Source organism: Conger conger, chromosome 8 (assembly GCF_963514075.1).
Source record: "Conger conger chromosome 8, fConCon1.1, whole genome shotgun sequence".
Lineage (NCBI taxonomy): Eukaryota > Metazoa > Chordata > Actinopteri > Anguilliformes > Congridae > Conger > Conger conger.
The window spans coordinates 47,105,491-47,375,804 of record NC_083767.1 but is presented as its reverse complement, the minus strand read 5'-3'; the positions used below and the strand labels follow the sequence as shown (position 1 = coordinate 47,375,804).

General features: G+C 42.5%; 10 protein-coding genes and 2 long non-coding RNA genes across 21 annotated transcripts; 7 read left to right on the top strand and 5 right to left on the bottom strand.

Moving 5' to 3' along the window:
- Positions 1-9,005: 9,005 nt before the first annotated feature.
- On the bottom strand, positions 9,006-14,381 carry hyal6 (hyaluronoglucosaminidase 6). Its single transcript, XM_061252970.1, has 4 exons — positions 14,261-14,381; positions 11,336-12,304; positions 10,372-10,461; positions 9,006-9,455 (listed from the first exon to the last, which is right to left on the bottom strand). The coding sequence occupies exons 2-4, from the start codon at positions 12,269-12,271 to the stop codon at positions 9,006-9,008; spliced, it is 1,476 nt and encodes a 491-aa protein (XP_061108954.1). The 5' UTR covers positions 12,272-12,304; positions 14,261-14,381.
- An 8,849-nt stretch (positions 14,382-23,230) lies between these two features.
- On the top strand, positions 23,231-45,944 carry LOC133135532 (actin nucleation-promoting factor WASL-like). Of its 3 annotated transcripts, none has more exons than XM_061252600.1 (11): positions 23,231-23,879; positions 29,251-29,385; positions 30,882-30,968; positions 31,516-31,612; positions 32,663-32,686; positions 36,656-36,833; positions 38,514-38,556; positions 40,411-40,564; positions 41,916-42,478; positions 42,958-43,069; positions 44,771-45,944. In XM_061252600.1, exons 1-11 carry the CDS (start codon positions 23,775-23,777, stop codon positions 44,830-44,832), a joined length of 1,560 nt encoding a protein of 519 aa, XP_061108584.1. In that variant the 5' UTR covers positions 23,231-23,774; the 3' UTR covers positions 44,833-45,944. The 3 variants fall into 3 exon arrangements, with proteins under 3 accessions (XP_061108584.1, XP_061108583.1, XP_061108586.1); XM_061252599.1 differs by having other exon boundaries at positions 36,650-36,833; XM_061252602.1 differs by lacking the exon at positions 32,663-32,686 and having other exon boundaries at positions 36,650-36,833.
- Positions 45,945-50,585: 4,641 nt separating this feature from the next.
- Positions 50,586-55,555, bottom strand: LOC133135794 (leiomodin-2-like). The gene is made up of 3 exons (XM_061253073.1): positions 55,280-55,555; positions 53,527-54,879; positions 50,586-50,919 (listed from the first exon to the last, which is right to left on the bottom strand). Exons 1-3 carry the CDS (start codon positions 55,553-55,555, stop codon positions 50,893-50,895), a joined length of 1,656 nt encoding a protein of 551 aa, XP_061109057.1. The 3' UTR covers positions 50,586-50,892.
- Positions 55,556-56,181: 626 nt separating this feature from the next.
- On the bottom strand, positions 56,182-63,391 carry LOC133135603 (ankyrin repeat and SOCS box protein 15-like). The gene is made up of 10 exons (XM_061252743.1): positions 63,165-63,391; positions 62,658-62,763; positions 62,395-62,447; positions 61,988-62,119; positions 61,639-61,797; positions 61,074-61,319; positions 60,503-60,674; positions 58,946-59,504; positions 57,202-57,349; positions 56,182-57,114 (listed from the first exon to the last, which is right to left on the bottom strand). The coding sequence occupies exons 2-10, from the start codon at positions 62,759-62,761 to the stop codon at positions 56,939-56,941; spliced, it is 1,749 nt and encodes a 582-aa protein (XP_061108727.1). The 5' UTR covers positions 62,762-62,763; positions 63,165-63,391; the 3' UTR covers positions 56,182-56,938.
- A 145-nt stretch (positions 63,392-63,536) lies between these two features.
- On the bottom strand, positions 63,537-68,337 carry asb15a (ankyrin repeat and SOCS box containing 15a). 2 transcript variants are annotated; one of them, XM_061252742.1, is made up of 9 exons: positions 68,274-68,337; positions 67,692-67,744; positions 67,302-67,433; positions 66,586-66,744; positions 66,092-66,337; positions 65,830-66,001; positions 64,926-65,487; positions 64,421-64,574; positions 63,537-64,316 (listed from the first exon to the last, which is right to left on the bottom strand). In XM_061252742.1, the coding sequence occupies exons 2-9, from the start codon at positions 67,735-67,737 to the stop codon at positions 64,114-64,116; spliced, it is 1,674 nt and encodes a 557-aa protein (XP_061108726.1). In that variant the 5' UTR covers positions 67,738-67,744; positions 68,274-68,337; the 3' UTR covers positions 63,537-64,113. The 2 variants fall into 2 exon arrangements, with proteins under 2 accessions (XP_061108726.1, XP_061108725.1); XM_061252741.1 differs by having other exon boundaries at positions 67,898-68,334.
- Positions 68,338-73,855: 5,518 nt separating this feature from the next.
- On the top strand, positions 73,856-80,660 carry iqub (IQ motif and ubiquitin domain containing). The gene is made up of 12 exons (XM_061250678.1): positions 73,856-74,255; positions 74,550-74,681; positions 74,889-75,056; positions 75,568-75,743; positions 76,842-76,997; positions 77,333-77,543; positions 77,635-77,810; positions 77,913-78,083; positions 78,455-78,631; positions 79,145-79,393; positions 79,523-79,708; positions 80,266-80,660. Exons 1-12 carry the CDS (start codon positions 73,856-73,858, stop codon positions 80,431-80,433), a joined length of 2,370 nt encoding a protein of 789 aa, XP_061106662.1. The 3' UTR covers positions 80,434-80,660.
- Positions 80,661-81,733: 1,073 nt separating this feature from the next.
- LOC133134478 (solute carrier family 13 member 1-like) lies at positions 81,734-92,860 on the top strand. Its single transcript, XM_061250677.1, is given in 6 exon segments — positions 81,734-81,781; positions 87,892-87,996; positions 88,379-88,466; positions 88,469-88,505; positions 89,272-89,462; positions 92,823-92,860. Coding segments are annotated over 6 exon segments (507 nt in total).
- Positions 92,861-93,403: 543 nt separating this feature from the next.
- LOC133134641 (uncharacterized) lies at positions 93,404-99,948 on the top strand. Of its 2 annotated transcripts, none has more exons than XR_009709316.1 (6): positions 93,404-93,654; positions 94,182-94,300; positions 96,197-96,290; positions 96,735-96,834; positions 97,442-97,580; positions 99,527-99,948. It is a non-coding gene; the product is annotated as an uncharacterized LOC133134641 (long non-coding RNA). The 2 variants fall into 2 exon arrangements; XR_009709315.1 differs by having other exon boundaries at positions 97,373-97,580.
- On the bottom strand, positions 98,266-106,953 carry LOC133134642 (uncharacterized). The gene is made up of 3 exons (XR_009709317.1): positions 106,859-106,953; positions 99,635-99,800; positions 98,266-99,065 (listed from the first exon to the last, which is right to left on the bottom strand). It is a non-coding gene; the product is annotated as an uncharacterized LOC133134642 (long non-coding RNA).
- Positions 106,285-232,508, top strand: cadps2 (Ca++-dependent secretion activator 2). 5 transcript variants are annotated; one of them, XM_061250875.1, is made up of 30 exons: positions 106,285-106,906; positions 129,488-129,601; positions 149,114-149,446; positions 162,223-162,303; positions 162,515-162,751; positions 163,437-163,558; positions 169,039-169,150; positions 170,193-170,332; positions 177,026-177,092; positions 178,063-178,171; positions 178,722-178,931; positions 182,350-182,486; positions 186,755-186,942; positions 190,578-190,679; positions 192,393-192,456; positions 194,613-194,736; positions 195,891-195,991; positions 201,656-201,812; positions 205,181-205,322; positions 205,616-205,735; positions 207,586-207,615; positions 209,772-209,927; positions 210,405-210,552; positions 212,667-212,681; positions 215,104-215,178; positions 215,472-215,555; positions 215,663-215,695; positions 220,956-221,060; positions 230,471-230,575; positions 231,565-232,508. In XM_061250875.1, the coding sequence occupies exons 1-30, from the start codon at positions 106,586-106,588 to the stop codon at positions 231,733-231,735; spliced, it is 3,903 nt and encodes a 1,300-aa protein (XP_061106859.1). In that variant the 5' UTR covers positions 106,285-106,585; the 3' UTR covers positions 231,736-232,508. The 5 variants fall into 5 exon arrangements, with proteins under 5 accessions (XP_061106859.1, XP_061106858.1, XP_061106860.1 ...); XM_061250874.1 differs by having other exon boundaries at positions 106,286-106,906; positions 220,953-221,060; XM_061250876.1 differs by lacking the exon at positions 212,667-212,681 and having other exon boundaries at positions 106,286-106,906; positions 220,953-221,060.
- A 4,236-nt stretch (positions 232,509-236,744) lies between these two features.
- On the top strand, positions 236,745-239,811 carry fezf1 (FEZ family zinc finger 1). The gene is made up of 4 exons (XM_061252827.1): positions 236,745-237,891; positions 237,986-238,120; positions 238,652-238,784; positions 239,021-239,811. Exons 1-4 carry the CDS (start codon positions 237,112-237,114, stop codon positions 239,281-239,283), a joined length of 1,311 nt encoding a protein of 436 aa, XP_061108811.1. The 5' UTR covers positions 236,745-237,111; the 3' UTR covers positions 239,284-239,811.
- Positions 239,812-245,428: 5,617 nt separating this feature from the next.
- On the top strand, positions 245,429-264,892 carry aass (aminoadipate-semialdehyde synthase). 2 transcript variants are annotated; one of them, XM_061252410.1, is made up of 24 exons: positions 245,429-245,597; positions 246,336-246,616; positions 247,046-247,222; positions 247,522-247,606; positions 247,981-248,048; positions 248,166-248,312; positions 249,513-249,591; positions 249,694-249,821; positions 251,097-251,245; positions 251,771-251,893; positions 252,097-252,208; positions 252,470-252,529; positions 252,760-252,827; positions 255,140-255,261; positions 255,437-255,566; positions 255,839-255,949; positions 256,200-256,308; positions 260,197-260,337; positions 260,723-260,890; positions 261,327-261,422; positions 261,674-261,789; positions 261,884-261,972; positions 263,514-263,690; positions 264,043-264,892. In XM_061252410.1, the coding sequence occupies exons 2-24, from the start codon at positions 246,398-246,400 to the stop codon at positions 264,159-264,161; spliced, it is 2,793 nt and encodes a 930-aa protein (XP_061108394.1). In that variant the 5' UTR covers positions 245,429-245,597; positions 246,336-246,397; the 3' UTR covers positions 264,162-264,892. The 2 variants fall into 2 exon arrangements, with proteins under 2 accessions (XP_061108394.1, XP_061108393.1); XM_061252409.1 differs by having other exon boundaries at positions 245,430-245,597; positions 246,387-246,616.
- The last annotated feature ends 5,422 nt before the right edge of the window (positions 264,893-270,314 follow it).

Genomic DNA, 270,314 nt, shown 5'->3' with positions numbered 1-270,314 from the left:
GTGTCTCACGCCCAATGCGTGAGACTTGAGAGTTGCTCAGCTGCATGAAACAAACACACTACAAATTGTAGTGCATGCCTAACTGCCAGTCACATTGGTCAGGCTGTGATGATACTTCTGCCTCAGCAATATCATGAGCGACTCACCAACAATAAATGGACAAACCTCATAGGTTCAATTACTCCCTGCATTGCAAGCATTGTTATTTATTGAATCTATTCTTCCCTTCATCCTGAGCGAAAAGAGACACTAATCCACCATAAAACCAATGGGCTCAAAGCCACCCAAACATACATGCTGACCCCGTCTCATGGAACATTAGAAGGCACGAACCAGAGGAAAAAAGCTCTCATCTTCAGTCGATCCAGGGCTGGGAAAGGGGGCTATTAGTGGGGGCAGAGGCAACACTGTTCCAGCAAGATCACATGCATTTGTTTAACATCAGCAATAGAGTACCCAGGGGACCTCTGGTCAAGTGAACCACCATCCTAACCTCATGTGGAGAGCGCATCCAAGTTTGGTTTCAGTGTGGCATGCTTAGTCATTTAGCAAGACTTTCTCTTTCTCTCTCGCGCGCGTTCTCTTCCACCTCTCACTGTGTGCCAAGACCCTACGCAATTCTACCCAGATCCTCTGAAATGCTTGTGTGATTTTTATTTTTTTTTCATAATCAGACTGTTTACATTGCAGATTGTAGAGTGGCAATAAGCTCCATTCCCTGCAATGTATTGCAGATGAACAAAGTAAGACTGGATCCTTGCGTTTTCTCCGTCCATTAGTCGTCTCTGTGTGGGGGGGGGGGGGTGAGACAGGACGGCACCGGAACATATCTGTGTTATTGGCCCGGTTTCTCCAACTGGAGCAATGCTAGCTGGTTCCCTGGGCCTGTTTGCTTGTTTATGGTCTGTGATGTGGCGTGGGTTTTCTACAGAGACAGTGGTAACCACAGTGGAAGAAGGCCAAGACTTATTCAGTCACCTCAGATCCCCCTTCCTGCCCTACACAGAGTCCCAGGAGGGAATATGTTATGATTATATATGAAAACTGGAAAACAATACAATTCAGAGCAGTTATGCACTAGAGCCCTGTTAAGATGTTTAATGCATTTGTTTGTTTGTCATAATTCAATGCTACCACACATTCACATTCACCGAGTGAGCACCCTATTAAACCTGTACACCAGCTTGTAAATGCCTATATTTAATGAGCCAATCATGTGGCAGCAACTAAAAGCATAAAAGCATGCAGACCTGGTCCAGACGTTCAGCTGTTTTTCAGGCCAAAGGTCAGAATAGGGAAGAACTGTGATCTGAGTACCTTTGTCACTGCGGGCACACACATGTTGTTAATGAGAGAGGAGAAGGGAGACTGGTCAAAGCTGACAGGAAGGTGATAGCAATGCAAATAACCACACATTACAACAGTGGTATGCAGAAGAGCATGTCTGAATACACGACGCATCAAACCTGGATAGGCTACAGCAGCAGAAGACCTATAAGACAACAACAACAAAAAAAGTCTAATAAATACATAATAAAGTGCTTAGTGAGTGTGTAATTCAATACTAAATGACTGGTGTCTTTGCATTTTAAGTAGCCAAACAAATCTGAAGAAAATGTTCCCCCTAAACTGAAGGACCCGTATAATAGCAGTGATGATGATGGCAATGTGTTAGTTTTCATTACTAAATGCTTTTTGCTGAAGTAGAAAGCAAATGACAGAGTTTCAGTCTGCTGAAGTCAACTATAGACTGAGAAGGTAACAATTAGCAGAAGGAGTTTGAGATGTGCTGCTTGAAGTTTTCTGCAAGTGTGTGTGCGCATGTGTGTGAGTGTGTGTGAGTGAGTTTCTGTTGCATACAATGAACCATATAATTGGTCTACAGCTGTTGCTGAACTCAAACTAGCTGTTTTCTTCAGAATAACAGTCATTTTGTCTTTTCCACTCCCTGTTATGTTATTTAATAGGGAAAAGCCCATGTGCTGGGGCCCAAATATTTTTACTAAAGCAAAAGAAATTATCTCTACTTACAGGGATCACTATTACAATGTTTTTGTAATGCTTCAACATTCTGATAACTTTGTTGCAACATTATATGAACATTGTGAATATAGGCTCGATGTTCACTGGAAGAAGTCATGTTTAAGGCTTGCTTTCGACTGGCAAAACATTTATTTCAAAATTATTTCAGGTCATTGTAAAATTGTACGGCGTCATTGTACTTGCTTTATCTTAAATTAAAAGCAAATGTTTCTGATTCCCCTGATGAGCTATTTTCTACTTTTAATGCACATGTAAAATTAGGCTTTAATTAGTCTCCCTGTTTTTTTTTTGGGCTCAGTCTGTCAAAATGTAGGTAATCACAAGTAATGGAATATGGAGCAGCATTCAGAACACTCCAAAGATCACAGCCTCATTGCTTTGAGTATATGTCAATGTTTCTTAGTACACCTTAGAGAACTATAGAACTGTAAGTGATCCAGAGTTGCAATGAGCTCACATTGCAGAGTCATATTCACTGACCTGTACAGAAAATGGATCAACTGATATAATGTACACAGAGAATAGGTTAAACCATCCAGGTGACTTGAGACAACTGGAGTAGTCTGCACATGTGTGTATGTTTTCTGACAAGTGCTAGCAATCCAGTAGTATTTTGTAGCCTGAAATGTGGAAAATGGCATTGAGAGAAGTAAGATTCTGGGGATTGTGATTAGCGTTGCTAGGTGTTTATGGACTCAAAATAATGTGTATATAAGTTACTGGGAATGTTTACCCAACCACCCCCCCCCACCCCAGCCCCCCAGTTCAAATGAAGGCGCCACAGGACAATATTTTGCTCCAGGGAGAAACCACAGAAATGCAGGAAAAACAGCTCCAGTTCAAATAAAAAAATATATAAAAAAAACAGCGTGACCCACAGCAGGAAAGCCAGTGTATGGGAAACAAAAAGGAAGACAATCGGCCTGTCTGTCCCTCAATCCTCAATCCCATCTGCCCCCTCTCTGCCCTCCTAGAACATTGCATCAATGCAAACAGGCAATATTTTGCCAAAATAGAAAATGTCTATAAAGTTTATTTTTCTAGAATAGGAAGGAAGTGTAGGCCCAGCTGGGACTTCCTGATGATGTCATCAGTATTGGCTGGCCATGTAAGGACATGGATACCAAAAAAGCTTAAACCTACTCACAGTTTCAATATCAGTCCTATCAATATAGAGATGAGTGTGAGATATTTTCATAGAGTCTACAGTTATCTCCTTTGACTTCCAGTAGCTGGCTAGTTTTCTCAGTTTTAACAGCACCAAGCTGTTAAATGTGCACTTTGCGTCTGTAGGCAGACTTGTCATTGTCCCTAATGAGTCCACTAACACTGTGGTGTCATCTGTGAATTTTACAGTGCAGTTAATGCCATGTTTAGCAGCATAGTGATAACCCATAAGTCATGGTCTTAGGTAAATAAAGAAGAGAGCTGTGAACTTAAAACACAGCCTTGTGGTGAGAGGCGACGACATGGCTGCCAATTTGCAGCACCTGAATCCTCTTAGACAGACAATCCCAAATCCATTTACAGATAGAAGGATCTGGAAATAGATTTTTCTCAGACTAGAACCTGAATTTTGTCAACATTTGCCCTCAAGACTGACTCGTGTTATTTATCATCACAAAGTTTGACAATTATTTGCTTAAAAAAATTGAAATGCCACACCTTAATATATATCTGACATCTACTGTGCAGTATATTGCATGTCATGTAATATTTAATCATTAATTTACTTGCACTACTCAACAATTAATTTATGTTACATTACATACATTATGTTTCTCAACTCCTGCTCTGCCACCGCCCTACAACCTGTGCCCTTGACCCTATCCCCTCTTCTCTTCTCCAAACTATCACACCTGACATTCTCCCATTTGTCACCTCCCTTGTCAACTCCTCCCTGTCTTCCGGCTGTTTTCCGGCATCCTCCAAGAGGGCCCACATCACTCCGCTGCTAAAAAAGCCTACTCTGGATCCCTCCATCATCCAGAACTACCGCCTGGTATCTCTTCTTCCTTTCCTTTCAAAAACTATAGAACGAGCCGCTTCTACTCAACTTTCTTCATTCTTTTCTAACAACAACCTGCTAGACCCCCATCAGTCTGGCTTCAGATCAGGCCACTTGACAGAGACTGCGCTCCTCTCCGTCAGTGAGTCACTCCATGCCGCACGAGCAGCCTCCCTCTCCTCTGTCCTCATTCTTCTAGATCTCTCTGCTGCCTTTGACACTGTGGATCAGTCCATCCTCCTGTCTGCCCTGTCAGCAACGGGCATCTGTGGCACAGCCCTGGACTGAACTGAGTCCTACCTCTCTGGTCGCTCCTTCCAGGTTGCCTGGGCTGGTTCGGTATCGACACCTCAGCCCCTCGCCACAGGAGTTCCCCAGGGCTCAGTCCTAGGCCCGCTTCTTTTTTCTCTTTACACTCGCTCCCTTGGCCCTGTGATCACTGCACATGGGCTATCCTACCACTGCTACGCGGACGATACCCAACTCTTTGTCTCGTTCCCGCCGTCTGATACGCAGGTTTCAGCCCGTATCTCTGCTTGCCTGAGGGACATCCAGAGCTGGATGGACAACCACCATCTAAAGCTCAACCCAGGCAAGACTGAAATGATATTCATCCCTGCTAAAACCTCTCCCCATCTGGATCTCTCCATTTCCCTCGGGGATACCACACTCACGCCGTCACCCAGTGCAAGGAACCTCGGCGTGGTGATGGACAGCAGACTGTCCCTCTCCGAGAACATTGTGGCGGTGACCCGGTCATGCAGGTTCTTCCTATACAACATACGGGGAATCCGCCCCTTTCTCACCCCCTACTCGACCCAGCTCCTGGTCCAAGCGATGGTTCTGTCCCGTCTGGACTACTGCAATTCCCTCTTGGCTGGCCTCCCAGCGTCTGCCATCAGACCCCTCCAACTCATCCAGAATGCAGCAGCTCGTCTGGTCTTCAACCTTCCCAAATACTCACACATCACCCCCCTGCTTACTTCCCTCCACTGGCTGCCTGTCATGGCTCGCATCAAATTCAAAACATTGGTGCTAGCCTTCCAAGCAGTTAAAGGGTCTTCCCCAGCTTATCTACAAAAAATCATCAGATCCTACACCCCTGCCAGACCTCTTCGTTTAGCCTCCACAGGCCGCTTGGCACCTCCTCCTCTCCGAACCTCCACATCACGCTCACGAGTACTGTCTGTTCTGGCTCCACGGTGGTGGAACAAACTCCCCGTTGAGGTCAGAACTGTAGAATCTCTCCCCACCTTCAAGCGCAAGCTGAAGACACACCTCTTCAAGCAGCACCTCTCCCCATCCCTCCCTACCTCCCTGTGAACCTTAATTGTTGTCTCTGTGACTTGCTTTGTGTATCTGTATTTTTAGTTGGCTAGGTAAGCAGTGTTTGGATAGTTAACTTTGGTCATTTTTGCTCTGTTTCTTTGTTTCTTTGTTCTCCAAAAAAAAAAAAAAGGGCCCTCGTCCTTGCTTGGTGCAATTGAGCCAACCATGAGGAACAGAAGGTGGGGTAGCACTTTTTGAGAGTATGCCATAGACTCCAATGCACCAGACAAGCTCAGTAAAACATACAAAAGTATTTGAATAGAAAATAATTGGGTATGTGACCCAAGTCTGATATGGAGTGAAACTCAATAATGGATGCACATTCTTTATGCTGTATTCGATCAGTTCATAGGGCCTGTGCTCTGTTTGTCATTTGAAGTTGGAGGATATCAAGAATAAACGGCAATGAAAAGTGAAAACTCCCCATTGTCTGACATGACATGACCCTGCATCCCTTATCAATGTACAAACATTGCAATTAAGCTGCTTTCAAGACCAAAAATTACTTAGGGAGAGACGGCTAACTTATTCAACCACACACTAATGAAGGAAATACAAGAGTAATCATCTTATATTTTGAACCATGGTCAATAACAAATGAACCTTTGAAAGTATTTTCAAAAAGAAAATAATTGCCCTTTTTGATGTGAAAGAACATTCCCTGCTCCTTGAAAGAGCTAATGATGCAAGTTGAGTTTCCTGGTGAAATACAATCATCTCCTCACAATGCCGAATGCCCCACAGCACAGTACCTGTGAAACAGTGGATGGAGAGAGACAATGCAATTGCTTCACCAAACCTACCATTATGTGGCGACTACGTGAGGGAACCCAAATTGGTAGCTTGCCGGGGGGGTAGGTGAGCAATGCATTATGGATGAGATTCCATGACATCAGTCTTGTGTTGCCTTGAGCGCAACCTGGTCCGTCCTCTTTTTGCTTCCCCGTGCAAAAAAAATGTGTTTGCGAAATCCGGTTTGTTTATGCTCTAAATCACACAGAAATGATCATACACTTCAGAAAACAAAGCTGTTTGCAACTTTTTGGAGGCTTTCATGCCGACAAACTGTTTTCTTTGCAAGCTGCTCGTTGCCTTCAATTAACCTATTTGAAGAATCAACAGGCCTGATGATCAGAGTTTGTTTAGACTCATTCACATTCAGATCCTTTTGAAATACTTGAGTAGGCAAGTCAAACTCTTAATTTCCACAGTTATTCTCTGGCAAAATGTGAGTTTTCTTTCAGGTGTTAATGATCATTTTTGATCATTCTAAATGATTATACATACTCACACCAATATACACTCATGCATACACTAATGCACACATTTACACACAAGTACGCACACTCCATTCAGTCTTTAACTACTAGCTTTCCCTATTAATGAACAATTCCAAAGAATTCCCTTTGATGTATCCCATATGGAATGGGAATAATGTGCAGAGCTCAAATGTTTTTCACACAGTCCGTGAGTGTCTAACCCATGTCCTTCCAGCAGGTGTGCTTGTGTTGGATGGGGCCCTCCTCAACCCAGTGAACCTCAGACCCCCTTTAATATGTGTATACATTACCAAGGGCCGATACAGGATCTGTCGACCTCGCAGAAACGCACGGCTGGCTGTGAGCTGTGCATCCGGTTGCCATGACCGATCTCAGACAACTTCCAGCTCTGCTTTCCCACTCCCGCTCTAATCAGTTCAACATCAATAAATGAAACCAAGCTAAATAAATGCTTTAATCTGCCACAACTGATCAGCTTACACATGCGTATACGACATGAAATACCTTCATGGGGTTGTGACGGTCTGGTTTCTGCAGTAAGCTTAAGTCTGCAGATGTGAAACTGATGGCTGCGATTCATTTTCAAGTAAATGGCGGTGGAAAAAGATACAAACTAAACTAAGCAGAGGTGTGTCAAGCATATCAAATATACAGTCAGCATTTTTCCGCAAAAAAGAATTTCAATAAAGAATGACAAATGTGCTGACTGTGAATGGAAGAACATGCATATACAGAACATGCAGCTGCTTAGTAAGTCTGAACTGCTTTTTTTATATAAATAAATAGTTGCAGTTAATTACCATGTTGAATCATAGGACTCATGTAAGGCCATAATAGCACCACATTAGGTGTAGCGTACACTACATTTGCTGAACACTTAAGTAGTGCACTAGCCTACTTTTGCTTCGCTAGAACTGAGACTCCATTCCAAATTGTTGACACCGTAATTTGTCCTCAATTTAGGGGATAAGGAACGATTTGGGTCGGTGCAAGCAGCCTGCTCGTTATGTGTGCGCAGACCACAGTCCTCCCCCCCTCTCTCTCATCCATTACTCTTCCACTCCTTCATTATGACTGTAAAAACACTCCCCCCCCTCTCCCCACACTCCTCAGTGGTGATTACCATTGAGCTGTTGCACACACTCTCATTACCGCGGTCTTAATATACCCAGCTTCTCCCCAGATAGAGTCACTCCGTACATCAGATTTTGTTTTCTCCTTCAGCGGGGCCACGGCCTGTGCAAGGTGTCATAACAGTCTCCCAACAAATCACGCTGAGAAATTATTATAATTAAAGTGTGTGTGTGTGTGTGTGTGTGTGTTGTGTGCGTGTGTGTGTGTATGTGTGTGTGTCTGTTGGGACTGAAACAAAGAGCTTGTTAGGATCAGCGATGACAAAGCCAGTCAACATGGTGTTCTTCTGTTCTTTATATATAATACATTTAACATTATTACTTGTGTATGTAATGTTTGCTTGACCTGCTTGACTTTATGACTGAAATCTGAGGGCACACAGTTTGGAATATTGCTTGGAGGAATGTGCTTATGCGAGCGCTACTCACGGTACATTTGGCTTTCTCATTTATTAAAAACCCATTGTAAGGTCTGTCAGACTAATATGCAACACTTTTTAGAATTTATAGACCAAAAAACATCAAACTTAAACCAGTTTAAGCACATGCATGTGCAAATTGGTTGGTGACATCATCAGACAGCACAGGACCAATTTGGGTTCAGAACACATATGGATATGTTAACATTTGTTAACATTATGTACCATGTGCTACTGTAGGTGGCAGTAGTTAAAAGTTCCATATGTTATGGAGTTAAACCTCTTCTTGAAAGAAAGAACACCAAAAATGTATTTTTTGCTGTTATTTAATTAATCATCAATCTACAGTGTTTTCAGAGTTGGTAAAATGCTTTATAGCTTTAAAAAAAATGTAAGGATGGTAGTAAAATAGATAAACATAAAAAACAATTTAAATTGTCCATATAATGTCTGTTGAGGTAACCAAAGTCTTCTGTCAGGTTCCTTTCAAGTTGTCCACCTGTCACCTAATGGGATTAATTATCAGAAATAGCCTAGCATGGACAAGGTTTTCCCGGTAGTAAACTTGATTCACAGTGCCTGTTCTGAGTTAACAATAGCTACCAAGCATTTGGAGATGTGTATGCTAATTTTGTAGTATGAAGGAACTCTTTAAAAATTCTACAGTCAAGAAGTGCCCTTTAGCTGAATGATATGGGTCTCATGACTACTATAATGCCTCATTGGACTCTACAGTATAATGCCAGACATGGTTTGCCCTTTGACTCCTCTGTGCGCTGCCACGTACCCCGCCCTACAGTATCAGGCATTTGATGATGAGGCAGAGGCCAAGGAAGGTGATGACAGACAGGCAGGAGAAGTGGATGGACAGGATGACCAGGATGTCGGTCAGGAGGCTGTCCTGGGCCCGCGGGGGCGATGGCGGGGCCTCTGGCATCTCGCAGAAGATGCCGGTCCAGCCCTGGTAGCACTGGCAGGTGAACTTGTGCTTCATGTCCAGGGCGTCGTCGTTGTTGAGGTGCCCGCTGACGTGGAAGCGGGGCCCCGCGGGGCCCTGGTTGCTACGGATGCGGAAGAAGCGCGGGTTGAGGTGCAGGAAGGCCCCGGATTCCAGACTCTTCCGCACGCACTTCCCGTTCTTCTTGCAGAGTGCCTTGCTGCACAGCTTGGCTGCTGATGTCACGTTGATGACATAATGCCCCAGGGGTCCGTCAATGTACTTCTTCACAGCCAGACAGTTCCTCTGGAATTAAGAGCACAGAGACGCGGGGAGAATCGCACTCCCTAGCCATATGCAGTGGTACTCATGGGGATGACCTGATTCACATTGCTCTTACTGTACCTCTCTTCTTACGTACTGCAAACTCATTTCACAGAGTAAATATTGCTCTCTATACAGATAATGGGTGTAACAAGATCACTGACACACTCCTTCACTGAATAGATTTTAATATTTGGGTATAGTCCAAATTGTGACTTTACATATTAATTTGGTCTATTTACAGTAGTGTAATATGTTATGATATTTGTAAATTCTGATTGTATTCAACAATATTCTTCATTGTACAGAGATCTTGTGATTCTGTGTTACCCATCTAGATGGCTTTCAGTGATAACAAACATACATCAAGCTAATTACAGCTCTTGAGAATTGAGTCTTCTGGGACTTCTAACCACTGCCATCCATCTGACACTGCAATCACCAAGTTTGCTGTCCCACTAAATATACTAACTGCTGTGTTTCTTTTAAACAGGAAGTTGAGGGGCGCACAAAATTAACTGCTGTTTTGAGTGGGGCATGGGACTGCAGATATAAATGTATAAATACATTTGTCAAATCTCTCTGTTCAGCTCATATATGACAACCACAGTGATGGCACAGAAAACTCTGACTGGCTTGAGGAGAAACTGTAGTGAAAGTATTTTAAAAATGCATACATTCTGTGCAGGATTTAACTGTGGAAAAGTCCCATGGTTCATGATTGACAGCATTGGGAATGTCTCCACTGCTGAAAAAAACAATTGCTCAAGCTAGGTTTTGAAACAGCTGATTGCTGGTAATTTCAAGCTGGTCATAATTGGATTTTACAGCAGGGTTTAGACTCATTTTCTCTCTCAGTCTGTGCTCTCCAAAGTGTCACATGAGCAGCGGCGTGTACCTGAGACTTGGCGTATTCCGAAGACCCCCACAACACCACCCCCGCTGCCCCCAGTGCTGCACTCTCACCAATGGTGTGAACTAGATCTCTCTGAAAAGAGGGGAATTGAGCGATGAATGATTGCACAATTTAATGAATTCAGGAAATAGGGAAGTAGATGAATGAGTTACATTCATATATAATCAGGCCTCTCATCTCTTCCAAGAAGTATAAAGTGGTATAAAGTAAGAATAAAGTAATCTTGCCGATGCATATCTCCTGCCAATGATGTCATGGTGCCTTTTTGCGCCAGAATATTCACAACACATTCATTTATGTGGAGAGGCAAGGATTTTTTTGCCCATTAAATGACCCAAAGTACAGGGGCATACAGGAGAGGGCAGGGATTCAGTCCTTAATAGTAGTGCTTGAACAAAAGGCATTCAGAAAGCAAGCCGTTTCAAGAGTTAGCCCAAGTGGCAGTATGAAAAACAAAGGGATAATTAAGGTATGCTGGTTTGTTAACAGAGATGGATATCCTGGGGCAACACGTATATACGTACCTCTGAGCATAAATCAGCTCAACAGCAATATTTTCCCTTGAGGATGAGGAGACAAAGCGCTAGCATTGCACTGTATAAGTACTATCTATGGTCAGAAAACTGGGAGAATTAAATCTCTCAATAAACCCAGAGGCTCACAGGAAAAGTAGGACGGACTGATCTTCTTGTCATAGTAACCATATAGCAAGTAAAATAGTCATGCTCTGTGAGAAACATCAGAATTACTGGTATAATTATGGTTTTACTTCCCTATTGGCTTCCTAGCTTACTGCCATACTACCTTATTGCTTTACTGCCTTACTATTTCAGCATCTTATTGCCACAAAGCAATATGTAGTGCTTTATGACCTTATTGAATTTTTGATCTTACTGCCTTTTTATCTACCATCCTGCCATATTGCCTTACTGAATTTCTACCTCACCTCTGAGAGGACGTGGAAGGTATAGGCATAGAAAGGTCTGGAGTAGACAAAGACAGGCAGCGTGAAGTCACTGCGGGCGATGGACGCAATCCTCATGGCCTCCTTCACGCGGTAGTGGACGAACTTGATGGTGTTATGGGTGGATTTCAGCTCGTAATCCAGGTAGATCGAGGGGTAGAGGGCTGTGCTCTCCTTCCACAGCCACATGAGGTGGTCATTGCGCACGTGCTCCACGTTGGGACACTCGCCCGTGTACTTGTGTGGGTGCTGCTTGTAGCCGTAGTTGTAGCAGTCGGGGAACAGGTAGAAGCCCCAGAGGCCGTGAGGTCTCCGGCTCTCCGCCAGCAGCAGGGTGGAGTTCATGAAGGCCTGGCCAGCCCTCTCAAACAGCTCCTTGGCCTCCTTCTCCACCTTGCTATCGGGCCAGGTGGGGTGGACCTTCCTCATCAGCTCTTTGGACTTGTTCCGGTAGACGTCCTTGGAGCCCCAGTTGCGCACCCACTGCGGCCGCCAGTTCTCCCAGTCAATCACGCCCAGGCCCTTGAAGTCCTTGAAGGGGATGAGTTTGTCGATGTCTAACCGGGCCTTGTTCAGGTGCTTGGTGAGGCTCTGGTTCTGTGGCAGGCCCCCATGAATGGGTGTCAGGGTGGGGGTGTAGTAAGGATAGTAGCCCAGGTGGGTGTGGTAAAAGATGGTGACGTTGGGCCCGCTCAGCGTTTCGTTGAGGTTGGCCACAATGTCGAAGACGCTGAGGTCCAGGTCCACCTTGAAGCGCAGACGGCAGGATTCAGTGGGGGCATTCCACACCACAATGAAGGGCTTGTGCGGAAGCAGGGGCACCTGGGCCTGCTTTAGCTGCTGACCTCGGACCTCCCCAACCCCTACGCACACAGCCACAGCCAGCCAGCCAATCAGCACGGGGCGAACGGCATTCATCTCCCCAAAGTCCACATGGATCAATTAATCCTCCTTACAAAGCAAGACAAAAAGAAACAACAACACCAACAGACTTAACGTCTTCACTGAAAAATAAACACATCATCAGGTCCAGTTGGCAAGGACAATCAGAAGAACAGAACAAGAAAGAACAGAAAAAAGGGGTTCAGTGAGTTCTATGGTACCACATTCCACTGGACAATGCCACTCTATTCCCAAAGAAAGCTGCCATTTCACTGAACTCCATTTGATCTATCATAATTGTTGTTTGGATTGCCGGTATTTAGGTTTGGACATAGAGTAGATTTCTGAACAGATGATATTTCCATTATTCAACCATAATACTTTCAGTTTTGCATGACATGCTCGGGGCTTTAATTGCACTCATACGGCTGGAACTGCAAGCTCATTTTGCCTGCTTTTGGAAAAATCTTTTCAGAAATATTCTTAAAGACCATATCACAGTATCCTCAGATTTGCATATAGACCATCCAAAACAATAAACACTGGTGATAGTGCTTTGAGTATAAACTACAATATGAAACTTCCTAGGCTTTCATTAATGAACAGCAGAGGGTGGTCTGCTGACTAAAGAATGAAAAAAAATCACAGGGACTGTTTTTTTCTGTGAAGTGATGGCAGTGAGACGATAAACCAGACCCAACAAAAACAGTGTCGGAGCCAGGGTGGGAGCAGCCACACTGGGAGCAGTGCCATCCAAAACCATAAGCATCCTCAGAGTCTGCTGCTCCCCCCACCACTAAAAAAGACCCCCCAAGAACAATGACTCAGTCCAAGCCTTCTCTGTTTGATGCTGCATCCCCACAAATAGCCACAACTCAGAAGTTACATAGGAGCCAATGTTTCGGTCATACACTGATTGAACACAGATGGTGATGCCATAGATGCATTCTAATCCATTAGGCTCAACAAAAACAGCTGCTTTGACCCTGCTATAAACCTGCAGACAAGTCAAATAAAGTATGAGAACATATGAGTGTTACTGACCTGAACCTACTGTATATTTCAATTTACTGTAGTTTTGTAATTAGATCTTATATTTATCCAGCTTTTAGACCCCAGAGTCAAATTGCAATATACGGAACATAATTATGCAAATGAGTTCTCTGAAAACATCCATTCCTTTCCTTAAAGAGACGTGAGAAGGCTAAAATGAAAGGCCGTGTTGATGCTTTGGGTTGTGGAAATATGTGTGGCATATCTTAAACATGTGTGTGCAATTGAAATGAATATTGTGGTCATGGCACATTACCCCATTTCTCACTTTAAATTCTTGCGGAGATTGAGCTCATATGTATTTAATTCATAATGCTTTCATTCTCATTTGGAAAAACTGAGGGAAAACATTCAGATGGAAGCATATACAGTAGAGTAGACATAACCATATAGGCTCACCAAATTAAGACCAGACAAGAATAACCATGTCTTCATATCTGTACAAAAATATTTGTTTATCATTGAAAGCACTGAGGACAGTGCCTACGCTTTTTGCTACATGTGCATTTGTATTATATTGTTATCTACTGTACTGTATGTGTGTGAATGCGTGTGTGTGCAATGAGCTATCAAACCGCTCATTATTTGATGGGAGAGAAGCTGCTGGAAGTATAGCATGCTGGGAGTTCCTGATGCAATGGTTGACTTGTCTCTGGTCCAGATCTAATTAACCATGGGACATGCTGTGCTCCAATAACTCTCCCCACCCATCCTGTGTGCTGGCCAGCCGTGGCGCCTTGATCATTTTCACATTACTACCCAGGGTCCTGCTTCTAGCTTCTGCTCCTGTAGCTTCTGCAGTCTCTTTCATCCCCAGGTCTAGTGAACACCATTGCCATACAGAGGGGGGGATTCAGTAACATCTACAGAGCACTTATTTACTTTACGAGCACCCAATACTGTCTCATGTCAAGTCACCCCCAAGTCCCTTCTTAAAAGGAAGAATTTTAATATATTGATATTAGTACGCACCTGCCACTCTCTCCTGACAGCTGGGAGTTCAGGTCTTCTTCTCCAGAGCCCAAGGGGAAGATGAATGTCCTTCTGAGTCTGGATCTCCCCTCTGTTGGGCAGAGTGAGTCTGGTGTTCTCCGCTCCCTGGATCAGTACAAGATCAGTATTCCTTTGTCTGTTATTTTGTGAGCCCCTATTATCCCCCCCTTTTTGATGACAGACAGTCTGTTATTTCCCTGAGGACTGGTTCAAGTTTGGTATGTTCCTCGCCTTAGATGTTAGACTGAGGTCTAGCAACAACCTTTTCCATGGGTCTCTGAGGGAGTTCTGTTGGCCCGTAGGGGAACAGTGATGTCCCACTCTGTTGGTCTTTATTGGGACAACAATGGCCTGCTCTGTTAGTTGGCATAGGCTATGCGGGGCTTTGTAGATTTGGCTCCTCCTTACTGACCTGGCAACTGCCAACAATGTTGATGGCACAAAGAGTGCCCATTAGGAATGGCCTGGTGCAGTTTAACAGAGGCTCACAAAGAAGATTTGCATTTCATGGTTAACAGCTCCAGTAAGCTGAGTACTGACTAGGGCTGTTCACCAAATAATAAAAAAGGTTAGTTCATTATTTATACAGTAGATAAATCAGAAAACGTGAATCCCCTTAATTAAGTTCAGATTATTATACTTAGGAATCCAATGCTAGCTGCAGACCTGCTTCTAACACCCTGCCCTTAGCCATGTTCATTGGGAGGCCATCCAGACTACAATGTTGGTTGATGCAAACCAGACAACGCTGTGTTGGTAAGGGCTTTTCTTTTCAAAGCTGTTGGCTTGAAACTTATATATGGTTAACAGGTTATTGAGTGCAAAATTACCATTTGTATCAGGAGTGCAGTGGTGGGCACAGTGAGGTCTAGATAAATGTCTCCATCAGCAGAAAAACCAAAAAACGAAATGTTCCTGAGGTTACACAAAACCAACACCTCTTTCACTTTGCATCACGTACTGAACATCAGAGAACATGTTCTGTGGCTCAGTATTTCCTTTCAGACCAGAAGTGGTGGGTGTCCGGGCAATGGGTTTAAAACAGGGGCCTACTGACTCTGCATTCTACCTCTGTCATATTTGATTGTGTTCTGATCTGCAGGATGATAGACAGAGTGGGATATACGCTCAGCTGTGTAAATACAGTCAGACTGCCTACCTCAGCGTCAGTTCTTCCGTGCTGGTCAAGTGCAAAAGCAATTCAGTGAAATTCAATGAGGCGGATTCCGGTTTTTAACATATTTTCAGGTCTTATCTGCTTCACAGGAACCAGATGGCAGTTATACTGTACCACCTTCTGCTGTGAGATGACTGAAGCTAAGTGGGGCTGTTTCTATGAAAACCAGGTTTTGATAGAAATGGTGTTAGTGAGTCAGCAGGGGCCAGTTGTATAATTATAATAATATATACAGCACCCTCCAAAAGTATGGCAATCTGTTATTTTTTCTGCATTGCAGACAATCAGCATTTATTTTGTGGTATTTACTTTATATGTGTTTTATCATTTTAAAGAAACTGCTGCTTTTGTGCTGAGTTCCACCATTTGCAGCTGTACAAAATTAACTTAAAAGGTGAACAGAAGTACAGAATAGATACAGCAGTACAGTATCCACTCAATTTAGGTATTTTTTAAGTAACTTATTGGTCTTCTGCTGCTGTAGCCTATCCACTTAAGAGGTTTGACATGTTGTGTGTTCAGAGATACTCTTCTGCATACCACCGTTGTAATGTGTGGTTATTTGCGTCACTGTCACCTTCCTGTCAGCTTTGACCAGTCTGGCCCTTCTCCTCTGACCTCTCTCTCATTAACAATGCATAACTGCTGCTCACTGGGCTTTTTTTTTTCTTTTTTTCGCACCATTCTCTGCAAACCCTGTTGTGCCTGATATACTCAAACCACCCTGTCTGGTGCCAACAATAATTCCATGGTCAAAGTCCCCATTCTGAAATTTGGTCTGAAAAATAGCTCAACCTCTTGACCATGCCTGAATGCTTGTATGCATTTAGTTGCTGCCACATGATTGGCTGATTAAATATTTGTATTAACAAGCTGGTGTACAGGTCTATTTAACAAAGTGTTCACTGAGTGTATACTGATTTCAAAACCCTGCACAGAGAAGAGGAAGGAACTACCTGCACAATCACAATACCAGCCTGCACAATCACAAGGCAGCCATAAAGGCCAGCCTCATTCAACACCATCATCCTCCTGTTGGGTAATATGAATTGCCTGTATATCCACCTTAGCTAATGGGATGTTGAGCCATCTTCTCCAAAAGAAGAGAAAGAGGGACATTTAGCAATGGGCTTTCATCTGTTTACTAATCAGCACTGATCTGAGATGGAGCTGTGCTCACAGCATTCTTCTTCTTCGTACTTGTTATTATATTACGAGTAATATTTTCAGTTAAAGCATGGTATAAACTGCCACCTAGTGGCACACACTAAAATGTGATGTTCTGATTGTTGGTCCACTGCCCAGTTCACAAGGCACATTTGAGGTGGCACATTGTCCTATACTGCCCCCTTCAACTGTGGTAAGATTAGAGAATTGCTTCACTGTGTCAGCTTCCTGCTCAAAAGATTCATGAATGGTGAGCAGATCTGTTGAATTGAACAGATAAACACATATTAAATTCCATTCCACACTTTCAAGCCACTTCCACCAATTCTGATACAAATTCAGCCTGACGCAAGTCAGTGCACCTTATAATAAGTGCTATCCTGGGGGCGACATGGCTCAGGCAGTAAGAGAAGTTTTCTGGCAGTTGGAGGGTTGCAGGTTCGATGTGTCCCTGAGCAAGACACCTAACCCCCATTTGCTCCTGACGAGCTGGTCGGTGCCTTGCATGGCAGCCGTTGGTGTGTGAATGGGTGAATGAGAAGCATCAATTGTACAGCGCTTTAGATAAAGGCGCTATATAAATGCCAACCATTTACCATGTGCAAAAGGTGCTATGTCAGAGGATGATTACATTTTCTGTGAATTTACACAGTGAGAATTTTATTAGGTATTTATTAGACTTGGTTTTTTTTTACGTATTAAGTCTACTGCTGTAGCCTATCCACTATATTACATTACATTAGTCATTTGGCAGACACTCATCCAGAGCAGCGTACAATAAAGTGCAAATCATAACCAGGGACAAGTGTGCTGAAAACCCTACAGGGAAGTACGGTTCCAAGTGCTAGAGTGATTACATAGATAAACACTTGAACCCTAGATTAATCAGACAACTGTGTTATTGCTACCACTTGGTCAGTTTTTGCCAACTATAACACTAAAAATAGTAATATAATGATACATAAGTGTGATAATTACAGCATACAGCATACGGGTCTGAATACTGAATAGGACAAGTTTCGACTGAATCTATGCCCATAACCGTACTGTGAGGAAATTTGGAAGGACTTTCTACGATCTACTGAAGAAGTCGATACCTAATCATAGGAAAGCATCTCAACCTGTCATTTCAACAGAAATATTGTCATTACATTTGTGCACAGAGACCACTTTAAACTGGGGAAAAGTGTGCACATTTTCAAACTCAAACAATGGCAAGATCCGCTGTTGCATAAGTTGTATTTTTTATTATATACATCTGCAGACTTTAAGAACAACGGGGCAGCAGGTGGCTTAAAGGCAAATGAGGCCAACTGACCACGGATGGGGTTGATTGCCCCATCCCTGGCAGGAGGGTGTAGTCCAGTTGTCGGCTAGACATTGGAGGGTGTTTCAGCTATGGAGCAAGGTCAATAACTGCTTCAGGGGTGCCACACTGTGGCTAACCACTCTGTGGCTATGACCTCTCTGGAAAGATTATGAATGTACTGTATGTAGGGGGACTATACATGTAAATAAATGTATCTAGAAGAGATATGCAGAAAAACTCCAGTTACCTTGTATTCACTGCCAAATTAAATTTATGTTATTCCAGTTATTCTCACAAATTACAGAGATTTGGAATAGCTGTTTAATTACTTTATAAAAACTGAACAATGGGCTAAGTATATATTTTCTCTCTTCCATTGTTACATTGTTAAATCTGAGGGAAAATGACACGTTTGACAATGCCAGGTCTATAAGATTAAAACAGGGATCTCTATCATTCAACATGCTGACATGATTTTCTGTAATTAATTCACACGTTTTGCCCGGCACCAGATGGCATTAACTTGGATAAGACTTCAGTTTAATTTAGTAATACACTGAAGTGACATTCATCTCAAGACGGAAGGGATAAACACCACCTGCTGAATGCCTATTGCCAGTTTGCTTGAGTTGGATTAATGCACCCTTTGGTCATTACGATCTTTTTTCTGTTTGATCCAAGGAACAAGCACTGCTTTCTTCACCATGCAATACAAAATACACTTCAGGCTCTCTATCAGGAATGAACTGAACTGCAAATTAGGGAGAAAGGGGCATTTGGCTTAATGTAGCTAAATCAGTAAAAAGCTCTGATTGAGCATAATGAACAAGGAAAAGCAGTTTTGAATCTCGGCTGCTATTAACTAGCTGAGTTTGCAATGCTTGCCCCCTATTCATTTAGATCCTCCATTGGGTAAGCTGTGTGACTACGTAAGTTAACAAGTCTTCCTGAGGTTATTGCCGCATTATTTCCTCTAAACAGTGAACCTGGCACCAGGGACAGTACCCTAATTTCTGGGCCCTGTGCAAATGCAGTGTCTGTGGATCCCCTTCCTATCTCAAACTTTTTCGTCCAGGCCCTTTGACGGCCCCCTCCACCTAGGGCCCCTGGGTAGTCAGTTCAACTAGCCTATCCCCCCCCCACTGTTATGTCCCAGCCTGTCACCAACAAGCTAACACTTGTCACTGAGAGATGTGCCTCTCCTCTGATAGGTGCTAGCTCTCCTGTAGTTCTGTATGGCCTGTGGTATGGAATATAGAGTTATGGGAGAGTGCACTGGAGCAGTACATTTACTAGTGCTGCGGTGCTGCTGGTATGGGTTGAGGGTGAGACAGCAGGAACTCCAGAGGGTGGCAGTGGAGCATGTATTACCCTGTAGTGTCCAAAATAATCAGAGACAGAGAGAGTGTACGCATATATGGATTTTAAACTCCCCCATTTCATGATCGTCAGATCTGCCTTCCGTGGATATCAGCTCTGGTTGTGGAATCACGCACTTGCTTACTCTCCCCTAAGTCAGGTAAGTCATACAAAAATATACCATCAGGCAACACTACGGCGTACAGTAGCAGCTACTATCTGAAGTTGTGTTGTAGATGTATGCGGTGATTGGCATGATAGAGGCCCTCGTGTGCGTGACTCCCCCAAGGCCCTCGCTGTTACCCCTCCGCTGTGAGAAACCCTGGAGGCGGTTTTCCTGTGAGCCGCCGGAGGACTGTGCCTGGCTAACGCCTCAGGGACAGGGCTTAGGAAGGCAACAGGTGCCAACCAGCAGGGCTCTTCCCTCTAACAGTGCATCCATCTGTCCACTCTTCCCTCGCTCTCCCCTGTTTATCGACCACGGGGAGGAAGCGCTGCGAGTTTAATTACAGAACGGCACATTAGCAACACTTTATAATGGACCGGGTGCAGTATCACCCAAAAGTCTGGCCTTAAACTGGCTTTTTACAAATCACATGGAACCCTTTCAAGTTAATGTTCACAAGATATGTTAGAGAAAAGGTTTAAGCATTTTTTTTTTATAATACATGTGGATAACAAAAACATGCTGCAGTGAAAACATTTTCAAAAATATGATGCATTTTTATTGAGTGCCCATTGTATGGTATTGTTGGTTCCACCATAGTGGAAAATGATTAATCAGATTAAGACCAGAGACTCATGCCCCCTCCAGTGGACAAACATAAATGGCTGGGTCTTAGCAGGTTATGTATGTTGTGCATAAGAAGAAATCTATAACATAATGGACTATAAAAAATTACATGAGAAAAACAGTAAAAAGAGAATTAGAACACTCAGAATTAAATTAGTAACTGATTCCTGTGAATATAAAGTAATAGAATTCCCCCACTGAAAAACTACCCATGGTCCTGGGTCAGGAGATATTTTGACCTGTTCTTCTGCTAAAATATTACATTTCTTCCGTTACTGTAGCTGATTTTTATTTCACTTTTCAATGACATCAAGTATTCAATAGCAAACTGGAAGTTATGCATTAAACCAGTGGATCATTATTTTTCATGTCCACAGGTGGCGCCCTCACTCACAAATTACCCAGTCCATCCAATCATTTTGTAAACCACTTGTTCTTGTTGGTCAGGGTCACAGATCACAAGGGGCTGGAGCATGATTCACTGGGAGCAGACCAGAGGAAACATGTGCAGACATGGGGAGAACACAGGAAGCCCTCGGCCGGGATTCAAACCCTTCTGTGTCGTCCCTCAGTAATAAATATTCACAAAGACATATCATATCACAGTGAGACATTATCGCCTTGCTCCTGTTTGTACTTATTTCTACCTTATTATTTTTGATTACTATGAAAATCTTGTGAGGATAAACAATACTATATCAGCTATCAGGAAAGAAACATTATCGTGTGTGTCTGTGCAGCTGCTGGTTGTGTTTTTCCTCATTTGAACGCTGCTTTCTGGGTCACTGGATTTCTACATATGTGGCTTTCCCTCAGGAGTGACGGAAGAGCCCTGTCAGGCTCTTGTGTTTATGAGCACTGTGTACGTGAGATTGCTCCATTCCTTCAGGCGGATAGTAGTGTGCTATTTAGAGTTGTCGCAGAACGGACTGATTCAAATCATCTTGGGTAAGGGACACTGTCAAGCACAAAAATATAATCCAGAAATAATCCAAACCTTTGGCCAGTGTGAGCAACTGTAGCATTTGGTTTGTTTTTTTTGTTTGCCAAGAGTTTACATTATTTATGACAGAACTGCTAGTTCATTTTAAGGTGCTGCATTCAAAATCTCTTCTTTTCTGCTCCCTGACATCAACTTTATGCTTGTCATATAAATCACAGCACCCTAAATATAACACGCATACAAAATATAACACAATGTTTTTTCATTGCGTAACTCTGAAGAATGGAGAGGGAAGGTGGGGGATCCACTGTTATACAAAACAAGTAACAATTTGTACAAGAGAAATACATGAATGAATGATGTGCAATTTTTTCCGTTATGAAACTGTAGAAATTGGTGTTTCAGCGTATTTATCATAATGACATGAATGGCAATATGATGCATTGCTTGTGGTTTCTGATTGAAAGTGTGTGAAGGCATGAAATAGAATAATATAAGACACAATTGCATACAACAGTATACATATACTATATATGTGTGTGGTGTCTGTGTGTGTTTGTGTAATAGCAGCTGTATAAATAAACAACCCACATATCTAAATTTGTATATAAATGTGTATATTAGTATTCATTATTGAATCAACAGTTACAACAGCAGTGTATCACTGGAGAAACCTGCAGCCTTCAAACCACAATGTTCCCTTTCGAGGCATCATCCCACCTCAGCAGGAGAAATGGGACGCACTCATATGAATTATGTTAATAGATTTGTGAATAATCAAAGATGAGTCCATCACACATAAGCCAAGGGGAAGTGGCACACGTGAGGTCGAACTGAAGTTGAAGCTGAAGTTCCTGTGGTCACAGTGGCAGTTCTGTTTGGCCATACGTTCAGCCATCCCAGGAAGGAATACGTCTGTCATGCTGGGAGCGCCCTCATAAAAACCCTTTGATCGCGCTCTCTCTCTTTCATTTCCCAATGCGAATCTTAACCATCATTAACTAATGAAGTATTTTTGCCTGTTACAGCCCCAAACCCAGCTGGACAGTCTAGACAAGGCATAAGTATACCACAATTTCCAGTGTTAATAAGTAAAACACCAACTGCCCCTTCTAGCCGTTTAGTTAATAAATACTGACACATTATTTTGACCACAACTGGAGCCTTTTTGTGTTAACCTGGATCCCAAACACAATTTTTTATTTCTTAATGGGAAACCTGATTGTCACAAAAACAATTGTGGAGTTACAGTAAAGAAACTTTGGGTGCGGTGTGTGGGTTGGCCTATCAATACTGAATGAATCCACACACCCTAAAAAGTAGATCTCATCAAGCCTTTCATCAAAAATCAAGGAAAGCATAGCCTGGAAATGGATTCATGGCTGAGATACCACAGTAGATGATTGTGTGGAGAACACCACTGACGAGATTGTCTATCTTTTACCCAGAAGAAATTGTCTCTTAGCATGGGAGACATGTCACTGTGTTCCTCCCCTGGCTGACCCAGATTCAGTTTCATTCCTGTTTCTGGGCTACCTCACCAGGCCGGCCGGGCAGGTTTTTTTACCTTTCTGGTTGCTCCACCACAGAGTCATGCTGAGGGAGTGGTCACCAGGCAGGTGTGGGGTGCAGCAGAATATTCTCATGGGGAAATAGGTTTCTCTAAAGATTTCTCTGACATGTCTTTTACAAAGCCACAAAGGTCTGGAGTAAAAGGCTTCAATGATATACATGCTTGTTTCCAGGTGTGAGGTTTAGCAATATTTAATAGTTATATAAAAGCTATTATTATAAATTACTCACTGTGTGTTTGTGTGTTTGTCCTGTAAGATAAGAGCATCTGCTGATAGCCTATAATAATAATAATAATAATAATAATAATAATAATAATAATAATAATAATAATAATATGCTTTATGCCTGATATCTGGACTAAGAGTATTCATTTTTCAATTGAGAGAAAAACCTTTCAGCGTCAACGAACCTCAGTCCCCAGCGTAGCAGTGTAGAATTGCACTGTCATTTACATATGGATTTTTTTCGATCACTTTCAGGTTTTAACTATGCAGTCATATACTAACTGTATGTCCTCCTCCATGATTTGCATTGCTTGAACTTGGCAACGCGCTTCTTGTTTTCCCCGCCCTGCTCCCTGCGTACCCCTCCGCATACTGCATTCCTCTTACAAAATACACGGGCAAACAGGACCAGACCATCTTCAGAATTGAGGAAGTATTTCCGGAGGCGCCCTCAAATCTTATATGAGCATTTATCTGCTTGGATTTTGGAACAACCGTGCGTGCACTGTTGCACTTTCGTTTATTTTACAAAAGAAACGACTGCGCAAATATAGGAAAAATTAAATTGCACGGCTTTTTATTGTCGCAGTCGTCCCCTCATTCCCAGTGGTAGTTTGTTCCCGCTGCCATGTTGTACAGATCTGCCGACGTTGGTGCTGGAGTTCCGTTGAAAGTTTAGATTTTGGAGACTCGGGGAGATCCGAGTTCTCAAAATATCTTCAAAGCCCGAGGGACAATTTAGGTTACAGTTCCGAACGACAGAAATACAAAAATACTGAACCTTCAACAGCCTTTGTCAAAAACGACCTGCACCCTTGAGAGGGGCCGGCTGCAGGCCACGGTGATCAATGACTGAATCAGCTTTATTCAAAATACCTTAGCAAGACAGCTGTATCTTTTTGATTTCTGTTTTTTTTTTTTTTTTTTTTTTGTTTAACAAAAAACCATGAGTGGTGGTCCGCCGCGGCGGCGCGTCGCAAATGTCGGCTCTGTTCTTCTAAACCCTCAAGAGAACGAATGCCTCTACAATCACCTGGGAAGGAATTGCATCGTAAGTTCACCATTTACTTTCTTCATCACTAATAGCCTACACGTTCCCACTTTCTAAAGTTAAAGTTTAGGCTACCAAGATAATGTCATCAGGTTACAAGGAAGGCTACATTGTAGCCTATTTTTTGTTGGAAATGTGAAAGGTATTCTGTAGATTTGCGGCGTGCAATCATAACTGATGAATAGCAGCACAGAACGTCTTTCACATCGATTATCTGGATTCCTGATTTCAAAGGGAATATACTGCGAGTGCATGTGTCCCAGCCGAGGACATCAAGTCGTCAAGCCGATATACAAAGATGCATCGGAACCCTAGGCCTTGCTTTATTGTGACACTGACAGTCTCATTGAAAAATGCTAACCCGACTGCTCCAATTTGCTTGGGCAGTAGGCAATGATTTGTCCAATATCGAAATCGTTCCACTTTGTTTTCTCTGAGCTGGTTGTTTGATGTCTGAATGGTCACAGATTTTTCCTGGAACTAAAGCTACCATTCTGTGAGGCGTTTTTTTTTTTTTTCATGATTATTGGGAAGACCTGTGCAAACTAAATTGAGCATTAGCCTACATAACTCGAAAGGATTGACCTAACGTCAATAGAAATTGGGTGGTAAGTGTATCGTGGCGGTGTTGGATAAACATGTTTCCTTATTGGCCGTTGCTTTCCCTAAAGGTGTGGCAAAAGAAAGTATCCTATCTTCCGACTTTTTGTTCCTGATTATGCATGCTCCTTAAAAAAACAGTGTGAGCTCTTGATGGCTCGGCTTCCGATTAAAAAATCTTCTAAAGGTTGAACCTGGGCCCGTATACTGTATAATGGTGCAGGCCACAACTTACAAGTGCAAAACTGATGTTCACCTAATGCGTGAAGGTATTGCACCGTGAAGGTTTATTGTTTTATGTGCGCTAAAACATTAGCTTGCCAGACCCGGCCGAGTTTTGAACAACAGGAAGCAGCAGTAGTTTGCAGATGTGGATTTTTTCTTTTTTCTCTTTCTTTTTTTTTTTTACTCTTCTGGTGGTGTCACCTGACAAACGTCATCAGGAGTAGGTCTTTATGAACACCCCTCAGGCTAAAATAATAAGAGAAACAAACAGGACATTAGTTTCACTTCGCTCAAGTCCTGTTTTTTGGTAACATGTCCAGCTGTGTTCACTTATGGAACTGTCCTTAGAACATCCACACATCACCAGTCTGAGAATGTGCATGGATGATTGCTAAAAAAATGTTCTTGTGTTTATAACCACAAGACGTCAGGTACAGAAAAGCACTCAATTGGCACAGACTTGTCAGTTCTGTAATTAATTGACATTTATTATGTTTATGTCCATATGGTGCTTTTTTGTAAAGTCACCAGAAGTTTATTACTTTTTCCATTGGAAGAGGGCCAGCTAACAAGCAATCCAGAAGACATGCATGCTGATACAGATCTAAGAATTAGAATATTATTTTTTCTGGATAAACTAGCGTTATAACCAACATTACAAGAGTATTAATTAAAATATAATTCATAAAAATAATAAGGATTTCATATATAATATGATCAATAATATGATCACCAGATTTGAAAATATAGATGGAGGCTGGTTTTGTAGTGTGCAGGTACTCGCATAAGTTGAGGGACTTCACAAGTTTCTGATAATTGTGTTAAAAAATGTATTGTATGCTGTAATCCCTCCCTATAATGGTGTTCTAGTTTTTCACTAGGTCAGAAACGGGTATTTCAATGGCTCCACACTATTGCAGTGGAGTAGAAGTTCCTCCTTTCGCTCCACTGACTTTACCTGAGTTTTGTATGCTTAGGGTGGAGTTGGCATCCTCTCATGTGACCTTTTATCAATGTGCAAAGTTCGCAGAAGTGTTTCCTTGTGTTTGTGTAAACTGTACGCCCCGGAACAACATCTTCCCCTTTGCGCGTGACCCTGTCTGTGACGTTTGCGCGGACAGATTCTATACACGTTGCGTCACGCCCTCACCTGCACATGTCATGAATAAGGTGCAGTTTCAGTCAGGTTTACCCCAAGTGACACACAACTGCTGGAATGAGAAAAGCTTCCCTTTTCCATGTATGCGTGGGCATAGCATACGTCTGTGCGATTGTTTGCACATTTTACAAAGGCCTGCATTATGTAGAATGATAAAGGAATATCAGTCTAATTTGAAGCCTGAAAAACACTTTGTTCTAAGAGTGTCAGTCCCAATGACTCATCTTTTTAGATTTGGTCTATTTTGGAATGACACAAAAGCATCAGTTTGTCTGAGCAGCCATGTTTGTGACTGTCAGTGCAGTGCCCGCATTGCCCGTTCGCACATGACGGTTGACGCACTGGGCAGACTGTTAAAATGTCGGTGGTGTCACGGCGGGGTTGTTGCCAAGGTTCGTGGAAATGAAATGCGTTTTGTTTCAGGAAGTGATGGATTCCTCTCCTCAGTCTGGCAGGCTCCTGACGTAGTTGCCTGTGCAGTGTTCAGAAGTTGGGCCTGTGGGCCGAATGTGGAGGACGTCCAATTCGCACACTAACAGTGGAGGGGAAAGAGTGGGTGTGGGGTGTAGGGGGGGGGGGGGTATTGCAATGCACAATCAGCAGTCCTCCTACAGGAAACGCTGTGGCCAGTCTCTCCAGGAGATTTCTGCTGGGACAGTGAAACGTGCTTTCCTCTTTCGAGGCAGTGTGAATCTGGAGGACTACTGTTTCAAGGCCAAACAGGACAGCAGGTTTTTTTTTTATACCCCATGCTGGCTTTTGTGGGCCTTGACTGATTCACTTGTGGCTTGATGAGAAGGAAGAGAAATCTCTTTGTAGTCTTTTCTGTCCCTTTGTCTGAATATGCAAATGTGACGGGAAGTCAACCTGAGCCACTAGAATTTGAGGCACAGTTTTGTTCCTGGTGTTATTGTTATGCACATTTTTCTAGGTTAGGGAACAAGTGGTCAGAAACCAGTACGGTCCCTCCCGTCTCAGTCTCTTGAGTTTCTGGGAAGAATTGTGTGTTTGGGAAGGCTGTCCCACTTTCCTGGCCTTCCGATGGGATAGGTACGAAATGTAGGCTGCTTTCCTTGCATCTGTGTGGATCTTATCTGAATGTGCAGCAGCTCTCTGCGGGTTCTGAATCAGGAAATGGCATTTAATTTGCCATAAAAGGTGGTTTCCTGTCATGACCGCAGATGAATACTGTAGGTTGTGTGCCCATTGCCTGTTTTTGTTTACATTTGCTGATAGGCTGCATAAGTGAAAGGGATAAAGTCCAGGCCTCATAACCTCCACAGTAGAGTGCAAGCCTTAAGACACACCTTGTTGTCTAAGGCATGGGTGTCGACTGTGAGTCTCAGCAATGAATTGTCCTGGAAGCATTTTCACCCTGCAGCTGAAATGGCCTGAGGAACAAAGCTGAAGAATTCAGGTTCCAATCTGATTTGGCATCTGTTATGCGATTGGGTATGATTCAGTGCGACTAAGCAGTAGTGGGTCTGAATGATGGATTTGGGTGATACTTCTGGTTGTCTTCTGTAAAGATTTCTCACTCTTGTCCGTCATGTAGTGGGTGATTAATGTCCTCTCTGAAGCTCCGGAGGGTGCTTCAGAGAACCATTATAGACAGTTTTTAAGAGCTGATTTTACAAAACATCCTGATTCCAACTCAGAGACCACTCCACAGGTTGTCTGGTAAAGGGACACCACTTGAATTCCTCAAAGCTCTGCATACATAATTTGCTTTACTTGTGGAGCAAAATGTGCTCCGGGGCGCAACTGCAGCATATTTCCTTGGCCACAATAAAGTTGTCAGAGTCACGCTAGTGTTAGCAGGCTCTGGCTTCCTCCTGTGTGTTTTCCCTCTTCTGCAGCCTGTGTGAATCTGTGATCACTGGCGTCAAAGGAGAGGGAAGCCGAGAAATTCGCCCAGCACCTCACTTTCTTTTAATAGCGTTTCCTTTTGAAGTGGAAACCGTACAGTTAATGAATACCACACGTTCCGGTCGAGCGGCTGGGCTTTTCTTCCTGAACTGTCTGGGTCTGATGGTTCCTGTTTGCAGGCACGACAGGAATATGCTATGATGGGACGTGTCGTGAACGCTGACACCCGTCAGGAATGCAGTGTGGAGTGCCACTGTGATCTGTTTGGAGGGAGGATTCTGGTTCCGTTCCTGAATGTGGCGGTTTGAACAGTTCCACGTATTGCTAAAGAGAAGAGTTCAACCAACTTGTCATAGGCTTCCACCCAGTACAACCACCAACCTCTAGTAATCCCTGGAATGGATCAAGCCCTGGTTCTGAAAGTTTTGACTCTCCTGTTGGTTGACAGCGGAGCGGATTTCCTCCGTCTCCGTACTGGAGTGACCCTGTATCCAGCTGGGCTGTCCTTTCTCTGGGTTTGACGTTTCTAACAATCTGGTTTGTATGCCTGTTCAGTCATGCACAGAAACAATTAGCCTAAATGTTCTCTGACGTTTCTTCACATGAATGGGGGTTATCCAGCCTTTTATTATAATTTATTTTCCATCATTATTATTTATTTTTCCTATTTTGTATGCATCCATGGAAAGTATGCGGTCTGAGGAGATGGCCCAGACACCAGTGTTTCCTGGAAGGCTGGTTTTGTGGCTTTGTCACCGGAGCGGTATTTCGCGACAGGCTTGTCACTCGTGTTCAAGTGAGGAATGACAGTGGCCAGCCGTGTGTCTGAAAACATCACGTCATCTTCGGGGCGAACCGAGATGGCTCTGTTCCAATTCCGTCCGCCTTTCTTACCGTGAGGACATTCGGGTGGATACGATTAGCATTTATGCATACGATATGATTTTGCATATTGCGCAACTTGTAGTCATAAACGCTCGCCAACATTAATGGAGGACATAAAGCCTTTAAAGAGGTTAGCTGGTAATCTGAAAGAGCCAGGAACATTCAGGTGTATGCTATGTGATAAACGCTTTATAAATCGTTGTGTTTGTACTCGAATGCCATGGCTAAGGGCACGTCAGGGCGACCTTATCTGGTGTTTCAGTTAAACATGTCTGGGCAACACAAAAAAAGCAAACGTACTTGCTATGTGAATATGAAACTACTAGCACACAACTGTGCGTGATTGATTTTTTAGGTTTTATGTGTTCTTTCTGTGCGATTGTGATTATGGGTTTACCACAGCTTATTTTTGTGTGATTGTGTTTATTGGTTTCACACACTTTCTGTGTGCACAATTGTGTTTAGAGGTTTAATGCACCTTATCTTTTAGCGTATAGCATATAATCGTTCTTGTAACTTTAGCGGCCCTTCTGCCCTGTGTGTGATGATGCTGGTGAGTTCACCGCACCGTGTGTGATAGAATCCCTGGATAACCGCTGTGTCCCCCCCCCCCCCCCCCCCCCCCCCTTGCAGGCCCTGTCTTCCGCCGTACTCCAGGTTTTCGTGGCCGAAGGGAACTCCTCATGGGCCAGGAAGTGCTGTGGGGTGGCCTGCCTGGTCAAGGACAATCCCCAGAGGTCTTACTTCATCCGGGTCTTCGACATCAAGGTGAGTCGCACACTGACATCGGCAAAGTAACCAGAGAAGGAAAGGGGACAGCTGTTTTCCAAACGTGGTGGAGGAACTAACAAGATACAGATGTTTTTTGGATTTCAATTGAGAGCTGTGTCCACAAACTGTAGCTAGTCTTACTGGACATGCATTGAGACTTAATGTAGGAATATTTGCTGGAAGATTCTAGCAGCACAAGGGTGTGGAAACTGTCTATATGCCAGTTGCGTAACAAAAAAAATGCCATGAGCAAACTAATCAAGTTTTCAAATTTTGTTTTGCAAGCTAAATTCTTGAACAAATGTCAAACGTGCATTTTCATCAGGATATATTTTTTCATAGCCTGAGCATTACTAATAATGAATATACATTTAAAAAAATGACTAGTCAACCAAAGGGGTTTCCAATCACTTGAATAATTGGCCACATGATGGCACTGCTGGTTGCCTCATCCAGCTGATGAAGCACTGGGCTTCTGTGCAACGATGGGTTTCAAAACGTCATGCTGTGGTTTCTAATCCTGAGTGCAGCGGTGCTGACTGCAGCCAGTGGCTTTTCATAGGGCCGCTGGATTAGTCACGGCATGGCCCAGAGAGGGTCATCCCGACCTCTGTCAGGGGCAGCGACTCCTGCTCAGTACGGCTCTCACGGTCTGCTTCTGCCGTCTGCGTGTGAGGCCTGTTCTGATGCCGGGAGAGGCATACTGGCATGGCATACTGTACCACAGAGGAGAGGGCAGGGGGCTCTGCCAGCTCCCGAATTTCATGTAGCAATTAAAATAACACTGGGTGTTCTAAACTGAGATCAGGTAAACACTGGGAATAGAGATTGGTTTAGTTTTGTTAATATGAAATAGCAGATTGCATGTGCGGTTTTGCTAATTTATTATTATTTAATTTTTTTATATTAAAAACCAACCTGCATTTGGCTTGTAGGTTAGTATATTTTTATTCTGACTACATGGATCCCAGTTTATTTTTCCCTTACTGATGTGAGCTGTTCAGCTACTCACACACGGTTACCTCTTTAGCGGTGTGGCTACAGAACATCAATAAATAAGCACACACTCCCTCGTTTACTTCTGTTCCCGATTTTGTTATCGTGAAAGCAGTACAGTGCCCGGAGTCAGCCCTGTGGGAGGGGATCGTTTGCCAAAATGAGAGACTGCTCTGGAACACTCCCCAGCACTACCTTTGGAGCCCTGTTGAAACCAAGCTTTCGAGACAGTCGCTGGTTATTCAAGGAACCTCACTGCACTCACCTACAGGGAGACCCCAGTGGAGTGGGGCATGTGTGAATGTCCCACCTAGCTGACCACAGAGACACTGGAGTAGATGGTCTTGGAGGAGTCTTGGTTCAAATGAAAACCGTCAGACGGTTCTGATGAAGGGTTATGTCTGTGTAACTGAAGGATGAGAAGAGAGGTAGAAGATCTCACCATTGTGTGTGGCTGTTGGCCTTTGTTCTTTTTCATATGCTCTCTCTCTTTACAGGAAGGGAAAAAATTGTTCGAACAGGAGCTCTACACCAACTTCTCAATGAACCATTCAAGGCCGTTCTTCCTCACGTTTGCAGGAGATGTAAGTTTGTCAAAAAGCTTGCAAATACTGTAACAATGAAGCACTGCATGAAATATGGATTTCTGAAGTTTGCCCTCTGAATAAAATAAGGTTTTGGGCTTTTCCAGTATGCTATGCAGAATTTATTAGACTTGTGCACTGCTAAGAGCACCTGCAAGTGCACTGCCCCCTGCAGCTCATCTGGGAAATAGATCCTGCTGCAATAACTGCCTTTCGTACAGGCCCCATGAAAACACTTCATATTATTAAATTTGGAAGCATGCTTACAGCATTTTTGCGGCTGCATAACCACTCGTGTTATGGTTATGTATATGCTTATCTTTGGTTGGTGCTTTTCCATTACAAAGAATAGAATCTGACACTAATTCACCAAAATGGTGGTCACAGGAAGGATTGAATGTGTTTGTTTGAAGCCCTGAGTGGAGTAAATGTGTCACCTAAAATGATGCATGATTGATGGGTGCAAGCTCGGCCTCAAACGGACATATTGAACTGAAATGTTCCAGCATTGTGTGACTCCAACCCCATGCGTCTCCTCTCTCTCTAGTCCAGTCAGATTGGCCTGAACTTTGCCAGTGAGGAAGAGGCCAAGCGGTTCTGGGTGGCGATTGATGAAATCAGGAACAGAAAACAGAGGAAGACGGGTAACTGCCCACGCCAGCCTGGCTCTTCCTGCTCTCTTAACACAACATCCTCTGAGCTCCTAGCGTTCCGCACTGTCTTTACTACTGAAGCCGTCGGGGCAAATAAGTGCAACAGTCAGAAGACTGCAGCCCATTGAATTATGCTGTTACGCTGAAAGATTCTGCAAGATTCTGGAGGCACCCCAACAGTGCTGCTTTAGCCAGCAGTGTCGAATGATATTGTATTATTTGTATGCAGGTAAAAGTAAATTTTGGTGCCAGCTTATGCTCAATGCAAAGCTATTTGCTACGCTTGTACTTATTTGACCTGACGACAAGACCTGGCTAAACATCTGTCCAAAGAGCCAGCTTTGTCTAAGCTATCTGCCTATGAAGGAGACATGCTTCTGAGTGAGTTGTTTTAAATCATTAAGTAAGTCTCATTATAAGTGTCTTAATTACAGAAACAAGATCAACTTAAATTCAACTTAATTTAATGAATTAGGCCTTAGTTCCTCCAGGTTTAGATGGGTTTGGGTTTAGGTTGAGATTGGGTTTAAGGTTAGGATTGGGCTTGTGTTCAGTGTTAGGGACATCACATCCATGGATTAGGTCACTTCAGATAAGTGCTTCTTTGATTTGCTTCTGGCCCTGTCTCTTCCCTCTCTGTTCTGTCCACTGGTTTTTCTCTGCCCTGTGTGCTGGTCAGTTGAGATGTGTGAGCTGCAGGAGATGGAAAGCCACCAGACTCAAATGTGATCCACACTCTCACAACCTCACTTCACTCAAGTGCTTAGTGTAAGGCGGGAGAGGATGGATGCTCTCTCCAAACTGCCTTCTGAAACAGATTAAATCTGCCAGGAACGTTAATGCTTCCGTTTAGCCTTCTCTGGTCTGTCCTTTTTCTGCTTTTCTATCCACTGCCTGTGAACTAAGTGAAAATACTGCCCAACCAATCACTGCTTCTGCTTCTAGAAACTTTTCATTGTGCGTCTATTCTTTTTCCTTCACTAACACACCACTTTTTTGTACATTTTTCCATTTTTAATTATTTACATTTTTGTTTTGCAGAAAAAAGGCGAGACCCTCCAAATGGTATGTCATGCATTAAAAAAATATTTTTTCTTGTGCCATTTGTGCATTTCCAAAGTGTTGAGTTGGGCATGTGGGTGGTCATGCCAATTAAAATGATGAAAACATTGAGAGCTCCCCACTCTCCCAGAATCTCAGTAACTGGTGTAGTTTCATCAACAGTCAAATCTGTGAAAATCTCTGCTGCTTAAAAAAACTCATCAATCCTCTGTCCTCAATTTTATCACAGACTTAGTCAGGATTATTTATTCCTCGAAATGTGCAAGCATAAAACACACACACACACACACACACACAGATCAACAGCATGCAGTATTAACCCGTTGCACTGATGTCAGAAGGTAATCTTCTCTATGTGTGCCTCAGCACCTCACCCCTGAGCAACCATATGTGAACCATATGGATCACTTAATGTGCTAAAATGGATGGCACTCTTCCCTGTACCAGCCATATAGGCATGGCTGAACAGCAGGTGCACTAACGCAGGGTGACTTCAGCCCCCTCCTCGACGCTGCGGAATGCCCAATCCCCGAGATCCCGGCTGCCAGAAAAGACTGGTGGCCCTAGCACAAGTGTCTGAAATACCGAGCCCATGATCCACGCCAAGAAGGGGTGTGATACTGACCCAGCAGGGCTATACCACACCACTGAAACCAGTCAGCGTCAAATACTCTCATACTGCACTTGGGGCTGTGCAGAAAATGTGCCATTTCCCTAAACTCTAAAAACGGCTGTGTCACACTTTTGCTTTCAGGTGTAGTTTAGTGATTTCCCGGCTGTGACGTTTTAATTGGTTGCTCTACATTTCTAAGTCATTTGAAGAGGTCGACCTGTCCTTTAATCTTCCTAAGTGTGAGATAGCACAATAGGTGTGAACAATAGGTATGACCGCTGAAGTCTCATACTTCCATTTTGTCAGACTCCTGCAGAAGTGTGATGAAGACCTTCTGAAAACGAGTGGCAAAGGGTGTTTTTTTTTTTTTTCACTCCAGACCTGAGTGTAATACGTAATTGTTGTGGATTCAAATAATTTTCTGTGATTGATTGAGCAGGTGGGGTTTATACATTTTGAGGCTATTTCATAGGATCCTATATGCCAGACAAGCTCTGTAAATATTAGAAAAGTATTTGATCCAAAACAATTATGTATTTGACCCAGGTCTGTTCCACTCACAAGCTAGATAGCTAGCGCACTCATTTTGAATCATTCCCATCTCTCATTCACTCATTGGCTCTACCCATCCATGCTTCTGTCCATTCATCCGATGGGCAGGGATGTTTGCCATTCTGCCCATTTTTGTGGACACGGGTGGGAGGTCCAGAAAAGTTGGGCGCACTCTTGTTTGAGGCTCCTTGTGGTTCCTGACAAAGGGCTCTATTGGTCTGTCCGAGCTGTGCGGGCATTCAGCTAGTCTGCATAGAGCAGGTGATCAGCATAGAGCTCTGCACGATACATATTGGTCCTGAGGTTAATCGGTTTATGGAGGCTGTGGGGATTTTAAGCTTTTAATGTGCCAGTTTAACACGACATCTACACTCCTCCATGTGGGATATTTAGTTGTGGTAAAACAGGGTTCTAGGTCAATGACGTGAAAAGAATGCGAGACGGGAACACTGAAACTACAGCAGGAACGTTGCTTCAGAAGCTGCCTCTTATTCCCGAGCATTGACCGTTTGGCTTGGCGGTTGGCTCATGGCCCTTTGACCTGTGGCATGGGTGGGCTGAATGAGCATACTGGGATTGAGAGTGGTGTGTAGATTACGGCGGAGGGTGTGTTGGATGGTTCGAGAGGGGCGTGAAGTGAATCCCTGCGCTGTGGAAGACCGAACACGCTGTGTTATCCTCGTGCTTTCACGGTGCGCTCGAGGTTGAGCCGACGGAGATTTGTCGCATTTAAAGGGAAATTTAAGGATTTGCGGGATTACCGCCGGCTTTAATGGTTATGTAAAGCTCGGCGGCGGGCCTTGTAATTTGTCTGGATTAGGTGTGTGTTTATGACGGGCGGGACTGAGTCAAAACCGCGCTTCTTGGGCAGAGAGGGAGACATTCGCGAGGAAAGCGGTTCACGAGCAGCACGAGTTTCAGAATTGGGTGCGCTCTCCAAGGCTGCGAGCCCATGCCCTCCCGGAGAGAGGATGTTCTGCACCACCTTCCTCTCGGCTCCCTCCGAGGAGCGGTCGGACTGCGGGTCGAGTCCCAGCGGCTGCCTGGCAGCGCTGTGCTGCCTGGTTCTGCCCCAGGATGATCTCTACCTGCCGCTGGCTGTCTCCACGTCAAAGCTCTCCATTGGCCAAGGAGACGGTCCCCACTTCACCATGGGGAAGCTCCTGTTAGATGTCAGCCTGGTGTCCACCGAGGTGGAGGATGAGCGCTTCAGTTTGAGTAACACTTCAGACGCGTACATGGCTGTTAGGAGCCCACAGAGGACCAAGCCCAGAGGTGGGTGTGGCGATAGATCAAGTGCTGTGAATATTGCTGCTGTGTGGAGTGGGGTCTTTCCACAAATCATCATCCTAGTTGTTGATTTTTGGATTTTGTGGTCTGCTTTGTTTCTTGGGGTGAACGCTCAGTTTTATTGAGTTTCATCATGCATGAGACTTGTGGATTTCAGCCCCTGTTGCAGTGATACCATAACTGAGACGGCAAACCTACAGCAAAGTGTACAAAAGTCAAAAAGCGGTCATGCTTTTACACCAAAGGCTCCAGCAGTCCTCAGCAGCAGGAAATGATGGTCTTTGTCTCTTAGGGTAGTGTGGGCATAAGGTGGCCAAGGTTCCATGATTTATGGCTTCATTAGTTCCTCTTAATGTGGTGTAGCTACCTGTTGTCATTAAGAAGTACTGTACGCCGGACCTGTAGGCCTGAGAACTACAGGTTTTCTGCCCTCCCTTTACCTGAGAATCAGGTGCGAAGCAATCGGTAGCACTAATTGTTCAATTAATTATCTGGAAGAACAGAAAACCAGGACTGGATTTGGATTTGAGGGCCAGATGTAATTATCCTTCTTGTACACCTCTTCTCAAATTCAACTCAAGTTTTTTTTCCTGTTCACTGATACAGCTGTGCATTTAATATATATTTTCTGGATTATAGGCATGCTTTAAAAAATTTAAATATATATATATATTTTTTAATATTGGGCGGCACGGATGGTGCAGTGGGTAGCACTGCCGCCTCACAGCAAGGAGGTCCTGGGTTCGAATCCCTGTCGGCGGGGTCTCTCTGTGTGGAGTTTGCATGTTCTCCCCCTGTCTGCGTGGGTTTCCTCCGGGTACTCCGGTTTCCTCCCACAGTCCGAAGACATGCAGGTTAGGCTGATTGGAGAGTCTAAATTGCCCATAGGAGTGTGTGAGTGAATGGTGTGTGTGCCCTGCGATGGACTGACGACCTGTCCAGGGTGTATTCCTGCCTTTCGCCCAATGTATGCTGGGATAGGCTCCAGCCCCCTGCGACCCTGTTCAGGATAAGCGGGTTAAGATAATGCATGGATGGATGGATGGATATGTAATATTGTCTGAAAAGTGGAATGCTTGTAGTTTTTGGCTGTTTGCTTTGGGAACTGAAAATGGATTGCTGATGTGTAAAATGGCCCTGATGTTGACATATTTGCTTATGTGGAAATGTGAACTCTCCTAGGGAAATAAGACCATCATCCACTTGTGTCTTTAAAACTATTGGTAATTCTTAAAATGAATTCTCACAAATTAAAAATGACTAGGTTCCATAGGTTTCCATGTCTATGTGAAATCAAACTTCTTCGATTTCCCAGCTGTTTAGGGACACCCAGGAACAGAAATGCAAAGTTTTTATAAATATATGTATATATTTTTTATTGTTGTCCTTTTTGTTTTAATCATGCACTGTCGTGAATACTGATTAGCTGTGAAACTTGGATCTGAGCACTGAGACTCCTCATTGGAGCATGGGATGTTCTAAGTGTGCCTGTCCTTTCAACCTGTTCCTAGGAGTAGCTCTACCCATGGCCACAGTGGACATCAAGAACCCCGAGATCAGCAACATGCGTTTCCATAACAACAACTCTCAGGTCAACAACGTGGTACACAGCAGCTTCACTAAGGACAAGAAGAAGTCTAAGGCGGGGAAGAAGAGGCTGACCAAGGCCGACATCGGCACACCCAGCAACTTCCAGTGAGTCTCCTGCTCCCCCCCTACCCCTAACCCCACTCCAATGAGTGTCCCACCCCTAACCCCACTCCAGTGAGTCTCCTGCTCCCCCCCCACCCCTAACCCCACTCCAGTGAGTCTCCTGCTCCACCCCACCCCTAACCCCACTTCAGTGAGTGTCTCACCCCTAACCCCACTCCAGTGAGTGTCTCACCCCTAACCCCACTCCAGTGAGTGTCTCACCCCTAACCCCACTCCACTGAGTGTCTCACCCCTAACCCCACTCCAATGATTGTCTCACCCCTAACCCCACTCCAGTGAGTCTCCTGCTCCACCCCACCCCTAACCCCACTCCAGTGAGTGTCCCACCCCTAACCCCACTCCAGTGAGTGTCCCATCCCCACCCCTAACCCCACTCCACTGAGTGTCTCACCCCTAACCCCACTCCACTGAGTGTCTCACCCCTAACCCCACTCCAGTGAGTCTCCTGCTCCCCCCCACCCCTAACCCCACTCCAGTGAGTGTCCCATCCCCACCCCTAACCCCACTCCAGTGAGTGTCTCACCCCTAACCCCACTCCACTGAGTGTCTCACCCCTAACCCCACTCCACTGAGTGTCTCACCCCTAACCCCACTCCAGTGAGTCTCCTGCTCCCCCCCACCCCTAACCCCACTCCAGTGAGTGTCCCACCCCTAATCCCACTCCAGTGAGTGTCTCACCCCTAACCCCACTCCAGTGAGTCTCCTGCTCCCCCCCCACCCCTAACCCCACTCCAGTGAGTGTCCCACCCCTAACCCCACTCCAGTGAGTGTCCCACCCCTAATCCCACTCCAGTGAGTGTCCCATCCCCACCCCTAACCCCCCTCTGTGTCAGGCAGAGAAAGCGTTTGTGTTTAGCGCTGACACCAAGCTCAAACATTCTAAATGCAGATGCCTTATTATAATGGTCAATATGAGGTAGTGTCAGCGCTTCTTTCAGGAAAATTCAATGAGAAAAAATATAGAGAGAATGTGCCTAGTCTATGGAAATGAGCATGAAGTAATGAGGCTAAAGGACCGCACTCTTCTGGGGGAAATGTGTTAAATCAAGGGAAAAATAAAAAACCGACGTGTTAGGGAGCAAAGCTCAGAGTCCGTAAGCCTCATTACTTCCATCCCTTTATAATGCTTCATATACTTTCGCTTATATCCTTTATATTCTTTCTCTTTTTCAGCCTTTCTCTTCCTCTTTCATATTCTCTCTTTCACTCATTTATTTCAGTCTTGCATTATCTGTAGTATGCAGTAATGTGTTGGCTTGATTCCGCACGTTGCTTTATTGTGTCTAGCCACATATTAATCTGAGACATATTATTTTGGGAGTAATTCACAGGCTATGTGAGGGGGGAGGGGGGTTTACGTGGAGAGTAATCTGGGGCTCGTTTTCTGGAATGAGCTGAGTTCAGCATCTGTAGGGCAGTGGCAGGCATCATGTGACCCCGTTGGCCTGTTGTTGTTTACGGTCAGAGGCTGTGTGTGACCCTCATCCTGCCTAAAGGGCTGTGACCAGTGTCCAGTGATTCAGCTCTTTGTCTTCAGTGCTTACATGCATTACATTGCAACAGTAACAGTGTTGAGCATCCCGCTAGTATAGCTCAGTGTTCAGTTTCTGTGTCCTCACTGTGTGTTCAGCGTGTTTTCAGTTCTTATTTCTTGTATTACAGGCACATTGGGCACGTAGGCTGGGATCCAAACACGGGCTTTGATGTGAGTACAACGTGATTGTTCCACTGTGTAATGCATATTTACACATCACAAGAAGAAAACTGGTTTGACCTTCTCAATCTGGCATCGAAGCTGAAATTGTTATACGAGGTTCACACCTGTCTGAGATGAAAGGTTCCGGGTAACCTGTATAATGATGTTGTTTTCACGGAAATGAAATATCAGACTTAAAAGGATATTCATAAATGGTAAATGGTTGGCATTTATATAGCGCCTTTATCCAAAGCGCTGTACAATTGATGCTTCTCATTCACCCATTCATACACACACTCACACACCAACGGCGATTGGCTGCCATGCAAGGCGCCGACCAGCTCGTCCGGAGCATTTGGGGGTTAGGTGTCTTGCTCAGGGACACTTCGGGCGGGGGATCGAACCGGCAACCCTCCAACTGCCAAACTACTGCTCTTACTGCCTGAGCCATGTCGCCCCCTTTAACTTTTTAACTTTTACTTTCATGGTTTTTTTAAATACTATTTCAGCTTGAGTGTATGTGTGCACTTGGCCCAGGTTATATGTATGTGTAATGAAGGATATCTTAAGCACATACAGAAGTTTCTGAGAAGCAGCCAGCTTGGCTGGAATGGGGGCATTTGGGGGTAAGGCAAGAAAGTACATTTGGGATAACTCCAAAAACCGCTTGTACAGAATGGATACTGAAATCTGGCCCAGCAGGTCTTCATTTTTCTCTAATTGGGTGGGACTGATTTAAACACAGAGTACCAGGTGAGTTAAATCTCTGGCCATTCATTGCCATTAATTAACTAATGGGTAGAACCTGGTAGCACTGGTCTGAGGCCAGATTTGAGTGTCCCTGCGAGGCATGTCTTTCTAACAGGCAGTTTTTTGTGATATCAGATTGTAATTTCTTGCAACGTCCACAAGATGGCGGATGGATACTGAAAGAAGCCAGAGGAGTTTGGGATTGTCCTGGGTTGATGGTGTCGCAGTTCAATGTTATATGTGAAGAGTGCATGCATGACATAGTTTAACCCACTTTTTTCACCCACCCCTGATTATCGGTTATCGTGGCTTATTTTACGTCAATCTTCTCTTACTGACAGATGTCATTTGGAGTGGTGGTGCTTGTCACTTGTGTATTAGCTATTTCTTTCTGTTATAAGTCCTCTTACCCTGTGGATTTTGTGTCTGTGCTGGTTTTTGTCTCAAGTTTTGTCAATATTTGTATATGTAAATCAATATGCATTGTTGGAGCATACAGTGTATGTGTTGCAGTGTTATTAATTGCAGTGGACAATAATTGCTGAATTGAAATTTTGAAAGATATAGATTGTAAATCTTTATGTGTTCAGACTTGTGGCTTACATTATAATGAAGAAAGTATTCTGCTATAATCATTGTAAATGCAGCTGTTTTTAAGGAATATATAAATAAAATGGAACATGATGTTTCATACCTTACAGTCTGTTAGGAGTTAAAGTGAAGAACAGAAATGTCTCAGACGAATGTCACACTCAGCCAGCAGCGTCTGTGTTTAATCGACGCTCGATGTCTCAGTTTCTGCAGTCCGCCTTGTTTATTTTTTTATAACTCTTTATCAACCTGAAAAACATGTAATCCAATTACCATCTACTGAAATGTCGGTATTTCTGAAGACTGTAAATGCACTGAGCGTAATGCTGTTCATTATCACCTTCCTCCTGTTCTGAATGCACTCTAAGGCTGGTCACTCAGCATCTGTATAATAGCGTTAGCTTAGCACTGTAGGAGAATGGTGCTCGGACCACAGCCCACCAGTATCCCAGATATCCCAGATGCTATGCGGGTCCTCTCTGCTCTGTTTCTGATCTGCTCTTTCTTTGGTGGTTCCCCCAGCTGAACAACCTTGATCCCGAGCTGATGAACCTGTTTGATAGGTGCGGGATCTCAGAGGCTGAGCTCAAGGACAAGGAGACCTCCAAGGTCATCTATGACTTCATCGAGCAGAAGGGCGGATTGGAGGCTGTCAAGAACGAGTTTCGGAGACAAGGTGAGGGGACGGGGAGGGGCTGGACACACCTTTTCTCTTCAGCACCACAGACCATCTCCGCCTTGCAACCGGTGGAATTCTGGCATCACCTGCACTAGCACATTCAGCATTTAAATACATAATGCAGTGCATCTCATTTCCTGTTGATCTGGCACATTGAAACATGGTCGTCATGGCACGACCTGCCTATCAAATCCGATACTGGATATTTTGATGCGTATCAAAACCCTCCGTATCAAACCCAAGACAGTCCATTGCGTGCCTGTCTACTTATAAGAGTGATTCAGGTTGAACTGCATAATCAAGGTATAATTGCTGAAACTGGAGATTGATTCTAGACATAGCTGTCAGCACCAGCTGTGAACACCAGCACAGTGTTACCACTGAACACATGACCTTCTGGTGCAGCAGGCCCAGTTATGAGGCTTTTGGGTCGAACCCCTGTGGTCCTCAAGGTGGTGCACTAGGTGGCGCTCTCACCCCAGGCAGAGCTGGGGTCTGCGCTCCCCATGTTCGCCGTGAGTGCTTTTTCCCATAATCCCCGCTAATGTGCAATGCATTTTAACAGGCATGTCAAAACTTATCTAGGGAGTCTTTGCTTTGTGCTGTGTGCGTTCAGATTTTGAGGTTTTAGGTTTTTTTCCTTTTTTTTTTTTAAGTGATTAAACCCTAGCCTTTGTTGAATGCCATGTTTCCCTCTAGGGAGCCCGGTGGAGGGAACGGGTCTTTGGCTGCCAATTTAAACGCCTCTAGTGTTCAGGCCGCCCTGTGGCCCCTCTGCTCTTAAAGCAGTGTTCCGCCGTTCAATCACTGGCTCGTAAAATGCTAATTCAGAACCAGAAAATTAAAAAATTTAATTAGGTTTCAGATGAAGCGAGGCCTCTATTTTTTTAAATTATTATTTTATTTTATTTTATTTTTTTACTGGGCCCAGCAGCTAAACTACCAGACGCCAGCACTTCACTAAAAGCTTCCACTGTCTGGGGCAGAATTACACTGCGGGTCAATTTATCGAAGCCGGAATATTCAGTATTCATTTGTGGACCATCGCGGTCATTAAATTCCATGGATTTTATTTCTTAGTGCCCCCTGTTGACTGAGTGCAGCAGAAGTTAGATAAATTAGGAGCACTTTTTTGGCCTTTCATTTCCTTTTGCACATTGAAGCGCCTGATGTAAAGGTTGAAGGTCAATAATCATAACATGCACAGTGAACAGTGAAAGGAGATTTTTGAATTTCGTTTTTAAGCACAGGTTTCTCACGTAGAGAATGAGATGAATTGACGACAGTCTCTGTTGTAGGGTTGCTGTTGCTTTATTTTTAAAGCACTCTTTTCTCATTTTTCCTCCAGCTCCACCGCCTCCGCCTCCGCCTTCCAGGGGCGGACCTCCTCCCCCTCCCCCCCACTACTCAGGGCCTTCTCGCCCTCCTCCCCCCTCCAGAGGAAGAGGGGCCCCCCCACCTCCTCCGCCCTCTCGAGCCCCCACGTCAGCTCCCCCACCCCCTCCCCCTCCCCCCTCCAGACCGCACGGGGGAGGCCACCCTCCGCCCCCACCTCCGAACAGAGGCCACCTGCCCCCCCCACCTCCCCCCTCGCATGCCTCCATGACTCCGCATGCGGTGGCTCCTCCTCCACCTCCACCCTTCTCCTCTCCAGCCAGCTCAGGCTCCGGGGCTCCGCCTCCCCCGCCCCCGCCCCCCCCTCCGCCCGGCCCCCCGCCCCCCGCGCCCCCTCCGCTCCCCGATGTGGACGGGGGTGATTCGCTCCCGGCACCCATGGGACAAGCGGCACTCTTGGCACAGATTCGGGGGGGCACCAACCTGAAGAAGATGGAGCCTAACAGCAAGCCGGCATCCGGGACGGGGCGGGGCGCACTCTTGGACCAAATCAGACAGGGCACCAAGCTGAAGAACGTGAGTGATGCGTTTAAACTGCCGTGTCATCAACCCTGAATTATTCCAGCACAAACGCTCCTAGGTCTAACGCATGCGATGCTTTGAAGATGAACGGAGGCTTTTTCTAGCTGAAATATAATTGGTGAATACACTTACACTTATGATAAAACTGATCTCAACAAATGAAAAATGGTTTCGACCTCAATTAAAGACTGTCTGGATTTAAATTAAATGTGGATCAAGGTACATCAAGTTATAATAATCCTGTCAGCCGTTTCTTTCATAGTGATGTGTTAATGCTATCTGCATTAGTTTTTTTTGCTGCATGTTTATAGTTCTCACAAAAGACTAAAAAAAAAAAAGTTTTAAAAAGTCAATGAAATTATCCTGCTATAGTAACTAAGAAAAACCAATGCTTGTGGTTACTGCAGTAGTAGCGTGTCCGTGCGTGTACGTGGAGTGTAGGAGGTTGACGGGTGTGTGTCTGTGCGTCTCAGGTGGCGGACACTTCAGAGAATTCCCCCCCAGCCACGCCGGCACCGTCCGCTGGCATCGTGGGGGCGCTGATGGAGGTGATGCAGAAGAGGAGCAAAGCCATTCACTCTTCAGGTGCGCTCCTGCGTCCTTTCTTACCTGCGGGCGAGGGGGGTTTAATTGGCTACTTCACAGGTGTAACCCTACAGTATGTACTGGACCAATCAAAAGATCCTCTCCACAGAGAAAGCATTCTTTACTGGTTCCTATCGGTCTCTGTTGATTGTGCCTTGCTTCACACTTCGTAGTGCCCAGATCATATGACTGCCACTGTGCTAGTTTAAAATAAGGCATCTTTTAGCTTTCTAACATCATCTTGACGTTTCTTGTTTCACGTTTTGTTCTCTGCTTTGGGATGTGTTTTTTTCCATTTTGTTGTTTATTAACCTGTAGAAAAATAGTATGCTAAGAAGTGACCACAGTTGTCATTCTGCTTGCTTTTGAAAGATTACTTGGATTAGTTATTAGAAAGATTAGTTATTTAGATTTAGATTAGTTAGACATGGAAAGAATGAAGAAAAATGTGAAAAATGATCGGGTCAACCAACTTGACAAGAACCAGATGAATTTCAAAACATCCACTTGGTACATGCATGGGTTAAACATTTAAACATTCAATATAGCTGGTGTTAGAATATGGTTTGAGAAGGTGCAAACGGTCACTTGTATTTCTGATTTCTATATCGCTGTGTGTATTGTGTTTCTGTACGCAGTTAAGCATTCTGTGTCCTATTTCTGAAACGTATAACCTGATGATGTGCTGCCCAAGCAGTTGAATGAATGGGCAGTCCGTGCCCGTGGCAGGCTTGGTGAGATCCATCTCTAGTTGTAACTCACAAACCCTTTCAATGAGGGTTCCTCCGCTGAGAGATGGCCCGCCTCACTTTTCCCATTAAATCATCTCTCATCAGTACGCTCACGGCTGCTATGGACTTCTGGGCTTCTCTAAAGCAGTACTGAGCTTAGTCCTTCCCTTAGGGCCAGTGTACATTCAGGTTTTACCCCCCTGTAATAATCAATTAGACCAGGGGTGTCAAACACCAGTCCTGCAGGGCCGCAGTGTCTGCTGGTATTTGTGGTTTTTATTTTAATTGGCAGCCAGTGAGGCCTTGAGAAGAAGGCTTGTGGACTCTTTAGCCAACCATCTACTTAAAGGAATCACTGAGATACACTGGGGCCCTCCAGGACTGGAGTCTGACACGCCTGGATTAGACCATCATGACACAGCCCTCTTTGCTCTCACCTGCTGTGATTGGTCAGAGGGGTGTTGACATGGGTTTGTTTTTGCTAGGGCTTTGCATTTCTCTATTCCAGGGACGGGAAACTCCCGTCCTGGAGGGCCGGTGTGTATGCACAATTTTGCTGCCACCGGTCGCCCTGGCTCAATCAGCTGATTGGCCAAAGGCGCCATGCAGGCACAGGTTTACTTGCGAATTAGACCACAATGAAATGCTACAAGACAAAGGACGTTTATCAGCTGCTGTTCATATCAGGGAATGTGGCTAAAAATGAGGGATCATGCAAATGATTGGGCTAATGAAATAATGAAGGGCAGAAGTTGGTGTGGAAGCAATGAAGCCCATCTGAGCTCTATTCATTGTAGCAAAAAGCTCCTGATGTTTCTGAAGCTGGAGATCATGACTGCCCAGAGATTGAGTGTTGAATTTCAGGATTTTCAGGTTTCAGGTTTTACATGCACTTGTGCGAGTGAGTGCTGAATACATGTCACAAAACTCACTGTGTGAGTTTAATTTAACAAACTTTTCTTTCCTCCAGATGAAGATGACGATGATGATGATGATGACGACTTTGAAGATGAGGACGAATGGGAAGACTAGTGACCCCCACAACCTCCCCCCCCCAAAAAAAGAAACTTTAATCTTCTGCAATTTTCATGTAAATGTTCCATCAATTTGCTGTATATTTTTGTTGGCTTTTTTTTTTTTTTTTCGCTTTTTATTATTAATCTGTGCAATACCTCATTTATTCTGTAAAGGTTTTCTGTAAATTTCTCCAGGATTAATGTGCAATTTTCCACCATGGACAGGTTTTTTTTTTTTTTTTTTTTTTTTTTTCCTCCATTTGATCATTTTGTTCATCTGTCAGTAGAGGGAGGGAGATGGAATAACTGACACAATTCTTAATGTTGTAATTGTTAATGCCAGATAACACTATTTTCATACCTTAAAATTTTCTTATTGAAAATCCTAGTTTAGCACTGTTATTTTTCTTAAGAATGTGCTAATTAAAATATTTAGCCCCATCATTTCCAATGTATAATTAACACAGAAGTTGAAGCTGTTATATTTTTGCACAGAAAAATCACGGCAGTAAGCAAGTGCTAGGCTGCGTTTAAAAATACATCATTTATAAGCCGAGACCACAAAAGCAAACATTCGTAAAGACACGTACTCGTGAAATTTCTAAAGTTCATCCACATTCTTTAAAGGTCTCTTGGGATATATATGTCTTATTTTATTGTTTTTTATGTCACCTTGTGTATCAATTATTTTTCAGAAACCTTTTATTTCCATTTTTATTGCATCAGAAGAAAGAGGTTTTGTTTGGAAATCAGGTCAGTGTTCATGTAAATCAAACTAACTCATCTTAAGACTAAACTTTTGTCACATAATATTGAATCAATATAACTAAAGGCTGCAGTACAATAACAGTGAATTAACACTTCTTTGCGGTAATGAGGGGTTGAAGCTTGATTCCGATAGCTACAGGCCAGGTAATAAGGGCTGTGAATCACTATTGAATCTTTCTGTAGAAAAGTATGCTGTTTTTAACAGTGTTGTATGTCAGAATGCTACTGTCTTTGTTTCCTCCTGGGGTATGTGGTGCATCAAGAAAACGATAACATGGCCGTCAAACCTTCCAGTAAGATTTGATGAAGAATGGAACACTAAATTGTATACTTAAATAAATGTTAATATTTACAGACTTTTTTTTTTGCAATTGCTTGACAAAGTCAATACATTTTGGCAGGTTCAAATCTATTACCAATAAGATATCAATAAAAGTATATGACCCAGTTGGTGGCTTGAGGGTTAAATGGCTGATAGGCTGTGTTATGAGAACATGCAGAAAATGGCGCCTTCCCTGTTGTAGCCTATTAATTCAAAGGACAAGAGGTTAATTGAGATTTTTAAGGGTGGTGTGGTATGTGGTGTGGAAAAATCATGTCTGCTGCACCACTTTGAAAAGTAGTTTGGAAAAAGCTTTACCAGATGAGATATGATGTTGACGTTGCTAAGTTGCTAATCTTTTTAAATTGTGTAAATTCCAAGACGGCAGGCGCACTGCATAAATATAGAAATGTTGTCATGAAAACGGGCATATGTGTGCACATTTTTAGACCTGTGTGTATACTAGAACTATACTATATCTCTTATGATTTGTCATGGCAAAGGGTGACAATGGGTATATTATATGCCTCATTATGAATTTGGATATTTAGTTTTTTGCTCCTACCTGACTGCACAATTTTGTGACATTTGACATCTGCAAAATAGGATAGTGATGGAAGAAGCAGAATAAACAGGGATGAAATATTGAGCAGCAGTTGGACAGTAATACAATTTTGATAAAGCTTTATTTAGCAGCCTCTTAATTGCCTTCTATTTACTGGGTAAATACCAGGTACTTATTAGATAACTGTGTGATTTCAGAGGGACTATGAAATAGGCTGTAAAAATTAACATCATGGTACTTACTGAATTTGTTTCATTGTACTTACTATCAAAGTAGTTCTCTAATAATTACACACGTAGCTGTGTATTTACCTAGAAAATACTAGGTAATTAACTGGCTGTAAAATAAAGCATTAGCCAATTTTTTTGTTGTTCTGAATTTGTACTCCGGCACATTTGATGTGAAACGTGGTTAAAATGCAACCTGCTTTATTTTCAGACTATTTACATCAATGTCAGGTGAACTGTGTATAAATTTCAGCCCTTTTGATACATAGGCCCCCTATTTTGGAGTACGGAGCCAAAACGACGATTGTGTTGCTGTCCAAATACTTACAGACTGGACTATATGTAAGGGAACTAGGTTTGTAACTGAGGCTATAGACTCGATTCCTAGGTGGGGCACTGTTGTACCTTTGGGTGAGTTACTAAACCTGAATTGCTTCAGTAGAAGTCCATTTGTAGAAATTGAGCAGTACCAAAATAAAAAGCAGGACACCTCAGGACAACCTGCTGATATATAAATGCACGTGGAATTGCGCAAGAGTACACGATATGAAGGGATCTGGCATTCGCCCTGGTCTCCTGCTCTTCCTGAGCCAGTATCTGTCCACTGAGATTTTGGGTGGCGTTACTGTGCTGTCCTTTATGGTAACCAGCCTATCCCAGCCCGCTGTCTTAACTGCTTCTCCTCACATGATTGGTTCTCTGCTGCAGGGAGTGGAAGGTCGCCAGGCCACCAGCTCTCCATGGTTACGAGGGGATTATTGCGGGTATGAGACTTTCCAGTGCCTTTGTGGCAGTACAGGAAGTCCACCTGAACAGCTGTGCAGGCTGTGATCTCACCCTCCATAATGGTGATCTTGCCTCATGACTACAGGCCATAAACAGTGAGTGAGCAAGTGAACAACCTGATTAAAATGAGCAAAAGCAAAGTGAACTCTGCGGTTTTGAGTCTCTGTGGTAACATCTCAATTCTCAGTTACATGTATAATCTGCTCCAGGGTAACCTTTATAGATTTCTCCACTGCACTTCAGCAAATATTCTTGTATACGAATTGATATTTACTGATACAATTTAGGCCAGGCTCAAGGGCACAAGTAAAGCACGCCATATTCAGGGCACATCTTTCCTATTATGCCACAGTATTGGCCATTTTTGGATAGAAATAGCTTTTTAAATTCTTTTTTAAAAATGTTTAAAAATATTACCTGGTAATAAGTATTAACTGGTATTTTACTGTTTTATCTTTGACTTCACCTCAACTTAACTCTGTCATTTAATATTCAGTTCTATCAATATTTCTAAATAATATCTCAATTGCAGGCATTGTGAATAAATCAAGGCTTCTGGTGTGTACTGTAAACAAAATGTTAGCTATTTTTTCTCAATTTTCTTCTTCTGTGCCATTCTGTACAATCAGATAAAAGGATGGTTTAATTAGCTAGCAAAAGTATGCTTGCCTTGAAAAAGTATGCAATCAAAAGTAAACCCAGACATGGAGTCAAATGTCAAACACCCTGGTGCATTGCCCTTTTTCTGAAAACTATTCCTGTGTAGCTATTTTATATTTAGCAAGAGTGTGGGCAATGTCATTTACAAATTTAATAAAAATATGTTATTGCCGAGGAAGTTTATGAAGTCAAACTACCTCCAACTCTCTGCGGCAATATCTTAACAGGTTTAAGTTATGTATCCGAATATGTTTGGTTTAAATTTGGCATATTTACCACTTTTCCCCAAAATACATATGTACATTGGTGACAGCTGGTGAAAGCCTTTAAAAGCTGCAGCTTATACTATAGGGCTACTGTTTGACAGTTAATGGCCCTAGCTATTTTGAAATTGAGAATGAGGCATTGGGGATCTATGTGTCTAAAAACACTTCTCTGTATGCTTTGAACAGCTGCAGAGTGGACTTATGATCTGGGAACTCTTCCAAGGTATGCTAACGCAAAGGGACTGGGATCAGGGGTTATCCAGATACATTCTTTCTCATTTTAATTGTGTAATTTTGGGTCCTGTTATAGGTAGGATGGGGCAAATTGTTCATAACTCTTGATGTTACAGTGGTGTGAAAAAGTGTTTGCCTCCTTCCTGATTTCTTATTTTTTTGCATGTTTGTCACACTTAAATGTTTCAGATCAAACAAATTTAAATATTAGTCAAAGACAAGTAAACACAATGCAGTTTTTAAATGAAGGTTTTTATTATTAAGGGAGAAAAAAAATCCAAACCTACATGGCCCTGTGTGAAAAAGTGATTGCCCCCCAAACCTAATAACTGGTTGGGCCACCCTTAGGAGCAACAACTGCAATCAAGCATTTGCGATAACTTGCAATGAGTCTCTTACAGCACTGTGGAGGAATTTTGGCCCACTCATCTTTGCAGAATTGTAATTCAGCCACATTGGAGGGTTTTCGAGCATGAACCACCTTTTTAAGGTCATGCCACAGCATCTCAATAGGATTCAGGTCTGGACTTTGACTAGGCCACTCTTCATTTTGTTTTTCTTCAGCCATTCAGAGGTGGACTTGGTGTGTTTTGGATCATTGTCCTGCTGCAGAACCCAAGTTCGTTTCAGCTTGAGGTCACGAACAGATGGGCGGACATTCTCCTTCAGGATTTTTTGGTAGACAGCAGAATTCAAGGTTCCATGTATCACAGCAAGTCTTCCAGGTCCTGAAGCAGCCCCAGACCACACTACCACCACCATATTTTACTGTTGGTATGATGTTCTTTTTCTGAAATGCGGTGTTACTTTTACGCCAGATGTAATGGGACACACACCTTCCAAAAAGTTCAACTTTTGTCTCAGCAGACCACAGAGTATTTTCCCAAAAGTCTTGGGGATCATCAAGATGTTTTCTGGCAAAATTGAGACGAGCCTTAATGTTCTTTTTGCTCAGCAGTGGTTTTCGTCTTGGAACTATGCCATGCAGGCCATTTTTGCCCAGTCTCTTTCTTATGGTGGAGTCATGAACACTGACCTTAACTGAGGCAAGTGAGGCCTGCAGTTCTTTGGATGTTGTTGTGGGGTCTTTTGTGACCTCTTGGATGAGTCATCGCTGCACTCTTGGGGTAATTTTGGTCGGCCGGCCACTCCTGGGAAGGTTCACCACTGTTCCATGTTTTCGACATTTGTGGATAATGGCTCTCACTGTGGTTCGCTGGAGTTATAAAATGGCTTTATAACCTTTTCCAGACTGATAGATCTCAATTACTTTCTTTCTCATTTGTTCCTGAATTTCTTTAGCTCTCGGCATGATGTCTAGCTTTTGAGGATCATTTGGTCTACTTCACTTTGTCAGGCAGGTCCTAGTTAAGTGATTTCTTGATTGAGAACAGGTGTGGCAGTAATCAGGCCTGGGTTTGGCTAGAGAAATTGAACTCAGGTTTGATAAACCACAGTTAAGTTATGTTTTAACACAATCACTTTTTCACACGGCCATGTAGGTTTGGATTTTTTTTCTCCCTTAATAATAAAAACCTTCATTTAAAAACTGCATTTTGTGTTTACTTGTGTTGTCTTTGACTAATATTTAAATTTGTTTGATGATCTGAAACATTTAAGTGTGACAAACAAAAATAAAAAAATAAAAATATATATATATACATCAGGAAGGGGGCAAACACTTTTTCGCACCACTGTATATGAAAGCAATTTGCTGGGAAACTTCTAGATTTTGTTGTTTGAATAATGCTAAGTAATGTTTTTTCCAATGGAGATATTTGTCGAGATTATTTTCACTCTGATTGCAAAGTTGCCATCTCCAGAGCCAAGAGTTCCAGTGGCTTCACAAAATATATTATTACAGTAAATGCGATTAAAACAGGAAAGAGGCTTAAATTCAAACTACACAATAATTTAATCCATCATTTTAACATCCATTAACATTCAGTTATACAAATCATTACACAACAAAATATTTACATTTTATAGGTTTTACATTAAATTACAAAACATAATTTTACCTCAGAGAGAAAAATTCATAATAAAATAAACATTGTAACCTTGTCATACAAAATTATATTTGACCTGTTTGGCCTTTTTTGTTATTGTTGTATAAACACAAAACCGCAGTGCAAATCATGTTATCTTCCTAAAAAATCAAGTACAGTTCACATTGGAAGAATGCTTGTGTTTACGTGTTTATGGCAGGCCTTCTCAATGTCTCTCCAACCTTTGATTCACTGTCTGGTTACCGTAGATGCTCTGGAACTTCCACCTGGAATAGGAACAGCATTCTTTTGTTATTTTGCTCCACAGCAGCAAAGCTTGTGACTGCTTCTGCACACTCAGTAACACCATATGTTAGATAGCTGGATAAAAAAACAGTTATATTAAGACCGATAAACCACAAGAGAGCTGGAGAGAAAGACGGACAGACAGACATTTGGCACGGAGAGGGGAGCTGCTCTTTCTATCAGTTGTTTATAAGCAGATGCTGGACTGCATGAAGGTCACTTTGCCCAGGCAGGGTTCAGCAACTCTGAGGAGTTTCTTCACTTCCATGCCATATGATACAAGCCTGCTATGCCTAATGAATTCACAAAACAGATTTTTGGTGTATGGAAATGTTTTTCTGGCAGTTGAAACAATGTTTCTAGATGACACCACAATATACACAATATGTAGCAATGGGCACGTATATATTTACCATCTGTCTGCCTGCCTTCTTTCCGCATATGCTTCCATCTGGACTTGTAAACAGTCCATACCATGAATTCTCCTAATGTGTTTTTATTTGGTCTTTTACCCATTACTGATTTGTACCTGCAAATTAATCCATCTGCCTATGTCTCACAAGTGTCTATGTACATCAGTGCATAGAGTCATTCTTATCAAGGCAAGAGGTGAAAATTGGCATCTATTTATAGCGGCATCAAGTGGGAAGAATTTGAAGGGTCAGGATTGCTCTCGTCCCATGACAATACTTTCTCACAGGGACAATATTCATCCACGGAAATAAATTAAGTGCTTATATTACATCCTAAGTGCATAAATTACTGGCTTCATATTATCAGCAGATAATAACTTTATGTTGTGTTGATGGGTGACACATGGTGTGCCTTGAGTTTGGCTGCACGCTTTCTGAAAATATGTCCGTGTTCGCTGCGGGTAATGTTTCAAATGCCGGCGATCCTACATCAGCTGCTAAAGGCAAACTCAGATGGAATCTCTTGAGACCAGGAATTTATAATACTGAAGCTAAAGATTACTCCATTCTCCATCCAGGGCTCTCACGAAGAGTGTCCTCTTACTGTAAAGGACTAACACAGTTGTCCCAGTCCTTCGCCGGAGACTCTCTCTGTCTGCATCTCGTTTTTAGCAGAATTCATTCTCTTCTTGTGTACAGTACAGTGCCTTGAAAAATATTCTGACCCTTGCCCGATTGCAACATTTTGCTGAATTACAAGCGATACATTGAAATGTTATTCTGTGTCATACACATTGTAACTCAAAATGAATTCATTTTAAGGTGATATTTGTTTTCAATCCCAAAATAAAAATAAAAACTGTTATAAAACTGCATAAACTGAAATAAGTGTTTGGCAGAGAGCTAAAAATGTACACAGATGCCATAATGAGGACACAATTGCCTGACCATTGGGCTGTACCTGTGAACCATTAAAGTAACACATGTTCCTACTCTGTTGAAGGATTAACACAAGAAGGGCCTTCAACAGAATGAAATTATCACTAATCAGAAAGTGAGCCACCAAGATACTGCCAGGAACTTCCCCTCAATTTCCCTCAGCAAGAAGGAGACTTGTGAGGGAGAGGCCATACAGATGCCAACACTTGGAAGAACTACAGAGTTCAGTGGCTGACAGTGGAATAAATGTGCTCCAAAAATATCAGGAGCTCTGCATAACTTTGGCCTGTGTGGGGGGATGGCCAAAGGTAAGCATCTCAAAAGCCTGGAGAAAGTAGGAGAGTGGCATAAGAGCTAAGATGTGGTTTTGTGGTCAGATGAGATAAAGCTTTTTAGACAAAATGCAAAGGTCCATCAATCCTAACATTGCCCCTGCCTCAAGAAACTCCACAGTGAAGTATGGTTGCAGCAGCAGTGGGGATACTTTTAATCAGCACAGGCTGGGCATCTTGTCAATATTGAAAGAAGAACGGATGGAGTAAAATACTGGTAAATACTGTTTCACTCTGCTAAAAACCGAACCTGTAGAGAAGGTTCACCTTTCAGCAGGACAGTGATCCCAAGTACAAGGCCAAAGCGGCACTGGAGTGGCTCAAGAACACAAAGGTGAATGTCCTACAGAGGGCCAGTTACAGTCAGTCCCACTGAGACTCTGTGGAAAACAAACATCATCCAACCAACCTGAACAACCTGGAGCAAACCTGCTAAGAAAAATGCAACCAAAAGTGTCACCTATAATCCAGGAAAATGTGATACAATTCCTGCAATATTTTAGCAAGGCACTGTATGTACTCAGACACACAGCACATGTTTCCTACTATTTTTGTCAGTTCTAAAAAAAAAGTACAATGCACATGCTACACGTTAACCTATACTGCATTCCAGGATTATGACATGTCATTGCCCAGTGTGAAATGAGTGCAGTGACTTCATGTCAGACAAACACACCAAGTCCTGAGCACCTGTCCACTTTGTTCTTTGAATGAATTATGCAACTAGTCCTAGTGAGAGGGATTGTACTGTTCATTTCTATCATTTTACGATTCAGTTTTCCTAAAAAGTTAGAAGCTTGGTTGTCACTTTTATTCAAGTGTCTTATTGGTGCTGTGTTCTGCTCACTGAGCTGTGTATTTTTGTTTAATTAGGCTTGCATGTATGTGATACACGTGTGCTTACCCGTCTAAGTTGTCTGATGCTGCTCCCACGAATAGAGGCCATGAGTTCATCATGGACAGATCGCTGGGGTGTGGAGGGTCGGGATGTGTCCTCTATCCTTTTGTCGGAAATGGGCCTGAGGGCTTTTTTCAGTTCCTTGAGGATGGAGGGCTCCTTCTCCTTGGGTGCACCCTTCTTGCCTTTCCGGGACTTTTTCGGCTGGGACGCCTGCCTTTTCCGTCTCTCCTGCTGCTTGATAACCTCCGCAATGTTTCGAGTCGGCGGCTTCTTCTCCTGGACCGGCTGGGAAGGCGGAAGAGGAGGGGGTGGCGGTGGTGGAGGTGGGGGTGGAGGGGGAGGAGGCGGTGCTGGCGGTGCATTTTTCACGTTTCGGGGCAGTTTTGGAGAAGGCCACGGGGAGCCCCGTGGAGATCCGTAGGGGGACGAGGTCGGCGTGCCCCTCTGCAGGGCGCTGGTCCGGGGGTTGACAGGCCCGTCGGAGCCCCCCGCGAGACGCTGCTCCTGCATCCGCCTCTGCCTCTGCCGGTCCTGGTTGCGGGTCAGGATGCTGGTCATGCTCATCCTGGGGCCCGGCAGGTCAAACTGATAGCCCAGCTTCAGTAGGGTGGTGTTCTCCCTCAGCAGCTTCACGATCTCCATCTCCACCTGGCCTCCGCAGATGTGCCTCTGGTTGTGGAAGCGCAGCTCGGTCAGAGTGCTGTTCCGGGTGAGGGCCTGCATCAGAGCCACGATGCCCTTCCCTGTGATGTAGTTGGACTCGATGTTGATGTTCGTCACGCTGCTGTTTTGCCTGAGCATCTTGGCGATGGCGAAGGCTACGTGGTCGTCAGCACGCGTGTTGGCCACGCTGAACACCCGCACGTGTGTGTTGGACCTCAGGGCATCGGCGAAGCTGATGAGCATCTCCTGGGAGATGTTCTCGATGTTGTTCAGGTTGACCTCGGTCATTTCAACGTCATCGCTCAGGATCTTCTCCAGGGCCTCGTCGATCACCGTGGGGTTCCCGCAGGGCCTGCTGGGGGTCATCTTGAGGTCAGCATCTACATTGGTGGTGGACGGCGCTTTTTTAATATCCTCATCACTGCCATTGCATTTTGACAGGCCGCTGCAGAGGTTCTGGCTGTTTATTGGACTGCAGCTGGCCAAATTTTCTCTTTTTGGTTCTTCTTCATGCTCTTGTTCGTCTTCATCCTCGGTAACAGCCTCTTCCTCTTCTTCCTCACTATCTTCCTCTTCTTCTTCCTCCTCATCCTCCTCCTGTTCCTCACTGTCTTCTTCTTCTTCTGAGCCCTCACTGTTGCTCTCAGTCACGCATTCTGCTTCCTTATCAGTATCCTCCTGCTCCTCGTTGTCCTGTAATGCATTAGGGCATGGACTCTGTCAAGCCTGGGTAAAAAACCCAGACACTAATGTCCACCTCCAGTACAATTCTACCCTTCTTCATTGGTATTTCTTAGACATTGTTTTCAAATGAATGCATTGTTATCATCAGAAAAGTGATTCATTTCTCTTTTTAATTGCAATTGTGTGAAATGTTTATCATTATTAAACACAATCGTATCTTTTATAAAATAAATTTATATAAACAATTAGGCCTTCACTGTGACAAAACTATCGAGATGATGCTTAGTCCTTAAGCTGAGTATTTTTATCCTTCAAACAAATATTTTGCATGCCACCAACTATTGCTGTACTGAACAATCTACTGCACTAACTGAAACGACAATATGTCTGTACATTGTATTAAATTCACCTGTTTGGGGCTCGAGCCCGACCTCTCCTCCTCGAGGAGTTTGCGGGTCTCGTTCTCCCAGTACTTTAACAGGGCCTCTCGGCTGAAGGTGCCCGTGGGGGTCTTGGCGGTCTGGTCCCTCTGCCTCAGTCCGATAGGGACGTTGTCATCCGGGTCGATGTCCGCCAGCTCCTTCTCCAGCTCCTCCAGCTCATCTGCCGTCAGGGAAGCCAGCAGCTCATCTTCATCCACATCCTCGTACTTGTCCAGCTCCTTACGGTAGCCAAACATGCTCATGACCGATTCTCTGGTCCTCTCGACCGAAGGCTCGCACCAAGGGGGCGAAACAGGAGGCGAGTTGGGCGGCCGGAGTCCGTCTAATCTCCTCAGCTGGCGGGGAGGCTTTTAAAAGGGGGGAGGGGAGGGGTGCTGGGAGATCAAGGGACAGACGGGGGAACAATGCCTCCGCCCATAACGCCGTTTCTTTTTTGGGAAGCAGGAGTCAACAGGATAGAGTTCGCCAAAAGAGAGTGTGAGCTCACCCAGCCACCATGGTGTGGCCTGTCAGCGGGGCTGCGGCTCATTGTTCATGCCCAAAAAAAGGCACCAGTGAAGGTGGGACCTTCATCAACATGGATGACAGTCATTACCACACAGTGCGACTGGCAATACACATATGCAGGCATTGTTGTTTTTGTGTGTATCTTGTGTGTTTAGTTGGTGGGTTGGGGGGGGGCAGCAATGTGTGTTCTAATATTAGGAGATATGGGCTTGATTACAGCTGGTAAGGATTCAAGAACTGTGGATATCACTGGCAGAAGACCTGAAAGAGCATCTTAGTTGTGTGTGATTTGTTGACATGTGGGCTGGAAGATCTGCAGAGGGAATGGAAAACGGGAAGCTCTCCATCTCTTGTATTACTTTATTTCAGACAACGCACACAAGTCTAAATACAAAAAAAATATGTACATGTATTCACCCATAAATATACAATATGTCACTCTACATTACCATATATTTGTCCAGAAAAAGAGTTTACAGGATCAGGATCAGGATCAGGAAATGCAGGGAGAAGAAGGGAAGAATGGAATGTGGTGTCAAGCTTGTCTAGAGCAAGTGGGTGTTAAGACAAAGCATGCAGTCATAATCACAGCTATTATGTAACAGGTAACAACAGCAGTGTAACTGCTGCATTGTCCACTCTGTTACGCTTCAGATTACAGCTGAAAAAACTGAACATTCTTTCAAACAGAAATGGAAGCTGGCCAGGAGTTCTACATTGGGAAAATGATGCGTGGAAATGAAGCTATTTTAAGTTGGAAAGTAATGGAGGTTAAAAGCAGCCAAGCAGAGCTTTAATTTCAAAATGTTTCCTGTCGATAGTGCTGCCCACATTTCAACACTTGCCTGTAACGTTACTTCATATCATGCATTCATTTTCAGTGTGGATTTACAGGACAGGAATGCACATCTGCGTAGGCCCAAATAAAAATACAACTGTTAGCGAGCACAGCCAAATATTTTAAATCAATAGATATTTAAACAATATAAGGTAGCTGTTTACACGACAGATCTGCAATGCGATACATTCCAACCCCAAAATTTGTCACCAATACAAGATTTGAACAGTGCACAGTCTAGGTTTTCTAACAAACCCTGACCAATGTACCAGACATGTATTCACATATCCTGACCCATGCCTCTGCCATACAGGTCATACTCGTTATACAGCAGGTAGCTCTTCACTCTGGGGGCAAAGGGGGCAGACTCCATGGTGACAGGGTCACACAGTCTCTTTGGTGTCATCTGTCTCCGGATCACCAGTCTGCACAGGTGCTTCAGTGGCCGTGGGTTCCCTGTTGCGGGGAGACCTTGGTTATTATGAGTTACAGTAAGTCTCGGTGTAGCACAGCTCAGCACAGTATTAGTGTTGAGTAACTCACCCAGTATCTCACAGATCTCAGGCCACTCTCTCTGCTTCTCCAGTATGAGTTTGAGTTTGGAGCAGATGGGCACATGACTGACATAGTCCAGAAGGATCCGCACCGCACTTCCTGACAAGTGCTTCATGTAGCTGATGAAGTCACAGAACTGGACGGGAATTATCACATACACATACACAGGAAAGGGAAACAATTCATTGAACTCAACAAAAGATAATTTAAAAAATATATAACAGTAAAGTGAAATGTCGGGTCAAGGTTACCAAAATAAAGAAAAAGAAATGTACACATTTTCTTAAATCATTGTTCTCAGTAGACAGTTTTGTTCATATATTGATTGGTTTTCTCAGAAAATAACGCCAGTAAATGGAAAGCTCACTCAGCCTTGAAGATGTTTACATCAGCAGAAGTCAACATTTTCCCGCAGGGTCAATAGCGTGGAAAAGCATACACGCATTTACAAAGAGGACAGCATCAGCAGACTGCCTCAGCTTGAAAGGCACCTATTGTATTTTTACACTGGCAACACAACAATCATGTGCTGTGATCCATTTTTATTAAAACAATACCTAAAATACTAAGAGCTAAAATAGCTTTGTGTGTCATATGTCTGATTGGATAGAGAGGGGCTGGTATTCATGGCTTATATCTGAGCAGAGGAGCTTTTATCAGCACTGGCAACAACTGGGGAACTATTATCAGGGTTGGAACTATTCTGAAACACATCATCTGTGCAGCCTTTCTCTACAAAATAATGCTTGACCTGCGGCCTGCTTTTGTATTACACTGTTAGTCTGCCAGGAGACGCTCATCAAAGTGTATTCATTTATCTGTTCAAAATAAGCTAGTAGGAAGTATTTACAAAATAACCAACTACATGTGTGGAGCTGGGTGTAGATACATTTTGCTCATACCCTGGTATAAAGTCCAGCTATGACCAGCTTGAAATGGCCAGCTATCATCTGTTTCAAAATTTAGCTTAAGCTGTTTTTTCTTTACTTTACCCATGTGCAGCAAATACCCATGACATATTTGTTCTATAGGTAAAAAGGTGCTCATAAATCTTTTTATATTCCTCTCCTATATGCTAAATACCCTTCGTTTTATTACAGGAAGCGCAGTGCAGGACTATCGGCACAAGGGCAGAGGGGAACACCACGTCCAGCCTGTGTTTCTCCAAGCAGCCTGTGCGTGATGACAGCAGCGGAATGCTGTTGTTCTGATAACAGTGGCGACTAGCAACAGTAACCGCAGGCGCTCGGAGAGCAGGCGATGTAAACGCAGACGGTCCTGTATAATAATGACTCAAATTGATTAAAGGATGAGGCCTCTGCTCTCCAGACACCAAATGTTCTGATTCTTTCCAAATAGCATGCACCCTGGTTCACCCCTGTATAGAAGAGCAACAAATAAATACCACTCCCACATGAGGCCACCCGGCTACCTAAGTGTGTTCAGTGGAGGCTGTAATCGCAAATGAAGCGTAGAATCGTCATCATCAGGCTTTGTTTGAAAGGACTGCAGATTTTCATAATTGCACATTAGAGACTGTTGAGAGTTGAGAGACCGCATAGAGTTCATCATCAGCACAGATACAGTATCCTGGTTCAGCGTAGGAGTTCATATTACTACTTAAGTTGCAGAATAGAGTTCCTGTTCATGAACGTTTCTGTTCAGCAATCACAGGGACATCGCTGAAAAGTATAAAGTGCAGTTTATACTGACAGAGCTCTGCTATACTCACAGGTATTTTTTCCTTTTCTTCAGTTGTCTGGTAAAGCTGATTACTGTGCCCAGGCCAGTGTTCATTGAAGCCGTTGTCATGGTGACAGCAGAAGCACCTCTCTGCATCGTAGCCGTTGTTGAGGAGCAGTCTCATCATCATCTCGTCCCTCAGACAGTACTGCAGAGCAGTGGGGAACACAGTGTCACTGACCACCGTGAAGTAGCAGTTCACATCCGCCTGCCTGGCCAGCAGCTGCTTCACGATCTCATAATGCCCAGCCCTGACGGCCACTAGGAGGCAGTGCAGGGGATCCAGGTCAGGTTTCGCACCAGCCTTCAGCAGTATCTCTGTACAGGTGACGTCTCCGTTAGAGACAACGAAGAACAGAGGGCTCTTCCTCATGTCTCCGTAATCCTCCGATATGTAATTGGCCAGGATGACGTTGACGCTGAACCCGCGTTCGATGAGCAGCTGCAGGCACTGTGCATGGCCACCCTCAGCAGCGGAGTGGACCGGGCTCTGGCCACTGTCTGTGATGGCCAGCTTAGAGGTCACATCCATCAGATGCTCAAGGACCCTGTGAATGTAACAGAGAAAGGAACTCGACTTCCTGATTTTCATTCCTTTTCTCTTTAATATCCAGTCTTATTTATTTATTTATTATTTAGTTTTCTGCATTAATGTGTCGGTAGAAAAGAGTAAATTTCATATTTTCAAACATTTTCCCAGAAGTTAAATATAGTTCAATATAACAGAGAATTTTTTTGTATTTTGTTAAATAAAGTAAGCAATAGACCACTTTTCAAATAAAGACTTGATAGAGGCTATGTCTGATTACCTGGAGAGCCAGAAGCAAGCGAGACAACCAAAGTCTGCAAAGCACTGTGGCAATACCCTAATGCTTCAATATGCTTGGAGCAACCTACCAGCCAATTCTTGTGAATTTGTTTACCTAAGAGAACTAATGCAGTTTTAAGGTGAAGGGTGGTCACAGCAAATAGTGATTTGATTTAGTTTGTAAACTGCAATATAGAGCATTTTTTTATATTTCATTTATTTATTTTTTTAATTTTCTTTCTTTTTTTATTTGCTTTACAGATTATTGATTTTAAACCAATTTAGTTCTGCTGTTGTAACCAGAGGGGCCAAAAGATTTTGACTTTACAGTTTTTATTCTTTTAAGTTATTAACAGGTGTATTCACTCTCAGAAATATTACCTTGATCCTTTACCCAGAACTGTTATGCACTCCGCATTGACTTGTTTTCATTGAAATTGCTTACTTTTTAATAAAAAAAAAACCTGTTCATTTGCTCTTTGTCATTATAAAATACAATACAATTTGAAGTAGCTACAGTAATTCTGAAATATCAGATGGAAATAAGTACAAATCTGATGCAGTGGGGTGATCTTTCTTTAAATTAGCACAGTTGATAATCACATAATCACACACAAAACAAAGCATGATGAGAATGATTGGCAGTTTAATGTTGAAAATGCAATTTCGAGCCCAAAACCTTCACCTGAATCAACAACAATACACAAGAAAAAGAGTAAATGACTGCCAAAAACTCACAGGTAATGTCCCAGATAAGCTGCTCTGTGGATAGGGAGGTTTCCACACACACTTGGCACATTGGGACTGGCTCCATAGTGTAGGAGCATATCGATACAATCAGGATTCCCCGAGCCAGCGGCATCGTACAGCACGCTTTCACCATTGTAGGCCTGTGCGTTCACATCGCCCCCTAGTGGGAGAACATTCACCACCATTAATACAGTTGTGTATTCCTTCTAATGGACATTTCATTTTTCAGGCAGGGAAAGAAGTACAATTGACTGTTATTTACTGTCTCTGTAATGGGACAAATACAATTGAATTGGAGGAAATGTACATTTAAAATATCAGGAAATGCATTTTTTTAAACATTTTAATTCATATAGTATTCCAACCAATTTGTGTTTTCAAAGACACCATGGTAAAATACACTAATATCAAAATAAAATAAAGCGATAAATGCAGCAATGTTGAACAATTCTAGAAATAATAAATTGTAAGATATATTTTTTAAAATAAACAAACAAATATATCTTAAAGTCAAAGTAATTCAGACGCAACTCTACCCTCTTCAGCGTCAGTGGTTTACCTTCTTTGATAATAATCTCCATCACATCTGCGTGGCCATTTTCTGCCGCGATCCCCAGAGGAGTCACCCCGTGGCCGCTCGTCTGCGTTATCAGACCGCCATTCCTGAGCAACAGCATGAAGATGTCACAGCAGCCCACCTTGGCCGCCTCGTGCATCGCCGTCCACTTCTTCAGACAGATCTGCTCCACCAGCGCTCCGTTCAAGATGAGAATACCCACCATTTCATATGACCCATGTGCCACAGCTGCAGAAACGATGCAACATAGTTCAACAATGCAAAATAGTTTTTAAATGTCTTCGGTGACACCTATTCTTCATCTACTTTAAAGATTTCGATATGGTGCAAAAAAGGTCTATAAGTTATAATTATAATTAGCTATAATTAGGCTACAAATTGCATATACCCTACATGTAGGCCTATTTCGCTGTAGCTATAACATTATCGCCTCGCAGACTTTTAATTAATTTTGATAACGTAAATCTCCCTTTCTGTCGTGGTGCTTTTGGCCGTACATCCTAGTCTAGTTTGTATGGTGAGGTGAATCTAAGTGCATCAACATTACCCAGAAGCAATGGAGACTCGTTCGTGTCGTTAGTGTTGTTTGGAGACGCTCCGTTCGCCAGAAGCAGCCTCACGTTTTCTACCAGGCCCGCCTGAGCTGCCAAAGTCATTGCAGTCTCTCCTTCGATCGTCTTTTCCTCCAGGGTAAGTTCGTACGACGCTATCGGACAAAACAGCGGTGTTCATATTCGCTGGATTTACAAAATCATTTCAGGGAGTAATAAAAAATGACATCTGCAAACTCAGATTTAATGTAGGCTGCAGGTCAAAGTCATGAAGCGCGATGGTGTCGTAACTGCCGACTGTATCACTTTCTGTTTACTAACGCCGTGCACAAAACACTGACTCACCATCTAACACGATTTTTAGCACCTGCGCAACTGGTTGAGCTGCTGCCAGGTGAAGAGGTAGCCATCCTCGATTGTCTACCTCTCTGAAGGCCGTGGTGAACTCCGACAGCTCCAGAAGGGTGAATGTGTCACCTGTAGAACGGACAATGGCCGTAAATATATACGGATAAATAATCTCCAGGCTACATTCTTTGACAGTGATGGCCATGCTTCTGATGGATTATGCAGGTTTTTATACAATCACATATTATGCGATTTGTTTTACTTATTTGTGCATTTAGCTTATTGCAACCAGAATCATATGTTCATTAAAATATTAAGGTGAGAATCCCATGACCACGAAACAAAACTTTGAGCATTAATTTGAATGTTTATATGCCAGTTCACAGGCAAGTAATGCTTGGTACCTTGTTTTATTGCAGTTACAATCCTCAGATTTTCATCACTGGCTATTTCCAAACTGTTTAAACAATAAGCAAACACAAGCTTATCACTCTTATGTTGAAAAATAGGATTTACTGAAAGCAAATTAAAAAAATTTACAAACCAAGTACATACATTTGAAATTAAAAAGGCAATACAGTGCACCATATTGTCAACTGCGCTTTATTTTATGCACATTAAGTCATTTATCTGCACTACTCATAGCTGTGCTCTTTTTATCACATACCTTTCTATAGATGTGAACTGAAATTGTTTACAGGAATCCTGAAGGCTCAATTCTATAGCATAGTCAATAAGCTGGTCCTCCTCCACTTCATCAATTGCATCCATTGCTTTAAAAACAAACCACAATATATACAGTAGCACAGTACAGTAAATGAGCGTAGTCAGTTTTATTCAGTATTACATAAAGAGGGAATGGGAACTATCACTGGCTGTTAGCAGACACAGTTGCCTAGGCAATAAACTGTAACTTCCAGTTATGCAGAATATATACATCTCAGGACACATCTATACCAGTTTGCTAGATTGAATATTCACAGAAGCAGTCTGTTTTAGAAGATCTTCTTAAGGTCCCTAATGCTCTCTACTGCAGTCCCCACTGACTACAGTTCCCTGAAACTAAACTCAGCCTGTTCAATAACAGCATATAAAAGTTATCTATTAAAGTCACTATTATAGTCATACTGGCTTTATTTAGCATTTTCACACATACATACACTTTACTGCTCACCTGAGGAGTGTGTCTGCTCTCAGTAAAGTTGTAGGTCTCGTTGTACTGAGCACAAGTGTGTGTTTTGATGTTGTGTGTTGAAATGGAATGGGCCTTGTGGTTATATTTAGGTCTGACCTGCTTTTGCTGCCAGACGGACCATGAATGCCATAGCACTGGATTTTTCCTGTGTATGTGTAAAGTGAAACTATCATTTCAAAACAGTCATAACAAGTAATATGTTAATGGTTGGTGCAGCTTTACTGACGCGTGACCATAGTGTGAATAAAGGCAGTAGCAACCTGCATGTTTCAGAGACGCACCATGCTAGTTCACACCTTCCTCAACTGACAGTGGCTGTTACAGAAATGAAAGAGGTTTTTAGGCATTCCCAAGAAGAGATTTTTTTTATATAATGTTATATTAAAAATGCAAACAGATTTTGGACAAATATCTTCATTTAAGACATTGAAAGCATTTGCAAAGCACTCCTTTAAAATTAAATGTACGGCCTTTAACAGTACTATACAGTATACATACAACAGAAATAATTCAATTTACAAGTCAGGCAAAAATAAGTTAAAACATCTGAAACGGGTGCTGCTACTAGTCTACAAAAAATAAATATACCATATTTATGTGCCACTTTGGTTCATGCGGAAAAGTGCAAATGATGTCCATTTTAAACTATAACTTTGTTTTTTGTTTAGGTTTTGTTTGAATCCCATGAAGACATTTTGAAAGTGCTTATACAGATAATTACATTGAATTCAGTTTGTCGGCAATATTAATTCTAAACTGTAAAATAGTTCTATATCAGATCTATTCAAATATACAGTCATTTCATTTGGTGCCAGTTTTTTGAGTTGCTGAATTTGAGTGTTGGGTCTTCTGATCTTCTTTAGCAACAAAGATTCCCTCCAGAGGAGAAACAACTGCATCACAAATAAATCTGAGTCTGATGAGCCATCTACAGTATATCATCCTGGCTGATGTGCATTGGACACTTTTCTATACTGCTTCCATAAAGGTCAAACTCCTTGCACTGCAGGTAGCTCTTCACTCTGGGGGCGAAGGGGGCAGACTCCATGGTGACAGGGTCACACAGTCTCTTTGGTGTCATCTGTCTCCGGATCACCAGTCTGCACAGGTGCTTCAGTGGCCGTGGGTTCCCTGTTGCGGGGTTAATGAGACCATGGTGAGACCTTGGTTATTATGAGTGACAGTAAGTCTCAGTGTAGCACAGCTCAGCACAGTATTAGTGTTGAGTAACTCACCCAGTATCTCACAGATCTCAGGCCACTCTCTCTGCTTCTCCAGTATGAGTTTGAGTTTGGAGCAGATGGGCACATGACTGACATAGTCCAGAAGGATCCGCACCGCACTTCCTGACAAGTGCTTCATGTAGGACAAGCTGATGAAGTCACAGAACTGGACAAGTCACACAATACAGAGAAATTATTAATTTATTAATTAATCTCAACAAAAGAAAGCTTTAAAACACACAACCGATTTATATTTCAGTTCAAGAACAAAAATATGCTTTCATTGCAATTTACAGTCCTTGATGCTGAGCACTTCATTTTCTCAGAAAGTCATTGCTGGTAAACAGAAAACTCAATTAACCTTGAAAACATAAACAATCAATAGAATGCACATTTTATGTAGATCAAATACCATTGCAGCACATATCCAGAATTGATCAAATATAAAAACATCACATCTCTGCATTGTTACATCACCAGAAATAACGATTGAATGAAATTACACAGCATAACTCACAGGTATTTTCTCTTGGTTGGGTCCATCACACAGCTGGTTATTGAGCTCATTCCAGGAGCACATGGTACGGAACCTGTTGTCATGGTGACAGCAGAAGCACCTCTCTGCATCGTAGCCGTTGTTGAGGAGCAGTCGCATCATCATCTCGTCCCTCAGACAGTACTGCAGAGCAGTGGGGAACACAGTGTCACTGACCACCGTGAAGTAGCAGTTCACATCCGCCTGCCTGGCCAGCAGCTGCTTCACGATCTCATAGCGCCCAGCCCTGACGGCCACTAGGAGGCAGTGCAGGGGATCCAGGTCAGGTTTCGCACCAGCCTTCAGCAGTATCTCTGTACAGGTGGTGTCTCCGTTAGAGACCGCAAAATAGAGAGGGCTTTTCCTCATGTCTCCATAGTTCTCTGAGATGTGTTGATTGAGGAGAGCGTTGGCGTCAAAGCCATTATCTAAGAGCAGCTCCAGGCAGTGGGGGTGGCCTCCCTCTGCTGCAGAGTGAACTGGACTTTGGCCACAGAGTCGGATGGCCCTTTTGGTGGTAATCGGAATCAGCATTCTCAGTGCTCTGGTGATAGGAAAGGAATTCAAGTGGCCACCATTAATGACTCCTGATAACAGAGGAAGATATTTTGACTATGGACTTTAATAGCAGAGATGTGAGCAAGACTTCATGACCCACAAAGTAGGTGGACCTCTCATGCATTTTCAGCAATTGACTGTTTTTAACAAGTTAAAGAATTTTATTTCCATGGAGAACAAATTATTTTGATGGGTTCATTCAGGTCATCGATTAACAGCACATGGTATCACCACTCCTCAATGAGGTAAAGGAAGCTTTATGATAGAGAGCGAATGTTATTTCACATTGAAAATTTTATTAAATTCTAAGGCAGAAGACAGAACTCACAAGAGGTGGCCCTCTTGTGCCGCCCGGTGGATAGGGAGGAGGGAGAACAGACTGGCCACGTTGGGATTGGCTCCATGTTCCAGAAGAAGGTCAATGCAGTCTGGATTCCCAGAGCCAGCAGCGTCGAAAAGCACACTATCGCCGTTTGGTGCCTGTGCGTTCACGTCACCACCTAATGGTGAGACAGCGGCACTTGTAAATTCCAGGTTTGTTTCTTTGCAGTTAAGGTCAGCTATTTTTGAACAGCACGTGTCTTACGTACCGTAGTTAATGAGGAGCTCCAGAACGTCGGGATGGGCGTACTCGGCCGCAATTCCCAACGGAGTCACGCCGTGTGGATCCCGCTCCGTCACACTGCCGCCATTCCTGAGCAACAGCATCATGACGTCGCTGCAGCCCACCTTGGCCGCCTCGTGCATGGCCGTCCACTGCTTCAGACCGTACTGCTCCAGCACAGCTCCGTGCATGAGGAGGCTGGCTGCCATGTCATACAAGCCCATTCTCACCGCTACGAGAAGGTTTATAAAGTCAAGCTTAACTTTATTCAAGGGGAATTCTCACTGCCATGGGAAGATTTATGAAGTTAAGCTTAGCTCTTTTAAAAAGGAGCGGAACAAAATCTTACATTCTTATGCAAAGGCTTTGTGGGAGAAGCCATTCACTCAAAAATCTAAGCTCTGGTACTACCCCTCAACAAAGGAATATATTTTATTTTGCATCTTGCAGCTGTGATTTGTCACAGTAGGCCAGCTTTACCTATTAGGAGTGGAGCCTCGTTTTTGCTGTTAGTGGTGTGTGGAGATGCCCAGTGGCTCAGTAGCAGCCTAACGTTTTCAACCATCCGTGCCTTAATGGCGAGGATCAGCGCTGTCTCTCCTTCCGGAGTCTTCTCCTCCAGGGTCAGCTTGTATGATGCTATCAATCAAAAAGCCCAGGATCCCATATGTTAAGACCCAGTCTCCCTTAAACCCCCCATTGCATTCACTACCATTCAGTGTGAGTTAATAAATGTAAGATTAACTTCTTCTTTTTTTACTATTTCTATCATGATTATTGCAAATAAAAATGAATACAATATGAAAGGGAAATTGTCTCTGGAAATAATAAGAAACTACATTGCTTTTACACTAATAAACAAAATATAACTTTAGCTAAGTAGTCATATGTATGTATCAAAAATTTTATGATATCCCCTGTCTGTTCAATATTTATTATGAGGCTGAATACATCAATTACCATTTAATAGTAGCTAGCTTGGTAGCCACATAGCCATCTGGTAAGCAAACAATCTGTTGTTAAGTACTTAACACTATTACACCCTTATTTACCTCACATTGGCATTAGCAGCTAGCATCCTAGTTTCCCCAAAACTAATATTACGTATGCAATAATAATCATAATAATAAGGATTTGTTATGACAGATGGCATAGAGCTGTAATTGCAGTTGTGATGCCCTATGCTACAGACTCACCATGTAACACAGTCTCCAGCACCTGAAACATGGGATGGACTGCAGCCCTGTGTAGAGGTAGCCATCCTCTACTGTCCACCTCACTGAAGGCTGAGGCAAACTCTGATAACTCCTGGAGGGCAGGTATGTCACCTGGAGGTGGTTGATGCACCAGTATGGGTTATAATTCACATGTACATATTGCACATTTTAACATTTTAGATCTATCTATCTTATTCCTTCCATGATCATGAGGCTGGAGGTTCCTCATTTTTGAGCACTTGGGAAACTCACAGGGCATTTTGGCTACTGTAAATAACTGCTCGACCATACATTTTTTCCCTAAAGAGACAAATCAACATTAAGTGTTCTTCTAAGTTCTTCATAATGATAACAACAACTGCACATTACCGTTCTCAATAGCAGCTAGGATCTTTATATTTTCATCACTGGCCATCTCCGAGCTTTTTCACATGAAAGAGACAAGGACAGTGTTCATTCAGCATATACTGTAGCTCAATTTAATTATAACAACAACAGTAAATCTCACTAAATTAACTGAATTAAATGAAACTGAAACTGCAGAAGATTTTAGACAAAAACAGACTTTCTCCTACCTTCCAATTGCTGTTAAAACATTTTGTTTGCAAGACTCTTGAATACTCAGCTGAATTACATAATCAATGAGCTGATCTTCATCCATGTCGGAATAGGAATCCATTGTTTGTTGGAAAATGGCGAAGAAATTCTTTTTTTACAAACTTTAACGTCCGACTCAAGTTCATGTGGATTGGTTAAATGGTTTGACTTGCAGATCTGGTGCTCAGTATATCTCACAGACAGGAAACTCTAGCCTCCCTGAGGTGAAATTATGAGAAACTCTAAACCGTGGTTATAATGTCAAAGGCAACAACGATTGGTTTGTTTACTAGTCAACCATATTTCTCCGTATTTTACTAAATAAGTACAATAAACAGCAGCTGAAATCCTCACCTGTGATGTCTGTCTGGAATCAGCAAAATCACAGGTGTCACTCTGCATGGCCAGTTATGTGTGTTCTACCGTGTTTAAACTGAACAGGCCCTGGACGTTATATTTAGGCTTGACCTGTTTTCAGTGCAGTCAGTCTCTAGGAATGTAGGTCCCGCCTTTCCCTGGAAGTGCTGTGCTGTCCCATGTGCTCCAAAACTTATGTGCGGCGATAACATACTTAGCAACTGCTTGACGAATCAAAAACATAGCAGTGTTTATACGCAATCTGATTTCATGTTCTGTCACACAATGTAAATGTTATGGCTTCTGCAGACATCCATTATCTCTAAAAGTGCTGAAAACGTAAAGTATGTTACGAGGAATGTGGGAGACTGGCATGTAAAATAACTTCTGCAAAGTACTGTGTGGAATAGAATGAGATAAAATAAACCTTTAATATCCTGCAGGGGGATTTTTGGGCTAGATGCAGCCTTAGATATCAGGACATCAGGGAAAAAAATGCTTGTAAAAATATGAACATGATTAGAAAATACAAAACAAAGACATACACATAACATTTCATCTTTCAATAGGTGTTGACATAAATGGATGTAAAAAAATATATAAAAAGTAGGAATATAAAAAATAATTGTTTGAGAAAATAGTATACATCAGAGAGGTAAAATATATTCCAATTAAGAAGGAAAGAAAGACCCTGTTTTGTTTCACAATGTTCATGGCTCTGTAGATGAATGGGACTTCTGAGGACTGCTGTTGTGTAGGTTATAATGCCTGCCAGGGGTATTTCAAAACAGTATTTCAGCAAAAGCAATGCAGAAAATCTATAGATGTTATTGAGCTCAGAAAAAATATATATGCATCAGGCAATTTGTATGCTGTTCACAGTTTTAGTTAATTCCCTGAATTTGACTCACAAAGTCCCATGGAAGCCCATGAATATCATTTTATTTAAACTTCAATACATTTTAATCTGAGCTACCAGGCTACCATAATTAGAATATTTGACTATTAAATCAAAACATCAATGAAACCTCAAGTTCAGGCCTACAAGCTCAAGTTTAGCAATTGAGAGGCCCAAATGCACAGGTAGTTGCTTGTTATGGCTGGCTAGTTACAGCTGGCTAGTCCCATATTTCCAGGGGCACTGCATATGCATCCTGTTGTCATGGTGACAGCAGAAGCACCTCTCTGCATCGTAGAAGCAGCAACTTGTTGAGCAGCAGTCGCATCATCGTCGTCCCTCAGCCAGTACTGCAGAGCAGCGGGGAACACAGTGTCACTGACCACTGTGAATCAACTGTTCACATTCGCCTGCTTGGCCACTAGGGGGTAGTGCAGTGGATCCACTGCACCTGCATTCAGATGGATCTCTGTGCAGGTGACAGCTCCGTTACAGTCAACAAGCTACAGAGACCTCCTCTTCATTTATTTCTCCAGGACAGCATTCACATCAAAGCCGCAACCTCCATCTGCTGCAAAGTGAACTGGACTTCGGCCACTGACACAGATGGCTTTTTTTGGAAGTAACTGCTGTATGGATATTTAGTACATTATACATGAAAGAAATAAAATTGACAGCTAATTAATACATTCTGGAAAGGGACTCTTTGTAGCTTAGTTGCTAACACCCAAAGGGAAATTAAACACATATTTCTGATGAGCAAAGGCAAAGAAAAACTCAGTTCTCTAATATGAAAAGTCCTCAATAGCTTTGCAGAACTGCCATTACAAGGCATTCTAATACAGTATGTTTACAGAAACAGCAGGGTCATGGAAATGTCAGTCACACTGCATGGCCTATACAGGACACAAAGGGGAGTTGATGAGTGTGCTTGTTGATAACGTCCCCCATATGCAGCTACCTTGTGGACAGGGAAGTGTCCACTCACATTAGTCAGATTGGGATTGGCTCCACATTGCCGGAGTGGACTAAGTTGGTAAATTGATGTATTATTCAAAGGTTCAAATTGTATCTATGTGATCGTGCTAGGACTCAAAACTGTACTTTCCTCGAGGGTCCTCACCGCACTTGTCCCTGGGCACTTCATTGCATGTCGCTCTGGATAAGAGCATCTGCTAAATGCCTGTAATGTAATGTAATGTAACACAATCAGGATTCCCTGAACCAGCTACTGTCAAACACTCTCCCCACAGACTGTGTGTTCACATCACCCCCTAGTGGGCATAAAGAATCACAGCTGCAGTCTGTCTAGACTGTGGTCATTTGTTTATGGATGATACAGTAATGTTATGAAGTTTTTATTCACGAGAATTCATTTGCCATGAAAAATGAGAATCTCCAACACCTCTGCATAGCCATATTTTGCCACCATTGGAGTCACACCATTTTGATCTTTCACCCAGAGACACGCTGTGTTCCTTAGCAACGGCATCATGATGTCACTGCAGCCGTCTTGACTGCCTCGTATATTCCTGTCCACTTCTTCAAACAGGTTTGCTCTACAAAAGCCCCACTCAGGATGTACAACCCAATTCCCAGCTAACACAAAATGTTCTCACAATGTTGCTGCCATGTATTGGAAATGTAATGATACTGACAAAAGATTCCAGTCTCATTGTATGTAAATTTTGTGTTAGCTGGGTTCACACTGTTCTCACTCACAGCACAGAAAGTCTTAACTGAAAAACAATACAGCTTGTTTTTATTTGAAAAATCGCTGTCGTAAATGTAGCTCACAGCCCTACATTATGTGCTTGCAACTTGCAAGACTACTTGAAGGCAGTGGGCGATGACGCCAGTTAGCAGAGGTATGTTGAGTATGCACACAAACAGCTGCTCCTCACCCTCCACAGCCAACTATTTCTCTTCGGACACCCCTGATGTGTAGAGCAGAATCATTACCATGCAGCAAGGGAGACTCATTCTTGTCATTACTGCTGTGGGGAGACACACCCTTCCCTGGCCGGAGCTTCACTTTCTCCACAAGACCCTCCTGAGCTGCTGGAGTCAGCTCCGTCTCCCCTTAAAGTGCCTTCTCCTCCGGGGCCAGCTCAGGCCATGCTGCAGGTTCACTACACTGGTCACAGAATCATGGCTTTTGTAAGGCAAAGTAAAAATGCCAACGACTCCCTAAATGCCCATTACACTGGCAGTGCATTATGGGTAACGCTAGGAAAACTGACGGCACTTTCTTACTATAAAACTATACTTTGCACCACCCCTAGACTGTATATAACACTTGCCCCAGCATGTGGTGTAGTATCGAATGCTGCAAACTCACTACTTATCCCAGTATCCAGCACTTCCACCATGGGATGGCCATGCAGATGGACTTCAAGTATTACAGCTATTATCCTATATATTACAATGATATTTTTCCCCAAAATAAAGACAGTTTATCCATTTGCCTAAGGCTTTATAAATGAATCCTGAAAAAACTGCTGAATGCTAGGTGGTAATACACAGTCAATACATATTAGTGTCCTCTGTGATACTGAAGGGATCAGCTTCAGTGATATTCATAGCTTAGGGAAATATAATGGGACATGAGGCATTCAAACCATTCTCCAGTAAGTGCCACATTATCTTGTTAATATTGTTTGCTACTATTGTTATTCAGTCTTGTAATACCAGACATGAAGTCATGAGGGGGTGTTTTTTAAGCCTGGCTTGCTTTCATAACAGCCATAACTGAGAATTAAATTCATTCATTATTCCAGTGTGTATGAAGTTAATTATGGCACTAAAGTTAATTTGTACCTCTGAAAGGTTCACAACTCAATTACCTGTCAGAATAACTCATTATGAGTAAGCTTATTTGCCAATGATAACATATTACTGAACAGCTTTGTAATTACAGGTGACAATCTCTGTCCAATGACAGCTCTATAGCCAATTTGATTTACTCAAAATCAATTTGCTGAGAAACCAAATTTTTGATTTCTAAAAGCATTTTAAAGGTTCTGCTCTGTGAGTGTCCTTTGACTAATTTAGTGAAGTTAGCTGCCAATACAGTTGAGCTGTGATACAGAGATTTAACCTTCATAAGTGACAGTATCAAGAACTGAAAATGTTGATTTTTCCCTCAAGCTAGGACATAGTTTTTCATGGAATTCTACCTTTTTTTTTTTTTTACACACCCTCCTGAAACATGAATGCTTTGACTGTCACAATGTGACAAGGAAATCACATGTGTTGGTTGCCATAACAAAAACATATATTCTTATTCAACCGAAGTTGTTTATTCATGCATTGTCAGAGGCTGCACTAACTCCAATTTATCTGGGCAGCAAGTTAATTTCTTTCCTCGCGTGTTTCCCAAATTCCTGTGAGGGATTTGCGCAGGTGAAAAGACTTCATTTCAATAGCAGTTGTGTTGATGCAAAGCACTCAGCAATGTGCACTGCATACTTTCTCCATGGTGACGTTTTAGAAAGAAATGGGATTCCAAAGAAAATACAGTGGGTAAAGCTGAAGCCAATGCTATCCATGTGTGCATTCCATAACATTAGCCTTGAATGTGTCATTAACAACAGGGGTTGTGTTAGTGGCAGAATTCAACTGTGGCTGCCATGCACAAGGAATGTTGCAGACAGTAATGGAGTAATGCAATAAAGTAGTTCTACTGCCGCTCTTATCAATTTAGCCATGAAAATTCAAATTGCTTTTAGAATTTTGATATTGGGCAGGCCATGTCTACACCTGGGCTGTGCACAATTTAATTCTAAATGCTTCTTTAATACCAATTCCATTCTTGAATTTGAACTGTGGCAGAGAACAGGATGGAGAATTGCAATTCGATTTTGCATTAAATAGAGTGCCTTATGTGTCTGAAAAACATTCAGCTGGACATGAAAGGGACTTTTTATATAAAAATATAAAAATATTTATAAATATAAATACATTTTAAATATTTAAAAAAACACTGATTGAGATCTAGAACATAATAGACTACAGCAGTATTAATCGTATTAATTTAGTAGGCACTAAATTAACCTAATTAATTAACCCCCGTATCGCCCCTTTTCTTGACACAAGATTAGAAATGATATACCCAAAATAAAATGGTTACTACACTTGAACCCTTTTGACTACAGGCATAATCCTGGTCTCTTCTGAAAGATGACCCTTTGGGGTTTGTTTCAAGAATAAGAATTACTCCAGATATAACAAAAACAAAGTTATAGAGATTTAAACACAGCGTCCAGACCAATCAGATAACGGTACGAATAGTTCACACAGAAAAGATATCCAATCCATTGTATTTTATTCTCCGCGAGACTACCGCTCACGTGACTGTTACCATGACAGCAGGCAAACACTAAAGAGAACTGTGACTTGAAACAACGAGAGCTAACTTAGGGTCAATGGTACAAACAGGAGCTAACATAATAAATAATTAGCACATCAGCATAAAGGCGCTTAATGTTTCTATTGTCTGAATGGCATACACATTGAGTAATGTATGCTGTGCATTGTAGGTTTTCGCATAATCAAAAATCAAGCGACAACTGGACACAGTCCGCTTTTTTAGCTAGATAGTGTAGAAATTGTGCTAACGCAGGCAAACGTAAAGTCATCGAAATATTTACCTGTCCTCACTTTCAACGAAACAGCAATAATGTCCGAAAAGGGCAGTGAAACTTCGGACATCGTAAATGAAAAAGACATAGCTGGACAGCAGATGTCAACTTTAGAAGCAGGAGACCACGTAGAGGACCTGGAAGAAACTTATCGAACACAACCTGAAGCAACTGAACCGGAGACTAATTTAGAAGCTCTACAGAGCGAAAACACAGAAGAAACCCATCCTGCTGTAGTCCAAGAATTGTACTCGGAAACTTTGTTTCCAATAAGCGACAAAGAGAATGGGACAGTAGTCCTAGATCACTCAGAAGAAAATACTGCGGCTCTGGGGGAAGTAGATGATTCGGACCATGATGATGTCAGTTTACAAGACAAGACTGTGGTGCATAAGAAAACGACATTTGCTGCTGATGTTGGGAACTCAACGGCCACAGGTAAGACATCTGTAGCCTACCTTAGTTACCTTAGCTACCTTAGTTGTAATACATATTTTATTATGTATATCAGAACACAAACAAAGCATACGTGTTTGTATCAGTGTTCATTCTATAACAAACAATACAATAAACAATAAACAAAGTTGGTTTCAGAGAAGTGTGGATACATGATGTTAAAATAATGTGGATTATCATGGTCCCGTAGGCCAATGTTAATTTAGAAATTCATACAATTAACTCCGTATATGCTATAGCTAAAATGTAGAGTGTTTGTGTTTTGTATTGGTTAAGTGAAGATGCTCCTACCCGAAGGCCACGTGATGACTTTGGCCTTTGCCATCGGCCTTACCATTCAGGATTTAAAGAATCACTTCGCAAATGAGCTGAAAATATCACCGGACATCATACAGGTGTCACTTGATGGTAAGAAATCACATAATTATGCAGAGAGGATGGTGATTTATTTTACTTTACAGAATTAAGTAAAGCGTTGAAGTTGTAAGTGTTGAGATTTTCTAATAACCTACGATGTCCGATCTGCTACATGTATCATGAAGTGAATCTGCTTCAGGTTTGGTCAGATGCTTCAGGGATGGCATGCTTCGTTATCGTTTGCCTTTTACTCGGCAGGCAGCGTTGTTACGGACAGGGATACACTCGTTGATTTGGGTGTCCAGCCGCACGGCACCATCCAACTCGAGATGTCCTCCATAGACCCCGAAAACCATCCCATCCGGCCGGTTAAACTCCAGACAGAGTATAACATGCCGGACGTCATCACCGTCAGGGTCCAGGCAGGTACTGTATGTTCGACGCTTTGTTTTCGTCGTTTGTTGAGCAAATTAAAATTTCTTATGAGCTCACGAGCGCATAGCGTTCTGCACAAGACGTCACAGAACTAGGAGCATCGGAGGGAACCTGTAATAAGGAGTTAGTTTGAAAGACTCATTGTTATACTGTTGGCTGAACGGTTAAGCAGAGTGAAAATAAGTGGCACACTATCGTAACCATTACATGAGAAGAAAAGGAGATATCTGTTTGCTCTGAAGGTAAACAACAACAACCTTTTATTTTATTAAAAATGCTTTATTACAGGCTTTATTTTTTTTAAATTATTTAGAGGAAGCTGCCTTGAAGTGTGTAATATACAGTTTTGTGGTAATGTCCCTTGCACACTTGACTGATTAACTAATGAGCTGTCTGGCCCACTTCCTGACAGTGAGCTGGTAGTAGCAACGTTTATCCACTAGGAAATGGAAAAGGCCTCTTCAGTTCTGGTTATTAGCTGTATTCACTTCCCCCCGCTCAGGAACGGACACGTACCAGGACGTGGTGGTGGAAATTGAGAGGGCCACACAAAGGAAGGCCTTTTTGGGAGGATACCGACACAAGGTCACGGGCACAGAGTTCCACCACTGCGCTGTGCAGACCCTGGCCAAGAGACGTTTTGGCAGGGGTGTGGAGACATTCTGCCGTGACACCCAGGTTATTTTCGACTTAAACTTTTAACCTATGCTTTACTTTTCACATTTTCTCTCCCAGAGTAACACAAACGGCACCATGTGAAGTTACACAATGCATATTGGAGAAGAAATGTGAACAAGTGTCTAAGTGCCATTAACAAAGAAGCTGAAGAACAGTGCTAAAATGAGCACACAGTCTCCACATAATGCACTGCAAGCAATTAAGAGTAGCATGACCTTTACCTTTTGTTTCACACACAAAGCCTAATGAAGACCATCTGGATGAAAGCAATGGCCACATTGTCATGTTACCGTGGTAAATATCTAATACTTAAGTGCAACATTGCACTTAATCACTTTCACAGCGCTGGGAAGACGTGTTCATTTCAGACCGAGCAGCTGCGTCTGTGATGTGGCGGTGTGCACTACTGCCTGACACCTTCAGCGTCGATAATGATAATGATAATGATAATGATGGAGGTTTTTCACCTTACATTGATCTCAGAGTAGTTTAGAGGGAGGTGACTGGATCTCACCTCTGCTAATGTGCAGCGCCCAGCTGTTCCTTTGCCCTGCTCATTAGAGGAATGACGCAATAATGACCCTTAAGATGTCATTGGATTTAATTTCCTTGTGTGCATTTTAGTGCACTTTTTTTGAAGTACGTTTTTTAATGACAAAATGAAATTCTTACTTGTACTGCTCAGTCTCCCCTGGATGATTGTTACTGTTCAGTGTCACCCGGTACAATGGTTTATATTCCAGGTCCTGCTGATTTGATTTATTTTCCATGGTGATGACTGGGCTTGTTTTGGGGTACATTGTTGGCATGACAATATAAACTATTGCCAAGGTGTGATCATAATCTTAAGCACAAATCATACAAATGGTACAAATGACAATTATTGTTATACATAAGAATGTATATAATTTTTGCTCGCTGAATAATTAGTGCTACTGATTGGGCAGACTGTCTTCACACCTGACTCCCAGGTAAATGGAGGGTGGAAAACCAGCAGTGCCTGGCCTTGAAGGACCATGAATTGATGATCCCTGCACTACACATCCCTCAACCCCTCTGTACACTGAGCAGTGTGTGTCTGTCTCTCTGACATCTCAGACAGTGCAGGTGAAGAGCCAGGCCCAGCAGTGCTCCAGCACCATAGCCACTCAGATTAACAAGATTGGCTGCTACGTGTCCAACATGGAGGACAAGCTGGTGACCCCTGGGCCCTACGTCACAGCCCAGCAGTGCATCTTCCAGAAGATGAAGGCAGTATGTTCTCCTTCGTGAGCAATCAGAGACCACTCTATAACTCTGTCTCTCTCTCTCTGTGCAGTACCCTTTGGAAATGGCTTGATTTTCTAACTGCATATGAAACAGGTAGTATGCTCAAATAATTCTAGATGTACACATTCTGCGTAGAAGTGGAGTATGTTTTTTCTCTTTTCTTTGGGGGGGGGGGGGGGGGCAATGTGCATGAGTGGGCTTTCTGTATACACATGCAGGTGTGCGTATGTGTGTGTGTGTGTGTGTGTGTCCGACACAGTTACAGCAGCGTGGGTGCTTGGGTGTCGCAAGACAACTGTGCTTGTGCGTGCGTTTCCCAGATCTTAATTCTCCAAAAGTACGCAAGACGCTGGCTCGCCAAGTGCCAGGTGGATCAGCTGAGGCAGGAGAGGGAGGAGCGTCTGGAGTGGCTGGAGAGCCAGAATGCCAGGAAGCTGCTGGAGAAAGAGAAGCAGGTGGAGGAGGAGTACCGTCGGAGGATGAACCCCCAGACCAAGGAGGACTTCGCTCTGCTCTACAGCGCCCTCGAGAGTGCGTTTCACATGCATGTGCGCTTGTGCCAGACCGCGCGTGAGCGTACACGCTCACGTGAGAACTGACCTCTCCGCGTGTCTGTCTCCAGGGTGGCGGAAGGAAGAGGTGGAGCGCATCGACGCCATGCAGGAAGGAGCCAAGCGGAAGGGAGCCCTGTGCACCCTGCTGAACGAGGAGACCCAGCACATCGCCTCGATCGGACAGCACCGCCTAGTGGCAGCCAAGAAGAACGAGGAGAAGGCCGTCCAAGCTCTCCTGGACAAGGTTGGGCATGTACCACATTACTACACCCTGCCCCCTGTGGCCAGCGCCCCCTACGTACAGGTAGCGGTGTCCTGTTTCACCGCGTGTTTTCCGTGTTTCCAGTGCGCGGCGCCCAAGGCGTGGAAGTCATTGGACGGGAAGGTGACAGAGATGGACACACAGAGCACCATCAGAGCGAGGGAGCTACAGGAGCTGTACTCCAGCCTCAACACGCCGTACAGCCATCCCGATGACCGGCTGGGGGTGCTGCAGGCGCTCAGGGACACCGTCAAGGTCAGGAGACCACGAGCCCCGTGTGTGGGCCAGGTGCCCGAGGGTCAGCTGCTTTCCTTCCCTCAGTGACGCCTGGAAGGTCTGCCATGCAGGTTCAGCTCAGCCAATGACAGATAATGTGTATATACCTGTTTGTAGCCAGTTCTTATGTCATGTATTTAATCAAACTTTATCTGTAGCGATGTTACTAAGCTAGCTAGTTCACTGGTTCTCAAAAACAGCTGCTTTCCAGGAGTCATTGAGGGAGGGAAAGTACCAGGGCAGGTCAGGTTCCTTGTGATACCATACCTTCCAGCATAGCCTCAATGCAGTAGTCATACAGTGCACATCCAGACACGTTGATGTGTTTTTTTCTTTTTTGGGGGGGACAGGAGCATGACTGCAAGCTGACACGGGAGATCTTGGACCTTATTTCCCGGGAGGATGACCTCATGGCCCGAGAAGTCAAGAGTGTCAATCTAGAGGGTCTGAGGAAGAGGATCTCCACACTCTTCCTCCAATACATCAAAACGCCAGCCTTCAACCCTGAAGTGGCCAGGCTTCTGAAGGTAAGGGCATTCAGTCTCCATTCAGTTCTCAGGCATGTGGATTGGCCTGGCAGAACAGAGCACACAGTAGAATTTACACTAAGGCAAGCTTTCACACTCAAAGCTGCATGTGTGACAGCACTTGATACTTGTGATATAGCTGAGAAGAAACCTTTGCTATCTCTACTCTTCAGTTCTTTTCACTTGAGGTTTCAGTCCTTATGTTATTCCATTTCTCTGTGAAATATGAAGCATCGATGGCAGACACTTGGTGAGCACACAGCTGATTCTCCACATAATGCATTGCAAGCTAAAGAGTAAAGGCCAGTTTCTAGTCCGGCGACTGAGTGTCGCCCAACTGAAAGAACATTCCTGAATGTTCTAGTGTCTATTGTGGTCGTTTTCCATAGCAAAATGTATAAATGCACTGCAGTCGCCCAGAGTATGAACCAAATGACACTTTGTCGCTGGACTAGAAACTGGCCTTTAAAACTAACATAACCGACACCAATGCTCCTTTGGCTGCCCGAGCAGGTGCCCCCGAAGGCAGGGCAGAAGAGGAGTAAGATCTACCGCTGCAAGGCCTGCAACAACTACCTGCCCTGCACAGGCTTCTCCATGTCCATCAGCGGCAGTCAGACAGCCCGCTGCCACCGCTGCTTGGAGCTGGACAACGAGGCACGGCGCAGGGACGACGTGTCCCTCTACAGGGACATCCTCCAGAACCTGCGCAGCACTGAGGCAGAGAGGCTGCCCCAGGCCAAGATCACCTACCTGCTGCAGGTCTGTGTGTGTGTGTGTGTGCAGGGCCGTGGTCTGTGTGTGTGTGTGTGTATGTGTGCAGGCATATTGGCAGTGAAATTGGAAAGGCGTTAGAGAGCATGGCTCACAGGGCCAGTGTGTGTGGTGCAGGAGCAGGACCTGCGGTACCTGGTGGATGTGATCTGGGGGGCCCAGTCAGCCCTCAGTGCCTGTGATGACATGCGGGACCTGGTGATGGTGCGCTGGGAGCGCGCCCAGGAGTGGAGCCCCTGGAACTGCATCCTGCTCAACAAGGACGAGGCATCCGCCCACCTGAAGATGGAGAGCATCCGCCTGGTACTCCCACTCCGCCCGCTAACGCTAACGTTTCTCACACCGTGAACATTTATCAGATTATCAGACTGTGTTCCGTCCCTAAACGGTGTGCGCATTACCATACTGTGCAATTATCTCAAATCCTTTCCTAGGTTATCACACTTATGATGACTGAAATGTAGAATGTGTGTACTTGCACCAGAAGGTGGCAGTCTCAGTCCTGAAAAAAACATGCTTTCCTTCAGTTTTACAAAAAAGAGGTTAGCGTGTTGTTTCAAGAAACACATAATGGCTAAATCTGCTTTCAAGCTGAGTCCAGTCTGTTTACAGGGGCCAGTAGCAAGCTTGAGTCTAGTGATGGATTTTCTGTACCTGAAACACTCAAGCTGTAGTTTTAGTATGTGAAAAGTCATGAAAATAGTGTGTGAAGAATGGCATTTAAAATTGATATGAAAGGCGCTGAGAAATTATATTGAGCTAGAAACGCTAGAAAACATTTAATCACAGCTCACACACACCAGGACCAGATGGAAATAATTCCCGATCAGCTGACCCCTCCGCCCCCCCCTCCTCCACAGGCATACGGAACGTCGTTCATCCGGAGCATACGACACAAACACATCCTGGCCCGGAATTACTTCTCCGAGATCCCAGCCATGGCAGAACGCTTTGACAACACGGCCTACCTGCCTGCTGCCCAATCCAGTGCCCCGGTGGCCCTGCCAGTTTCCACAGCAACTGAGTGACACCACCTCCAGAACCCCTGACTCCTCCCTCTCCAGGAGTCCAGTGACATCACACAGCATACCCATTGGCTTATTGGCTGGTTTTGGTGACAGTTGTGTCCATATTGTACCAAGTTGTTACAGCATATACAAGCTCAACGAAAGAAAGCAGTTATCAAACCCTCTGTCTATGGTTGATTTTTTTAAAGAACCTTTTTATCTTGCCCCCATAACCCCTCTACCCCCCCCTGCTGGAATGATGACTGGTCCCTTCCAACAGGAGACCATGCTTGATACTTCTTCATGTCTGTACGAAGGCTGTTCACCTCTGAAATCCTTTTCAGTCATCCGTCAGCACAGTGCTTTCCCTATGCGTGCTGCTTTTCATTCCACAGTTCCATAATAATGTATATATGTACATTTAATTAGGTGCTTTTCATGTTTAGAGGGATTATTGTAGCAACAATAAGTCAGAAATAGCAATGCGTACTATGAATGGAATTGTTCATATTGCGTTTATTGTGCTGTATTGCAAACAATTACATAATAGGGAACATATTTTTACGCCTCACAGCAAGGAGGTCCTGGGTTCGAATCCCCGTCGGCCGGGGCCTCTCTGTGCGGAGTTTGCATGTTCTCCCCGTGTCTGCGTGGGTTTCCTCCGGGTACTCCGGTTTCCTCCCACAGTCCAAAGACATGCAGATTAGGCTGATTGGAGAGTCTAAATTGCCCATAGGTGTGAGTGTGTGAGTGAATGGTGCGTGTGCCCTGCGATGGACTGGCGACCTGTCCAGGGTGTATTCCTGCCTTTCGCCCAATGTATGCTGGGATAGGCTCCAGCCCCCCTGCGACCCTGATCAGGATAAGCGGGTTCAGATAATGGATGGATGGATGGATGGAACATATTTTTGGATGAAATTCATGACTGGGGTTAATCAATGGAGTCTTTGGGTTGCTGAACATTTTTAATTTCTTTCATAATTTTTCCTTAGACTAAACACAAGACATGTTTGGTTTATTTTTTGCTTTGTCTTTCAATTCTTCATTATCCTCCAGATGGTTAGTTATAGTGACCAGCTGTCCACACTTGAAGCAGTTACAGTTGAAATTGTTCAGTTAAAAATAATTTATCTCTATTTTTGTGTAATTGTTTGCAATGTAAAATAATATGAACAATGGAATTTTATTCTTCATGACATGCATACCTATTTATTACATCAGTACGGTAAGTAATCCCTCTATGCATGAAAGAACCTAATCAAGGAAAATATACAGCGTCTTAAAACTCTGGAATTGAATTGTGGTCGGAACGTAAACCAGCATGAACCGGTGGGCCCCAGGACCGAGTTTGGGAACGCTGACAATTCAGGTAAGGCAGGCAAGATAACATTCGACTCCTGAGAAAAGGCGACATAGGGGGAATGGCTCTGCCAATAATGGAGTGCCATAGTGCCAATTTGCAAAAAGCTGAGATGCTGACAGCTGTTGCTGAAGACGGACTAGCAGGTGCTTACACTCAGTGTTGTGTTGATAGGCTGTATATGTGACCGATGAGGTGAGAAGTCTCCTGTGTTTCATTCAGATGCCACATTTTTTCTATTCCCAGGAAATGGTGTAACACCTGAGTTCAAGAGTCTTAATATAGCAGGATATCAGTGAAAAGCACTGCATAACCCCTGTACTACTCTTGTGTTTCTCATCATCCAGAGATCAAAAGGTAGTGCTTTATTAAATATTAATATATGTACTCTATATGAAATTGGAAATGGTTTATATATCTGCGTTGACATTTTATTAGGACACTGTTAAGTATTAAGGTACTGTATGTCTCGTTCCTGTTTCAACATTAAAAAGGATATATATTTCCGGTGCATGTATTGTTTGATTCTACATAAGGGAGATTTCCATAATTCATAAAGAGCTCCAGCATCATTATTTGAACTCAGTATCTGGAGAGCCTGGAGCAGATCACTGCCTGTAACTCTAACAGAGCTAATGACTCTAGACTAATTACATATACGGTGTATAACTAATGCCAGAACATGCTGAATTCATATCAGAGCCTTTTTTAAACCAAACTGCAAGATTACATTTTACTGAATGTCTGCAGGTTGTCTGTGTATAAGCCATCCCCATAGCAACCACTGTGGGAATAATTTGTGCCAAGCTAATGTATAATTGATGTGCAATTTCTCAGTTAAGCACAGATTTTAAAATTAGAAATAAATGTAATGGATTTTATGCTTTTATTATTAGTATAATATATATACACATGTGAGCGCGCACACACACACACACATACCGATCAGTGTTCATTGCTACAGCCTTTGCTGTCAATTCAGTCTAATGAGCAAATAAATAGATTGTATCTTCTAATCATAATTGTATGCCTTTGACAGATGAGCGGTACTCTAGCATACATTTCATGCTTTTGATCCGGTGATGAATGCAGTCTGTGGACATTTTTTAGCTGAATAGATTTTGCTCTATTAGAAGCATCTTTCTGGCATTTCCCCAAATATTACGCCACTCCTCATTATCAATCACCACATTAATGTCCCTCTTCCAGGCATCCTTAGTACCTAGTGTGGTCACCATGGAGGCTAAAGAAAAACAAATTATACACCAATCTTTTATCCAGCCCAAAGGAAAGGGTCCTTTCAGCAGGAGATACATTTCTATCAGACACTTTGTGTGTCTCTGATTATTCCATTAATGATTTTTGTAACTATCTAAATATGTCTTGGTGGTAAAATCTCTCCATTGCCGCATTTGCTCCAAAATAAATAACTTGTGAGTAGTATTATGACTTGGGCCTGTCTAAGGATTACCCTGAACTGACAATGGGGATTTGATCCCAGATCAATCCAATATGCTTTAACTATGTAACCATGGTGATTCTATTTCAACAAGTTCTTTAGACAACCTTGACTTTTAAATGTTTTTCAGGGGACTTTTAGATGGGTAGGATTCTATGTCGATCTAAATTGAATGATGGTCAGCTTTAAAGCATTCTAACTATATATCAAAGATGGGCCGCCAACTGATACTGCTCGACACTAGGAACATCAAACCCACCATTCAAAAGTTAATGAGCTTTCAATGCTTTTGCTCAAAATGAACAAGCTATGCCAGCCCTCAAGGACCTTAAAGATTAGCAGAAATGGATGGTAGAGCTTCCATGATATGATGTATACACAAATTAAATGGGGAGGGCGTCAAAACAAAGGGGGGGGCAATTAAAAAGGAAAGGTGTTGGTTGAATCAGTGAATCTGAATTGGTTAGTGAGTACTGACAATGGTTTATTGTAGAGGAATTTAATGGAGTTTGAAGTTAATGAAGGTTTCCACCAACCCAAATTTGCCCATGGTGAGAAACAGATAAAACAATTCCAGGCAGTCAAAAGCTTTATCTGCATACCAGGCCTTTCAATCCACTGCCGTGAGAAAACTGAATGGTAAGCAATTTCCTAATATTGTCACAACCCCTTTGTCTATTCAAGGTGGATGCCAAAGCTTGGTGAGCAGTTTGTGATCAACATTCAACAGAGCAAGTAGCCTGTAAGAGTCAGGATTCTCAGGGCTATTCATGTTCAGGAGTATTAACTCAAGTATCAATTCAACTAACCTATTCACCTTTGTCTGTGGCAGGAAGAGAAATGGATAGAAAGAGTGGCTAAACATGATTAGAATGGTCTGTCCAGAAACTCCTTGGCCTCTTCTTCTGTAGCCTAACTGGGCCATTTAACAGCACTTTCAGAAAATTCTGTAAGCTCAAGCTTGGCTGAAAGCAATGCATTAATCTAGGATCGACAACACTTCCATCAGCTTCGTATTAAGTGTGAGTACTACTGTACGTGTAAATACCTCATTCATTGTTTTTATCTCAAAGGTCTCATTACCTCGTCCTTAATGGAAACTAGTTTGGGAATCATCCTTTTTCTGATGAGATTAGCAAGGCATCTGCCAGGCTTAAGACCAGATTCCTAGCTTTTGTTTAGAAAATTTTGGAATTGCTTCAGATTGCTGAATCAGCAATGAATCAAGTGTAAGCTTTCTAAGAGTGAGTGGTTTGAATTTAATCATTGTAATAATTGCATTAAGGGACCTTTCCAGGAGCCATCATTGTCCAAAAATCTTTTCTTTTTTTCTTGCTATAAAAGGCATAATTAATATTTAACCCTTGTTTGATGTTTCATGGGTTCTTTGAATATAATATGAGAATATAATAAAAAGAAAATAAAAAAAAGAAAATAATAATAATTCCAATTAAACTTGCAAAAGCACTACTCAGGAAAACTGTGAAATAGTTAGAGGGTAATAGGTATTCATAAACATAATTTGACTGACTGCACAGCATACCCTTAAGAAATAAATATTCCATCTTTATCCCAACGCAAAATATTTGCCCAATACAATAGTGACACCCCGATTACTGGATTCATTTTCAATTTTATTTGTATAGCACTTTTTACAGAAGACTGTCACAAAGACGCTTTACAGAGTAGCAGAAGAGAAAACACCAGACCTGATCCCTCAAAATAGTAAGCATGTGAGATAAAATAAATAAATCTCAGGAGGAACCCAGCTAAAGTGGGGCCAGTAAGGTGTAATGGTAGATGGATACAACGGAAATATTTTAATAAATCCATTATAACAGATCAAATGGGTTGGGAAGGTTACAGTTAAGTAATATTGAACTGTAAAAGTAGGATGTTTGAATGGGGAGAAAAATAGTGAATGGCATAGAGAAGCATGGTGATGCATCTGTAGCTCCAGGATGTGTCGATGAGTGTTGTGGCTGAATGCGATGGTCTTTTCAGCATACCATTTCCTTATTATTCCTTATTAAGATCTCGATATGCTGCATATGTTTTGAAGGGGTCAGTTGGTTGTTATTTGCATGGCACATGTCCACTTTTTAATACTGGTGAGGACATCCAATTAACACAAGAACATAGCTGGCTTTCAACCTTGAAAGGCATTCAACCAGAAATGCCTTTCAAGCATCCACTATTCATGCACAATAGGCTGCAGCAATAATGGAACTGCTTGTACAGCTCACCTGGTTGGATTTGTAGATTGGACACTGGCTTAAAGAACATACGAACGTATGTCCAGCAGAATTATTTGGTTTATTTTTTACTTTTCTGTTATGTAGGCACCCTGGATAATATCTACTAATAACTAATAATAAAGATACTTTTTCAGCAATGAATGAATGAAGCTCAAGCAAAGCGATTCTATTAAACAAAATCAAGGAGAGGACTCCAGTTGTACTGAGCTAATCTTTTGGGCTCATCCCTTCTGAGCATGCTCATTGAGAGACACTAAACCAATGAAGATTTTTAGTCGTCCAGGGATTTGCCAGAGCTGTTTCTGAGTGATGGTTTGGAGAAGGGTATTTAATGTGTCCCACTAACTGGAGAGAGACAGCAGGTGAGAAGCAATGGGGCCCCTCAGAAACGCACAGAGCAATCACAGCCTCTCCATCATCATCCTCACTCACTGCTATCTCTTCCATTTCTTGTGCTCACCCAGGTGAGAGGGACAAGCTCTTGGATAGTTCATTCCTATTCATGTAACTGTAGTGATTTATGGATTAGCAGATTAATACTGATGCTTAATCAACAAGGTTTTTTTAATTAGCAAATTCTCTTTTTTTATAGATATTGAATTGTATGTTTGTATTGATTGAATAGTCACATGCTGTACTGTATATTTATATCCATATTAATATATATATGGAATTGCTTTTCAGTAATGGGGCAGATATCGTAATGAAATATGATAAGAACGTGATTTATAGTGACATGGCAGGGTAATACTTATGATCTGTTGTAGGATACACACAAGTATATTCTGCACCATTTCATCATAATTGAAAATGTCACTGAGTTTACATTGAATGACTGACTGCCTTCCACATTTTGGATCTATTTCAAATTGAAGAAATTTGCTTCCAAGAATTGCCATTTTCTGAACAGGAACAGAATCATATGTTTGTTTGGAATTAATTTATTTCTGAGGGGAATTAGTGGATCAACACTATTCTTAGAAATCCCTGAGAGAGCCATCAAAAAAGGGATTCCTCCATAATTATGTGAGAAACATGCACCTCAACAAATGTTTTTACTTTGTCCTTCGATCAGGCCTGCAAATACCTATTCTACTCACTTTGGTATTTTCTGCTCTTGTATTCATCTTTATGACCGAGGCCATTCCCTTGGATATATTTGTATGGCTCAGAAAAGCAATTTCTGTTCAAGGTTGTTGATAAGATACTAAATCTTTGCACCAGAAGCTTAACCTTGGCATTAGAGTAATTATATTTAACAGAGTTGTCATGCATTATGAAGGGAACTATTACAACCAAATAATACACTGGCTGTGTTTGGTTCAATCAAACTTATTTACATAACTTTATCATTGGCAAAGCTGAATGAGGAACCAATAGAGAGCTTGTGTTTGCTGGTTTATGCTCCAACCTTTTATAATTGCACACAGACCATTTTTTCCCCTCAGTTTCTGTTTTCTTATTTATGTCTTTCGTAAAAAAGATGTATGGGAGATGAACATGGGGCGTATTAAACATGGGGATTTTGCATAGTTGCATTTTCAAGAATGATGGGTTTGTTTACACTAATGTATGCTAGTGACGTGCTTCTCATGAATGAGTGGCTGGACGATTTCATCAAGAGTTATTAACAAATCTGTGTTTTAGCACCATGAAAGTCATGTTTAATCACCAAGTATTTTTATAATAACTGATGTGTGAATTTGTGGGTTATAAGACTGTAGAGTCGATGCATGTCACGAGCAAGCAGAAACTGTGAGCCTTGCTGGAGTACAACTAGCGCAGGCGCTGCTGTGTTTTTTGGACACTGCCCCGGAACTGTTTCACTCCCGCTGCTTTTGACTGAACTGTTATCACAAGCAATGTCCTAGAACTGTACCAATGGTCTATACTCATAGCAAAGACATGTATCTTCTTGGGCAAAAACCTAAAATTGTTTGGTTGTTTCCCGGTCTCCCCTACCCAGTATGAAATGTGCCTCGTTTTCCAGATGCATTAGACTATTGCATGGGTATTTTGAGGAAAATACAGATATGAATATGCCCATTAGTCCTGGATCATAATCTTTGAAATACTTTATCCCTTTATACACCAGTAAATTACAGATTACTGTGAATTTGAGAAGAAATGTATTTCCACTAATATTCAGAATTAATTTAAGGAAAATAAATCATATAAAATATGCATTTGACTCAGCTTCATTAACTGATAAAAATAGGGAATTAAGTTGGGGAAATGGGTATAAATGGAAACCAGAATCCATAGAACCCCTTCATGTACACAGTGCATTTCTGCACACTGAACAATGTGTACTCTCTACACACTAAGCAGTGTATACTTGTGTCAGACAGCCAGATTCCATGAGTTACAAGGTTGTATAAGTTCCTGTGTTCTACCCCTAGGTGGCAGAATGTGCATTCACACTGATGTCTGTTTTCTGGCTGACTGAAGCCTTGCCCCCTGGCTGTGACTGCTCTCCTCTGTTCGGCATATTAAAATCCACCCAGGTGCACTAAATATTACATGCTGCAATAATGCTACATAAATCCTGGCTAGTTGTTGTCTGTGAGTGTATGCCTCCATAATACCAATACCATACCATTACATTGGAAGTAAAGAGACTTCCAAATAATGTATTGCAGACCCTCTCTGAAACTAAACTTCTTTTAAGAAAATAAACAATTTGAACATTTTATCATTTTCAAAACAGAAGAATACACCTTTAAAATAAAAAGAAATAAAAAATAAAAACTTTACCAACAGATTATATGAAAGTAAACAGCCAAATACAAAAAATATTTTACTTCTTGGTACATGGAATATGTAAAAGTAAAATGTTTGCAAACATCCTGAATAAATAAATGAACTCTGTAACGCAGTTTGCTGCAGGTAGCGTCTGCCTACTTTAGAGACTTCCACCTCCTGCTCACTGAGGTCATTGGTGCTGCCACCTCTTTTGGGAAATGGAACCTCCACAGGAGAAGTTGGTCATCTTTGTCAGGGTCAACCTTGGATGGTAAAAGGATTATTTTTGTGTCTGACTGTTGTTTCCATCTGTAATATTCTGCCATAATGACAGATAATGTAGCACATTCACATTTTCCCTGCATCCCTGGAGGTTCATTTCCCTGCTTCTGAGAATGAATAACCATATGCTGAGGGCATCCTCTTTGCAAGAAGATAAGGGGACACCTCCATAACCAGGGTTCTTTGAAGGCAGAGGACTCTGTCCACCCATAGATTAAATGCTTAATTGCATGAATTTGTTGAGTGGTAGTAAGGTGGAGCTAAGCGCAAAACCAGAAAGTTGCAGGTTTAAATCCTGACATTGAGCCCAAGAGCAAATTTTACTGACACAGCAAATATGTGAAATGTAAGCAGCATAAAGCTCAAAGCAAATACATATTATAATGCAATGTCATAATTCATGTCACTGATTCATTACCATGATTGATAATGACAGCTCAGATATTTCCTGTGGTCTAAACACTCACAGCACCACCAATCCCCCCTACCTTCTCCCCTGCCACCCCCCATCACACCCCCTAAAACATTTTTCAGTAATATAAATGGTCTTGCTCTGACTAATGGCCAGGTTTCCCCCCTTTGTTCTACATTGCAGTGTTGATGAATGACCCACAAGTGTGGTCCCTGATCTAGTCAGATGACTGCAGATCTATTTTCCGTTCCACTAGCGCAACAGCAAGAGAGAGACTTTGCCTCACAACCGAAACGGCCTGTCCTCCATCTGTTTGTGTGCTCTCCCTCACCTCTCCTCCAAGGTTGATGTTGGGCATCATGGTCAGTTCCAGCTCTGCTCTCCTCTCTATGCGGCTGGGCAACATGCTCATGCCCCTCGTAGAGGCGGTCATCCAACAGATAATGAAAGCAGAGAGCGAGGTCACCACACGGTGGGAGAGCCCGCTGACCAGCTGCTCCAACCCTGCCCTGCAGCTGGACACGGAGGGCTCAGGTCTGGGCACCTCTGCTCCAAGTAATCACTGGGAAGTGACCTCCATTTCCCAGCTGGGAGGAATGCAAAGTACGGGTGTAGCGTGCTGTTAAAGGTCGATACGAGCTCCAAGCAAAGACTACTGCAGTTTACCCTTTTTCACATTTGCATTTTTTCTTATGAATTATTTTTGCCTGATTTGAATAAGAATGCATGATTTTTGAGCACTATTTTACAGAGGTTGAAGAGAAAAATGAGAAGACTAACATTGAAGAAGTCATAATGAAAAAGTTTGTACCAGGTATAAAATTCCATGAGTGATTATACAGGTATATCTCAAAAGATTTGCTTATCGTGGAAAAGTTCTTTTTTTCTGTAATTTAATTTAAAAACTGAAACTTTCATATATTCTAGATTCATTACACATAAAATGAAATATTTCAAGCCTTTTTTGTTTCAATCTTGATGATTGGCTTGATTGGCCAGCCAACTCGCCAGACCTGAACCCCATAGAGAATCTATGGGGAATTGTCAAGAGGAAGATGAGAGACACCAGATCTAACAATACAGACGAGCTGAAGGCCGCTATCAAACTTGGGCTTCCATAACACCTCAGCAGTACCACAGGCTGATTGCCTCCATGCCATGCTGCATTGATGGAGTAATTTGTGCAAAAGGAGCCCCAACCAAGTATTGAGAACATTAATGAACATACTTTTCAGAAGGTCGACATTTCTGTATTATAAATACATTTTTTGATTGGTCTCATGTAATATTCTAATATTTTGAGCTACTAGTTTTCATGAACAGTATGCCGTAATCATCAAGATTAAAACAAAAAATGGCTTTAAATATTTCACTTTATGTGTAATGAATCACTGAAGTTTCAGTTTTTGAATTAAATTACGGAAGAAAATTTTCCACAATATTCACATTTTTTGAGATGCACCTGTACATGAGGTCTGATGCCCGTGTGCTTGTCTTTGTCGTGCTGGTGACGTGGCCATTGTATGTAATATTCCTCAAGGACCTCCCCTTGAAGCCCACATAGAACACACTGAAGGTTATACAACCAATAAGTGTCCTGTATAACATTCCAGAGGAGACTCAACAATGTCATAGCTTAACAGTATAACTTCTCAAACATTTGAAAATCTGTATCTCACAATGTTTCACAAATTCTCACTGGAATTTCTCTAAATCACTCCCTTTCTTCATCTCTCTCTCTCTCTCTCTCACAACAACAATAATACTAGTCACAACAATAATAGTCTTTATAAAATGAGTATCTGTTATAGTACTAACTAATAAATATCAATCAATACAATGGGGTGTCAGAAACATTTAAAAAAGGTAGATAAATGCAACAGTTGAAGTCAAGGCAAGGACCAGCAGACCAAGAAAGATTTAAGATAGAATGGCCTGAGACCTGGTGAGAAATGCTCAGAAGAACCAAAAAATCTCTGCAAAGAGCTGCAAAAAAGAGTAGCAGACATAGGTCTAGCTGTTCACATGACAACAGTACTTTAAACAACAAAGACCTACATGGCAGAGTTGCAACAAAAAAAATTAAGTGTCTGAAGTATGCAAAAGACAAAGAACATTGAGAAGCCTGAAGCCTTTTGGAACAATGTGCTTTGGACTGACAAGACCAAAATTGAACTTTTGGGCCACCACCAAAGAAGGTATGTTTGAAGAAAAAAGGATGAAGCCTTTGGAGAGAAGAACACCTTGCCAACTGTTAAGCATGGAGGTGGATCCATTATGCTTTGGGGTTGCGTGGCAGCTGGGGACACAGGAAATATTGCGTGAGTGGAAGGAAGAATGGATTCCACCAAATATCAAGAAATTCTAGAGGCAAATGTTTGAAGGTCAGAAGTTTGATGTTGAAGAGAGGTTGGGTATTATCTAGCAAGACAATGATCTGCTGGAAGAGTGGGGGGAAAGTTAGAAAAGCTAGAACTGAAAGACTCTTAGCTGGCTACAGAAATCGTTTACAAGCTGTTATAGTTTCCCGAGGAGGAGGTACAAAGTACTAACTGACAGGGTTCCCAAACTTTCGCACAGGGCCTTTTTTATTCTTTTGAAACTGTAATTAGTTTTACGAAAATTTAAAGTAATCTTGCTTTCAAATTTTAAGAAACGTGTCATGTTTGTACCGTTTAGAAGTCAGGTTTGCTTTCGATCACTTCAATATTAATTGTAAAATTATTTTTGACCAGGGGTGGCCAAATTTTTGCACATCACTGTAGGCATACTAATAACAGTATACATCCAATAAATCATATAAAACTATTTACATTAAAGGCGTAAACTTCTCAAACAAAGATAGAATATAATGGAGGAGCTATGAGATGTTTACAGAGTACCTTATTTGCGCAAACTGTGCCTGATCATTTGCAAATATATACCCGAAAGCTATAAAGGTGGCAGATCTGCTCATCATGTTATATAATAACCACAAACTGTTCTCAAGAGGTTATCGCTTTTCCATTGTTAGGAGGCTTTTGGCAGCTATTTTGCATGCAGCTTCGCATTGTCTAAATCATAACAGTTTCATTTAGTTTAATAATGCAGAGAGACATCAATTTACGAACACATACAGTACATATGGGGATACACATACAGTATATATGGGGATATCTGAGAAAGCATTACACACATAATATAATAGAATGATTCAGGTCCTTTATCAGTGCTATTTTGTCTTTCTGAAGCAGCTCAGCACTGTGTGTGTAGTGTAGTTTTCTTGCTCCATGCATTTTATATTATTCAGCAGGATATTTCACAGATGTAATCTGGGTTAAGCACTGAGGGTAAAGGTTGAATAGCAATGTTCCAGGTGGGATTTTAACGGCAAGGCTCCATAAGTGAAGTTCCTGACCAGAAGCACTGGCCCCTGAACCCTATATCAATATTTCCTGTCTTGAGCTTTGTCAAGACTATTCCCTGGCCTATTTTCCATACTCTGTCTGTACAGCAAATACAACATACCATTACAGATTACAGCTACAGAGTAAATATTCAGGACTGGGGGTAATAGCCTGTTTTAGACTCCTCTAACAGTTCACAGTTAGTGTTCTGCTGCCAACCTAACTTTGGGTTAATTTCCGAATGGAGAGCAGGATGAATAATTAATCTGTGTTTGACACATTTAAGGTTGAGAGCTTTGGAAAAAAATAATAATAAATGAAATGAACACCATCACATGCATGAAAAATTGAGTAACTGGGACAAAACGTGGATTTAAAATGTCTTCTCTCATTGCAGTTCATTACACTTCAGAAACCGCTTGTAATTGCAATTACTACTACTGAATTTCTGTGTGGTTGCTTCACATAATAATTAGTACCTGGATTTTGGTCTCTATTTGGTCTCCAGGTGCCTATTCCAGGGCCATAGGGCTGGTACTGCAGTGATGGATCACGTGAAATTTAAGGGACTGTCCCTCTGCATCACTTACTCAACCATCGGGGGAATGGCCACTCTCACCGGAACTTAAACCAACCTCGTATTCAATGAGCAAATCAATAAATGAGTCAGTCCTCCAGTATTACCCAAAATGGATGTGTGTATATGTATGTTGGTATTTGTGTGCATGCTATGAACCATATGAACTATATAGTATTTGCATGACACTCCCCTCTAGGCAACACACAGATTTATTCACAAATTGTTAAAGGCTTACTATGGAAGAAAATATTATAAAACAAGCATGTTTAGTCATTACTATGATACAATTTCAACCTGTGTCTGTTTTTTTTGCCCAATACCTCGCTTGTCTACTTGTATTTGCTATTATAAAAACTGCTCCGGCCTCTTCTGGGCGCAGACCTTTTTTATTTCTGTATTGTAACTGAAAAGCATACGTCCAATACACTAAACTCTTTATATTCCAGTCGGGCAAGAGGAGACGATTGGCTACTACAGTGGTGAACTTGGTTTGGGAGAGATTAGCCTTGCTGGCTAACCATTAACTAATCAAGTGGCTTGCCATCTTTCAGTAAAATTAATTAGCTGCAGTCTTATAAGCTAACTGTAAGTCAGCTGGCTGCGATAGCTGGGCCCCACTGCACAGTACTAACGTTAGTTACTGCTTATATTTTCAGGAGATTCTATCAGCGTATTTCCTCACTTGGGCAGGGAGCTCATGCCTAAATTCAAAAGACTCCAGGACTTTCAGAAGACTTAATAAAACGACATTGATGCTTTTGTGAGTATACCTGCTTATGTTACAGAAATTGTACAGGCAGGCTAGCAGTGAGAACAGACTGAAATCCACTGGTGTTAGCAGCTGTAGCTAGCCTCACCACTCGTAAGATAACTAAATACAAACACGAGTAATGTCAGTTAAATAGCTAGCTAAATGGACTCTGTGGAAAGCGACTACTAAATCTGATGTGTTTGGAAACATATTACACCGCGGTTTGTTAGCTCATTGCTATCACGGCACACGGTTGTCGGCAACGGAGAGGCAGGGTTGAGAATGAGGCGTAATTTTTTTTTTTAAACAAACACAGGAGCGAGAAATCCTGTAATCACGGGGCGAAATACACATTTTATGTTACTTTCTTATTTTCTTTTATTTTGAGTTCTTATAGATATTTCAGTTGTCAAGATCAGGAGTTTTGATATCAAGGAGACAGAATGCCACAGTACCTGGGGAAGAAGTTTTAGCATGAATGAGATAGAGGCTAGGGCCTTACTGAGAATCTTTATTTTCATCTGAATGTGTCCCAGGTTTTACCGAAAATGCAACTGCGTGAATTGTGGGAACTGGACTGGTTCCTCTTGTGCCTGCCAATAAGTGCCATTATCCCGCTGTCCTGGATGTGGCTGCATTGGATGTTCTTGAGCAAGTAAGTGCCCCTCTCTTCTCTCCAAAATTGCACCCTTACCCAATCCTCCCTTTCTTGTGTCCTAGGTCCTGTCTCATTATTTTTGTCTTCCTGTATTCGCTCCCTTGTTATTTTCATTTCACTCTTTTTAGTGAGTTAATCTGGCCTTGGCTCCTCTCATTTATATTATCTCCCTGTCCCCTTTCTATTATCTCTCTCTGCTTCTCCGTACAAGACCCCCAGTACATGTATGCCAAAGATCAGTCCAATTAAAAGCTGAATATAATGTAGGGCACAGCTAGGTGCCGGTGCCATTATTAAAATCTTCTCATTTCAGCCTCAGATCCCTGCTGAGTTACAGGACGTAGAGGTCAGAGAGAGAGGGAGAGAGGGAGAGAGAAGGCCACACAGACAGTCATAGAGCAGGAGGACAACACTCTTGGGTCCACAAGGTGAAAAAAGTAAGCTTATAAGCTGTGAGTGAGATCTTCTAATTTGAACATTTCAATAACGCTGACACAAGAGGTGCAATTCATTAAACTGAATAAAGCTGATAATGGGTATTGCCTGCCAAAACAGGCAAGCCTTTTAGTGATGATAAACAATTACAAACAAGTTCAGGATAATTATACAATAATTACAAGTATTCCCTCGACCATCCTAGGAAAATATGGTCAAGATACATTTCAAAAGTAACCCTAGATGAGGTTATGCCTGGATGGGTATCCCTCTTCCCACAGTGAGTACCCAGTACCAACTCCTGTTCCCAGTTAACTCACCCATCTCCCTCTGCCCCATTCATCTCCCTTTAACACCTCCTCCTACTCCCCCAGCCCCTGCAGCACCTCCCTCTGCCCAAGAGGTATAAAATATTGGCTCCTGAAGTAAAATTCCTCCTCAGTATTTTGTTCCAATCACCTGGGTTTGCCCATTAGCTCAGTTAGGACATAGAACCCATTCTGGCTGGGTGGAAGAAACACATGGCAGGACTTTTACTTTCTGGACTTTCCACCTCTGCTCTGACGCAGCTCTTCCGACACCTCTTTCTTCCACCCCGCTTTGTAAAGCTAGTTTAGAATCTTAAAGGATAACTTCAGTATTATTTTATTTTATTATTTCTTTATTAATTTTGTTCCCCTTTTTCACATTTTTCCAAACTGTTTCCAACATGCTGATCGGTAATGGTAATAATTTTGTCACGTCGTTCTTTGTGCAGCTTTCGTCACCCCGAGAACCACTCAACTCTGCTTTGCAAAGCAGTCTAATGGGGCCACACAAATGAGTTTTGAAATGGCCATAAAATAACCTCCCTCAAAATAATAACTGCATAGCCTGAAGGGGACATTCATTTGCATAATTTTCCATCAGTCCATTGCCAAGCATTTGGTGTTTCAGTTGACAGGCTACTTTTCTTCAGCGGAAGCATACATTGTTCCTCTCAGTTAGCGATATGGAAAGCAGAGAAGTGTGCAACGCACCACCAAAGAAGTTAGTGACAAACTTTACCACCACCCCCACCCACCCCACCCTTGAATATGCACACACCAACCTAAACACCCACCTACATACTGTATGCAAATACACATTCACACACATACTCCATTTTCCTACCCACATGCATAGAAATGCATGGAAAAGCACTAATAAATATACTCTCAATTATATATACAAGATTTTATTAACACAGATCTACTCCTCTTTATCTCATTCTCACTAGCACCCACATCCATCCTGATGGATCACCTTCTCTCCTTGTTAGCTGTACACTATAGAAATGGACCTGTGGCAGCTCTGGTCACTGTGGGTTATCACCACTGTTCCTCTACAGAGGCTGTGATCTCTGTGGTAACGGCAACAGAGTCCAGGCTCCTTGTGATCTTTCTCTAATATACACTGTGTTTACCAAACTCCAATCAGATACCCTGGTAACCTGGAAGGAATCTCACTCCTGCGTGACATTGGAGATCTGCCTCCTTGTCGGTGTGGTTTTGACCTGGCTGATGGAATCAAGGTAACAAGAACATTTCCGTCAGTTAAGAGTTCTCTTCCCACTCTCTTCCTCATCTATTTCTGAAGGGGTAAACACTCTCTCTCTCCCCTCTCTTCACTCCTCTGTCAGGGAAGGCGTCGTTTAAATGCTCTCACCCCTCTCTCTTCACTCCTCTGTCATGGAAGGCATTGTTTAAACGCTCTCTCCCCCCTGTCTTCACTCCTCTGTCAGGGAAGGTGTCGTTTAAATGCTCTCACCCCCGTTCTTGTCCTTCTCTTTTGCAGAAGGGTTAGGGTAAATAGTAATTGTTCCGCTGTTCTCTTCTGTCACAGACAGAATTGTAATTAACAATTCTCTCTTTTATATTCTTACACCACAGAGGACTGCAATTAACAATTATTCCTCATTATGTCCCTGTCACAGAGAGTACCGAAAGCAAACTTTGTCTTTCTACTTTTTTTATAGAAACATTACTGTGATTTCCACTTTATTTATGAACTGCAAGACTTCCATGGGTGGGCAATGCAGTTGTCCACTAAAGGTTCTGCACTGTAAAAACCAAAAGGTATGTAAATCTCATCAAGTATTTTAGTCTTAAATCGTATTCTTATTCTATTACCTTTTGTTAAATAAAACAGAAATCTTGTCAATGCGGTAAAAAAAAACCTATATCAAACCAACAGTAACTTAAAACAAGCTAATATTATCTACTTTAGAGAGAACAGGATTATAGGTCTCATAACAAGACTAAAACACTTGTTAAGACAGACTTTTGCAGTGTGTGGCAATGTTTTTACTGCAGATGGCTCCAAGCCTGATCCTCCTTTTACAGCAGAGATCAGACCAGGCTTTCTATACTCCACATGACAGTTAGTGCCAATCCAAATGTAAATAATGCAGTTTTGCAGTTTAACTACTCTGCCCTCAGCTCACTCATGCAAGTGGGCAAGCAAAGCAAGCCGGCCTAGCTGACACGGGCCAGCATGACAAATTAAAACAAAAACCCCATAACCTGAACTATGGAGACCAGACAGGTTCTAGCTCTGCAGGGGGAATGGGACATTGTACGTGTGTTGTGACTGAAGATGGTTGTTCTAATTCAGTGTGTCAGCTGCAGATGCCCGTGTGTGTGTGTGGACTACTCATGGCACTAACGGAGTGATGTGGGGCAGGTGTCGGGGCTCTCCATCCGGCTGGCCGACCTGCCGATTCCTCTGGCTGAGCTCCCCATCTGGACCCACAGTCACCACCACTGATGTGGTCAGCAATCCCACCACCGGCGCCATCTTTCCTCCCATCCTGTCCCCTCTGGTATGTTTGCCACAGTCAATCCTCCTTTACTACTGTTGTTGAACTAGTAGTACTAGTAGTAAGGGTGCAAGTAGGGTACTGTAATTCTGTTTCTGCATATTGCAACGCTCTTGCCAATGTAATTATTTAACCAGACCAAGTTTTTACTTGATCTGCCTTTTTAATGAAATGTTTGAGAAATTTAAGAATAAAGACTTTGAACATTGTGCTTTTATCCTTATCTGAAGATAGGGGAGGATTGTGCCTAAACCATTCAATCAAGGAAAAGATACTAAATAAAAGGGAGCACTTGCATGCACAATTAAAAAAATGTAATTATTCATGAAAACATTGTCATTTTGCCCAGAATGTGGCTTTTATTAGACAGCCAGTGTGACTACGACGCTATGGCAAAAACTTCAATGCTTTTAAATATGGTGCATATTTATGGTGCATATCGTGAATGCTATGCTTCCTTAACTCAATTTGTTGTATCCTCAGCTGAAAATAATTTACTGTGGTTCAATATACATGTGAGATACAGAGATAATTATATAGTTCAGCCCTGGTAATTGCTTGACGTAAAAAAGAAAAATGTTTCTTGCCAATTATAGAACTGAACTTGGTTTTTATTGTTACAGTAATGACCACCCCTCCCTTCTGTGCAATATGTTCATATCCACTGAAGGTATTACAAGGGCAATTGTCTACTTAACAGCAGTAAAGGCATACAAACTGTTGCACAAGTATGAGTCAAGTATTCAATGAGCACTATACTGGAACAGCTATTTTCGATACAACTGCATTGTGTTGACTGTATACAATGTACAATGAGCACTATAATCTAATTGGATATTCACCAAATCCATTGAGGTTAGAGGACTCCTTCAAGTTCATAGCAGCACCCCCCAAGCTTCCTCAGTTTGTCAGTAAGGTCCCATATTATACCTTTCCAGTGCTTTATTTTAGGTCCTGATATCATAACACATTTGTGTGGTTTTAAGTACCAAAGACAATCTCTATCCTTTTACATCATTCATTAGTGCCTCTCATGAGCTTTCCTGAACAGGCTGTTTTAGTGACTGCATCTCTAAGGCTCATTGATATCAGTGAACCTCTGTTCTGATTGGTTGGTTACTGCCAATGAACTGAATACCTTCTGTGCTGAGTACTAGGATTTTTTCTGGCTACAAGGGGGCCGTGCTGAAGAAAACTGTTGTGATGTCATAACGCCACGGAACTCCAAAGGACTCCATAGCACCTTCAACTCATAATCTACATACATTCCACAATATGGGACCTTTATACATTGTGCCCACATTCACACAGTCCATATAAAATACATGTATAAATAGAATGATAACGTTAATTTGAACACTATTGTGTTTCATGTAACATTTCTCTGGACTTTGATAGGCTGGAGCCATCCGTGTCGATTCTTTCTTCATCCTGATACCCACAACTCTCTTCATATCCTTTGTATTCCCCGAATGCCACTGTCTTCACCTACGGGCATGTACATATCATGGATAACGTGTTTCAAGATGAGTGTTTCAAGATCATGTAACAATATCCACTGACTGAAGGATTCCGTTCAATACCCGATCAGATCTTGGTCTAACACTTCCCTAATGTTAAGCATGATGCTGTCTGTTGCTTGAATCAAAAGGTGATGTCTGATGCCAGGGGAAGGCAGGTTTGAAAATCATTTACTTACTGTGGTCCTTCCACAGTACATTTTGAACACATGGGGGCAGCACGCTGGCACAGTGGTCAGCACTGTTGCCTTCCAAGAAGAAGGTTCTGGTTTCTGCGGCGTCCCTAAGTACTACTCCTAAGTAACAAGGATGGGTCAAATGCAGTGGACAAATTATCCCACAGGTTTCCGTAAAGGATATCTCATCTCATCTTACCCTGACGTGGCTCCCATCTACATAGCTACAAACTGCACTGGTTTGTGATTTCAGATCCATCATCGGAATTGTTCAGTACTCTACCCCATCTTGATGACATCACAAAGACGGTAATGTTGTCTAGAGACAAGTCGTAAATAGTGGGGGGAAATGAAAAGATACCTCTCCTCTGATGTTGCACAGAGACACTCGCATCCTGCAGTCTTCCTGTGAGTCACCAGAGAGCTCAGCCTGCCCATCTCTGCTGTTAGCGGCTTCCAAAGGACAGGGAGATTGGAGGGTGGTGGAGTTTGGAGCTACGGAAGAGGCTGCAACACCATGGACCAAACTAGAATAGAAAATGGTAGTAATTACAGACACCAATAACCCCTGAGAATTACCTTGTTGAGCACTCAAAGGCTTTTAATTTCTGCAGCCGACATGGAGCCAAATAACCTATGCAAAATTAAAAATGTCTCGATCTAGCTTGTCTGTGGTTGATAGGATTAAAATCTGCTTTTGTTATTTGTTGGAACTATGTTTGTGGCAGAAGCTTGAAATGTACAGTTATGGATAATAAAATCAGTTTAAACAAGATTTTGTGGAAGAAATGAATTTATTTGGCAAGAAGCCGTGGCCATTGTTCACCTCGTGTCAAGGGCTTATTTACTTTCTCAATGTAGCTACATTATTATTGGTCTAACAACAACAGCAACAACAACCTTAAGTAGGTTTCAAAGAGTGGAGATCTGACCTTAAAGTGATAATGTTCCTGTTTTGCAAGCTTTTTTTTCTTCTTTTTTTTAAATCACCCCATCAACCGTTGATTCCTAAGCTTTTTACTTTAATATGTACAATGCACTAACAGCATGTTCATGCAGTTACTTGGATAAAGCCAGTATTTAAAAAGGTAAAGTATTAAAAACACTTAAAAACACTTCCCTGCTTCTAGTTCAGGGTCTTGACAAGGCTCTGAACAAACAGGGGTTTTAACATCCCCTCCAGACCCATTTTCTCAGAGTCACGAGCAGAAATGACCTGTGATTTAACTGTGCATTTTCAAAAGGAGCTGCCGGGGCAGGGCTATTCATTGTGTGCAGAGCCCAGAGGCCTAGACTTCTCATTACAAAGATCAGCGAGCCTCAAGCCAACTGAGACTGAACCTTAAGAACTGTAAGTTCTGTGTTTGTAAAAAGGCTTTCGGGTGCTCCTCCGGCACGCATCGCTTCATTAGAAGTGTGTGAACAATCAGCGTCTACTCCTAATGAGCGCTATGTACAGCTCCCCCTTACGCTTTCATTTCAGTCACTTACTCTCCCTCTCTCTACCGCTCCCTCGCGCATCTCTCCATCTACCTCGCTCCTTCCCCAGTTTTTTCATCATTTTTATCTCTATCTCCCTCACTCTCCCTTGACAGTCCTTGTTTGCTACATATTAATATTCACAGGGCGAACAGTGCCCCGCAGGACTATTTGAGAATTACAGCACTAATATTAATTTAACAGACCCATTATTTAACAATGCTATAGCTCTGCATGTGTATCAATGCATGTATAGAGGCTTCCATTCGGGATGCTGATCGAGGCTGACAGCACATCCTGTCATATCCTACATCCATTATAGAGCAATGAGCCATGCATATGTCACAATGGCTGGATCTTATGATACAAACCTCTCAATGGGAGATTTCCATATTAGTTTTGCATACATACTGAAGTGTTTTTAACCAGTGACTGATTGCACCATTATCAAACCTGCACATCTCTCAACCATTGGTAAAAAACCATTTGGCCAGTCCAACAAAATGTGTGGCGGCACGGATCGTGCAGTGGGTAGCACTGCCGCCTCACAGCAAGTAGGTCCTGGGTTCGAATCCCGGTCAGCCGGGGCCTCTCTGTGTGGAGTTTGCATGTTCTCCCCATGTCTGCGTGGGTTTCCTCCGGGTACTCCGGTTTCCTCCCACAGTCCGAAGACATGCAGGTTAGGCTTTTTGGAGAGTCTAAATTGCCCATAGGTTATGAGTGTGTGAGTGTGTGAATGAATGATGTGTGTGCCCTGCGATGGACTGGCGACGTGTCCAGGGTGTATTCCTGCCTTTCGCCCAATGTATGCTGGGATAGGCTCCAGCCCCCATGCGACCCTGTTCAGGATAAGCGGGTTAGGATAATGAATGAATGAATGAACAAAATGTGTGCAAAAAACCATCTGCTGATTGCAACATGAATATAATGGACATACCCCAAACAGTTTCTTCAAGTTTCAGGGGAATCAATTTAACGGTCATCTGTGACTAAACCACAATAGGAATAGTAATCTCCTTCATTCACTAATGAAATGGCAGTCAGGTATAGGGATTGAGGAAACTGGCTTATCAGGTAGAAGGTGCTGTTTTAAACCCCAGGTGAGGTGTGGTTGCTCCCTTGTGCAGGCAAGCACGTAAATGAACATGTGAATACATTTAAAAAGGAGGTTGTGCAAATCACTCTGTATGAGGGTATCTGCTGAGAAAATGTGTAATGCAATGACCCAAACTGACTAACTGGCTGACTGACTAACTGGCTGACTGACCAACCAGCTTCCGCAAAATATTGAAATCACCTTACCTCTAGAGGTAAAAGGCCACTAATGAGGAGATCCTCTAAATTGGTCATAGCAGTACAACTGTACAACTCCTCTTGTTAGCAATACCAGTCTGATCAATTTATTCTCCATTTGTATACAGCACAGATTAATTTGGCAGGTCACTACTCTTCGTAAGCACATGTCTGTCTACAAACTCAGGTGGTATACATTCAGTGAGCACTTTATTAGGTAGACCTGTACACCAGTTTGTTAATGCAAATATTTTATCAGCCAATCATGTGGCAGCAAATAAATGCATAAAAGCATTTATGGTCAAGAGGTTCAGTTATTTTTCAGACCAAATGTCAGAATGGGGAAGAAATGTGATCTAAGTGTCTTTGATTGTCGTGGAATGACTTTGCAGAAGAGTTTGCAGAAAATGGTGCGAGAAACAAAAAACATCCAGTGAGCAGTAGTTCTGTGGGCAAAAGCGTGTTGTTGATGAGAGAAGTCAGGGGAGAAGGGCCAGACTGGTCAAAGGTGACAGGAAGGTGACCGTAACGCAAATAACCACACATTACAACAGTGGTATGCAGAAGAGCATCTCTGAAAATGCATCAAACAGCTTAAGTGGATAGGCTACAGCAGCACAAGACCAATAAGTAAAACAAAAATAAGTAATAAATACCTAATAAAGTTCTCAGTTAGTGTATACAGTATAGCAGTATAGCATTAAACATGGCGACATGGCTCAGGCAAGAAAGAGCAGTTGTCTGGCAGTCAGAGGGTTGCCGGTTCGATCCCCCACCCAGGCTGTGTCGAAGTGTCCCTGAGCAAGACACCTAACCCCTAAATGCTCCTGACGAGCTGGTCGGCGCCTTGCATGGCAGCCAATCGCTGTTGGTGTGTGTGTATGAATTGGTGAATGAGAAGCATTAATTGTATAGCGCTTAGGATAAAGGCGCTATATAAATGCCAACCAAACAAGGGTAAGCACAAATAATATATAATCCCCCAGATCACGTCTAAATGAAGCTTTGCGATTGCAGTTTATTTTTTGTGCTCGTATTTTTTGAGCAATTATTTGTTCAAGTGTAAAATTCAGTTTAACCTTACAATCTTGTCATGGCTACATACTAAGAGATGACTTGTTCCTGCTGCTCAATGTCTCTCATACAACTTACCCATCTACATTTGTGATTTGTTGCAAACAAATTTGCAGGAAGGCTTATCCACATTTGTATGCAAACAAAGATGTCATCTTTTGTTAACAGGAGACTGGTGACACCTTCAAATGTAATTTGTTTTCTGAATTCATACCATCCAACCATCTCGCAACCTGTGACACTTCCTCTCACCTATTCCTTCCTGTTTTGTCGAGCATTGAGGTTAGTTCTGACATTATTTTGACATGCTGCACATTATTTATTCTAAGCTCTGTGTGATAAAATTCTTCACTGAATTTTTATTTATTCTTGCAGGAGCAGAAGCAGCAAAGAAATGTACTATGCAATCTTGTTTGCTTTTAAACGGAATTTAAAACTATATTCTTCCAATTATATTGTGTACATTTTAGAATTTGAGCCATTTTGTATGTGTATCTACCCTTAAGAACCAAGTAAAACATTGCCTAACCAGGTTTTACTGAAAACGTATTCACATTATTTGGCCTGCACATTTCCCGGACATACTCCATACTCGATGGTTCTAATCCCGGTGTAGCCACAATAAAATCTGCCCTGTCGTTGGGCCCTTCAGCAAGGCCCTTAACCCTGCATTGCTCCAGGGGAGGATTGTCTCCTGCTTAGCCTAATCAACTGTACGTCGCTCTGGATAAGAGCGTCTGCCAAATGCCAATAATGTAATGTAATGTAATGTACTCTTAAAGCCCTTTTGGTGCAATATTCTAGAGATTGTATGCGCAACAAATATAGTATCCCTTTTACTGTTAGCGATATGAAAACAGGAGGAAAAGCGGCTGTTGTTCAGAGAAGTATTATATTATCTCTAGCTGTACACCAAGTATGCAATTTGTTTCCATTGCAGGTAAGTGTAATAGAATATACTGAACATAAAGAAAGAGCCTCTGAACATACAGCATAATCAAATGGCTTAATTTTCCATTTGCCCTTGAATGGCATTGTCCCTGTGAAATGTATTGTGAGTAAAATGTTGATGTGGTCAGTAGTGTTGCCTATGAAGGTCAAGGCTGCCTTCTTGGTTATATTTTAGTATTCTTGGTTATATAATAACATTCTTTTACAATGGATTTTATCCTGAACATAACGTGACATGCATAAACTGAGTCCTGCTCATCCTTCCTAGTTTTTGTGACCAACATGAACCTACTTTCTCTACTAAATCTTTCCTTTACTGCTGTATGCTACACTGCACTTTCGTTTCTGGGTGATCTGGGCTACTCAATAATAATAATAATAACAATAATAATTATTATTATTATAATTATTATCATCATTATTATTATTATTATTATTATTATTATTAGTAGTAGTAGTAGTATAATTATAATATACTAAAGACTTCAGACGAGTATGTTTCCCCCATTGATTCCAAGGTTCCTCCAAAGTTTTGCCAAATATGGAGTTTTTCCCTTGCCTCTGTATAAGTGTAATCAGACAAAGTTATTCATGAGATATCCAACTTAAATACAATGTGATTGATTGACTGACTGGTTGATTGATTGATTCATGTTCCATAGGGTGCAAGTTTGATTCCATATTGATTGTGTGCCTCTGTTAGGGAATTACAATTTATTCAGTAAGCTGCACACATTAACTATGTATACAGAATTGGGAGAGATATACTGAATAACGACCAGGCATAAAAGCCACAATGCACATTCAGAGCTTCTACAGGCCAGTATAGTTGCCCTCTAGCTCCCTCCTCCAAGACCCGAGTATTGGGTTGATACAGTACTCAATTTTCTGACGCTGAGGCTATGACATCGAAGAGCAAGACCAAGTGACCTCCAACTCCTAAAACATTACAGAATATTTGGGCAATATCAAGGCATGTCTGGGGTTCTGCGTTTGTTGAAGCTACGCCTTTTGACGTAGTGCCAAAAGAGACATTTCTTAGTCTACTGTCTGTTCCTTGACTTCAGCCTCAAGAGCTGAGCACAGTCAAGTGACTTTTGGGATTGAACCAAGGTATTGTGTATCTGCCGGCAGGATTTCAGCAACACTATTGTGATATGATAGATTGTGATAGTAGCAACTTGTTTTTTCCCCATTCCGCTTAAACTCCAAACAACATCACCTACATTGTTATTTCCCAATATGTCCATGTGCTGTTCAAAGACACACTACATTGTATTCTTTTTTTGGTTTTCTGCTCACTAACCACTATTTATTAAACAGCAATAATTATCAACAGCGTTCACAATAATCAATTAATTTGAAAACACTCATTTATATGATTCACTCTTGGGTTATATATTTACTTTCCCTTCGCGCACAATGCGCACTTCACTTTGATTGGTCGGGGGCCATCATGTGGCACGTCAGAGCCAATTAGAGGCCAAATAATGTTGCATGCGATGAGCCAAGCAACTGCCATTGTCGTTGTCGACGAAAATGCTTCAGTAACGATTTCATTCTATTTGCTCCCTCGCACTTTTAATGATTTCTTTGTCACGGCAGAAATAAATAAATAACAAGACATGTCGGTCTGCTTATGGAACTCAACAGTTATATTTGGTAAGGCTTCGTAATGTGCAATCTGAAATTAACCTCAGAAAAACTAATTCACGGCAAAAAAATAAAGAAAAAAATAAACTCCAATAACCAATTTAAAAAAAAACAAAAAAACATAGCCTACTAAAGGTAATGTAAGTAACCCTACAAATTGCACTGGTAGATAACTACGACATCATTGGATTAAACAGCAATAATAACCAACAGCGTTAACAATAATCAATGGATCAATGAATAATAAATTTGAAAACACTCATAAAAGTTATTCGGGCGCTTATGTGTTATTCACTTTTCCCTTCGCACACAAACCGTTAATAGTCAACTAATTTAGATGGTAAATAAGCTTTAAACTCATACAGATCTGAAACCCCATCGAGACATGTATGCCGATATAAAACATTTTCGCAATAATGGAAAGCGCACATACGATTAATGTGAAACCATTCCACGAAATGCAACAAGGGTCCGCATCACAGAATCAAAATTACACACATTAATTATGGACCAGGGTTCCTTAAGGATAGAAAATAGGCACCTCCCACGTGTTGCTTGATTTCGGCGCTACAGGTTGTCTACCTGTATTCCATGGCTGTGTTGCAGCGCCATCAGTCTACTCTTAACGTGATGTGTTCTTTTTCCCGAAAGGAAACATTTATGTAGAGAACCAGACAGGGGACATCGAATCGCCTTTCCCTAAACTCCGCCCTCTTATTTGTCAAGAAACACTCTCCTCAAACTCGACGTGTACAAAAAGAAGAGGGAGTAATTCCACCACATAGCCTTGCTCTGGAATCTGGAAGTGTGAATTTCTTGTTAATTTGCGCGGAGCAGGAGTAAGTTTTCTCCAGCACCAATTATGCTGGACCCGTCATCCAGCGACGAATCGGGCGAAGAAGACGACCTGCGTGAGGTTCCACCGGCCGCTAGTGCTCAGAGGTCTCTGCCCGCACAAGGGCGAGATTCACGGGATGAGAAGCGAGCAAGTGCCGCTCGCCCGCAACCGTCAAGTCCTAAACCCACTGTTGCCAGCGAGAAGGATAAAAATGAACAAGAAAGACTACAGAAAGAGGAAGCGGAGAGGAAAATCAAACTGCAGATATATGTGTTCGTTTTGAGATGCATAGCTTACCCCTTTAACGCTAAACAGCCCACAGACATGGCACGTAGACAGCAAAAGGTGAGTGATGGTAGAGGCACTTGTTAAACAACCCCTTCTCAACTTCCAGCACACCTGTTAGCAAAACAAACCCCGAATCATTTTATGCTTGGCCATGGCCGTATTTCTGGCGATATTATCAATGCCGAAAACTTTGAAATAGAAGGAAATAATCGATTATAGGCTACCTATTTATTTCTGCAATGTTTTCAGAAGTCATCAGCATCGACAGACTTAAACGAACACATTTAAGAAGTTAAAACCATTCCAGGCTTAAAAAATCTGTAACTGTTCATTTCTAGAGTAATTTATGATTTGAGACAGCGTTCTCGTAGAACTGTTACAGTGTTTTTGTGTAGGTATTCGTATATTATAGCCGAGTCTGTCGTCACAGCGGACAATGAAGGAATTCCGGGCTAATGAAATGTATAGTATGGTATGTTTTCAGTTTACACGTCAGATGTATTTATTTAGGGTACAATTTTTTTGAATGGTGCGGTGTCTCAAATTATGCACTGTTCACTTCACAGCTTCAGTGTGCAGATGCAAGAAAATCGTTTAAGCTGATAATGAGTACAGTGAGCCTTTGGGTAGATTTATGTACAAGCTTATTGTTTTCATATTTCTTTGTTTGAGTATGTCATCAGCATACTGAAAAGGAGAAGCCACTGTTGAATTAGATCCATGTGTGTTTTAAAGACTAGTTTCCTGTTTATTTCCTGCTGTCAGCCTACTGTAAGTATGAGCTATTGATTAGGTTTTTCCCACGATGCGCGTGGACAGCTTGCCATTCTCGGTAGAGCTCTGGGGAATAAGCGCAGGTGCTATTTTTGTTTTATGAACACCCACAAGCTTCAAGATATGTTATCCACTGTAAAGCGTTACAAGTTTAAGGGGTAATCCCACTCGCTTTCTTAATTAAATTGACAATACCCGCTAATGAACCACATTTCACATGTTATGTGTGCTTAGCTTGCATGCGTCTGCAAGGAATACATTTTTTCATGTAATATGCCAGATTTGCTAAGGCTGTCACAAACCATACATGGGTGAAAAAATGGCGTTTGCTGCAAGCTGGGCTTTAACTGATCCGGCACAATTTAAAGACTTCTAAAGTCGACGCGATCAAATTTGTTATGAGGCTTGCAACTTACAAAATAGCTGTGCATGCGTGCTGTCATTTTCATACCAAATTGTCCCATTGCGGAGTTAGAACCTGAAAAAGGCAATCATTTTTTTAAGGAACTGCCTGTTCTGACTGTTCAGCACGGACACAGGTTGAAATAGAGGTTTTTGGGTAGACGCCGTATATTTCTATGCTAATGATTTGTACTGAAGAGGTTTTCCATGATATTGGAGTTTTCTGGTGTTCTCATATAGGACAATTTGTTGTCCATTCAAACTTTAAATCAGTACCTGTTTGGAACTGATATACAACTGAACCCTCACCCCCAGGATTGTTCGTTAGCATGGCAAGACTAATTTGTTTGCAAGCATTGCCTGTTTTTCCACATGGATGGATAGCATGATTGCTGATTGCAGCAGGTATGAGCGTTTTTGCACCTGATGAATGCCAGTGCATCTCATTTGCATCCCCTGTGGCCTAGGGCTGAAGCTCTAATTCTCCTGCTGCCTTTCCGTGGTCGAAAAAAGCTGGAGGAGCCTGTTCTCAGAAACAGCCCTCTGTATTAGTCAGCATTGAAATAAGTGAGGAAAGGGCATATTGTCTCCCCTTTGGAGGCCTGTGCTGTACTTTATTCTTTAAGAAAAGTGATGTTGAAGATTCAAACAAGTGGCGTATTTTATTCCCTTCAGTGTTTTATCCAAGGACACTTGATGTTAATGAAGTGCTTTTTCAAGAACGAACTTGCTGCACATGCTCCATGTTTGTCATGTACTTTAGAGATACTTGTGTACTTATGTGTGTGTGTGTGTGTGTGTGTGTGTGTGCGTGCAGCGAATGTGTACGTAAGTGCGTGTGTGCATGTGTGTGTTTGGGGTGACCAGAACCCATCAATAATAATTTTATTGTTCAGAGATGTTCTTCTGCATACCACTATTGTAATGTGTTTTAATTTGCATAACTGTCACCTTTCTGTCAGCTTTGACCAGTCTCCTCTGACCTCTCTTATTAACAATGCATTCCCAGGAGATCAATAGTTTCTGAGATCCTCAAACCACCCTGTCTGGCACCAACAATCATTCCACAGTCAAGTTACTTGATCATATTTCTTCCCCATTATGACATTTGGTCTGAAAAGCAGCTGAACCTCTTGACCATAAATGCTTTTATGCATTTATTTGCTGCCACATGATTGGCTGATAAAATATTTGCATTAACAAACTGGTGTACAGGTTTACCTAATAAAGTGCTCACTGAATGTATACCACCTGAGTTTGTAGACAGACATCTGTTTACGAAGAGTAGTGACCTGCCGAATTAATCTGTGCTGTATACAAATGGAAAATAAATTGATCAGACTGGTATTGCTAACAAGAGGAGTTGTACAGTTGTACATTGTACTGCTATGACCAATTTAGAGGATCTCCTCATTAGTGGCCTTTTACCTCTAGAGGTAAGGTGATTTCTCCATGCTTTTATGAATTTAGTTGCTGCTGGTGTACAGGTCTACCTAATAAAGTGCTTAGTGAGTGTATATTTGACTGTTCGATGAATCAAAAAAGTTTCTTCACTAAGCTTCTAAAGTGATGCGATAGCATTCCTGTCACAGGATTTTCCAGTCGCCACTGAAACAATATTGCTGAGCCTGAGGTTAAAGTTCATAATTGCTGTCTGTGCTGAATTCCCCCTCCTCCTCAGCTTTGTCTCAGAGCTGTGCGAGGAGGGGCTGGAGATTACGTGATTAAACATGATTCTAACCCAGTTTGAGTCAATCTCTCTTGTGTATTGGACATGGCTTCCATATTTGTTATATTTGTTTTCTTGCCATTATGAGGCCTATATATAAACTCAAAGCTGGTTGGGATTTGTATGATAAGACTTCTGCCACTTCCTGGCTGTGGCCTTTCTGTGTGGTGTTTGCCACATTCTCCCCGTGTCTGTGTGTTCTTCCTCTGGGTATTCTGGTTTCCTCTCACAGTCCAAAAACATGCAGGCTAGGCTGTTTTGAGAGTAAATTGCCCATAGGCATGAGTGAATGGTGTGTGTGCCCTGCGATGGATTGGCAACCAGCCCAAGATGTATTCCTGCCTCTTGCCTGATGCCTGCTGGGATAGTGTTCAGCCACCCCACAACCCTGACCAGGAATAACCAGGTTGGATGCATCTGCCACTTTAAATTGTCTTTAATTAAATTCTTCCCACTTGCTGTAAAAGGTCATTTCAATGCAACCATATGAAGTTCTAAAATGATTGGAGATGGTGATAATTTTCTGTCTGATGGCAGTTATTCTCATCTCTATTATTTGGGCAGATAATTGTGTCTCGGTATGCAATCTTTATGGTAGGCTGCCCAGGCCGCCCGATGACAAATTTAGCCTGCAGATGGGCATTATGTAAGGCCTTGACTGCAAGGAGTTCCCCAAAAAGTTCAGCAAAAAAAACACTGGCAGTCCTCTCCTGCTACGTGCGCAGAAGAACAGAGAGCCTGTGTACAGTACAGCGCGGGCTCTCTCCATAGTGGAGGCGGACAGAGAAGGGAGGTGTGTCATCTGTGTGCTGGGAGCTGACTGAAGAGCAGCCCACGTCTGCAAGCGCTGCTCGGTTTCCCCGCGGAGCGGCGGTTCTTCTGTCATTCCTCCCTGGCGTTCCGGCGTGGTATTTCCATACAGCTGGGATCACCTGCTATTCCACATTGTTTCACTTGCTTATGCAAATCGCCTCCCTCTCGCCATGTCTCTCTCTCCGCCTCCGGAGAAGATCAGAAGGGGATTGCCTGTTTGGTTTGCTCTCTGTTTTTCGTTTGACTGCGCTGTGATGAGCCTGGTCTCGAAGCCCCACACATAAGAACAGCACCGTGTCACTCGCTAGGTCTGATGACTCAGTCCAACTCTTTTCACTGGCTTGACCTCTCAACTCTGTTTTCTGTCACTTAACCAATCGATATGCACGTCTGTTTTGGACAATGTTACTGGCCCTGGCATCTGAACTCTGAACAACGCTCCTTTTGTACTATTGTTGATGCATTTCTCTTGACCTGTACTGCCGTTGTATTTGCATTGCGGTGGTGAAAGGGAAGAACCTGGTCTCAGAATAGCTTTCACACTGTGTATTGCTGCATTGTAAGCAGCTTTAACAGGAGTGCATCAGGCAGAGCAACAGGCCTGCTGAGGCACAAACTGACAGAAGTGCCAGCCTGTTTGCCTCCTGCCTTTGCTCCTTCCTCGCTCCCTCGTACTCTAGTTAGAAATGGAACATGATGGCTCAGGTATAGGGCTTATTCTGTACCTCCAGGGTTGTACTTTTTATTCCCTGTTGTTAGTTAGTCACTCTCTATAAAGAGTTTTTGCAAAATGTCTAAAATGTGAACATGATATAATCTTCAGTGGTATGTAACCGACGTGTTTTAGCTAACGTTCACCAACATAATTCAGACCTTTTTTTCTGTCAGCTAACATCAGCCTAGTTAGTGCACGCCAAACAAAAATGGCTGCTGACGGGTAATATGCCGAGAGCACAAAAATGTACAATCATTTGGCTGTTATAATGCAGTTTAATCAATGTGATATTTGTTCTTACCTTCTTAAACAAAATCACAGTTAAGCAGCTAATCAGCTAGCTTTCATCGTTAGGCCTAATGTCTCCATTTATATTAAAAAGGCGTTTGTGGCGAATTAAATGCAATGTTCAATTAAAATGGTTCAACAGTATCTGTTTTCTCCAAACATAGGTTGCCATTTTGAACACAGGCCTGGTAATACATCTCCATGGTGTATTTGTTGAGGATTACATTTGCTGTTTGTGCAAGCAGATTGAAACACATACACTGCACACATGGACACGCGCACATGTACATACTGTACACATATGCACATGTACATGTGCCAGTGCATGCATATGCACACACATACGCACGCTCTTATGCACACCGTATGTACACACATACACTCACACATGCTCTCCGGCATGTACACACCGCCGTCTGTTTGGCCTTGTGGAGCTTCACGCGTTTTAACTCTTTCATCCTTGTTTCCCGAGGGAAAACTAAGAACCTTGCACAAGGCAGATTTTTCAGCCTCATTTAATCTTGGTTCTTTTTTTATTGCTGCAGCTGCGAATTTGGACAGCAGGAATTGCGTTGGACATTGAAGTCCCCACGCTTCTCATTCCCCGCATTTAATAACATTCATGGCACCCTTTTAACGTTACTTTGTTAAAATTTATGTAAGAGCGTATTTTTATCGAGGAGGAAAACCGCTTCCTCTGCACTTCTTTCAGACTGGTGGGAGATATTGGTCGGGATCTCGCTGGAGGGGAGTTCCATTCTTGTAGTCATATCATCCCTCGCTGTCGGTTCCACTCTCACTGAGAGGCAGAACAGCGAACACAAAAGTGTTACGCAACCCACTTCTCTGTGCCAATAGCCTCCGCTAAGTGCTGGGCTGGCGACACAAGGCTGGGGCTGGCTCGTCCCTGGCAGCACACTGATCTGTTTGGGAGTTTCATACTTGCACAGTTTCACAGTTGATATGAGGATGGCCCGACCATCTTGGGCAGCATGTAGCTTAGCGGCTAAGGTGCATGACTGAGACCTGGAAGAATGGTGGTTCAAGCCCCGGGGTAGACACGATAAGATCTGTGCTGTTGTTGAGCCCTTGGGCAAGGCCCTTAACCACATATTGCTCCAGGGTCCCCTGCTTAGTCAAACTGATCATTGGTACTCTGGCATATAGTACAGCACTCTATTAATGCCAATACAAATGTTCTCTGCCTAGATGGAAATAACCTCAAAGGCTCACACCTTGACCCACTTCTGCGGCAGTACTGTGTGTTCCGGCGTGCGAACCCCGGTTTCGTCCTTAGCGTTTTTCAGCTTCAGTGGCTGTAGAGGTGAAGACGTGATATTGGGGGATAGACTGATACGAAACTCCTGGCTCTGCCAGATCCCCAAAAGACTCTAAAGATAGACTTTGTTTGGCATGCTCTAATGGCAATTTGCCGGAGTGTTTGTTTTCTTCATTTGTCTGTCTGCCTGTGCTCCTCACGGGCGGGTGACACTCCAGATTGTTGACAGATATTGGCCGTCTCCGTATGCTGTGTCTAACTGTCAGTTCCACTGAATGGTTCCTGTTCCTAATGAAGCCCCTTGGCGAGGGTATTGGAGAGGGGAGGAGGGGGAGGGGACTCTGGGATCCATCAATGCTGAATTTTCCTTTTTCTTCAGTTTAATACACCATTATTGCCCAGCATGGGCAGCAATGGGTTAAACTTTGGAAATTGCTCCGGACAGTTGACCTGGCGGAAGCTATTCATTTCGTGACTCATGTTCCCATTGATGTTACTGTATGCCTGCGCTGTTCAGTACATGGACATTGACTGAGGGGATGGAACTGAGAAGTGCGTTAGCCTTTCTGTTCAGACCTACTTGAAAATGACCACTTGCCCTCTGTGTAAGCTACCTCACGAAGCCCACTTGTTACGTTTCAGGACAGAAAATGGCAGAGCAGCTAAAGTTTCAAGAGTAGGATGAGTCCATCTTAGGTGTTCACGTCCAAGCTTCCCAAGCACGTTTGGGTCACATTTCCCAGATGTGCACACATTTTCCCCTTTCAAAAGAAAAAATCAGCTCTAATCAGCTCTTTTAAATGGGTATAAAAGGGCAGAAATGAATGGTGCCTCCTTCCACAAGGAAGCTCAAAGATCACCAGCTCTCATCATGGAGGGCTGTAGTCTTGTTTTCACAGATGCATGGAAACCTGCAGATGTGTGATAGGAAGAACCACAGGGGACTGCACTTTCCTTCTGGTTATTGGCCACAATCGGTTCAGTGACTCATGTACTTCTGGTTCAGGGTTTGTCAGTTTGCCATCTGTTCAACTGCATCTCACAATAATTGCAACTACTAATGGTACAATTCACACCTACTTTTTCTTCCCTGTATTTCACGAAACATGAATGAAATGAATTGTATTTGCATTTGAATGCTCCTAATAATACTTATTTCAGGATAATATCATTGTCAGAAGATGACCATGTAATTTAATGCTACTGTGATGGCTAATAATAGTTTCTTGTGCAAAACCAAAATCAAGTCTCTTCCTACTTCTGAGTTGTTTCATTTGTGTGTGTGTGTGTGTGTATCTGTGCACTACAAAAACCAAGGTCAATCTCAGCGAGGATTTAAATATTATATTTTGACTTAAAATCTAATTTCAATTACTTTGGCACTTTTGTTGTGTTTAGCAATGTGAGGTGAGACATTTTGACACTAATTGACTGATTCAAAATTTGCCAATGGGTTCACTGCAAACAATAACTTTAAACGCCAATATGTTATACATGAGAGAGGGCGACATAGCTCAGTTCGATCCCCCACCCGGGCTGTGTCGAAGTGTCCCTGAGCAAGACACCCAACCCCCAAATGCTCCTGACAAGCTGGTTGGCGCCTTGCATGGCAGCCAATCGCCGTCGGTGTGTGAGTGTGTGTATGAATGGGTGAATGAGAAGCATCGATTGTACAGCGCTTTGGATAAAGGCGCTATATAAATGCCAACCATTTACCATTTATGAGAGAACAAAATAAGATTTTGAGTCTCATTACAAGGCTAACACGCTTGGTGAGAGTTTTTAGCAGCGTGTTGGCGTACCTCTGTCAGTGTCTGTGCATGTGTGGCTTCAGTCTGTTTCATAGGCACGGTTGCAGGGAATGCAGAGTGTGGCTGCTCTGATCTCTCTCTGTGAAATCGAAAATGACACTTTGTATAAACAATCGGTTTGTCTTTCATGCTGTGTCCTTCAGCGCTAAGTTTCCTAAATTAAATCTCTCTCTGAGTGCTGTTTAGAGGAGGAGACATTCTTCTTATTCGACTGGTAAATGCATAATCATTGATACTGCCTCAATACAGTGGTGATCACTATATCCTTTAATCATGAGAGTAATAAAATAATTGGTCTATGCTGAATGCTAAATTAATCATTAAAAGTGCTTAATTCTTTAGTTATTCAGACATGTACGATAGCATGGCTCACTACCATTTCCCAAATAAAACATGATGATGTAAGAAAAGTAAACATGTCATATTGTTGCCAATCTCAGGTCAAGGGTCAAGCAATATAACTCTCTCCCAAGATTCCAGAGTAGGGCAGCTCTGAACATGCACTGCACTGGGGGTTGCAGGTGGCCTGTCCTGTCGGTGTAGTGAGGTGCCCATGGTCTGGTCTCCAATAGTGACTGACTGTGGCTGGTAGCCAGAGAGCATTGCAGAATGGGTCGCAGTGTGACTCAAGGAGGGAGATTGGTCTGAGCAGTGCCACCTTTGGTTGGTCAGACACCTGCAGTCTGCCTGCTTCAACAGTGTGTGAAGTTCAATGACAGCTGGTGGAGTGTGAGGGAACAGAAGTGCTAGCTGGCAGTGTGCCGTTAACAGGAGATCACATACTTGATTGCACTCCAGCAATTTGACACAGCATGCTCCATCCATGATGCTGGGCATTAGAAATCAGGCTCAAAATTAAAATGTTAATAAAACAATTAAATATAGGCCTGCCGTAGTGTAAAAATATGTTATTTGTAATGATAAAGGAAGATGTTTGTTGTATTCCAAGTTAAGTGTTCTTTTCTGAAGAGCTGCAAAAGTCTCTCCTAAATGAGGTTAGGGTTGATAAAAGCCGTAAACATGTTCAAACAAGCCAACAATGCTGTTGTGGCATCGTGATTAAAAGTGGATTCGGTTATTTATTTCCTGGCCGTTAAAATCGGGGATGTAGTGCCTTCATTACGCGGGCGGCCTGTTCTGGAAGCCGGGTCTGCTGGGGATTTGGGTTAAGCGGCCCACCTGCTTGTCACGATTCGCCTGAGCCCTCGGTGGTGCCGCCCAGGCGACGGCCTGTGTGTCGCTGATAAAGGACCGGCGCTGCCAGCACGCTCGTTCGCCCCAGTTTAGCGCCGCTCTCCCGCGCCGTAACCTCCAGGAAACGGAGGTGTTGTCGTGACTGCTGTGTTCCCTTTGACTGAGGGCGACTTCGCTCGCCGGGGGTGAATCTGCGGCATTGTTCCCTGACCCTGCACAAGGCTGTGTTCTCGGCAGGGGATTGTGCTTGGGAGTTGGAGGATGGGCACGTGGGAGGGGGGCTATTGTGAGCTTGTTTTGCCGTGAAGAAAAAAAGGGAGGTTTCGGTGTAGGTAAGGGAGGATTAAGTAACTGGCAGGGATGGGGGATTTAGAAGTGTTTGACTGTAAAGGTGCAGAGGAGGTTTCTGGAGCGATGTGAAGAAGCAGTAGGTGGATATTTTTGGACACCATGTTTTTTTCCTGGGGTTCCCAATTCACACCCACACGCCTCCTCCTGCTCGTACCTCCTCAGGTTGGACGGCCCTGGCAGTGATGAATTATGGGACTGATGTCCCCCCTGTCCTCACGCGTCCCTTGGAGCCCAGCTTTATTGATTCTAATATAATGAGAATCCCAGACACCCTCTGGATGTTAAGAGAGGCTCCAGCTCTATTAATAACCCAAGCGCCGAAGGAGCACGGGAGAGTGTCAGTCACAGCATCTCAAATCTTTAACACTTTGAGAGATGCGGTCAACTCGTACTGGCAAGGGAATACCGGTAAAAATGTATCAAAAGCCCCCTCGTTTAAATCTGGGTTAAGTATATGCATGGTTTTGAATCCGAAGGCTTATCGCACAGTGGGTGGAAACGGAGCGGGTTATTTAGCCGGGGTGGTTTTTGCCAGGCTGCCTGAAAGCTGCATTATTTTTGAGGATCAATCAGCAGTGAGTCTGGAGAGAGTCGGCATGAGGGCTGAACGTCCGAAAGACGGGGTCTCCTACAGCGCAGTGTCGCCGTTCTCGCTGGTTCTCTCCTTGTTTTGGAGGGACACACATCAGGGGCTGCAGATTAAACAGAACTCATGTACTGACACACCAGTGCTGTGCGAGACACAAGCCACCTCGCTGCATGAAATTGCCTCTCCGTCCCACAGCGTTTGTGATTCATCTGTTCTATCGCAAACTGTGGGATATTACTTTCCACAATCACGTATTGGAAAATAACTTTCTTTTATACCAATTTATGTCCTCTATTTTTTACTTCTTTCCGTCAACTTGAAATGCACAATTGTGTTTTTAGGCCCTCAGGGTGCTACGTGAATTCTGGAGAGGGAAAACTAGCATCCTCCAAAAAGTCAGTAGCCAGGTGCCACTTCTCATCGGGCAGATGGCCTACATAGTAAATACATTAGATGACATCACTGCTGCATTTGTATTTGCATTTGTATTTACTGCCCCAGATGAATGGCAAGTGACCGAAGGACTTGCTCAATGATTTGTGTGAAATTCCACTGACCCAAACCCTAGCGTTCCTGGCCTAGGTTGAGAAACTGGCTGTTTGAATTGGGAAATCATGCACAAGTTCTTATGATCATGGTAGCCTTGGTATTGCATGCTGGGAAGAATGGCTGGGGAGCCGGGGTGTTTGAAAAGCCACCACTCTGCTTCTGGCCCCAAAGGGATGTTAGTTCCTCTTCTCTCTCCCATTTGCGAATCTCTTTCTTCTTCTGCAGTCGCATTGTAGTGTCAGAACACGTCCTGGCCCCCAGTGACCACCCTACCATCCACAGCGCAATTTTACATTTGATCCGGAGACTTCTGTCACAGCAAATGTATGGATACGTCATCCTGCCTCCATGGTGTTAGCGCTCAACATAATTACAGCATCAAGGTTAAGTGCCATGTTACTTCGGCGGAGGAGAAAACGTTACCTCAGTCCTTTCACCAGGCAGTGCTCATAATACTTAATATAAGTTTGCTTGCATGACGGGCAGTTTTTCTAAGCACAATTCAAATGTTCTGGCCAACCACAGAATGGTGAATCAGAGGAAGGCCGAGGGAGTAGACTGTCTCTGCGTTTGTCTGGCTGAATAATTTATGTCGTATGACAAACCATTGCTATTCTGTAAATACTTCTGTAAAATAGGAAGGCAGTTGCCAAGTGGAATTAAATCAATGGATGTGGGCACTTCTTCCCCTCTGTAAAGTTGGTGTGCTGTGAGTGTTCCAAGCCATTTTGCCTGGGGCAAACAATACAGACTACAGACTAGGTGGCATGTGGATCATTTAGGCCTCCAGACAGTTCCAATGAGTTTATATCATAATTTATTGGATCAAAATCAAGGATTACTATCTGCATAATTTAACGTTTTGCTACCAAAATGAGCTGTTGTCTATAGACGATGCCATTTTCAGGTTTTAAACATAACGACTATAGTTAGCTTGACTTTAATTGATTTAAAGTTTAATCATATCATTCATGCTTTTCTGTAGCTAAAATATTATAAATATTTGTGGAAATATTGCAATATGAAATGATACATTAAGTATATTCTGTTTATTTGTATACATTTTGCTAAACATCCACCCTGCATATATGGTGATGTGATTTTGTGCTACAGTTGTGAGAGTCAGCTGCAGTACAATGCTGTCCTAGAAAAACAGGAAGTAGACTTTGTTTGCCCTGGCACTGTGATATGAGGTAAAACAATGACAGGAAATGACTGCAAAGATTAGCCTGATCTGCTGGATATAATTCCCACAAAGCATTGAGGCAGAAAGTGTTACGTTACCATGACTTTTCCTGAAGGCCTGAATAAGCACTATGCAAACATACTATGTACACCACTGCCAATATTACATCGGAATTAGTGTTGGTTACAGATCCACTGTAGGATTCCAATACACCAACCTATGTCTCAATGGTTAAAACACTGTTTGTCTATGGATGAGCACAGCGTTATACGAAATAAATCCATTCTTTTTAAAAATGGTTTTTCTACAACTTACTGATGTGCAGCAGTTGAAGAGCCTTCTTATTGCATGCGTCATCACTTTCCAAATGCGATGCAAGATCAGCCAGACGGGTTGCGTCTATAAATCATTTTTTGTCAAATATTAATAAAAGCTTAGCGTCAGTCAGTGATATTTTCAAAACATCTGTAGCGAATGGATTAAAAAGGAGATTTATAGAACGCAACATCTGTTGGAAGAGGAAAGCAATCCTTCAGGCAATGATTTATGACACTGAAAATATGAAACAAAGCTGTCTATACTGGAAACAAAAGAATATATATTTTTTCCAGGAAAATATTGATTACATATTCAAAGACGCTCTGTAAACGTGCAGCAGTTTTTTTGTCTCTTGATAAAAAAAAAAATTGTAATGATGTCAGAGTCCTTGTGCCGCAGAAAAAGCTTTTCATAGGAAAGTGCTGCATATTCTGATGAATGACTGCAGCGCTTTTCCTCTATTACCATGCGGGAGTGAGGCCCCATGTTTCAGGAGGGGAAAGCCAATTGAGTTAAGTCCCTTCCTCGGCTCTTGCGATGTGAACAGGAGGTGAGTCAGTTTTCGTCCTGGATGGCTGAGTGGTTCGGCACTGCTCCCCGAGTGATAAATACTGTCCCCTTTTGTCCTGGACGTGGTGAGCAGCCAGACCATTGGAGACCCTTGCTCCTTTTTTTACTGTCGAGGCGACATTCACCCTCCCCTATCCTAGGCTAGAGCACTTATCCAATGCATTACCCACAACCCGCAGTCAACCTGTCACAGTGAATGCCGTCGTCTGGCCACACTGAGATGACCGCCTGGCGTACACATTTCCAGTCCTTTACCCTGTTACTCTGTCATTCTCAGGCCATTCACTGCGCCCAGCAATGGCTGCCTGCTGTGTTCTCTCTTCTATGTAGTGCTGATGCCATGCAAAAGGCTAGTGGCTAGCGCTTCCCAGCACCTTTAATGCCAGTGGAATGAGCTGACATTGTTCAGACAGGCCTGGGGCGCAGGACGGGCCTGTTGGATGCTGGCGTGCAGTAAGACAGGGTTGGGTTCTGAAATCCAACCTGGCATACTGTGAGCAAGTTCATAGCTAACCTCTCAAGTTTTGTTCAAAATCCCAATTATGTGTAAGAATTACAGTATGTAGCAGTTTTCATGCACTTCTGAAGATAGTATGCATTGTCTTTACTATGTTCCTTCCCCTTGCTTTCTGGAAATACTTAAACAAATAAAATAGAAGAAGAAAACAGTGATTGATCATTTTTTCCAAATATTCAATTTTTCCCCCTTGTTGCCAGTATAGGTTACATTCAATTATACCAGATAATGTTCTCTTGAAAATGTGTATCAAGTGTTAACACATTTGTACTGTATTTTGCCCTCACATATTAGTGTAGGAGTCTTTCCAGTTTTTTTCCTTTTCACACTCACTTTCACACACACTCACACTCTCTCTCTCCCTCTCTCTCTCTCTCTCTCTCTCTCTCTCAGTTCAGTTCTATTTGGGTTGTTTGTAACAGGCAAGAAGAGCAATCATTTGCTGCCCCTAATTGTTTACAAGACAAATGAAATCATTACAGAGGTGCAGCAGAGCACAAAAAGCATTAAGTAATAAGAAATCGAAATAGAAAATGTATGTGCCTCCAGTTTTATCTTCCCCTTTCCTCCCCTCTCTGTCGCTCCCCTTCCTGCCTCTCTCTTCTCCACACGTCTGATTGTTTCAGGCAAGTCTGTCTTTGCTCCAGTCCTGGTGTGAATGATGGGTCCTCACACATACAGTGCTACACAGGTTTCACTGCACTCGCCCAGGGCTTCTACTATTGCACTGAGCAGTCGCCTTTGGCAAGGGCACTGCAAATCCCAAATTTTCAAATTTTCTTTTGAAATAAAGAGACGGGATTGACAAAAAAACAAAAAAAGAGTTGAAATGAAGACTGAAGAAATGAAGTGCCAGTTTTATTGACCTCCCCCCCATGCCTTTTAAACCCTTTGCACACTATACAGTGTAAATGTCAGAATATCAAGCGCTGAAGCAGTTTGTGCATTTTCCCTTGTTTTCTTTTCCTTTTTAAAGAAACGCGCAGGGCGCTGGCTGCCCGTTGGCTGATTGCTCGGTGCTGTTTCACACACCATTGCCTGGCAGGCTGGAGCTCTTGGGTGCGAGTGCTGAGGCCAGTCGCTGACTCATAATCAGCCTCTGCTGTGCTGACGGTGGTGTGTGTGTTTGATTACAGGGTGGGTTGTGTACTCTTCCAGGTCATTAGAGGAAATGCAGGTGTTGTTCTGTCTTTCACTTCTCGGTCGGGGCGCAGGTGACTGCGTGACGCCGACTTCTCACTGTTTCTCTCGGGCAATGTATCCAGCGCTCCGCTCTGCAGGATCGAACGCAACCCTGACTGTGGCCATGGCTAAATAACTTCACCCAAGGAAAGGGTTTCACTTAGCATGGAGTTCCCTGCCTCGTTGCACTTGTGACTGCATTGGTCGATTGGGCAGCTGGTGCCTACGCTGTTCAATTCAGAATATTTTAGTGGTGATATGAGTTATCAGTTATAATTACAAATGGAAGTGATAGGAGAATAAGAGAGATAGGCTTTAACAGAGGAATGCATATTAGGATTCTTGTTTGCTGTAGGAAATGTTGAACTTGGTAACTTTGGTAAAAGCCTTGCATGGTTTCCCTGCAGATCTGTTTTGTGACTTCTGTAAAGATATAAGTTCAAAATTCAACTCACTTACTGGTGACTCATTATTATGGATCACACTTGTAAATAGTGCAGGTACTAATAATAAAAGACAAACTGTCAAGATTAAATATTGACTTTAAAACAGAACTAAACGTATCTGAGACTAGTGGCTCTCTGTGGACTTCCTGATAATGTCTAAAAATAGATTTGCTTGCCGGGTTCTTTTGGGAAAGTGTAGTGTGTGTCATTACTGTTGTTAGTGAAATGGGCCTGTAACTGTGTTTTTACTGGAGGTTTGACTCCCAGGTGAAGCACTGCCAGCTCATCCTTGAGTATGGTATTCAGTTTAAATTGTTTCAGTGGATTTCCAACTGTATACATTGATTGTATGTAAGTAATGTAACCAGTGCAAGCTTCTCTGGATAAGAATGTCTGCAAAATTCCAAAAATATAAATCTAACAAACATGGCAGGGGGTTGTATTTGAATCAAAGGAGCTGTCATACTTATGACATAATGGGCCAATTTCACAAACACACATTAGGTTTAGTCCTGGACTAAATCGAGTTTTGCTGGGAGAAATTTAATTTAGAGTAGGACTAGGCTTGCAGACTTGGGTGTCTGCAAAACTGGCCAAAGTTTGAGCTTCAGTATTGGAGCCAGAAGGAGAAGTGACCTTTGTCTGTAACCGAACCAGGCTTTTATCAGTTTCTTTTTCCTCATTAGACCAGACTGCGTAAAGGAAACATGCCAGATAGCATGCAGATTTTGCGTGTATCCTGCCAGTTAATATGACAGCTGTTAATATGTGGTGGGTGAGCTTGTCAGTCCCCCTGCTACTCGAGCCTCTCCTCGGTGCGTCCCCTCAGGAAGCGCGGCGAGGGGGAAAGCGGGTCCGCGAAGCTGACACGTGCCACGAGGTAACTGATGTTGCCATGACGATCTTCGGAGATGCGGTGCTTCTGGAGCTGCAGTCGATGAGGCGCTGGAGGAAGAAAAGACGGCGCTATCCGCATCTTAACCCCCCCGCCCACATTCCTTAGCGTCTTTCAAACGCAGACAACGGACCATTATGAAATTAATTTCTGCAATCAATGCATCCACCCACCACCATTACAGAGATGACAACTTTGTGCTGGCTGAAGCTTTTATGGAAGTCACGTCAACTTACCGAATGGGTGGTCTCTAAGGGCAAAAATTTGGACAGAGTGGAGGATGATGGTTTTTGAGGGAAGCCTGTTGATAGCGTTGTGCATTGTTGTGTGCGTGTAGTTCTGCCCTGTGTGTTTTGCAGTCGAGCGTGTATAGCATTTTACACACAAAAGAATGAGGGAGGTTAAAGTCCAGCAGCAAACCAGAAATGCTTGTTTAAAATAAAGATTTACTCAGCAGAATTCCGAGAGGAGGAGTCCACTGGGAGTAGAGAACTTTCTTGCGCTTTAAATGATGAGCTGTGTTTCCTCATTTTCAGCCTGGAGATGAAAGGAGCTCTTCATTCTCAACTCTTAACTCTTAATTTGCTGTCATTCTGCTTTTTCTAATTTTCTCATATCCAGTGTTCCCACAGTCAACTAGAATGTTTTGAAAAAGTGGTGATACGGTGCTTGTGCTCATTATGGCTATTTAAAATTTGACTATTCCAATTTATGAGGCCTTCCTTCTTGTTTGCAGTGGACTACATAGGCCGAATGGATTCATGTTGAATTATTAGATGCTAGATAGCTCATGAACCTGAAATGTAAGATGGCCGGTTAGGGACATCACATTCACCTTCACGGCGTGATTAGTGCTGAAGCTGCTGATCGCTGGCGGGGCCCGCCTCGTCTCCGTTAACGCTGCGATGAGGAGGGAGCCTGGGTAACTTCCATTTCATCCTCTTACACATCTCTGGTGTGTTGACACGTGTTAAATTAGAGGAGCGATGTTCGCCTTGTCTTCCCACTCAAGAGATGTGGCGTGCACAATTATATGGGTGGGTTCCCTGTAGCTGTCAGTGTGCACTGTAGAGTTTCTACCTGATATGTCACAGACTCCTAAAAAAGAAATACTACTACTACTATTATTGCTACTACTGTTTTTCCATTGTAAAAAAAATTTCACTGCTTACTCAAACCCTGGCCTCGCCTGCATGGGGCACACTACAACTACCAGCCTATCGGCCTGTCTAACCTTGGTGATCTTCAGCTTCAGTCTTAACAGGTTTCAAAGCTGAACCTTTGCAAATGGCATGTGCAAGATGGTAGGAATGGAGAAAGTGACAGACTCTTCGGGCACAGAATTCTAAATAGAACAGGAGCAGTCTTATGAATCGCATCAATACAAGAGGGTGGAAGACCAAAATGATCCATAATCATACATAGATTGCTCCGCTCAAGGCAATCAAATGCTTTTTTCTGGGTCTAATGAAAGTACTGAGTGGAGGCTTCTCTGACATACAGAACCTGATGGATGTTGTTAATATAATGCTTTACCATGTCCGAGTGAATGAGAAATGACATCTGGATTCATTTTAGAAATCCTTTGATACCTCCACTATGATGCAGGGCTGGGGGCTGGCCACTGTGTCATTATGGTGAACAGACCAAATCAACACAAAAAGGGTAATTGGTGTATTGCCTTTTATTAAGTCCAGAATCAAATCAACAACCAGAAATAACCAGAACCTTAAAAGGGGAGATGAAACCAAAACTCAACATCCACCATGTTTCAAAGAAAAAGGTCCCCCTTTTAGGTTTGGGAGTAGGTTTGTTTGTAATGCCCCAATGATTAGGTAGTGTAATGAGCTGCAGCCATGGTGATTACAATTGGCCACAGCTGCTGCTCTACCTGTGAGTAGGGCCAGTGCTGCCCCCTGGTGGAGAACACCCCATCTCCCTTCCCGGCACCACAGTATATACATTACATTACATTACATTAATGGCATTTGGCAGACACTCTTATCTAGAGTGACGTACAGTTGATTAGACTAAGCAGGAGACAATCCTCTCCAGGAGCAATGCAGGGTTAAGGGCCTTGCTCAAGGGCCCAACAGGTGTGCGGATCTTAGTGTGGCTATACCGGGGATCGAACCACCTTGCGGTCCCCAGTCCACCCACAGTTCCATTAAGGAGGACCTGTAAAATTTTGGTGAATATACATCTGGAATAACAGATTCATAGAATAATAGACAACGGCAACAAGCGAAGAGAAACACTCACTGTGGCATATATATATACATATATATATACATGCTCTGCTATCGACACAGGGGACGGCAGACCAGCACTGTGCTCGCCTCTGCAGCGTCAGCATCTCACCACTGCTTGCCATCACACAGCAGTTTGCAAGTTGTGCTTGTAGAGTCGAAGAAGCTTCATATGCAGCTCAACAGCTAGATCTGCATCTCTGATCAACAAATGCGGTTCGCTAGTAGTCAGTGAGATGCTGTAATCTCGGTCGACAGAAACCCTACTGTCCCCGTTGATACTGAAACCTATTACTGTATGCACTGCCCTGTGGGGCTGCGGACCACAGTTGGCAGTGGCGCGGTCCGTATGTAGCACTGACCATGGGCCCATCCGAGCACTAGAGCAGTACCTTAACAGGATGTGCCATCCACGGTTCTCCAGGTATACTTCATGAAGTCATTCTGAGGAAGACGAACATTAAAAGAGACACTGGCTCTTTGAACACAGTCCTGCCCAGAGACGCTGTACACACAGAGCACAGGTGCTGTACTCGCGTGGGCAGAATCTGTGGCGTGGATAGAATGAGAAATAAAGTATAATCAATGCAAGGAAAGGCGAAAGAAATTATATTGTGAAAGTAACGATTCAGAAGAGCTGTTTTGAAATCATACATCTGTCAATTTGTGTGGGCTTCTTGACTAAAAAACAGTATATTTTGGAGATTCAAAAATCCTTAGAAAACCCTCTTTTCATACTTTCTTTTATTCGTAATGGGGGTCCCTGGATCAAACCGGTTGAAAAAACCCTGCGAAAGATATTACAGTTCACAAAAGTGAACCACAATTTCAGGTTATCAGTCCCTGAACAGTAACAAGTCTATACTTTAGAAGCAGAATTTTATATAGTAATCTAATGTATTAAATGCACATTCATCAGTCCCTTTTTCAAAATTGCCATTGTGTAATCCATCGTTTTGGTGGTGGTTTATATGACAACTTTTCAATTGATGACCGGTATATCCCGGCCAAGGTTACTCACAAGTGTGTGCCTGAGCAGACATTAAATATTTTTATATAATACACCTCAAAAACGAATTTCTCCTGTAATTCCTGAAATAGTACTACTGCAGTAGAAATAATAACTGGAAATCCGACATGGCTTATATCTTCCATCTTACCTTCTTACATGTATTACTTCCCTTTACACATGAAAAGTGAAAAGTGATAGAAACCTGATCTCTAGCTTAAGAGGCTTCTCATTACTGTCGTTTGCATTTTGATGTTTATCAGTCATGGCGATGGCTGTGTTCACAGGAGAAAGGAGTATGTGGAGCATGCCTGGGATAAGATGAGGACACGGATGTGTGAAGACTGAGATTCTTCCATCACTGCTTCGCTGTTTATGTCGCATGCCAACACACATAGTGCGCCTCTTAATTGAGTCTCCAAAGAAATGCAGAGAATTAGTCCTGCTCAAGAACCTTGGTCTGCTTTGTTTGAACGACAACACTGCGCTCGAAGCGTGTTTACTCCCGGCCTCTTTATTAAAAATTTGTCATCCCTGTGATTGAGTTGCATTGAATAGGTTCTTTCATGAATCTAAATCTGTCTTGCATGGACCGACTTGATTTTTCAGCCTTGTTTATACATTTAGTGCACATTAAATAAATATCTGTCCAAAGAACACAGAACAAATAAGGAAAAACTAAAATGAACTGAATTAAATAATGAAAGTGGAACTTGCTGAGCTGAGTGTGGTTGAATCAAGGTTTCGCAGATCGTTGGGAATTGCTGTCCTGTAAAGGGATTTTGATTTTGGCTTGGTAGCTCTTGCCTCAAGGGTTTCAGCATTGAAGAACCACTGGAAAAGCGAGAAGCAACACAGCCTCCCACTTCAGCTCAATAATCTGTCTTCAAAAAAACATCCTCTTGAAAGTCCAACAGGAGTGGAGCAATTAGCCATTCAAAATCTCAAGGCTTGTTTTCGATAGATTGTTTTCCAACCATCGCATTAACAACATGGAGAAGAAAATTGATAAGAAAATACCGATAATGAAACGAGTCTGTAATACGTGAGCTGATGCCTTTTAGTGTCAGGCCGCAGGGGCTGAGCCATGGGTAGTATTTTAAACACCTTCCTCCGACGTGCTGCACCATATCGATCCGCTCTTTCCGAGGCGTTGCGGTTGTCCAAGCCTGCCTTCCACTCTATGAGATGTACCGGGCCGGAAGGCAAACGGTTATTCACCGGTCTGACTATTTTCATAGTGTTTTTGTGCTTGGCAGACTCTATCCATGCTAACTTAAAAAGTGTACATCTTACTCATTGTCCATTGGTATGGTGGGATGTTTACTGAGGTTACACACTCTCCTTATGGATACTACAGCAAGTCCACAACCCTCTGCATAAGCATTAGCCATTCTGCTACCCCCTACTGTGTGCTCAATCTTCCCTTCTCTCATCTTGTTGGCTTAAGGCGGTTTGTGGTGTGGCGCTTCTGCTGTACATTTGACTGGGAAGGCATATAAATCTCCTCATGTGGGCTGGTTGATACGAAGTTTTCGCTGCCTGGGAGGCAAGTTGTTTAGTTTCTCCCTTTCATACATCCAGTGGCCTGCTGTTCTTCTGAGACTGTGAGAAATGGGGTATTGCACCGAAAGTCTGTCTGTTCTTTATTTTCTCTGCACCCCAAGTAGGAACTCCTTTGGGGGAATGAAAGAGACACACAGCTGAGAGGGATGTTTTCCGTTAAAGGGAGCTGTCATGTTTCCTACCAGTTTATGCCCTGGGCCCTGTCAATGCCCACACTGTGTGCGCGTGATGTAACCCAGGGCTCATACAGCACCCTTCACCCATCCCCCCCACTGTTCTTAAATAAAGTGCCATTGCTTTGGTTAATTATACCATCAAAGTTGTTGTCAGATTTGTTTTTCAACAGTTTTGTCTAAATTGCAGAGTAGTGAGCCTTTCAAAGAGGCTCTTACAATCCACTCTTTTCATTTCATCACAATCGCTCCGAAACATCATTTCTGAATGCCTCTCAAAGTAAATGTGTGCACTGGTGCCTGAGATTTCCAAAATTGGAAAGTCATGCTCAATAGTGGAGGAAGTACAATGTGTTGATAGGACAATGTGTTCTGCAAAAAAAAATGCAAAAGCCATTGGCCCACAATTGGCTAGTACATTTTGAATGTTCTGTAAAATTCAGGAGTTTCTCAGTCCTGGTGGATGTTCCAGGTTGGTTTTTAAACTGGTCCTACTGGTTTTAAGCTGACCCTGCTGGTGTTAAGCTGGTCTAGCTGGTTTGAAGCTGATTTGGAAATGCTCAACCTTGCAACAAGGTGGTTGAGATGGCAACCATCCTGGTAAGACCATGTTCATCAGATGGGCTCGTTTGGTATAGACAAGAGACATCACCAAATTCCAGATGGTATACAGCTGAAGTTGGAGCTTATTGCGGATAGATTCCATCTTAGTCTGGTAGCAGGAATTTCCACCAGAGAGACAGAAAGAAGCAAGCCTAATTAACTTGTAAACATTTGTGTTGTTTGCTGGCACGAAAAACATTTGACAATGTTTCTTATGGAAAGGAACTGCCAGACTAAGAACTCCTTACGCGCATTATGATTTAGAAATTGCCATGAATTTAATTGCGTAACAGCTTCTAGTAATTTTTTTCTCATCCTTCGATTTTTAAATTGATCGATTTTTAAAGAAAGCTTATGAGAGTTTTCTCATGAAAATATAAAACAGTACTAGCAGTGTCAACTACAGTCCTGAAGCTTGTTTGCCAAATGTTGAAGGAAGCAGCACCTAGCACCTACAAAGCATTACAGTTTCGAAAGGCATTTTCAGTGAATAATCAATTATTTTAGATGCAGCTTTGCCCATCAAATGTGTAGTGTCTGCACCAGGCAGACAAGTAAAATTGCTGTCAAGTCGCTGTGTTTCTCCTCTTTCACATAGCTTTTTCTCTCTCCTTGCTTTCGACCCCTTTCCTCTGCCTCATATCCATCCCTCCTCAGAGTTTCCCCTTTCATCTACTCCTTTACTTCATTTTCCTGCCTTCTCTTTCCCTTCTCTCCTCATATATTTACTTCCCTTTCTTTCTGTACCTTCTCTGCCTGGTGGTGGGTAAGCCCATGTCAATTCAACACACTTTTGGGCCGGATCATCGCAGATGTTCATGGGATTTAGCATGCTGTTTTGGCCTCATAAGAAACACCTGGAACCAAAATTATACTTAGTCTAGGATTATTAATCTGGGAGATATGGGCTAACCAAGTTTGCACTAATTAGCATGACTCCATGACTTTGACTTGATCTATCTCCATTCAAAGATAAATGGTTCTTGTATCATTTTATATACTATATCACTTTTACTGTCTCACTGACTGTGGGTATGGACATATGTCTCACTGGTTGACTGTGTGAGTATGGACATTATGTCTCACTGGTTGACTGTGGGTATGGACATATGTCTCACTGGTTGACTGTGGGTATGGGCATTATGTCTCACTGGTTGACTGTGTATGGACATTATGTCTCACTGGTTGACTGTGAGTATGGGCATTATGTCTCACTGGTTGACTGTGTATGGACATTATGTCTCACTGGTTGACTGTGAGTATGGACATTATGTCTCACTGGTTGACTGTGAGTATGGACATTATGTCTCACTGGTTGACTGTGAGTATGGACATTATGTCACACTGGTTGACTGTGAGTATGGACATTATGTCACACTGGTTGACCGTGAGTATGGAAATTGTCTCACTGGTCTGTCTCCTCTCTTCAGCTCAATAGGCAACAACTGCAGGGTGTGAAGGACCGCTTCCTGGCCTTCCTGAACGGAGAGACACAGATCGTCGCTGACGAGGCTTTCTGCAACGCTGTCCGCAGCTACTATGAAGTAAGTCTCCTTTTTTTCAGTGCCACTAGAGCTTTTTCATGCCCGTCTTCCCTCTGCAGTTTTTAATTCCGAACTTTACCATGTCCTTGTTCTCTTCTCCCTCATTTATTCTCATCCATCCTTTCCCCTCTACTCCCTTGCTGTTTGCCTGTTTGGAAAGAAAACATATTTTGCTCTGTTGATCAGTGTGTAATATATGTTACTACAAGTGCCTGCCAAAGATGATGAATCGATGCATTAAGTGTGTGTGGGATGTTGAAAGCTAGGCAAGGGGTCCCTTAACCGTGTGTTTCCCTTACATCTCTCTCCCACTCTTCTCCTCAAAATAGAGATTCCTCTGCAATTAGGAGTAATTCTCTATTTGGGAACTGGAATGGTGAGAGATTGCGACGGGTTCCAGTTCCAAGCCGGCCGGATACATTTTTCTCTGCTGCAGTGCAATCCTCTCAACCTGCTTCCATCCTCTAGCTGGATGCGTGTTACACGTCCTGATGTGGTGCAATCAAAGACAACAGCATTACCATTCAGTTGGTGTGACACACATCAGAGAGCCTCATCTGGTCTTAAACCGAGCCTTCCTCGCTATCTTTACAGGGCGTCAGCTGCAGAACGCATCTGGGGCCGCATGACCAGCTGTAGCTGCTGTAATTACGATGTAGTGATATGCATCAGAACCAGACTGCAAAGCGGTGTTCAGAATGCTAACGTGCCTTATGGCGGGGCGTGTGTGTGTATGCGTACCTGTGTGTGTGTGTGTGTGTGTGTGTGTGTGTGGGTATATGTGTACCTGTGTGTGTGTGTATGTGTGTGTCTGTGTGCATGGGCGCTCATGTGTGCATGTGCATCACTAAATGAGCCTGTGTGTGTCAGCATGCTTGTGCATATACCCGTGTGTCCATGCCCATGTCTACATTTGCCTGTGTGTGTGCATGTACATGTATGTGCATGTGTGTGACTAAATGTGCATGTGTGCGTGCAGTGTGTGTGTGTGTGTGTGTATATGTGGAGGACTACTATTAAACGGCTGTTGATGAGCTGGGCACACACAGCTCCTGAGGCCTTTGCCATTAACACTGTTGGTTTTATTTAGCACCCTGTGTGTCATAAGAACAGACGATTAAAGGCCAACATATGCAAATCGTTTCCTGTAATGTCACAGCAATTTGTTGTATCAATCATTGAAGCTGACCAATGGTGCCACAGAGCAAGAGACCCTGTCTAACAAAGTCTGCCACTTCTGACCTGCCACGTCTGTACTGTTGCCCTGTTACCAACATTATTTGCGTATCAGCTTAGGAATTCCTCCAGATAGCTATAGTTGTGAAGCTGTGTGTAGTGTTACTAGTCTCTGTTTGAGTTTGTGTGAGGTCAGTAGCAATAGATGTTTAGGTACAGGTAGCGTGAGCAGTAGAAAATGTGAAAGTATAGTGTGATGTTTGTGTGAGTTTAGTGTGATTAGCAGTAGATGCTTCTGTGAGTGTAGTGTGATCAGCAATAGACAGTTGTATGAGTGTAGTGTGATTTGCTGTGGGTGTTTGTGTGAGTGTAGTGTGTAAAAGTACTAGATGTCTGTGTGATTAACAGTAATTAAACGGTGATTACCAGTTGATGATTGAGCCAATGTAATATATGTAGCAGTGAGTGTGGTTGGATGCAGTATCAGTGTGTAGTACAATTTGAGAAAGTGTGGTGAAAAAGAAGTTCAGCACTTCAAACTAATGCTCCTTTAAACGCAGGTCTCCAAAAGTAGGCGGTAGTTTGACAAAACTTCTTTATGTTAAACAAAACTTGCAAGTCCCACAGTAGAGAAACAAAATACACTACCTTCTCCTTAGAGACAATCATATCCAAAGGCAACATTCATTGCGTACATATTTCAATATCCACTGAGTGTATGCAAGCAAATAAGAAGTGATTTGTGGAAGAGGGCATCAGCTGTATTAATGCTCAGCGTTGTAACCGGTGATGTGCAAGCCTGTCTCACTAAGCTCTGTGCTATATTTCCTAGCCCCAAAATAACAATGATTAATGTGAATGTCTTGTTCTGTAGTGCTAATATGCTGCTTCATGATTTGTACCTACACATAGCCCATGCGTAAAGCTGTCCACACATACTGTTAGGCTTTATTAGTGAACACAACCTGGGTAAACTACACGCTTACACAGTGCTGGGAAGCAGCACGCCGATTGGTTGCAATTACACTGTGAAAGAAATTCAGAATGCTCCTTTTTCAATAGGGCCTAATTAAATTTGATTGGATATTATTTGTGACTCTTGTGGAGAGCATTTTCTATTCTATTCTTGATGCAAACCAATTCCTTTTCTAATTTTTCTTTCACAGCTTTTCAAGCTGTTTACCTTCCCCATAAATGCCCAACACCACAAAATTTTGCGGGGCCACTTTATAATTGCTTCTCTAAGCATGTTAATAACAAACTGCTGATTAATTGTTTTAATCAACTGTACCGCAGGAATTCAACTTATCTTTACTTAATCTCGCAGTGATGACAGGCTGCTGGCAGGAGATGAAAGGAGTGGTGATTGGTCCAGGGCCTGGACTTGCTCATTATGTCAGAGTTTGACAGCTGAACATATTGCACGTATCCATCCTGTGTCCAATTTGGATCCGAGAGCTGGACTGCTGTTTCTCAAATTTCCCTCAGAGGAAATTAATGCATTATTCTTCCCTCATTTTTTTTGAGGTGGAGTCTATTTAATTTACTTAACCTCTCATTTACAATCTGAATGCAGCTATACACCGTGTGACTGAGTAGAAAATAAATAAATAAATAAATATGCATTGTGTTGTGCCTGGATTAATTCCAGACCTGTCTTCTCGTTACCGTTCTCTGTGTAATGAATGCACGCGTTTGATCATAATTTGTATTATTATAATACCCTTGATATTTCCGTTCCATGCTTCATTCGTTTGTCCCTGGTAATAAACATATCCTCCTAGGCATGTCTGTGGGCTGACTGACTCCCCATACCAGCCTGTGTTACAAACACATCGTGCTATGCTTCCCGAAGAATGCTTTGTAGTCTGACTCATGCAGATGCTGAAATGTAGTCAGACGGTTGCCCAGTTTATCGGCACTGTGATTAAGGTGGTGCTTATGTGCTCCTGCATGCTCACAGGCTTTCAGAAAGACCCCCCATGCTTTGTGGAAAGATCCCAGTTACTTAGCAACAGGGCGGCCACATTCCACATCCTGGAACCTGGTAGGAGTGGCTTGGTCCAGACCAGCCCCTCCCTCCTGCCCTCGTTCTGACATCAGCTCTGTGATGGGAGGGGGAGTGTCCTCCAGTCAATTGGCCACTCCCACGGCTATGTTAACCAATCGTTTTCATGTCCCCCGAGTTTGTTACTAGTTGTAGTTCTGGAGTTCCTGCTGCACCTCCTGAGCTTTGCAGCTGTTGTCTGAGCACTGCTCGCTCTGTACACCCTACCGGCTATGCAGTGCATTGTGGGAGAGCTGGCATCCATTGGAGAAGAGACATGTCATTTGTTAATCCCTTGCACAAAGTCTGGAGAAATGGATGCAGCAATAACCGGAAGAACCCTGGCTAAAATAAGCCCATCTAAACCACAGATAGACAAAACTATCCCAGAGTCCCTGTTATACATGTCACAGCTGCTGCATGGACTGAGACTCTCAGGAATGGTAAATGGTTGGCATTTATATAGCGCCTTTATCCAAAGCGCTGTACAATTGATGCTTCTCATTCACCCATTCGCTGCCATGCAAGGGCCGACCAGGTCATCAGGAGCATTTGGGGGTTAGGTGTCTTGCTCAGGGACACTTCGACACAGCCCGGGCAGGGATCGAACCGGCAACCCTCCGACTGCCAGACGACTGCTCTTACTGCCTGAGCCATGTCACCCATGTCGCTCAGGAGCCCTTAAACCAAGCAATGTCATGTGTGTGATTTTTATTAATGTATTATATACTAAATTGTACACTATAGTTTCAATGTAGCAATCTACTGTAATTATTTGTGTTTATTTGAATTAATTTAAAGAACAACTTGTCCTTTAACACCCTCACCTTAATTGTGAGATCTCAGATCCTCAGCAGATGCTTTGGGGAATTTAAGAAATGATTTTCAGGTAGTACAGCTGGGTACAGTATGTGCTGTAGCAGCAGAGGTGTCTTCTATTAGATGAGATATGGTACAGTTGTGCTGCCCTGACATTAAATCAGTACTTCCTAAACCATGCTGCTGGACATATGATTGTGAGAGGTGTTGAACACGGGATGGTATATTGTGTGACTCAGAGAGACAGGCAGACAGAGACAGACAGACAGGCACCCAAACACCACACGTACACACACACACACACACACACACACATACACACACACACACACACACACACACACACACAGCCCAATATTGTGTTTACGTCCTTTCATGAGCGCTGAAGGCTGGCATCCATGTGCATGTGGCCTTAAATACAGCAGGCTGTGAAGCACTGGTATTGTTTTATTTCTTTGCCTTAAAATTGGAGCTGTCAAGGTTAATGGGTTAACTAATGCGATTCATTTTTAATTATTAGCGCGTTCACTTTTTAGCACTATTTCTTATTTTGGCTCTGTCCCCTGAGGGGCAGATCTATGACTACATTTAATTATATAATAATAGTCATAATAATACCATCCTGTCTATGACCAAAATTTCCATCTACCATCATATCTTTAATCACTCTAATTAATAACTATAATTAAAATTAATTGCATGAGTTAACGCATTGACTGCCCTAAAAAAACACATTGCTTTGATCTTCCACCTGTGTCCAATTTGTTCTGTGTTTTCAACTGAACTCAACTTTCCTTTTATTTCCTACTGCCTTATACAAAGTGCAGTTTTGATGTCGTCCATGTACTGTACAATGTTTCATTATTTTAGTACAGTACAGTGATTAAAACATCCATCCTCAGTCCAGAAGAGAGGGCTTTGTGCTCGGCATGACATTTTCACAGTAAAGTAGTGAGCCAAAGACTGAGAGAATCAAACCTCCCCGCACGGATCTTGTCTTTTTCCCAGATGTGACTGTTGTTCTGTCTGACTCCTATGGACTGATATGCATGAGAAGCACACTGTGTTTAACTGAATGTATACAGTGCTGAATGGAACATGATCTTATAAAATCTGCTGCATGATAGGCTAGACGCAACCATCTAAGTCCCCTCGATAAAGTCCGCTCTATAAATACCATTCTGAGACCGCCCTATAAATACCATTGCTCGCATTTCGCAACTTGGCATCGTTGGAGACTTGGAGCAGAAGTACCGTCACTTGCAATCTAGGATATGCATCACTGATTTCATGGCTTATTTTATTTTATTGTTTTCTTTTGCATCTTTACTTAGTCCTAGCTTGTGTATTTATTTACTTTGTTCTGTTGCAGAAGAGTTAAGCAGTGGCATGCAGGGGATGCTTCATCTTTCTGTGGGGGTGGTGAGACCTTCGCTAGCTACGGCTAGGCCTCAGCTTTCAGTCTGCTGCTGAGCCTGCTTTTGCCTGACACAAATGCGTGCACACACACACACAGTTAGGTAAACTAATGACAGAAAAATTACTGTATGTAGCACCACTTATATAGGAATACAGAACAATGCATTCAGTTTACGTTTTTTCTTAATATTGTTCCATCATAACAGGTTATCTAAAGCAGCATTCACTATCCCACAGTGAAAGCTCAGATGGAACAAACAGAAAATACTTTTTACATTACATTACATTACGTGGCATTTAGCAGACACTCTTATCCAGAGCGACGTACAACAAAGTGCAAATCAATCACAAGAACAAGTGCAAAAGTAGACCTGAGAGGACAATACAGTTCCGAGTCCTAGTGTAAACAGAAATTCAGAACCCTTGAAGAGTACAATCAAATACTTATTTTTGAATGAATGTATATAAACAGTAGCCTACAATGTGTAGCCCATCATCAAACATACATATTAAAGGCAATCCAATATTCATACATTAAGCTATATAGATAGCAAAAATGATACAAAAAGGAACAAATATAGCTGTCATATTAGTTCATATCGAGTCCATGTTTATCGTGGAGCAGCCAGCTATCCACATTGGTGTTAAGTAAAACGAGATTATACATTTGTCATAGCTGAAAGATCCATGTTTGTGTGAGCCAGTGATTGGCTGGCTGCCTATGAGAATGATCAAACAAATTAGTAATGTAGATCAATTAAACAAAATACAAATGGTTTTTTGAGCAGAACTGAAGATGGTACTCACGTATTGGTGTGATGGAACAGCGTGTCGTCCATTTGCATTTTGTCTAACTCCCTCCCTCCGGTGGTGCTAATTAAGCACTTACAGAACGGTGAATTAATCTTTTCCTCTGCTTCTCTCTTACATCTTTTGCTCATCTGCCATGTGCCATTTTACTGCAAAACAACACCAAAATCAACAAGTGTCAGCCACACAGCCGCCAGTTATTATTCATTTTGCTCCGAATGCTAAATCATGTGGTTGGCTCCAGCTATGACCTGGCTAGCTCAGGCCTACAGTTAACTAAAGCTGGCTGACTTCAATACAACTTGCAAATGTGTACATGAGCCGACTGTGTTTAAGAGTTGTAAACAGAGTAAGATTTTTACATGCTTCTCATTTGGATTATTTGAGGTATATGCATCTTACTCTGATTTTGCCAATTCAGAATATCGGCTTAATTAGGTTTTGCTTTTGGGAATAGGGTGTTTACTGTACATGGCCTGTATCATAACTGGACTGTATCATAACTGGACTGCTTAAACATTCTGAATATGGTTGAAATAATGGTGCGCATGTAAGTGTGGTCATTCTCACTGTCTTTATGAAATCATCCACTTTCCCTGCGCCTGCTTGTGGCTGGAAAATGAGTCTGTCACCAGACACAATCGTGTCTCTACACATAATTATTTTTAGACTTTGTCTGGATGCATCTGAGCTACAAGGTTATTTGCCTCTTACCTGTGTGCATAATTAAATGAACAGGCTGGGACTTCTGAGAGCTCTCGGTATGATTTATGTTGTGAGACAATGCACTGGAGAACCTGCTCTGGGAAAGGGCAATGAATTCATGGCACCCAGCCATTTTCCGGGTGGGAAGTGAGCCTTGGAATCAGCGACGATCAATTTAACCGTGTTCCTCATTTCCGTTAACCAGCACCAACCTGCGCCGCGCTAGACCGCGATCCGCGCGTATGATGTCACACGTCATTAAAATCATGTTTTCAGGTCAAATGTCAATTGCAGCAAATTTCAATTGCTGCAGCAAACGTGTGCTGCCTTCCATTCTAAAGCCTATTTCCCTCATTAGAACAAGAGGTGCACTTTTCTGTTTCAGTTATCGAATCTCAATGCATTTCCCCGTGTTGTGGAAGCATAGGATCTCCTTGAGGCGCCTCTGCTCTCCATAGATATGCGTCTCCAAGAAGGCACATTATGGCATGAAAGTGGATTTGCTATTGGTGTGGACACCAGGGAGCTGTTTAGATGGACCGAAGATTTCAGATTTGCCTTTCAAGCTCTGACTGCGTGTGTGCGTGCGTGTGTGCGCGTGTGCGCACGTGTGTGTGCGTGTGCGGGTGCGTGGGTGCTCATTGTATGTGTGTATGTAGCTGTGAGGGGAGTATTGCAGGATTGCTGACATTCATTGCAGCATCCGCACCCTGAAAAATGCTTAGCTTCTTTTATTCTCGTGGGCGCTCTTAGGCGAGCTTTGGGACTCATGGCTGAAGCACCTCTCCCTTTAATTAAAAGAGTTCATCCATTCTTTCCAGATAATAATGCCATTTTCTGTGGACGAGCAGCCTGGCATTTCGCCCTTCCATATATTGTACTGTGGGAGTGTGCAGTCACAGTGCTCCTAATGGTTCTGTCCAAGACTGCTGCAGTGGACCTCAGGCACACTGCAAATGTCTCAATAATTATTTTCATTCACAAAACGTTTCATTCAAAGGGCATTTCTGTATCCTGCTGAAAACTGCCAAATTCCCTTTCTTCGATACAAAGAGCACTGCCATCTATAACCATTTGATCTCATTTGCAATTATGAAATTGGCAGTGCTCACAGTACGTGCTATATGCTGCTTTGAATTTCAGAGCCAATTATTACCTGCAGGTGGTTGTATCAAAAGCGTTCATGCACTGTTATATATAATGTTAGCAAGACTCCAAGAACAAGACTCACAAAGTCCAACAATGTTTGTACAGTAATGTATACTTTTGATCAATAATTGTGTTATAGAATTGCTTATATTGCTTTCATGCCAGGTCTCCCTTGCAAGATCTTGGTGAAAGGTACTTTTTAATTAAGCATTAAATAAAGTACGACACAAAGCCAATTGTGCCCTTGGATGGATTGGCAAGTTTATTTCTGCCTCTCGGCCAGTCCGTGCTAACAGAGTATCCACACCTTCCTCCCACCTGCCCCCATCCTCCCCGCAATCCTGTCCAATAAGTGGGTTTGGTAATGGATGGATGGGTAGATTGAAGGATGGACAATGCCGAGTGAGCATGGCATATTGTCACGTACAGTAGTGACGGAAGTACCTTTGTCCCCGGCGCGTTAATCTTCGTAGTTGAACAAGTAAGTCTTGATTGTTGTTCAACCTTTAATTTTATATATGATGAATAACATGGACTTTGCTTTTCAAATTAAAGGTTGATGATGGCTGGTTACCATGTCCTAATAAGGCAATTGTACATTGTGTCCAATCAATATTTAATCATGTTATTATCTTGTGTGCTTTCCAAAACGTGTCTTTTGACTGAAATGGCTGTATGTCTGACTGTATTGAATGTCTTTTATAATGGTCTGGAATTGATATTGTGTTGTTTTTATGATGTTCTGACTCATACAGGCACATGCAAGACTGGGACAATTTATTTCACATTATTGTACATTATTAAGCAATATGTGGTAGAACTACTGTATTTATTATCTCACAAGAAAATAATCAGTTTGCATGTGTTTTGCTATTTATTTTTATGAAGGGCATCAACAGCTTGCTAGCTAGCTATAAAAAATTGCTGCCTGGCAGTGCATCCCAGTACTAGTTATTGATACTTGCAGAAAAAATACATTTTGGCTGCGTTTGTAAGGTATACTGTACTGTTGAACAAGTACGTGGTAGACTCAATTTCCTGATCAGTTTTGTTCATAAAGATAATGAACTAATAAAGTAGCCTGTTTCAGATTTATGATGCAGTAATGTAAATACATCATTAGAGAAGCTACTATATGCACACACAATTGTGTTTTTTTAATCTAAAATACAAGCTGATCTTCTTGATTCTTACTGGAAGGTGCCCTTTTGTAGATGGCAGCAAGTAAAAAACAATCTCCTACTCCCAAGTCCAATAAACTAAAGTGGGTTTGAGTATTATGAAGATTAGATGGCTAGTTTGCCTGCGCTTGATGTTATGTGTCCTGAGCAATTGAGCATTTATTACAGTTTGTAATTTTCTAAATTGAAAAACAATGGCTATGATTACTGTATGTTCTGGTGTTGATATAATGGCCCATATTCATTATGTAACCACACTTCTGCATCCTGGAAGGCAAGCATCAGCCACAACATGGAAGATTGAAGCAAATCGGTGTCAGGGAAAAACAAGGATAGGGTCAACAGTCTCTGTGCAGCAGGTGAGGATTAAATTGGTAGTTACCCCCGCAACATTTACAGCAGTTAACCTGTTGAATACTTGGGACTCACATTTTCTTACAGTACTAAAAGCATGGTTAGGATTTGGTCCCAGGCTACAGGGCTACGGTGCTCATTCATGCACTAGAATGAGAACCCTTCACCAAATGAGGCACCCAAATACTCCCAGCTCATTCTTAAAGAGAGTTCCTAGTCAGGATTTCTAGTGCATGGCACTATGTGCTGACCTCCTAACCAGTGTTCTACAGCAAGTCTACCAGTCTTGCATACAGCAGACATTCCTCAATATCTATCAAAGGACTGAGAGATCTTTCACAACAGAAATGTTGCTCTTTTACTTCACTGCCCCAACAATATACTCCAGTCTCAAGCAGTGACAGAATAAAACCACTGTGTCTTTAGAATCTTCTCAGAATCTGGCTCAGCCCCACGTGACTGTCTAATTCTCACAGGCCTCACAGTGTGGTCTTAAGAACAGGCTGGCAATTTGCTTTACAGGTTCCTGCAAGACACCAGAAATAGTCTTTCCAAGTTAGGGCTATTAACTCCTATTAACTTGTGCACATAACTGCAACATATTTTCTCTGATACCTTTTCCTAGTCTCATTTCCATTTATCATTTAACTCACACTTGGGTGATTTCATTGCCCTTTGGATTACTAAATGGAAACATCACACTTTATATAGTTTTGCTATATACAGAAATGTTGTCTCTTATGTAAAAAAGTAGCGTGCAGATGTTGAAAGCTAACTACCTTCTGCAATGGAGCTTTAGCCATCATACTGCAGTGCGGACCGCTTATGCAGCTAGTTAAGCTTAGCATCTTACTTCCTCATGTTTTACATAACGATAATAATAATAACAAAGGCTGTGGTGTTTAATTAGTGAGGTGTAATGTGTGAAGGGGTTTTTCAGCTGTGTTCAGCTAATTCCAGAAGCATCTCTGTACAGTCAAGTTGTTCAACTGCTGCCAAGGAGAAGAAAATCCTTACTGGCCCATTATTGGCAGCCAATGCCGTGGGGGTTATTATCTGATGATCAGATGGCTGATCTGATTTCAGTCTTATATTTCCATAGTCATTTGATTCAAGAAATTATTCATATACCTTACCCGCCATCATTGTCAGCCAGCTTTTGCTTGGCCATGAATGTGGTCATATTTTATGAGCTCTTATGTCAATTCAGACAAGAACGAAGTTGGCACTTCCCTAGTTTGATAAGTTGAAGTAGTGCAAACGTGACTGATTTTTTAAATAAAAGTGGCTTCAAAGACTCTTCTTGAGAAACTGCTTAATTTGAACTCCAGGCAAGGGAGATGGACCAGTACTTAATGTTGTATCACAGAAGTGTGATATCACTTGAACGATGCAGCGTTATGGAAAATTGCTGTCTGCACGGGGTTTGAGGGCAGCTAATAGGGCGATATGGGGTTTGAGAGCGTCGCGTTATCCTCCTTGTGCGAACAGAAGCCGAATGAGCTGTGAATGTAAATGAGTTCCTGTGAATGGACTCTCTGCCGCTCCAGAAGGGCTCCCTGCTGCAAGTCCAGATCTCTCACCAGACAGCGGAGCTGTCAAAGTCGCAGCTGTCTAAAACGCAACGCGCTGTTAACCTGTGATGCTACCATCAGATGTTCCGGTGGAGGAGGCTGTTCTGGAACCGCCTCTGCATTTTTACAGCATTTTTACTTTCACCACATATCATTTCCTGTACCTCCGCTGAGGAGCTCTTGTGTAGTTTCTTCATAAATATACATGCAAAAACAGCGAAATGTCATTATCTTTCACATCCTGTCCCATTTCCTTTACAACTGTGCTTCTTCATAGAGGGTTCAAAAAGTGACTGAAATCCAATATCTTGTAAATTTGCTTATCCTCCTCTCTGCTGAAGTCAAGAAGAGGGTAACGTTATTGGTTTTGAAATGATGTTGAGCCTGCCAGCTTTCCGATGTTGTTTCCGAACAAGCCAGGCTCGAGGGCACTTGCATTACTCCTCCGCTACACGATGTGAATCTTCACTTGTCACCCAACTGCCTCGCCGCCCTGTGTTTTATAGTTTTATAGTGTTTACTTCCCACAGGGTCAAAAACATGATTACCGTCAGTCTCCATCCGCGTGCCACAAGCTGCAGGATGAATGCTCCGGTTTTGAAACCTGGGAGAGCAGTGGGGGAAACTTCTTTTCTCTGAGCGTGTTCATGTTTTCCACTGATCTCCACACGTAAGCAGGAGAGGTCCTGAGTGAATGGGTGTTGAGTGTACGCTCTAATATAGCTTCAGCTGCAAACACATCAGTCCGGGTCCCAGGAGCGATGTGCTCATGTTGGCGGTTGGGAGCTGTGGTGGTCCTCTGCTTCCTATTTGCTAGTTAATGGATGAACTGAACTCATGCGAGAAAGTTGCCACACGCTCAGCCGGCACATGTCTTTCTCTGAGTCTCAAGTGGCAAAATTGTTATTGTCGCGTTTCAGTGCATCCACTAAGAAACCTCCGTGGCACGCACACACAGACGCACGCAAAATTCTGACCAGGGAAGTACTTTTCCAAAACTTTTCCCTTCGCTTCTTTCAAAGTTGTTTTTGTTTTCATGCTCAGGACTGGGCGGATCCCAATTCTGATGTACTGGAAAAACCTTTATGTTTACTGTTCTGGATTTCATGCTCGAGCCAAATGGCTCAATGAAACTGTTCAGTACTGAGTTTTTCATTTGGTGTGCCCTCTCCTGGGATTCTCCAGACTGATTAAGTAACAACAAAGACACAAGAGTAGGGCCTCACCATCCTTATAGTGTGTTGAGCTGATGTGTGATACCAGTCACTGGCTCATTTAACAATGCAAACTATTTTGCACCAGCGAAATGCTGTTAATTATTCTAATCAGTGTTAATGTATTGATAATGCAGACCAGCGTCGCCCCCACTATGGCTGCCTGTGAAATCTCTCTCTGCTATCCCTGGCCAATACCAGTCCTCACCATGCTAACGCATGCTAATGTTCTTTCTGGGCAAGCAACATGATGAATAATGATCAGGAATTTAGTCAATCATGTGGCTTGTAGGAGGCAAATGAATCCCTTTATTATGATTGAAGCTAATTAGCCGACCAAAGAACGGCAATTGCTGTGAACTCCTGCCTCCTAAAAAATGAAGATCGCTATTAGCCGTAAACCCTCGATGAGGCTTTTTATAATAGAGCCTTGCTAACTGATAGGTTCATGTCCTAGGTTGCATAGCACCATGTTGCTAAATGCTTTTCCCTGATAAGGGTTCAGTTATAATTAAAACTCTTATTAGAATGTCTTCTAATTAAAATCATTTCTGAAATGCAGCCCTGTGTACACTTTCTTTACTGAGCTTGGGGGCTTTATTGAAGAATGCTGTTAATTTCACTGTAGCGTCCTGTTGTTTGAGAATCTGCTTGTGCTCTTAATGGGCTTATCAATCCATGTTTATTCATTCAGTTTATTTAGTGAAGACAAACAGTGGAGATGTATAGAGACAGTAATAACGCAGTGCAGTTTTTATAGTGGTGTATAAACTTGCACATTGCTAAAGTTTTATATATAACTTTATATGCAGTCCCCTCCAAAAGTCAGCAAGCAAGTTTGTTTTTGCTCACCTAAGATGATATGTTCTAAATTGTTTAACAAATCTAGAGGAAAATACCAGGAAATAGGTAATATCTGCCATGTCTTGTACATTTGACCTCAAACTCAATTGTCTTGAGTGTGTTGCAAAAACAAAGGAATTTACCTTGCTGTTCCAATACTTTTGGAGGGGACTGTATGTTTCAGTGGACAAATACTGTATATTTGTTCATATTTGCAAATATAATATGGTGAAGTTAAGTTACTGCATTGCTTGTATGCGTGTGCATGTTTGTGTATTTATGTGTGTGTGTGTGTGTGTGTGTGTGTGTGTGGGGGGGGGGGGTTCACAGAATTATGGGTTATCCCCAGGGAGACATGGATCTCATCCTATGGAAGCAGCTGTTGTGTATGCTAATGGAGGTATATGTGCTGTGGGCTTTGAATTATGTCTCTCGCTGTTCACATGAACAACAAATGGATATGATTGATTGACTGAGCCATCTGTAATGGACACCTGTGGGATAAGAACTAAATATTATTCATACATTAATCTTTATAGTAAACATACATTTTATATGTGCTGTTCTATTGCACCTGCTACAAAACCATCAGACACATTAGAGGGAATGCCCATCGTTACTCAAGCGGTGCACCTGAATTTAGTGTCCATTAAATGTCCAAAAAAATTCTGAATTTTTCTGGTTAGGTTTTTTTTTGTTGGCGTAATGAATTAACAGTTGTAAGGCTGTATGCAGATAAATGCGTAAGAACTACCTGATTCAATTTATTCATGCTGGTCACAAATATGAGAGAGATAATTATGTGTTTTTTTGCTGCCTTGGGAAAACATTGACTTGACTGGTATAATTGCCGCTGGAAGGAGATGTTTTCAGCATCAGCTAATACAAATTCAGTTACAGGGAATATTTTTGTGTTCTACTTGGGTATCCATGTAGGAGGAATACATAATTAAAAACCTATGAGCGTCCAAGTTTGGCAGTTATGGTGATGGTGATGGTGATGACCTGGAGTTGAGACTGCATGATATAGGGCTCATATCAATGACCAGCATTTGACCGTCCATGTTGGCTCATCTCGATGATGACACCTTCCTAAACACACTAAAAGTTTGTTTAAAATAAATAATGAATAAGAGCTTTGGGTGACTCTGACGTTTTCAGCAGTACTTTTTCCTCTTACAGTAATTGACAGCATCAGCGGTGAATCGACTGCATCGCCTCGCGGGCATATGTATGTTTTGTCATCACATCGGCCATAATCATAATCATAAAGTTTATGGGCCTATGCGGATAAATTAGTTTTAAGCTGTTATTGACCGAAATGGCCATTATATTATAACAGCACTGCCTGAACCCCCCCCCCACACACACACACACACACACACTCTTATGGCATCTCTACAGTACAGAAGCATGTCCCCACACTGCTGGCCTCGGAGGTGAAATCTCATGGGCCAGATTTTCCAGTGTGCCGACCCTTCTTCCCTGCTGCGGATATTAACACGCCGCTCTTTCCTAGATTACTGCAGGTCGTAGGTGTTTTTTCCTTGAGCAAGATGAGCTTTTAATAGTGTAAGCGATATTTTGCGGCTGTGTTCATTTGCATAATTACTTTAAATAATTCCCCCCGAATCGACAACTTGGTGGGTGTAGTTTTCCACAGCACTTGCAATCGTTTATCTTCGTGAATGTCCCCTTGGTCTCCTGAGCTCCATTACCTGCACTGATACTCACGCCATTTTTGCATGCACATTGAAACACATATAATATTTATCGTGCTTTCCTATGCTCAGTAAATAAGTAGTTTGCTTTTAGAAGCATTTGAAATGTGCTAGACAGTATATTAAGTACAAGGTTCTGTATTTTCCTTTTGATGTGTGCAAAGTGTTGATCTTAAGACTAGAGAATGGATGGATGTCTTATTCGAGACGTCTCTTTGTGATTGGTCAGTGAGTCACGTAGCTCTTTTCCTGTTTCCAAGGGGAACACTGTCTCCCTCCGTGCTGAAGTATTATTTTCAACAGCGGTTGTCAAATTGCTAACATCCTGCTCTGTAGAATCATTTTTGTAGATATTAGCTTTAATTATACAACCAAAGGCTGCAAAGGGCTTATTTCAGATTAATCTTTTAACTAAGAAGTGAGAGAGGCTCAGTGCACTGTTGGTTGTAAATAATTGACTCAGATTTTAAGCCCCCAATTAAACAGATCAGCAGGGAGAGAGGAAATCCCTTGGTGGCCGATTCATTAGTAATAATCTCTGACATTTGTGCCACTGCAGACTGATAGTGTGGTTCAGTCCTGTGGAAGCCATGTCAGGGATTACAGCTATTTTCGAGCAAAGACCTTTAATTCAATTTAGAGAGAGAAAGGCATGACGCAGAAACAAGCGCGTAAAGTTATTATAGAAGGCTGGCTAATTCTTATAGATATATGTGTGTTTATGATATTTAACACTCTTTAACTAAGATCAATGGAAATATTCAGTTGGCCTGTATTCCTTGCTCGTAATGGTGTCTCCATGCATGCACTAACATTTGAATTACTGCCCTATTGCTTACTGCATTCACTTTATTATCCATTTATTTTTCACCATTTTTCTTTAAAATTTCAAATGTTCTGGGGTGTCTCGGTGGCGCAGCCTGTAGAGCACTGACCGCATGCTCATTGCGAGCCGCGACATCAGCGGTTCGAATCCGACCGTCTGACATTTGTCGCATGTCTTTCCCTCTCTCTCGCTCCCATTCTTCCTGTCTCTTTATACTATACTGTCCAATAAAGCTGAAAAAAGGCCTAAAAAATATCTAAAAAAAAAAAAAAAAAAAAGAATTTAAAATGTTCTTCAATGCTTTTTCTTCTTCAGGGGTCTTGCACAATTGTCCCGCTGTAATCTGGTGCTCAAATGGGCAGGTTTCGAGGAACAGAGGCACCTGCGGCTCTATGGTCTGCTGCATGAACATGTTGGCATCGCTGATGACCTTTGCCCCCCGCCCCCAACCCCCCACCCCCACAGTGCGGCCACACCCCTGACTGTGATGAAGGTGTGCAGCAGTGCCTGAGCACACCTCATTAAATGCGAATGAGAGGCCTGTGGCATTGATGCACCCCTCTACCACTTGTGTGTGTGCGAGGCGTTGGGCTCACTCGTTCTGCTTTGCCTGCATGACAGTTTTGGGCCAAGACTCTTAACCGGAGTGGCTTGCGTAACAACATGAGTTTGTCCTGCTCGATATTTTAATGCCTGAAATCAGGACGAATACCCTTACTCACATGGCCCTGTGACCCAGCTGTGTGTGTGTGTGTGTGTGTGTGTGTGTGTGTGTGTGTGTGTGTGCGCACACGCGCGCATGGTGTGTGACTCAATAGCTCCCCAGTGTGTATGGACATCTTCTCCCGATATCATTGGCCTTGTTGCCTGTGTATTAGTTAATGCCCAGCTAAGACTAATGCTTTGTCTAGAAAAGGTGTTAATTGAGTGAAGTCAATTCAAGAGTCCTTTTAAAATCTGACACAATCCACTGCATTGTTCCCTCCTCAATACAACTGCAAGAATAATTCATCAAGTGAAAATAAGGCTTCATTATTGGAGCTGCCATGTATTGCTAATAGCTGACTTGTGTGAATCAATCACAATACTTTTATTTAACCAGGAAAAGCATTATTGTGTTTAAAATCTATTTTACAAGGCAAAACTTGAAAGCTGTAATTGCGTCAAAGCAGTGAGTCATTGATGGCATGTAATGGTTCCACCTGTTTTATGGCTGGCATGCCCATTGCTAAGAAATTGGACAGAACACATGAATGTTAAATGTTAATTGAGTGAACTAAATTCAATAATTAATGGCTTTTGTGGATTACAATCCAGAGATCCACTGGCCCTTGGAACCTTCATCGACTAATTTAAATGGCATGGCAGACTGGAGTATATTGTTTGTAAATCTGTTTAAATAAGTCATGCTAAATAGTTTTTTAGTGTACCTCTTTGAATAATGCTGTATTAGAGTAAAGTAAATGATATTGTATTTTGTTCATGACCTCTGCGTGATGGCTCTTTGAACACCATTGCCTGTTTCAATATAAATAGAAATAGCAACCATGGAGTTACTGACCGGGTAAGAACCCAAACAGGGTATAGCATGAGCAAAACTTTTCTAGTTTCTTATTTTATATGCAATATATATAGGTAATCTTTGTTATTGTAACTGATGGTATTATAGTTAATGTCCATAGAATGTCCACGTTTCCATCATGTATAGTTTGTTATGCTTGCATAAAACAACGCAGCATTTTTTTGCCTGTGTAACAAAACTGTTGCATTTTCAATACGCACACTGAATGAGACTGTTACACTTCGGCAAAAACGGTTAGTGAGATTTTATGGGCAAAATATATATATATATATTTTTTTTTTTTAAATCTAAATCTAAATCTAAATTCAGGTAGTACCCTCTATATTGGCTCCAATATAGAGGGTATTTTCATTGATGTGACCCCATTTTATATCAGTGATCATCTAAATACATTCTCAAAATATTGAATTATTATTCCGTATGCTTAAATATATAGAGTAGGCCTATTTTTGAATAATAAATAACATGTGAAAATACAACAAAGGGTTACCTTTCAGAGAAGACACCAGCATTATCCCTGTATTCAAAAGGGTTCAAGAATAGTAGGCATTTTATTTGGGGTATGTCATTTTCAGGCATTTGTTAAGAAAAGGGGTGCTACTTAAGGGGTTAAGGAACATTTTTGGTCCCCTGCTTTTGTTTGGTGGCACTGCTCTTGAAATTCTGACTCCGTTGTGTTAGCTCCTTAATAACAGCAATCTTTTCCTTTAAAGGAGTTCCGGAAAACTTCAAAGCGACTTGCTCGGCTCGGCAGGGGTACTTCTTTGTGCGGTAGTTCCTCAGGTTCGGAGTCAAGTGGCGTTTATTTTTTGCTGCTTTTTCTCGGCGACTGAAGTGCGTTTTGTTCGGCGCCATTACTCCCAGCGAGGGGACGCCATTCCTCTCCGTCTGTCGCTCTCTTCAGGCTCCAGCAGCTTTCCATCCCCCAGATAACGTCACCGTTCACCTGTAAAACCGCCACACATGTTGCTCTCCGGTCGCCTGTTTGTCTGTCGGTTAACACTCTTCTCTCCGGCATTGTCTTACCTTTTCTCCTACAACAGCAACCAGCAACTTGCCCCTGTCGACCGCCTCTTCCCTCTCACTGTTAATCCCCATGTATGTTTTTCATGAAATTATGAAAGGATGAAAGCAGTATTGATTTCATAATGACATGAAATGCATGTACGGTATCTCTGCTTTCTTTTCAAGAGATTCCATACATGCGTATGTATAGTTGTGTAGATTATAGTGTGTATCCGGCACTGCTTGACAAAATATATTTTTAATTGAAATGATAATTACAAACTGAAATGAAGGCCTCCACCTTAACCTTTTTTGCTGTCCTTGTGAGGACAGACACAGCTGACAGGTGCAGAGAAATCATTACCCTCAGACCGTAGAAGGAAAGGCTGTCATGGTGCATGGCCCGGTAACGGAGAAATACAATCCGTCTCTAATGGGAGCTGTCTGTTTCCAGATGAGACCATGTACGAGGCCCGAGTCCCAGGCTGCCTGCCCCTTCTCTCCTTCCAAATCTGACTTTCACATTAGTACCTGGCAGAAACCAAATGAGCTGCGCTAGACCTGCAGATGGCAGAACAGTCTTTAGAGCGAATGATGTATTATCTCCCTGAGGCCAAGAGGTGGAACAACAGTATCCAAACAAAAACATGCCCAGTACTCTTTGTTTACCCTCCTGTACCTGAATGTCTGAACAGTTGATCTCGGAGCTGAGACACCAAAGTTTGTGACCACGTTGTAGAACTGACAGGAAATGCGTTTCCTTGGGAACAGTGGCGAGTCATTTACCTGGCCCTGTCTACATCCCTGTTTCTTCCAGGGGAACAGTGGAGAATCATTTACCTGGCCCTGTCTACATCCCTGTTTCTTCCAGGGGAACAGTGGAGAATCATTTACCTGGGCCTGTCCTCATCCCTGTTTCTTCCAGGGGAACAGTGGCAAGTCATTTACCTGGCCCTGTCTACATCCCTGTTTCTTCCAGGGGAACAGTGGCAAGTAATTTACCTGGCCCTGTCCTCATCTCTGTTTCTTCCAGGGGAACAGTGGCAAGTCATTTACCTGGCCCTGTCCTCATTCCTTTTTCTTCCAGGGCTTTCTGAAGAGCGAACGTGTGGCCAGAATGGTGCAGAGTGGGGGCTGCTCTGCCTACGACTTCCGGGAAGTCTTTAAGAAGAACATCGAGAGGAGGGTCCGCAGTCTGCCCGAAATCGACGGCCTGAGCAAGGAGACTGTCCTGAGCTCCTGGATCGCCAAGTACGACGCCATCTACAGGGGGGACGAGGAAGTGCGTCGCCAGCCACCCAGGATGCACTTCAGCGCCGTGTCGGAGCTGATCCTCAGCAAGGACCAGCTGTACGAGATGTTCCAGCAGATCCTGGACATCAAGAAGTTTGAGCACCAGCTGCTTTACAATGCCTGTCAGGTGAGTCTCTGCAGGTTCTGTACAATAAGGGCATATAACACCTATCAGGTGAGTCACAACAGATTCTGTAAAGTGAGGCATATAACACCAAAGTTGAGTCTTTGCAGTACCTGTGAGGTGCGTATTGCTAACACTTGTCAGGTAAAGGCCACTCGCATTCCTTGTTATAGCAAGAAACTGCATAGAATCTGACTTTAGTATCAAAGTGCTACTGAGAAAGTGTCTTATATCTGCAAATCCAGTGAAAGAATTTGATCCTACAAAAACATTTGCGTCCACCAAAAGGAAAATGAAAACATCCAAGACCAGGGATTTTAGTGTGCCAGAATGTCTGATGGTGACCAGGGTAGGCATTTCAGGCAGAAAAAGACGTAATGAATTCACGCTTACGGTTCAACCCCCAGCCCCCTTCTGCATTCGCAAAACCGTTGTTTGGGCTTCTTTTGATGGTGAGGTCCCTATTTGTCTTGTAAAAGCTGGCAATAGACCTACCACTTGTCGGACTCTTCTTATCAAACACTAAGTTTTTGCTGCATAAAAATTCTTTCTTAAAAAAAAAAAACCCATCTGATGTTAGCTGTTTTTGTTTATTACATTTTTTTGCATGTGTAGATTAATTAGACTTTTTAGATTGGGTTGTTCTAGGAAGTTGGGCCTGCAGCGCCGTTCTCTTGTGTTTTTTCCCTGAGCACATCCGTTGAGCTCGCTGCATCAAAAACAACCTCATTGTACAGATCCAGGATCGTGAAATTCCCGAAGAACTGAAAGTTTTGGCGGATTAATCTGATTTAGATCAGTGCTTAGAGATAACATAATGAGTGTTGATTTGGACAGTCGCCTACAGAGGTGGAGAAAATATGCATAAAATAACTACATTTTAAGTTAAACGCTAACTAGAGGGGTTGAAGTTTCCATTCTATGGAACCCCAAATGACGCCCCCTGAGGGTGCCGGTCTTTTGTATGGTCTTACGGCTTATTTTCCAAAAACAAGCAAGCACAAGGATCTGATTTGTATCATTGTAAGTCAAACAGAAGGCATTTTCTATGCTGCCTTACCTTCAGTAAGCGTCACAACAGTATACATTGTGCTGGAGAATGTAATACAGAAGATACAGTGCATCCTGACTACCTCGCAGAAATGTCTTTGAATCATTGTAATATAAAACTAATACAATATCTGTATCTATGGTAAATTTATTTCCCTTTTTCCTTTTTTAATTTTGATGTAATTGAAATCCTCCACTGCTTTCATATTCTATTCATGATGTTAGCTTTGCACTTCATTTTTTTGGAAGTTTTTCTTTTCAAAATTGATCAATTAAAATGATTTCCTGCTGTAGATGAGTGTTTCGGGCACTTTCAGAATACCAATTACTTGGTATAATTGCCTAAATCACATACCTAACTGCTGTGACGAATGAAACCAAAAATAATCTGGGTTTCACTACTACATATACAAGAAAGTGAATACACCCAATTTAAACTCGGTTACGGTGCCATTTTTAAACGCAATCATATTACATTTTTTACATTTTTGTCATTTGGCAGACGCTTTTAATCCAAAGCGACTTACAAGTGCATAGGTTCTACCATAAGTCAAAGCATCACATCCAGAACTAGGAAAATACACATGGAATGCTGTTCTAATAGTCGTCATCATAAGTGCAAAATTATTATTTTTTTCATTTTTTTTTTTTTTTTTGGGGGGGGTTAGACAAGGATAGGGATATCAGAAAGGAGGGGCGGGGGAAATCAGGAGGGAGGACTAAGGTAGAGTTTGAAAAGGTGGGTTTCGAGTCTGCGTCGAAATAGGGGGATGGATTCTGCTGTCCTGACAGTGGTAGGCAAGTCATTCCACCACTGAGGAACCAGAACGGAAAACAGGCGTGAACGTGCAGCTCGACCGCCAGGTGCACGTAGAGAGGGAACCATAAGGCGACCAGAGCTGGCAGACCGGAGTGGTCTAGCTGGGGAGTAGGGACTGATCAAGGATTGTATGTAAGGTGGGGCAGTCCCCTTAGCAGCCTGAAATGCCAACACTAGGGCCTTGAAACGGATGCGTGCGGCAATAGGAAGCCAGTGGAGGCCAATGAGAAGCGGGGTGACATGAGCCGACCTGGGCTGACTGGTGATCAGGCGGGCTGCAGCATTCTGGACCAGCTGGAGGGGCTTGATGGCACACGCTGGGAGACCGGCTAGGAGGGAGTTGCAGTAATCCAGGCGGGAAATGACGAGCGCCTGAACTAGGAGCTGGGTGGCTTTCTCCGTCAGGAGATGACGGATACAGCGTACATTATACAGAAAGAACCTGCAGGTTCTGGCAGTGGAGGATACTTGTGGAGCCAGGGTGAGGCAGTTATCAAGCGTCTTAGGACTTAGCAGGGATGTGGAGAAGCTCAGTTTTGGCAAGGTTGGGCTTCAGGTGGTGGGAAGTCATCCACGCAGAGATATCAGCCAAGCAGGCAGAGATCTGAGTGGTGACTTGGGTGTCGGGGGGGAAGGAAATAAAGAGTTGGGTGTCATCAGCGTAAGAATGATAAGAAAAGCCATGGGAAGCCAATGTGCAGTCAGGATACAGTTAAAATGGATATGAATTATGTGAAAAATATATCACTATTGAAATAGTCCAATGAAAAAGGCACAAAGGTGTTGACTTGCTGCTGGCCTGTTAATTATCATTTGGGCAGGTATTGCTGCTCAATCACGTCCCTGTTTGAAGTTTCACGTTAAAGGTCAACGATAGGCGTGAATCCCTCTAATTAGAGCACCCACTTGCTTCTCTAACAACTTGGCTTCCACAGAGAGAGAAGGAGGGGGAGGGGGCGGAGGAAAGATGGATAGAGTGGCCTGTGTATTGCAATTAACATTAAAGGATTAGTGCAATTAGTCATTTGGGTGTCTTTGATCAATTGGGTACATGCAGGTTCAGGCTACCTTCTCTGAAGAGCTTTGAATCCTCCTGCCAAACATACAGTGACACTGACAAACTGAAAGCTTTTATTTGTCAGTATAATTTATGAAGGAAGAGCGGAACAGAAGGAGGAATAAAAAATGTAGTGTTTGGCTTGGCACATACAAATGCTTTCTGGCATTTTCTTTCAAGCGCTGGACCCATTACCATTTAGAAATAACAGCCTGTTGAGCGTTTTAATGGCAATGATTAATTCCTTACTAACTGTAAATTATGTGGATAGAACACATGACTGCACAAGAAGAAAAGTCATAATTGAACTAAGGCTACAGGGGTTTGTTTGATAGTCTGTTTCCCTGTTGTGTTTATATGTAAAAAGACACAGGGCTTTGTTTTCATGGACAAACTGTGATTTTGTTGAAATTTAAGTGATTTTTATGAAACATTTATAATGAATAAATAAATTCTAGGCTATGAACCGAACCAAGACTGGAGGCACTGGCTGCTATGAAAATGATTTTTTTTCTGTTGTCAATTAGATATGCATTGACTCCATTTCCTTTTTCTATGATATACTGTGTCATAATAAGTTTGTTGCCCCTGGCTGATTTAGTGATCATGGTTGTAGTTCAAAATCTTATAAGGATGACTGTCTAGGACACATTCAGGGACATTCTGGTAAATAGCATTATATGCTGCTTTTGGATGCCCAACAAGTGCTTCTTTGCCGATTCAGATTCAATAATATCACATGGCATCCTGCAAATTAGAGTCATTTGATGAGAGTAACAAGTTAATTTTGCTGAGTGATTTCGTTAATTTAGTTGCTTAGAACATGAATCATTGGCATTGAAATTTTACTGTGAAAATGATATTGGTTTTCTTTTGTAGGGCTTTTTCTGCTGAGCTGCCCAAAATATAGCATAAATGGCTGAATGACCAAATCTTAGCATGTAACATGTTCAGATCACCAATAACACTGCAACACAACAAACCAAGCCAGAGATTTGTATAAATATATCCGTTAATACTTCCTTATACCAGGATTCTGCCATTTTTGCCCCAGCGGTGTTGTGGGCATAATGTCAGTTTTAACTTTTGACCTCTGTCTTTCGCTATGGTCCCAATCACTCCACGACCCTGTTTTTTTTCCCATTCAAACACCACCTAGGGTCCCATCTCCAGCTGAAAGAGGCCTGGGTCGAGTCACCGTGCAGATGTAATTGCGATTGCATCGACCTGCAGGCTAACCGCTGCAGATGTGTGGAGGCCTTGTGGGAGGGAGGGGTCTGGTTCACAGGTGTGGAGCTATTCCTGGAGCACCCCTAGCCCAATCCACTCCTCGCATATGGAATGATTGATCTGGCTTCTCTCGCCATCGATTTGTTTGCCCTCTCATTCATGCACTCAATTTAATTCGTTATTAAACATTCAGAGGTTGACCTCTTCGAACTGCAGCCTCCTATTGGTGTAGCAAGCGAAACAGGATTTATTTGCGCGGTAGCAGCCAGGCTCACTCCAGCCAAATGCATTTCAAAGTATCTAGAGAATTCTAGATCAGTCTGCTTAAAACCCTGATCCATACTACTGCGTATCAGTATGGAAACCCCATGTGGCAACAGCAAACGTTAAATGTTTGGCTTAGCAAATGGAAGAACCGACGTTTGAAATTGGTCATCCATATTCTGTCATAATAATCCCGGATGAATATTTAATTTTTGAATTACTTGGAGTCTGTGATGCATTGCTAAAACCGTCATTGAGTCAGAGGAAGAGTAATGTAATTTTAAGAAATAGGCTATAGATTATGTGCTGAGACATACAAGTACTTCACTCTGATTATAGTGACAGTGTTATACTGTATAGTCACTGTGTTTCAGAGAGAAGGAATGCTCTGAAAGTTAATGCTTTACTCTGAGTTCTTCAGTCTGTTACAGCAGTGGTTTGGCTGCTGGGAGGCTCAGTCTGTTCAGGGACTGTGCCGGTGCATGTATGGGCCCCACAGCAGTGCCTACTGAGGCTGGTAGCCCCACGGGATGGCAAGCAGATGGTGCCTGCGTTGTACAGGGAAGGAAGGTTTCCAGTTAATTGGAAAGACAGCGTCTCACCGCACACCAGTAACTCGCCTAGCCCAGCAGGTGGTTTACCTGTTGAGCTGCTTCAGGAAGTGTCTTCCTCTGACTCATGTCTGTGTCAGCATGGCTTGGCGACTGGTGCGATGAGAGGTAGCTGGCATCTCTGACATGCAGTGCAATGAGCCGACTGGGAATATGACTGAGCATTCCAAACTGGGAGAAGTGGTGTAGACATAATGCTCTGAGTCACTGGTCTCAAACGCATCACCATGGTGTGCATGCAGGGTTTCATTCCCATTCAGGATTTCAGTGCTGTCTTAATTGATTGCTGTTACTCATTCAGCCATATGCATCTAACTGCATTTAAGCACAGAAGACAACACAAATAACACATTTATATTCATATTATACATTTATATTTAAAAAGATTTAAATAAAAACAGGAAATAAAATACATTTTGTATGAGGCTAAATCTGAAAATTCAATGAAACATTAAAATGTAGGTGTGCTATGTCATTGATGAGGAAAAATATTAAAACATTGGCATGAATTTGACCATAGGAGGAAGTGGTGTACCAATCAGTCTCTGTCAGACTCCTCCCCTGCGTCTTCGCCTCCTCCTCTTCCTCTTGTCAAGCCACTCCAACAGTGGTAAATGAAATAGATGAAATTGATGTTATTGATGTTAACTTTGCTTCCTCAGGGCTAACAGACTCTCCCTTGGGTACTGTGTGTTGCTTGTTTCTATGGTGACCATTATAAACATAACTCAGTGAGGTTTATTATATATATTATATTATAGCAGCACTTATGTAACAGTCCATTCTCCTCGTCTTCCCATAATCTTTATATTAACGTGACATTTCTATAAAATTTTTATAAAAGTTTCTAAAATGAAGACATATGTACAGAAGCAAGTACCCGGCTCATCATGTTGCTATCACAGTATACATCCAAAGTGTGCCAGAGAAAAGGAATACTGTAGAATGCTGAATGCAAAGTACATCCATAGCTTAAATTAATGAGAGTTCAAAATACATTTACCTTGGAATACATGGAATACGTGCAAAAATGACCCCACTCCTGCGTCTAAGGGTTAATGCAGAGTACATCCACATTGTCTCAGAGACAATTAGATTTGGCTGCTGCTGCCAAATCTTTCCTCCAGACAGCACTGTTCTGGTGATTGACAGGCAGCTGAAGGGAGCTGTATTCAAAGCAGGTGTGTTGTCTTGGTGAATGTGTGAGTGTTATAACAGTAATATGGTTCAGGTATAACTGTGTGTTTGTGTACGAGATAAAGGTTCAAGTTTACATTGGGTGTGTTTGTGTCTGTGTGCATGTGCCAGAGTGAGAGTTCAGTTAACGGTGGAGCCTGCCACGTCCTGTCACTCAGAAACGGAGCTGTCATCTTCTGCGGTGAAACACTGCTGTCATCGGGAGGACCGCAGTGTCCCTCATAATGACATTTCTGTCCCTCCCCCTCTAAATTAATACGTCCGGTTATCCCACGTTGAAAATGAATCTCTGTCCCCTCCGTCCTGTTTCATTACTGGACTACAGAGACACGGGAGGGAGGCTAGCAGATGAGCGTCAGACTGCAGTTATTCATCTCTCCAGCGCACAGAGAGCCAGCAGTAGCAGGCAGGCCTAAATAATCAAACTTAATCCTCAGATTTAGGCATTCAAAGGTCTGCTGCCCTCCCCGATTCAGGCTCCAGACTCCAGTCTAGAGGTAAGAATTGGGGCAGGGGAGCCATTCCTCCAACATGAAACACGTCCCCTGTGTTTCCCTGTACACGTGTGTTCACTTAGGCCCATTCTATACACAGTATCAATGAACTGCCTAAAATCGACCGCAGTGTTAGTGATATCTAGTTCCTATTCTTATACTATCTGTATTTATTAAGTCGTGTTTGTGGTGTACAGTCAAGTGTTGTTGTCATAGAAATGGCATCAAAACGAAAATAGCAAAGCAGTGAGAGTTGAATTGGAGAACAGCAATGGCTCAGTAGCACAGAACTAGGTGTGCTTTTTGCTCATGGAAGCAGTTTTCTGGTGCATTAACAAGCTAAGAATAAGGTGCTAAGAATTTGCAAAGTAGCATTCAGATTTGTGGGCATAGATTATAGCTGTAGTAGGCTACTAAATAGGGGAGTGTGATACAGCCCAAAAAATGATATGGGTTTTATTCAGATGTTGGGCACACAATACGTATCACCTATCACATTTAAACGCAAATGAATGATGATAACATAATTAATAAACAATGCTTTTTCAAAAGTAAAATAATATATTAATCTAAATATATTTTTTCTAAAGTCCAGCTAAAATGGTATGTTCTTGGACATTCTTTTTGGACCCTTATTGGTTCTGATAAGAAGTCCTGACATCCTAGTTGGATCCTTGATCCTTGATCCTCTGATAATAACTAATAACTCATTATCATATCTCTTCATAGTCAAGAAGCTTTGGGGCAAGTGATTTCACAGGTGATTGTACATAATGGTAATAATTACAGTAATACATGAATATAAATATACTAATACATACTGTATAGTAATTCATTTTATTATATAGAATCTTCTTCTTTAATGGTAGCCTGCAAACACAATACATTATTCAGCCAGGGGTGGCTCGATAGACCTTAAATAAGGAATTTAGTCAGGATCCATCCATATCTCTCCTGCCGGGGTATTTAAGCAGTAACAGGGGGCCAGGACCTCGATGTCTGCTCCTGCTCTGTACTTGGGGAATCGGAGCATTCACAAATCAATGGTCTTCTGACCTACAGAGGGCCGTGCTAATAGAGTTTTTCCGAATAAATGTCATTTGTGTTTGAAGCCATTAGTCATTGTCAGTGATGGGTCTCTAGATGGTTCTCAACAGGAAACTCAGTGAAGCCACCCTCCAGTGAGATATACCGTACCCCAGACCCGCATACACAAATCTGCCTAGGGCCCTGTCGTCTGTCAGGCTTGTCATGCAAGGAGAAACAGCCTCCTGATGAGCCTTGCAGGCAGTCCAGCCAGGCCCCCTGTGATTTCTGTTTGTGTTTCCACACTCCGGCGCCTGTCCTAACTCATCCATAACCCAGTTACACTCGTGTTCTCTAAACGCCTGCCTAATTTATATGAATCAATATGCCACTGCCAGGGCAGTCTGAGCACTGGCACGGGATAGTTATTGATAGCAGCGCGACGCTGCTTTTTATGCTACTCTCTACATTATTAATGAAGTACAAATCATTGTGCTTCTTGTACTAAAGGAAACCGCCTCTAGCATCCAGAATAAATGCCGGTAAAGTAAACATCTCTCTATTCCAAATATTGAATTATAGTATTTGTGCTACACAAGAGGCGGGGCGTGGTAATGCAGCTGTAGAGCACCTATTTCAAACTCCTTTTGTTTCAAAAACACGTTTGTTTGAATAAATACACAGATCTCAAATGCTTTAATTCTAACATTCACCAGTAATCAGAAAGGTGAAATGTGTCGGTGAAGATGGTGTAATGCACTGCCCTATGGGTACTGCATGAGCCAGCAGTAAAGGAACAGTGCAGACAGTTTGTCTGAAAATAGAGTTTGCCGATGATGTCAGACAGACGGCCTGTTTGCTCATATCAAGAGAGAGCTGGTGGTGTGCGAGTGGGGCGGTTAGTGGCTATAAAGGGGCACATTTACATCAGCTCTGGCTTGCCTGGATGCATCATTAAATGTATGAGATTTATGCCCTGACTAAAGGTTCGGGGAAACCGACAGCGTGTGTGTTGTGACTCGTGTCTTAATTACCTGTCACAATGGACGGTAATTGCCGGAAAAGGCAGGCTTTTTGAATCCCGCTTTCCCTCCCACGCGTAATGGAGGAGCCGGCTGAATTCAGGTGACCGACCTTTGTCGACGCTTTCTTCTGCTCCGCTTCGCCCGACTACGCCAGTGCAGTCTCGTTAGGATGGGAGACGCGTTGCCTAAGCGATAGAGTGGGTAAGACGATCGGTAGCGCTTCAGGGTGATCAAATTAATGATGACCCATTAACTGTGCATACGCTAAGGGGTTGGGCTTTAGTCTGTATGTTGGCTTGGTAAAACAGACACTGCTGGAGGTGGTAATGCTGGTAGAGGCAGACAGACCAGCAGACAGACAGACTGCAGACCTGCACACATGACTCAGTGCAGAGGGTAAATATGAGGTAATGTCATTATTCTACCTTGTCTGTGTGTGAGTGGGAGATGCTCTACAGCATCAGGGTCAGCTCCATTTACTATCAGACAATTCTGGAAATTAATTGAAATTCAATCATTAATCGAATGTTCTCATCGAACATGAGAATTTGCCAGTATTCTAGAATTTGTCTTCTGAATTGCCTGGATTATGATAGAATGTCCCATCAATCTATAGTGTGAGTTCATAGAACTGCAAATAGCCTAATAACAATGGAAACCATGTGAGATGAGGTCATGCCTTCAGGGGCATGTTTACTATATTATTATTATTGTGAAATCTTGTGACCTGAGGTCACTGCACTCATGGAGGCTGTGGTGCATCTTCCTATGTCAACATTACTACAGACATCCATGGGAAGGAAGAGCTTGCAGTTGGAAACAGAAAAAGTGATATTCATGTTTATAATAGTGAATACGTGCATATGATGCATGGATAAATGAATATGGAATTAATGTGTTCATATGTGCGACATCTGCAGCAACTTCACTATACAGTACAAGCTGCTTTTTGGAGTTTTTGTTTTAAATTACAATTCCCAAAAGCCCCTATACTTGTTGTTAGCCATGTTGTCAGAGGCTTCTGTACTGTAGGTATCAGAAAGGCATTGACTTCATATCCAACTGTCAAGAAATGTGATGTTTTAAAAAAGCAAATTACCTATAGGCATGTTGTATAAATAATGCCTCTCTGTGTTGATATTGTTGTAGATTATCATAGAGCAGGGTGTTTTTGAATTGTGAAACTCCTTAGCAGGGGGATAAGATTTGTGCTCTCTTAGAGGAGCTGCAGTTCTCTCGTTGCCAGTCTTCTTGTCAGTTTTGGGCGTGGGGCGACATGGCTCAGGCAGTAAGAGCAGTCGTCTGACAGTCAGAGGGTTGCCGGTTCGATCCCCCGCCCAGGCTGTGTCAAAGTGTCCCTGAGCAAGACACCTAACCCCCAAATGCTCCTGACGAGCTGGTCGGCGCCTTGCATGGCAGCCAATCGCCCTTGGTGTGTGAGTGTGTGTATGAATGGGTGAATGAGAAGCATCAATTGTACAGCACTTTGGATAAAGGCGCTATATAGATGCCAACCATTTACCATTTTGGGAGAACTCAGGTGAGCTTGCGTGCTCCGCTGGAGGGCATTGTGCCGAATGTTGTTTCTCCTCAGTCTGCAGCTCTCTGTCTGAACTGCGCTGTCACTGCGTGACACTACACACAGCTGGCAGAGGCAGACACAGCGGTTAATTGTTTTGTATCATGCTGTAGTTGAGTCTGGAAAGGTCTTAGCAGGATCTGTCAATCACTACCCGCCGGTAGCGGTTGATCAATTTTACACTGAAATGTTCTCAATAATGTATAGATTGCCTTGCAGGTTGCGGAATTCTTTTCAAATTGTTCATCTATATTTTTAAAATGTGTCTTTCCTAGGTCATACTTTTACACTACAACTGCTGCGGATCTTGCCAGGCAGTAATGTTACGCTTTAGATTAAATACATTATCAGTCTTGCATTAAGATTCAGTCCATTATATAGCCATTTACAAATATGTCCAACTGAGAGAATTCCGGACTGTACACTGTTCACAAACATGGCTGTATAATACACATGAAGCCTAAATGTGGTTTGTGAGTCACACATTAAAGAACAGCAATGTAATCGTTTTGAGAGGTCAAAAATAATATTTCAATAGTTTTGCTACACTTGTCTTCCTCACACAGTAATGTTACTCTGTGACTGTTGTTGCAATATTTCTGTCTCCTACATGGTGGCATTATACTCTGACAGAGGCAATTCTGCTACTGTGGTTGAAGTATAACTTCATGGTTCTCAAACATTCCCAGAGGGCTACACTGTCCCTCACAAAGTGCTCCATTGAAGTTATTGGTTGACTAAGCGGTTCACATTCGAAGCTGAGAAAAATCCACAAAAAGACCTTCAGACAGCGCAACCCTCCAGGACTGGTGTTTCAGCTCACTGGCTCAGTCAGTCGTGCTTAAAACTTGGGTGAGTGTTTTAAACTTTCCCTCTCGCGCAGGCAGTGGTGTTTCTCTGCAGTGTGAAATCTCTGAATGGCACATAGCCACTCCTGCGAAGCGAGGCTCTTATCGGGCAGGAACAGTGCCGGGGTGTAGGATGCTGCGTGAGGAAGAGGAGGCCCGGGGCCTGCTGTATTCAGTGGCTGCTGAAGAGAGCTTGCATTATGTCTCATCAGTCTTCCCTTTAGTCATTGTGTTCCCCAAGCCAGGTGTGCTTGTTTGTGTAGCCATCGCCTATTGGACGAATGTCTTCAAATGCAGGGCTTAGTATGGCTGGTCTGGCCCCTTTTGGTCCAGGTTCACTTTGTTTGCCAGAGCTTGTCTTCCTGTAAAACCACAGCAGAAATAATGTGCTATGAGTGCTCACTGTTGTCAGAGCCGCAGTATACATGCATGAGCATGAGATGAAATGATACTTAATACCTGAATCCATTTCTTTGAATTCACTGAACAGCATTTTAAATAAATGCATAAAATTATAAAACACAAATTTATTTGCACAATGTGTTGGAACACAAGGCTGTGCAGCTAGGTGTTTTACTATAGATGCAACTGTTTATTATAATTATTTAACTATTTTTGTAATTTGCCCTCTGAGACAAGGTTAATTACACAAGCTACTAGATCTACGATTTGTGTTCACTTGATTCGACGGGAGGGATGTATTTCATTATTGAATACCAGGATGAATACCATGAATACCAATACCAATACCAATACCAATGAATACCATTATTGAATACCTAGATGAGTAGAAACAGGGATTTCACATTATTGATGGATTTTCCAAGAACAAGAATGCACATAAATATTCACAAAAGACAGGCAGTAGTTGGCAACTTATCATGCCTCTCTTAGGAAATTAGACCTGGTGTCGACTGCCGCACATTTCACTTTGATCTTACTCCATCCTCAATGACTGCCTGGTCTGGACTATCTCCATTTAATATTAGTCTCTTGAGAATTCTGTTTGTATTAAAATGTCAACTAATTCATTGACAATAAAGCACATTGAGCATGGTCCAAAGCACCAGCTCAAGTGAACTCCTAACAGATGAAATTTCTCTGTGCTTTCTCTGTACAGATTCGGACATGAATATCCCATTGAACATAGGAAATTGAAAGGTTTTTAACCTTACCCTTTCTCATAAAAACTGTATTGAGGGTGAGCAAGCCCACTTGGTTGGAGTAATTTTACTGAAGTGCTCTTGTGCAAGGGTGTTAGCTTTGTGTTAGGTCAGTTGTATTGCTACAATTCATCAAGACAATTTGATTGATTGAAGATTACCATCAGTAGACACTGGGGCCTGTGGCTTTCATCGAGGAAACATTTGAAAGGAGAAGCAAGGATGATTTATTGAGCGAGTGAGTGTGTTTCTGCGTGACTGATTGATTCATTGATTGTTCTAGTTAGTGAGAAGCGAGGTGGAGGGGCTTATTGGCTGAGTGAGTGAGTGAATGAGTGATTGATTGGTTGATCTGGGGAACAAATGCAGGGGCTGTGTGGCTGATTGGTTAATCAGACCCTGTTCTTGTCTTCAGCTGGACAACGTGGACGAGCAGGCCGCACAGATCCGCAGGGAACTCGACGGCAGGCTTCAACTGGCGGAGCGAATAGCCCGGGTACGCATTCAGCCACTCATTTATCAGTCTCCTAGTCCACAGCTTTTGTGGTTAGTATCCTGAATTATGTTATTGTAAATGTCATGGGTCACATAAATACTTCAGTCCAAGAGAATAGTCCGGTTCATGTTACATTGGAAAAACGTTTGACCACTTTCTCTCAGTGCTTTGAGAAGAGTATATGGACAGTTAATATTTTGATTTATCTTAGGAGAGAAAATATCCCAAGTTTGTGACCAAGGACATGGAGGTGATGTACATCGAGGAGTTGAGGTCGTCTGTGAACCTGCTCATGGCCAATTTGGAGAGTCTCCCCGTGTCCAAGGGAGGGCCCGACTTCAAGCAGAAGCTGAAACGCTCTCAGATGAACTCCTCCTTCCTGGACATGAGCGACGAGAACGACACGTTGCTCTCCAAGTCCGACGTGGTGCTGTCCTTCACCTTGGAGGTTAGCGCCACCTGAAGGCCCCCGACTTCTGAGGACAGGCTGAAGGAATGATGAACAGAAATATGTTGTTTGGTAGAACTATTGCGGGAGATGTTTATGGTGGCGTATGCTAGTTTTTAAACTGTCGTTCATACACTTCATGGCTCACATGCCCACGGTTGGAGGTTTGCTCAGGGAGGTGACCATTTTGTCCCTGCTCTGTAGCTCATACTCATGGAAAATATTGACTTCCTCCCTATGTTAATCCATTTGCTACTTAAAGCTCCACATTTCCCTCAGTTTCCCCAGGCATCTACTACAGCGCTTAATTATCTTGTAGGTTTATGTATTAACTACTATTGATTGTGACTTATATATACAGTGAGCTCCATAGATATTGGGACAAAGACATATTTTTTTTAAACAATTCACATGTGGTTAAAGTGTGGATTTTTTATCTATTAGATTGGTAGATATCAGCAGTGTCCCCATCACGTTATTTATTCATTCGGTTATTTTTATACACTTTGGTTTCTCCGATACATAGCACTTTTTAAACATGGCTTCCCCCATTTCCCCATTTTCTCTCTTTAATGTAAAAAATTATGGAGAAATTATGAAGCGCACTGAATGCGCTTATGTTAGTTAATCTTGGTAAGGGTATTTGCTAATGCGCAAACGTAATGAGTCCTGTTCTTTCCCCCAGGTTGTGATTATGGAGGTGCAGGGGCTGAAGTCGGTGGCTCCAAACAGGATTGTGTACTGCACCATGGAGGTGGAGGGGGGGGAGAAGCTACAGACCGACCAGGCCGAGGCCTGCAGACCACAGTAAGAGCTCCAGCAAGCACAGTCTGCGCTAGAAGAGGGAACGCCATGCTCTAAAATCTGAGGGAAAGTTTCACAAAACAACAACGGCTCAAATAAAATATGCATGACAAAAAAATCGAGCCTGCAAACTTACTTTCTGAAGCACAAAGCTGCATTGGTTAGTATTTTTTCCAGGCTCCTGCAAAAGCCCATCAGGAAATAATGTCACACATACAGAAAGACTGCTTGAAACCTGACTGCGTTTCATTATAAGTGGATTAATCATCACACAAGCATAATAATGAAAAGAAACCATTTATTATTCAGTATTTTATGTATCCTGTATTAGTCCCACTGTGTGCTAACTGCCATTATACTTTTTGTGCAAACTGCATACATACACTTTTTAAAGTAATAATTCCGTTTTATAACTTGGAGAAACAGTTGCCCTTTTGTGGTGTCTTGCGAGAGCAAAGGGCAGGATGTTCGCAGTACAATCCATTCCCAGAAGGCCAGACACCAGCTCATTATTGCAGGGACTGGTTCACTTCCATTAATGGGGCGGTTTGGTGTATGCGGTTGTGAGGAACACCAGGCCATCTAGGGCATGGCACTCCATGGCATGGAGTTCCTTTCACAGTACTGACATGGCCATACAGACAGTACAAACGTGCCATAGACAGGTTTTTATACTCTTATGCACACTCAACGATCACTTTATTAGGTAGATTGGTACACCAGCTTGTTAATGCAAATATGTAATCAGCCAATCATGTGGGAGCAACTAAATGCATAAAAGCATGCATATGTGGTCAAGAGGTTCAGCTGTTTTTCAGACCAAATGTCAGAATGGGGATCTCCTGGGATTCTCACACACAACAGAGCAGCAGTTCTGCAGACAGACACGTGTTGTTAATGAGAGAGGTGACAGTAACACAAATAACAACACATTACAACAGCGGTAAGAGCATCTCTCAACACACAATGTGTCAAACCTCTAAGTGGATAGGCTACTGCAGCAGAAGACTTAATACAGCTAAAAAAATAAGTCTAATAAATACCTAATAAAGTGTGTATATTCCCATCATGGATTGATTAATGAATGTGTTCAGTTTTATTCAGCTTATTATTTATCTTTTAAAGGCCAGGCTAGAAATACCCTCCATCCTTCATAACAAAATACTGGATACACCTGCAACTTGTTAACCTGGAAAACCTATACACGCTGGGTCCTGCCACCCTTTCAGCTTGGAGGTCTGATGTCTGTCTGAGGAAAATGAATGCAAAAATGCTCCCTCCCTTTCACTCTTTGTGTATCATTGGATTTGTTACTGTGCTTGCATGTCCTCCTGGAAGCAGTCAAAATTAAAATGTCTGCTTGAATAATTTAAGAGAAGGTATTGAGTTATTGTCAGTGTTGCGAGCCCTTGTTCGCGATAATCGTGTGCAGATTTTTAGCTCCCCGCAGTGGGAGAGCTGGCAGACAGAGAGCCCTTTCTCCGTCTTTCTTGTTGAGCTGTCAAATTGATCCAGAGGTGGCCATTTTAGCACCCCAAATCTTTTTTTACTATGTACATACTGTATTCTTTATTGCTCAGGATTGTGACTACATATTGTGACTGCACTTACTCTGTACTGTAGAACACTCCTTTTATAATCGCTCTTCATCATTTCATACCCCATACTCCATTACGGCATACACTGTCTTGCCCTATTGTTGACTCCTATGACTTTAGTATGTCCAGATTATAGCATGCCATACAGTGTCATTTGGTACTCTGACTGCAGTATGCTATACCTTTCCTGTTTAACATATACTCTGTAGTAATTAGACTCTTGTCTACCATAGGCTAAACTCTTTACTGCCTTGACTCTTGTGTGCCAGAGTCTTATGTAACCCTATACACTGCGGTACTCAATGATGTTGAAATGTGTGAAGCTATAGTCCTCAGACTGCAGTGCACTATGCCTTTTCCATGAGCCTACTCTATGTCCAGTAGCACAGAGGGTTGCTGAATATCATGCACAGTTTTACTCCTTTAGTTTTTTTTGAGCCTTAGCTTTGAGACTGCGGTTTTCCGTATCTGTGTTGAATGTAGTCTTTGGTGTCCAGCTTCTCATATGCTTTTTATGTTACATCATTATAGTGTACAGATGGAAGCCGATGTTAAGTGAAGCAGTAACCCTTTGAAATTCTTTTGAAAACCGGCACCCCATATAAATACCACAGGTATATATTGCATAATATATAAAAAAAGATGTATTATAAAACTATATAAAGCCCAGAGTTCTAATGTCATGCAGACATCGGGCTAGAGAGAAAACTACAAAGCAGTAGATTGGGGTTAATCGGTGAGGTGCTCCAAAGATAGCTCAGTGTCAACCCTGGCATGTCTCCTAAGAGACTGTCTTCAACAGGCCGTGTGAGAAGGCAGAATGCAGATGAGACTGGGTGAGGATCTGTGAGCCCGTGCCGTGAACAGCGCTAAATGAAACCTCCGCCTCCCGCTGTTCTCCTCCTGACATGTTCTCCTTTCCTGCTGGAGCGGACAGCGTTTGGCACCGTGACCACCCCTGTCCCCCCGAATCAGAGATGGCCCCTCTGCCTGAGATCTCTCACTCCGCCCGTGACCGGCTCGCGACTGAAGATGTGACAGATCGGGTGTAGAAATCACTTATCTCCAGCACTCGACAACAAAGAGGCTGCAGGCCTTTCAAGTGCTGCAGCAATGGAGCCCAGATAAGCCACGCTATTCCTGATAATGTTCTGGATTAATTTATTTTAAATGTCACCCACACACCCCGCACCCCCTTCCCTCACCAGCGCCCGGAATGGCGTACACCCACCAGGCAACCGCGCTCGGCGTGTGAAATCTGCTGCTAATTGAAAAAGGGGAAGCTCAGGAGTGCATGTCAGCCGTGAGCAGAAGCTCGGTGAGTCAGGAGCGTAGCCTGTGGCAGGAACTCGCCCTTCTCTAAGGGGTAATCACGCGTAATGGAAACTGAAGAGGCCGGTTTGTTTCACAGTCGTTCTGGCCTCTGCGGCTGCTTTTATACGGGCTGCAATTGGCTGATAGTGCCTTTTGCTGTGTGTGTGACATCATCAGTGTCTGAAACCCTGTGGACAGGTATTAGCGGGGTACATTGCGCTAGCCTCTCCCATCTACTGGTGCTTTTGGCTTTTATTCCACAACAAAATGCAAGACCTGGGGGTTATATCATGAAGCAGGGTCACTGAATTAGTTGGATAAGTTCACGGAGTAAAACCCAGAACAGCTGTTTTTACTTCAGTCCATGTTCCAATGTTGGAAGAGTTCCAGGTTTTACTGCGTCAATGTATCCAGCTGACGTAACCCTGCTTTGTGATATACTCCCCAGGTTGGCTTCCTGGTGTCTGTTTTTGTTTCCTTAGTACCTGAATATGGACTTGCGTTCAGTAGAAATGCACAATAATTGAATGGTCTTGCATAAAGTATGCTAGCTGAGATGTTTTATACACACATTTTTTAGCATTTTTTCCTTCACAAGTTATTTGATAGCTGTGCTCTCTGCTTTTGCCATGAGTGTGGAAACCTAGCTGCCATTTTGTATTTGTGCTGTAATGTGATTTCAGCCTCACCATTGCGATTGTATCAGCCAATATGGCCAGCCAAATATTGGGCATTGTGTCAGCCCCAGAAAATGCATATTATGCCCCCCTTTGTGTGAGATTTCTAAGGCCTGGAGGTCCAGTGCTGTGGGTCTCGGGTCCTGTTCCACATCCACAGCAGCTGCTCTCAGTGAACACAGTCCCCACACCTACTGTCTGTGCGTGGGCCTGTACTTCCTGTTTACCGCAGGGTGTGTTTTTGGATGTGTTGTGCGGTTGTTGCCGTCTGCTTCCGGGCACATCTCGGTTGTGTTGTGGTTTCCGGCGCTTCTGACGGTTGCTCAAGCTGCCATAGATCCTCGGGGTCCAAGCGCGTCAGGAGCGCGGAGCACTGAGGTCACGGTCCTGCTGTTCCTCCTCCGGGAAGCAGACGGGCCAGGCGCCGGCTTCCCGAGCCTTCCGCGGCGGTGCCAAAACGGGATGCCCACGCGCCGGCCTCCTGGCTAGGTGTTAATGGATTGTGAAGGAGGACGAGGGCAGTCATCTCCACTCGCAGGCTATCGGCTGCACAAAACCGCGAACACCCCGCCACCAGCAACAGACACTGCATTTCGAAACCCAGCCACCACCACCGACACAACTAATCGCAACAATCACAGCTCATTTGTTTTGCTTCCTGGGAATTAGCAGCCGCTACGGCTCAATCCCTCTGTTGCCCTAGCAACTGGGAAAACACCATTTCTCCTCCCTTAATCTGGTGTCGAGCCCTGTCCTCAGGTAGCGAAAGGTTGTTTAAGATTCCGCGGACGCACAGACCTCGCAGCGCCTGTTCTCTAATGTTGTCGGGAGGGATGAAGTCCTCGGGGAAGGTGTGTGAAGTGCGGCTCAGTCAGTGTAGTGCCCTGAGCACCCAGGGCTGTGTGCTGTCACTGCCTGGCCCTCTAATCACTGCCTGGATGAAGTGACCGCATGTTGGGTGCCAGTGCTTTACCCGGGGGATGGAAGATGTGTTCAGACTGAAACAGTGAGCGCGGAGCAGAGCTCTCGTTTAATGGTGTATCTTAATCACTCGCGCTGATGTACTTGTGATGGGATGGTAACCTGTAGCTACTGCTCTATTATAAATGCGTACTTGCAGTTGAAATATCACATTGCACCAAGGTGTGATTATGCCTCATGCTGTGGTGTTGAAGCCAGTGCTAACTTGGCAGCAGCACCTGAAGGTGCTGGTGTGTGTTTATACTTTTTACTAAAGGCACTGTCCACTGTCTATGTTGGTCCATGAACATAGTCGCTGGACTATAAACTGGCCTTAAGAATTGCCTTGAATTTCTCTCTCTGTATCCTGCCATCCTCATCCCAGAAACTTCTGCCAAAGATGAGTGGGTGCATTGCAGAGGACACCCTAGCATTCTCTCTTAAAAGCATCGCCCATTCTGCTGACTCTCAGTCTGTCTTTCAAAAGCAGAGGCATAGCGGTGTGACAGGGCAGCCTGTGTGGAGCTGTCTCTGCATACTTAACCACAGCTCTCCTCAGGTATTCATCTGTGGTCCTACGCTAGCACAGGACTCGTCCTGGCTTTAAAAGCCTCTTCCTGTTAATGTAGGCTGGCATCTGTGTGTGTATAAAAAACAAAGTCAATTAGTCAAGTATTTTAGTCTCATATTAAGACATAAATTTTATTAGTATTATGTTTTTGCTTAGTAAAACAATATATAGCCAGCTGAGGCAGTTTGACTTATTTCAGGATTTGCCAGTGGGGTTAGAAAATGTCACTTGTCAAGCAAATAGGAACTTAAAACAGGCTACTATTTTGTACTTGAGAGAAGATTTTGAATCGCGATACAAGACTAAAACACTTTTTTCTGCAGGTGGTTTGCGTGGTTGTCTAAGCAGGTGTGTTTTTGGCAGGTGGGGCACCCAGGGGGACTTCACCACCACTCATCCCCTGCCCGTGGTGAAGGTGAAGCTGTTCACCGAGAGCACCGGGGTCCTGGCTCTGGAGGACAAGGAGCTGGGGAGGGTAAGGCTGCTCAGATGCTCTGTCAATCAAATGTCACAGCTCGGCGTGGCATTTCAGTCATTCAGCTATGGTCAGCAGTCATACATCTATCAATCAATCAACCTGTCCATTCATATAGTCCAGCGACAGAGCATTGGTATTGGTTATGTTACTCTTAAAGGCCAGTTTATAGTCCAGCGACAGAGCATTGATGTTGGTTATGTCACTCTTAAGACCAGTTTATAGTCCAGCGAAAGAGCATTGATGTTGGTTATGTTACTCTTAAAGACCAGTTTATAGTCCAGTGAAAGAGCATTGATGTTGGTTATGTTACTCTTAAGGCCAGTTTATAGCAGTGACATTTGGTTTATACTCTGGGTGACTGCAGTGCGTTTATATATTTTGCTAAGTAAAGTAAAGCATAGCATTTCCTTGGAGACTGTGATGCTAAAATGGCACATTTCTTTGTTCCAGCATTTGGAAGGCAAAGTGCATGGGCTGATCTCATTTAGATAGAATCATATTTAGTGTGAGCAGTAACCGGAACGTCACCATCATTTCTGAAGGGAGAATCTTTCTCAATCATTATGACTTATTTGTCATTGTCAGTTTCCCTGGGAAACAGATGGAGACTTCCATTAGTAAGCCTGATAAAACAATCTGGCCCTGTATATCACCCTCCCTGTAGTTTCAGAAGATATGTGGATTTATGTCTCACTCTCTCTCTCTCTCTCTCCCCCTCTCTTTTTCTCTCTTCCCCCCTCTCTCTACCCCATCTCTCTGCTTTCTGTCTTGCAAAGAGATGTTTTCTTCTTTCTTCATTCTAACTTATTCTTTAATATGTGCAGATCTTCTGACCATCTTCTATCATTATTTGTCATGAGAACCCCATATAGAATGAAAGGGAGCATGTATGAGTGTGTGTGTGCGTGTGCATGTGTGTGCATGAGTGCATGTTTATGAAACAAGGGAGACCGGAAAGAGAGATAAGTGTCATTGTGTCATTGGCCGCTATGTAATGTCACAGTGTGATGTCATCGCCCCTCTTCTCTCCCTCCTGCAGGTGGTGTTGAACCCCACCACTAATGGCCCTAAGGCATCAGAACTCCACAAGATGGTGGTTCCCAAAAACAGCCAGGATGTGGAGCTGAAGATCAAACTGGCAGTTCGCATGGACAAGCCCCCCAACATGAAGCACAGCGGGTGGGTAGAAAGGAGATGGGGGGGGGGGGGGGGGGGGGGGGGGGGGTCTACCTTCCTTTACGGATCCAGACGGATTGGCTTAATTTCTCTAATCTAATGTCTTGAAATCCCTGTCTGGATCCTATAAAGTCATGACTTAAGGTTCATTTACTTGTGGACACAATAAATGAGACGTTTCTGTACAGTTCAGCAGGAGCACTGGAGGACATAGTGCTTAGCAATTAGGGGGTACAAGTATGAAAAACTATTAAGATTTTTAAGGTTATAACAATGTTCGAAATGTATCAAACTGAGGACTTTCATTGTTACATTATCAAAATAATTTATGAATCTTTCATTTTACAAAATCAATGAAACAATGACCCTAATTTATACTTTGCTGGCAAGCGTGTCTCTAATGAGGAAATGAAAGACATTGTTTATGTCAGTATGGCCCAAGTGCTGCAAAAGTGAGCGTAGAAAGAGCAACAGCGCCCCCTGCCGTCTGATCATGTAAAAACAGTCAGTGGATGATCAGACAGAAGGGGAAATTAGTTACATGTTGCTTTTCTGTTGCTTTTTTCGCCTCTTGATTTGACAGCCTTTGTTTGGTTGGTAACAAACAGTTGTTTTTTATTTACTGTGCCTACACTCGATGGTTATCTTTGTTTTTTTTTCTCAGAGTAAGGGACATTCAGTATCTGTCAGCTTTTCTCTGTATTTCTCCATTCTTGAACCTTGTTTTTGTTTGTGGCTTTGCCTTATGGTCTGTTTCGTGAGAGGAGTTCTATTTCAGGAGTTTTTTCTGAAATAATCCATATTAAAATGACACTCATATGCAGAATCGCCAGCAGAGGGCATTGTTGTCAAAAGAAACTGCAGCATACGAGCTGATTTCTGAAAAGATCGGAAAAGCTTTTAAAAATGTGCAATTATAGGTTGTTGATGATGTTTAATTGGCTTAGTTGCCATTAATGAGTAGTTGGTCTTGATAATTTGATTGAATTATAAGTGTGGGGTAAAATTTGTATTTCTAGAATAATCTTCTGAATTAATTTCTTTTTTGCGTATTACTCTGGTAGTACTTCTGTAAAACAACCAATCTACCTTACTACGAAGGCCTTTTTGGAGAGGAAAGGGTGAGTATTGTGTTGGGGCTATAGTTGATTCCTGTGATGAGGACTATGTTGGGGACTGTTGTAGCGTGAAGTACCCAGCTCCTTGAACAGAAGAGGGGCTGTACCTGCTGGTGTTGTCCACTCAGGGTCTGTCCGTATGGCCCAGGACCGCCGGGGTTGCCAGGTCATCCTTTAATGATCATCTGACTAATTAGTGAAGAGGCATGGGATGTTCAGTGAATGGTAATGAGCAGTGAGTGGGGCTTTCTAATTGGCAAGGGCCTCTTCAGATTCTAATTACCATCTCAGCTGACCCCTCCAGTGGCTGAAGAGGACAGTTGTTCAACACATGAAAACACACGATCACACACAGGCACACGCACACACCATCTCCCGCACACACAGGCAGACACACACATGCACATGGTAAATAGTAAATGATCTGCATTTATATAGTGCCTTTATCCAAAGCTCTGTACAATTGATGCTTCTCATTGACCCATTCACAAATAAACACACACAGGCTCCCGCACACACTCACACACACACACACACACACACATATGTATATATATATATACACTCATACATACACTGACATGCAAACTCTTGCTCTCAAGTACACACAAATGCGCTCATACACACACACACACAAACACACACGAAAACGCACATGCACACACTCTCTTTCCCTCTCTCTCACACACACACACACACACACACACACACACACCTGAGGACTGCTCTTTGGTGAGGCTTTTTTGAGGTTGAATGCTCCCCGTTAAAGCAGCCATCTGTTGGCCAGAGGCAGCGAGGCTGAGACCTTCAGTGAGCTATTTAGAGTGTTTCAGCAGGAGTCACCCTCTCATTACAGAGAACAGAGGAGCCACAGCGAGGACCCAATACGCTGGAGACTCAGAGAGCTTTAATTGTACACGTAGCTCCTCTGTCCGTTAACCATGCTGTTGTTCCACGTGCTCAGGCACTGTTCTCATACACACACCTCACCTTCTGGCTCCCTGTTCCCCCTGTCACTCTCATCTCACCAGGCATGTGGAGCAGAATTAGGCTTTGTTCAGGGAATATCTGTCCCAGGGGCTGTGTATTCTTATGTTCAGTTCATGTGAAACGTAGAGAAAAGATGAAAATTACAGGCACCTTTATGCTTTCAGTAAAATTGCGGTGTTGCCGTGTGCGTATGTGTGTTTTAAACTTACTGAATATCTTCTTGATTTTTGGTTGTTCATGGTTGTGAATGTTAGGATGGCTGCAAATTGTAATAAGCCAGGCATAGTTCAGTTCTAACAACCCTTTTTCTGTTTTGGAACCTCTATTAACAACATACAATCATGATACAGTTAAATATCCACAAGAGGGCACTGCTACTTTTTATATTACGATTAACGTCATTCGACTCTCAAACACACAAGCAGCTGGGCTGCCAATAGTCACTGGTCAATGACATTTAACTTAAAGCCCTATGTATATCCCGCCTGCATATTCCAAAGGATAACATGAGAACATTTGTAAAATTAATAGGCTATTTAGAAATTCAGGATTTTTGAAAAGGCACTTAAATCGTAATTAGTCGATTTCTTTGTCAATTCTAATAAATTTGTTACAGACTGGATTATAAATTGGAAGAAGCATGGCTTTAAAGTGTTCTTTATGACAGTTCATTGAATGCGAACCTAAATCAATTAATTTGACAGGGGGAAAGACTCACCTCTTTGCGTTTTGATGCTTTCATTAGTAACATGTAATTGAACTGTCTGATGTAAAAAAATAATAAAAAAATCTAGAGAAATGGAATTAAGATGTATTTTACTAAATGATAGATTACGAGCAAAACTGTGAAGGACTTTAATTTCCTCTATCTTAATGTAATGAGCACCTCTATCTTAATGTAATGAATAGATCTATAGTGGGGTGCAAAAATTTTGGTACCCCTGGTTTAAATGTCTGAGTTATTGAGTTAAACATGAGACCTTTCTGCAAATTTTTAAGCAAGATTGCTTTTTCTTTTTATGTTTTACTGTTGATAAAAAAAAGAAAAGAAAAGGGCACTCTGCAAAAGTTTGGGAAGCCTTTATTCTTTATGACTTTTTAAAAATATGATTTCTAAGGCCCAGGTGATTTACTCGTAGGGCTTCAATGAGTCAGGTAAGTATAATTCCAGGGCTGAATTTTTTTTATTCTGAAGAAATGCTGTGCCTTCTAAAGTATCCAAGTGCAGTGGCTGTTCTGTCTGGTGTTAACCATCATGGGTTCCTCTAAACAGTTGCCCAAGGATTTCAGAATACAGATGGTTAATTTCCACCAAGAAGGAGAATGCTACAAAAACTACCTATTTCCACTGTCAGAAAATGGAAAATAAATGGAATAGATGAAGTCAAGGCAAGGTCTGTAAGACCAATTTTAGATAGAATGGCCCAAAACCTGGTGAGAAATGAGAAATAAGAACCCACACATCACTGCAAAAGAGCTACAAAAAAGAGAAGCAAGCACAGATTGAGGTGCTCACAGCACAACAATATAACATACCTTAAACAACAAAGACCAGAGGCAGAGTCCATGGCAGTGTCCAACAACCTCAACACAAAATTAAGCATGTGACGTATTCAAAAGAAAACATTGAGAAGGCTAAAACCTTTTGGAACAATGTGCTTTGAACTTTTTGGCCACCACCAAAGAAGGTATGTTTGGAGAAAAACGGGTGAAGCCTTTGTAGAGAAGTTCACCTTGCCAAGCAGCTTGAAGCATGGAGGTGGACCCGTTATGCTATGGGGTTGTGTGGCAGCTGGGGGCACAGGATATATTGTGCAAGTGGAAGGAAGAATGGATTCCACCAAATATCAAGAAATTCTATAAGCTAATGTCCAAAAGTCAGTCCAGACATTGAAGTTGAACAGATGTTGGGTATTCCAGGAAGACAATGATCCAAAGCATAGCTCGAAATCAAAGATGAAATACCTCCGGAGATAGACAATTTTGGAATGGCCACCACTCCCCAGACTTGAATATTATTGAAAATCTGTGGAAAGATCTCAAACATGCAATACATGCAAGGAGGCCGAAGAATATTTCTGAGCTAGAGGTGTTCTGCCAGGAAGAATGGGGAAAAATTCCAAAAGCAAGAATTGAAAGACTTTTTGCTGGCTACAGAAAGCGTTTACAAGCTGTTATAATTGCCTGTTTTCTGTTCCCAAACTTTTGCTCAGGGCCGTTTTACTTTTGTATTATTTTGAAACTGCAAAATGTTTTAATAAAAAGTAATCTTGCTTTTAAATTTAAAGAAATGTTTCATGTTTAACGTTATACCATTTAGTGGTCAGGTTCGCTTCTGTTCACTTAGATATTAATTGTAAAAGGCTTCATGACCAGGGGTGTCCACATTTTTTCACACTACTGTATGTCATTTGAAGATTAAATTGAGCAGTTGTGATACTTTATTTGCTTTTTAGCCTAAAACCTTTAGTTTTTGATAAAATATAAAATATTATAGTTATATTATTGTAGGCAAATCGGGCCAAAAATATTATGAATACCAGTCTCTTTTTCTTTTTTCTATTTTGTGCTAGTTTTAATACTCTTCCCATATTGGCTAGTATATTTTTTTCTGTTAGGCCTATGTGAACTTTTTTTTTTTTTTTTCATACTCGAGAACGCTTTACAATGCATCAAACATTTTAAAAAGGTATTTCGTGTTGTATTAGTTGCTAATGGCCTCCAAGACATTGACGTGACAATAAGTCTTAAGACTGAGTACAGGCAGGAATGCAGCGGGCCAAAGACTTCTATTATGCCGCTAGCTCCGTATATACGCCGTGCGGACTGGAACGTGCCTGAGGCAGTGCAGTCCGATTGGTTCTCAAGTCCGCGGCCGCCGTGCCCACAGATATCCAGCATTGTTGTCGCCTAAATGGGATCATGAGTCTCTGAAAGGTGTTTGAGAATGAACTGAAAATCATTTTCACAAGTGGATGATTACTTCTGCCACATGTTAACCCAGCTCCAGCAGAATGGCCCAGATTTCACAGACTGCATTCATTGCTCTTTCAACCTTGACTGGGAGCTTTTTTTCTCCCTTAAAGGGCACCCTTTTCCCCACACAAAGTGTCTCAGCTCCGTATTGATTCTCCCCACGCACACATTTCTTATTGTTTGATTTTCGAGAATGGATGGATTGATTATTCAGCGTTCAGATTGCTTCGTTCCTCCGATTTTGTCGACTTATTCAAGTTAAAGAAAAAGCTGAGAAAACAGAAACGGACGTTCATTTACGCTTCTAAATGAGTTTGAACATTCCTGATTCGTGTATTCCAGGCACTTGAACAGGCTTTTGGCTTTTAATTTGTTTCCCTTTTTTCTTTTTTTGTATTTCAAGTCAAGTCATTTCAACTGCATATACTGGACAGTTTTTCTCGGTATTATAGTTATTATAACACGAATGGGGAATAAGTTATAATTGACTCATCTTGAAGTTAATTGAACATGCCTTAAACACCCAGTATAAGTACATAATTTACCGATTCATTGACATATGCGATTAAGCAGTTACATAGCTTACCTTGCAGTTGATTTTTTTATCGATTTTGTTTTATTGGTTGTGAATAATGACCGTAAACTACTGAAGAGAACTTGATTATAAAATCATACCGTCAAATTGTCAGGCTAATTTTGCTGCTTCCCAGAGCCACGCAGCGGAAGTTTGGAAGTCTCTTGTGTTATATGAAAGATAAATTAATGTCGGAGTTGTTGCCTGCTTCCGTTGTAGTGTTTAAAACCACAGAATACCAGACTCTCCGATGTGTTCTTTTATTCTGACACCAAATGTAATACAGCAGACTTTCGGATTCAAAAGAGCCAATGGCACAGAAGCAAGTTTTAATATGATTGGTGGTATTCAAACAAAATGCGGGCGTAATAATAATAATAATAATAATAATAATAATAATAATAATACATTAGTCAGTCACTTTCAGTTACGTAAATTTTTGTGAAAGATAATTGTGTACGGTTTAAAAAAGAAATGCAATTATGTATTAATTACAAAAATATAATTATCTGTCTTCTCTCCAAACAAATGTTGTGTTCTTTTTCTGATGTTCTTCGTGGAATTCAAATGAACAGCAATATGCACTCAGTGAGCACTTTATTAGATATTTATTAGACTTGCTTTTTAGATTTATTGGTCTTCTGCTGCTCTAGCCTATACACTTAAGAGGTTTGACTTGTTGTGTATTCAGAGATGCTCACCGCTGTTGTCACCTTCCCGCCAGCTTTGACCAATCTGACCCTTCTCCGCTGACCTCTCTCATTAACAAGCATTTTGAGCAGAACTGCTGGTCACTGGATGTTTTTAGTTTTTCACACCATTCTCTATAAACTCTACAGATTCTTGTGCCAGGAGATCAGCAGTTTCTGAGATATTCAAACCACCCTGTCTGATATTCAAACCACCAACAATCATTCCACGGTCAAAGTCACTTGGATCACATTTGGTCTGAAAAACAGCTGAACCTCTTGACCATGTCTGCATGCTTTATGCATTTACTTGCTATTTGCAGTTGATTATGTGTAATTATATCTGCAGGTATCTTTATGCATTGGGACAACGAGTGTGGAAACGGTGGAAGAGGCGATATTTTGTGCTTGTCCAGGTAATTTCTTTCAGTTAGTTTACTGCCATCATTTTTTTCTTAATTCTCTTCAGAAATTCTCCTAATGTTTTATTTTTATTTTTTTGCCATGAGCTTTATAAGGAAAGCAAAGATATCATATTTACCATATGAAAGGTTCTAGGAGGGATTCATCCATGTAGTTTATCCATGTAGAATACACAGTACACTCAAAAAGGATGTGTTAATATCCAGCACACTTTTTGTGTTACAAAAAATAGTGTGTTGTCCTTTACAATACATGGTGTACCATTAACATACATTTACCATTTACATGGAGGTGTGTCAAAAGATTGTTTTGAGAGTGTGTTGATCATTGGTTCGCAATATTTGTTTACAATATTATGCTTTTAATTTACCATACCATCTGTTATAGGTATTTTGCTTTAAAACAAATCGCATTTAAATGCACATTTAGAAGTTTCCATACACATTAAGAGTAAATATTGTAACTTGATCGCTACAGTGTAGCTGTTATTATAGTTTATATGGAGTGTTTTCTGATCCATATTGTGTTTTATATAATGTATAGCGTTCAATATGGTGTACTTAATTAATACAAGTTGTACGCTATGTTCCATGTAGTCTACAATATGTAATGTGTTTTGTCATAAACTGTATGTAATATGTTGTCTTTTGTACTGTATGTGGTTCAGAGAATGTGACAAGTTCGATCGCACATGGTATAATGTACTGTAACTGATGTGTTGAGTTATATGTTTTACACTGTTTGGGGTGTGTTGTTTTATAATGTTCTATGCTGTTGTAAATGTGTGATATGTGTTATTCAGTGTGTGATTAATTAAATTTTATGTGGCTTGCTGTATGTGAGTTCCATGTACTGTATTATATTTTATGAGATTGCTTGTTCTGTCGTTTTTAAAGTGTGTGATTTTGGTTTATGTGGTACTGTGTAGTCCGTGCGTGATGTGTTGGGTTGTATGTATTGCAGGTCAGCCAGTACACCTTTGCTATGTGCAGTTATCGGGAGAAGAAGTCAGAGCCACATGAACTGATGCAACTGGAAGGCTACACTGTGGACTACTCCGAACCTCAACCAGGTACTACTCACCTGTTAGCACACTATTACTCTCACTGTTAGTACAGTACTACTCACCTGTTAGTACACTTATACCCTCAGTGTTAGTACAGTACTAGTCACCAGTTAGCACACTATTACTCTCAGTGTTAGGACAGTACTACTCGCCTGTTAGCACACTATTACTCTTACTGTTAGTATACTATTACTAACCTGTTAGCACATTATAACCTCAGCCAGCTATTACTTACCTGTTGGTACACTCTGACTAGTACAGTGCTACTCTGATTTTATCATGTTGCCATGCAACCGTGCTTGTTGAACTGCTTGTTTGTATCTGGTCTTTCAGAGTGTGTAGGAGTGCTGTATGCCACTGGTCTTACAGAGTGTAGTATGCCCCTGCTCTTTCAGAGTGTATATAAGTTATGTTACTGGTCTTTCAGAGAGTGTATAAGTAAGCCACTGGCCATTTAGTGTGTACAAGTATGTACATGGAGTGTGTATAGGTGTGTGTGTGTGTGTGTGTATGTATGTATGTATACTATATGATCTGTATGTGTGTGCTCTGTCAGGTCTACAGGGTGGACAGGTGTTCTTCAGCGCAGTGAGAGAGGGGGACCTGGTGGTGTTTGCCAGTGATGACGAGCAGGACCGTGTTCTGTGGGTGCAGGCCATGTACCGGGCCACTGGCCAGTCCTACAAACCTGTCCCACCCTCCCTGAACCAGAGGCAGAACTGCAGAGGGGGAAACCCACAGGCCGACGCCCCTGTGTCCTTACTGAGTACGCATCGCCAGCGTCACCTTAGACAGATGTGCACAGGGCAGACAACTCTTTCTTTACTACTATTATTACTACTACTACTACTACTACTACTATTACTAAGGACACCTTTACTCATCCAGATACAAAGAGAGTTCAGGCACATACTGCTACTAAAACTGTATTTACTATTACTTTTCAACTGTTATTACCAACATGTTTTAATGGCCATTTGCAGTTTACAACCCAACTGCAATTTGCCTTACATTAGTCAGGTGCTTTGTTTTTTCTGCCTTTCATTGCTTGTTTTCTCTGATAGGGTGAGGGCCAAGGAATCCCCAAATGTTTTCCCATTTGTCAGTTAAAAATTTAAACTCAAGGGAGTCTGAAGTACTTCTTTCATTTGAATTTGACATACTCAATTGACCGGGCACCGCAAATATTTTGAACCTGCTAACAGACTTTTTAATACCGAAGAGCCAACACAATCATTTCAACAATTAAGCACTGCTTTAAGTTTAATTTTGAGAGGATGTTAAATTAAACATTTGTTTGAACTGCATGGATAACATCATCAGTGATGCAGACCTTTATTTGAGAATGTCACACACACTAGACACACTAGAGTGTTTCTTAAAAATATTTAGTTAGAAATGACCACCGCTGAAGGAATGGGATCATCTCACCTTACCGATTTGCATCTTATTTCCAACTAGCCTTGTACAGTTCTGTGGTGAGGTGATACATTCAAGCTTTTGATTGCAGGCCATGTGCCCAAGCATTTAAAAGATTAAAACCCTTTGTCTTTGTGTGTTGTCAATACATTCACAACGTCGTTAATTAAATATTTAAAAAAATGTTAAGTCTTTGAAGAAATGGTATATATTTCAGTCAACCCCTGCGTTTGAAGGGAAGTATTTACATAGATTCTGCTACTTCTGACGCGTATTCTCACCCATCATATATGCTAGTATGACCCATGAGTGTTTTTCACAGACATTCATAAATTAAGCTCTGCTGAAGTGCCCCATTTCATTCACAGGGCAGCCATCCTTTGTCAGAAATAGCATAAGGTAAAAACATAGCACTTCTCAAATTGTACTTTCGTCGTTGATTCAGAACACTATTCACTTTCAAATCTCCCGTTATGTTTCAGAATTCTTTTTAAAATGACTATAGAAGAAAAGCGCTTGAGCTGCCAGCCTTTCACAGCGTGTTCCACTCGATCCCGAAGTCCCTCTCCGATAGCGGGAGATTGGCGTTTCATTTCAGCAGTTCTGTGTCCGAAGGCTGCGTGCGGTCTGCTCTCTCTGAGTTTTCTGAGGTGACCGGAGATGTTCAGGGAGACGGGGGGCTTCTGTCTGTCCTCATCTGTCTCTCCCCCGAGACGATGTCCGCTGAAGCAGCCGCTTCTGATACCCCTTCATACCTGAAATATCATCTCTCCCACTGCGGCCCTAACCCTCTACCACCCCCACCCTGGCGTCCATAACCTGTCAGTGTTGGCGTCCACCTTGCCCGGAGATGTCAGATGGATGTGACGGTTGTTGTGATGGCGTAGTCGGAGCACAGGCCGATCTCCATCGCATGCGAGGACGGCGAGGCCCTTCAGCTCAGATTAAATAACCCCCCCCCAGTCCCCCCATCTGTGGATAATAGCTGGGAGTTAAAGATGACATGGATCAATATGATTTCTCAATGTGACTGAATATGTTAACATCATGCCTCCCTCCAGATCAATACTGCGTTTCCTCGTCTCTGTTATCGGACTTAATCTATATTTCTTTGTCTCCTTTCTTTAGAATTTCTTCGGCTAGGCCTCACTGGAGTCCCCCCCCCCCCCCATCTTTTCCCTTTCTCTAAATTACATTAAGGACGGCGCGTCTGTGGTAACGAATGTAAAATGACCTACATCGGAATTAAAAAGGGACAAAGAGGGGGTGAGCCACTTTTGTGGGAAGAGTCGATTCGGAGTTTATTGCGGGTTGCACTTTCGGCGCTCCCGGGCAGAACGAGGCTTTTCTCCGTCTATACAGCGGGCGCAGAGTCATCCGCATGCCGAAAACGGCAGTGTTAATAAAGGCCATCGCTAATGCTGGTCTTTTGATGGACCCGCAGGCGTTGGAGGCGTCGGGGGACACGTTTGCACAGACGCACTCTTTTGTGGACTGCGTCACGTGTGGAAGTTGTGCTGGAAAGGCAGCTTCACAATAAGCAAAAGAGCTGTCAGGCTCTCCCATACCTTACCCTCACGGCCAGTAGCTGTTTTTTTGAGGATGTGTGCGGCCATCAAGATGAAAAGACTGGAAATGAACCAGGGCACACAGCTCGCTCTATCTCACTCTCCTTCCTTTGCCATTTCTGTTTCTCTCCCCCCATCTTTCTCTCCTTTCATAACCATCCTGACATCCTCTTCACATCTTACTCATTTATGTGTGCGCCCCTGGCTGGATTATTAGTCTTGTCTCTTGTTTGTCCCTGTTTGCCACACACACATACACACACACTTGCCCCCACCCCCCTTCTTTCTGTGCGCTCTTACTCCAATTGGAAGTTTCCATCCTGCACAAGCACATACGCTCAGTTCCCCACAGCTTTATTTAAACTAGTGCATATGGCCATGACAAAACTGCCATAAGAAGGTATTCTTCTGTGGCTGGGTCACAGCTCACAGTACACATCTATTCATGTTAAAAGGTCTTACATGGCCACAGATGGCTCCTTCTGTGTGTGTGGGAGCTTGTGGCCCTGCGTGTCCAATGTACGAGAGAGCGCACTGTCCGTGTGTTCAGAATCGTGCCTGCTTTGGACTGAGCTGTGTCGGCTTCTGTTGTTCTGTTGTTTATAGTTAAGCATTACAAAACAAACTGGTAACTCCCAGAATATTCTAGGCCAGTAGGGGTGAGGGAGCCAGCCACGGCACTGATTCTAAATTATAAACACAACACCTGAGCCTTTGTCTTTCGGCAGTGCCGCGTGCGAGCCGTTGTGCGGCTCTGCGTGAAAGTAATGTATTCCTTTTCATCAGCGGTGGATCGATGGGCGCACAGCGAAAGAGCTCCGTGCGTGGCGCACGGTGAATGCGTGTTTACAGCAGGTATAAATGGAGAAAAAAACATGAATGTTTGTAACGTGGCCGTTAGTTGAACCTTCGGCTGAGACGGCTGTTATATGGCACAAACAGATTGATTTAGCTTTCTCTTCAACCAGCCGTCATGGGGTCTGTTGTTTGTAAGTCTTTTTATGCCCGTGGTAAGGAGTCACAGGCTGAACTGTGGGTAGGCAAGGAAGGGAATGTAGAGTGTAAATGTAACGGGCTTTTACACTGAATTTACTGCTGTTTACTACTCATGTTTGCCCCTTTCCCTGGATCTCTACCTCTTCTGCTCACTCTCTCTCTCCCTCCTGTCCTCTTTCTCCCGCTCTCTCGTGTGCGTAGGTCTGGAGCGGACGCAGAGACAGGGTGTGGAGGAGCTGATATCGGCGGTGCCGTGCCGCTTCGATCACGCCGCCATGTTCCGCCTGCTCCAGAAATGCACGCTGCAGCACAGAATGAACGACTCCTTCTCCTGTCTGGTACGGTCAGAGAGAGAATAGAGGACCAACTCCTCATCCGTACGTGTTACTTCAGAGAGAGAATAGAGGACAAACTCCTCATCCATACGTGTTACTTCAGAGAGAAAGAACGGTGTACAAACTCCTGCATATTAGGCTACCTCACAGAGGGAGAACAGTGTACAAACTCCTGCGTTTTGGCTCACAGAGAAAACAGTGTACAAACCCCTGCAAATTAGCTCAAAGAAGAAGAACAAACAAAGCTTAGGGATAAATCCTTCTTAGATGTGAGTTTGGAGGGCTGAAAGAGGAATACATCCAGTTGTTTATACTGTATGTGTGGCATTTTTCCATGCCACATTCCCCAGACACTAATCAGTTGACAAGAAGTGTGCTACAGTAACACAAAGCTGCAGATGTATTTCACATAATAATTAACAGCACACAAATGGTTTGTATGATTTAACATACTGTATATTACCTTCTGGCAATATACGTTCCTTGAAGCCCAGATGTGTACACCGCAACCATGACAACTATTGCGGCAACCACCTGTCGACGCACCGTCTACCGACTCCCTTCCCGATCACAGTTTGTGGATGTACCGATTTCCTGCTCCCTATGGCTAGCTAATCTCTTGGTCATGGTGATCAGAGATTACATTGAAGTCACCAAGTTGTTGGGGAAGTTGTATGCAGTCAGCTGAACAGACACCAGTAGGCTTTGGAGACAGCTCTCAGCTCTTTCTCAGCTCTTTGTCGGGCTTTATTCATGTTATTGAAGTGCACAGGGATCCCATAGAGATCCGTGATCAGAAGTGGGAACTTCTCAGAGATTTTAACTACATTTTATTAATCTGTGCTCATTCGCACACACACTACCTTCTGTCGAGTGAAGAGGACATGGCTTCCCTTGCTTTCCCTTCCCTTCCTGGTGGGGAAACAACCTGTCTGCCATAATATAATATAATATTCCAAAACTAACATATACATTTCTGAACTCACGCATGATCACACAGTCACTTGGCAATTCAACTTCTGGCACGTTCACAATTTCAGCTCCAGGATGATGCCTAGCAACCCTCGGATTTACCACATTCCTGCAAGTATCCGATTTATTAGGATATGGAAATGTCTTGAATGTTCCCCGGGTGTCTGGTACACCACACTCACACATATGCACATGTATATCAGAACATATCCTGCTGAAGGCATATAAACACAAACTAATAATGCAATAATAATGCAATAATTAGATAAGGAATTATTCAGGTACAGATTCAGTACTGTTTGTCTACTAGCAGGAAGACTTTCATTCCTTCATTCCTGTTTTTGAGCCCAAGGAGGGAATTTCGGAGGAATTTCCGTGCGTTCAGAAGCTTAAGGAATACTGCTCCCTCTGAGTTCAGACAGACCAAGGACAAATATGTCTTTTCTGATTATTGCAGATGACAGAGGGGAAGAAATTGGTGAGAGGGGGCCAAAGAAAGGAGGATGAACAAAATGGTTGCCGTCAAGCGAACGTGACACGCGGGCTATTGTAATGGACACAGTCAGGGAGGGGATAAACAATTCCAATCAATACATCACAAATAAGAAAATGATCCTCTCGGGCGACTGCTGGGGCTCTCAATAGAGTGAGAAATACACAAGCTGGGAACAGACCTTGGGTTCCGGGCTTTTCTCAGAGGGGAGGGGGGTGGGGGGAGCCGGGGGCACCATATGGATGTAAAAGCTTTGGTACAGAGGAAGATAAACACAACCCCTAACACCTGTACTTCCTTTTCTCTGCTTCCTCACTTATTTTCGGCCACATGGCACACCTGATGTTATCTGTTAGGCAGAGCTGTAAGTCGTTGCTAATACTTTTGTGGCTGTCACAATAGTCTTATGAATGACAAAGGCCTTGCTAATTTCCCCCAAAGTGCCTCAAGTGAAATGTTTGTCTGGAGGCAAGACATCTTCTGTACTTGGAAGGAGGGATTGTTCCAGACTGTCGATCTTACCCATTATCTTCTATAAACCGTGTTGAGGAAACAGAACATTAACCAGATTATAGTCTACTACTACCTAATAGCCAAAACAAACAGCTTTGTAATTAACTTTGTAATCTGTTCATTACAAGACCCAAGGTTTACAGGGTTTGGTGTTTACAGGGGTATTTCAAGTTGTTTTTAATGGCAATCACTGCATTCAAAATGTTTTTCCTGCTTTTAAGCAATAGCTATGGTAGTTTAAAAGAAATATTTCTGACACAACCTGCACCAATGCCATATCACAGAAGGGCTGTCAGTCCTATAATTGAATACTACATCCAACAAAACACTTTTCCTAGGTTTATTCTTCAAACCAGCACTGAAAATCTGAGATTTTGTCGAACGAATCTGTCCTCCTGTGGGATGTGGGTGTGTGGTCACGGACCATGCCTATTGAACTGTAAGTTCTGTGAATACCAATATTTGGCTGTGAGGATAGAGAATTTAACCACAGAACCCCCCTGAGGCATTTTGAGGAGCTTAGCTGTTTGTGTTTGAGTAAAGGCAGGGGAGGGGGTGAGGGTGCTTCTGACAAAGTAAGTGTCACTTGTGAAGGAGTGGGGCTCCGAGCAGCACCCACCCCTGTCCTCCCCACATAACTGGCAGTTGTTGTCATTAAATTAGGAGTTATCGTGGCGAGTCATGCTCGGCCCTGATGAAATTACTATCACACCACCATCCCGCCAGCCTCATAATGGCACATTCACTCTGTGACACACACCTCCGCTTTTGTTTCCTGCGTCGAACGTAATTAAGAGCTTATTAATTAGAAATATTGTGCCAGTGGACTAGAAATGAAAAGCTCTTAATTACGCAAAGTGGCGCTCGCACGGAATGGAATACACTCGAACGAAGCTGTGAAAATAATAACGACGAAAGCAATATGTTCTGTTGTGAAGTGATGAAAAGGCAAAATGGGAAAAGAGGGGTTTATTATTTAGCCAAGTAAAAGCACATTGAGGCTGCCATCTGAATACGTTTTTAAGCATTTTGAGGGAGAAAAAAAAGTTGTTTCAGTTCCAATGAAAGGGGCTTGCACTTCTGAGTGGAACCTATTTGAAGAACAAATATCGGCGCCAAGGACTTTTACTCCACAGCTTACAGACCTCTGCGTTTTCAAAGGCGGACTATTCCCTCCTTTTAATTTTTGTGCTCGCATTATTTCGCGACGGCTTCTTCTTTGTGTACGACGGCAGCGCTCGCGAACGGCTCCCACAAAGAGCTGAGGGTGACCGGCGCCACACCCCGGGCGCACACTGCGATAGGTTGATCTGAGATAACGAGGCAGCGGGCTTGTTAAATGGAGCGGTCAGTGCCAATGCAGCAGCCAGCCATCTGCTCCTCACTGTGGAGCATCTTGTCACAGCCTGCTATGCGACGGGCAGTTTCACTGAATACTATATGGTGTAATATTAATAGATCGGAGGGAGGGAGGAGGGAGGGAGAGAAACACGGAGTGAAAGAAAGAGAGAAATACAGAGAGAGAGGTCAAAATAATCACCGCGGGAAAGCTGTTGTACTCTTAAGCAGGGCTTGCTTACATTTTAGTTTTCTAATGATTTCTCTGACCCCCCCCTCCCCCCTTCCCTCAATGTCTAATGTTTTATTTAGGGTGTGACGGTCATTTTCAAGGTGACCACTTCCACCTGACCAGTTACGGTTTCCGCTCAGAAATGTGCGTTAAAATGGTGCCCCAGCACCGTGGGCGGCCAGCCCTGTGGAACTGATAATTTGTCTGCGTTCTCTTTTAAAGCCAGCATAATTATATCTGAAAGATTCATACCTCATTTAGCTATTATGCGATGGAAGAACATGCTAATGACTGCAATGTGATTCAAAATTACTCTACACCCTTGGCAATTTGTGACTTCCCCAGATATGCAATATGAATTAATTGCTAGTGCTTATCCTCACACTGTTTGTATTGAAATGTGTTTAAATGACTTATATTCTCTAAGCAACAAGCTGTTGTCATGCAGGCTGGTATTATTACTGTCAAATCTCAGACGTTCAGACATGAAAGGTGTCATGACTCCTTTATTATCTCTTATTTTCTTTATTATTTTTTATTCTCAGATTTTCTTTCTTTTTTCGAACCTTTTCTGTCTCTTTCTGTTCTGCTCTGCATATTTCTGTGTCCTTTCACAAATTTCTGTCTCTATAGTATTCCCACACATAATCCCCTGTGCTGAAACACTGTGATTCTGTGTGAAATGTTTTAGTCCAGGTTGGTGAATGTACTGTTTGTCTGCAGGGCTGGTTCAGTCCCGGTCAGGTGTTCGTGTTGGACGAGTACTGTGCCCGGTATGGTGTCAGGGGCTGCTTTCGGCACCTGAGTTACCTGAAGGATCTAATGGAGTACTCCGATAAGAACGCCTTAATCGACCCCACCCTGCTGCACTACAGCTATGCCTTCTGCGCCTCCCACGTCCATGGCAACAGGTAAAGGCCCCGCCCACCATTCCAACTCACAAGTGACTTTTTCAGTAACACCCCCCTCCCCCCATCCTGTTTTAAGAGCCAATATCTCTAGAATGACAAATAAAATGAGGCACATTTTTTGGATGTTCTTTACTGAAATATAGAGAACACAAAGTCTGGGAAAAATTGGAGTGGTCAACTCTTACAGTACAGTACAGTATGTTTTCCAAACCACCCAACCTCTTCAATGGTATTTTGTGCTGTGTTTTTCTATGTTATGAAATGTTGAGGTATGTTGTTCTGCTGTGTTTTGCTATGCTGTCCTGTGTTCTCCTATGTTATGCTATACCGTGCTGTGTTGTGATATGTTGTGCTATGCTTACTGCACTGGGCCACAGAGCCTGGCTCGTCAATCCCCCCCGCCAGCCTCTTTATTTTCCTGATCTGAGGCTCAGTTACTGCTGCCTTCTGTGGACTGAGGTGCGACGAGCACTGAGAATGCCGATAGCTGTGAGCATTCAGAAAACTCCCGCGTCTTACTCAGGTGACTGTTCAATGGGGCACTGGAGGCCCGCAACATTTATAGAGCTTGTTCAGGCAGACCTTGACGACCCAATCAGACAGAGAGCGCTCTGCCCATTGACACCCTCCTTCGCCAGTCGACATTACGGCTAGTTAGCCGGGTGGCACTGGTAGCATTCAATTCGGGGCTCCTCTGAGATGGGGTTCTTTTCACTAGATGTGCCGGAGCGACCCCCCCCCCCCCCCTCGTTCAATGTGTTTGTTTTTATATGTGAGTTTGCCTCTCTTTTCATTGTACAGAGATCAGCAAGTGACAGCAGAGCGTAATCTGTAATCTTTCTTCATTGTGTGACTCCTACACGATAAACCTGTATTTAACATGAATTATGTTATTGGACTTGGTATTGTATTCCAGGCAGTAATAGCCCTTTTACACGTGGTAATGATATTCCATTGTGTTCTGGAAATAGACATCCCTTTTAAGCTGTTAAGTCTCCACTTATCCAAAATATCCTCCATTTGACTTGTTTTACAGGCTATGTACAAATGTCTGTGCTTTCTGCATTTGGTTGTCAATTTGGCCAATTAGGAGCAGTAATGATTAGCCTCTTGGTCTAATCACCATCCATAAATGAGTAAAGCTGCTCTCACTGGCTTTTTGTCAGTCAGCACTCTCGTTTGAATAATTCATTTCTTTTCGCCGCTGACAGAAGTGGCTATGAGCCTGTGAGACCGATACCGGCAGCTGCTTTGTGTTTGGCACCAGACTCCAGCTGTTGAACACTGGAAAACGTCAACAGTGCTTTCTGACATTGTGATTTCCTGACCTAAGCAAGGGGTTTAGAGATTGAAATCACAGTACCCAACTTATTCTCGAGTAGCCCCCGCGTTCCTAATTCAAAACTTTTTGATAAGTCTGCTGTCGATTACTGAAGAAAAGACATGCATCTTCTCTCATCAGAAGCACGCTGTTTCTTTTTCAGCGGGAGCCGCGTGTGTTTGTCATGCAGGTGCTGACGGCAGATAACTGCGGGGACAGGTTTGAGAACACGGATAAAGGCTCACGCTGTTTATTGTGATGTCTGGGAGCCGCTGCGTATGCGCGCTCAGTGGGCAGCCAGGTGTGCTCCGGTCCTTGGGGACGGGCGACGGCGCTGGGGTTTGACGGGGCGAGCGGAACAGGGCCGCAGGGGAAGAGGTGACCGCCGGGACAAACGGAGCGGAGACTGACAGCCTCGGATATCGACACCGACTCGCCTCACTCCCGGCTGTCACTTCCCGTCACTGGCTCCGCCGCGGAATGTTACATGGAAAATCCTAGCAGTTTTTTATTTATTTTTATACTATATTATTATTATTATTTTTGAACAGTGGGACCCCTTTCCGGCTCCATCCGTCGTCGTGCGTCTGTCACCTGCCCTGTTAAGACAGTGACAGTCGTGTTGGGGTGATGACCGCCCACGCTGCAATGTGACTGATCCTGAGACACGAGTCCGCCGTCTGGCTGGCAGGTCGCAGATGGGTCTCCATCGCACCTCCCCGCCCTCCCCGCCTCACACTTTACCGGCTGTCTCACCGCTGACAGCATGGGCGACTAACGAGGATGATACCTTGGTAACTTGCCCCTTCTCTGAGCTGGTCAGAGACACATCAGTACCGGGTCAGTGGTGACCCAACTCCAAACATGCTCGCTCCATTTCACATGCACAATGGCCCCTGCCCCTGACACACTGTGGCACGGGGCTGAACCCTGACATGTGCAGTCAAGCATGATGGGAAATCTGATTGGATTTGATGCGGAGAGGAAAGCTACCATAAGAAAGCTACTTAGGACCACCGTTGTTTTCTGTTAGCTTTAATTGCCTACCAGTGTATTTGTGTCAGACCAGTTGCTGTTTGTTAACCAGACGGATATGACCTTCTTACATTACATGCCATTTGGCCAATGCTTTTATCCATTCTTAAGGACCAGTCTTAAGGACTAGCCCACCCGTCATGTGCGCCTATCAATGTCTGGAAATGTGTCCGGCCTGGTTTTCGACAAAAACAACTCTTTCTCCTTCGAGAAGAACTGCTGATTTAAGAGGTTCTCAAAGTCTCACTTTAACTGAAATCAGTACTGGGTCTGTCGAAATCACTGCACACGAATCCAACCTTTTTGAGGACAGGAAGACTTACTCATCACAGTCTGTGAAAGCTAAGAATGAGTTTATTTATGCTCTCATACCTTAACATGCTTTTGCCATTTCCTCCACTATGAAGAGAAGGCCTCAGCATAGTGTCTCAGCACGTAGCGTGGAGCGGTAGCGTGTTAGCCCATGGTTCTGTGGAGCACACAGGGCTGGGCCAGGCATTGAGGGCAGCTGGCTTTGTGCCTCAGACCCCCCCACGCTGAAGACTGCGCACAGGACTCCCTCGTTTAGCGCGGCTGTGAACGGGAGGGAGGAGAAGGGGAAACCCCAGTCCCTCTTTTTTCCTCTAACGAAAGTGTTAAAGAGAGATTTGCTCTTCGTTTCCAGCCCCTCAGCGAGCACCTTAACCTTGGGGAACAAAGACGTCTCCCCAGGGGGACACAGGGATCAGGGTCCCCCTGTCCTGTCTTTGTGATCCTGCGGGATTAGTGCGGCTTGTTGGAAAAATGGATGGATATTCCAGCCTGGGTGCTGGAACGGGGAACAATGTGTTTAACAAGTTGTGCTAAAGTGCCCATGTAAAGCGAGGTCTAAGTTTTAGCACAGGACTGGGAGGGGGGAATGCAGGGGTCTCACAGCATTAGTATTCATTTGCTTTCTTTTCTTATCATATTTTCTTTCATGCTACTTTTGATAGCCTTAAAATTATACTGGCCTTTTTAATAGCTTGTTCTTGGTAGAATGGCGCACAGTGGTCAATTTGTAAAAGTTTAATCACTCTGAAACAGAGGGATATTTGTATTTATGTTTTGAGTCTTCATCTACCTTTGTCATGTTAATTTCTTATCCACTTGCCATATTACTATTTAAGCTATTTATGTTCCTGCTATTACTGTATAAGGGAAGAATATATTTTAGGCCTGAAAGGGCTTCGTTGATTGGCGATTGTGTTTTGTAGGACTAACACGTGAATACGTATTATGCAACTCATTTGTGTTTCAGACCAGACGGAATGGGCACCGTGACTGAGGAGGAGAAGGAACAGTTTGAGGATATTAAAACCAGACTCTTGACGCTGCTGGATAACCAGATTGTTCATTTCAGGTAAAGACTCTTTGAAATTGAAGAAAATGTGCCCCCAAACCTTTGAGACGGTAGAAAAAGCACAGTCTTTCTTTTCATAAACAAAAGTTCCCACACCTTCAAGTTTACATTTCAACTCTCAAGTCAGCACATTTTAAATAATTGCTATTACTCTGCATAGCAGTGCCTGCATTAGCCACCTGATGTTTTAGCAGAACCGCTGCACTTTTCGGAGCTGTATTACTGCTCAGGTACTGCATCACTGTTAATGATGCTAATTTGTGGGCTTAAACATTGTTGGCTTAAGTATAGCATGTTTGAGATAAAAAGCAGGAGGTACCGCACAGCAGGTGTTGTGGCTGGAAGGCTGGAAGGCGGATCAGAGCCTCCAGCCTGTTGAATGTGAAGGGCCCTTCACTCGGTCCAGATCACCAGGAGTCATTTTCCAGCACGTCTCGTCATGGCAGTAAACAATGGGGGGGTGGGGGGGGGCGATATATGGATTATGCAAATGTATAACGGCTGCCTAAAGACCGGTCAGCTCATTTGCACTTCGAGGATTAGGAGTAACATGATAAAGCTGATTAACGTTGTTTACGTTTCAGTTCGTGTAATTTGTTAATACTCCCCTTTCCAAAGGGACAAAGACCTCAAGTGGACCTCTTGAGGGGGCTGGGTGGCACTCCACTCACACCTGTGTGATTGTACACCCTACACTCTGGTAGATGCTAAATGAACCATGTTTACTTACTGTCCTACGGACTTTGTCGGCTTAGGTATTCGATATTTATTCGATATCCTTGCCTTGGCCTATTTTGGTAAGCATCACATTATTGTGTAGGCCAGGTCTGGCCAACCCTGTTCCTTGAAATCTACTGTCCTGTAGGTTTTTTTTTGTTTTTGGTTTTCCTAACGAAGCACATATACCCCCCTGGTGTAGCATGTCTTACATGTCTTACAGTACTTACTTACACAGTTCACCAAAATGAAACACTGTATGAAGGGTGTACCAGCATCTGAATACCCTTTTCAGACATTCACAAATAATACAGATATTTGTTCTTCCTGAAATTGATCAAAGGTATTAAGCAGATCTTCTCTTTCTTTATTCATCAGTATGCTGTGGAATCCTATGTTACTACAGGCAATTACTTGTGATTCACACAAAGAAATTAGCATTACATCAGTAATGCTTTCCAATACTGTAATATTAATATATACTGTATATACATAGTATATATACTAATATACTGTAATACTGTAATATCTGTAATACACGCCTCGCTCGATAAATGTGTGTTGGCTAGAAAAAAATGTTCTGAGATTCTCAGATCCCTCTTACAGATTGTTTGATGACTATAAAATTATGTATAATAGAAAGCAAGAGCCTGCTTAAAAATAGACATATTTTGCAAGTAACCCTCCTCACAAGTAGTTAAAATTAATATTTGTGTAATTTGACTTTCAAAGCTGTGAACATTTCCAAATGAGTTCCAAATAACACCTATTTATGGATGGTGTGCGTGCACTGAATGCATTGGATGGGACTGAAAAGGTACTGGTTGGGAATGAAAATGAGGTTAAAGTGCACTGTCAGCTTTCATTTGTAGGTATTTGAATCCTTGCTGACGGATTTGTGTATGAATTACAGCTCTTTTTATACACATCCACCGGCACCCCCATTTTAGGGAAGCGTGCAGGAACTGAAACGCACCTCTTCCCCTGTGTTCTCAGGTACTGCTTTCCTTTCGGTAGGCCAGAGGGGGCCCTCAAAGCCACGCTTTCGCTGCTGGAAAGGGTACGTCTGACCGCGCAGGGTATAACGCGCTCTTTTGTGCGTGGGTGACTGCGAGTGATGTGCGCTACAATGTCACAGGCGATTACAGGAAGTGGGGCCTGCTGCTCCACTGTGGTTATCCCATTTAAGGGTCACCGGGCCCCACCAGCAGACCTGCAATTTAGCCACCACCCCCAAATTGCTGATTGGCCACTGCCTCAGTTTTACTCAGCTGCTGGCAGAACAGTGAGAACCAGCCATTGCTACTGCAAGCCTGTAAATTATCGCAAGCTGCCTGAAGTAGAAGGTTATATTTCATATTATTTTATATATTTTAGTATATTTGAAATTTTTCCTTTAACATTCTCAGTGACACCATGTGATACACAGTATTATTGTGTATTATGCTGTTGATAATTATATTTAATTCATATAATTGTAATCAATTTAAATGATATTCAATGGATAATTTCTTTATTTATTTGGTTATTTATAATACTACTACTACTACTACTACTACTAGTACTACTACTACTACTACTAGTACTACTACTACTACTACTAATAATAATAATAATAATAATAATAATAGACTGGATTTGTTTTGGCACCTTTCATACATAAAATGTTGCTGAAAGTGCTTTACATTCAGCACTAAAATCAAAGCATAAAGACTTGACTTTGTTACAGACGGGGTTGGGTACTCAAAATTCTGTGGTCACGCAATCTTTGCCTGATATAGCCTATGATAACACCGGTTCTATTTTACCATAGGCGACAGGTCTAATGATTTCACTTTTATGCCAGTACAGGTCTCTGTGCAATTTGATATATTTTTATGTTACGATAAACTTTACCAATGCATTTTATATGCCCCCGGACAATCCTGGTGAGATTAACGTGGTCCATTTTTAGCTGAAAGCAGGGAATTTTTGTTTTCAATGTCCGATGGATAAATAGCCTAATAATAATGTATTGCTTCATTTATTTTTATGTAGATACCACATTGTGGACAGCGATGTTCAGTTTGCCGGGAGTTTGAATTTGCATGTCAGCAAATTAACATGGATTGTCTGTGAACCTTAAGAGATTACATAACGTTACAATAAGCCATAAGTCAACCAACAGCTACAGAAATGATTTGATAACTCTAATACTGTATCATTCAATTCCATGTGGTGTTTGCATTTTCAACCCCCTGAAATGGCCAGATTGTTTGCTAGAACTACTGCAGCTTATTGATTCTTAGAATGTAAACCGCGCGGTGAACGCGCATTTATTTTAAATGCATTTCAACTTCAGAAAAAAACGATCAGTTATTGGTTAGCAATTTTTTGTAAACGTTTGCAAAACAGTTCTGGTTAACCGTTTAAATGTTTAACAGGTCAGACAGGCCAGTTTTGAGTTCCTAGTCTTCTATCGCAGGCAGCTCTGAAGCTGGGCGGGCCCACCTGAGAGCCAGTCTTGCGGTACAGGACGGCGGTCTGACAGAGGAGACAGCGATGCTATATTTGTCCCTGAGCGTTTGCCGACAGACCCAGCTCCTCAAGCGGCAGGCGCATGCCGCCGCAAGGGTGGAAAAGTTAACGAGAACAAAAGTGAGAAAGAAAGACGCGTGCGTTGGTGGAATTATGCCCCCAAAGCCTGGAGGGCAAACCTGAATGTGCAGTCAGGCCTGAGAGCCGACCACTGCACCACGCTCGTTAAACTGCCACGTTCTTTCCTCTAATTAAGGAAGAAGAAATCCAGAATTAACTAGTCTAGTGTTAAATTGATGTTGTTAACCCCACCCCTCCCCTCCCCTCCCCACTCCACACAAAACCTTTCTTCTTGTTATTTCAGTTCCAAGTTACATCAGGGCTTCACTGTTAAAACCACACCTTTTTCACAAAGCTGTTAGCTCATATTTTTATCGATGGAAGTTTGGACCAGTGTTACACGGAATTGTTCACCAAATATATAGGAATTAAACTATAATCCTTGCATGCAGCTACGCTCAATTGGCAGCGCTCCCAGCTTCCATCTGCACCTGCTGTGCCGGGTTCAAAGGTCATAGGTCAGAGGTGGCTTGTCCGGCGTATTGGCAGTGCTTTGGGACGCTCCCTCCTGGCCGGGGGGGTCGTGCTGCTTCAGTGTGACCGTTCACACTGTGGTGTCACGCCTCTATCCTTCCCCAGGTTCTGATGAAGGACATCTCCACGCCCGTGCCCCCAGGGGACATGAGGAAGCTGGTGCAGAAGTGTCTGGAGAAAGCAGCCCTGATGAATTACTCCCAGCTCACCGACTACGCTCAGATTGAAGGTTGGTCCTGGCTGCCCCTCCATTAGAGACGCCTGGTAAACACTGAGCAGGTGTGCTAACCTCGGAGAGGGAGTGCAAGCCTCTGTCTAACTGCGTTAATGTGTACGTCTTTCTGTCTGTCTCTCCTCGTGTTTTTGTGTATGTGCGTGCATTAGTGTGCGTGTGACTTTGTGTGTGTTTATGTGTGTGTGCGTGTGTGTGTGAGTTTGCACCTGTGTGTGTGTGTATGTTTATGTGTGTGTACATATATGTGTACATGGCTGTGCGCATTTGTTTGTGTTTATCTGTGTGTGTGCGCGCGTGTGTGTGCACACCTTTGTGTGTTTATGTGTGTGTGTGCGCGCGTGTGTGTGTTTATGTGTGTGTGTGTGCGTGTGTGTTTCCCTCGCTCTGCGTGTACAGACCTGAGCAGCGCTCGTGTTTATCTGCCTGCCGTGGTCTCGTTAGACGCGCAGCAGGAGAGCTGTCCCATTTTCTCCACCGATCTGTCTCCTGGTCACCCACCATGCCAGGCACACTCTTTATTGGCCACTTAGAGCTTGTTTTCTCAAGAATGAAACCCAGGGACTGTTTTGTTGGCCGTATCAAGGGCTTGTAACAGTTATCGACCAGACTTTTAAGGGCCATCTATCCAATGAGTGGTTGGTTCATCCAGCATTTCATCTTCTCTTTATTGTCTTTTATTTTATCCACTTTAAGATTTCAGTCTCTCAAAACTCTAATGAACAATACATGCCAGATCGCATCCATAAGGGGTTGTCCCTCCATCTTTGAACCAAAAGAGTTCAGTTGAATATTTTCTTCTACTTACTGTACTGTACCAGTTCTGACTATTGCCTGTTTGCTTCTGGTTCTGCTTAATATGTGTATGTGTAAAATCACTATACAAGCCAATCATACAGAACTAAAATGTTTCCGGCCAACCTGCCAATGAATATTTGTGGACCATCTGTCATTGCTGAAGATCTATTGCTGGAAGAAGAATTAGTAGTGCGAGGGGACTCTTGCAAGTGATTAGGCACCCCAAGACCGTGTGTGTGTTCATGGTTGTTTTCCGAAGTCTGCGCGTTTCATTTGTGTATTTATGACTGTCATGATTACTTTTGGTGATGTCATAGACGTGCGCTGTGTGTTTTTGTGTGATGACATCACAGCTGACCCCCAGGCGACCCCAGAGAAGAGATTGGAGGACATGATGAGGCTGGGCGAGCTGTGCCTTGAGGTTCTGCAGCAGAATGATGAACATCACTCAGAGGTGCAGTAAACACGCCATGGCACTTCCCCACAATCCCAGAGGGTTTTTCTCTGTCAAAGTGACTGCGTGCCAGACCAGTCAGGCTCATAATACCATAAGGACATGTCAGGTTATTCTCTAACACATTGGTAACCAGCCCTGTTCCTGGAGATTTACCATCCTGTAGGTTTTCATTTCAACTCTTAATTTGGTGCACCTGGCCCCACTAAATAGCAGTTGAATTAGGTATGCTTTGTTAGGGTTTGTTAAATGGTAAATGGCAGGCATTTATATAGCGCCTTTATCCAAAGTGCTGTACAATTGATGCTTCTCCATTCACCCATTCATACACACACTCACACACCGACGGCGATTGGCTGCCATGCAAGGCCTTGACCAGCTCGTCAGGAGCGTTTGGGGGTTAGGTGTCTTGCTCAAGGACACAGCCCAGGCAGGGGATCGAACCGGCAACCCTCCGACTGCCGGATGACTGCTCTTACTGCCTGAGCCATGTCGCCCCACATGTTAAAGTGAAAACCTACAGGATGGTAGATCTCCAAGAACAGGGTTGGGTTTCACTGCTCTAATAGTTAATTTTTCCATTCACCAGAATTATGACACTTTTCTGGACATTGTTCTGACTCATATAATATAATTATATTTTAATTAGATGAAAGGTATCTTGATTGCATGGTATGGCACACAAGTGTAACCACTGTAAAATCCCAATAATGTCTTACCTTTTCAAATAATCAAAATAACTGCTATATTATTGTTTTGAGCCCCTACTTAATCCCTGCTAAACCCACCTTTCACAAATATAAATTAAAAATTAAAAATAAATCAACACAGCTCAAAATTCAGGGAGACGCATTCAATTTATCAATCCTCTGGCACTGACAAAACCCTGAAAGATACTTTCACTTGAATTATGGACATTTTATCAGGGGATGTTTTGATTTGAATGATTTTTGGGAGTTCTCAGGTCCTTCTTTCATACAGGGGAGGAAGGTAAGAGTTTACAGTGCATCATGTCTGTAAGCACCTTGCCATATTTCTTTCTCTTCTTTTTCTCATTTTTTCCTGGGCTCACAAAGGGAAGAGAGGTAGGTGAGCTCTCCAAATTCTGCCACTGTTAGTTTGTCAGCTTCCTTGAATGCTGTCATTGTTCACCATATACCCCCCTCCCCACCACCAAAAGTGCTTTCAGTCAGGTAGTGGACAACATACCCCTCCCCTTCCTGTCTCACCCAGCTACAGTTATAACTCTCACTGAATAAGACTGTGTGTTCAGCACTGAGTGCTCGAGATCAGTTGTTTATACCCACATCCCTGTTAGTTCTGGTGGGATGAGCAGAGTTCACAACAGTCATAAGCTCTGGCACACTGATCTGATCTGTATTGTGTGAAACGGATATTTTGATTCAGGATTCATTTTTTTTCAGGCCCTAACCTTGAGATATTACAGTAAAAGTGTTTATTGTAACATTTCCATGTTCCATCGAATTCCAAGATGTTTATTTTTAATTTTCAGGTGTCATTTGAAATCAGAACTTGAAATGTTGACATTAGATTAAGTTTTGTGATTAATTAAATGGTGATCCCAATTTTATTTCTAAAACATAATTTGACTTTAAATACCCTGATGAAGATGATGCATTTTAGCCTTAAAATATAGTTTTCATGCATTCAGACATATAGCAGCTGAGAAAATTCAGCCGCGGATATATTTTTCATATAGCATACTTTGTTTTTTTATATCTGTCAAAGCAAAACATTCTTTGTCATTGTAATCCAGCAGGAAATCTGAACATCTCTGCAGTCAACTCATACATACAAAACCTTTAACCTCTCCGATAAATAGAGCCTTGTGTGTGCGGTGGATGAAAGAGCGAATATAAGCACGGAAACTACGAATGGCTCTCTTTTACCTGCGTTTTATTCACCTTTTGTGCGTGCTGTCAACAGCCAGTGCGTCAGCACGTGAGCATCCTGAAATATTGTCACGATAATTACTGATGTATGGGCATTGTTTGCTGAAACGTATATGTCCTTTATGTATGTGTGGGAGATGAGACGTATGAGGGGAATTAGTGCTCCTGTATACTTCTGTTGGGCTCATTGATGAGGGCGCCACGTACCTGGGCCTGATGAAGTTATAATGTGCTGGTAAATTGATGTGAGATCCCCATTGTGATGCGGACGGCGATACGGGGGCCCCTGCTACCCTCGTCAGGCCCTCTGCTGCGCACAGACACTTCCTGAAAGAGGCCCGCTTTTCTATAGACTCAATTCCATTGCTTATATGAAGATTCCCTTAATGGCTGCCTTTCACACCCGGCCGGGGAAATAATGAAGGATTGCGCTCCTGAGAAAAGGGCTTTTATGGTGTTTACTCACGTCGCCGGGTGAAAAGCGCGCTCTGAAAGAGCTGATAATGGAGCGCCTCAAGGCCAGGTACGGCGGGAGACGCGGCCGTTTGGCACGCAGGCGGGGAAGGTGAAAACCATATGCCTCCATTAGTCCTGCGCCGCCTCTGTGTCCTCATAAAGAGTGGACACACACACCTACACGCAATGGATCACGGACACACACACACACCGGAGCACGGACACACACACACGGACACACACACACACCGGAGCACGGACACGCACACACACACACGCGTGCACACACAGGCCATCGCTATTCCATCGCCTACTTTCTTTCATGGCACAGTGCATCCTGGCGCTTTTTAGCACTGATTGCACATTTCTTTCCTTACATAAGGCAATCGCTGTTTTGGAGTTGGGAGTTGGAGTGGGTAGGGAGGGTGGTGGGGGGGGGGGGTTGGGTGTGGGTGGGATCTGCATTGGGTGCAAAAGAAAGGAAGCCAAGGTTAAACCCAGCTTGGCATTGTGCTCGCCAAAAGAAAGAAAAGCAAAAGAAAGCTTCTGTCAGGGTATGGGCACCAAAAAAATTGTTTCTTAAAATGGTGTTTTTTTTAATGTTCTTCTTTTCAATGGAAGTGGGAAAGAATGATGACACAATTTATTTCTTTATTTTCTCATAGTATAAAAATGGGAGGTTATTTCTTTGGAAGTAAAGCCATCAACCATTTTTTTTAGCAAATAAAATGGTACATGAACATTGCACACAGTGGTTGGAGTATCAACACAGCCAAGACAACTGAACTGCGAGCTACAAATCAAATTTTGGGGGCCATTTTCATCTGTTGTCAATATTTGTCTATGCTGAGTAAGCCTTTGAGAGCAGTGCTGACTCCTAGTCATTTAAACATAATCCGTTCCACAAATGTCATGTTCAGATGTTCACTCTATGTCGTTTACTGCTGGTCACTGAGTATATACAGGGGCTTCAGAAAGTATTCTGAAGTATATTCGCACACTTTATTGTGTTTTACATTAAAACATTTTTTGCCAATCTTCACTCAATAACCCATAATGACAAAGTGAAAATGTGTTTTTATACATTTTTGCAAATGTATTTCAAAAATCGAAAACTGAAATCTCTTAAGTATTCAAACTTTGTAAAAGCCCCCTTGGCAGGAATTACAGCTTCGGGTCTTCTTGGGTAGGTATCTGCAAGCTTTGCACACCTGGATTTGGGCAGTTTATCCCATTCTTCCTGGCAGATCCTCTCAGATTAGATGGGAAGCATCTGTGAACAGCCATCTTCAGGTCTCTCCACAGATGTTCCGTGGGGTTTAAGTCTGGTCTGGGCCACTGAAGCACAGTCAAAGACTTGTCCTGAAGTCACTCCAGCATTGTCTTGGCTGTATGCTTCGGGTCATTGTCATGCTGGAACTTTTGCCCCAGTCTGCGGTCGCATGCACCTTCCCTCAATTCCTACCATTCTCCCTGTCCCTGCCACTGAGAAGCACCCCCATAGCATGATGAAGGGGTGGTATTGAGCAATGCCTGGTGTTTGCCTCACAAAGTGCTTGGAGTTTTGCCCAAATATTTCATCAGATAGCTCATCAGACCAGATAATCTTGTTTCTCATGCTCTCAGAGAGGTTTAAATGCTGTTTGCAAACTCCGAGCGGGCTGTCATATGCCTTTTACTCAACAGTGGCTTACATCTAGGCTCTCTACCATAAAGGCCTGATTGATTTGATGGAGTGCTGTTAAGATGGTTGTCCTTCCGGTAGGTTCTCCCAGCTCTGCACAGGACTTCCAAAGCTCTGTTAGAGTGATTGTTGGGTTCTTGGTCACTTCCCTGACCAAGGCCCTTCTTGCCCAGTTAATCAATTTGGCTGGATGGCCAACTCTAGGTAGAGTCCTGGTGGTTGCAAACTTTCACAATTATTGAGACCACTGTGCTCCTGGGAACACTCAAAGCTGTAGAAACAGTTTTTTTACCCCTGTCCTGATCTATGCCTCGCCACAATTTTGTCATAGCGATCTATAGAGAGTTCCTTGGACTTCATGGCTTGGTTTGTGAATTGTGGGACCTTATATACACAGGTGTGTGCCTTTCTAAAGTGTGTCCAGTCAATTTAATTTGCCACAGGTGGACTCCAATTTAGATCTAGACACATCTGAAGGATAATTAAAGCAAACAGGATGCACATGACCACAGTATTCAGGATCTGAATTCTTATGTAAATGAGAGATTTCAGTTTTTGAATTTTAATAAATTTGCAGAGATTTTTAAAAACATGTTTTCACTTTGCCATTATGGGGTTGTTATGTGTAGATTGATCGGCAACACAAAGTGTGCAAAAAGTGATACTTAATACTTTCTGAAGCCACTATATATAGAAGCATCAATTAAATATAGACAGAATCTCATAGAAAAATAGGACAACATGGTTGAGGGCATCAATGTGTGCTTTGTGCATGGTAGTGGTTGTGAAAATGAATCTGCAGCTGTCAAGGTTTTATTTTTTTTATTTCTTTGGTAATCAGTCCGTTGTTCTCACACCACACAACGTCCTCCACCTGCTTTCGACCAGATGTTTGATTTTAGCGAGAAACCCACATTGATTCTTTTCTGCATTACCTTAACGATGTGGAGGCTTGGCATCCACAGGTGTTGTTTTTGTCACCGTTACCGTCTCTCATGGCGGCTTTCATACGTTCCGAAAAATGTCATTTTGGCGGCTGCATTTCCAGTGTGTCATCACAATAAATCCCCCTTCTACCTGCGCACGTGTGTGCCGTTCTGTGCAGATGCAAGGCTCTTCCATTGTGGTGCTGCCAGGTGTTGCCAGTCTATTCGCTTTCTCAGGTGTTTGAGCTCTAGCGTTCTCTGCCTGCACAAGGTCATACGCTTCCTTTGTACTTCCTCTCATTGCCCTGCCTGTTACTTTGTAGATGGTGTATCTTTTTCCTGTTGTCACAGTGCCTTTGTCTTCCTTTATTCACTATTTGCCGTCTTGTGTTTACTTTGTCCAGTTTATTTATTTTACTTATTTTTATGCTTTCCGCAATGCTTCTGGCTGAGTGTTTCGCACTAGGAGCCATATGTGGCTAAGTTGTGCGCAGTGTTCGTACATGTTTCCCCCTTCTCCCCCCTCTCCCTCTCTCTGTGTCGCTTCTGCCTTCTTGTCCGTCTCTGTCCCCCCTCTTGCTTTTTGTCCCTGACTCTCTCTCTCTCTCTCTCTCTCTCTCTCACACACACACACACACACACACACACATACACACACACACACCCCTTGGTCTGTATCTTCCAGGCGTTCTCCTGGTGGCCGGAGATAATGGCGGAGCACGCGGAGACCTTCCTGTCCCTCTACAGTGTGGACATGGACGGCGCACTCCAGGTCCAGCCCCAGGACTCATGGGATAGCTTCCCGCTCTTCCAGCTGCTCAACAACTATCTGAGGACCGATCGTGAGTCACCCCGGGCCCTAGTTAAAGCACACTGCAGGCACCTGTACACACCCAGCTGTCTGCAACATGTCCACAGTTCCTGGTTCATTTCTTACCACTAACTGTGCTAATTAGCGCCGGCAATGCCGCAGAAAACAGGTCTTTAGGCTAAGAGAAAAGGTTCATTCGTGCTGCCCGTCTATTGTCATCATAGCTAATTAACATTGTACTTGATGAGGTAATAACGCCGGGGAAATTTCACAAATGAATGTCAAACACGAGTGCTTAGCCGTTAATTAATATAAGTCTGTTTGCAGCTTTCAGACTTGTGTATTTATGATTTTACATTTCGCATTTAGCAGCTATTATTGAGAGCAACTGGACAATAAGTGATTATACTAAGACCAGATAAATGGCAATAAGCAAAGTGTTTTTGTGAAAGGTAGCACTGTAAACATGCATTCACACACAAGTGCCATAAACAAGGGGCTGAACACAAAGAAGTCGGCAGTACATGTGCTGTAGCCACAGTCTCAGAGATCTTCGAGCTTCAGGTCAATACATGAATCAACTTGGAGAGAGAGGCTGTGGGTTCAAGGTTTCAAGATGCAGTTCTAAGATGAGGGCTTTTAGTCTGTTCCAAAAGATGGCCATCACCTTTCTACACATGCTTGAAGAGGCACATGCACATACACGTGTGTGTGTGTGTGTGTGCGTGTGTGTGCGTGTGTGTGTGTGTGCATTGTCCTTCAGGTCGTACATATTGGACATATATACAGTGCCCCCCTTTCTGATTTTCTCTTCCTGCGTATTTTTCACACTTAACAGTTTCAGGTCTTTAGACTAAATGTAATATTACTCAAAGGAGAAAACACAGAACCAGCCATTGGGTTCAAGTCAGGACTTGGACTAGGCCACACTAAAGTGTTAGTTTTGTTTCTTTTCAGCCACTCAGATGTGGACTTGTTATGATGGCATGATGTTGTGAACTGCTGAATTTGCTTTATGTCAGACATAATGGGACTAGCCACTCCTGGAAGGATCTCACTGTGGAGTCGGTGGAGTCCCAGAGCCTTAGAAATAACTTTGGAGTGGCCTAGTCAAGGACTTTACTTCAGCCCAATAGAGCTGATGTGGCAGGACCTGAAACAAGCAGTTGATGCTCGAAAACCTACCGATTTACCTGAATTTATGCAGTTCTGCAAAGAAGAGTGAGCTAAAAGTACTCCCCAGTGATGTGAAAGACTGCATTTCACTACTAAAGGTAGTACAGCCAGTTATTAAGTTTTAGGGGGCAATTACTTTTTCACAGGGGTGATATGGGTGTTTGATAACTTTTTTCATTAAGTAAATTAAATCATAAAAAAAAAAAAAGTTTTTAGTTTACTCATGTTCCTTTTGCCTTTTATTACATTTTGTCTAAGGAGCCGAACAAGTGAGCAATAACAGAGGAAATCAGGGGGCGAATACTTTATCACGGCACTGCATGTTAAAAAGCATTTCAGCGGCCTGCTGCTGCAAAACACCAGGGATCACCATGTCCACTTACTGGGAGCCAGGAACACCCAGCTACAGCAACGCTGGGGGGGTGTGGGTCTCGTATTCAGCTAAACCCACGGCAGACTGAAGTGGTCGGGATGCAGCACACTCACTCTCTCACACCTGGCATTGTCAGGCGTGGCTGGGAAGCGTCGGGTCGGGGGATGAGCAGTTAACATCATTCATGTGTCAAGCGGCGTACAGTATGGCGGAGGTAAACTGACTCAAGGCCAGCGGTACAACTGCTTTTATCATGCGGGGGCGTGTATTGTGTAGAGGTAGGTCTTGTTCGAAATAATGAGCATTTATCGAGGCGATAATAATTTATTTTCTTCTTTCAGTTTCCTTAATTGCTTTATTTTCCTAATCGTTTGCAATGTCACAACACTCTCTTTCATTATGCACCGAGTATGAAATAAAATGAAAAACCCTTTTTCAAAACTGTATGTAGGTGCAAAAGAGAAATGATTTGACATATAATGGGGTCTAATGTGCCATTTAATTGTGTTAATGAGAGGGAATTTCAATGCATTTTACACCTTAATGCAATAAACACGTTCCATAAATAGGCAGTGCAATCATATAGTTGTCACGTATAATGTGTGATAAAGTGATTTAAAAATGACTGTAACAGTGATAGAGGTTTAGAGGTACTGTAAAAAAAGAAAATAAATTAGTATATTCACTGTGCTCATACAGAATATTTACTTTAGGACATTCCAAGGTTTCACTGTTTTATGGAACAGTGATGGATTTGAATAATTCATAATTCATAATGCAATGAGGAATGGCCGTTAATAGCTCTGATGCGTCTCCAGACGAGAATGGCAAATTAGGATTAATAAAGCAAAGAGATACTTAGCTTCCCTCCTTTTACTCACCATCTCTTCTCTCTTCCTCCCTCTTTGTCTTCCATCTCTCTTTCATTCTTCCCCATACCCCTCACAACCCTGTGTCCATCTCTCTTTCATTATTTCACTGTTCCTATCCTCCTTTTTTAACCCCTATGTTGCTTCCTAATGCTCTTTTGTCCATACTTCTCATCTCCCTTTTCCCCTTTTTGTCTGCTTCTCTTACTCTCTCATCTTTATTCTTTCTCTTCTCTTTCCCTCTCATCCCTCTCTTGGCAGGTTTTAGACCAACTCGTCCGTATCTAACACAGATCAGATGTGAGATGACGCACCTGTGTGCTCACAGCGCTGCTGTCCCAGTTCAGATCCTATCCTCACCCACCACAGCCCAGAACCACAGAACCACACTCGCCTTGGTCCGTTTGACAGAATAGGACAAAATACCTCCTCTGACCTACTTCCACAGAGCTTACAGTAAAACACAGGTCACTCTACTTTCTGAAAGGCTGAAAGGCAACTGAAGTTGATAGCACAGACTGCCTCAAAGCACCGTTGTCTTGCTTTGGGCTACGTGTGAGTTTAGACTTTTTGTTCAGGGATGGAATTGTCAGAAGTCCTCTGTCATCCCTGTGTTATTGTTTCCAAGCGCAATATGTGGAGAAAAAATAGCAGTTACAAAATCATGACATTTGAAGTGCCTTATTACTCCTTAATAATAACTTTCTATAATGAGCATGTGCAGTGAGCCTGAGAGCAGCTGTAAAGAGCTAAAGCGTGACTCCACTGTGGTGAGCAGTAATGTGGTGGGAATGAAACTCCCTCCATCTCCCCTGAGAACAGGACGGCACTAATGTGCAGCTCACTGACAGAATCTCAACAGCTCGCCTTCGACTCCCACGTCTGTGACGCAGGACAGGCGAGATTGCTGCATCCCACATTGATTTTGTGTTTGTGTGTGTGTGTGTGTGTGTGTGTGCGCGTGTGTGCGTGGTTTTCCAGCCTACCTGTGCCACGGAACCTTCCACAAACACCTGCAGGACCTCTTCATCCCCCTGGTGGTCCGCTACATTGACCTGATGGAGTCCTCCATCGCCCAGTCCATCCACCGCGGCTTTGAGCAGGAGACGTGGCAGCCAGTCAGGTACGGCCGTTTATTTCCACTTAGCCTGGCCGCGCTGACCTGCGCCGACCTCCTCAGAGGCCTCCTGCCAAGGAGAGCGGGACGCCAAAAGGCAGAGAGAGAGAGGACGAGCGAGCCGGAAACGCAGCGGCCTTCATGGGTTTTTAATTGATTAGCCGCTTGTTGTTGTTGTTGCTGCTGAGCTGCACCGGGCACATTCAGCCTCGCGGTGTGGGTGTGCTGGCTTCTCCGTGGGCCTCAGCAGGTGGGTGGAAGGGGACCTCAGTCCCTGTGCTGTCTTGTTTTCCTTGCAGGACGATAACCAACAACCTTCCCAACGTGCCGCTGCCCAAGGTTCCCAGCCTGCCCCTCTCTCTCCCCCAGATCCCCAGCTTCTCGGCTCCCTCGTGGATGGGACCTTTATGTGACAACACGTGTGTATGGTCATGTGACAACATGTGTGTATGGTCATGTGACAGGGGCCGGGGTCGCTGTCCACTCACCTCCTCCATAGGCACCGAGAGAACTAAGACCAGTGCAGAAAGAACATGAAGAACATAAATAAACCTGGTTAACTGAAGAGTTCCTCTTCTTTTTCTTCTTATTCATAATAATAACAATAGCAATAATAATAAAAAATTAGGAGAGAAGAAGACCAATCACCTTGTTTACTCACTCGTGAAGCATTCACAACCTGTGCTCTTAGCACTGATGAAAGTTAAAGCTTTCAGAGAACTTCACCAAAGATAAACATGATGAAATTTCTAAGTTGAAAATGAATTTATTTGTGCCTTAAAAAAGACAGTTTATCCTGAACACGCTTTGTTAAATACTTAATAGAGGCTGTCAGATTTATCTTGCTGTAACAGACACCTTTTTGTTAGGATTGACAGCCTCCACACCCAAAGAGTTGTATTCTCTGTAGAATACCTGCAGAGAATAACAGCCTGCAGCTTAGCCCTCACCCAACAAAACCAGCTGTCTGTCAGCGAGCACGCCCCACTCTCATGTGAACAAGTGTCCACTTTGCCACTACTTTACTTTTCTCAAGACGCAAGACTTTCTGAGGCTCGCCAAATGATTCACGCGTTTCATAATGTGTGTGACAAGCCTCCTCAGATAAACAAGAAAAGGGCAGCTGCCGTAGAAGAGAAGAGTGCGCCCCAGTCACCGGCTGCTGTGGTGTTGTGTGTGCTGTTTTGTGTGCTGTTTTGTGTGCAGTGTGTGTAGTGTGTTTTTTGTGATGCATGTCCTCGCTGAAGTTTTTTCATTGTGCCCGTATTCAAGACCGTAAGCGGCTTTAATAATGCATGTTTAAAGAATGTGCTTTTTTCCAAAACCTGGAGTATGAACTGAAGTATTGTCTGGTACTGGATCATTTATACCTTTCACCTGCTGTCACACTGCGTTTGCGTCTCCATGGTGTTCCTCAGGGGATCATGGGATCGGGGGGGGGGGGGGGGGGCAGGGGCCACCTGGCAAACATGTTCCCATGTTTATCACTTTACTAAAACATCAACGCGACATGGTGCCAGTGAGAGTTGGGAGGAGCGAGACGGTGATGGTCAGGCAGCCCTTGAGCTGATGGATGGACACAAGCCCTCTAGACTTGTGAACCAGTCTTACAAGTACTGTAAAATATACCATAGCTGCTGTGAGAAAAGGACAGTCAACCCATTCTCCCAGGATGGCTGCAAATGTCCAATTTACTTAGAGCCAGCGTCCCAGGCGGTACGTCGGTGTAGAGCGCCCCACTGTCCAATCGAATCCTGGCTGCCGGTCCCACAGAGACGCGTAATTGGCCGTACTGTTGCCCAGGGAAACAGGGCTGCAGTCAGCAGGGTGTTCTCAGACTCACTGTGCAGCAGTCACCCCTCTGCTCAGCCTGGGCTCTGCCTGTGCCGAACCTGTGCTGAGACTGTGCTCTGCGCTGCAGCACTGCACAGAAGGGCCTCCGCAGCATGTGTTTCTTAGGGGCTGGCATGCTAGCCTGCACTCTGCCAAATTAATGGCGGCTGATTAAAAATTTATTTTTAAAAGGTACTTCATTAAAACTCGACGGGTGCAGAAGTGTTAGCTTTCACCACGGTGCCTTTTGTAGATTTTTGGCAACACTTTTAATAGCCCTATTAAATGTGAAACCTTATTATTTTATGTGACTTTTTGTAATGTTTTGGTGTTGTAGCATGTTTACTGTTTTCTGTCGCATGTGTTGGATCAACATGGGGAATGAGATTACATTTCAAATGGACTGTGAGAATTTATTTATATTTTGAATTTTTAGCCTGCAAGGAATTAATTTACCAGATATATTGTGAGTATGCATTATCTTCCTTTTTGTCCTTATTGGTTGAATCTGTACACATATTTAGAAAAATGCATTTGAAGGAAAATCTCCAGCCTGTGTGTTTTATCCCATCTTAGTTAAATGTTTGAGATATTTTTCTTTGACTCCGTTGAGATGGATATGGTCTCAAGGTGGCAGACCAGTTCTGTTAGTGTGAGTGTGATCACTTCCCCCTCTTTTTATGCTGGTACACACACACACATGCACGTACATGCACATGCAGACACACACATACACGCACACACACAGACACAATCCCACGCACAAACACACGCACACGCTCACCCACAAAGACACTCACACTCACACGCACTCACACACATGCACGCACACAGACACACACACACAGGTACAGAGAGTCTATGTGTGGCTGTGCTCTGGGCCCCAGTCTCAGTTGAATAAACTGTGTACTGTAGCCTCTTTGGAGGGCTCTTCTGGGACTCGAGGTGTAATGCTTGGGGGAGGGGGGAGGGGGGTGCCCTGGGAGAGGAGGGGGGGGCATGCTACCCTGCTAGGATTTCTGCACCTTGTGAACCGAGACGTTGATTATTGGAGTCTTCCCACACAGGGGCGCTGCAGGGAATTGGCGGGCCAGGGGAAGCTGGGAGACGCTGAACGGCTAATTAGGCAAGAGGGGAGTCGGTGTGGCACATGTGTAATTGCACTGCAGATTTGCCAAACCGTTTATGCAAAGCTCCACTTGAGAAGTTAACAGTCTTTTAAAGGCGTGCGTGCTCCCCCCCCCCCTCTGACGGCTGATGTACATTTGGATGCTGCTGGCATCAGCTGCCAGGTGTTCCTGAGTCACCTCTGGGAAAGCGCCCTGGAGCCTGGCATAGTCAGTCTGTCTGTCCCTCCGGTGCAGGTCTTACCTCCAGTCACTGTGATGCCACACGGTTTATAAGCCCTTTAATACTGTACATGACATTAACTGCCAGCACATTTAACTGCCCAGCGACTCTATAATGTTGGATTTGTAAATGAGACAAAAGAGTAATTCACTTTTTAGGTGTTCTTAACGCAAGTATGTTTTTCACAAAAAATGTTATGGATGCCATAGGCAATGTAATTTGGATTATCTCAGGTTCCTTGGAGTACATGGAAACATGACAGATACCACAGTACAATACCTTCTCCTATCATTTTATTATATTTGTTTTGATGGAAATATGGATATTTGGGGCTGATATCAATAACCAATATTTGGCCAGTCATATTAGCTAATGTCGATACTTCCCTTATTACATTATAACGCAAATGCAAATGACAACACAGTTGTCACATTCATTGAAGGAGAGGAACACAGGTGTTAACCTATAATGGAAAAATGTAATAATTTGAACTTGCTTTCTTCGAGTTTATATGAATATGATTAGGCTACATTTCTACTTAATTTACAGCATGAGTGGAACATGAAACGCTTCCCATCTCTGGTGCATGTATTTTGCTTGGTCATATCAGCCACAGTCTTAGCTTGCACTTCAGTTGATAAGATTCATTTTTACCTAATTTTACCAATGTTATTGTGCAAGCACAGAACACCTCTTTACGAATATTTACAGGAAATTATATTTGTCTTTGTCAGAAAGGTGTTCTTTTACTGCTAAGGTTAGACTCGGAGAGATGGCATACTCTGTCTTTGTTCACTCTAAAGATCCGTCTTTTCTGAGGGTAAAACATGTACTACTGTACATAATGAAAGAATTGAAAAGAAGGTCACATCTTATTTATGTACCATTATGCCCGGCCCATTACTACCATTGAGGACGACCAGGTCATGGTCAGTTTTTTTTTGTATGTGTGTGTGCATGTGAGATCATGACCTCAGTATTATAATAATATACTTTTAATCTAAGCAAATCGTTCCATTTTTTCTTTAGAGTACGTTACATTGATTATTTAATTGTTAAAATTGTCAACATTTTCTTCCATGGGAGCATGCCTCCGAACCTCCCTAGACGGGGTGTTTCAGCACTGACCTCTGTAGTCTGCGTACCGCCCTGCATTGTACTATACACTATGTACCATTTCTGTACACGGTGTTACACTATTGGCAGACGCGAAGAAAAAGGTGAAGTTGTTTACGTGTCTTAATGTCACTTTCTGCTGAATTTGACTGACAGCAACGGCTCGGCAACCTCGGAGGATCTCTTCTGGAAGCTGGACGCTCTGCAGGTGTTCATCATGGACCTCCGCTGGCCAGAGCCCGAGTTCGCTAAGCACCTGGAGCAGAGGCTGAAGCTCATGGCCAGCGACATGGTGGAGGCCTGCATCAAGAGGTCAGAGGTCACTCACCGGTCCTTTAACGGAAAAACGTCAGACTCCCACCCCATACCCAACGGCCCCCCCCATATACCTGATGCCCCCCCCCCAGTCACAATGTGCCCCTTTCACGCGTTCAAATATTCTTCAAAATGTCCTTTTGTCACACAGCTGGCAGGCTGTCAAGAGGCAGCTTATCTGCGTGTTCTGGAAACGAGGGGATGAAATGTACCCCTTCATCTTTTAAATCTTTGTTTGAAGATTCCATTGTTCTGTCGTGGCCTTTGTTTGTGTAGTGTGAAAAAAATAACATCCTATAATGAATGCTCTTCAAAACGTTCATTTGCAACCACGGCGATGCCTGCTCAGTGTTCTTCTGTTAATGACTTGCATGAGAAAAAAACCCGGTGGAGCTGGGGAGAACGAGACAGTTTGTTTTTTAATTGGTCTCCAGAGACGACCCATTTCAAATGGCCTTTTCTTGCCTCCACCAGAACAAAAGCTGCCTTCGATTCCAAGATGCAGAAGGCCAGCAAGTCGACGGACTTCCGGGTGTCTCTGTCTGTCTGCACCATGTTCAACGTGCTAATGGATGCCAAGAAGCAGGCTTCCAAGCTCTGCGTCCTGGACTCCAGCCAGGAGGTAGGCCCCTCCACTGCGGGAATCAGCGACTGATTTAGGGAAATATAATGATATGACTAATGCTGCCTCCTCAATTGTTTCTCCAGCCAGATTTACACAGAACATAGTGTAACCACTGTTTTTGGAAGATAAGAGCTATTTTTTCTTTGAATAAAAATTAGCATGTTTTTGTAGCCATTGTTATTCATGTAGTTTGGAGAGAGCTGCAAAATGATACAAAGGATTTTTTTTTTTAAGGCACAAGGAGAATTCCTGTTTCATTGCCATCCAATGCTATTAGACCAGCAAGTCAAGGCGACAGCCACCTTCACTACGCACATGCAAACTGAAGCCTGGTAGACTTTGCTTTGCTAAGCTGACGATAGCACGTATTCCCAGGACCTGTGCAGTAGCATCAGCATCGGTTACTGTACGCATCCTACCCTGCGGGGAGGGTAAGAGGTACTGGGGAGGCAGGCACACAAGGCAGGAATCGTGTGGGCACACAAGGCCTGACTCATCAAACTGATGGCTTCGAATCAAGTGTAAACAGGGGGCTGTTTCTCCGCCGGTGCCAGCTTCATATGCCATTATCTATTTTCAGCAAAGTGAAATCGGCGTTATCATTCACTTGGCCACCGACGACTGTCGTTGCCCACCTTATCACCTTGTCAAGTGGGGAGAGTAAACAGAGCCAGCACGTGTGTGCGCCGATACCGCCTCCTGCCACTCCATTTGACTGCCTTAACCGCGCTACTCTCAGCCGGGGAGAATACCTCGACCGGCGCACTGAAACGGCTCGATGATTCCTGCTCCCGCCTGCTGCTTCTGGCCAGGTCTAGTGAGCAATAAGTGTTATTTACTACATCTCCCCACCCCTGTGTGAAGAGCACGCCTTCCCAGGCCTGCCGTGGCTCTGACCCTGTGCTGCCGGCACTTGACCTTCGTGTGAAGCGAGCTCTGGTCGCACCTGCAGCCTATTCAGCCCGCGTGTCCCTGGAGCCCCCTTCCACTTCCCTCTTCACCTTCCCCCGCGCGCAGCCTGGGCCCGGCTCGCGCGCTCCGAGCGGGGAAACCAGGCGGCGCTGCTGCGCCGTGGAGCTCTCCCAGTCTGGCCCCACACCAGAACGCCGCGGGGTCCCCGCCCACCAGGCAGGCTTGTTCCTGAAAGAATCACTTCAGTGAGATATTCAGGCGTATACTGTACTATGTGTGTGTAAGGCACAAAATGCTGTCCCAAATGAGGGCATCTGTTGAGCGGACTAGTGTATTGGGGTTTTGGCCTCTCCCAGGGCTCTGCTATGGTTGATGAAATGTCACCCTACAGAGCTGTTAGCTGCAGTCGCTATTTGATGCCAGGCAATTGGGGGAGGATCACTGTACTGCGACTTGAGCATTTAGCTGAACACACAACTTTGGGTCCATTTTGGGACTTTAACTTCTGACTGGGTGATGTCTGTTCTCCAACAGGAAGTAATAGTTCTCTGATAACTTTGCACAAATGACAAAACTCCGAAACAATGGCAGTCTGGCTGATAATCCACACTGCCCTTGAGAAAGATGGAAACGAGGATACAAGGTGGCTAACCAGTGGGTGTCCAGGACCAGTACTTGGAAGGATTCAGTGTGTGCCTGTATGGTTATACTGTGTGTGCAGGGTGTGTGTGTTTGTGTGTGTGTGTGTAGTCAGTGTGTCCCCACTCTGCATTTCTTTTGTCTCATAGTATTCCGGTACCTATGAGAACAGAAATGTAGATCAGCAATCAAATCTCTATGGTTTTCCTCCAAGCCAGATAGAACCAGCCGTTCTGCACAGCTGCAATGAGCCAATGTGATACTGTATAATCACCTGTCATATCTCCGGAGGAGGGATTATCGACGTATTACGCTGGATTACACTATACTGTATCGTAATGATATAATCACACCACCCGTGGTTTATCATCTGCTGGCATGTTCTTTGTCAGCACACATTTCCTCACTGTGCATTATTCATGTGCTATATTTATTTGTTTAAAATATCATTTTATCATTCCAATGCATTGTATTTAAGACTTTCATTTCTCTGTCATTTCTGTTTGTTTCTCATCCCCTGGCCACGCATGACTTCCTGCACGCTGTTATTTCAACCCAAGGATGATAAACAGTGGGTAAGTAACGTTACTGTACATCACCAGCCTCTTACATTGAGTCTCACACTTTGAGTTTACATGATATTTAAAAACTCTCAAGGCTGCTTTCACACATAATATGCCTCATATGTTGAACATTTAATTGCACATTAATACTGTATGTTGACTGAAAATGATTTATTTATTCATTCATTCATTTCTGTTGGGTGAATAAGTAATGCGAGTGGCCTCCTGTGTCTGGATTTAGCTTAAAGTATACGCTCACTATGTACTTCATTAGATATTTATTAGACTTTTATTTTATTTTTATTTTTTTACTTACTGGTCTTCTGTAGCCTATTCACTTAAAGGTTTGACACGTTGTGTGTTCAGAGATACTCTTCTGCATACCACTGTTGTAATGTGTGGTTATTTGCGTTACTGTCACCTTCCTGTCAGCTTTGACCAGTCTGGCCATTCTCCTCTGACCTCTCTCATTAACAACACATTTTTGCCCACAGAACTGCTGCTGACAGGATGTTTTTTGTTTTAGAGACTGTTGTGCGTGAAAATGCTCAAACCACCCTGTCTGGCACCAACAATCATTGCACGCTCAAAGTCACTTAGATCACATTCTGACATTTGGTCTGAACAACAGCTGAACCTCTTGACCACATCTGCATGCTTTTATGCATTTAGATGCTGCCACATGATTGGCTGATTTAATATTTGCATTAACAAGCTGGTGGACAGGTCTACCTAATAAAGTGCTCGCTGAGTGTATATTTCTTGAAGAATATCCTGGAATAGACTGCAGTTTGAGACTGACAGCCTTCAAAGGTTACTGTACCATAGATATCCTCTGACGTCATTACATGATCAAACTGAATAGGGTCTGTCACTTTCCTTCACCTTTTTTTTTTCACTTCCTGGAAGGCCAAGGAACAAACTTTTGTTAAGTGTGGAAAGCGCATTCCTCCACACAGCAAAGTGGGAGCCACGTCTCACTGAGTGGAGATAGTTCAGCGGCTCAGCTGGGTGGCCACAATGGGGAGATGCAGTCCTTTTGTGTGTCCTCCATTCTGCAGTTCTATGGCTTGAGCGTCTTTAGAGGCATCTAAGTAGTTAATTTTTTTTGTGTTTCTGAACATGGGAGGGCATTTGTGTATGTTCGTGCATTCTTGGGATAATTACAAGGATATATAAGATATAAATTGTTTTTTTCAGACCTTATGCTTTTTTGTATCATATACAGAATTGCAAGGTTAAGCTTTAGAAAATGCCTTTCGCTAAAGTGGCTCTCAGTGGATTACAACCAGATAAATGTTGTTAAAAGGAATAATTGTCCTTTTGGTTTTCAATCATACAGCTGAAGCCTTACAATTTAATCTCCTCAGTAGTATAAAAAGGCTGTACGATTTAGTGTCCTCTGTCATATTAAAAGCAAACATGGCAGTATTAGTTGGGGGGGAAAAAGTCCTTAAGATTTCCTTTAAATTCCATTTATTAAAAAGCAGCCATTTCATGTGGTGGAAAAAAAGGAGAAAAGAAAATTGGGGCTGGCAGCAGTGACCTCTCTGCACCTTCAATTTGTCACTGATCTTCCATCTTTGTTGATTGAAATTTTTAATTTCGGCGCTCTTTAGAGTTGTTGTAAAAGGCCATTGTCAGCGGAGATGAACTCCTGCCGTCGGTGCTAGCAGTGAAGGCTTCCTTTCACCGCAACAAATAGAGCCTCTTTCTCCCTCCTTTGGCAGCACAATTTAAATAAATGGTGAATAAGAGTTATCAGACATGAAATGGTGGATTAATTGAATCTAGCGTGAGGCTTTGGGCCCCCCCGCCCCCCCCAGCAGGACCTGTCCTTTAGAAAAACACAAGGCTGTCCTAATTGTGGGAAACACAAAAAGTATCCTTCAAATTCCTTCGCCTTAAACGAGAGCGCTAGCTCCATTCACTCCCATAATGGGCCTATTAGCTGCTTAACTCAGTCTTGTACATGGGAAGATTTTCTCTGCTCAATGCAGAGGGGGGGGGGGCGTATGGAGGACAAAAATATGGGCTGGGTGGGCAGATTGAGTTTGTGATTTTCAGCCACGAGGTGCTGAGGCTAACCAGTGTGTGTGTGTATATGTGTGTGTGTGTGTGTGTGTGCGTGCGCGTACACGTGCATGTGTTTGTGCAGGGAGTGTGTGTATGTGTGTGTATATGTGCATGTCTGTGTGTGTGTGTGCGTGTGCGCATGCGTGTTAGTGTGTATGCATGCGTGTGTGTGTGTATGTATGTGTGTTTTTGTATGTCCCTGTGTGTGTATTCATGCGTGTGTATGTGTCTGTGTGTATGCATGAGTGTGTGTGTGTGTGTGTGTATATACGTACGTGTGTGTGTAACTCCGTTTACGTGTGGTGCTTTAGGGGCGTGCCTCTTCTTTTGCAGTAACCTGTTCCCTTTCCCTCCTCAGCAACACTACCATTCCAAAATCGATGTCCTGATCGAGGAGGCTTTTAAGGAGATGATCTCCTCCCTGGTATCCAAGGTGTGTAGTGTCAGGCAGGGCCACGGCGTTCCCTGCCATTCCCCTGTCACCCCCTCCTCCTCCCCACGGCTGGGCCTCCCCATCACACGTCCCATAAGGACCACAGAGCTCCCAACAAGCAGTCCCAACACAAGCGCACGTGCGCCATCATGTCACTGCATTTTAAAGACATAGCATGTGTGTCACAATAATCAGCACGATAAGTTCATCACCTTCATCGTCCCGCATAGCTTTTGTTAGCGGTCACAGGTTTGTTTGTGGAACTGGAGTGTGATAAAGACTATCCCCTCTAGTTTTCCGCAGTGTTAGATGGAGTTCTGTCCAAGCTCTCTCGATACGACGAAGGAACACTCTTCTCCTCCCTGCTGTCTTTCACAGTAAGTGCCAGCTTTGTGTCAAGGGCAGTGAAATACTTTGCACTACCTTATAACTTTTTAAGAATGCCAAATCAAATTTTGTAATAAGATTTCTTTTTGATTTGAAGGTGAAAACGGCTGCCAAATATGTGGATGTTCCTGTAAGTATTATCTCAAGTTCCTAAGCATACACTCAGTGAGCACTTTATTAAGTGTTCATTAGAATTAAAATTTTTTGTTACTTTTCGGTCTTCTGCTGCTGGAGCCTATTCATTTAGAGGTTTGACGCGTTCAGAGATGCTCTTCTGCATACCACTGTTATGCGTTACTGTCAAACGTTCTGTCAGCTTTGACCATTCCCTTCAGATCTCTCTCATGAACAAGGTGTTTCTGCCAACAGAACTGCTGCTTAGTGGATGTCTGCAAACTCAGAGATTGTTGTGCGTGAAAATCCCAGGAGATCAGCAGTTTCGGAGATACTCAAACCTCCCTGTCTGGCACCTACAATCATTCCACAGTCAAAGTCATTTAGATCATATTTTTTCCAAATTCTGATGGTTGATGTGAACATTAACTGAAGCTCCTAGCCTGTATCTGCGTGATAGTATGCATTGCACTGCTGCCACACGATTGGCTGATTAAATTGCTCAGTGAGTGTACATATGTTTACATACACATGTAGGAGACAAGATTAAAAATCCACAAACATTATTCATGTTCAATAATATTTGTAAATTGCCAGTATTTCTTTCTACATGTTTATAAAAATAAATACATTTTGAGGGCATGATGACGTCTTGCTGTGCAGTAGGGTAATGTGTGTGCATTGCAATCACCACAAGGCAAATTACAAACACAACTGACTGGAAAACAATTTAGTATTTATGGGAGGTGATGGTGGGCGGCCATTCAGTGCAAACGAGTCTAATGACTCACAAACATGAGACTGAAAGCCTGCTCTGAACAGTCTAACACAAATGAATGGGCAGGAACTCTTTCAATTGCACTAACTGGGATCCCACACATGCTGCACTGCAATGAGAGAGAGTTTCAGCTGTTCACATTGTTCAGCTTCTGGGGTTCCACTTTATTGGCCGAGAGCGTGTTTTGGCCACATAAGACCACCAATCAGAAACTGGGCAGGACGAAGGCCACGCCTCCCCCAGTGCAAGAACCGTGACATATCACCTTTGCGGTCACACCCATAGCAAGGAGTCCCCTTTCTGTGAAAAGTCCCCTTTTTTCATTGAAAAACGGTGCGCCATAGTCATGCTGGTGCAGGTGTCACCACGCCTTTCCCAAAGAAACAACCAATCAGAACTGAGAAAGTTGGAGCAGGACCTCTCTGCCAGGAGCTTCCCGGCAGGTTGCCCTCCGGCTTTTGTGTGGGAAGGAGAACTCTTTTCCGACAATGGGCCGTGGAGAGACCAGGAAAGTCCACCTGATGTGCTTGGTCTGGATCCGGGGGGGGGGATTAAATATGTGCGCGCTGTTGGCACAGGTTGCCAGGGCTGGGAGCCAGGGGCCGGCGTTCCACCTTCACGCCGAAAATTATAATGTAACCTCCTCCTTGCTCTTTTGTGCAGAGAGAAAAGAGGGACCTCGGAGCTGTTCTCCGGGGCGGGTGAAAGAGAGGGGCGGGCCCAGGCGGTGTCGGGTTCAGCTGCAGACACATTTGCGCCCTTGTCACGAAAGGTTAAGCCCCTCCGCTCTTTTGTGCGCCTCGCCGTTAGGTGACGCTCCCTCCCCCAGGGTCACACACCTGGGGAGAGCGGATCTACGGCAGGAAGCCAAACTCCACGCACCGTGCAATTACAGAACATTTCTGTCCTTTCCTTCTTTCACCTCCTAGCGCTTATCCCTCGTAGTTAACCAGTCATTAGCCCGGCCTTAATCTGTCCTGTAGTGCACCTTTCATTCAGGCCTAATGATCGCTTCACACACACACACACACACACACACACACATATCCACGAATGCACGCACACACAGAGACACGCACGCTTGCACATGCACGCATACACAAACACGCACACGCACATCCACGCATGCACACACACACAGAGACATGCACGCTTGCACACACACACACACACACACACATAAACATACACATACACATCCATGTATGCAGGCACACACAGAGACACACACGCTTGCACACGCACACATACACAAACACACACACATATAGAAACACACATGCAGACACATGCATGCACCCACACACACATACACACACACAGAAACACTCAAAGCCTTCCCCAAAACTATGCTTCCAAGTGAAGGAAAAAACATGTTTTATGCGATTTTCTGTCCCATTGATACGCTGTTTTCATATACTTATGCTTCCGTTGCAGTGAAATTCTGTGGAATTTTTGCAAACAGCAATGCATTGTGGCCCATTTCGTGCGAGCTCTCCCTGCGTGCTCTGTGGATTTGTGGCCACAGTAATGTCTATCGTTTATGTTTGTCACCCTGTCATAGTGATAGGACAGAGAAGGCTGTTCCGTTATGGGTCATTCACGCTAGACACGCACACAGAGTCTGTTACACACGCACCAGCTTCCTGCTGGGCAGTGTTAACAAAACATGTTATCATTTGCCTGCAAAGTTGACAATGTCATGTTAAGTGTTATGCAGGCTCCCAAAGTTGATCAGTGTAACCTACCCCAACTGTGACCTCGGGTGAATGCTCTCATTCATCTTTGAGGGGTTTTCAGTGGTAATGACTCCCAAAACTGCTAAATGTTCAACGTTTTTGGAATCTTATTTCTAAAGAAGTGTTTTGGTTTTTTTCTAATCTCTTGCCAGATATCTATGGAAATCAAAAAATTTCTGTTAGGACCATCTTGGGTGACAAAAGATTAAAATTGCATAAGTAAATGGTGTCTTTGAAAACTTCAGAAAGCGTGTTTGCTCGTGAGCCTTGTAATTCTCATAGGCCCGTTGTGTTCGGTGGCATACGGAGCAGTTGTGTACGTCTGGGGGTGGCGGGCGAGAATAAAAGTTGCACGCATCAAGCTGTGACAGTGATGTGGGAAACCGAGCTGAGCGTGAGTAAAATCACATTAGCGCTTGATTATGGGTACACGGACCCTGCCCGTGCCTGGACCTCCGAAACGTCAACACTAATTGGGAGCCATTGGCAGCTGTCACAATTAGTCAGTGAAGTTGTGCACATTTTGTCTCGTGCCTCGGTGTAGCTTCACTCTGCAGCTCGGAAAAGAGGGGGGAATCAAGGTGTGAAGTGCCCATCTGGTAGTCTGAGTTTCAAGGGGGGGCGGGGGCCCCTGTCTTATTTTTAGCAGAGCTTTCTGTATGATGTGTCGTGTATTAATACTTCACACAGGTAGTACATGTTGCAGTTGAAAGATATAATATAGAAAAAAATACAGTATATTTCACGTTTGCTTTAACCTCCTGCTGTGTTCCTTCTCACCAGCACTAACAGAAGGGAGCGAAGCAGTGAGTAACTCGGTATTAGCTGTGTGAATTAGCATTTCGGCACCCCCTATCCTTGCCCATGTTTTTCACTGGTGGGTGTTGTGTAGATAGCCAGTTTTTCATGTTGTATATAAACACCTTCACACTGACTTATGAGCTGAGGAGTTATTTCTGAGCCAGGCAGCTGAAAACTGGCTTCCAGCTCATCAATATTTATAGTTTGTATTGACTCCCCAAAAAGATGATGCTAGTCTTCTGTAATTTAGAGGTGAATCTGACTGAAAAACAGCCTTGCAGGTCTTTCAGTGCAACATCCCATAGCATGACCTGAGCTAGGCAAATCCGCTCAAACCTGTATCCACTATGGCAATATCACTTGTTCCTTGGGGTACTATGGTAAACCAAGCTATGGCCATACTGCAGTAAGAAAGTAGTCAGGTAACCAGCCATGATTGCAGAATCCAGGCTGGATGAAATGTCTTCCAAAAACAGGAACACATCTCAACCAAGTCATCAGAGAATTGAGTCTCCATGGATACAGGTATAGGGTAATTACCATAATTGTTTTCTGAAAAGTGCATAGAATTACGAAACTGATTATGGAGGGTATACATTTCTGCACGGTTTTGAGCTACTCACAGAACTTTTTAATTTTAACTTCCAATTACATGTACCGTAAAGGGAAGCTAAACTTCTGGTGCTAATAACCTTTCTCAGAATATCTACTGGAGTCTGGGTTGTAATCAAAATGTTACAGCTCCAAATGTACTGTACTGACATCTGTGCGTGCAAAGAAAATGCAGTTGCACCTTGTTCATTCGAACTGCCTTTCCCTTGAGCCTAAATGAATGTAGCCGTCTATTGTCTGCAATTTAATTACTTGAGTAAAGTTCATTCTTGTACATCAATATATTCCTTTTTTTTTTGAACGCACACTAAGAGAAATGTGGAAAAAAATGGCTTTGAGTTGAGTCAGGGGAGGGGGTGGTGTACATAGATCAAGACGATCTATTTAAATGTAGCAATAAAAGCCTGTAAACCGGAATGGCTCCTGCTGATTGGTAATTAAGCTGGAGCTTTGATTGGGAGATGCCACAGGCCAAAGACACAAAAGCTTCCGTCTAGACTGTGTACACTGCGATCTATCGTGCTTCGTCCTTGGTGCCGGCTCAGGGAATGTGTTATTGTGAAAGTCGCAAGTAAAGTGCACCCTGACACACTGGTATATTCTCTGAATTTCGTTCCCCTGCCTTCGGATTGGGCGGCGATGAGGTAGAGTGGGTGGTGGTGACAGCGAGTGGGCGGGGAGTTATTGTTGTCTTGATTTTATTCAGGTATTTATGGGTTTGTTATATGCTCAGGTCTATATGGCAGAATGCTATTCAGAAGTTTGGAATTAAATTTCAGAATTCTTTGTAGACTGCTTTTAGACTTTAATTGCTCTGATGGGGTTCTTCACTGTGACCGACCTGAACATTCACGACAAATCAAAGCATAACACACAACGCACAAATGACAAGCATGCTGCTGCCTGCTGCCTGTCAGGCTGAAGTGAAGGACACACAATCCCAAATGCCATTTCAAAGGGCTTTTATCCTGGGCTTGATTTGTGTTTTATATTGTTTATTTAATTTGTGCAATTAAAGGATAAGCCACAGAAACAGGACACCATAATGCACTAGATGTTTTCATTTTTCGAGGCCTCGATGACTTTTGTCAGTACTGCACTTTTTAAAGCCAGTTTAATTCACGAAATAGAGTAGGACTATATTATTTTAATAGTTGGTTTCTGAGTGTTGACCTAAAATAAAAGTAGAAAGCAAAACCTTGCTTATTTTTTCTTTTCTCGTGCCACATCTTCGGCACTGTTCTCAGTAGATTTATAACTGTAACTGCATCTCTCTCTTTCTCTCTGTCTCTCTGTGTCTCTCTCTCTCCCTCCCTCCCTCCCTCCCTCCTCTTTGCACACAGAAGCCTGGTATGGACTTGGCAGACACTTACATTACCTTTGTGAGGCAGAACCAGGACATCCTGAGAGACCGGGTCAATGACGAGATGTACACTGAGAAGGTGTTTGAAGTAAGTGTCAGCATGGCCCCTATGATCGGTGACAGGCCTCAGTGGCATACAGTGACATCTACACTCAGTGAGCACTTTATTAGGTATTTATTAGTCTTCTGCTGCTGTAGCCTATCCACTTAGAGGTTTGATGCGTTGTGTGTTCAGAGATGCTCTTCTGCATACCACTGCTCTAAGGTGTGGTTATTTGTGTACTTTCACCTTCCTGTCAGCTTTGACCAGTCTGGCCATTCTTTTCTGGCCTCTCTCATTAACGCGTTTTTGCCCGCAGAACTGCTGCTTACTGAAAGTTTTTTACACCAGGAGATCAGCAGTTTCTGAGATACTGAAACCACTCTGTCTGGCACCAACTATCATTCCACAGTCAAATTTTTCCCCCTTTCTGGTGGTTGATTTTAACTTTAACTGAAGGTCCTAACCCATATCTGCATTGCACTGCTGCCAAACAATTGGCTGCATGAATGTTCCTTAGGTGTTCCTAATAAAGTGGTCAGTCAGTGCATTTTGAATCAGTGTTGGACCTCAGTGACATACAGTGACATATATTTTTAATCATCCCAGGTATTTTTACAGAGTTGCAGGTTTTGGTACCTTACTCAGGGGTACACCTGTGATTTGAAACTGCACCCAACTGGTCACAGAGTCAGGTTCAGAAACTTCACTTCGCACTGCTGTTACCTTATGTGCTATGTGCTGAGTCCTGTGCTGAAATTTTTATGTGGTACTTTGACAAGACTATTCATCTTCATTTTCTTGTTCTCTCGTTTTCATTCCCATTTGTGACATACTGTATGCTTTTTAAATTATATAATGGCTGGCCTTTAAGTGTTGGATGCATTGAGTGAGCAGAAACGATTGATTCACTGTTTATTTTAAAGTGCATTTGGTAAGACCTTATATTTGAACCCTGTGTTCTCTGGTTGAGTCACTCCAGTCAGTAAGTATTGTGAATATTTGCCAGTAAACAGATTTGCAAGCTTTGTTTCCTAGTTACAATGTAATTAATCATAACAGTGTGCAGTGATGGTGGTTTAATCATGAAACTGATGATGCAGTTCATAGCAATGGCCTTTGATGTTGTGAAAATTACAATTATTGAAATTTCTAATCATTGTCACAAACACACACAGCAACCTTCAAACACAACAGCAATGTGTGAACTTCAGGGTGGCATCAGGGTCACATTGTGGTGTGAACAGATATTTGTTGCTGATTCTCTTCTGAATCTTTGAATAGCAATTAAAAATGTATGGCGGAACATTTCTACCATCTATACAGTGCCGCTTATAAAATATGCACTCAGTGAGCACTTTATTAGGTAGACCTGTACACCAGCTTGTTAATGCAAATATTTAATCAGCCAATTGTGTGGCAGCAACTAAATGCACAAAAGCATTCAGACGTGGTCAAGAGGTTCAGCTGTTTTTCAGACCAAATGTCAGAATGGGGAAGAAATGTGATCTAAGTGACTTTGACCATAGAATAATTGGTGCCAGACAGAGTAGTTTGAGTATCTCAGAAACTGCTTCACTCACAACAGCCTCTAGAGTTTGCAGAGAATGGTACAAAAACATCCAGTGAGCAGCAGTTCTGCAGGCAGAAATGCGCTGTTAATGAATGTGGTCAGAGGAGAAGGGCCAGACTGGTCAAAGCTGACAGGAAGGGGACAGTAACACAAAAAATAAGCACACATTACAACAGTGGTATGCATAAGAGCATCTCTGAACACACAATGTGTCAAACCTGTAAGCGGATAGGCTACAGCAGTAGAACATTCAACTATGAATGCAACGCCTCATATGGAGGCCAATCAGTGCCATACATGCTTATCTATGCACAGGTACATAGTCGGTTCATCTCTTCAATACCATGGCTAAAACTGAAATAATTAAACCTTTTAAACAATGCTAATTTTTTAGCTGATATAGAAGAGGAAAAAAAAACAACTGCCAGCTAAGGATTTCATTGTATTACCATACAGTTCATTTTTGCTGACTTGAAAGACATTGTTTTTCCCTTTAGAATCTCTTTTTTAATTGTTTATCCTGTTGAAAATCAAGTTAGTCATTTACTTTCTCATTGGGACTTTCACATTATCATTGGCTTCAAATCTTTTGTTTGACTCTGGGAATTGTACAGGCAATGAGGTTAATACCTTATTTTACTCCTTAAATTGACATGCTTGGCAGGCTTCGTTCTACCTGCTGTTTATAGCATATATAGAATAGCCAGTGTTTATTATTCTGTTTGTACTAAACATATTATAAAGTGAAATGTATATAAATGTAAAACACAATGTAATTAAGTGCCTTTACTGTTGTTGAATACACAAGAATAAATTGGGCGGTATAATGGCTTATAATGGTATATAGAAATGGGCTTGTAACTCCAATATTGTGGGTTCAATTGTAGACTGTAGCTTTGAGCAAGGTACATAATGTAAATTTCTTGAGTTAACATACCCAGCTGTATAACTGGATTGTCTGTAAATCAGAATCAGAATTTTTTATTCTTTATTCACCGAAGAACATACGTCAGGGACAACACAGGGCAATTATGACGGCATGACTAACACAATGCAGGCAATAAAAACAGTGGACAATAAAATACAATAAAAATGAAACGCAATAAAAATTGTGCAATTTAAAAATAGTGCAATACAGGGGGTGTGAAATGCAATGTGGTGCACCAGGTGCAATTGTGTAAGACAATACTTGCTGTTATGAGCTAAGTGAGTGAGGTAAATGATTGGTAATAATTGTTCATTGCTGCAACGGCTCTTGGAAAGAATATATTTTGATGTCTTTCTTATTGACCGAAAACGCTTTCCGGAGTGAAGTTTGTTGAAATAGTTGTGATTTTTGTGCACACTTCTTTACCCTGGCCTGGTCTAGGGCCTGTATAGATGGAAAACTGCAGCCGTAACTTCTCAGCCGTTTAAAAACAGAAAAGTAAAAAGTGTTTCGGTCACTCTGAATGGCAGAGTGTAAATGTGTCGTGAAGGTGGATTTGTAACCATTTGAACAGGATTTCATGTATGACTGATAGACAAAGAGCTCAGCAGTAATCACCCCCGCATATAAAGCCAGCCCACGCTGGAATGACTAGTCACTGCACCAGTGCCTGTTCAATTAGTCACCGACAAGCTTAATTACCAATCATATACAGATGGGCTGTGTCGAGCGAGTATCTTGGTGAAACACTTAAGAGTTGAGCTGTCATTTGCACCAGTACTTTTCTGTGGAATCCAAACATGTGTTAATTGCTTCTAATTAGTCAGTCACGATAGCTTGTCTCATAAAGCCACATAAAAAGGTTCTTTGCTGCAGTCTTGGAATTGGATGTTAAAAGTTTAGCATGTCATTTTTTTTGCCAATGCCTTACCTGCATATGTCATCCATGATAGATTATACTTGTTACAATTATATATTGTTTGGCTCAGCCACCACTTTCCTGTATAGTAAATCAGTCACACCAGATACCTAATAGTGCTGTTCTTCTGGGGAAGGTGGAAACCACACAGCTTAACTTAATCCACCTCTCGCCTTGGATGTCAGTCAAATGTCATTTGTGTATTGGTAAGGATTAGAGAGAGTACACCTGGGCCACACCTTCCTCTGCATCAGAGTACAGGAGACTGTTCAGCCATGATGTTCTCTCAGGAAAGCTGGCAAGCCCTTAGAACAAATAGAGAGCAGGATATATCCATTAAATCTTTTGCAGTTTCAACAGTGCAAAACATTTGTGCAGTTTATTTCCATTAAAGCTAGACAATGACTTGATAAGTAAATATACTGCAGCCTGTGAAACGGCCCAAGTGCCCGAATACCAGCACAATAACAGCCATTTCTCTGTTAAACGGGTCCAGTGTGTCAGATTGCATTGAGGGCGAGTTGAAAGTGGACGAGTTCATAGTGGGCATCTTGAGCACTGTTAGAAACATGTAGAGGGCTGAAACTTTGATTGACAAACACGGGTTGGCAACTCTTTGAACCATTAGTTCAAGCCCAAAAATGTGCCCAGATTCCTATGCCGGCCCTTTAAACATGTCAGCTGACCCACAGGAGAAAAGGGCTTCTCACCTTGGCTTGTACATGCCTGGCAGTCCTTCAGTGGCCCTGGTGAGTCGGTACAGCTACTGCCCAGAGAAGGACAGGGAGGAGCACTGCTGCTGCAGAGTATCAGGCTGCTTTGATAGCTGGCTCTGTCCCAGAAGATAACGGGCACCAGCGAGGCCGGAATTCAGTCAATACTTTGACCCCTTTCTCTAATCAGTGAACACACGGGTGAAGGTTCGCCTCAATCTGTACCCCTCAACATGCATTCATAAGTTTAGACAGCGTAATGTACTTTGCATTGTACTCTCCTGTGGTTAAACTAACTTAGTCCCATTCTACTACTGAGTGCTATCTACTCCTTGTTCTGTACGGTCTTCTTTACTTACACTTAGTCCTGTCTCAATACCCACATGTTTACATTTTGTCGTGACCCAATGCTGTTGTTAACTTACCCGAAGCTAAACATGAAGCTTGGGTAGGTGATCTTTTGGTGCGAGCAGAATCTGGTCAGAAGAAGAAAGATTTTGAATGTATTCAGCAGTGAACCCCCAGTCAGCCTTTCAGGGATGTGCGCCACAGTTTTGATAGGCAGGTAAGGCCGCTTCCTGGCTGAGAGCTGCCCTCATTGGATGTTAGAGCGATGAAAAAGTCCCTGAAAATCTGTCCTGAGACAGTCACAGATATCCCCCAGAGCAGTTGGTTTATTGTTAGCTGCTGGAATGTGAAGAGAATTTAACCAAATATTACCAAAAGAAATTGCCTACCCCAGCTTTAAGTTCCAGTAACACCCGCTTCAACTGTCACAAGGTAGACCTTGTACCGTCTCCCCTGTCTGATTAACATAGTACTGTTCTGATCATTGTCAAATGATCAACAATGGCACATTGGGCTTAACTTTGAGTAACAGTCTTAAGCAATAGCCATGGATGCAATCCACATGCATGTTAACAGTATCCAGTGTGGAAATCATTTAGCAAGGTTTTTTCAACAGTTTTTTTCTTCTTCTTTTTTTTTTTCAAATCTTATCTTGATATATAAACATTCAGATTGTCTCCTTAATGAAAATGATGACAGTAATGTTTCTTTCCATTATGCCTCAAAACCAGTACTGTGCTCTCATCCTTCAAATAATCTCCCCAGTGATTCAGTCCTGAATGTTTTCTCCTTTCCCTTTCTTCTTTTATACAAATATTTTATTCTCCCTTTCTGCAGGACAGGAAGTCTTTTGTAAAGCAGTTTTTAAACTCAATACTTTTCCTGTAAAGCTCTTTTCCTGTAATTTAAGTAAATTAAATAAGACCTCCCTCTCCAGGACATACTTTGGCCAGTTAGACGTTGCAGGACTCCAATCCACTGTCAGCTCAGCCAGGGTAATTATTCTGGACCTGTGGGCATGTTGCTACACCTAGGACTAGTGCTTTGGGTGCATGTGCCACCCATTTTGTATCTCTTGTCTTTGTTCCAAATATTATTAATCATTCTTTTTACATGGCTGCCCTGTACTGCTCTATGCTTCACAAAACTGTTCTCTGTCCAAACAAAGCACTTGTCAAAAGTAATGTTATGTAACTGCAAAGCTACGAAAACACACCTACAACTCAATCCAGGCTTCACAAAGCTAATCCAAAACTAATCCTGGATGAGCCCCCGTTTTTGTTGCTCATAGGGCCATTACAAAAGGAGGAAGACCACATAGGCAAATTATGGGGCAATTTTTATTTAATTAACCTAAGTTTATAAAAAGAATGGTGAAGCAGCATTGTATGGTGCAAACCTAAAAAACTTAACAAAAGCCAAAAGGTATCTGAGGGGGGGAGAGAGCTCTCTCCAACTGGAGACAGGCACGTCTTAACCTCTCTGGGAGCACTGGCCACAGGTGCTCCCGATCGCACCAAACCTCTGCTCTGCCTGCCAGCCACCTGTGAGAAACACGCCAACACGCAACACAGGCAGACGGAGCAGGGCCCCCACACCTCTCCAGGCCTGTGTCGCTCTGTGAGACTGCATGCTGCCCTATGCAGCTCTATGCTGCTGTGCTCTTCATTCTAAAAAAGTCCCATGGAAGAAAAATGCTTGGGTGACTTGGAGAAATTAAGAACATCTTCCACTATGAGACAATACTGATCTCTTTAATATGTGTTTTTAAACCCCACATGAACAGCACAGAGTGGCACAGAGCTACAGACAGCTTCCTACATCTGTACCATTGTACTTTCCTACATGCTCTCAAAAACTCACAGCAAGCACCTACAGTTCTAGAAATACTAATCATATTTCCAGTAACAGGTACATTTAACATCTCAGGTGGTGTTATTCTCACAGCTTTATGCTGTATCAGAGTTGTATAAGGACCCTAAATGCCCATCAATGCACACTTTCAGGTGGAGAATCCAGAGACTGGATTGTGGAACATCGCAATATTTCTTTCAGTATAAAGATATATATTTTGCCCATATTGATGATAGCAGGCTATTGAATTGCATCAGTTCACTAATGTCTGAAGGTTGTATGGCTACGGTAATGTGTAAATAGTCTGAGCATACAAATATGATACAGGTATATTGTTGTATTTTTAATGAGTGTGTATCAAACAACATCACTGTGTGCGTGTGTGTGAGTGTGTGCGTGCCTCTTTATGTGTAATTTATTCATTTGTGTATTTAATGGCTTCCTGGAGAATGTATGTGAAAGCTGGTTGACTGCTGAAAGCACAGAGGTATGTAATGAAAGAACGCTGCTCGCTGAAGCTGTAATCTGTTGCAGAGAAAGGCCAGTGGGCTGGGGGTGAGGCCTGTCCCTTTGTTGGGTCTTTTTGCATCGTTGGTGGTGGGGGGGGGCCTTCTGAAAGCCCAGGCCTTGTCCGGGCCTGACCTGGTCTTTATCCCTGAGCGGTTCCACCGGGCCACAGGGACAAAGAGAGGGAAGACCCTGCCCTCCTCGCTCTCTCTCCTTCCCTGCTCTCCCCTCTCTTCTCTCTCGTGTGTCACCCTGTCTTTCTCCCCATCTCACTCTTTTCTCCTTGTCATTGCTTTACTTTCACTCCTCTTTCTCTGTCTCCCTCTTCTCACCCTCCCCTGTTCACCTTCCTTTTCCCTCACATCTCACTCTCCGCTTTCGCTCGCTCATTTTCCCTCTCCGTTCTTCACTCATCCTTTCTTCCTATTCACTCTTCTGTTTACCTCCTTCTCCTTCTCCCTCCCTCCCTCCCCTACGCAGTGTCAAACTGTTCTTTAGAGTCTGAGGGGGATCTTGATAGGTGGAGAGTGGCGTTTTTTTTTTAAAGCCAGACCACTGTGAGAGCCCTTGTAACCCCGTTGTGCCAATTTCCACAGGCAGCAGCTCCGGTGGGGCTTATGTTCACCTGTTTACTATTTAAAAATGCTGAGGAGCGCATTGCCCCAACACTCCTCTCCTGCTCCCTCCACTCTTCCTTCTGCATCCTGCCGTTTCATCTCCGTCCGCTGCCCCCCCCCCCCCCCCCCCTCCTTCGCCACCCCCCCTCCTCCTAGATTAGGTTTGAGAACTTCGCCGCAAACACTAGATTAGACTGATGTTGTGTTTTCCGTGCTCCTGTTGATTTGTTGAACCCTGCTCTGGCCCGCAGGCAGGCGCGGCGAAACGGGAAGGCAGAGCGCTAATGTGACTCACCCGCCCACAGTCATGCACGAGGAGCGCGGAGCGGGGGGGTCTCGCTGTGCGGGCGTGGGGAGGGGGGGCTGGAGCCGGAGCAGGGCTGGAGGGGGAGGGGGGGGGGGGGGGGAGAGAGAGGTGTCAGGAAATGGGGAGAGTAATGCATGCCCTTGCAAAACGCAGGGCCACGGATGAATAGGAAAATAATACTGATTAAAATGTTGATGAGTCGTGCAGACAGAGGCGGCACATATCTACGGCCGGTTCACAGGTGTGAAATTTGCTCTCCACTATTACTTTAATAACAGTGATTGGGAGCCCTTAAGTGTGTTATTACCGCGGTGCTGGCGTGGCACAAAGAGGGATCTGAACCGCTGGCACGGAAATCCGCAGCATGCAGGAAGAGGAGAGGGTGGAGAAGTGTGGAGTGCTCCTTCACCTGCGTGATTAGCGTGCACCCGTCACATCCATCTGTTTCTCCTCTCCAGGACTAACCGGCTTAATGAGCTCATGTCATCGCCCTCCATTTTGCAGCCATTTGATTCAGTTTAGAGGGCCGCGCGTGCTTTTTTTAGAGCAGGGAAAATGTTTTGAGTCAACGCTAACGAATGCTAGGGAACATTGCATTCATTGTTTTTAATGTTGTGGAGGGGATGTTTAAGTGAAACATTGTTATATGAAAATGAGCTCAAAGATCTGAGACTTTGAAACTCAAAGTTCTAAACATCTAAAATTTAAATGTATAACAATTATTTAGATTAATCATTTTAACATTGGTCTAAGACTAGCTTCAAAATAATACAGCTTTTAAATAATTTGGTCATGATAAACCATCCAATAAAAGAAAAGTAGAAAGCTTTTTCTGATTGTTGGTATTCCTAATAGAATGGAGAATCTGTCTCAACTAGAAAATCATTTAGGGCTATTGTCCTCTTTTACTCTGTAAATACTTGCTATCCAATTTGTATTTTGCAGAGCAGTGTGCGTTTGTTATTACAATAATGAATACATAGTGGTACTTTATTTGCATAGTATGCACCCTAAACCACAGCAACACTCAAATATTCTACACATCCATACATACCTCACATTATTTTATTAAAGTTTTCAGATGTTGTGTTCAATTCAGAAACATAATCTACAAATAACTCTGACTCCCTAAAAACTCTAACTACTTGAGATGTGTGTTCCAGTGATCAGAGCCTTTTTTATTTTTAAGTAACTGTTTTTGCTGCTTGTACATCTTGTGACCTGCACACAGCTGTTGAACAGAGCAGTTTCACACTCTGTGAAGCACAATAATGCATATCTCCTGGGAAAGCTGCCCAGTTCATTAATTAGCCTGCTGTTACATACTTCAGGAGTACCTTTAAATTGAGGTATATGGCTTACTAAAGCTTTTACTGTAAAAGTAATGTAAATTACTTTTACAGTATCTATAGCTAATTCAAATCAACGAATGCCAACCTGGATAGGTAATTACTTTGTGTAATCACATTTGCATTACAATACAAGTAACATGGTAGTTCTTCCTCCAGCAGAACGGGGTTATGAATAAAGTGGCTTTACCTTTTGGTTGTAGAATGTCCCTGTTCAGTGTCACCGTGCCACCCCTCAAACCTGCCATAGGCCCACTCCCCACCACTGGGTTGACAGTGCTTTAAGGGTGTGTAGGTGGATGTGAATGCTGTGTGAGTGGACACATCTCTGTGTGCTTCACAGCAATGGTACACCGGCACCATGAAGGCGGTGTGCGTCTGGCTGACAGACAGACTCGACCTGCAGCTCCACCTGTACCAGCTGAAGACCCTCATCAAGATCGTCAAGGTAACAGGTGCCGTGGTAATCGCAGAGGAAGGCGTGGACCCGAGCACGAGGTCATAAGCACTAGCGCTGACAGGAGAGCGCATGAGCACGCTGAAGTGTGTTCCGGTTTATTTATACCTGGCTTGTCTTTACAATGGGGGATGAACAGAGGGGTCCACTACAGACACTGGAGCCAACATGAAGCTTCTCCTCACTTCTGTGCACATCCAGCCCCTTTGGATTATTAGGGATAAAGTTCACAGAGAGATAGGGAAGGATTGCGGTGTCTAGATGCTCAATCAAGCGACAGACATCTCGGTCTTGTCTCCGAGTCTTTAAAATGATTTAAGCTATCAGTTATCCGTGGAATAAAAATTGATAGCAAAAACAATTGTATTGTCTGCAGCCTGGGATTACCCAGAAATCTCTGGGATAAGTGCGACTGAGATTGTTTGCCAAGTGACGAAGCCAAGCAGAAATGATGCATCTGCTGTGCGATTGGTTTCCCATTCATACTGCGTATCTTAACAATAACAGATACTTTCCAACTCTAGCTTTTCAATCACAAGAAGGCATTTGATATTTCTATGTTTAATGATATGTCAGGAACTTATCAAGTGCTATTTTTGTATTCCTTGCTTAATTACATAAATTCATGATGGACAGATACACTCAGTGAGCAATTTATTAGGTAAACCAGCTCGTTAATGCAAATATTTTACTGACAGAAAGATGACAGTAATGCAAATATGCAGAAGAGCATCTCTGAACACAAACCTATTAAAATGGATAGGCTACAGCCACAGAAGACTTAAATCTAAAAAATAAGTCTAATAAATACCTAATAAAGTGCTCACTGGGTGTAAGAAAGCAAGGCTTTTAATTCATACTGAAAGTTAAGCATGAGGAGATTTTGATTTGATTGCTGCTTTGAAATTTGTAAATAAGATTGCCGTTTGCCATGGAACAGGCAAGGTAAGCCAGCCCTTTGCATATTTCTTTTGTTGTAGAAAACATACCGAGACTTCAGGCTGCAGGGAGTGTTGGACGGAACTCTGAACAACAAGAGCTATGAGACTGTTTACAACCGTCTGACCGTAGAGGAGGCAACGGTCTCCGTAACCGCGGGCGACGGACTCCAGGGCATCACAATGAGGGACAGTGATGAGGAGGAGGGGTAGAGGCCCGTGCAGCATCACTCTTGTACACAGTGAAGAAATTCATCCAGAAAACATGAATGAATAAAACTTGCATCTGTACATGTGCCACACTGTGCTACTAATACATTGGGATTCTCGTACTTGAGTGACCATGTCCCTTGCCTCAGAGTTCATTGTTGAGCTTGTACAGTACCCCTCAGTGAACACCAGGGGGCGCAGAACCTGTCTGTTTGTTGTACTTTTATGTCTCATTAGTGTGGCCAAAATGTCACGTGGCGTCATATTTTCTCATTTCAGTTCCTGATATGAATTACAGCAACAGTTGGAGCAGAATACAGACTTGTCAAAATGAAGGCTCACGAGAGTGGAACGGTCCACTCTGCCATCAGCCAGAATGGAGGTTATTTCACTTTAACCATTGTTAGGGTGAATGGGGTTCTTGCCAATAGTAGATCTGTGGGCGCCTTCGTGTTTACTGTATGAACTATGAAGTTAAAGACCAAAGCACTACGTCTGTTGTAGACCAGTTTTGCTGTTTACTGTATGTTTGAGCTTATGATTAGTAAAAATATTTTACATGATAGCTGTGATTTATCTGTGTCCAGTACTCAAGATTGTGTATATCATATTTAAAAGATAGATTAAGTCTATGTTATACCAGAACACTTCAGTGAATTGTGTCAGTGAAGTACAAAGGAAATCAACTTGGGGAGATGTATATTTATATTGTCATCTGTGCACCTGTATTTGTTCAGGTGTGTTCTAAGTGTTAGAATAAAAGTGTTTTAATTCAACTCTTGTGTCTCTTTTCTGTAAAATGAAATTGCATGTCCCTGTAAATTACCATATTTCTCCATTTGAAAGTATCTCCAGAGATTACTCATCCCAGTTATAAATAATGAATGTGACATGGGATAATAGGATGTTCTGTGGCAATAAATGCAGAAATTTCATGATTTGAAAATTGAACTAATAAGAATAAATATAGAGCGGTTTCAAATATGCCAAATATTTCAAATATTTGCCATGGAGAACCATTTTACCCATTTCAACTCAACTCATTAATTGGATTGTGTATGAAAGAGTATTCCCACTTAATCTATTAAATGTGTCTATAGAGATGTCCTTATTTACATAGTTTGATCAGCCATGTTCTTGCACTGGTTCAGAATATAAATCCAGGTTGGTGTAACGTGTGTACTTTTTATTGTTATGGATAGAAACTGGTAAATACGATAGCTTCTGGTTTTCAGAAAAGTATATTTTGAGTAAAAAAACAACAACATATTGTATTAGGCCTATACGTTGTAAAGGTAAAGGTGTTGTAAAGAAATTGTATATTTAGACTCGCATGAAATCGTGACGAAATGAGCATCAAACGACCTCAGCCCATGTCCTCTTTTATGTTGGCCGGCTCTTAGGTCCTCTCGCAAACATGATTTCTCTTTGGTACATTTAATATTTCTTCCACATGTAGGCCACATTGTTCAAATACAGCTATTACTGAAACACATATCGTGCCATATTTCTCTCTACTCGTTTTAATAGAGATTTACGGCCAACAATTCCACGTATAGTAGGCTAATTGGAAAGTGGAGTATGAATGAGGACTCGGTTGCATTTGTGTTTTCTTCCTTTGCGCGTGGGTATGGTCTAGATCTCGGAATAAATAAACAAATAAACACATTTTAATTAGGCACGTGCGCTTACTCCACACCGATATGTGTTGATCCCGTCGTTCCCCGAATGACCCTTAATATCATTTCAAATGCGTAAAGCCTTCAACCTTGATTTGCAGTTCTATTTTCAGATTGAATTGCAAGTATTTCGTTAGAAATTGGCTAAATGCAAACTTTCATATATGCCCTTAAAGTGCTGAATTATTATTATTATTATTATTATTATTATTATTATTATTATTGGTATTAGTATTATTAGAATTATTATTGTTGCTGTGTTTTTGTTGTTATTCGTAGTAGTAGACTATTGCTGCTGCTATTAGTGTTAATTTGTAGTCGACCTATTTGTAGGCCTATTTATATTCTATTCTTAAAATATGATTGCATAGATAAAGTAGTGCGTTTTCACACTGAACAGTATGTGTTGTACGTCGCTCTAGATAAGAGCGTCTGCTAAATGCCTGTAATGTAATGTAATGTTGGAGGGGTTACGAAAGGCTACTTTCTATTAATGTTCCTAGAGGGTATGGAATGTAAAGGTGTATTAATAAACAATAGTCGTTTTTTTAAAAGCGGAGTATTTTTATTTACATCAGCCAGGCAATAATGGGTAATTTTGTCTTGGTTGGTTTGTACAATTCTCAAATAACAATCTAAATGAGAAAAAAGTAGCAAAATTAGTCCATATCAGAAGGGCCCATATCAGAAATCACAGTGATTTCTATTGGGGTATTTCTAATATCTATCAAGCCTATAGGAACAGAAGATGCACTACATGCACCTGTCTTACCTGACAGCTGACGGTCAGATGAGTTCTCAACAGATATCTCAGACATTCCTTTCCTTCTTTTGTCTCGCGTTTCGAATTATCCCGTAGTCACCAGGTTGGATCGTTAAAATCATTAAACAAAATGTATCCTAAAACTGCTAACTGACGGTACTGTATGCACGCTATTTACGAATGCGTGTTGTCATTTTCAATAAAGGAAAAATGAACAACATTCTACATGCCAGTCGAATACATGCTAATAACAAAATAATAAAGATTGTTCACATATTTGGGGTTGTTATAAAATTGACTGCCTTTTTCTTGAAATTATTTTAACTGAATTAGGCCATTCAACCATTGCGAGATCATGAAAATTATTTTGTGTGAGATTCAATACAAGAACCAAGCACAGTTTTAAAAAATCTTCTTTTTTACTGACAGCATCTATTCGGGATTAAACATCGTAAATTGTCGGGGAATATATATGTATCACATCGATAGGCTATATATTTTTACATAATTCATATAATTTTACGTTACTCGTGATGTCAAAGTATGTAGCCTATACGCAAAACCACAAAACAAGTGAGCAAATGCAGAACCATGACCTAGAATGGAAAAGAAGAGAAACCGATTAAAGAGAAAATGAGAACACTCGGGATTACCACTGACCATTATTTCCTGCATCACTTTAGTGACTGTACAAAATGTTTTATTATCAAATCGAGAAATATGCCAAATATATCAAATTCGCTCAGTGGCGCTTGTATTTCTATCTGCGGCTCCCTAAATGTTTATAGAGACAGATTAAAAAACGACCTGAGTTTCAAGACTATATCTAGCCTATATTCGTTTTCTCCTCAATGTTCCGCAATGTTCAATAAATAAGTCATTTACAGTGTTAAAAAGACTTTGCATCTGTAGTCGCTGAGCATTCCTGCCGCACGCATCAATGAGCTATTGTATTTCTAGATTTAGACATAAAGGACATGCGATTAACCAACAGGGAGCAGGTCAATTAGCAAACGCCGTAGCTGCTCCATAGAGAAAGCTTAAATTAGGAGGCGATTAAACACCCATCTGTTCTGTCTTCATACCAATAGCACCAATTTATGTAGGCTACATGCATTTAAAAAACAATACTAAACTAAAACTGTATTATTATTATTATTATTATTATTATTATTATTATTGTTGTTGTTGTTGTCGTTTTTATTGGGGCGTTGTAGCTAAGCGTGCAATTACATTGCGGGAATAGCCTTTTGTTGTGCATTTTCCTGGTGTCCTTAAATATTGTTGATGATGGGACAAGCATAATTAAATGATCACTCTCGAATTTTATGATGTTCCATAAGTCCGGGTCTTATTAGAACAGTCTTATTTTGTTTTATTCGCATTCTTATGTCAGTATACACATTCCGATTTAGATTAGTGCCTAGCAAATACAATCTTTTGGTTTTAAAATGTGTATTTAATCGTGTCGAATGTAATTTATCAATGCGTTTTAAATACTTCATTTGTAATACTCCATTATGAATATTTCCTTTTTTGTAGTGAAAATAATAATACAAATACAAAGAATAATAATAATAATGATAACAATAATATGCATACTAAAAAAAGTATTATTATTATAATCATTATCATTATCATTATCATTATCATTATCATTATCCTTATCCTTATTATTATTATTATTATTATTATTATTATTATTATTATTATTATTATTAAGTTCGGAAGGTTTACCTCATTGATGGTCGGAGTGGTCAAGGGGAAATCCATCAATATTTGCCTGCCAGGATGAGCTATCCAACGAGAAGCATTTGTGTTTATCTGAAGAGTTTCAGTAGGCTAAATACTCATCTCCTCTCGCTACTGAGAGCTCAGGGGTCGTCTGATCAATGCACTCAAACTTTTTACTTGTTTATTGACTAGACCAACTAAATAGTCATTAGTGCATCCAAACTTTATAGCATGTGTGTATGTAGGTAGAATGTCCTATGTATACATGTATAGCGTTGCCTACGGCACTGTATGTATGTATGTATAATATGTAGTGTGTGTGCATAGAGTATTATATAATATAGCCTATTATAAATAATATATAAGAGATGTATTTCCTTAAACATGTAGGAATGCAGGATTGTTCATAAATTGTAGCATATGTATACCAGATATAGGCCTAGCCTAGTAGCATAGGATGCGATTATAGCTACAATAGAACATTTTACAAAGCTTAAAAAATATAGTCTCATATTGAAACTACATGTTTGTATGTATGTATGCATGCATGTATGTATGTAGCTATGTGTGTATGTATGTATGTATGTATGTATGTATACATGTATGTATGTGTACATATACACTCGCGGTGTCTTCATAAAAATTACCAGAGGGCACACACAGCAATAGAACACAAATACATTCTGATTCTGATATGTCAAATGCTGTCAGACACTAAACATTCAAAGACCCACCTCGCGCCTGTCATCCTGTGCGATTTAAAATGATGTCACACAAAGCCGCAAGGGGACCTCAGATTTGCCAAACACTTTGCAGTTGAACAAGATTCGTACTAATAAAGAACACCTCTTTCGTGAGGCGGGTGCGTTATAGTGCTCCATAATAGCAGCAGACAAGTAGAGAAAAAAGTTCCTCTGTGGACTGATGTAAGTGAATTGAGCAATTATCTACTTTACCTTCTCCGCTTGGAGGTAACGATTGGCGAGGTCTGGGCTGGGTTATTGACACAACACTTTTATTGAGCAGTCCTGGTAGACATAAGTGCTGATTGTCCGGAGTCAACGTAACGCAAAGCCAACGGTGAGGGGCTGGCGTCGACCCAGACTGTCTTGGACGATGTCCTTTCTTGCAGGTCAGTGAGACGTTTTAAAGGTATCTACAAAAGGAACAACCACGCCAGATTACAAAGTGTTGTCTCTCGTCATGGACAGTGTGCTCTACCACTCAGCGGGAATTTTCGGCTCACCCTCTGCTTCGGGAAACTTAGCTGCTGGAGAAAACATGATAGCCGCCACCAAGCCTCTCGCTTTTTCGATCGAACGGATTATGGCCAGGACACCGGAACCAAAGTCAATACCTTTTCCCAACTTGCTCCAAGCACCAGTAACGAAAGCGGACCCAAAGCAAGCGATCCATGTGAGTTCATCCTCGCTACACTGCATGATACCCTTTATGCCATTGGCATACGAGACGGGTCACAAACTAAACGTCGGTGGATCAGAACCGAACCACTTTGACGCTTCTTATAATTCGAATGATTTGGTGAGTATTGGTTTGAATTACAAAAGCGAATTGCAAGATATGCGCCAGTCGGTGGGACAATACAAACTTTTTAGACCTCGGGTGGTAAATCAGTCCTCTTTTCAAGCGATGGGAACTGTCTGCTACTTGAACTGCGGGGAAGCCCCCTGTCCACCGCCAGCGAGTTTCCTCAACATACACCCCGTGGCTTCATACTTCCTAAACTCACCACTACATGCGCGACAGAAAGCCCTCCTTTCTGAGAAAAACAAAATTGGCCACAGCATGGAAAGGTGTCCGTCCAGCGTTGCTTTCAAAGACTTATCCCAAACGCATTTACAACACTACATGAAGGAGAGCGCGCAGATACTGTCGGAGAAACTCTTCAAGAACTCTTCCAAGCTGGGCAGTGGGTCTCCTGGAACCAAGCCTAAGGTTTTCACGTGCGAAGTTTGTGGAAAGGTAAGGTAATAATATTATGAGATCTTTATGTGTTTGCATGACATTTTTGCTATAATATGTCATTTTAATTATTCCCTTTCTGTTTAATATCCAGGTGTTTAATGCCCATTATAATTTAACACGTCACATGCCGGTGCATACCGGGGCGAGACCTTTCGTCTGTAAAGTGTGCGGCAAAGGATTCCGCCAAGCAAGCACACTGTGTCGCCACAAAATTATCCACACACAGGTAATAATTGGAAATATTCTACCGCTACAATCTACTGCAGTTTCATTGAAACTTGTAATTACGATGTCAAACATTGAATTTACAATGCTGTTGTAAAGCCTACATAATGTATCAGACCCCTGTTTGCTTCTAATAAGATTTGGTCTAAATGTGCTCCATGCGGGAACCTGTTATTATTATTATTATTATTATTATTATTATTATTATTATTATTATTATTATTATCATCATCATCACTATATAATAATATAACTATAACAGTAGTGATAATAACGATGACATTAATAATAATAATAATAATAATAATAATAACAGATTTTAAGAAAATGAAAATACGACGGTCTACATGTAGTTTGTGTCTTAACCGCGTTGATTTTCACAAACATAAACACTTTAATTTCTAAAATAAAAACAGGAAAATGCATACAATCAACATAGGCCCATATTGGATTCGTCTGAATTTGTAAAGGCTATATTGTGATTGTTAAAATTTCACAACACCCCTCATTAACGCACTTATCCATTCTGCAGGAAAAACCCCACAAATGTAACCAGTGCGGAAAAGCCTTCAACCGGAGTTCGACTCTCAACACTCACACAAGGATTCACGCCGGATACAAGCCATTTGTGTGCGAATTTTGCGGCAAGGGATTCCACCAGAAAGGTGCTAAGACAGACTCCCCAACACAGTGATTTTTTAAATTTAATGTTATTATATTAAATTAAAATAATTAAACTTTTTATGAGAAATGTATGAGAAACAGCTACGCTTTGCACTTTCATATTAGCATCCTTGAATTGTTTTGTTGTACTATTTCTGAGAGTCATTAGTAATTGTTGGTTCCTCAGATTTGTGTTTTGTTGCAGGCTATTAATTATTGCCCTCTTTTCTATTCGAAGGCAACTACAAGAACCACAAATTGACACACAGTGGGGAGAAACAGTTCAAGTGCAGTATCTGCAACAAGGCCTTCCACCAAGTATACAATCTGACCTTCCACATGCACACGCACAACGACAAGAAGCCTTTCACGTGCCCCACCTGTGGAAAGGGATTCTGCCGGAACTTTGACCTGAAAAAACACATCAGAAAACTGCACGACATCTCTCCAGGATCTCAGTCACCTCCGAGTCTTCTTAATGCGAAAGGAGAAGGCCACTAGGTTTCCCTTGCCATCTCTGAGTTGTTTTTTTCTCCAATGGAAATACGTGCTCCCGCATGCGACCTCTGCCTGTGCGCCGTGATTTTGTGGACTAAAGCTCCTGTTTAAATAATAATAACAATAAAAAAGAAAACCTTGGAACCCTCCACGTGAATCTTAATCCCAGTTAATTCTCGTTTTTATCTCAGGATTAAAAATGATTTTAAAAAAACGCTTTTATATTTATTTTAAATGCCACTGCTATAATAATTTAAGAGAATAATTAAAGCATATGAATATATAGAAGATTAATTGTTGTGATGAGTGTGGTACACTGCCCAACTTGATTTCGTGATTATTTATATTATCTTTGTAAAAATTACACTTATTTGGCAATTGTTGACTTTTTTGTTATTAATGTGAATATATGCATTTTTAAGATTTACTGCCAATTATTATTTGAAAGCATCAACATAAAAATCAAACAATAATTGATTTTAAAAAGTTGTTGTGTTGAAGAACATTGAAAATAATAAAAGGTTAATGGTATACTGTGTACAATCATTTTCTTATATTTTTATTTTATAGACCTACTGATACGTGTGAACCCTACGTATACCCTACAACGTGTGAAATTGTTCATTAGTCGTCATCAGCTTTCATTAGTAGCTATATAATAATTGACTCGTGGTCCATTAAAAGTTATTTTTCAATACAAATATTGAGAAATAATACAATTTGAGAAAATCCTAAGGTTTAATTATAAACATTTGTATAAGCAATGTGGTAAGCAATATAAAATGTGTGTATTGTGTAATTAATAGGCCTAATAATAATAATAATAATAATAATAATAATAATAATAATAATAATAATAACAGTAAAACAGTAACAATAAAATAAACAATAAAAACAGTAGTAATAGCCTAGGAGAAGCAACGGCAGCGCATTTATAATTCCAGGAGGATGGCACGCATATTCCAATATCTTCAATCAATGATATTACACAAATACAGTTTTGGTATTGAAATGAAAGTGCTGAAAGTGGTTTACACTCTTCTAGTGTAACAAAAATTGCTACATTAGAAAACCAGAATTTAATTTTCAAATAAGGGCGAGGACATCTCCCCCTTGTGGAACATTTCAAAAAGTACATCGGAACGTCCTTTACAGCGCCTTTATTATCCGAGGCTCAACCGCGCAAACGTTTTTATTTATTTATTTATTTTTTCAAAGACGAGTAGATAGCACTGGTCATGCACACAAATAAATAAAACAATTAAAAAAGAAAATAAAGAGCAAAAGACACAGACTGTAGAAAAGCTCTAAATGACTGATCGGAGCTTGTGTGTCGCATTGTATGCATACTGAGGGTGTATGAGGTTTAAGGTGATATTACCATGAGTGGGACATTCATTCCCACCATCAGCCAATGAATACTGCAGAGATCTAATATTCACCTAATTCAAGAAAAAAGTTAAGTTAAAAAGAGTTTTGTGAGCTTTCAAAGCCGTCTAGCTGAGTATGTGAGTGCAACCATACATGTCATGTGGTATTTCTGCATTTATTTATGTATTTACATGCATTATAGCCTTTATGTGTTACATAGTTTGCTACATATCATTTTGATATTGACAGGCCTTTTGAAATACAGCATGGATGGTCATAAAGGCCAATGCCGGCGGGCTCACTATGGTTTACATATCATGGGGGACCTTTAAAATAGTTTCAATTATTAGACTATACTTTCAGTGCTACAGTAATTCAGTGGCAGCGGCCCGCCGCTACAAGATTCATGATGCATGCAAGTGCATACAATTATCCAATTTCACATCAATAATCTGGATGTTACTGTGTGCAGCGCTGCTCTGAGAAACCGTAGCATAATGCCTGACGCACAGTCAAAGCCACGCCCTGTCCTGCTAACAACTTTATGAAACTAGGCTAGCGCATCTTGAAACCCCGATGAGACCTTGTCATCAGGCCGAGAGCGAGAAAGGCAAACGGAGCTCGTTGATCAGGATTGACTAATTCGACATAATATGAAACTCAAAAATTAAGAGAAATTTTGGTAAACATATATTTTTGCTTTCTAGCCAGTTACAGATTCGCTTGAGTAGCCTAGATACCTCTACTAAAGGCAACAGGTGGTGTGTAATTCACGTGTAGCGGTGTGTGTAATGCAGGCTACAAACTCATTGTGGCCGAAAAATGTAAATCTTCTAAATTGGTCAATTGGTCATTTTACAATTTTTGCTTTGTAAACTCAAGCTTACAGACAACTGTGAGCATAGCTTAGAAGCTATGCAATCTTTACAATTGTATAGCTTGCTTGGGTTTTTTCCTGACATCAGGCATGAAAATTACAATGTACAAAAATAATTACAATGTTGCAAATCGTGCGTTTTGCGAAGAGTCGCCAGTATGATTGTCGCATTGCGTATTTATCTTGACCTACCCTTTAAATTGCGAAAGCAGTCTTCGGGGGAAAATAACATAGAATTTAACCCATTTAAGACCGCGGGAAACTAAAGTTGCCGAAGTCACTACCACTCTCTTTGCATCTGTATATTGTAGCTATATTGTATTAATACTAACTCAAGTAGTTAACAAGTATTTTCTGTCAGTATTTTTGTAGTTTCATTAAGCAACATTTCTAGTAACAGCCAACGTAAATACTTGTATTTTTTTCTCTACTTAATCAAACATACACCCGCAACTAAATTGACCAGTGGGCAATTCCATTTTAAGTACATAGTTAAGGAGTTAATGAGGCATATGGTATCAAGGACGAACTGGTTACTGATGATGAAAATAATGAATATTTTTTAGATTAAAACTGTATAATAATGTCCTGGCAACCAACGAACTTCAAGTGAAAAACAAATATAATAATAAAAAGAAAAAAATTTTGGAAGAAAATTTGAAAATAAAAAACCTATAATACCCTGGTTGCATTAGCGTGCACAGACTTTTATAATGGGGGCTGTAGTGGTGTTCAGAGTTAACCAATCACATTAAAAATCATGTTCAAAGGTAATTTGCATATACCTGTCACCAATTAAAGTATACAGCTGTTCCTGTAGGATTTCCTTGAAGTTTTCATGGTTGCATCCTACTGGGATACCCATGGCCTACAAGGAGCTTACAGAACATCTACAGGATCTCATTGTTGAAAGGTACTAATCACGGAAGCAATATAAGATAATTAGATGTACCATAGAACAGTGTAACGACCATCATCAATAAGTGTAAAGACAACATTAATGGCATTTGGCAGACGCTCTTATCCAGAGCGAATGATAAGATAAGGACGTCCATCCAAAGTTGATGTTATGAGGAGAAAACTTATCAGGGAGGCTGCCAAGAGGTCTACAAGAACCTTAAAGGACCTGTAGGAATGCCTGGCTGGAACTTGTCACCTCCTGCATGTGACAACAATCTCCCATATCCTGCACATACTATATCTGCACTATGGGGTGGGGTGGCAACATGGAAGCCATTACCTCAAAAAAACCAATCCCACCAATTTAGCAAGAAATGCATTCAATCAAATGTGTTAATGTGTTATAGTCTGACCAAAATGACCATGGTAGTGGCAGCATCATGCTTTGGGGCTGCTTTTCTTCAGCTGGGACAGGTGTTCAAGTATATATATAATAAATAGCTCCAAATATCAAGATATTTTGGAACTATACCCGCTGACCTCTGTCAGAAAGCTGAAGATTAAGAGGAATTTCACCTCCCAACATGATGAAGGCAAAGCATACATCCAAGTCAACCAAGGAATTTTTAAAAAGTGGAATGGCCCAGTCAGAACCTAGACCTCAATCTAATTGAACACCTCTGGAATGTGCTATGCAAGCCAATGTACAGGAGATCCCCTCACAATTTCATGGAGCTTGAACCTTTTTGCAAGCAGGAGTAGGATAAAAGTGCAACATTGATAAGAGACTCACACAAAATGACTTCCTGCTGTAAGAATAGCAAAAGGTGCTTTCACAAAGTATTAGTTGACTAGTGAACAGGTTTGCCCCTCGAACCTGAGTCGTGTTCCATAAAGTTAGACGTTTTATTACATTATATTACATTAATGGCATTTGGCAGATGCTCTTATCCAGAGTGACGTACAGTTGATTAGACTAAGCAGGAGCCAATTCTCCCCTGGAGCAATGCAGGGTTAAGGGCCTTGCTCAAGCACCCAATGGCAATGCAGATCTTATTGTGGCTACACTCGGGATTGAACTACCAACCTTGTGGGTCCCACTTAACCACTACGCTACAGGCTGCATCCCTTTTATGACTGATATTCAGTCAATGTTTTCTTGAGAAAAGCTACAGTTGGCTCCTTAAATATGACTTCATATAATATATTTTACTTTATACACTATAAAACCTTTATATTAAACTTGACAAAAGAAGACATAATGTGCCTAAGTTTCTTATTTTCACTCTCAAGCTTGAACACAATACACTGTACCATTGCATAGGGGATCTAACTAATGTAAGTGGCCACACATTTAAATCATCATTACTTGAAAGATACAATTAAGAAAACTGCAGAACATGTTTATATGGAAGGCTGCGCAAATTATTATATGTAAGAAATCTCTGGGAAGAATCTGGGCATTAATGGGTTAAAACAACTTAAAACATGTCTACCTGTCTGCCACAATCTTGTAAGGAGATGTGACATCCAAGCTATCAAAAGCAACAGCAATATCCTGGATAATTTATTATGATACAAAGTCGCATTACGTGGTCAAAATACGAGTTACATATTCTCTTGAAGAATTAACCTGAGGCTTGGCCTGTGTGTTTGCATTTTAAACTGCATTGTGGTGGGGGGTTAGAAGTGAGTGGGTAGCTGCTCACGATTGTGTTACTTAGGATGCAGAGTTAAACAACTAGGGCCTACATACACAAAACTATAAATAAATCATTTAGGGCAGGGGCAAATCTATTTGAACTAGCCAGTGAAATAAATTCAATGTATGAGAGTCAAGGAACAGTAGAAAAATGAGCACATCCATCTTCTGTAGAAAGGGCAAGAAGAAGAGTGCAGCATTAGCTCTTCCATGTGACTGCAGTCCTCTGTTTTAATGCTTTCACTTATTTAGGGTTTGTGGGAGTTCTAGGTGTATAATTATACTGAGGCATGCATTTAATTAATCAACTACTTTTCTGACCATTTTCCATTCCAACCTTTTCCAAACGTTTTTCTTTTTTTTTTTCAGAAATCTATTATAATTTGTATTATTGGAACTGTTTTATGTCATAAAGACTCATGAGAAAAATACTCCATGGTTAGAACATAAAGCGCACCATAAAGGGTTACTACGGGGCGACATGGCCCAGGCATGAAGAGCAGTTGTCTGACCCCCACCCTGTGTCGAAGTGTCCCTGAGCAAGACACCTCACCCCTAAATGCTCCTGACGAGCTGGTCGGCGCCTTGCATGGCAGCCAATCGCTGTTGGTGTGTGAGTGTGTGTATGAGAAGCATTAATTGTACAGCTCTTTGGATAAAGGCGCTAAATAAATGCCAACCATTTACTCAGTTAGGCTAGTCTATGTATCATACGCTTTGCATACGCTTTGCAAACTTGTTGCACCTGTTGAACTGCTCTTTATTTGAACATGCAAATTAAGTTGGAAGTTTCATTTCCAGATATTAGCCTACCAGAATATTCGCAGAACCCAGAGCAAAAAGAAAAGACCTTCCGACACGTTGTAGTCTGTTACACGTTTAACAGTTTTATTTTTTAAATAAATAGGCAAATAAAATATTTTACTTCCAGTGGCTAAATAGGCAAGTGTCGTCTGATTTTAAGTGTAACGCAGATTCACAGAACCTGGGTGCGTCCGAATAGTCCATAAACACATCCTCCTTTTCTCCACTACTACCTCATTTCCTTTTAGCATACTGTTTTTAACCTCGCAACTCAAGCACTGAAAACATCTATGAAAAAAAATGTGTAAACTTTCTCAATGATCTGCACTATGCGGACCGATGTTTTTCCTAATTTATACGTAGGCTACTACTGAGTACAGATTTGATACAGAGTGATTCTGGAAAAAAAAATCTAAAGACCCCTGTTAGACAACTGAAGTTTGAGCTACACTACCCCGAAGCCTTATTCCATAAGAGTGCGACAGCTGCGTCAAGGGCAAGGAGAGGAGGCCAATGGGCCGTTCCCTCGCTCTGAAATCGGATTGGTGTGAGCTGTCTGTCGGGTTGAAATGACATCACGCTAACCTGTGTCAAGTCCGTCCGTGCACAGACAGTGTAGTGTGTAGGAAGGATAAGGAAGTGCATTGATCAATGTGAAATAAGGTAAGTGCAAACAACTAAAGCGAATATAACCGACTAAATACAAGCAGTGCAATGCAAAATACACGAGTGAGTTGGAAAGCAGCAGTCTAGACAGCTAGCAAACAGTTTTGCATAATGCATCAGATAGCGAAGTAGAAGCTAACTTAGGCACGTAAAGGAATGTTACAGTTCTGTGATATACAGTAAGTAGTGTAGTTAGTGTAGGCTATGTCACAGTGCAGAGTGGTGGATATTTAACATCAAAGAATACAAAACTTGTTTTGAGCCAGAAAAAAACTGACGAAAAACATTACAATGCAGCTTGAAATACGACGGCTATTGCAGTACAAACCACAAGGCATTTTAAATGTCAGAAATTATGTACTACGGGTATCTAACTAGCTAGCCTATAACAACATTCTTTATTTACTTGGCAGTAGGTTATGAGATAGAAAGAAGCTAGCTAACGTTATCCACTCAGTCATAAATTACGGGTAACGATTCATCGTTAAGAAAGCTGGCTAATTTCGAGCGACAGTTGTCTAGCTATCACGTACTGTCATATCAAAGGTTAAAGCATAATTTGGTTTTCATACAAGCTTTCTAAACAAAATGTGTGTTAATTTGTGAGTGTTCGGGTTATTATCCTCTCCCCTTGTAAACGAAATTATCTGGCTATGACTGGCTCTGTTCGCCAGAATGCGTCCTCTTCTTTCAATGTCATGCGGTTAAGTTTCCTGCGTATTTCCATTTTACAAGGTGTGGTCACCGAGTTATAGGTGTTGCAAGCTGTTCATCTTCTGTCGGTAGCAAGGTGAGCCATGCTCCGACTCCTCAATCGCCAGCGTGGCCGGGTGGGGGACGGCATGTACAGCCAGCTACGGTCCCACCACTGTAAGAGTGTGATGGCTATCCGGCGAGAGGACATCAATGTGTGGGAGAGGCGCGCCCCCCTTGCACCCAGGCACATCAAGGAGATCACACAGGCCGGCCACAAGGTCCTTGTACAGCCCTCTAACCGCAGAGCAATCCACGAGAGAGTGAGTTACACGCATTTCTATTGTATATCCTGATCATCTATGCCAGGAGTGCCAAGGTATGCAAGTTTTCATTCCAACCTATCACTACACCAGATTTCACTAATTAACACACCTTCAACCAGAAATCAACTGGTGTACTGATAGGTTGGAATGAAAATTTACACACTCTAGGCCCATCATGACACATGACTGGACACCCCTGAATGCTGATCTGTTAATATTGAATCGTAGTGAAAAGGAATCAGGATTTTGACAGGATTATAGTATGTTAGATTCCCAGGTAGGATGTTACCCTTGTAACCAAGGGCAGGGTACTTGTCCCAGAACAACTTTCTGTATAAATAAAATGTCTGCAATGTAAAGTGCCCAGGGAAGTGGTTGGTGATGTTTTGTTAAAGAAACTGCATTTCTCACCCTTATTCGTTTCAGTACTATGAAAAGGCTGGTGCCGTTATTCAAGAGGACATCTCTGAGGCTTCGCTGATCATTGGTGTGAAGAGGCCACCGGAGAGGAGAGTGATCCCCAGGAAAACCTACGCCTTTTTCTCTCACACCATCAAAGCACAGGAAGCCAATATGGGACTATTGGACGACATTCTCAAAAAGGTGCCTTTGAGTGTCGAAAGGTCCTAACAACAATGATGGTGATTTATGATTAGTTAATAATACAACTATTAAATGGAAGCATTGAGAAAAATGTTGAAATGCCAGACATCACTGTCATCTGTGTAAATGGCCCTTTGGCAATGCTTAATCTTACTGTGTAATGAGTAGGGGACAATGTTTCAGTTCACACATCCTGCTAGCTAATAAGCTCTTTGCCTCTTCAAAAATAATTGATCATTTACTCTCACAGATTTACAATGGCACCTTTCACACCTGAGTTTTTTTCCTTTTGTGTTTAGGAAGTGCGCCTCATAGACTACGAGAAAATGGTAGACGCCAACGGCTTTCGCATCGTGGCCTTCGGCCAGTGGGCGGGTGTGGCAGGTAAATTCAAATGCTTTATGTTTTATTTGAGAATTATTTTTAATAAATCAGTATTAAAAATACTACACAGTAATACTGTGTTTGACTTATTTGGGGATTAGCGATTGCCAAGATATCATTTTTATGTAACTGTGTTGCCTCTCGGGGCTATTCACTGGTTCAGTCGCAAGCATTTGAAAAATCTCCTTCACTGAAATCTGAATAGCGTTTGGGTTCTTTCATTGATTTCAAGTTCATATAAAGTGATCAGTAGGGGCAGAGTTCAGTGGTGCATAATGACTAATTCATACTATCAATGAAATGGCCACTTAAGAAGGCTTCTAAGAGCTTTAATTCACTCCTAGTTGAATGTACTCCTTTGGCAATTTTCTCAGGAATGATTAATATTCTGCATGGATTGGGCCTTCGTTTTCTTGCCTTGGGCCACCACACTCCATTTATGGTATGTACATTTTTATATTTGCTTTCTTTTGTTTAACAGTTTAACATATCTTTGCTTGTTAAGCAATTGCGATTTGTTTGTTCCTAAACTGCCGATTCATGGCCTCTGTGACGTCAGCACATCGGCATGGCGCACAACTACAGGAATGTCAGCCAGGCAGTACAGGCAGTGAGGGATTGTGGGTACGAGGTCTCCCTGGGGCTGATGCCCAAGTCCATCGGACCACTTACCTTTGTGTTCACTGGAACCGGCAATGTTTCCAAGGTAGGCTGGCAGAAACTTGCTAATTTTGTGGAGCGTACCCCATTGTATTTGCATAATGTGAGTACTATCAGATGCTCCTGTTGACTGTTGTCATCATTGCCGTTTCTCTCAGTTGTCAGGTTCCTTATTCACTCTAATTCATTTTCAGGAATTAAGTTAACAGTTTTAAAGCACAAATGAACGATGGAGGCTATTAGATGAATGTAATGTTATCTTAATCAAAGGTATCTTTTTTTTTGTGTGCTGATAATCTGTTTATAGGTTCAGGTTAGCTATGAATAGGGAAAATATTTCAGAAGCAAGCCGTAGTTTGATTCATTGTTATTCTGTACAAGGATAACACAACTTTTTTTGCCAGATTTTCTTTTTCTTTTATAAGGCAATAAAATTTTGAAAATGCTTCAGATATAAAAACAAACAAATACCTTTTGATTTTAGTGCTCTGTTTTATGGATCTATTATTCTTCGTAGTCAGTTTTGCACTTTATAACTTCATTTTGGTGAGGTCCCAAAAATGAAAGGGAATGAATTGGGAGCCAGACAAATGGGAAGAACACAATTTCTGAGCATAGCTAGCAGGCAGCGCCTGAAGTTGCTAGTATTAACGCTATGCAAATACAGTGGGCTATTTATATATATATATATATATATATATATATATATAAATAATAAATGAAACCATTGTTTATGAGTGTGTTCAGATTGTGAAGCATAATTTTACTGAAGAAGAGCTGAAGGTGTTGCACAACATGTGGCCAGTACTCCATTTGGTATAGTTTGCAACCACATTTCCAACCCAAATATTTGATGTAAGCCAAGATATCAGAGGCAGCGCAATCAATGGGGCAATGCAAGCATGAGGTGGGTGACTTCAAACATGAACGGGTGGACCTGTGCCAGGCAAAACACACTTGTGGGTGGAATCGTGGACAGACCTGTACAAACATGCATTACATTACAAAATGTGTACTTTTGAAACCTCCGTCATTCATGATTAAACAGATACATTAGATGTGGTCAAATTGACATTTTGGCCATTGCTGTTTGTGCCACTCATGTTGACTTGGGTCATGGCCATAGCAATGGTTAGGCCAGAAGGCTCATGGTATTCTCCAAGTGAGAACAGTTACAGGGTGAGTTATTCTGGAGCTTAAGCCCCTCTTCAGTGCACTGATTACATATTGTTCCCTATTTTGTAAGGGTGCCCAAGAGATAATCAATGAGCTCCCATGTGAATTTGTGGAGCCCCATGAACTTGAAGAGGTCTCCAAATCTGGAGGTAAGTCTGATCTTACTGTTAGACTGTGTTAATTACTGCTCAATTAGTGGTGTGAAGTTGTGCTTGAGAAGGTTGCTTATATCCAGTCTGTTCATACTGTAGACATGGCCAAAGTGTACGCCACAGTTCTGAGCCGACATCACCACTTGGTGAGGAAGAGCGATAGTGTGTATGACCCATTGGAGTACGAGATTCACCCAGAGCTCTACACCTCCCACTTCAGACAGAGTGTGAGTTATCTTTCCTTGTTCTTTATCAATTAACTCACCTCCCATCGTACGAGTAATTGCAGGGATCACGGAATTGCATCTTCATCCAGTGGCATAATATGCCACTCTTTCCATTTTGGGGTCAAAGAGTTCAACAAGTTCTCCTTCTGTACAACCTGCTACTGGCTTTGACAGAATGAGAATTTCAGTTATCACCTTGTCCCTTCTGTTTTCAGTTCTCTTTTAAGTTCCTCAACACAGCTTTGCCCTTCCCCTGGTACATCCCCAGATGGTTCCTAACCCTAATCATGGCTTTTTGCAGTCATTTGAGTTGTTGGGTTGAAATGGATATGGTTTTACGAGTCAGCATGTGGTGTATTTTTAGCTGTTCCTGGATCTACAGGGATGTCTAGGGTCACAGAGAGCATGCCTCTTTTCAGGTTCTCAATCCGACACCTCATATACTGTTCAGTCTGGGAGAGCTGTGCTTTCACGACTGACCTGAGGTCTGCTGTACGCTCTCTGCTGCACATAATTGATACTGTGTTTTAACAGTGTAGAAAGTGAACCAGCTTAGTCCAGAATCTTCACATTTGGCCAGAGATGTCCAGGGCCGGTCTCCTGTTTCTGCAGTGTACTGTAAGGGTAATTTTTAAAATTGATTCTTAATTGACAACGTGTGTTAACATGAAGAGAATCACATGGTTAAAAATAACCTTTTATTTTTAATCCTTATTACTATTAGACCACTTTCTGAATTAAGTGCTCACTAGGAGTCTTTCTCTGTCTCTCTCCCAGCAGACAGACAGCCTTTGACCTTAATGTCTCTGCTTCTCCTGGAAGGGGGTAGCTAGCACATTCCGGTCTTACAGCAAGGTCAACAAGGGGTATTCAGAAGACAAAATACTGATAAATGTTACTGGCCAGCTTCATGTTTTTTTGTTTTGGTAAAGCCCCTCCTTCTGGAAAAGTGTGTATAAGAGTCTTACTCTGTCTGATTCAAATCAGAAAGCTTTCTCACTTTCTTTGCAAATGAATATTCAATTCAATTCAATTCAATTTAAAGTTAAATTATAGCTATCGTTGTTTTTACTGGGATCTGTTTCATCAGACAACGCTCACCTGTGAAATGTTATAAAGGGCACAGTACCAACATGCAGCTTTAGTTGGATAATGGTTAAACAGCTACAGTACCGTAGACGGTATACTGTGCTTTTAGTATTATTTTCAATTGTCACAGGACCTTCTGGAGACTGTAATATCACAGTGTAATGATGGTTGCCCACTCATCCACAGATTGCCCCTTACACCACCTGCCTGATAAATGGGATATACTGGGACCCCCACACCCCCCGCCTGCTGAGGCGACGGGATGCCCAGAAGCTGATGCGCCCGGTCGAATTTTCCGCCGGTGTCACTGAAGGGTCGCCTGCCCTGCCTCATCGGTACGGTGCCCTCACTTCCCTACCGTCTGTCTACCACATTCTCTCTGCTACACAAACAGGCCTGGCCTTGCAAGCTCTGGGCCATCTATGTGACGTATACTGTGTTGTCATAACATTACATGTGTTATCTCCTTGGAGTAGCGGAAGCCCATATCCAATATGAATAAACTGGCATATCTTACTGCCAGAAATGGTTCAAAAACAAAATCCAAGGTTAAATACCATGTCCCTTATTACATTGTTCATTAACGTGGAATCATCCTGGAAAATACTGCGGCCTATATTGCTTATGTTTTATATATTAATTCTGTACAGAATTAAGCTGGACAATTGAAAATGAAGGTTCCAACAAGTAGTCCCTCCCTCATTTATTTTCCTCTCCTTCTTGGTCTCCTCCTGCTCTCTTTTCCTCTTTTCTCCCCCTTTCTGTTTTTGATTCTTATATTATTAACAGCTTTATTAATCTTGTGTAGGTCCTCACTCAGTAATATAATGTATTGTATTCCCGTGTTTGTGGTCTCTCAGGCTCATGGCGATCTGTGACATTTCGGCTGACATGGGGGGCTCCATCGAGTTCATGACAGAGTGCACCACCATAGATAAGCCATTCTGTATTTATGACGCCGACCAGCACATAGATCATGACAGGTACAGAATGAGCACATATAACCAAGAGATCATCATTCTTACTGCATCCCACTCTTCTAGCACACTGGCCTGTATATATCACCTGTGTTTCTGGGCATCATTAAAACCATTCCATCCTTTTTTATGAATCATGCTTTTGTGTATTTAGAGAAAGCGAGTGCTGTGTCCTTATTTGTGGATAAGTTGAGTGTTTCTCTCTGCAGTGTGGAGGGCACTGGCATTCTAATGTGCTCTATCGATAACCTTCCTGCCCAGCTCCCCATTGAAGCCACAGAGTATTTTGGAGACCGCCTGTGCCCCTACATCTGGGAGATGGTAAGGCATGGTCGAGAGGTAAAGAGCTGTCCAGTGGGAGACGGCTGGCAGGCGTGACTTTTCTGTGATGAAGTAGTGGGATATCTTGTTTGCCAGGAGAGAGGGTTGTGTATTGAAAACCGTGGTGGCACAATTCTTATGTATGTGTGTGGGAATTGGAATGTGGTATGGTTCTAAAATGTGGAATGCGGTCTGACTGGTTCTGAAATGTAGAATGTTGTCTGACTGGTTTTGAAATGTGGAACGTGGTCATCTCCTCAGCTGTCCTCTGACTCCACTCGGCCGTTGGACCAGGAGGACTTTAGCCCGCAAGTCAGAGACGTGAGTGTGCTCCTGGAGAAGTCAATGATCGCCAGTTAATTTGCTGTGGTTAGATTTTGACCTTAAGTTTAACAGAGGGGTTTGTCTAATCTTTGGACCTGCTTTTGGATTATAGCAGGATCACTCCCATAATTCCAGAGACTATAAATGCTGACTACAAGTGTTTCCATGCTGGAAAGTGTCCTTTGAGCCTACCTGCCTTTTTAAATCCTGTTTGTTTGTAATTAAAGGCTGTGATTACATCGAATGGAAAGCTCACTCCAAAGTTTGAATATATTCACAAACTTCGAGAACAAAGGTACAGTGAATTTTGTCCGTTTCTGCAGTTTTTTTAAATTATTTTCTAATGGAAGATTTATTTTTTATATATGATTTTGCTGGTGCTTTGGCAGAAATGTATATGAGATTAATTTAACCGATTTTATAATTGTCTACGAAATATTGTGCTGCAGTCCTTTAAAATAGTTATTTTCATCATTTAGAAAATCAAGGTTTGAGCTCTATTCAAGGGAATTCAGTTCTGATGTATAGGGTTGATCGACAACATACAGGTTTATGTTATCAATTTTTAATTCTCTCATTACTTGATTATAAAGTGAACGTGAAATACACTTCATTTCTTTGGCAAATGTATGTTTTCACAGTACACCATCAACTATTTTTCGTTTTATTTTCCTTGATACCAAATGTAGATGACCTTGTAGTGGCCAGTTGAAGCAAGCACAACTAACACTTACAGGTAGTAGGGTCAAGCCTATGCTGAAGTACTGTAGCTCACATTTAGAAGTCGTGTGAAGTAGGAGTTTTCCATGCAGCAGCCTTCCCTGAGCCCTTGGGGAGAACTTCTGTGAAACATGTTCATATAACAGTAGCTCTGTCCTCCCACCAACAGGTGGCGCTCTATGTGCTTTGCCTCCAGTGGGCTTTGTGCTGCAGGGGCGCGAGATTAACCGACTAACCAACCTTGTTCCTGGACAGTGCAGTCACGGTGTGGCGGTGTTCCTCCCTGCCTAACGCCTTGCATGGCTAATGCCTGCCATCGCTGAGGCCGGAGTCTGCCTGATAGAGAGGGCTCTCGTGGGTAGAAAGTCTTTTAACTCTCGCTGTTCCTCCCATCCCCAGTCTGTTGTCCATCTTATAATTTGGCATGCAAACACCAAATCTCATTTCTTTATGTGATTGTTTCTATCCTTCAAATAAGCACCCAGCATTTTTTAATTCCTGAATCTCTGAAGTCGCATGACAAAATTCAACAGACATTTAATGCCCAGTGTCTTTGGAATTGGCCGCATGCTCCTCATTATCATATTACAATATTAGATTTAATGGAAAAAAACATTATCAATCACCCCTATGTAAAAGTAAGTTCCCCCTTAAACTTAATAACTGGTTTCTCCACCTTTAGCAGCAATAACTGCAGCCAAACACTTCCTTAAATTTGATATCAGTCAGTCACATCTCTGATGAGGAATTTTAACCCAATTTAATTTATTGCACTTTGGTGAGATAAATTTAACATGGCTGCACTGTAGCTTTTTTTTTTTTTTTTTTTTTTGTATGTATTTGATATTCTGTTTGAGGTTGAAAAATTGGAGGTCTAGTCTGAAATGTTGTTCACTATGCGTACAGTTCAGACCCTTGCTCTCAATCTAAAAGACCCATTCTGGCAGGATGGCAGGTCAGGTCTGTGATGAACTCCCAGGTATTGGCCACTTGGTCTATAACATAACTGTACAATTCAAAATGGGCTTCTTAACCGTAGTACAGATACTGCAATTATATTTGTCCCATAATTCCATGGTCATGTCTGCTCTCATGCTAGGCAGCCAAAAAAGAAAATAAAAATGAACCCATCTGGAGTTTTATTATTTATTTTTATTGCCCTTTTTCTTCTGTTAAGGCCACCAAGCCTTACTCGATTAAAAAAAGAAAGAAATATCTAGAGCATTGGTGCTATATGTGTATATATATATATATATATATATATACATTTTTATTTATTTATTTTTTTCACTTGTATTTTTTATTAAATTGGCAGACACTTTTTTCCCCCTTCTAATGGACGTTTACCTCATGGTTCGTTTTTAATTACTGTTGTGTTGTCCTTGGTACCGCCTTAATTAAACAGAATCATCCAGCATGATTGTGAAAGGATAGATCAACAGAGCACACGCCAATTGTTAAGGGCTTAATTGCGTGCATATGCGTGCATGCCATGTCAGATCCAATTAGGTTAATGACTTTACTGATTGGATGATCATGACTCTGGGGAAGCTGAGTAAACTGCTTATTTAGGGGGGCGTTCATTTAAGTGCGTCTAGCACAGCCTTGTAATAGGATGATGCACGCTGCTCTGCTGTAAATATTGCTTTTTTTATTTTTATTATTTATTTATTGTACTATTATAGTGCCAGCATCTTCATTTTTATTTGCCGCATGATTTTATTTGCTTGGTGCGCATATGTTTTCCCTCAGACAGTCCCTTTGGACTGGAGCGTGTGCTCCCCAGGGGTCAGGGGTCAGGGGTCAGACCGGAGCAGCTCACCAGGACATGAGTGAGGAAGGCCTGCCTGAGTCTCACCGTGAGGTGTTCTGGTTTTCGGGTTTCAGAGAGCGAGCGCAGATCCTAAAGATGAGCGGGAGGAAGCGTGTTCTGCTGCTGGGGTCCGGCTATGTGTCGGGCCCCGTCATCGAGTATCTGACCAGGGACACTGGCACCCAGGTGACCGTAGGTAAGGGTGCCCACAGAAGTGAAAAATGCATCATTCTCAAAAATGTGCTCTTGACTCAGCCTTCCTATTGACGATCAAGACTACTGATGATACCGTCTCTCTAAAATCTCTTTCTCTCTCCCTCTCTCCCTCCTCATCTCTCCGTTTCCCTTCTCCAACCCTGTCTTGGCTTCAGCATCGGTGATGTTGAACCAGGCAGAGGAGTTGGCCAAAAAATACCCCAACACTATACCCATCATGCTAGATGTCACCAGCCAGGAGGGACACCTGGAATCTCTGGTGAAGGACCACGACCTGGTCATCAGGTAAGGACCAACCATAGAGAACCAAGCACAGTAAAGATAAGAACATACAGGATTACCTCTGACACTCAATGTCAACTGCACATAATGATAAAATAAGAAGCAGGAACCATCAAGCCTTATGAGCACATAGAAGCACACAGGAACACGCAAACAAGGTAACTTACACCAGACATGTGAAAATCCCTATTGAAACATACCAGGTTCATAAACATACCTGAGGTTCCTGAGGTTGAAAGTGAAACTTGTGCTTCACATAAAAAATCTCTTTCCAGCTTGTTGCCTTATAGCTTCCACCCCATGGTAGCCAAACACTGCATCAGTCAGAAAGTGAACATGGTGACAGCCAGCTATCTCAGCCCAGCCATGAAGGAACTGCAGCAGAGGTAAGAATGAGAGAATGAGCAAAAATGTGTATTCCAGACTGAGGAGGTGTATAGAGGAGTGAAACCTGCTATTAAACTTAAGGAGTGTTCATCCTGAATGTGACATTGTGACGTAACGTTATTAGCTTGCACAATTATGATTACAGTGGCTTGCAATGTTTGCCGTTCATTTGATGGCCTTACCTGCCGGTTAGGGTCATGTGACTGCGTCATGTGACTGATAGTGATAGTCCTTCGTCTGTCTCCCCAGTGTGGAGGAGGCTGGCATCACCATAGTGAACGAAGTGGGGCTGGATCCTGGCATCGACCACATGCTGGCGATGGACTGCATCGACCAGGCCAAGGCAGACGGTTGTGTGGTACGTAATCGAGTTTGTGTGAGCACTCACGTGTGCACTTATGTGTTCAGTAGTGTTCAGTCATTAGCTATGCTGGGCCGCTAATTTGCCCAAGCATCAGACACCGAGTGCCATTTTGTCAGTCTTGTGTTTTGTGAACCATATTGAGTGGGGTTCCAACAGATTGACAAGCCATGTGTTTCCAGTTTGTTCTTTTTTCACTGCCCTACAATGATGTTGTGGTTTCTCTGAAATCAGGCAAAATGTTGCAGTGTCAACAGTGTGAAGATTCTGCGTGTGTGGAATTCAAATAAAGATCTTGCAATTGAAAATGTCAGGGCACAGCATCTTTATTTTACTCCAAAACTGGGAAAACTCCACTAGGGGTACACTGACGATCCTTTTTATGTCTTTTGAGATCTGAATTGAATAACAGAATTCCTTCATTTGAACAGGAAGTAATTGTGCTATTTCCTTTGATTTTGTAATATCTGTGCTTGATTACTAACTTCTTTCCATTGTTATGACCATATACAGTGCTCAGCGTAAATCAGTACACCCCCTTCGAAAAGTAACATTTTAAACAATATCTCAATGAACACAAAAACAATTTCCAAAATGTTGACAAGTTTTATTTAACATCTGTTTAACTTATAACATGAAAGTAAGGTTAATAATATAACTTAGAGAACAAAATTTTCAGTTTTACGCAAATTAGGGTGATGCAAAAATGAATACACCCCACTGAAAGTCTCTGGAGCAAAGCTAAATTTTAGACTACAAATGTCTAATTTAACAATAATCAACCACAGGTGAATCTAATTATTCATTACACAGGTGTCCAGCAGACTGTTGACTATAAAAGAGTGTTACTTCCCTTCCCATTTCATGTTGTTAGCAATGGCACCACATGGAAGAGAAATGTCGAGAGACCTGAGAAAGAAAATAATTTCTTTACACCGCAAAGGTGAAGGCTACAAGAAGATCAGCAAAGCTTTACGTATCAGTCAGAATACTATAGCAAAAGTGATACAAAAATGTAAAAAAGATGGAACTGCAACCATCTCACAGAGACGTCCAGGCCGTCCATGGAAGTTACCACCTCGAAAGCAGCGTCTTCTGATGAGAAGGGTCGAAGAAAATCGGCATGCAAGTTCACTGCAGTTATCTAAGGAAGTAGAAAGCCAAACTGGGGTGACTATTTCTCATGACACAATACGGCGTACACTGCAAAGGAATGGCATGCGTGGGTGCCGTCCACGAAGGAAGCCTCTCCTAAAGCCCAGGCACAAAAAAGCCCGCCAAGATAAATGTTTTTGGAACTGATGGCTTCAAAACTGTATGGCGTCGCAAAGGTGAGGAATACAAAGAAAAATGCATGGTGACTACAGTGAAACATGGTGGTGGCAGTGTCCTTATGTGGGGTTGCATGAGTGCTGCTGGTGTCGGGGAGCTGCATTTCATTCATGGCATCATGAATTCACAGATGTATTGCTCTATACTGAAAGAGAAGATGCTACCATCACTCCGTGCCCTTGGTCGTCATGCACTTTTCCAACATGACAATGATCCTAAACACACATCTAAGGCCACTGTTGGATTTCTGAAGAAGAACAGGGTGAAAGTGATTCAGTGGCCAAGTATGTCTCCTGATCTTTGATTGAACACCTGTGGGGAATTCTGAAGAGACACGTTGAGCATCACTCTCCATCCAGCATCCAGTCTCTAAAAGAGGTCATTCTTGAAGAATTGAAAAAGATCAATGTAGCAAAATGTTGTCAACTTGTTCATTCCATGCCTAGAAGACTTGGTGCTGTCATTAAAAATCATGGGGGCCATACAAAGTACTAGATGTAATAGTTTTTGTTGTGGGGTGTACTCATTTTTGCATCGCCCGTATTTGAGTAAAACTGAAAAATGTGGAATCGAAGTTATATTATTAACCTTACTTTCATGTTATAAGTTAAACAGATGTTATATTAAACTTGGTCTTGTCAACATTTTGGAAATAGTTTTTGTGTTCATTGAGATATTGTTTAAAATGTTACTTTTCAAAGGGGGTGTACTCATTTACGCTGAGCACTGTAACTGCCTTTACTTTAGTTATTGCAAGTGCAATAAGTACCCTATGTACCGTCCAGCATTGAAGAGAAGAAGGGGGAAACCAGCAAAAGGGACTTTCCGTTCCTACACACTTGAACTAAGTGTCACTTATCTGGTCCTTTAACGGACAGCAAAAAAACTATATTTGTCTGTGTAAAGGAAAGTAAAAGAATAGCTCTTCAGCAGGGCTAAAGTACACAAGTTGCCATTGAGTGTTTTGAGGCCTTCTTTCAAGGAAATGGTTTAGGCATCTGTAAGCGCTGTATAATTAAGCGTTATGGAACAAGAACCTATGGTATATCGTTTTATACAACGGTTACCACATTTATCTATCAAATTTTCACAAAAGAAAGACAAGGCAAACTTTAAATTAATGTCTTTGTAATGGAACTATGTTTTACGGTAAAGGTATTCTTCCGCTGAATAGTAGTTTATTGTATGCAAACAACGGTATTGTGAACGTTAGCGAGCAATAATGTATCCCAACTATCGAAGCAACGGTACTAACGTCAGCTAACGTCAGCAGGAATAATTTATCCCCACTGCACTAACGTTAGCTTGCTTGTTAGTTTACGTTACACCAGACGACGCTGACACACACAAGTCATTTGTTTTTGTTATACACGTTTACACTGCCGGATAACGTGCAGTTATTGAAATGAACTCATCGTGGGCACGGCTGGAACGCAAACTGACCAATAGAGACAATGGACCGGACCTATCCGTTGTGTAATATCATATAGTCCACTTATGACTATCAGCCATTTTGAAGTTGTTTTTTAAAGGCACAATTTGTAAGATTTGTGTTAAAACATTGTGACAAGACCATTGTCCTATCATTGAAAATCCCTTCCTATCATTGAAAAAGGCTCACTGACATGTTCACTCACCCTCTGCCTGTATTTATAGTCCTTAAATTCGGGTTTCAATATGCAATATGCAGTTGACGGCCGGCACTTAGGGTTGCCACAAGTTGTGGTTTTCCCGGGATTCTCTTTTTGGAGTTTGTCAGAGTTCCTAATAAAACCGGATTATTCGTAGTTATGCTGTTTTTTCCTCTTTACGTTTAGACATCCAATCCCGTGTCTAAACAGGTAAAAATGAGTAAAACACAGCGACGATTGGCCATATGCCTATACTTCTTTTTAATTGGTAGCAGAAATACGAAAGTTTACCTTTTCACCCAGCAACTGCAGCACGGGCTGTCAGTCTGGCGCGTGCATTCATTTCAACGACCCCACCGTGGGAAAGTTCAGCTAGCCACTAGCCTAGGCCATCGCCTAACACTTCTGATTTATTTTTTCTTTATTTTGTCGGTTTTATAAAATGAGGGGAGAGACGGACGAGGAGGACGAGAGAACAAAATCATACAAGCAACCAGCAGCAAAATAAAAACGATATACAATGTACAACTCAGACTGGGCAAGAAGAGAGCACTATTCAGAATGGATAAGGCCAACCCAACTGTTAACATAGTATATTTTCAAATATGGTTTAACGCCGGCCCTCGCGCGTCACGTGCAGGTTTTTGGTTTTTCACAAATCAAATGTGGCAACCCTACCGGCACTCTGTACCATAGCTGTGCAATAATTCAAGCTCATTGCTTGAAAATTGGTTCTAATTGCTACACCCAATGGCGTTTCAGCCTCAGCGCGTTCACAGAGAAGAGGGGGGCGGAACAGTGTTGTGATTTGGGCGTGTTTTTTTGCTGCAATTCCTCTCTTGACCATTAGAAGTCCGAAATTACCTATTGTACCTTTAAATAAAGCTGTGGCTGAATTTGCTGTTCCTGTGTGTGGGTGCAGGTGGAGTCCTACAGCTCCTTCTGTGGAGGCCTCCCTGCCCCTGAATGTTCAGACAACCCACTGCGCTACAAGTTCAGCTGGAGCCCGTACGGAGTCCTGCTCAACACAATCAGCCCTGCCATCTTCCTCAAGGACAACAAGGTACAAGGTGGTCCCAGAGGGCCAGAAGGCCTCATTACATACCAAAACTCCAAAATAGTCAGACTAGCTTTAGAACAGCACATCCTGCCACTAAAAAGAGAAACTTGCAGCGCATGTAAAGTGTTATATTTTCTTATGGAACTACAACTAATGAAGGAAATAGTTTTTATATCAAAGTGAAAAACTGTAGGGATGTATGCTTTGGAGCAAAGCACCACACACCTAAGGAGCTATCATGCTAATCTGTGTTCAGTGCATACAGCAGCTGCTGATAAATGTGGTCTGCTTTTTAGACACACGTGTGCACACAAGTATATCCAAGTAAAACCCTGACAGTATTCCAGGTAATTATTTTCATTAATATTTCTGTCTTGACGTTGATAAGGTGGTTAGCATCCCTCCGGGTGGGGCTCTTATGGACTCTGTGGATCCGATGGATTTCCTTCCTGGCTTCAACCTGGAGGGCTTCCCAAACCGGGACAGCACCAAGTATGCCGAGCCGTACGGGATCGAGACGGCCCACACACTGATCCGGGGAACGGTGCGCTTCAAGGTGGGTATGCCCATTCGTCTGTCCGTGCGTCTGTCCGTGCGTCTGTCCGTGCGTCTGCCCGTGCATCTGCCCGTGTGTCTGTCCTTGCGTCTATACTGATCACACAAGTGAATATGAGTCACACATTACAATAAGGTACTTGAATTGGCATTAACTAATGTAGTGTTGACATGAATTCATTGCTGTTCAAATGCATTAATTAAGCATGAAATGAACTTTTTTAGTTCATGTTATTAACTACTAATGTATTAGTTGCTTGTATACTTATGCATTAGCAAACCATAGGATAAATGTATCATTGGTTAACCAAGAACCGATACTTTTTTTTTTTTTCATTCCAGTATGAATTGCCATTAACTAATTTAGTTGTTAACATGAATTAATAATGAACCTTATTTTGAAGTGATTCAGTTGTTGTGCCTCTGTCTTCCTGCAGGGCTTCTCCAGTGCGATGAGTGGGTTTGTGAAGTTGGGCCTGATCAACACAGAGCCCTGCCCAGTGCTGGACCACTCTGCCCCCCCAGTGTCCTGGGTACGGTCTGCCTCATTTCTCATCGGGAGCTGGGGCTCCAGGCCCTGGGGCACTCACCCCGACCGCGCCCATGTAGCTCCGCCACTGGCTGCAACAACTCTTCTTGGAAATGCACATTTCATTGCTGAGATTACCAGGACACTCAAAATGATCAAAATGAATCAAAATTAAATTTGTTTGTATCAACTGATTTTTGTGGTTTGTAAGTAATACTGTATTGAAAAGAGAACGGAAACTGCTCCCTCTTCCAGAAAGAGCTCCTTTGCCACGTGATGGGACTGCAGCCGTCAGTCAGCAGCAGTAGTTTCCAGGAGGCTGTGTACGACCGGATTGGAAGGGACGACCACAGAATGGAGTCGCTTAAGTGGTGAGCGTGTGTTCTGTCTATGTGCTGTCATTGTGACATCATTGCCTGGAGCCTCGGCCCATTTGACAATTCCTTCCCGTCTTTCACCAATCAGGTTTGGAATGCTGAGTGGTGAACCGGTGCCTCGTGCAGACTCCATTCTGGATGCTGTGACAAAGCATTTGGAGGCCAAGCTATCCTATGGTGAGCAGCCAGCTTTCTGTGTACTTTTTTATGTGAAGGCTGTGTGTGTATATTTCTGTGTGGGTTTTGTGTGTGTGTGTATACATATGTCTGTGTGTGTATGTGTTAGGGGTGTGAACGGTTAAACGGTTAACCTAAACTGATTTGTAACCGGTTACAAAAAATTGATAACCGATAACCAATATTTCGTTTCTGAAGGTGAAATTGTAAGCTCAGTTTAAAATAAATGCACGTTCATTACCAGGCGTATTATTGCGGTTCTAAACAAGTAATCGACTAGCTTCAGTAGTTTGAGCAAGCAATCTGGCCATTTCAAGGGGTTTAAAATGCAAACACCATAGGGAATTGAATGCTACAATATTACAGCTATCAAATAATTTCAGAAGCTGTTAGTTAACTTATGGCTTATTGTAACGTTATGTCGTTTCTTAAGGTTCACAGAAGATCCGTGTTTATTCATTGTCACGCGAAACTACCAGCAAACTGAACGTAGCTGTGTCCTCATAAAAATGAACAAAGCAATACATCATTGCACGAATGTTGCACGGAATATTACAATACGCTGTTTACATTCAATCCACAAGCTACAGTCGTACAAGCAAGCAATTTGCGGCCATTTCAGAGGGTTAAGAATGCAAACACCGCATGGAATTGAATGCTACAGTACTATAGTTGTCAAATAATTTGTGTATGTTTTAAATCTGTAGCTGTTAGTTTACTTATGGCTTATTGTATGGCGTTTCTCCATTCGTGTTTATTCGTTGATACGCGAATTCGTTGACATGACCGGCGAACTTCGCTTTCCACTCTGCGTATCTACATAAAAATAAATAAAGCAATGCATTTTCATTAGTCTACTTATCCTTCGGATATTCAAAGCGAAAATTCCCTGGTTTCAGCGAAAAATTGACACGTTAATCTTACCACCACAATTGTCCCACGCCATATAAAATGCATTGGCATGAAAGTATAATCATTAAACCTGTCGCCTGGTAAAATAGACCTGGTGTTATATTATATCAAGCAAATATTGCGTGACCACGGAGTGCACAACCCCATCTGTAGGAAAGTTGTTAACAGCAGCATATTCACAGTCATGTCAATCAAGTCTATCAGGCAGAAGCCATAGAGAAGAGGGGTGAAAACATGGAAGAATTATCATTTTAACCGATGCATTAAAAAAAAGACACACGATCGACCAGCATTACCTGCACGTAAACTACAGATTTCTGCAACTGTGAGGTTACACTGCACAATGTCAATGTAAATGTAAATATGTAATTTGGCAATTAGGCTGCCTTACTATTATCTGACTTTAACTTTAACTATTGAGATGGCCCAAAATAAAGTTTGAAAATCTGATTAAATTTCCCAGTAAAAAAAAGAAAAAAAGAAACGACCTCTAGTGGTCATAAGCAGTATCGGTTAACCGTTTGAAAAATGGGATGGTAACCGGTTACTAAAACTGATGATTTTTTCACATACCCAGTATATGTATATGTATACCGTATGTGTGTATGTAATTCCTACGCTTTCTGCAGTGAAAGGAGAGCGGGACATGGTAATCATGAGAAATGATGTGGGCATCAGACACCCCACTGGAGAGCTGGAGACCAAGCACATCAGCCTGGTTGTGTACGGGGACCCCAATGGCTACTCCGCCATGGCCAAGACTGTGGGCTACCCTGCTGCCATTGCCTCCCGCATGGTGCTGGATGGTCAGTATGGTGCTCACATTTTCTCTACAGATTATTCACTATATTAGTAGTGCTGGTAACCTGGCAACAGTTACAGGTGCTTTTAATCAGTTGAACAATACATGTGTTCAACTAATGACTTCAACAATAGACCAGGTGTGTATAGCACTACCATATTTCAGAATACTGTATCTTAAGACATATATAATTTTCCAATTATCAACAGTCTGCAATAATATGAACAGATATGAATGCATGTATTTCCTGTGGGTTTGCTCTGTGGTAGTTTGCTGTTATCATCTTTTGGAAGCTTCTGGCAGCATTCCATTCCACTCCCAGAACTCATTTGTAAAACTCCTTCTTTCTTTTGTAGAGGAAATTGACACAAAGGGCCTGGTGATTCCATTGACCAAGAACATCTACAGTCCTGTTCTGAAGCGATTGCAAGAGGAAGGGCTCCAGTTTACTGTAAAGAGCACAATCTCTGAATAGCATCAAACTAGTCAAGATAATGCTGAGCAGTCCTTTCTGTTTATCGCACAGCCAGTGAAGCCCAAAGCGAGGCAGGCCTTAACTATGTTGAACCAAAGCAAGGTGTGAAGCTTCCTCAACACTCCTCGAATAATTCTCTCAGATATAACCATAAAGTACCCATGCTTAATCGTGGAACTCTTGGCCCATATTAAAAAGGCATTATTTTCTCTCCTCTGTCACGCCTTTAGTAAAAGTATTAATTCCACACAGCCTCAAATTAAGCAGTTTGAATTCACACCATTAAGTAATTAACACAGCAAACCGCAGTATTCAGTTCACATTCAGCCACATTCAGTTCTGAACAGTTGTTCGTCAGTAACCGATAACGAAAAATAAACATTTGTGGAGGTCCAATGTTTTTATCCGGCCATCTCGTCCGTCTCATCTGCTCTTTTGTATTGATGCTTTCTTTCTCCAACCGTGATGATATCATCATTAAGTGTCTAAAGTACTGTAATCGTGTACAGTACACATTGAGATGAGGTTTAACTATGTGCACAAATTCACAAGTGTCGGTTGCACACAGTTATATTAAAGTTATTTATACTGTATGTCGTCAAAAGTCCTGTTACATTGAAACTATTAACGGTTTTTGCTCAATCTGTACTTTTGTCAGAGCTTGTCTCCTAATCTTCTGAAAGTGAGATTAAGGTGTCTGTATCCCACAGGAAATAAATAAATCAATTTTATGTGGTTTGCATTGTGCCTTTGTGAATATGAATCAAAAAGTCTGAGAGTACGTACTGTATCTATCAGATACTTTCTTTCTCCTGTGTGGGCTTTTGGAGATAATGGGATACGCGTGGGCTAAACTTGCCCATCATTCTTCGAGTCGTCTCGTCTTAAAATGCCAATAAAACAAGACAGCAGGAACAGGATCAAAACCACAGAATCTGTCAGAGAAGCAGCTCAGTGCAGTAAAACAGCTTGGCCTGCACAGTGCACTAATGGTGATTGGAGCTTGAGAGGAGCTGACTTGGCTTCGAAACCATAATATTCAGTCCGCAAGGCGTGCTTTTAGCGAGTCCACCCAGAGAAGACTCCCTTCACAAAGGCTGTTCGCAACTGCTCCCATTTTCCTTTCCTCACATTTGCCTGGCCCCTTGGCCTGTCAGTACACTGGCATCTGGATTAATAACAACAACTGCACAACACTATTATGATGGGAAAATATTATTCAACTTAAAAAAAAAAAAATGCATCTCCCATTTACAAGTAAATCCAAAAGTACCCTCTCCCCTTTGTACTGTTATATGTTTGGCATCAGTTAAAGCTCTTGCTGAGTTACATTAATGAATTCTTGGGTATGATTTTTCTTGGGTATGTCACTAGGAGCTTTGCAAATGTAGTTGTAGATTTTGGAGTTTCTGCCCATTCCTTCATGTAATTATTCTCTGACTCTGCCAAGTTATACAGAGCATTGGTGGAAAGTAATTTTCAAATCGTACCGCAGATTTTCAATTGGATTTATGTCTGTGCTTTGGCTGGGCCATTCCAGAATACTGACTTTATACTTGAAACCATTCCTTATTTTTTTGAGCGTTTGGGTCATTGACTTGTTGGAAAATTAGTCCCTAAACACAGATCTCTTGAGAACTGAAATGGATTCTCCTCTTTGATTTGCCTGTGTTTGGCTCCCTCCATTATACCCTTGACAGTAAAGCAGTACCATAGCATAATGCTTCCACCATTAAATTGGGATGATGCTACCTGGCGGGCTGTGTGTGGTTTGCTTTGCACCAAACATACCACTTTACTAACAGGCCACAGTCCTTCAGTCTCAGGTCTCAGGTCTCTCACAAGCCCATTTCTTGCTTTTCGTTACAATGGACTTAATTAATAGTGCTCACAAGAAGGTCCCAAGCTCCACAGCAAAACGCCAATCAACACTTAAGTATAATTAAACATTAATGTACAGTCTACATATAGATTGACCTTACAGTTTGAACACTTCAACTGATACCAATTCACTTCCTTCTTGTAGGTGGGGGGTAGGTGGCTTTGGTACTTTAGTGGAGACCAATGTCTTCAAATCAGGCCACCAAGCACAGAATAATGGAACATGTAATTATGAAAAGTTCAATGTAAATGAGGTTAAAGTGTAGCTTGTGTTTTAAAATGTCTGGACACTTGACCCATTTTTCCCTCTGAAAAAGGAACATTTCCTTTAGCGTCTTAGACTGGATTAAGACATGGAAATTAATTGAAATAACAGTTTTCTGTGGGGATTATTCCAGATTGTATCTCCATGCAAACACCCTGTCTCCAAAATCCTTAATCCACCACCCCTCAAAGATTAAGATCTGTTTCTTCATATTTTAATGTTTTTCTTCAAAACCCTGTGAAGGTCATTTCTTGCATTGATTAATTTGAAATTAATCCGATTTTTTAACTAATCAGATATCACGAATGCAACTATATTACTCCTAGTATTTTGTACTTTCTGATGAATAATCTTCTTAGAGAACAGATGAAAAATTGTTTTTGTTGCTTTTTTTAAAATACGCTCACAAAACAAAAAAGAAAAACAATACCTTTCTGCATTTCATTAAAATTATTTAAACTATAACGAGATCAGATTTTTTTTAAACATGAAAACTTTAGATGCAATCAAGGAAAAAAATTAATGATTCGCTAAATTGATTAATTAAATTGGCATTGCTAATTGGGCAAAAAACATCTTTCATGATCAGTGGTTGACTATAATGTCAATGGCGTTCCAAACTGAAATCAAGTTCACTAGTGAAATATCCCATAGTACAGCTGCCACCATGTTGTACATGTACAGGTTTATTCATGCATGGTGGTGTAATTTTAGTCTCAAATTTGAGTAAGGTTTAAAATGCACATTATTTATTGTTCCACATTATCAGAAGGCTTCAAGACTTTAATACACAAGTCTTTCAGCTTTAGTGACCTTTTTCATGAACTAAAACTAAAGATAGTTGAAACCTTTGAAACAGTAGATAGTTTTATTATGGTATTATCATAGTTAAATCAATTTAAAAAAAATTTTTTGGTCTAATTGTGCATTAAGATAAATGAAAACTGTTGATATTCATACAAGACTTACCCCACATATGCCACATTAAAAAGACAACTAATGTGATGTCCAAATTTGTCATGGCCAACTGCAACAATTAGATGTTAAATTTCCAGACAAAAACAATTTGGAAACCTGTCTGTTTTTGGACAAAAGTAAAAGTGTTTTCCTGCCAAATGAAATTTTAATAGAAAGATAACTTGGGTTTTGGAGTTCCTGAGAGCCAATGAATTTTAAACAAAAAGTAAGATGTGGGAGGTTTCCTTGAGGGTCCTTTTCAAATCCCAGTCTTAATTTGTTTAACAGTTTTTATACTCTCCTGCCAAATAGAAACTGAATAAAATGAGCAAACGGTAGCTTGAAATTCTCATCTTTATTACAGTTTCAAAACAACCAACCAGGAAGAATCACTGAGGGACTTTCCAACATCCTACACCTTCCTCCTACCTTCTGTGTTCCTAACTCTACAGTTGTGTTCAAATAAATAGCAGTGCGTTAAAAAAAAGTGAATAAAGTAAAAATAATAATAGCTTTTAGTTCCATATTTCAAATGTAGTGGAAACAGACAAACACATTCACTTCCAAATCAAAGCATTAACAAATTTTATCAAGTCTGCGTTATTCTTTTACAGGAAGCAAAGAAAAGGAAATATTGATCTGTTCAAAAAAATGGCAGTGTCAACATTTTTCTCTTCAAACTCAAACACTTACTGTATAAACTGAAGAAATCTTTCAATATTTAACTTCACTTTAAATTACTGAACTAATATAGTTGCATAACCATTGTTTTTGATAACTGCTGCACATCTGCATTGCATCGAGTCAACCAACTTCTGGCACCTAGAAACAGGTATTTCAGCCCAGGATGAAAGAACTGCATTCCACAGTTCTTGTTAATTTTTGGGTTGTGCTTCAGAAACTGCATTTTTAATGTCCCCCCACAAGTTTTCATGGGGTTGAGGTCGGGGGATTGAGCTGGCCACTCCATTACCTCAATCCTTTTTGTCTGGAACCAAGATGTTGCTTGCTTACTCATGTGTTTGGGGTCGTTGTCTTGTTGAAACACCCATTTCAGGGACATTTCCTCTTTAGCATATGGAAACATAATCTCTTCAAGTATTTTGATGTATTCAAACAGATCCATGATCCCTGGCATATGAACCCAAAATCCCCATACCCTGATTTTTGTGCCACCATGCTTCACTGTCTTCACAGTGTACTGTGACATGAGTCTAGTACCTGGGGGTTGTCTGATGTATGTTGACAACCACTGGACCCAAAAAATCCACAGAATTACATTACATTACATTACATTATTGGCATTTGGCAGACGCTCTTATCCAGAGCGACGTACAACAAAGTGCATACCCATAACCAGGGATAAGTTCGCTGAAAGACCCTAGAGGTAAGTACAATTTCAACTGCTACCTGTACAACAAAGATAAGGACAAGGGCCTTTTTTGTTATTTTTTTGTTATTTATTTATTTTTTTGAACAAACAAACAAACAGAGCAAAAGTCACCAAAGTTAACTATCCAAACACTGCTTACCTAGCCAACTAAAAATACCGATACACAAAGCAAGTCACAGAGACAACAATTAAGGTTCACAGGGAGGTAGGGAGGGATGGGGAGAGGTGCTGCTTGAAGAGGTGCGTCTTCAGCTTGCGCTTGAAGGTGGGGAGAGATTCTATAGTTCTGACCTCAACGGGGAGTTCGTTCCACCACCGTGGAGCCAGAACAGACAGTAGTCGTGAGCGTGAGGTGGAGGTTCTGAGAGAGGGAGGTGCCAAGCGGCCTGTGGAGGCTGAACGAAGAGGTCTGGCAGGGGTGTAGGGTCTGATGATTTTTTGCAGATAAGCTGGGGAAGACCCTTTAACTGCTTGGAAGGCTAGCACCAATGTTTTGAATTTGATGCGAGCCATGACAGGCAGCCAGTGGAGGGAAGTAAGCAGGGGGGTGACGTGTGAGTATTTGGGAAGGTTGAAGACCAGACGAGCTGCTGCATTCTGGATGAGTTGGAGGGGTCTGATGGCGGACGCTGGGAGGCCAGCCAAGAGGGAATTGCAGTAGTCCAGGCGGGACAGAACCATCGCTTGGACCAGGAGCTGGGTCGAGTAGGGGGTGAGAAAGGGGCGGATTCTCCGTATGTTGTATAGGAAGAACCTGCAAGACCGGGTCACCGCCGCAATGTTCTCGGAAAGGGACAGTCTGCTGTCCATCACCACGCCGAGGTTCCTTGCACTGGGTGACGGCGTGAGTGTGGTATCCCCGAGGGAAATGGAGAGATCCAGATGGGGAGAGGTATTAGCAGGGATGAATATCATTTCAGTTTTACCTGGGTTGAGCTTTAGATGGTGGTTGTCCATCCAGCTCTGGATGTCCCTCAGGCAAGCAGAGATACGGGCTGAAACCTGCGTATCAGACGGCGGGAACGAGACGAAGAGTTGGGTATCGTCCGCGTAGCAGTGGTAGGATAGCCCATGTGCAGTGATCACAGGGCCAAGGGAGCGAGTGTAGAGAGAAAAAAGAAGTGGGCCAAGGACTGAGCCCTGGGGAACTCCTGTGGCGAGGGGCCGAGGTGTCGATACCGAACCAGCCCAGGCAACCTGGAAGGAGCGACCAGAGAGGTAGGACTCAATCCAGTCCAGGGCTGTGCCACAGATGCCCGTTGCTGACAGGGCAGACAGGAGGATGGAGTGATCCACAGTGTCGAAGGCAGCAGAGAGATCTAGAAGAATGAGGACAGAGGAGAGGGAGGCTGCTCGTGCGGCATGAAGTGACTCACTGACGGAGAGGAGCGCAGTCTCTGTCGAGTGGCCCGATCTGAAGCCAGACTGATGGGGGTCTAGCAGGTTGTTGTTAGAAAAGAAGGAAGAAAGTTGAGTAGAAGCGGCTTGTTCTATAGTTTTAGAAAGGAAAGGAAGAAGAGATACCGGGCGGTAGTTCTGGATGATGGAGGGATCCAGGGTAGGCTTTTTTAGCAGCGGAGTGATGTGGGCCCTCTTGGAGGATGCCGGAAAACAGCCGGAAGACAGGGAGGAGTTGACAAGGGAGGTGACAAATGGG

What these genes read in the sequence shown, in the direction of transcription:
- iqub (XM_061250678.1), top strand. Translation starts at nt 73,856, where the DNA reads ATGTCCGAAAAGGGCAGTGAAACTTCGGACATCGTAAATGAAAAAGAC. An exon ending in CATACAGGTGTCACTTGATG is followed by an intron (nt 74,682 to 74,888) that starts GTAAGAAATCAC and finishes TTTACTCGGCAG; the next exon opens with GCAGCGTTGTTACGGACAGG. An exon ending in AGATGGAGAGCATCCGCCTG is followed by an intron (nt 79,709 to 80,265) that starts GTACTCCCACTC and finishes CCTCCTCCACAG; the next exon opens with GCATACGGAACGTCGTTCAT.
- LOC133135532 (XM_061252599.1), top strand. Translation starts at nt 23,775, where the DNA reads ATGAGTGGTGGTCCGCCGCGGCGGCGCGTCGCAAATGTCGGCTCTGTT. An exon ending in GGCACACCCAGCAACTTCCA is followed by an intron (nt 36,834 to 38,513) that starts GTGAGTCTCCTG and finishes CTTGTATTACAG; the next exon opens with GCACATTGGGCACGTAGGCT. An exon ending in AGGGCACCAAGCTGAAGAAC is followed by an intron (nt 42,479 to 42,957) that starts GTGAGTGATGCG and finishes TGTGCGTCTCAG; the next exon opens with GTGGCGGACACTTCAGAGAA.
- hyal6 (XM_061252970.1), bottom strand. Translation starts at nt 12,271, where the DNA reads ATGAATGCCGTTCGCCCCGTGCTGATTGGCTGGCTGGCTGTGGCTGTG. An exon ending in CCTTCCACGTCCTCTCAGAG is followed by an intron (nt 10,462 to 11,335) that starts GTGAGGTAGAAA and finishes CCCTCTTTTCAG; the next exon opens with AGAGATCTAGTTCACACCAT. An exon ending in CGGAATACGCCAAGTCTCAG is followed by an intron (nt 9,456 to 10,371) that starts GTACACGCCGCT and finishes TCTTAATTCCAG; the next exon opens with AGGAACTGTCTGGCTGTGAA.
- LOC133135794 (XM_061253073.1), bottom strand. Translation starts at nt 55,555, where the DNA reads ATGAGCATGTTTGGCTACCGTAAGGAGCTGGACAAGTACGAGGATGTG. An exon ending in CGGGCTCGAGCCCCAAACAG is followed by an intron (nt 54,880 to 55,279) that starts GTGAATTTAATA and finishes AATGCATTACAG; the next exon opens with GACAACGAGGAGCAGGAGGA. An exon ending in GCATCAGACAACTTAGACGG is followed by an intron (nt 50,920 to 53,526) that starts GTAAGCACACGT and finishes TTCCTATTCCAG; the next exon opens with GTGGAAGTTCCAGAGCATCT.
- fezf1 (XM_061252827.1), top strand. Translation starts at nt 237,112, where the DNA reads ATGGACAGTGTGCTCTACCACTCAGCGGGAATTTTCGGCTCACCCTCT. An exon ending in ACAAAATTATCCACACACAG is followed by an intron (nt 238,121 to 238,651) that starts GTAATAATTGGA and finishes TCCATTCTGCAG; the next exon opens with GAAAAACCCCACAAATGTAA. An exon ending in CAAGGGATTCCACCAGAAAG is followed by an intron (nt 238,785 to 239,020) that starts GTGCTAAGACAG and finishes TTCTATTCGAAG; the next exon opens with GCAACTACAAGAACCACAAA.
- asb15a (XM_061252741.1), bottom strand. Translation starts at nt 68,001, where the DNA reads ATGGATTCCTATTCCGACATGGATGAAGATCAGCTCATTGATTATGTA. An exon ending in GGAGCTCCTCATTAACTACG is followed by an intron (nt 66,002 to 66,091) that starts GTACGTAAGACA and finishes TCTCACCATTAG; the next exon opens with GTGGTGACGTGAACGCACAG. An exon ending in TGAGATCTGTGAGATACTGG is followed by an intron (nt 64,317 to 64,420) that starts GTGAGTTACTCA and finishes ACCCCGCAACAG; the next exon opens with GGAACCCACGGCCACTGAAG.
- cadps2 (XM_061250874.1), top strand. Translation starts at nt 106,586, where the DNA reads ATGCTGGACCCGTCATCCAGCGACGAATCGGGCGAAGAAGACGACCTG. An exon ending in GCCGAGGCCTGCAGACCACA is followed by an intron (nt 163,559 to 169,038) that starts GTAAGAGCTCCA and finishes TGTTTTTGGCAG; the next exon opens with GTGGGGCACCCAGGGGGACT. An exon ending in CCCTCATCAAGATCGTCAAG is followed by an intron (nt 230,576 to 231,564) that starts GTAACAGGTGCC and finishes CTTTTGTTGTAG; the next exon opens with AAAACATACCGAGACTTCAG.
- LOC133135603 (XM_061252743.1), bottom strand. Translation starts at nt 62,761, where the DNA reads ATGGATGCAATTGATGAAGTGGAGGAGGACCAGCTTATTGACTATGCT. An exon ending in CAGTTCACATCTATAGAAAG is followed by an intron (nt 62,448 to 62,657) that starts GTATGTGATAAA and finishes TTGTTTAAACAG; the next exon opens with TTTGGAAATAGCCAGTGATG. An exon ending in TGAGATCTGTGAGATACTGG is followed by an intron (nt 57,115 to 57,201) that starts GTGAGTTACTCA and finishes TCCCCGCAACAG; the next exon opens with GGAACCCACGGCCACTGAAG.
- aass (XM_061252410.1), top strand. Translation starts at nt 246,398, where the DNA reads ATGCTCCGACTCCTCAATCGCCAGCGTGGCCGGGTGGGGGACGGCATG. An exon ending in AGAGGTCTCCAAATCTGGAG is followed by an intron (nt 249,592 to 249,693) that starts GTAAGTCTGATC and finishes TTCATACTGTAG; the next exon opens with ACATGGCCAAAGTGTACGCC. An exon ending in AGAATGGAGTCGCTTAAGTG is followed by an intron (nt 261,790 to 261,883) that starts GTGAGCGTGTGT and finishes TTCACCAATCAG; the next exon opens with GTTTGGAATGCTGAGTGGTG.